The sequence below is a fragment of the Echeneis naucrates genome, chromosome 21 (assembly GCF_900963305.1).
Source record: "Echeneis naucrates chromosome 21, fEcheNa1.1, whole genome shotgun sequence".
Classification (NCBI taxonomy): domain Eukaryota; kingdom Metazoa; phylum Chordata; class Actinopteri; order Carangiformes; family Echeneidae; genus Echeneis; species Echeneis naucrates.
The window spans coordinates 5,073,544-5,345,574 of NC_042531.1; the positions used below are offsets into that span (position 1 = coordinate 5,073,544).

General features: G+C 41.9%; 17 protein-coding genes and 1 long non-coding RNA gene across 35 annotated transcripts; 8 read left to right on the top strand and 10 right to left on the bottom strand.

Annotated features, from left to right (window-relative positions):
• Positions 1-2,328: 2,328 nt before the first annotated feature.
• Positions 2,329-7,372, bottom strand: tmem182a (transmembrane protein 182a). Of its 2 annotated transcripts, none has more exons than XM_029492993.1 (5): positions 7,194-7,372; positions 5,744-5,867; positions 4,379-4,477; positions 4,163-4,300; positions 2,329-3,657 (listed from the first exon to the last, which is right to left on the bottom strand). In XM_029492993.1, exons 1-5 carry the CDS (start codon positions 7,338-7,340, stop codon positions 3,431-3,433), a joined length of 735 nt encoding a protein of 244 aa, XP_029348853.1. In that variant the 5' UTR covers positions 7,341-7,372; the 3' UTR covers positions 2,329-3,430. The 2 variants fall into 2 exon arrangements, with proteins under 2 accessions (XP_029348853.1, XP_029348852.1); XM_029492992.1 differs by having other exon boundaries at positions 7,182-7,372.
• Positions 7,373-7,672: 300 nt separating this feature from the next.
• Positions 7,673-23,489, bottom strand: slc9a2 (solute carrier family 9 member 2). Of its 5 annotated transcripts, none has more exons than XR_003840314.1 (17): positions 23,031-23,489; positions 22,714-22,928; positions 22,383-22,631; positions 20,382-20,632; positions 20,085-20,302; positions 19,215-19,414; positions 18,607-18,696; positions 18,359-18,429; positions 17,468-17,635; positions 17,236-17,341; positions 15,786-15,902; positions 15,557-15,647; positions 14,661-15,086; positions 13,392-13,543; positions 12,226-13,280; positions 11,999-12,097; positions 7,700-7,815 (listed from the first exon to the last, which is right to left on the bottom strand). XR_003840314.1 is itself a non-coding variant. In XM_029492990.1 (13 exons), the coding sequence occupies exons 1-13, from the start codon at positions 23,281-23,283 to the stop codon at positions 14,665-14,667; spliced, it is 2,451 nt and encodes an 816-aa protein (XP_029348850.1). In that variant the 5' UTR covers positions 23,284-23,489; the 3' UTR covers positions 13,788-14,664. The 5 variants fall into 5 exon arrangements, 1 of the variants encoding a protein (XP_029348850.1); XR_003840315.1 differs by having other exon boundaries at positions 7,719-7,786; positions 10,429-12,097; XR_003840316.1 differs by lacking the exon at positions 11,999-12,097 and having other exon boundaries at positions 7,673-7,786.
• mfsd9 (major facilitator superfamily domain containing 9) lies at positions 9,024-13,953 on the top strand. The gene is made up of 6 exons (XM_029492991.1): positions 9,024-9,758; positions 10,539-10,626; positions 11,186-11,229; positions 11,955-12,084; positions 12,179-12,388; positions 12,477-13,953. Exons 1-6 carry the CDS (start codon positions 9,468-9,470, stop codon positions 13,322-13,324), a joined length of 1,611 nt encoding a protein of 536 aa, XP_029348851.1. The 5' UTR covers positions 9,024-9,467; the 3' UTR covers positions 13,325-13,953.
• A 4,913-nt stretch (positions 23,490-28,402) lies between the features above and the next one.
• On the top strand, positions 28,403-35,417 carry inpp4aa (inositol polyphosphate-4-phosphatase type I Aa). 2 transcript variants are annotated; one of them, XM_029492988.1, is made up of 23 exons: positions 28,403-28,509; positions 28,619-28,663; positions 29,326-29,444; positions 29,537-29,653; positions 29,759-29,838; positions 29,937-30,054; positions 30,239-30,329; positions 30,448-30,595; positions 30,855-30,985; positions 31,101-31,205; positions 31,287-31,395; positions 31,618-31,804; positions 32,182-32,321; positions 32,388-32,463; positions 32,550-32,697; positions 33,034-33,066; positions 33,273-33,445; positions 33,588-33,711; positions 34,042-34,309; positions 34,668-34,765; positions 34,849-34,961; positions 35,051-35,205; positions 35,285-35,417. In XM_029492988.1, the coding sequence occupies exons 1-23, from the start codon at positions 28,410-28,412 to the stop codon at positions 35,415-35,417; spliced, it is 2,811 nt and encodes a 936-aa protein (XP_029348848.1). In that variant the 5' UTR covers positions 28,403-28,409. The 2 variants fall into 2 exon arrangements, with proteins under 2 accessions (XP_029348848.1, XP_029348849.1); XM_029492989.1 differs by lacking the exon at positions 33,034-33,066.
• Positions 35,418-38,241: 2,824 nt separating this feature from the next.
• LOC115061827 (inosine-uridine preferring nucleoside hydrolase) lies at positions 38,242-41,451 on the top strand. Its single transcript, XM_029530345.1, has 7 exons — positions 38,242-38,314; positions 38,879-38,967; positions 39,116-39,303; positions 39,919-40,098; positions 40,173-40,284; positions 40,703-40,839; positions 40,976-41,451. The coding sequence occupies exons 1-7, from the start codon at positions 38,253-38,255 to the stop codon at positions 41,321-41,323; spliced, it is 1,116 nt and encodes a 371-aa protein (XP_029386205.1). The 5' UTR covers positions 38,242-38,252; the 3' UTR covers positions 41,324-41,451.
• Positions 40,581-42,985, bottom strand: coa5 (cytochrome C oxidase assembly factor 5). The gene is made up of 3 exons (XM_029530346.1): positions 42,763-42,985; positions 41,926-42,009; positions 40,581-41,820 (listed from the first exon to the last, which is right to left on the bottom strand). The coding sequence occupies exons 1-3, from the start codon at positions 42,862-42,864 to the stop codon at positions 41,779-41,781; spliced, it is 228 nt and encodes a 75-aa protein (XP_029386206.1). The 5' UTR covers positions 42,865-42,985; the 3' UTR covers positions 40,581-41,778.
• Positions 42,986-43,296: 311 nt separating this feature from the next.
• Positions 43,297-69,996, bottom strand: mgat4a (alpha-1,3-mannosyl-glycoprotein 4-beta-N-acetylglucosaminyltransferase A). The gene is made up of 16 exons (XM_029530766.1): positions 69,146-69,996; positions 59,205-59,372; positions 57,729-57,869; positions 51,850-51,983; positions 51,719-51,765; positions 51,469-51,582; positions 50,300-50,375; positions 49,624-49,738; positions 48,309-48,439; positions 48,119-48,226; positions 47,962-48,036; positions 47,704-47,822; positions 46,577-46,655; positions 46,190-46,250; positions 45,825-45,937; positions 43,297-45,692 (listed from the first exon to the last, which is right to left on the bottom strand). The coding sequence occupies exons 1-16, from the start codon at positions 69,237-69,239 to the stop codon at positions 45,666-45,668; spliced, it is 1,602 nt and encodes a 533-aa protein (XP_029386626.1). The 5' UTR covers positions 69,240-69,996; the 3' UTR covers positions 43,297-45,665.
• Positions 69,997-70,866: 870 nt separating this feature from the next.
• Positions 70,867-73,719, bottom strand: creg2 (cellular repressor of E1A-stimulated genes 2). Its single transcript, XM_029530696.1, has 4 exons — positions 73,229-73,719; positions 72,181-72,350; positions 71,628-71,741; positions 70,867-71,553 (listed from the first exon to the last, which is right to left on the bottom strand). The coding sequence occupies exons 1-4, from the start codon at positions 73,643-73,645 to the stop codon at positions 71,412-71,414; spliced, it is 843 nt and encodes a 280-aa protein (XP_029386556.1). The 5' UTR covers positions 73,646-73,719; the 3' UTR covers positions 70,867-71,411.
• A 1,673-nt stretch (positions 73,720-75,392) lies between these two features.
• On the bottom strand, positions 75,393-80,351 carry cracdla (cracd like a). Its single transcript, XM_029530757.1, has 10 exons — positions 80,283-80,351; positions 79,825-79,969; positions 79,577-79,712; positions 79,326-79,487; positions 78,653-78,889; positions 77,430-78,573; positions 76,831-77,103; positions 76,190-76,374; positions 75,720-75,825; positions 75,393-75,609 (listed from the first exon to the last, which is right to left on the bottom strand). The coding sequence occupies exons 1-10, from the start codon at positions 80,329-80,331 to the stop codon at positions 75,419-75,421; spliced, it is 2,628 nt and encodes an 875-aa protein (XP_029386617.1). The 5' UTR covers positions 80,332-80,351; the 3' UTR covers positions 75,393-75,418.
• Positions 80,352-83,222: 2,871 nt separating this feature from the next.
• mitd1 (MIT, microtubule interacting and transport, domain containing 1) lies at positions 83,223-85,550 on the bottom strand. Of its 3 annotated transcripts, none has more exons than XM_029530802.1 (7): positions 85,300-85,550; positions 85,106-85,207; positions 84,617-84,753; positions 84,205-84,291; positions 84,015-84,127; positions 83,777-83,837; positions 83,223-83,691 (listed from the first exon to the last, which is right to left on the bottom strand). In XM_029530802.1, the coding sequence occupies exons 1-7, from the start codon at positions 85,442-85,444 to the stop codon at positions 83,596-83,598; spliced, it is 741 nt and encodes a 246-aa protein (XP_029386662.1). In that variant the 5' UTR covers positions 85,445-85,550; the 3' UTR covers positions 83,223-83,595. The 3 variants fall into 3 exon arrangements, with proteins under 3 accessions (XP_029386662.1, XP_029386663.1, XP_029386664.1); XM_029530803.1 differs by having other exon boundaries at positions 84,015-84,123; positions 84,201-84,291; XM_029530804.1 differs by lacking the exon at positions 84,205-84,291.
• A 244-nt stretch (positions 85,551-85,794) lies between these two features.
• Positions 85,795-87,952, top strand: mrpl30 (mitochondrial ribosomal protein L30). Its single transcript, XM_029530448.1, has 5 exons — positions 85,795-86,062; positions 86,310-86,393; positions 86,532-86,678; positions 87,052-87,125; positions 87,282-87,952. Exons 1-5 carry the CDS (start codon positions 86,027-86,029, stop codon positions 87,412-87,414), a joined length of 474 nt encoding a protein of 157 aa, XP_029386308.1. The 5' UTR covers positions 85,795-86,026; the 3' UTR covers positions 87,415-87,952.
• Positions 87,938-92,026, bottom strand: txndc9 (thioredoxin domain containing 9). Its single transcript, XM_029530447.1, has 5 exons — positions 91,949-92,026; positions 90,509-90,715; positions 89,715-89,833; positions 88,934-89,188; positions 87,938-88,833 (listed from the first exon to the last, which is right to left on the bottom strand). Exons 2-5 carry the CDS (start codon positions 90,680-90,682, stop codon positions 88,713-88,715), a joined length of 669 nt encoding a protein of 222 aa, XP_029386307.1. The 5' UTR covers positions 90,683-90,715; positions 91,949-92,026; the 3' UTR covers positions 87,938-88,712.
• Positions 92,027-92,619: 593 nt separating this feature from the next.
• On the bottom strand, positions 92,620-103,486 carry rev1 (REV1 DNA directed polymerase). Its single transcript, XM_029530195.1, has 22 exons — positions 103,198-103,486; positions 102,242-102,317; positions 101,580-101,712; positions 100,459-100,627; positions 99,893-100,369; positions 98,923-99,764; positions 98,489-98,587; positions 98,253-98,369; positions 97,978-98,104; positions 97,742-97,870; positions 97,494-97,648; positions 97,290-97,409; positions 96,956-97,176; positions 96,687-96,859; positions 96,377-96,606; positions 96,094-96,287; positions 95,746-96,003; positions 95,215-95,314; positions 94,903-95,105; positions 94,663-94,813; positions 94,456-94,558; positions 92,620-94,365 (listed from the first exon to the last, which is right to left on the bottom strand). The coding sequence occupies exons 2-22, from the start codon at positions 102,305-102,307 to the stop codon at positions 94,254-94,256; spliced, it is 4,179 nt and encodes a 1,392-aa protein (XP_029386055.1). The 5' UTR covers positions 102,308-102,317; positions 103,198-103,486; the 3' UTR covers positions 92,620-94,253.
• Positions 103,487-106,495: 3,009 nt separating this feature from the next.
• aff3 (AF4/FMR2 family, member 3) lies at positions 106,496-122,342 on the bottom strand. Of its 5 annotated transcripts, none has more exons than XM_029530362.1 (19): positions 122,058-122,342; positions 120,357-120,401; positions 117,045-117,119; positions 116,489-116,522; positions 116,327-116,384; positions 115,242-115,293; positions 114,833-114,867; positions 114,489-114,669; positions 110,336-112,351; positions 110,063-110,190; positions 109,817-109,979; positions 109,626-109,729; positions 109,397-109,460; positions 108,710-108,846; positions 108,516-108,587; positions 108,303-108,396; positions 108,142-108,191; positions 107,821-108,026; positions 106,496-107,189 (listed from the first exon to the last, which is right to left on the bottom strand). In XM_029530362.1, exons 3-19 carry the CDS (start codon positions 117,114-117,116, stop codon positions 107,068-107,070), a joined length of 3,588 nt encoding a protein of 1,195 aa, XP_029386222.1. In that variant the 5' UTR covers positions 117,117-117,119; positions 120,357-120,401; positions 122,058-122,342; the 3' UTR covers positions 106,496-107,067. The 5 variants fall into 5 exon arrangements, with proteins under 5 accessions (XP_029386222.1, XP_029386220.1, XP_029386223.1 ...); XM_029530360.1 differs by having other exon boundaries at positions 121,969-122,342; XM_029530363.1 differs by lacking the exon at positions 122,058-122,342 and adding an exon at positions 120,779-120,850.
• A 4,261-nt stretch (positions 122,343-126,603) lies between these two features.
• On the top strand, positions 126,604-147,052 carry arhgef7a (Rho guanine nucleotide exchange factor (GEF) 7a). 4 transcript variants are annotated; one of them, XM_029530534.1, is made up of 22 exons: positions 126,604-126,768; positions 129,683-129,766; positions 134,319-134,403; positions 134,547-134,680; positions 135,104-135,305; positions 136,346-136,434; positions 137,169-137,263; positions 137,445-137,540; positions 137,787-137,909; positions 138,448-138,586; positions 138,677-138,736; positions 138,845-138,991; positions 139,331-139,417; positions 139,526-139,604; positions 139,686-139,825; positions 140,462-140,683; positions 140,776-140,869; positions 141,107-141,196; positions 141,603-141,782; positions 145,342-145,432; positions 145,922-145,976; positions 146,248-147,052. In XM_029530534.1, exons 1-22 carry the CDS (start codon positions 126,604-126,606, stop codon positions 146,368-146,370), a joined length of 2,580 nt encoding a protein of 859 aa, XP_029386394.1. In that variant the 3' UTR covers positions 146,371-147,052. The 4 variants fall into 4 exon arrangements, with proteins under 4 accessions (XP_029386394.1, XP_029386395.1, XP_029386396.1 ...); XM_029530535.1 differs by lacking the exon at positions 141,603-141,782 and having other exon boundaries at positions 146,248-146,370; XM_029530536.1 differs by lacking the exons at positions 129,683-129,766; positions 145,342-145,432; positions 145,922-145,976; positions 146,248-147,052 and having other exon boundaries at positions 141,603-141,811.
• A 64,604-nt stretch (positions 147,053-211,656) lies between these two features.
• Positions 211,657-212,691, top strand: sox1a (SRY-box transcription factor 1a). The gene has a single exon (XM_029530323.1). The coding sequence runs from the start codon at positions 211,657-211,659 to the stop codon at positions 212,689-212,691; it is 1,035 nt and encodes a 344-aa protein (XP_029386183.1).
• A 3,696-nt stretch (positions 212,692-216,387) lies between these two features.
• On the top strand, positions 216,388-222,641 carry LOC115035255 (uncharacterized). Its single transcript, XR_003840317.1, has 3 exons — positions 216,388-216,444; positions 216,540-216,590; positions 222,469-222,641. It is a non-coding gene; the product is annotated as an uncharacterized LOC115035255 (long non-coding RNA).
• Positions 222,642-236,124: 13,483 nt separating this feature from the next.
• On the top strand, positions 236,125-265,511 carry LOC115061730 (probable phospholipid-transporting ATPase IH). 3 transcript variants are annotated; one of them, XM_029530216.1, is made up of 29 exons: positions 236,125-236,384; positions 244,666-244,788; positions 245,044-245,133; positions 246,678-246,758; positions 247,453-247,560; positions 249,475-249,603; positions 250,444-250,547; positions 250,666-250,716; positions 250,864-250,928; positions 251,008-251,089; positions 251,177-251,327; positions 251,419-251,616; positions 251,714-251,887; positions 252,504-252,670; positions 253,651-253,722; positions 254,199-254,272; positions 254,383-254,486; positions 255,165-255,346; positions 255,774-256,007; positions 256,173-256,350; positions 256,442-256,544; positions 256,742-256,887; positions 257,298-257,357; positions 257,888-258,015; positions 258,096-258,231; positions 259,637-259,702; positions 259,952-260,055; positions 260,159-260,324; positions 263,354-265,511. In XM_029530216.1, exons 1-29 carry the CDS (start codon positions 236,346-236,348, stop codon positions 263,624-263,626), a joined length of 3,588 nt encoding a protein of 1,195 aa, XP_029386076.1. In that variant the 5' UTR covers positions 236,125-236,345; the 3' UTR covers positions 263,627-265,511. The 3 variants fall into 3 exon arrangements, with proteins under 3 accessions (XP_029386076.1, XP_029386077.1, XP_029386078.1); XM_029530217.1 differs by lacking the exon at positions 263,354-265,511 and adding an exon at positions 261,010-261,087; XM_029530218.1 differs by lacking the exons at positions 236,125-236,384; positions 244,666-244,788; positions 245,044-245,133; ... (2 more) ...; positions 249,475-249,603; positions 250,444-250,547 and adding an exon at positions 258,699-258,722 and having other exon boundaries at positions 250,702-250,716; positions 250,864-251,089.
• The last annotated feature ends 6,520 nt before the right edge of the window (positions 265,512-272,031 follow it).

The following is a 272,031-nucleotide window of genomic DNA, read 5'->3' on the forward strand; positions in this document are numbered from 1 at the left end:
ACTTCCTCAGATCTTATGATGAAAATCTGTTAGCATTCTCATTTAGGACTTAAAAGTGAGGGAGCTGATGCATGCGATGCTGCCGGTGCCCCCAAATACCAGAACGGGCCGCGTATTGAACTTCTTTGGGGACTTCTTTGAAATCTCTACCTCCACTCACTTTTCTAAACTTGTGTTTCTGCACCAATTGTTTTGTCTGCTCTCTGTCACTTTTAAAGTCACCCAGCTCAAAAATGTGTTTTGCTTCTTGCTTCTTCACTTAGAGGTTTGACCTTCACCGTGCAGAGTGATGTACGTGCACTCTGCCTGACACTAGAAGATGCGTTCATTTGGTGGAAAGTTTCTCTGTGCTGTCCTTGAAACTCACTTTAACACGCCACCATGATGTGCTGACATCCCCTACTAGTTTGGAGCTGGTTGTGGATCAACGTGTAGCTCACATAACGTGCACGAACTCAGACTGGGCGAGAAAACTATCTGTAGTTTCATACAGTCGAGTTTTCCAGCAGGGAGTGGACGTATAATCATTCATCTCAGCCACACATTTTTATTCAAAGCAGAGCTGTTACTGTTTTCAGACATATTTGGAGACAAATCTTCAACTTTTTGTTGTGTAACTTCGGTCAATAGAGTAAAAGACAACTCATACTCGTCTTGTCTATGCTTAATGTAATAACATTCCCTAATTTAATTGCATTTAATTTTATTTAGACTTTTTGTTGGCTTTGGTCATGAGTAATCTGTTGATGCTCCAGGCATAAGAAGGATTATTATTGATTGATTGATTGGGGTATTGTGTCCATTCTAATCTATTTCATTTGATTCTGCTGTGTCCTGTCATATCAGATTTTGCTCTGTCCCGTTCTTCTCTTTTTTAATCTCACTTTCAGACTGCAGATATTTTCAGTTTTTATTTTCTCCATGCAGCACCTTGCAGAGCCTTGCCTCGGTTGACTTGTGTGCGGACAATAAGGATCTGCAGTAAGACCTTTGCTTCCTGTCTCTGCTCCTCCTCCGCCTCCTCCTCTTCCTCGAGAGGTGTTACCCTCTCATCCTCTATCTCCCCTCATCCGCTATTCTCCTCCTCACCTCCCGCTGCACTCCATCCCTCTGCTGAGCACAGGTATTTGTTTAGGAATCTCTCGGTGGAAATTATACTCCATCTCTGGCGCTCCCTATCAACACACAATTATCATGGGCAATCATGCAGAACAGTGCTGAATTCAGCTGGGACTCCCACTCTGATGACATTACTGACTGCGAGGCCTGTGCTTCTTCTTCTGGAGGTGGCTTGCTCCTTACCTGCAGTAAACATCTGTCTCTTTCTCAGCTACAGAAATGATTATACCCTTTTTTTTTTTTTTTTTTTATTAATTTAATGCGTTTTCTTTTAAACCAGGAAATCCACCCGTTCAGAAACTTCTTTCCTAAGGTAGATCTGGATGGAAGGACTGCTCCGTCCTCTAACAGGACAGATCCTGCGATCTTATCCTGAATTTTATTATCTGTGGCCTCCTCCTGTGACCTGCAGTGGTTTACTCCAGTGTAGCTTCTCCTATGGCTTAGGTGAAGTAACATATGGCTGCTCGTATGCAGACACCAATACACATTTTCCAAAATTTGGAAGCGCTAATCTCCATTTTAAGAGTCCAGTGTAAAGGGAAAGTCAATCTCACAAAGTAATCAATGCCTTACATTGTGTGACTCTCTCCTGCATTCGAAGGCAAACCACAGATGCATTTCCTTATGTATGATAAGTATATTATAAAGCTCAAAAGGCCCAGAGTTTATACGAACACATGAGAATCGACACAGGAGTCCATTCAGCTCCTGATCAAATGCTCCATTCATGAGTGAAATTACCATCCGTCTGTCAGCCAAGGTGTGAATTCTTTCATCTACAGATCATACCTCTGAAGTTGTGATTAAATGCATAACACCACATACACTCCACATAAGACTCTAGATAAGCAAAATGGGATTTCTGCCTCTCAGGGTGGAAGCTGATGTGGAAGGGAAGTGAGACAACAGTGCCACCTGGTGGTATTTTGTTTGAGTCTTTTGTGTTTGTCCAGATCTGTAATCCACATTCATACAAATGTGCCACAGACAAAAGGAAAAAAAGAGAGAGAGAATTTAAGATGCTAAATGAACCCACTGGTGGTGACAGATGTCGCATTTATGTGTATAAGTTGCACTCATGATGGCGTTTTCATTTTTTCTATTAAATCTGGCTGCTAATTTTAGCTACATGCAATGCAACTAAGAGAAAGCCTGCATTTTTCATGACAATGACAAAAGAAGTCTTTACGGACATCGAAGCTCATCTAATTTTTTTATTTTATTGACTAAACAGATCACAGAAATATGTTTTTATTGCAGGACCAATAGCAAAACAGCAAACACATAATAACATGAACATAAAATAGTTATTTAAAAGCCCAGTGGAAAAAAAAATTAATTCATGCATCAAGCTTCACTTATAAACAGAATAAGATGTGCTTAATCAATAAACCGGTCAGACTGGAACAATATGACCAAAAAGCAGCACGGTTACAGAATATATACAGAATATATGCAGAAAGGGCAGAAAATGTGAAGCTTGTCAGGATAATTTTGATATTCCTTTTTTATCCCCATGTATCTCAAAATATGTAATGAAGAGATCAAAGTTATGAAATATTATCTTTCCAGCCAAGCCTTGGTATTACTGTCCAAAATCAAATGTATGAATCACCTTGTTGTAATTTCTGTCAGGTTCCTTTATCCTGATGAACATGGGTTCTGTAACTTATATTGAATTGATGCACAAATGCTGACAACTATTCACCAGAGCAACACATATTCTAATCTGTAGCCAAAAAATAGTCCTCAGCAAATGCACTATTGCTACTGTGGTGTTGGTCTTGATGTTTTAAAGGGATTCATTGACATTAACAGGAAGATATCATCAATCTTAGCCTTTAAACTGAATCTAGAAAATGATGCTGGAGCTCCAGAAACAAAGATTGCCGTGATCGTATGTACAGATAATAAAAAGCACCACCCCATCTTATTAGCTTTTCATTATGCACCTTTCTGTTGAAACAAATGACTCTTCCATGAACACAACATTTCATCATACATTCAATATCCAGCAAGCTTACATATTAAAAAACAAAAAAACAACAACACTCATAACCATCAGCACACAAGATTTAACCAACAATGTTATATACCACAGATATTCAGACTGTATTAGATCAGCTTTGTTGACATCCTGTTTACTTTGCTACCTAAAGAGAGCACAAAGCTGTAAATCATGCTCATCTGCATGTGACTCATGGTGGAGTGATCGTGGTGACATTTCCGAGCTCATCATCTACAGACTGCTGCTTTCACAAGGTAGAAGAAATCCAAATTTCCCCCTCTGACCTGCCGCCGGTTAACATCAGTGGTAGTGAATCTGGATGGTTCGGCCAATGAGGAGGAAAAGAAGGCCGGCCAGGAAGCAGAAGAAGATCCCAATGGGAGCAAATATGAAGGACAGACCGTAGTTGAGGGACAAATGGAAGTCTGGACACACCGCAGAGCGCTGGTGTTCTATGTAGACCTCCACCACATCCAATACCTGCACCCACAGGACGTACATCACCACAACACACAGCAGGAAAACTCCTGGAGCAGAGATGAGACTGCCGTTAGTTCAACGCACTCTGCACACCACAGTTCTCTTCACCTTCGTTTGAGCTCAGACTGTGAAATAACACCAGTCCAAGTCCTCCATTTTAAATTCTTACTAAAGTTGGAGGAAAGATTAAATATGCTCGAAACGTTCAAATTATAGGAACTCATTCCACAGAAAATTGACTTCTTATTATCAATACTGATCCATTAATGTGTACACTCAGCAGCGATGTGCAGTATGGTTCCCAATCTAAGGCTCGCAGCACCTTTAAAGGGTCACAAGTTAAATCTGATGGCTCATGAGATGTTTATGTTAAATAGGACTTAACACATTTTTATCTTTGAGGAAATACTAGAAGAACTGCACTACTTTGGAGCAAATATTTGATGTAAAAAATAAATAACAGATCTAAATTAATTATACGTAGCTTTTGCTCCAAAATGTAGCTGAGTGAAGGTGAAAAGCAGAACAGACTTAATCATCTCACAGTCTCACCAGATGTCAGTAAGAGGCCGCCTCCTGCTTTGTACAGGCGGTGGCTGGCGAACGGAGCAGCACAGATGATGACGAAGCCTCCGAGAACTACAGCCGCCACACCAATCAGCATGAAGATGCTCCAGAAGCCTCTGTAGACTGATTGAAATGAAAATGGCCCAATAAAGACTCATTGGATTACAGAGGAACACTCGCTTTGTGCAGAGAGACACTTACTTATAGCTGAATCATACTCAGTAGCGTTGTGTGTCTGATGAGACACTGGGAATGGGAAGAGGTAGGCGTGCATACACACTTTGGAGTGTGGCTGATTGGCTGGAGGGAAAAACAATAACTCAACACAGGAAGAAGTAAAGAAACACAACTGACAAATCAAGGAAATCATTTTATACAAATGAAATTGTGTTTCACTTAATTTATTACTCATTTCTTTTTTCAGATTGTATACTTTCTGTTGTCCTTCATGAGACTGACATTCAGCTAAATTTGACGACCCAGAAATAACAGGATAGTATTACTGCACACTTTAATTCTTACTGTACTTAAGTCTGTAATTCTCTTATGCTTTTTTTCATTCTTCCCAAACTCTCTTCTCTCATTTATTTCACCATGTGAAATTCCACAGACCCTCACAAGGTCCTTTCAGTGCCATCGGCTCTTTCTGACAATGAACCACCATTCAAAGGCCCAAAATAGAAAATAGACGACGCACAATCATCTGACAAACGACCAGAATAACATCACATGGTGCTTCCACTCAAAAGCCAAAGGAGACGTTAGTATCATTACGTCATCAAGCAATTTTTAAAAGCAACAAATCCGAAATTGATATTTTATTCTGGAGCGAAATCGTAAAGCTGCCATCGGATTTTGGGAAGCATCACATTGGAGAACAATGCCAACCTCACCAAACAACTACTTCAGAAGAGAGTGATTAGGAATATTAAAAAAAAAATAAAAATAACAACAACTATCTTTGGTTTTATATGTCTCAATAAGTAGGGCTGTGGTTCAATGCTTCTGTCGTTCCAGCCCAAAAAACATAGTTAACACTGATTTCTCATCCTATAAAAAGGGTTGAAATTCATAACAGATGTCAGAAGTCTCACAGTGAAAATGATGATTCATTCATCCCTTAGAAAAATCAGCTGTAATGCAACAGATATTCACATGCTCTACGTCGAATCTTTGTTTACAGTAGTAACCCCCTGGAGTCAAAAGACCGTTCAGAAGAGGTCTGACATGGGGGATCTCATTTCAGTGTCTGTATATGACTTTATGTTATATTTTCCCATGCAAAGCACATAAAATAGCAGCATGAAATGGCATGTAATGTATTTAACATTCTTTCCTTTTTAATCATTTATGTCTGTTGTTTTTAAGAAAGCTTACCACGGCAAAACACATGTGGGCTTGTAATAGGATCAGAAAAAAGAAGCCACCTGTTCAAGGTGAAACAACTGTGGATTTATAGATTTTTTTGTGTTTTAAATACGAAGCTGTGGAAACAATGAGAAAAAAAAAACAAAACTAATGTCAACACAGCAAGCACACAAAAACAACGCAATGTGTCTCACTTACTGAACCAGAGCTGCGATAACAGGTTGCCATCATCCATGATGGCTCCAAAAGAACATCTCCAGAAAAAACCTTCATGGTACAGAGTAATTTCACGAGAGTCCCCCTGCACAACCACATCTCCCCTCTGGAGGGAGAGAAACGTGAATATCCACTTGTTACCAAACACAAATAGACTGTACAAAGTACACACTTTACGGCTTTTATGGTATAAACAGGGTTGGAAATGAATTCACCCCAATTGGTTGATATAATTAAAGTCTGTGAGAGCAGTCTCATAAGGCACCACAGTGGGACTGCAGCTGCTAACTTAGGTCAAAGGTCATGCTGAGCAAGCACCTCTAACCTTAATCAGCCATAAAAGCATGCATGTGGAGGATGTTCCCCTTCGGGACTCACATCGTTGGTGGTCACTATTTTTGTGCATCAGTAAAAAAATGTAAAATAAAAATAAGAATCCTGAATTGCTGGTTTCATCAACCGTTATAAAACACCCCTAAAAAACAGAGCAGTGTGTTTTAGAGTGTGTTTGTAAAATTGGCCTAATCCAATCAGGGTGTGTTTTATTTTGAAATCCACATTTTTAGGTCATCATCTCCCAACCTGGAGGGCAGGGCTTCCCTCAGAAGTGACTTTTGAAAACTGAATTGTTATATCTTATTGGAGCATAAAAAAACAGGAAAGCAACATGTGCTGGAGAGTCATATACTAAAATTTGGGGATTTTTTTAAGGGCTGAAAGCCAGAAACTGAGAGCCAGCACTATTAGATGCTAACAATCCATCTGAACTGTAACAGTAACATGCTCTAAAAATAATGCTTTATGATAGATCGCTTTGAGATCACATTGCATTACTATGCACTGCACCCAATACCAAGTTTGTTTTATTGTGCTGCTATAATTTCCCAATCCCAGTATCAGTGCATACTATGTAAAGCTAAGTATGTTCTAGTTGGTGATATTTAATACAGTGGCATGCCCCTGGGAATACTGGTACCACTGGTATTTGTATTTCTATCGTAGGGACACATGGTTCAAGCGATGTCTCAATCACTGCATAGCTGCACACATGCTACATTAAACGGTGTCTGATTGCATGAAGATGTCCTGCAGGGATCCCTCCGTCCCCTGCGATTTATCTACTGACAGAATGATTGGAGCAACTGATCACAGTTTCTAAAATAGTAAAAGGATGATTGTTGTGTAAGGGCTAAACATTTGACCACAAGAAGTATTCAGTTATAAGGGATTGGTGTGACACCTAACAGCATACCATTTAAAGTCCAAATGGAAACAACAGACCTACTCCTTGTGTCTTCCCCCCTCCCTGGTTTTACAGCAACAACATCTGAGCTACAAATGTCAACATTTTTCACATCCTGAGTAGTCAGTGATATCTGACTATTTTCTGATCTACTCCTGCCTGAAGTCTGACACCCACCTCTACAATCACATTGCCGGGGCCAACAGATCCTTCAGGATTTGGCTGGCAGCTCTCCGAGGCCAGCAGCCAGTAGTCAGTTCCAAAAGACAGGAGGATGAAAACAACTGCCAAAGCTCCAAAGAGCCCGGCAAAAAACAATGCCACGCTCAGCTTCATGGCCCAGGACTGACCAGCCCGCTCAGCTACTGAATGTCCACACTGGATCTAACTTTCCCCTCCGACTACAGTAAGTGCATGTGACGACGAGCAGAGACAGAAACAGTCACTCCTCCTGCACTGTAGTACGTCCAATCCGTCAGATGAGCTGTTTCTTGGTTCAGCTGGTTTATGTTGGGTTAATGGCTCTGGACTCCTGTCCTGTCCTCTGTGGCTCTGTTATGTTGTGCACATGACTCCTTTGGATGCTCCACTGGGGTCTACAGCCTCCCACCCCCCCCAACATGACCACCACCAACCTAACCCCACAACCCCCTGAGCTATTTTTGGGGTCTGACTGAAGGCTGCTGCTTCACTCCGCTGTGGGCTGAGTGTGGGGAGCAGTTGGTGGGTGTGATGGGAGGGCTCGTCGCAGAAATAACCAGAGGCAACTGGACACTCAGCGTCTGCACGAGAATGTCAAGGCAGGGTGAGACTGAAAGGACAGAGGAGAAGATAAGTATCCCACAACACCCTGCCCAAAGCTGCTGGCCCCCCAGGACAACATACACATGTACAGACACAAATACCGCTATCATTTCCTGTGAATGGTGGGGGGGGGGGGTTACTGTAAATGCCCCATTTGGAGGAGAACCTGTCACAAAAATTAAACTAAACAACTTCTAGCATTTGTAAGTTTTAGATACACATCATAAAATGTTCCTATGATATTTGAGTTAGCATGAATGTTAGAAAATAAAAATAAAAATAATCCCAAAACAAAGGCTGAACATAAAGAGAAAAAAAAAAATCAAACCAGCACTGATAAATTCAATTAAACTGATTAAAAGCAAACAGAGAAAAATGATTATTAGGCCCAGAAACAAAACTTTGAAATATAAACTGTGGTGGCCTGGATCTTATTTGGGGTACTGTTAAAATATGACAGAGGTAATTTAAAGTTCAATTAGAAACAAGCTTAAAAACTGATCCTGTGGTTCGTGTGTGTCAGTGATGTTGTGTTGGGAGGGATCACAGGTTTATTAGCACCTAAGGGGAACATTTAGCGCTGAACCTTCACGTAGACACCAACTCATTTACACACTGATGTGACCGGGGGCCCCTCTGCCAGAGATCCCCACCCACATCCACTCCACTGTAGTCCGAGTGTGTTTATGACGCACTTCATCAAATATCCACTTCACTTATATTTTGATCGACTTTGGACATCAGTGAGTATTAAAGTGCGGTGGATGGAAGCTGCAGATGTTGATCTTGTGTTTAGTTTCTCTGTTATTTTTTCATTTTGCATTTTTTTGCAAATGTGTTTTATATATACTTAAAAAAAAATCAGGTTCAACAGAAAAAAGGCCGTATTATCTCCCTCAAACACAAAACTCAACATCTGAAGCAATCATCAAGCTCCGTGGATACACATCATAACAGTAATGTATATTTACTGAGCTCAAAGATGACAGAAATATCACTTTATCCAGCATGTCAGTTTACCCAATAATCAGTTTTTCCAGCAGGGGGAGACAACACAAAACACGAACATACACAACCATGCTGACTACTTGTTATCAATAATATAATGATGTAAAATTAATAACTCCACTTAGTGAGTTTATGACAAACAAATCGATGTAAAACGTGTTTTTTGTTTAGTTTATTTATTTATTTGTTTTTTTTGTATCGTTTATATCAGAATTAAAAAGGAACACTAACATTATTAGAATTAGCCTGAAGGTTTTGTTCTCTTGTTTGTTTTGGTCTGTATTAAATAGGTTAAAAATAGTCTATAAAAGATGTAAAAACCAAAAAAAAAGGAAAAAATAAATAAAAGAAAAATACCTCTTTAAATTTTTGTCAATGAAAAGGATTTCCTCAATTCCGTTCTGTGACGTCATGGACGAAACCATCTGTTGGAGCAGAGGCGGAAGGGGGGTGGGTTGAACCAGACGAGACCAAAACAGAACGGCGAAAGCTCGTTTAGTGAGCAAAGTGCCGAGACGGAGATTCAAACCTCCGTTTTTAACATCCTCCACCTTCCTGCAGCCTCCGCAGCAACACCCGGCAGAGCAGCCGCCCGGCCCCGGCCCCTCAGTCCCCGCCGGGACAGTGACAGCGGGCCGACACGGCGGGACGATGACCCGCCGGAGATGTAGCTCTTCATCGGACAGAGCCGGAGGACCGACCGGAGGACCGGCCGGGGGACAGACCGGGGGACCGACCGGGGGACAGAGAGGGGGACCGACCGGGGGACCGAACGGAGGACAGACAGGAGGACCGGCCGGAGGACCGAGAGGGGGACCGGCCGGGGGACAGACAGGGGGACAGACCGGAGGATCGACCGGAGGACCGACCGGAGGACAAACCGGAGGACAGACCGGAGGACAGACCGGGATCAGACACTGTATCTATGTGGTGGGCTTCATGGTGAGTGCTGCAGCTGCTAAAATCACTGCTGCCATTCAATCTACTGTTCAAACGGAAACAACAGACTAAAGGAAGTCTAGATATGATTCTTAAAATAAAAGATAACGTGGTTATAATTGGTGCTTTAATTTTCCTGTCTGAATCATAAACAGGTTCATTGTTTAAAAAGGTTAAAAAAAAAAACAGGCTAAAAATGTCATTTATTTCAAATGAGTTCACCAATCAGTCAGGCCATAATGTTGCCAATTTTGTGTGAGTTAAATTGAGACTTTTGTTAAACAGCGGTGTGCCTGCTGATTAAAGGAAACAGTGACCTGGCAGGTTGTTCTGACACCTCTTGTGTTGAGGCATCACTGTCAATAAAATGTGTTGCAAACATAACTGCAAAGACTATTAGTCATATTCAATCTTAAAGGAATTTGACAGAGCCTGTTTGGGCTACATCAGCACATTTTTAAAGGCGGTTCAAAGGGTCAGATTTTTTGCCTCAGGAAGTAGCCAGGAATGTTTGGATCAGGAATGTTTGGATCAGAAATGCTGGCGAAAGTCAGTGAATTAGCGTAAAGGGTTGTGTTGGAACGGTGCGTGAACTGCTGTGTGACTTCAATCAAGTGTTCGGTAAGAGCTGCACAGACAAACAGGATGAGAACACTTTCTGACACTGACTGACCTCTGATGTCCACATTCCCCTCTGTCATGTCTCTGGTGTGATAAAATCCTGATGGTGATGATGCTCCTTCCTCCTTCACCTCCTCCTCTTTTCTTTTTTTTTTTTTTTAGGATTTGTTTGGGGTGAGCATGATCATCCCACTGCTGAGCCATCATGTCAAAGCTCTAGGAGCCAGTCCCACTGTGGCTGGTATAGTAGGTAAGTTGTGTCCATTTTACATTCATTTGTGTAACGTAAGTGATAGCGATATGATAATTTCAGCATAATTAGCTGCTTGGATAGAGTAACCTTGACTTTGTCTGCTTATGAGGACAACAAACATCTAACAAGCAGCAGACATCGTCTTAATATTTAAATGTCCTACAACAAACCACACCAACCAAACACAGGAAAACACAAGCAGCTGCAGTTTTGGGAGAGCAAAACCAGACAGAGGCCTGTGTCGTACAAGGATTGTTGTTGTGCTTTCTTAAATTGTGTTTTCTCATGTACTGTACCAGTACAGTCTGGAGTCAGTTTGAGCTCCAGGAAATTGGGGATCACGTTTTCAATCATTTTCTATCATTTTACAAGAAACAATTCATAAACTTGCAGGAAAACAATGAAAAGGGATGGTTTTTAAAAAAAATATATACTTGTTGCCCACCGATGCTGCAGCTGTAACTTTTGTTGATGTTGGCCTAGTTTTGACAGTATAACAAAGTGTCATAATAATAAGTACATGATGTACCTCTGTGTCGTATATGAACTGTTGCAGGATCGACATATGGGATCTTACAGCTCTTCTCAAGCACAATAGTTGTAAGTATTGACTTCTATCTCATAAATCCTCCAGCTCCATCTGCTCACACAGTCGGTGACAAAAACGGTTGCATTCCATGTCATCGGTGGTATTTCATGAACACAATAAACACTGGCTGTTTTAAAGTTAATTGTGGTCACACAATACATCCAGTCTTTGTATATTCTCACACACACACACACACACACACACACACACACGCTGCCCCCTCAGCTCATGAAATTGGTTTAAATTCTGAGGGGTCATGCAACAAATTAAACGGATAAGGAGTCGTCTGTTGACTCCTGAGTGCAGACCGGTTGAGTCCTGATAGACGTTACGGATACGTGAACAACTGGGCGACATCCAGAACACAGCAAATTTGATTGGTCCTAATTTAATTACTTCATCGGGTGTGTGTGTGTGAGAGAAAGGTAGTGGGCGAGAATCTAATAAAGTCTTGTGTAACAGCCTGGGCTGCTTTGTTAATTGGAAATACAGAGTTTTGGGATTTTTTGTTTAACTGATCAGATTTTCCAAAAAGCCAAACTCAAAAAACATTTCAATAATCTTTTTTCAAAGGTGAGGCTTCTACTTTTAATAGTTTTTAATAGCCAATAGTCTCATTTGTTTGGATTTGTCAGAACACCACCAACTACATCTGTCCCGATGTTTCACAAAAAAAAAGTAAAATAAATAACAGGCTCAATTTCTGTTTGTGTTTCATTTCCTGTGTGTTCGGCAGGGCAGCTGGAGTGACGTGGTGGGACGGAGGTACTCTCTGCTGACCTGTCTGCTGCTGAGTGCTCTGGGCTACGGCCTGCTGGGGATGTCCAGCAGCATCGCCTTGTTTGTGCTCGCACGGATCCCCGTGGGTGAGTTGGGCCGCTGAGTGAAACCCCGTAAAAATGTCAAAGCATGTAAAAAATAAATAAATAAATAAATAAAATCACATGCTCTCTGTCTCAGGGCTGTTCAAGCACTCCCTATCAATCTGCAGAGCCCTGCTGTCTGACCTGGTGTCGGAGTCAGAGCGCCCTCTGGTGATGGGACGCTTTAATGCTGCCTCCAGTGTGGGCTTCATCCTGGGCCCCGTGGTGGGGGGCCTCCTCACAGAGCGTGAAGGAGGCTTTTATACTTCCTCCTTTACCTGTGCAGCTATTTTCCTTATTAATGCAGGTCAGTTGAAAACTGAAAAAAAAAAAAACATTATTCTGTGTTTGTTATATTGAAATGTCTATATAACGGCTTGCATTTATAATTCCAGGACTGGTGTGGATGCTGCCGTGGGGTGAGACACTGGTGCACCATAACGGCACTAACTCCAGCAGCAACATAAGTACACAAGGTCACGACAACCGCTGTAGTAATTTGGTGCAGAACGGCGCTCATGCTCATAGTCACCACACAGCGCTGGCAGCAGACGCCGAACCGGGGAAGCACCAAGCTGGACTGAGGTGTAGGGAGGCGTCTCTGCTCCAGCCGGCCTGGAGACAGCTGTCGTCAGTGGGCTCCAGGATCCACATGGTGGCCTCCTCTGACATGTGGGACCTCTTTCTGGTGCGTCTTTTGATGGCCATAGCTATCATGCTTTACTACAGTAACTTCTCTCTGGCTATGGAGGAGCGTTTCTCACTAAAACCGAAGATGACGGGATATATGATCAGCTACAGCAGCACCTTGGGGGCCCTGGCTGGCTTCCTGGTGGGGCCAGTCACTAAGCTCTATAGGAACAACATGCCCGCCCTCCTGCTGCACTCCACCGTGCTCACCTGTTCTCTGATTTTCCTCTACGCTGCTGCGCCCAGCGTCTGGCAGGTGCTTCTCACCTCCACCTTCTTTGCCATTTCCACCACCATTGGACGGACGTGTGTCACAGACCTGGAGCTGCAGAGGGGAGGGGTCCAGGCCAGCGGGACTCTGATCGGTGCCGGGCAGTCTGTCACAGCTGTGGGTCGTATCCTGGCTCCCCTCCTCTCAGGTCTGGCTCAGGAGTTCAGCCCTTGTGGCCCCCCTAGTCTGGGTGTAGTCCTGGCTCTGGGAGCTGTAGCTTTATTGCTCATCAGGATCCCTAAATGGGACCAAAAGTGGGATGTCAAAAAAAAGGTACTCTGAAACGCAGACCAATCAACCAATTTAAAGTTATGACACAGAGAGGTGCTCTTATTTTGCAGGCGGTCACCAGAGATCGAAGCAGCACATTTCCTGACAAACGTGTGGGTCAAAATGATTCGCCGCCTCCAGCACTGCAGTTCTTCTTTGGGAAAATGGATTTAAAATTCAGGCCCGACACTGAGAGTGACATCAGGGCTGGAGCGTTCAGTCTGCTTCCCCCTGTGTTGAAACACACGGCGCATATTACTAATGACAGCTTCATAGGAAAGTGTACACTGATTTTTCTAATACAATCATGCAACCAACCATCATCCAAATTCCCTCCAGTGCTAAAAGACAAGGTGATACTTTTCACAGTCCATTAGGCAACACTGCAGACATTCAGAAATCAACTTTAGGCAGAGACAAGTTGGTTCCCATGTTATTTTTTTTTTTTTACCAAATTTTTTCTAATGCACTACATCAAATGGTTCCTATTGTGGTATATGAGCAGACATTTGCTGTAACTTCTGACACTTGAATTTTACAAATCTCATATTAGATATGAGATTTGTAAATTTATCTTGGTTAGTTATCACTAACTGGTAAATAAAAGAAAATGTGAAGAACTCAGAGTCGTCCAAGTTCATTCCAGGGTCATACAAAAAAAATAATATTGAAAACAAGGAATAAAAAATATTTTGTATGTTTTAGTCTATAGAGTTTTCAATTGTACATACTGTCTGCATAACATACAAACACACTCCTCCTGCCTCCGTGCACACATTTTGGGTCACAAGTTCATCATTTCATTAAATGCTTGCAAATTGATTTTATGGAACATGGAAAATTTATTACATTAACAGAAAACAAAGTGGGCTCAGATTTGTGGAATCTGTGAGCATAAAGAGACATACAAAATCAAATTCCATGTTGTCTAAAAACGGCCTATTTACAAGAGGTGTATCCTCCAACAGCGCACATGCAAGGCAATAAAAAACACACAAGACATTTTTACATATGAAAAGAAAAATATTTATCCATTACTATTAAATATTTAGAAAAAAGCTAAAACCTCATTTATGAGACATTAAATGAAAAAGCAGTCCATCCACTATGGCGCACTGTGCTGCTGAAGCGCCTGGGACGTGCAGCTTCTGAACGTTATGGCCCATTTCTCTGGGTGGTCCAACTTTAAGAAATGAAAGGATCTCCACTTTAATGTATTAAACCTACATGACGTTAACACAGTTAGATGAAGAAGCTGTGGAACTGCTTCAGAACCAGAGAGTCCGTCTGTGGCAGTCCAGCTGCTCCTTAAAGTCCCCCCCACCCAAAAAAAAAAAAAAAAAACAACCTTTTTACATCTTCTTGGGGTTCCACTGTGGACGCCTGAGCAGAGGGTTTTGTGTTGAGCTGTCTGAAGGTTCAGCAGCCCAGCCTGGTGGTGGGGACGACAGCTGCGGCTGCTCCTCCTCTTCTGTTTCATGGTGCACATTCCTAAAATTATCAGCTGAACCGTTGTCGTTTTCAGAGGAGGAGCTGAAGTGACGGCGAGAGGCGGGCACCCGGGAATCACTGTAGGAGGAGTTTATCCTGGACATGCCGGGCCTCGTCCGGCCGTCTTCAGGCCTGTCTTTGTCCAGAGCATCAACAGAAGGGGCTTCTTTTAGGGTATCGAGCCTTCGTAGAGGCATCATGGCCTTCGAGGAGGATCGTGTCGGCTTGCCAAACCGAGAGCGTCTGGAGGGGAAGGCCACCTCTGACATGGTCTCCTGAGCATCTGGGACAGATGAAGAATATCGTATATTGAATCTCAGCGTCACACTAGTGCACCATAATTTGTACAGCTGCATCAAAGAGGAAGTAAGTCTAAACCTGTTAATTGCATTGACCTGCCATTATCGCACTTGTATGCATTATGATGATGGTGTTTTTAGTGAGAAAGTACAGATGAGGATTGTGGGAATGTGTTGCGTGATGTGCAGGTATTTCGTTGATGGTGCCACTACAGGAAGTCAGAGTCCTTCAAGTCCTTAGGTCTGATTATTATGAGTCAAAAAAATTTGAAACTTTAGCAACAGTAAAGAACAATATGATATGTAAATAAATACCAGAGCAGGTTCCACTCAGAGCAAAGGGCCAAATGGTGAGTTTACTGTAGTGCCAACCAGTGAGGAATAATGTGTTTTCATCCTTAAACTTAATTAAAGACCAATAGAAAGTGGATGTTACGGGTTTAAAGAAACTTACCTAAGTGGCTCAGCTGCTCAGGAGGTAGAAAGTTTGAGTCCAGGCTCTTCCCAGCAGGGAGAGAGAAGTACTTATGAGATTTGGGTACCACCTGAGAGTCACAACGGCGTGAAGAGGAAGTCCAGTGAATAAAATGAAATAAACAAAACATGGGACGACAACTATGAGCCTCATATATTCGGTATCTGTCAGGTCTACATCAGCCACAGTTACACAACTTCTTTCTTACTGATGTCTGAAAGCTTCCAGGACGCAGGCTGCGGCGGATGCTGGCATGACGTCTGATCAGTATCTCTCTGCTGTGGGTGTCATTAGGCAGGGAGTGCTTACCAGTGAAAGCCACCGTCTGAATAAAGAAAACACAAAAGGCCAAATGTACAGTATTACACACACACACACACACACACACACAGTAGGTGTATAGACTGCTGATGAACAAATCAAGGACTCCACCTTTTTTTTTTTTCTCCCCCTACAGGAGCGACTTTAACTGAGTTCAGCAGCATTGAGACAGACGAGACAATAGAAGTTGAGACAAATAGACGGCTGACGCTTTGAGAGGAGACTATTCTTTACAGCTCAGATTACACAACTAAAAGTGACCACACCCATGTGTGAATGTCCCCGTTTGGACTTTATGAGCTGCAACACTAACCCCTAAAGAGTTTACCCACCACTGTCAACGGCTTCTTTCTGTCCCACAGTTCAACCTAAAACAAACATAAATGCTTTTATAATGCTCTAAGGCGCCATAGTTCTTTAGAAAAAGGCCTGGTGCTAATAAAATATTTCTATCTCAGAGGAGGACAGTATGACCGCAGAGAAAAATAAGATTCCAGTTTGGTTAATGTCACAATTTTACATTTTCATCCAATACTGTGAATAAATAAAGCTGCTGTAAAAACCTCACAGACCGAAGCGGCTCCGAGTTTAAGTGAGAGATGTGGTTGTAAACAAAAGAGGCACTTCAAAAGAGAAGCTATTAGGACAATTTGTCTACTAAAGGACAGAAGCAATTGCTCTCTATTTGTGGAGATCTCAAAATGTCTCTCTGAGCGTTTCCAAAGAGTGATGTCATGTCCCTAATGGAAAAGTACCACACAGTGTGTGGGTATGCAAAACAGCAGTGCTCGGAGGAAGGAAAGCTACACCAAGAGTTGGTCATCAGGTTTGTAAAATGAAGATGGAAATGATCCTTTATCGAGCAAAAAAAAAAAAAAAAAAAAAAAACTACTGATGTTCCATCCAGGCAGAACAATCAGGAGTTCAAATGTCAGACCCCTGGAAGTGCGGTCAGCCGCTGAGATTTTTCTTTAAGCTGCAGCTAAAATGAAAATGTACGCCTGGTGATAGTTTTTAGCTTGACTCGACCTTACAGAACCCAGTTTTTATAGTTAGCACTGCCGCCTCACAGCAAGAAGCCCGACATACACGCAGTATAAATAATGGTTGGATGGACGTTTGTGTGACAAAAAAAAAAAAAAAAACAATAAAATAAAATCCCACCTAACAGAATGATGATGAAACAAAATGGAATTACCTATTTTTGGGGGGGAACTGATGTGGAACTGATCTAACTCAGTGGCAGTACAGTGTATTTTTAAAGTACTTCGATGTTCTGTATGAAATAAATGAAAAAGGGGTAAAACAAAAAGAGCTGCCAAACTGTTCCTCCTCACCCGTTGTCTGATCTTGTACATGTTCTTGGACAGGATGTTGTGCATGTTCCTCAGATCAGCAGCCAGGAACTTCCTCTTGGGTTTAGCAGAGGTCTTCTTTTCCTCACTAAGAATCGATTTGAAAAAAATAATTAAAATAAAAATGAAACAACATTTACATTGAGCAGACATCTGCTCTAAGGAGGTGGTGTGACAGTCAGTTTGGGAAAGAGACACGATGATGGGTTCGTACTTGAGGGAGACGATGGACGGAGCGGCACTGATGTCTCCCGACACCGTGTCCAGGATCTCCATGGCGTTCTGCAGCTCCAGCTTCTTGTACAACGCCACGATACTGGATTCAGCCCGGCTGTCGCGGATCAAGATCCTGCGCAGGATTCGATTGTTGAATTTCATAAACCTGCCATTAAAATAAAGACAAAAAGATAACCCTGATTAGTTTTGTGTGAAACAGGTCAAGTCAAGGAGAGTAACACGGAGTGAGTTAGTGGTCACAGTAGTAGTAGTAATAATAATAATAATAATAATAATAATAATAAATATCCTGAAATCAGTTAGATAGTCCAACAAACATTTTGCTGTCCTTCTGGCTGATCTTTGTGTTATAGTCGTTGAAAGCAAACTTAAGTTCTCAAGTCAAAGGTCTTACAGGACAGACATAAAGCTAACTGTGGGAGCAGAGAGATGAAAAGAGGAGTGAGATAGTGGAGGAAGTGAAATCAGTAGAAGAGGGAACCATTTTTCTGTCCTGCACAAAAACACCTGTATGTTCAAAAAAAGGATACACTGGGGTATGACATACAATACTGACCAGCCATATGTCTAATATCTCTGATATATTGTTTAGGTAAGGAGCTAACTTTAACCAGAGGATGTGAAAATGAGAGAGTGATTTGGTGAAAACATTTTAAATTTAATTTGAAATAACAGGAAGGAAAAAAAAAAAAAAAAAAAAACAGACGCCAAAGTCTGATTAGCTGCCAACGATCCCACAGTCGCAGCAAGAACAATAGCTCAGACAAACAAAAACCACAAAGACAGAAACTCACGGCATGGAAGCTAAAACTTCCAGTTTCAAATCGTGAACTTTTCGCTGAGCAGACAGAGAAAGCGAAGCTCTTACTTGTCCTTCCAGTAGAAATGGCTCCACTGTCCACAGAGGTCCTCTATGCCTGCGATGGTGTGCTCCATGAGCTGAGAGCAAAGTCAGAGCTGTTCACACTCATTTTAACTTGTGCAGAAGCTAAAGGACACATTCGTCGGCCATTTTATTATGAAATGGTTTGAGTTCAGGGATGCTTTTTGTCCATTTATATTTTACAAGACAAGCAGCATTTACACATCATCCGAACATCCTAATCTGTGTCTTACCCTGCAGTGGATCTCCACGTTGATGGTGTCAAGATTGCGGTTAGTCCTGCGGACATTAATGAACTCAATCAGAGGTCGGATGCTGATGCCCTGTCATAAAAAAAAGAAGAAGAAAGGATTTAAAAATCCCATCAACCTCCACAGATCCGAATTATAGGCAGTAAATCAACTTCAAAGATTATTTGGAACGTCGCAACATAACCAACATGTTACACAATAAATAACAATCACAAGAGCTGAATGCATCACAGTGAGAGATGCGCTGACTTTAAACTCAGAGGCAGCCTTCAGGGCCTTTATCGCAGCAGCTGATGTGATATAAACGCAGTTTTGCTGAACAAAAGGTCTGTTCTATGTCACTCCTGGGCTGGAATGCAGGAACATTAAATCTAAATCCCTCGCATTGTACCAGATAATGAAATCAGACCTGATCTGAAAATTAAAAAAAATAATAATAATCATGTGATGCGTCTGTTTTCTTTCTCACTGAGACCTGAGACGGCTTTATAAGGTGACTTCAGTGACAGCTTTTTCACTTTGTTCTAAACTGCACATCATTCTGACATAAAACCAACTGAACCCAGAAGGAAACAATAAAAAAAGCTCACCTGAACAAACACAGTGAAGAGGATGATGACGATGGTGGCTGTGACGAAGAGCGGTTTGCGGCCGATTGTATCGGGCAGAGTGAAGGCCAAGGCAAATGAAATAGCACCTCGCAGGCCACCGTAGGCCAGACCGAACTGATCTTTCATGTTGAATGGGATGGTCCGGAAAGGGTTAATGATCTGAGTTAGCACCAGCACACCTGAGAAGGAGGAACAGAACAGAAGTATTTCAGTATTAGCGGGAGATCAACCTCACTGTTTCGTGAAAAAAGGGGACACTCGCTGTGACGAACGCACAAAGAATTTCCTCCAAACTCTGCAGCTCATCATCAGCTGTATCAGACTTTTTTTTTTTCCTTCTTCTCCTGTTCCACAACTTTACCCATCAGCCTCGTTTCCAGCTGCAGAAGAATCCAGCAAAATAAAGCAGCTGTTATTAGCGAAAACAAAGCACTGAGCAGCAGAGATAAAGCTTCTTAAGAGTGGTGGAGACCAAAACAGAGCTGGAGGGCAAGTGAATATTCATTAACTACTTTCACTGTAACAACTGATGTTGTGTTTGTTCAAAACGTCAAGTCAAAGGTTCATCTCAACAGTCACCTACTTTGGTAGCTTGTGATGTCCTGCAGTGATAGCAGCACAACACTGGAGGTGAGTAAAACAAACACACCACCTAATGTTTATCAGTGAAGGTGTGGGAAACCAGCAGAAGGATTTGAATTAATCCTCCAGTGATTGTGTGCATGCGCTACACAAGCTGGAACCTGCTGCTGATTTGCTTCACAGCATTCCAAAGTAGACAGAGGCGGTAAAAGGAGACCTGACCTCTAACACGACAGACAACGCCCCCCCCACCACCGCCCCGCTTACCCAGACCTCTCCACACGAAAGCAAACAGCAGCGTGAACAGGATGTAGGCCCAGTTCCACTCGTGATCTGTTGTTATGGTGACGACCCCGAGGAAGAAGAAGATAAGCGTCTCAGACATGGAGCCGAGCATCTTGACCACGTGGCGGATGGTTGTGCAGGATCGCTGGGACACGTTTTCCTCCACGTAGTATTTCATGGTGAGGGCACAGGTGACAATGCTGCAGAAAAACCATCTCCACCATTATTACCTCGGCGGCGAAAACACTTGGACGGGCAAACATTTGGAAATCTACTCACGCCATGATGGATGAGATAGCAAAGAGCTCAGCAACCAGATAAGCCAGGTAGCTGTACATGAATATGAAGAGCGGCTCGATTTCTCGGACCTTGGAGGTGAATCTGGTGGTGAAGGCCGCCACGAAGCCGAACAGGATGCCGAAGCCCATCCCGCCGAGCCCGACCACGAAGAACCTGGCCACCCCCAGGAAAACATCCACCGGCTCCACCACTGGCATGTCGGCCACAAAGCTGAACATGTTGTACAACACCTGGAAACACGTACACACGTCTTCACACACTTTTAGACGCTTGTGCAAAAAAACAAAACAAAAAAACAAACCTTCATACTTTTATTGTTTGTACGTGTGCACAAACGGCCCCAAAACGCCCGTCGGAGGTCATGGGCAGTGTCAGGGGCCGCGGCCTCTAATGACACCGCTCCAGATAAGAGTGATTTATTGAAATATTTACTCTGCAATGTTTGCAATTTGATAATCACAATTCTCCAAGCACAGCGAATGACTCATGGAACAGAAGCCTTCGTTTACTGTTCTGCAGCTACAATCACATTTTGTTGTATTCATGATGTTGTTGCTGGCACAACAAATAAAAGCACATTAATAATATGTGATGTTTCTTAAGTTCTTTTCTCTTTTTAAATATATGAATCCTCAGATTGTTGAGTTGTGTTTATGATTCACATCTCAACTCACATTAATTGTTGGTTTTGGGCTGATCATGGGATTTTCTGACAGCAGCAAGAATAAGACGAGATAAACTGCCTGAAATAAATGTAATTCTTTTGACTATGTTCATTTAAAGGGGCTTTTCTGCTCTGAGACAAACTTGTCAAACACCCTGGAAAGAGTCTTGAATTGCAGAAAGACTGTGACAAGACAACTAGAAAACAGATTTGCGCTGTTTCCACCTCACCGTCTATTTAAAGTGGATCTGTTTCCTTTTGCTTATCAACACCAGTTTCATGTACTCGCACAAGATTAACACACCACTCAATCCTGGGCGGCGCTCTAAACACTAGTGACTGATCTCACCTTTTAGTAGTGCACTTCTACTGAGCCTTACAGCTGTCCTCATCTCTCACCTCACCGGTGGCTGAATTTCTCCCAGTGAATCAGAAGTGTTTGTGTTTTTGTCACATATCACATCTGTCACATCATAATAGTGGAATGGGTGAAATTCTGTGTCAGGCAGACTTCTGCACAGGCCAGGTCTGGACTTCCTCAGCCTCCTATGTAAATGTTTGTCCTCACTTCTGCATCAGCGCCGCTACTGTGTACTAAACAACAGGATCGGCATGCCAAAGCTAAGAGCTGCTTAATGCAGGATTGTGGGTCATGTTTTTTTTTTTTTCAAACAATACAAAACTGGGTGAGGGGAGGAAATTGGAGCACCAGTTCATCTTAGTCAAATTTCAGTGTTTGTGTGTGTGAGAGAGTGTTTTAACTCCTCCCAGAAAAACAAATGAAACCGTTCAGAAACTGGTTTGGCGGCTCCCGAAAGGAACACAGTCCTGGAGAGCGGATAAATGCATTAGTCATCTCTGAAAACATTCCCTCACGTCCAATTCTGGCTAATTTGTGGTCTTGGTTCTTCTTCCTCCCAAACATCATGTCCTAAAACATACATGCCAACCCAGAAACAGGTGAATACGTCGTACAGTATCTTGTGAAACCTGAGCATGAGCCTCGAGGGGGAAAGAAAAACCTCCAACAGCACGACAGAAAATCTCCAGTTTGACGTCATCCTGAAATGAAAGTTCCCCAACAGGTTCATGTGTGCGACTGTTGTGGACACTGTGCTCCTTTCAGGATGGATATTTTGAGATTTTGTTTTGGTCCCTGACATATGCCCTGGTATCCTGAACAATAATAATGTTGTTTTCATAACAAGCAGCAGCCCGGGGGTATCTGACGCAGGCCACTGTGGGGCATCAAGTCCCAGCTTGGTGTAAATAAAACAAATTCAACATTTCCATTGTTTCTGTCTGAGCCAACTCACCACGGTGACCGCATCATTGAAGAGGCATTCCCCAAACACCACGATGTAGAGCTGCTCGTTGACGGACACGTCCTCGAACACGCTCAGCACGGCCACGGGGTCCACAGCCGAGATGATGGTGGCGAACAGCAGGTTCTCCTGGAGGTTGAGGTCCTGCAGACCAAAGGCCTCGATCTGGCAGATGGCAAACAGAGACATGCCGATGCCGATGCTGTTCCACAGAGTCCCCACCACTGCAAACCACAGCACCTGCACGGAGAGAGGAGAGGTCAGACTCACAGAAGGTCGGGTGGTGGTGTGGGGGGGGGGCAGAGGCTGATGTTGAACTGACCGTGCCGACGTTCTCAAAGAAAGGCCTGGTGGGCAAGAAGTAGCCCGAGTCCAGGACGATGGGGGGCAGCATGTAGAGGAAGAAGACATTGCTGGAGAGCACGGCGGGGGGCTCCTCATGGACCGAGTGCATGATGCCCCCCACAATCAGGCCGATGCTGATCAGGAGGCAGGTCTCCGGCACCCAGACGGTGATCTTATGGTACACGTTGAAACCTTAAGAAAAGAGAGATGGGACATCAGTTTGTTTTTTTAAAAAGGAGCATGCACAGGAAGTGGTCTGCTAACTGAAAGCACCTGTTGGAGCCTGTTACTCACCAATCTTAGCGAATGAAGCCAGCAGCACCCACAGAGTGATCTCAAACGGGATCTGGATCCTCAGGTAGTCCATCGTAAACACCGGCAGGTTTGACTTTCCTGCCTCCGGGTAGGCCTGCGGGCCGCCATCCGGCTGGACTGGGGGCACAATGGTGACACCGCCGGCCGGTTTGGGGGGGATTTCTCCTGCGGAGCCATCCAGAAGACTGAAAACTGCCACAAGAGTGAATAAAACTGCAGAGCTTGAGTCCATTTTCCCCCCAGACCACGTCGTTGAGATTAAACAAAAAAAATAAATAAAACAAAATAAAATAAAAAGCTGAAATGAGAAGAAACTCCCAAAAAAAGTGGATCACTTTAGTTTCCCCGGCTTCTCCAGCTCCAACATCGTCCTTTTACTGACTCCACATTTATGAGTCTCCTTCAAACCGCAAAACTACACACCTGTGCTTCACCTGGGGCGCGTCCGCGAGTGCCGATACGGGCTGGGCGCGGCCCCGAGCTCAGCTCTGATTGGGCGTCTACCTGGGGAGACGGAAAGTGTGTGTGTGTGTGTGTGTGTGTGTGTGTGCGTTGGGGGGGTGTTTGGCGTTTCCCCCGGCCGTGAAGGGGTCGTGGTTCAGTTTCGGTGCCACCACCTTTCTGGTTTCGACCTCTCACCCTTCCTGAATTAGGCCACTAAGGTAAAAAATAAATAAATAAATAAAAATAAATAAAAGGCAAAACGTGAATTTGTTTTGTTTTTTATATTTCTCATTCTGACTTTTGACTTGCAGTCATTTTTTCACGTCACTCCTTCATTAGGAACAGTGTCAGCTGAAGGCTGACTGGTATCGTGTCTGTAAAATAAATAAAGTAATGCAGTTTGCCTTTTTAAACACAGATCGATCATCCATTAGTTTTTTGGAATAACCTTTTACCTTTCTTGCAGGTGGTGACAGTTAACCACGCTGAGCTCGTTGGGGCGGGGAGGCAGCGCCCCCCGGTGGACAGAGGAGCTGTGTCACCGGGAGTCAGGGCGAGTCCGAGCTGCAGACATCGTCGAGTGAGCAACGAGGATGCGCATCAGCATGAAAAAAACTCCATCTCCTCTCTCCAAACGGTATGTGGGACGTTTTCTGCCGCCTTTCTCGTTTTGTTCCTCATCCTGCTTCATCTCATCATCTGCTTTGTGGAGGGCGTTTGTTGCCTGAGGAAGATGCTGTCGATCACTCAGACATTTGCATCTCACATCTCCATTTTAGCTTTTTTTTTTTTCTCTCTCTCTCCCTTCCAACCTTTTCTTATTACAATAAATGTTATAATACATGTATGTGTGTGTAAATACGTGGCCTGTTTTTGACACACACGCCTGAGCTCCGTGCTGTGAAGGAGCATCAGCAGATATCATGACGCAATATTTGTTATTGTCTGAGAGTCAGGGAATAAAAACGTCTCCTCACATGTATTATGACCGTATTATAGATCCACAGTGCAGAGCTCTGGCCTCTGCTGAGCCTGGCAGACAGACAGGATGACACCAGTATGATGCACAGGGAGCCAAGACAGCCAGCCATGGACAATATGTTGTTGTTGCATGTTTGTTTTACTTTAAATATTTCTATTAATAACGTTGTAAAGCAACGTGTGTGAAGGATTAGATCTGATCTGTCCCATCACTGTTTTCAGTCTCTGCTCCCGTCCTGTTGCCGAGCGTCTGATTCTTCCTCTTTGGTGTGTTTTTGATGAAGACCTCTGGGCAAGAAATTGAACAAAGTATGTTTGAGACTTCCGAACCCGCCCATCTGCAAGGGGACCCTGAATTTACTGTAAAACAGCTCATCATCGTCGTCATCATAATCTGATCTAGTCAGGATTTCTCTTGCAGTAGCTTGTGTGGATAAATGTTCTCCTCTTTGATCAGTCAGATCAGGAAGCAGTTTACAGACCGCTCTCCCAAAAACAATGCAGCCATGCGTCCGTAATGACAACAGCTGCTTCTGGATCAGGCAGGTGAGTCCAGATCAGACTGAGGGGACAGCTCGGGACAGAAACAGAGTCAGTCGATGGGAAATTGAGAAGAACGTGAGTGTTAGAGGGGAACGAGGGGAAGAAAGACGGCCGGAGCAAAAACAAAAGAAGGAAAAGGAAAAGGGAGGGGAACATGAGGCGTCTGGAAGGATTTTAAAGGTGAGAGGAGAAAATGAGTTAAAGACGAGCGAGCCGCTGCAGTGCAGCCGGTGCTGACAGCGTCTGCAGGGGGCCAGCTGTGTGCCGGCTGCCTGGCTAACTGGGTCATCTCAGTCCGCCACAAGGACCACCTGATTCTCCTCAAGCTGGAAAACCAAAAGGTGTCTCCCTTCTTTAGCCTTGCTGAGGTCAGAGGTCACCTACAGAGCAGCAGTAATGGGACCAACAGTGAACAGTCAGCAGTTCAATCATCAATTGGATTATAAAGAGTTGTAAAGTTGAAACGATTTGTCAATCAGTTGTTTAGTGCGTCAACAGAAAATGATTGATTCATTGTCTAAGTCATCTGTTGTGCAAAAATATCAGCCAGTTTCTGCGTTTTAATTTTTACATCTGCACTTTGGCCTGTTTGGACTAAACACCACACACTAAATTTATTCATCCAAAGAGCTTCACTTTCTAATGATACAGAGTAAAAGAGCATGAATCATCTCATTCTGGAAGTTACGACTAGCTAAAGTTTTAGGTTTTTGCTTGGAGGATAAATTTGAGAACTATGGAAAATATCAGTGATTAATACTGTCCAATGATTGATTGATAGATAAATCGTTTGCGCTCCACTCCCACACATCATGTCTCCCTTCAAGTGGACTTCATGTGTCTGATGAGTGAAAAGATGACGATCTGTGGCTCCCCGTGGCGTGGCATTAGATCCAGTGTGTGTTTCCTAGAGCGCTTCAGACAGCACCACAGGAAGCAGAGATTACAGCTCCCACTAACAATTACTGCCACAGCTTAATGAGGCGGAGCATCCGTGCTGTAATTGTCATCTGTTTCGGTCTCACATGAAGCCGCCAAGGCAGAAATTTAACTGGCAAAGATCATCACACTCCAGTACCGTGTGGCGTGTGTGTTTTACTGCGAGATGTTTTCTCACTGATGTGAGTCTCGTGACGTCAAAAGAGATTCACGTGTAAAAATAGACATCCATTGGAGAAGTCTTTCCACATGAACGCACGGTGACACACACAGTTGGTCTCCCTTCGTCATAGCAGTAGCATCAGACATTTTCCTCAGTTTAACACAGTCTGGCCTCAAACACAGAAGACGGTGAAACTCTGAAAAGGTGAAGAAGTCAGGAGCTCATTCAGAGCAGACAGAGATTAATCCAGGAGCCAGACAAGGAGGAGGACGAGGTGGACGAGGTGGACGGACGGACGGAAGAACTCAGGCTCGTGAAAGCTGAAGCTAATAAAGCAGCTCAGTGGATGAGCCAGCATCTTTATACAGCACGTGTTGATTACAGGATTCGCTTCAGGTGAACCAGATGACTGAGAGCAGAGCCAACTGTGTTACTAAACACACACACACACACACACACAGCAGTATTGGGGGACATTCTGCCAGGTGTGTGTTTATTAAAGCTGAGGAAGAAGTGAGACTTATTCCAGTTGATCACTCTGAAACAGGCCAAGTGTACATTTGTGTGGCGCACACACAAAAGGAAACGTTAACGCAGCCTGACAGGCCACAGGAAACATAAATACGTACCTCTGTGGGCCATTTCAAGCAGTTTTCACTTCCGATTTGTCATCTGGCCACCTTCATCCTTTTCTCTTCCTCTTAACCTTCAGCATCCTTTTCTCTTTTCTCCTCCTCCAGTTTTACGGATTCATGTTATATTCTGCTTTATGTTTCCATTCCTCTTTGTTGGCTGAAATATACATCGTTGTGATAACAGACAAACATTTATAGGAACATTTAAACTGAAGGGGGGGTGGACATGTGAGGGCCCAGCAGTCTCTTCCTGTTGGAGTAAAGAGAAACTGGTTGAGACCAAAGCGGCAGAAACACAACAGAGACAGAGCAAAGACATGAATCAAGAGAAGATATATAAGTTTCATTGGAGCTAAACTGGCGTGATGCTGATTTGGGCAGGTGTAGCATCAGCGAGGACACAACGTGAGCCTCGTGTGTACAACAAACAGGGGTCCTGTCAGATTTAGTCGGAGTTACATCAGTACTTACTGTACGTTGTTGGATGATATTTGCTTAGATAATAACTATCTTAGGCTGTTATTGATTAAAGTGACAGCACGGGCAGATTTCAGTACAGAAGGCACTGATTATAGTTCAGAAATTCTCATCATAATATCCAATTTAAAGCAGTTTATCAGACAGTTTGTCACTTCAACTGATTTAAAGCAAACAGCTTCCCAGCTTGCCATTTGGTTTCGCATATATATTCATGGTGATTTGGTGCCCACTGATATTTATCATTAGATATCCTGGAAGTCATGGAAACGAATTATATCCAAATATAATGCCCTCAGATTTCCATTAAATTCACTGCTGATTCATGGTCCCCAGATGTTTCTGTGACAGTCACACTAAAATCATTTCTCAGAATGAAGAATAGAAGCTTTTTCTGTTTTCTCTGAACTTCTATAAGGCCTTTTAATAAATGTTGCTGTCCCGCAGGAACACATACCTCTTCCTATATTCTCTATTCAGCGATGAAGTTCTTCATTGAAATTTTGGTCCAGACAAAGATCTCAGTAAGAAATTGGCTTATAAAATTATTCCTTTGCCCCGACTAGTCTTTCTGTTCTGAACCTTTGGAGCAAATCAAAGTTTTTCCTTCTTTATCTGCGTGTCTGCGTGCAGATGCTTATTATCGTCTAAAAGTAGAAACCAGTTTGGAAAAAAACGCCAGGCGAACACAAATAGCATCAGGAGATATTTCGTATCCTACGTGCTCTGTGAAAAGTCACACTTCCACCCCGCAGAAATCTTTTCTCAGTGTCTCCATTAGATGAACGGAGAAGACACAACCTGTGATGTTCATGTCAGAAAGGAGCATCGTGGCAACCCATGTGTCCAAAGTTATTTATCACTTCAACTGTTGAGAATATGTGCAGTTTTGTCAAATTTGACTGAGCTCAGTTGAAGTCTTGAAAGGATTTAGTCCATCTCTGTTGCTATGGAAACAGCAGCTCATTTTGTTGTTGTTGTTGTTGTTGTTTGTTGTGTTTTCCTTTCAGGTTTATTAGTGACAAACGTGTGACCGCCCAGATTGACAGGCACATTTCTCAAAAGAATTGAGGTGGCAGACGACTTTTGGATCCAAATCCACTCTGCGTTCTTCTGCTGTTCAGCATCCTTTTTCTGAAATCAGTCCCCCCCCCCCCGACCCCACCTGAGCCCAACATGTCCGCGAAGGAGCGCAGCCCCCGCCATCGGCCGTGGTCCGTCTACCGGGCCAACACGTTCGATCTGTCGGCTGAGATGATGGGGCTGGCTCTGTCAGGTAACTAAGTTACCGTTACCGCGGTAACCAGTTTACTCCATCGACGAAGAAGTACAGTTCTAAAAGAGCCTCCCGCGTTTCTCCCTCTTGTCTCCTGTTTGTCATACAGGCAGCAGTCAAGATCCAGACGAGCCTGTGCTGGAGTTCAGTGTGGGTAAGCTGCACATTACAAGCAGATCCAACAGTGTACGCCTGACCTTTGTAGGTGGCGTGAGCCACAACGGGGGAAACTATTCAATTTACATCATACATTCAACATTGAATCGGCTGCAGTAACTATAGCGGCATCACAAAGTGCTGTACTGTGATATTTTCCTCCCACAAAACACAGCGCTGTAGGTTTTTCAGTCAAAAAGGTCAGCGTACACCATCCTGCTGCAGAGAAAATCCACCCCGTCCCAAAGGTACATTATTCTACAGCTTAGTTATAAACAAGGGCACTATGTTGGTTAAAAACAACACTTCCCCGTTTTTAAGGAAAATCACTGAGAATTAAAATGAAATTGCCTCCATTAAGTGCACTCAGAGAAATATCACAAGTATCAAACAACGGCCAAGAGTAGATTTATTACAATTATTACCCAACTAATTTGCATCAAGGATAATGTGTGTGTGTGTTCAGTGTCAGGCTCAGGGGCAAATATACATTATTAGTTTTTATAACCCGAACACATAAACAACTGTAAATGACTGCCGGTCATCAAGTACCAACAGAAATACTGATTTTAAGTCCCTCCTGTGGATCGTAAGGATTAGAGACCAGCCCGCTGGTAAATCCCCCAGTTTGTAATCTCTTCCTGTGTGTTTGTGTTACAGCCTGCAGTGAACTGGTGACTCCGTCTCTGGATCGTAAGCCCACCAGCTTCGTTGCTGTCAGCTGCACGACCCCGCCACAGGCCTTCTGGACCAAGCATGCCCAAACTGAAATCATTGAGGTGCACTGTTGCTCTCTCTCTCGCCCGTCCTTCCTGCCTTCTGCTGGAGACGTCATCTCACCCCCCCTCTGTCTCTCTGTCTTCCTCTCCAGGGAACCAGTAACCCCATCTTCCTGAGCAGTATAGCTTTCTTTCAGGACTCTCTGATCACTCAGCAGACTCAGGTCAAGCTGTCTGTGTATGATGTCAAGGACCGCTCCCAGGGCACGGTAAGGCCCGGCTCAAGAACCACTCGACTCTTCTGACTATATGAAAGTCCTCATTACTGAAATCATGCGGGGTGTGTGTGTGTGTGTGTGTGTTTCATGTGATAGATGTACATGCTCGGTTCGTCCATGTTTTCCGTGAAGGAGCTGCTGCAGGACAAACACCACAGACTGCACCTCGCTCTCAGGTGACACACACAGAGCTCATTTCGCCTGCCAGCGACAAATTTGCGTGCAGGATTTGAGTTCAGGGAGGTTAAACCCGCTTGATGTCCCGGTGTGCCAGGTCAGCGGAGAACGAACGTGTGGGCAACATCACCGTCATCGCCTGGCAGATAGATGAGAAGCGCGAACAGAGAGCTCCTGTTGCAAGATTACAGAGAGGAGACACTGTTAATGGAAGGGTGAGTGAGCGATACAAACTTAAAATACACTCTTCTGATCATCTTTCTGTCATAAGATAATTAAAACTGTAAAACTATTAGCTCAGATCAGATTGGATTCATTCTTGGCCATCAAGATGAAGTGATTAGCTAATTTGACTGATGATTTTCATCTTATCATGAGTGTGTGTGATGGTTTTTTCAGATGGTTCTCCCTGTGGATGAAAGCCTGACTGAATCTATGGGTATTAAATCCAAGTCTTCATCGCTGTGTAAAGATCCACTGCTGAAGGCTGGTGAGTGTGCGTCCATATAAAACCAAATCTTCTCCTCCTGTTGTGACTGTCAAAGTTTAGTAATGTTTGGATACTGAGCTCTGGTCCGTGGCTCTGATGGCTTTTCTGCCCACTTCAGTGTTTGGAGGGGTGATGTCGCGGACGTACCGTTTCCCCACCACGGACGGCAACCACCTGCGGATCCTGGAGCAGATGGCAGAGAGCGCGCTGTCGCTGCACATTCCTCGACAGTTTGTCAAACTGCTGCTGGAGGAAGATGCCGTCAGGTAACATCAGGAAATTGGGTTGCTTAATATCTCACCACGGGAGAAACGTGGTGGTTGGTGGTTTGATCCTCTGATAGCAAGCTGAGAATCACAACATATACCTGAATTTTTCCCCTTTATCAATCTCACTGCCCTTCAGATGTTATATGTAACGTGAAGAATGGGAGGTTCTCAACTGTCGTGTTTACAGCAGTCAACAAGCTACACAAACACTCATCAGCTGGATATCTTGATCATTAACGCGCTTTGCGCTCCGCAGGGTGTGTGAGCTGGAGGAGTTGGGTGAGCTGTCTCCATGTTGGGAAAACCTCAGGAGGCAGATCATCACTCACTACCAGACCATCATACTCACCTACCAGGAGACAATAAGTGACCTCCACGAATACAAAGGTCAGACCATAACCTTATAGTTTAAAACTAAGGCTGGGTGATACGCCGGAAAAGATTATATTACTCTAAAAATGACAACAGGACATTAGCTGTCTGTCTTTCTGTTCTCCTTCAGGTCCCTCATTCAAGTCGAGCACCTTGAAAGCTGAGAGGAAGTTAGAGTTCATTCCCACGAACCTGCACATCCAGAGGATGAGAGTACAGGGAGAGTCTGGTTATGGTGAGCAACTGTGCGGGCAGTCTCTTAATACTGCTGTCTTATTCCATATCCTTTATCATCGTCCTCTGGCTTCCATTTCAGACCGAACGTATGATATCGTGACCATCGGTGCTCCTGCAGCACATCATCAAGGCTTTAAAGGCTGCGGCCTCCGAAATCTGCTGCACAAGCTGGAGGAGGCCAGGAAACAGTGAGTGGAGCTCGGTGGGAACTACAGGCTTCTTATTGTGCTCTGATTTTAACCGTGGACTCACATTTGTTCTCTGTGTTTTTTCAGCACTCATGGGGAGGAGAGGTGAGACTATGTGACGTGTATGAACAGTTGTTTGTGTCTTTTTGTTAGCTGCTGTGCGATGCCACCTTGTGCGTCCCCTTGTTGACTTTCTTCTCTCTGTCTCCGTCACACCGACAGCTCTGCCGGCTCTGGCCCTAAAGGGATGACGTACCAACCTCAGGATGTGGTGAAAGCGAAGGAGCTGATCGGTCAAATTAACACTCTGAAGACGCAAGTGTGTTACTACACCGAACGTCTGTCACGAGCTGCCAAGGAACGCTCAGCCAACGCTCTGGAGAGGACGCTGGCCATCCTCAAAGAGAAGGTGAGGCCGCGCTCATTTGAAAGGGAGGGAAACGCTCAACCGCTGCATCGTAGTTTCTGATTCGCTTCACCTCAAGACAGTGTCCTGTTTCTGTCACTCCGCCTCTCCTGCTGGTTCTCACTCATTCATCACCAAACAAACCAAACTGCTCTATCCACACAATCTCTCTGATGTACTAACAGGATCAAATGTGAGTCTGAGTCACAGAAACACTTCTTTAAACAGATAAGTAAATAAAACAGACAGTAAAGGTCGCATTTTATAGTATTTTCACCAACTGACACTAAGGAAAGTCTCCACAAATTATCCACAGCTAAGAGAAAATAAAATCATCTCGGCCCTCATTTTTAATGTCATGGTTAAATGTCCTCCTGCAGACTCGTCAGCTGGTGACCGTGTGCGACTCCAAGCTGCTCTCCTCAGCCATCCTTGCCCTGGCGGCCGCCCGCCCAGAGTTCACCCTGCAAAGCACCCCGTCCCCATCTTCCTCCTCCCTCTCGCCCTCCTCCCGCTCCCCGTCCCGCTCTCCCTCCCGTCACCCAACTTCTCCGTCTCGTGGTGCAACCTCACCCTCCCGCCACAGAGCTCCCTCAGAGGTCAGCGAGGGGTTCAAAAACAAGCGGGCGTCCTTGCAGGCAGATTTTCATGAGGAGGAGTGGGTAAGTCTGATTTTAATGTCTGTGTTCATGTGGCTGTTGATTTTCTTTTTTAACTTTAACTTTGATCAATGTGTGCCTGCGTGCAGGAGAAGATTTGGTTAAATGTTGATAAGAGCCTGGAGTGTGTGATCCAGAGGGTGGACAGGCTGCTGCAGAGAGACAAACTGCAGAGCGACAGCAGCTCTGAGGATGTTTTCCTGCTGTCAAATGAGCAGCCAACTAACACTAAGAAAGGTATGCACACACACGCACACATCGAGGAACAAGGTACAATCACATATTCACATATTCAGATGATGTTGCAGCCTTCTGAAAGGATCAAAGGGCTCACATGAATGTTTCCCTCTCATTACGTATCCATAGCAACCACAACGCTGTCTGGATACAGCCAATAAAGAATCACCACCTTCATCATCATCGCATTCATCACTTCATGCTTAAATCATCATCACTATTGTCACATTCACACCAAAATCCACCCAGTCGATTACATGCATGCTCATTCTCACTTCACTTCAAACGGTCAGCATCGAAAATGATGAAGCTCCTTTTTTACCTTTTCTCCGATAGAGATCAGCCCAGAAGTAGAAAAGGCATCTCCAGGTGAGAGGAACATTTCCTTTATAAATCAGTGACAAACAACCAAACAGACACCGCCTGAAAACAAAGTAAAACTGGAAACCTGACAACTACTTAACCGATGAAAATGGGACTGAAGACACTCTTTGACCGACGAAGTACAAAGGACACAGCTGAACACACTGTTTGGATCAGACTCTCTGTATGTGTGTGTATTGGTGTGTCTGCAGGTGAGTGGAGTGACGCCCTGTATCCCCTCCTCACTACGCTGACAGACTGTGTGTCTCTGATGAGCGACAAAGCCAAGAAGGCCATGGTGTTTCTCCTGATGCAGGACAGCGCTCCCACCATCGCCATGAGCCTCACCCTGCAGTACCGCCGCGACGTCGTCTTCTGCCAGACGGTCTGTCAGCCTCTGCCTCCCACCTCCACCTGTTCTGCCTTTCACACATGCACAGTTTTGGAGAAATTAGATGTCACTGTACAGCGCGTCATAGGAAACAGCAACATGTTTGTCCATTGATACGAGTCGTGCTGCTTTACAGCTGACGGCTCTGATCTGCGGCTTCATCCTGAAGCTGAGGACCAGTCTGTGTGACTCTGGCTTCCTCAGACAGCTGCACACCATCGGCCTGCTGGTGCAGTACGAGGGCCTGCTCAGCACCTACGGTAAACTTGTGTGTTTGTCTGCAATGCAATGTATTGTGTTGTTGGCGTTCAAAGTAAATATTAATATGTGATTTCCAATTTAATCTCCATTTAACACCTCAGAACGCAGGAAGGTAGGAAGTACATGTGACATAAACAGAAACTAACTTTTTGGGAACAAGATTTAATTGACTCAATTAGGGAGAAAAAAACATTAAATGTGAACTGAATGAATTGTAGCGCTGTAAAAAAAAAAAAAAAGGAATATCCTCACCAATCAGGGCTGTGATATGATTTAGCATGAATTACAATCATCATGAACCTTTTTGCTGACTTTTTGCTTTCTTAAAGGGGAGGAGCTGGCCATGCTGGAGGACATGAGTGTCGGAGTGATGGATTTGAGAAATGTCACCTTTAAAGTTACCCAAGCGACTTCAGGTTTTGCTCCAGACATGCTGCCGGTGATCACAGGAAACAGGAACGGCTTCAACGTCAGGGTCCCGATGCCCGGAGCGATGTTCGACACGCTGCCACGAGACATCCAGAACGGGATGCTGTTGCGTGTGCAGCCTGTCCTCTTCAACGTGGGGATCAATGAACAGCAGACACTGGCTGAGAAGTGAGTCACTGAGACTTCTGGGCAGAAAGGTGGAAACTCATTTTATCTAACTAATACACAAACATGGACAGAGAAGTGTGAATGTACCAACAGGACATTTTTTCATGGTAAATTCATGCGGTGAACCTCTTTAATTCAATTAGTGAGAAAAAGAGTGATTACCATTTGAAAGCTGAAAGTTATTTTAATGTGACGATGAAAAGTGTGCAGACTTAGTTCCCTTTATAAGAGAGTACAGGACAGAGGTTGTACAATAGCTTTGTTTTTGTTTTTATTTAATCAAGCTTCCATTTAATGCAGAGCTGCAGGCCTGGTGTGAAAGATGAAAAATCTCATCTAATATTGTGCACGTTTCCAGGTTTGGAGACACGTCACTGCAAGACGTGATCAACATGGAGAGCATGACTCGCCTCAGCTCATACTATGATCAGTTTAAAGAGGTCCTGCCTGAAGACTGTGAGTCTGCATACACAACACAGCTTCAGCGGAATGAACGAAAGCTTTTCACATTCAGCCCACCTCCTCTGTTACCTCCTCAGGCCTCCCTCGCTCCCGCAGCAGCACCGGTCTGCCTGAGCTTCTCAAGCTGCTGAGCCAGAACGTGAACGCCAACAAAAGCAAGAACGTGGAGATTCTGTGGCAGGCGGCCGAGGTGGACTTGCTTTTCGCACGTCTCTCATTTTGGCCCACATTTAAAAAGCTCTGCGTTTTTCTTCTAATCTCGTTTTCTAAACTCCAAAGGCATGTCGCCGCCTGAACGGAGTCCGTTTCACCAGCTGTAAGAGTGCCAAGGACCGTACCGCCATGTCTCTGACCTTGGAGCAGTGTCAGATCCTGCAGCAGGAGCACGGCCTGGCCCCACAGGTCTTCTACCAGGCTCTGGACTGTATGCGCAGGTCAGTCCATTACCAAATTTCATTAGCAAAGTAATGTGTTGGCTGAGATCACTGATGCTCCAGGTCTGTTTGTCCACAGCGAGGGCTGCAGGAGAGAGAACACCATGAAGAACGTGGGATGTCGTAAATACGCCTTTAACTCTCTCCAGCTCAAGGCCTTCCCCAGAGAGTATCGCCCTCCGGAGGGGACGTACGGGAAGGTTGAGACCTAAGGGGAGACTGATATCTGGAGGAGAGGAAAAGAAGAAAAGACGAAAGGGGAACTGCCGATGGCACCACACAAAGAAAAACACCAACACAATCGGGAAAACAGCACTTTGTTTTGTGCTTAGTCACTGTTAAGATGATAAATGTCAAAGTGCCAGTGCTGCTGTAGATAGTTTCCTCTCTCCTCTCAGTAGTACTAGAATGACACCGTTTTCATGGCCACCTCACAGAACAAAAACAGTCACGATTCGGCTTCCTGTGCTCTGTTTTGGCCAGTGTGCAAACACCACAGCATCAGGAAGACTACGGGCAGTGGAATTCAGTCATTTCAACTTCCCGACAAATAAGATGTGAGAAGGACGAAGAGGGTTGAAGGTACACATATCTATACAGTTTGTCCGGACAAGGCAGGTCTATATCGTTCTTGTTACTGTCAACAAACCATACAGAGACAGCAGGGAATTGATATTTCAAAAATATCTGACATTTGAAAACACAGCGCTGGGCGACATCGTTGCACTGGGTAACACATTCCTTCATTATGGTGGCAGTTGAGCCAATACCATGCACACCATCCCCCTGACATAAAAACTCACCAGCAGACCAAACGTGTATCAGTCCAAAAGCCCTGGAAATATTCCTCCACGCCTAATATAAACTGCCCAGCTTTTGAAAGGAAAATTGCTGAAATAAACAGAAATGATATTTCCATTCTATTGTCCTGAGAGACAACAGAGGATGGAAAGCAGCGAGACATATTATTCTTTTCATGGCATTTGTTGACAATAACAAAAGATGTGTAATAAAGCCAGCCTCATCCTTTAAGGCTACATAAGGCAGAATTTATATGCAGAGTTCCCTCATTCTCAGCCTAAATAACAACATGGGGCTACGCTGAGATCAAATGTAATTTGTATGGACAGTTCTACATACAACCTTAAGTAAAGAGCCGAATAAGAGACCCTGTGAAAACAGCTGTTTAGAGTTTTGCCTAATGTAGCTTTAAATCCAAAGTAGGCAACATAGCAGACGATCAGCTTTATCAAAACTTTTGTCTTTGCCTGTTACGACATTTCTTTGGACCTAAGCTGCACTGTTAAAGTCGAATTACTTATTCTATGTATATCAGTGCTTTTAGCCTGTTGTCAGCTGTCTCCCCTCCACTGTCTCTGCTTCCTCTCATCTTTCTTCTTCAGTCACAAATACTCAAAAAAGTATCACTGTACAAAAAGCACAGATCATTAAGAAGTACACACATGACACTACGCACAGCTATTTGTAATACATCTGACGTGTGACGTCTGAGCTTCTTCGACGAATGGATCACTGATTGTGGGCTTTGGAAGTGGTGTGTCACATTATTCTACAAAAACAGATGTTAAAGACATTTCTGCGGGTTACATGCAGCACAGTTATGGTCGTTGGCCCCTCCAAGCTTCAGTTCAAAATTTTCTTTAGGTATGCGTTTTCAGTTTTGAAGGATTCAGATGAAATGTTTGTGATCAAAATCAGATATTATTATAAATAATTAAAGAGATGCTATTAATTATTTAAGCCTGCATTAAAAAAAAAAACAACTACTGCATACTATTGCATTTGTATACTTTTCCATTTCAGAGTACCAATGAGCACTTGATAATGTTTTTAGACTGAAGTGAAATAATGCAAATTGCATTATTATATGGACCATCAACAACACCACTTCTTTGTCAGTTTTACATCTACAGGCTACAAGTGTACCTTATTGTACAGAATCTATAGAGACAGTGGATTTTATTTTAAAGATGTTATTTTGCTTACTGGTATTTATGTTGGTATGGCCAGTGTTTTCAAAAGCTGTTATAGTTTTAGCCATTGTTAATGAGTAAATTACCACTTTGAGTAAGAAATGAACTTGTTCTGATCAGGTATGCTTGCAAACAGGTTGGGCAGGGGAGGCTGGGAGAAACCTGCACCCCCACTTAGGTATGAACTGAAGCTGGAAAATGAATAAAAGCTTGTCGATGCCAATTTAGTGTTCAAGTGAATTACATGAAACTCAGTTGCACCTATTCAAATGATCGTTTGATCGAATCGAATCGAATTGAAGGAAATGATCAACAGAATAATCAATTACAAAAATAATCAATCGCTGCAGCTCTACAAACAGCAGCCATTAACCCAAAAAGACACACAACAGCAGCTTCTCTCACTTAGATTCAAATACTGCAGACAACTTGTTACTTAAAAAAAAAACAAAAAAAAAAAAAAAACTCAGATAGCTAACTCCAAATTAATAGGAAAAACAAGGACTGGCGATGGTGAGCACATGATTTTTGTTTGTGGTGTTTAAAGTAACGAAATGTGTAACACATCTCTGAGTTACATAAACAGTCTAATTAAGAAAAAGAGGACGGGTCATACCATCTGTGAGGCTGGGGGGGGGGGGTTATTATTAGTTTGACTGTCAGAGTTTTCAGTTTTTTAATGTCTAAAATGTTAGGGAGGGGGGGAGAAAAATGATTATTAATTGAAAGAAAAGCATTATGAAAATACACAAAGTAAGAATAAAATGAAATATTGCTTTTGCTTTGGAAGACGTTTACTCTAAAATCTCATGCCAAAACCTCCATGCGTCACTTCCGGTTTGTCGTTTTTTAAAATCAAAATTGCGCTACAAAATGAGTCAAAATGAGAATCCACAAGTCACCTCAGTGTGTGTTTTTGTTGTAATTTTTTTCAAATTGGCACAATGCTGTCGTAAACTGGGATCTCCAACCTGCAGGTTACACTTTGAGTCGGTCCTCATCAAACAGGAAGTCTCTTCGCGTCTCCTTCCTCTGACGTCATCGTCCGTATGCATGGCAGCGTTGGCGCGCCGCATTGTGGAGATATCACACATCTTCCGCGGCTCGGCGTGCAGGTGAGGACAAAGCTGCAGGTTCACACACCCCAGCCTTTAAACTGAAGGGCTGCCACATTGATCCGCGCCGGAACTGAGATTATGGTTTGAGGGACAATTGGGGGTTAAAGGTCAAAGCGCCATGACGCCACCAGCTGGCGTGAACCGCAGCCGCGAAGCATTGAGTTTGTTTTTAAAACCAGAAGGAACCATCAGTGCATTTTACTTATTCAATGCATTTTTATGGATTAACTGCAACTTTAGAATACAATTTAAATATGAATTCACTTGGATTAATAAGAATAATCATAAAGGGGTCCGTTTTTCAGTTAATACTTATGTGCTTAGTGTAACACTGCAAATGACTTATTTTAACAGTAGTGTTATTAACATTACTGACAGTAAAAGTGTTTTCACCTTGCCATACCGCAAATACTACTTTCTACAACTGGAAAGAGACCTTTTTCGTCCTGTAAAGAGGACGCTGAATCAGGTTCAGAAACCTTTGCTGTCCATTATGTAACTCCCACCATTCGGCCCGCCCACTCTGCGTTCGGCTCATGATTTCTTGCTCATTTGTCAAAGGTTGCTTTCAGCTGAACAGTGCTGGTTCCACTCTGTCAGAAGAACGCTGGCAAGCATCTGCAGTTTGCCTGTCACACACACAATTCCTGGTAAGCGCTGTATAGAAAATATGTGCTTCTCTGTGTTACTCTCAGTTAAACAGTGAAAAGTATATTTGGTTACATTAATCCACCTAAGAATTGCTGGCGTTATTAATTAACTTCACGTTACACATTAACCTGTTTGCTTTCTCCACAGGGACCACAATGAGTAAAAAGCTGCTGGTAGATGTGGACTGTGGGGTGGACGATGCCCAGGCCATTATGATGGCACTGGCCGCCCCTAACGTGGAGCTCCTGGGTATTACATGTGTGCATGGAAACACCACAGTAGAGAATGTGTGTAAAAACACACTGCGTATTCTGCAAGTCTGTAATAAACTCGAGGTAGGTGCAGCTCTGGTGTAATATTCTGCCCAGTGTTGGTATCAGATTAAATTGGCGTGATAAGGTGGTAAATTGGGACTACTGAATGTGAATGAAGTCAATATAAAGTTAAGGCTGAATTTTATTGGTATCATGTGTTAAGGCTGCAGTCTGAAATGAACTGCTATTCTTCAAACCACGAGTCCACTTTAGAGTCTGAGCAAACGAATTGTATGAAGTATGAACCGAGTTAGCGTCAGTAGAGATGGTTTGAGTTGCATGGATGTATATCTGGAGTTGGATTACTGATTTTTATACCCCAATAAATGGCAAGGTGGTTTGAAAGGTAAATGAAAGCATCCTTCAACGTGGTATTACTGTAACAAAAAAATAAAAATCACACATTACTAATACTGAAGTACAAAGCACCTTTTCAGATGGCCAAATGAACTGCAACAATTCTAGTTCAGATACAGACAGTTAATTTCATGTCATTTGTCTGTCCCTCTGTTCATCATCACTCCACTGTCAGCCATCAAAGAGTATTTTTGTAGTCCAAATTGAAATAACAACAAATCCATTTGTGGAGGATCCAGAATTTTCCCTCATGGTATGTTTTTTTCTTTCGTGTGCCAGATTCCGGTGTTTAAAGGTGCAGAAAAGCCGATACTTGGGAGCTACATGGATGCAGGACACTTTCATGGACGGGATGGGCTGGGAGATGCTCCCGACCCCAACGCTCCTGGTCTGGACCATGTTCAGAAGGAGGGTGCTGTCTCAGCTATGATCAGGATTGTCAACGAGAACCCAGGAGAGGTGAATGGAGCGAAAAGGGCTCAATTCATGTATGCATATTTTTCTCATGCCTCAAGGCTGTTTTTATTTCCCAGGTGTCTCTGGTTGCCACGGCACCCCTGACCAACCTGGCTCTAGCTGTGAGGCTGGATCCATCTCTGCCAAGCAAACTCAGAGGGCTCTACATCATGGGAGGCAACACTGAATGTCAGTGACAGATACTCTTGACTCTGACAAATAAGGAAAGAACTGAAAATGTTATTTTTCCTGTTATTACTTTATCTTTTTCAAATGGCTCCATATCGGTTTCCTATCAGCGTTACCGGGTCACCTCCTTGACAATAATACCAATTAGCTGCAACTGAAACAATTTTTCTATCTACAATGCAATTGATATAAAAAGGCCAATAATATCTGGTCGCACATTTTTTTTTCCACCAGAAACTGATTTATTTTTCAGTTTGGAACTGCTGACTGGACAAAAATTGACAATAAGAACATGCCAGTGTCAGTAAAATTTAATCCTCAGCAGTTTTTCTCATGAATTTACTGCAGAGTTCTTGTTATTGATTCTGTATTCCATAATGCTAAAGTTCAGCATGTAACCTCTGGTTTGTTATTCCAGCTCGAGGAAACAGTACAGTGTGCGGCGAATTCAACTTTACTGCTGATCCAGAAGCTGCTTACATTGTGCTGAATGATTACCACTGTCCCATGTACTTGAGTTGCTGGGAGTTTACCTGCTACAGCAAGTTGTCCTGGGTAAGACACACTCACACATTCCAACATAAAGAGAAAATTTCTATTACCTATCACCTTGTTAACGATGAGATACATCAGCAAAGAACAGAGCGACGTTGCAGCCTCCCTGTGTTGACCTTTCTACTGAAACCAACAGGAGTTTTGTGATGCCTGGTTGGCTCAGGACACCGAGAAAGCTCGCTTCATGGCACGGATCTTCCGTCACAGCATGGAGGCATCACGGAGTGAGCAATTCGAGAAAGAGTTTGTTGCTGGCACAGGTTTTATTTCCTGTGATTCCTACGCCATGGCAGGTGCCATTGATGACTCATTCGTCAAAGAAAGCGACCAGTATCCAGTTACTGTAGAACTGACGGGCACACACACCAGAGGCATGATGGTAGTAGACACTTTGGGCTTACTGAAGAAGACTCAAAAGGCTTTCATTGTGAAGAAAGTGGATCTGGAGAAGTTTAAGAAGATGATGATGGCAGCTTTGCAATGATAGCAAGGTGTAATTTTCACTTACTATGTATACTTTCATTGTATAATAACAATTATAAACACCTATTTCAATATGCTAAATGTTATGATTAAGTCAGGATTTTTCATAGCTTCACATTAAAATCTTTATATAAATCTTTATTTTATTTACTTCATTGGCTTCCATCAAGACACTCTCTCATTCATCTAAACTAACATTGAGTTTTTCTTTGAAGAGATCAAGATGCTTCAAATTCTACTCAGTGACAGTTCAGTTTAGTTTTTTTTCTTCTGGCGCAGCCTTTCACTGACGACTTGGTAATCCTTTCACAGTGCACTCTTCCCTCCGTTTGGTCATTTGTTGTCATTTTCTTCCAGTGAAGTTTTAAATATGCCCACACACCAATGAATAGTGCTTCTTTCAAACATTCCAAGTATTTACAGTTCATTTAGTATTTACTCAGCCACATTGGTTCCTTAGTATCCTTTCCTTCCCCTGAATCTTGACCTTGTATCCAGCTGCAGATAGAGGACAGAGAAAGGTCAGTATCTGCAGAACTACTAATCTGGGTTTAGTATTCCACTGGTTAATTGCGTTTTCTACAATGCAGTTACCAGACCTACCATTGACCTCTTGCATTCAAAGAATGATGTCTGCAGGGCTTTGCAATGGCCTTCCTTCAGACACTCACTGGGCAGCTTTCCCTCCTGACAAATGAAGGGACCAGCTTTAGAATCAGTTATCCAGTTTCTCAAATAAAATGTGCAAGTCTTCATCTTCGGTTTTACAGTCCAAACCAGTAGTTAGTGGCACAAACAAGATCTGAAAATTTTTGGGTATAATTTATTTTCTTCTTATTGATTAAAAACTCATTTTCTTCATATAATTAGCAAATGAATGTATTTAGTCGCTTGGGCTGCTTACCAGATGCATACAGACCAATAATATGATCCCACCTGAAAGCTTTTTAAAAATGCATTTAGCTGCCTGTTACTGTAAAAGATCAAAAAGAAACAAAACACTAACAACTGGGACTTTTGACACCAACACTGTCATTCCTAATCGAGTATTTCATCAGAGTATTTTAATGCGAGGTGAAATTTAAGACTAAATGGTTGAAAACGCCGTTCACAGACATTTCAGCCACATAAAGTGAATAAGAAGGAAAGCAGGTCCAGTGAAATGTCCGCTATGAACGGATTAATCACCTGTTTAAAGCTCCTAATGAGAAAAGCAGCTGAGGACACGGACAGAAACGGATGGTTTTTACGGCGGAGTCTGGAGCTGGCTCAAAATGTTAGCCACAGTTAGCTCACACTGGGGCTGGTTTATGTGTCTTTAGAAGGAGGAAAGGTCCGTTATGATGGGAGAAACTTCAACGGCAGCAGATATTTTGGGTGGTTTAGCTTTGAATGTAAAACCCGAAGATGTTTGCGGACGCCATGACCGGAGGACTTTACCTTTACAACGCAGTCGTGCTGAAGGAGACAGGCCTTAAAGTCCTCTCTGACGCCGGCACAGGCTCTGTTATCCGGCTCTTTGTCATCGTAATATTTCGGCATCGTTCAGGCTCCTCTTCTACACACCAACTGTCTTTATTTTTTAATTATAAAAGGGCAAAAATAAGCTAGTTACCCGCAATGACATGAGTGTTGTTGTGTAGACGCTGAGCCGCCATGTTTGCCGAACTGCATGATGGGCACACGGAAATACACGGTGCGAAGAAGTGCATGCTGGGAAAACCTGTAGTTTCTCGTGTGTTCTGTTATGTACTCTAAAAAATTAAACCACTTGTGAAGAAAAAAACAAAGCAATAGACGATGCCAGCTGAATTTTCGGTTCATGTTTGTGATGTTAAATGAATTCATGACGAAGACAAAAACGTATTTTGCCGTATTTCGACTACAGTGCCCGGTGATGCAGATGGCATGAGTAAAAAATTAAATCAACACAATCAACACAAAATAAAAGCGAATGGCTATGATCTTTACCAACTTCATTATCATTTATTTCAAAGATGTCCATGAAAATGATGTCATAATCATAAGACGTAGGCATTCACATGTACATGATGAAGGCACATGAACCGATGGGTGTGTAGGGCTGTCAAGCATGGAGGATGGAGAGTTCCTTTTTTTTGTCTCCTGTAGGGGATCACATGATTTATCATGCTGTCTTCATGCATTCAGTATGAGTGTGTATGTAGGTGCTGAGTGAGGGACAGAAGTCAGTCCAGTTAGCAGTACTCTTACACAGCTGCTCCCACCTTCTACCAATGGAGAGAAGCCGATTATGAAGCAGAGGTTGTTTCCTTTACAGTTACAGCTCTAACATAGATGGTTTGATATGGGGGGGGGGGGTGGAAGAGCCTCAGATTGACAGGAAAAACAAAAAACAAAAACACACACATCGTTTATAAACCACAAGTAATGATCATGCATGTGAACACGCATGAATAGTAAAAGTTCTCAGTTCTCTTGTCAGTTCAACCAAAAGGCACTTCACCACCGCTGCCCAGTGAGATGAGTGAAGTTTCATTTAAATAGCTTCCACTCCGAACATTGGCCAAGCAAGCACAAATCATGTAAAATTAATTCCATTAACACTTAAGCAAAGCAAAAGATATAGTGAGTGAGAGAGAGAAAAGGAAATACTTAATTTTTTATAGATTTACAACCATTAAATTTACTGCACAACCTCAACCAAATCATACCACAAAAAGTCGCACTCTGTAGTGATCAGTAGTCATTGTATTCTGTCCAATCAGAAAAGAAGATGCAGTGATTGGACAAAATAAACTGTGAAGTGGATTTGGATGAGTCAGTGAAATGGGGCGGGGGGGGGTGTTAACAAAATAGCAAAGAAGCAGTGCAAATCATGCAGATGGTATTCTGGTACAAAGCACCCTTGTTCACCACTTTTACTCAGCATAACACAGAGATAGTGCTTCTGACATCCAATCACCAATTGGACTGTGTGTTATTTTTAAAACATCTCCAGCAGTCAAACTGTAGGCAAAAAGGAACAGATTGGAATGACGCTGCTGAGACAATTTCAAGGGACCTCTATATAAGGCACATTTTTCTACCTTTGACCCACAACTACTTCGATAAAATCTATTCACAACTCTCCTACCATTTAGTTTTTGAACAGTGACAGTTAATCGTTTACCATTTCACTTCAAGTGAAAAGAAACTGAACTTAGCTACTTGCAGACACAGCAAATTCACAAGAAGCTGTTATGAAAATAAAATGTACAATAACAATTTAGAAAAAACACAATACACAAATAAAACAGGTTCCGACCTACCATAAACATCTCATAATAGAATAAAAATATATTTTACCTCTTGTACAAATTAAAGATTTATTTCAAATAAATTAAGTCACCTTCATAGATCGTCAGAGCTGTAATAATATATCAATATAACAATATATTCCTTCGGGAAAATGACGCCAAGGCAATGTCTGATTGGTTTACTATAAATGGACACTGAGGTCGTATACAGCCTGTCAGACAGGAGGCGAGTTAGATATGGTGTCATGTTACTTGTTGTCTTGATGGACTGGAGTAATTACCACAGAGTCTGGCCTATGCTCAAAAGTTGTCACCGACTGGCTGCAGGCAGGATCAAGGAACTGTTTGGAAACGCTCATCCTGAGTTTTCTTTTGTCTCAGGACAAGTAGAGTATTTGTCTGACTTACAATACTCTATTTTATCTATGCTAGAGTGAGAAAAACATGTTTATGTGGGCTGGTGGTGATCTAGAGCTCCGTCATCTCTGCCGAGAACAGAGAGCAACTGGCCATTAGTGATGACAACATTGTTGATCATCGTGGGCTTTGCTGGGGCGCTAGTGACAGTGCAATGCCCGAGCTTGCCCAAAGGTGGCAGCATTAAGTTACAGAAGGATTTGGCAGCATCTACGCCAGTGGCCAGGTGACTGGTCCTCCACAGATGTGATGATTTCTCCTCATTTGTCCAGACGTTTTTCTGATTGTGTTCAAAGCCGCTGAGCAACACAGTTGCTTTCAGAGCCAGAGCTGGGGACAAGATGTCTTCACACATTCAATTCCTCAGACAGTAGTATTCACATTCTCACAAATGAAGTAAGAGCACAAGAGTGAGGGAGAGATGCAGAAAGAAAGGGAGAAAGCAATCGATGAGAAGCAAAATAACAAGGTACATTAGGACGAGTGGAGGGACAGAGAGGTGGCTTTCCTCAGACAAGCTCAGACGAGCAACTCTAGTGGGCTCTAATGATTTCACTGCTGGTTGCTAGGTGCCAGAGGCCCTGCGTAAGCAGTCTTGGAGATTTTGGTCCCCCTGGGGCTGTAACTCATGTGCCCCCTCCAAAAGAGTCAGCCAGCTATCCTCTTTATGTGTATCTGCAGGAGAAGAAGAGAGCAGCCACACAATGTGGTGGGTTAAACAAAAAGGCAGCACATACCTGGAGTGAGTAACATTTTTTTTATGTATTTGGACAAGAAATGAACAGGTGCAGTGAGGGATTGGCTTACTTCACTGAGGATGGCCCACACAGCGGAGTCTTTGAGAACCGAGAGCCGAAGTGCCACGACAGGATTGAAGGAAGGATCTACAGCTCCATCTGCCACACCCTTCTCAAACTGACCTGTGGATAAAAAGCATACACATAGCAATGGAAATTTTTAATCAAATCAAATGCCAGCAAAAAGTAAGAAAATAGAGCGTATTAAACTAGAACATAAGTTTAAAAAAAAATTGGCAGACTGAGAATGTTTCACCCAATTCATGTCCACTGACTTACTGTCGGCAGCATTAGTGTTAGTACGTAATCTGATCATGACGTCTCAATGGGTCTGTATGCACTAACACAAACAGCTCTAGTGTCACAACCACTTACCAATTCTGTAGAAGCGGTCCTCCGTTCGTTTGTACTTCTCTTTGGTCTGCAGTCCAGTTTCCTAACATACAAACAAGGTGAAAAAAAGATAGTAGAATAAAATGTAGAACACAAATTAAAATCTAAAATGATTATTCATTTGACTAGCACTTAAACTGATACTGGTTTCTGTGTCAACACAGGATGTGTTAATCATAATGTCAGAGTGTGTCGCCTCTAGCAAAGCAAACGACTCTGTCATGCTCACATTCCTGTCAATAATCAATGTGCAGCGTCCCTGAGAGCGACCACTCAATGTAATTTAATCACAACCATTTGCACATCACACCACAGATGGGTGACAGACTGTGCGCGGGTTTGCATGCGCGCCTGTGTGCGTTTCCTTACCGAAACAGGCAGTATTTCCACAGTGGTGTTCTTGATTTTGTCCCCTGGGTGCTCCTGATTACCACTGCGAAACAGGAACCTGCCAAACAAATCATGTATTTATTTTCATGTTTCCAACAAGTGGTGAGAATCCTCACAATCAAATGTTAGCTACTGTCACACCAAGTGCAAGAAATCACTTGTGGACACCAGGTAATTTGTAATGTCCATAAATTAAAATACAAAATGTAAAAGTATATACATCTGCTGTGCTGTCAGAACTTACTCTCACTAGAATATAGCTAATTTCTAGGCAGGTAAATAATAATCTCACTTCGAGGGATTTGAAGCTATATGAGGACGTTTTGAATTTACAAAAATGAGCTAAGTGTGAAACACGAGCTTCACTTTTAGCTGTGAAGAAAAAATAAATCATCATGATCATTCCATCCATTTGTGGATGAACTGTCTTTGCTCGTATTAAATGTCTTAACAGCCAGAGTGTAGACAGAGTGAGAATGTAGGCCAGAGATGGAGGCAAAAAAAAAAAGCTCTATCAGTCAACCAACTGCTGATGAGATGTCTGATCACCATGGCAATACAGTCAGGCGGCCCCTTTCCCACTTGCTGCAAGTTACTCTCATCAGAGAAACTCACAGTCCCATACACGAATGCACGAATGTAATCTTCTTCAGAAAAGGGAACTGGAGTACCACACATCAACACAAAACAAAGTATTAACATCCTTTTTAGACCTTGTACAGATAATCAGTCCCACTGTCAGTTCCCTTTATATTCACTGTCTCGCGCCCTTACTACCCTGACTCCACTGAGAGAAGCATGGTGGCTTGAGAATGCTTATTTTAGAGCACTCTCATTAGCCAACCCTCATCCCCAGAGATGCAGAGTGAACACACACACAGTTAAACCTCAATCAGTGAAGGGCAGCACAATATTACCTTTGTCTAAGTGTAAGCATTCAAAAGAATAACAAAAAGACACACAACCACACACACACGTTGGGTCATGCCGTACATGCAATTGCAATTTGAAAATGTGAAAGATAGGAAGTACATGGCAAGCACAAGTAGAGATGAAACGTTCCCACAAACATGACTAATTGACAAAGCCCCCCTGTATATATTTACCTCTCTATGCTAACAGGTCTGTCAAATTTAAAAAGAATGTAGTCGCCTGCAGTCGGAGTAATGGCCCAGAAGAAGTCCTCTCCAAGGTATGTCTTCTCCAACGTGTGACCCTGATACACCTGTGTGACACAAAACACATCTTTTGTTTGATATTGATCATTGGTTTTTATTTTGAAAATTTTAATGAAGGGCATAAAAGTTTCTGAGGTACTCCTTTGAACTAGAAAATATATAATTGGATAGCAACGGGAGTGATACCTTCATTGAAGTGGAAACCTCAGCTGGGGGGTTGACATGCATCTTGTGGAGGAGCGGCTTCAGGAAATCCTTGTCCTACAAACACAGACAGACATTGTTTCTACAAAAGGAACCAAAATCAACTGTTGTTGCAAATAAACAGATGTGAGAGGCTCACTGTGAGTTTCTGGATCTTTCCAGCAAGAGAAGAATGGAGTCCCACATGCTGAAACAGGGAGGGTCTGAACCGTACACGTAGGCTGGATTTCTGACGCTCGCAGTGTTTCTGAAAAAGAGGAAAGGTCAGAATGAGGCAACCATACCTCACAATGCGAGGCTCATATCTATACAGTAACCATGGTGCATACCGCATCTTTTTCAGGATTGCAGACTTTAACCCAGAGGATATGGTCCAGCAGCCAGTCAATGGGCTTCTCCTTATAGAACATGAAGATGAACTCAACAATAAGGTTCAGGTCCGGAGCCTGGAACATTTTTCCTGAAGGAAGGAGTGTTTATAAACGCTCATTGATTCTGCACAGAAGAACTTAGCATCATTAACAGCCAATTATTTGCAGCATGATGATTAAACCATGAATGAGACATATGGGACTTGTTGCAACACTGTAAATAAAAATGAGAGCAGAATGAACAAATGTTTTCTTGGAGAAAACTTGTCTCTGAACAGCCGGCAAAAGAGCTCTCCTTTAGAATCCCTTCAAATGTAATGATTTAAATTATCTGCCTCAAAAGTTGTTGGGGGGCTGTGAACATTTTGGCAAAGAATTGAAAGCAAAAAATTTGGCATAAAAGCAAATTGGAGGACAAATCCAGGATTACTGGTCCTCCTCAAGGACACCATTAAAAACTGTATTGCCATCCAAAAATCCATCCATAAAGCCTAAAATAAACAAAACGCTCCATTTACACACATAACGACACTGATAAATGAAAAATGTTAAGGGCCAACAAGGAGAGAATGGCTGCCTTAACTTGAGCAGCACACTTTGCTTTTCACAGCAGAGTTTATTATATCAGTTAAAATATACTCCTGGTCTGCAAACATGAAATCTTTTTGTGTTGCAGCAACACACAAGGATAATAGTCTCCTTAACATCTTCTTTCAATGACAAAAGCACATTTGCATTATTTAAGTTTAAATGGAGATCAATGCACAATTTTAATTATGGCCCTTCAATACGTGGATCACTGATTTAAAACAAAGCTCTATAAAAATAAACTACTCATGGGAGTTGAGCTCTGTGAAAAAAAAATAACCCCGATTAAGCCATTTGTGTGGATGCTAAATCTGGAACAAAACCCAAAGTTTCCATTGCACTAAAAATATACTTACTCATTTACACATTGTAATGACACCTTCAACTTTAATTTGCCTTCCACATTCAATTACAATTACTATGACCTCACAATGACCCAACTTACAAAGTCATCAATATTATTTCCATGTGTTTACGACCGGCAGTGCGCTGCCCCTGGTGTATCCCACCCCACCAGTCTTAGCACCTTGTCCATTGGATTGAAAAGCACCATTTAAAGAGAATGAGTTAATAACCACTTTCTAGAAATCGAGCCAATTGTTCAGCTTTGCCATCAGCTGATTACATACATGTGACAGACCTCTGTTGGACGCTAGATATTGATCAGATGCTCAATGGATCATACCGATAAAGCCCAGTTGAGAGAACTCCAGGATCATCCAGTCCTCTGACGACAGCTGCAGGGCAAAGTTCTTCATGGTGGCAAAGTAGTTGGGCTTGGCCACGATGTCATCCTCCAGCTGAAGGAGCAGGTGTACAGACAGAGCAAAGTGTGAGACATCAGGAACCACTTTAACAGTCAGAGTTAATCACTAGTGGCAAGTGAAAGAAGCAAAAGGGAGACTCCTCTATGTCATACAGGGTTCTGAACTAAACTAAAAACACACTGCTGAGTCGCAACATTGATCAAGCATAACAGTAGACGTCAGAGGCAATACCTCTCTCCTCCAGTTGAGAGCAAAGAATGGAAAAGACATCCCATGCAAAAGATAGAAAGATGTGATCTTAATACCATAGTTAAATAAAAACATGAAGGGCTGGTACTTGAGAGTAAATGCTAAACAGTTCTAAAGAGCATGCATTTTAGCCAAGAAGACAAATAAAAGTTGTAAAAATTTAAGCGGATAAGGCCAAAATAAGTGAAGCTGACTGTGATCTGAAAAATAAGACAGAAAACAAACAAAGGTGTCAAGCAAATCCTAGAAGAGGTTTTCACACTAATACTGGTGAGTATCTGTCCACAGGGCCTTAGAATTCACTCCAGCATGTCACCATGTATTGGTTTATTTTCGAGGACATACCTGGACATAATAGACTCCTTTGCTCACAGCATACATCATGAGGAAGGAATAGTCCAAGTTCTGCTTGGTCCGCCATCTTAAAAAAAAAAAAAAAGCAGAAAACATCGACACATTATAAAACTTTACACACATGATAGCTGTTCCATCATAAGGTATTCTCCAAGATACTATACCACTGGTGTGAATGTTGTCATTCATTAAGAAAAACTGCATAAATCAAGTAGCCCCTGCTATACTGAATGTTACAACAGCAGTTTATTTGAATAATTTATAAACCAGGGCTGTCAAATTAATTGTTTGATCTGAATGATGTGCCCTTGTTGCAGCATGATTCACTACAGTTTGCCAAGAGCTGCAGGTGTTTGTGATGCCTCCAGAAGACAGGTGTGGGAGATGGAACAGATTTTCACACCCACTTTTAACACTCCTGTCAGGTGAACAGACACCAGGATTTGAATTTGCACACACTTGAAGTCAACCAGTTGGTTCAGTGATGCTGCAGCTTCAGCAGGTGAATATAATATGCCTAACAATGCATCTATAATAATACCTGCATGCATGAGCTCATACATTTACAGCAAGTGTTTAAAATATAACATTAACAGTCCAGACCCAAAGTATATGGACATTTAGATATTTTTTGCTCTTCTACCTCTTCTGATTAGACGATTAACAGAACATCTCTGCTCACCAACACCAACATACAAACCTAAAATCTAAATTGTCCTTTAACCATAAAACCTATTATCCAAGTACGAACTGCACAGACAGCTCAAACTGCACCATAAACAGATTTCTAATGAATCCAATTGTTAACTGCCGAGAAAGACATGATAAGTACAGAAGATAATAAGCATCAGCTATACGGAGAGAGTAAGATAGAGGGTGCTGCTGATGATGACCTTGAGCTGACTTTGAGAGATGCCTGTGGAATACTAAGTACCTAGGCCGCCTCCCTAAAAGATCTCATTTTCTCACTCCCTCCCTCTTTGGCCCTGACTCATCTTACTTCTTTTTCTGCAATCCTCATCACAGCTCTCTTGCATTTCATTTCTCCCAAGGCTGTTTTCCCTAGACCTCCAAAATGATTTCTATGACATTTTGAACAAATGAGAGTCAGCACTGAACATACAAACAACACTAACGTCATACCTGAAATCATTACTTACTTGACTCTCTCTTTAGAGTCTCCAAAAGTCTCTTTGAGGTTGGTGAGGTCAGGATAATAAGCGGCTGGTGGAGAGATCACCTCCAGCAAGCCTGAACTCAACTCTGTAGAAAACCTGAATAAAGAAGGCCACAGGTGATGTCAGCGTTGTACAACATACTTTTCTTCAGTTCAAAGAGTCTTTTGCACACTCTTTGCATTTCATTTCAAAATTTTTGTACTCCCTTCATAAAGTAAAGAAATGTACTCACTCTTTCTCCAAGCCAGCAACTACGCTCTGAACATAGTCCAGGTCAGTCTACAGAGATTGAACCAAGAACACGGACACAGAGTTTAGACACAAATATTTTTTTTAGTAGACATTTTAGGAATAAGAGCTCACCTCCCCAACGAAGACGATAATAACACAGTCAAGCTTCTCCTCTGGTGACAGTTTGTCTATTAGCGAGCGCAAGGTCTCTGACAGATAAGACTTCACCTTCCGCTTCACAGTGGGAATCCCCATCACCATGGTTACTGGGAAGTAGAAAGGGTATTTGGTAAGAACATGAAGAAGATCGCTGTGTGATCAAACGTCACCAAAACCAAGAACCCTTCACCAGCGTGCAGCATTTCTTTTACCATGAAAGTCATACAGCAGAACTGGAAAGGAAATCATCACCAAGCTGAACGTGTTCAAGTGTGAAATGTCAAAAGCTTCTTATTGTCATTGCTTGTTGTTATAATTAGTAATAATAATTGTAAACATTACATGTATTACACAGTATTTCACACATACAAACTACGGAAAAGAACAAATAAGTACCTACAAGTTTCACTTGCACAGAGCAGCCACCTTGACTAGATTGGAACATGAGATTTTTTTTTCCCCGATACAGAAACCAACTTACAGGCCATTCCAGTAAAAGTTTCTGACCAGTAATTTCAATGGATGGCACAATTATTGGAGACAACAGATTACAGTGGAAATTCAGGTAGTTTGTGATGCACCTACCAATCTTCTAAAGGAAAAGAGTTTTATACAACTAATTTTATACTATTACTTATATTATCAATGTATTATTGTGTTTTCATTTTAAATATATCATGCTTTCATTCACAACTGTAATTAAAATAAAAGCAGCAATTGTTGGGCGTTGAATAACATGAATTATATTCTGCCTGGCATTCAACATCATTCTTTGCTCTGAGCTCAGCAACAGATTTCATACTCAACAAGCTACAGTATGTCCAACAATATTAAAAATAGAAAAGTGCAGAGAGTCCAGAAGCAATCAGAAGCTGAAAATGGTGCATATTTGTTTTTGTACTGGAAAACCTATAGTGATAGTCTCCAAGCTAAAGACCCATCCATTCAGCTGAGCATAGCCTGGTGGAGTAACACAGGAATAACAGAGCTTCTATTGTTATCGCCTTATTGCTTCTAGTTTATGAGACTTGGAGCGGCCAAACAAGCAGCCTCTTCTTTAGAATAGAGTGATTTCCTGGAAAAAAAAAAAAAAAACACCAAGCTGAGGCAAGTTCAATAGACTGTTACTGAGACAGAACCATTTAATTTTATAAAGTAGAATACAAAGTCCATTTTTACTGAGAAAGGAAAGAATGAGGAGAATGAGGGGACAGAGCATGCACATCAAACTCACAGTGATGAAAGAGCAACTTCAAGGGCGAAAAACAATCAAACTGATTATCTGAAAATGGATTCCTTTTTCATATTTAGTTTTGTCTTCCTTTTCACATATTTGCCTTTTTTTAAGTGGTTAATGGCAATACGTTTGTGGATTCTGTGTTTTCCCTGAGCCAAGCACCCTATAGGTATGTATTTATACATTAGGTTATTGTGGCAAGTCTAAATTGCCTCCAGTTATGTGTGAGTGTGAATGTTTTTTCTCTGTATGCCAACCTGTACGTGGTGCACCCTTTGGGACCCTATAAGGATAAGCCCCATAAATAATAGATGGACTGAAATAAACTCTTTCGATACTGTTTTGTTTTTTTGTTTTTTTGGACAAAGTTGATGCTTTCCCAGTGAAAGAAAAACAAGGTTATGTTTTGTGCCATATAGGGAAAATAATTGTGAAATACATGGTTTGAGGCCAATGTGCAGTTTAAAAAGGGAAAACATGCTGACTGAGGGGATGTGGTCGCACAAGGGGCCTCAACAAAGGCTCAAAACAAACTTGAGGTGCAGAATGAGTGAGCAGCATGTTGGACTTGAGAGAGGGTGCAATCCTCCAGAGTGATCTGTGCAGCGTGGAGAATCTGTCCCAGTTTTGCTTTGTATTTCTCACAGAGAGCTCCATGTTGTAGAGCGACACCCACCACCACCACCAAGAAAGTAGGTCGAGGATGAAAGGAGAATGTGGGAGGATGGAAAAGAGAAAGAGTGACAGAATAAGGGAGGGTGGCAGGCAGTGAATGAGTGACAATGCATCTAAGTGCAGCTAGAGCAGGACCGACTCCAGGACTGCCCCTCCCCATGTCCCCCGATCAGACTGCCCGCTTCACTCTGCCATCCTTTTATCTCCCTTGAGAAAAAAAGGAAGCGACACGATCCACGTCTGTCCATTTCTCTATCACATCAGAGACAAGAACTGATCTGGCACACCATACATGTAAAGGAAGCTAGTGTTTGGCGCTGTCTGCATGCTTTTAATGTCCATCAAAGTATGTCTGCCTTCCTTGCCTGCTTAACCACATAACATAAGATTTTTTTCTTTTTAAATATAACCAATAGAGAAGGGGGTTGATATTTGATGCAGAGGTTTTAAGGCAATTGTACACCAGCATATTAATGTTTGTTACATTTACAGACTATGATGAAATACATTTTCCTTTACATGAAGCAAGTGTACAGCACCATGTGTCAACTTTTATTGCTCTTAATGTTAATGTTTGAAAAAAAAAACAAACCCAAAAAAACCCATTAAATTAAAAAAAAAGAAAAAGAAAAAAAAGTCACACACCACACCTCTTTTGGAGTAATTTTGGCATAAATGGGTCTCATGCCTTTACAGCAGCAAGTAAATAATGACAACAATGCCAATTCAAAGTTGATCAGGTTTAAATCAATAACCAACCCCACAATAATAAATCCAACCCTTGATTCTGTAGCCACTATTCCGTAGAGGGGACCTTTACTTAGACATATAAATAGAACAGTTCTGTTTGTGTAGAACATTGTTACCAACTCTTAATATACCACCAAGGGGATCAACAGAGTAAGCTTCATAGCATACAAGTGCTGAGTGAATGTAGACAGTGACTGCATATTCATGTGACTGTAACTGCCTGACATGCATTCAAAACACCCACTACTTGGGCACAGATAAACAGTCGACCTGATAATTCTGTTCCAGTGTCAGCAGCATGTGGGCATCAGGTCTGATCATAGCACTGTGTGCCAACAAGTGCATCCATAACACAGCGCATAGAGCTTTGCCCTGTGCAGTTCAGCAACACCGATATGCATTGCTGCCCAGAGATGGAATATAGACCTATGTCCTATTTTTTTTTTTTTTTTTTTTAACTCCTTTAGTGTTGCATTGCAGCAATGCAGACAATCGGGGTGCAAACAAAAATCACATGCTATTTTTGAAGGTTTGAGATTCAAAGTTCTAGCCAGGCCAACCCTCTATAAGCGTAGTGTGTGTTTGGGTCTGTTACAATGCAACATACTTGTTACTGAAAGTAATTAGTTTGAGATTAGATTGTGTTGATTAATTAAGTGAGGTCACAACTTCTACTGTTGAAACTGACTGAAAAATCATTCTGATTCTATCGTGTGATTGGACCCCAAAATGCAGAGGCAAAAAACAAACAAAAAAAAAGGATGCAAACAGCAAATTGGGCTATTTTTAGTTTGATGATTCTGTCAGTTTATATTTTTTTGTTCATGCCTGTTACATAGAAGCAAAATAATGTGGTGCCTCATACATTCACAGCGAGGTTCTCCGCAACAAAAACAGAGTTGATCCCCACTGACTATAAAGAAAGAAAGCCTGGAAGAAAAATGGTTTTAGTCTCTCTAGCCAAATACCCCCTTCATGACAAGTGTACAGGGAGTACAATCATACAACTCAACTCATTTAAAGTTTAACTTTTAAATGAAGGTATGATTGAAGAGATTACTGAGCATCTAATCAACTAAGTGAACTTAGGAAAAAAAAAAGTCTGTGTCTGCATTTCAGTTTGTTAACTAGCTAGTTGGACAGCAAATTCATACAATTTGTTAAACTATACAACCAAGTCTCAGCTCCACTCACATCCCACCTCTTTTTAGATTGATCCATTTTTGGATTAGCCAAGAAACAGGGACTAGGAACACAGCAAAAGTGGAGCAGCTTACTCTGACCTCCAAAGCCACGGAACCTATGGGTAGCATGGTGTGGGATTTGAACATCTTTGTTTACAGTGTTTGACAGCACCTTGACTGTCTACACAGAGAGAAACTGGGTAAAAAAAAGAGCTCTTGCATTATTCCACTAGATAGTCAGAATGAGCAAATTCAAACCGCGAAGTAGTGAACAAAGTGGTAAAAGAACACAAGCTGGACAGTGGACTGGAGTGGGGACCATGTTTATGTTTGGATCCAGCAAGTCTTTTCAGAGCCAACATTAGTTGGTGCGTCAGGTGACAGCTTGCTATCAGATTTCACTTGTCTGAAAAATATACAAATGAACATCTCCATGCAAATACCGTTTGTGGTGTTACTCTAGAGTATCAGGCAATGACTTTTTGCCAGTTTATTTGTCTAAATAGATGGGGTCTGAAATAAATATAAAATATGTCAGTCAATGTTGATGATGTCAGGCTACCACAAAAAGTCAATGTGTCCGTGACAAAAATTCTGAGAAGACAAATAATTTGAGTTCATTATGATCTCTCTGTGCAGCAAACTGTGGCAGAGGATGTCAGTTGAGTAGGGTGGAGCTTCAATATAGCAGAGTCCAAACCACCTCCAAGTACGGCATGATTTAATCAGATGTTTTGAATGTGTTTAGAGTGCACTGAAGCTGAAGATGCATATTAACACCAGGTCTGAACAAGGCCAAAGATTCCCTGAACTGCTTCTTCCTATAATTCCTGTTAAATTTAAAAGTGGGATGATGTCCTAATTTGTGCAGTTATAAATATCCCAATGTCAGATCTGCTTAGACCAGCAGAGAGACAAGAGGGAAAGTAAAAATTGTAGACTGAGAAAAACAATTAACAACAGAAAAAGGGAACATTTAAGTCACTCTTGGGGCCTTAAGGCAAAACTCAAGGGGGGCACAATTGGCAGTACTTAAGGGTCAAAAGATGGGCAGAACAAAGCAGTAGCACACAACAAACTCTTCATTATCAGTGACTAGACATGCTCTCTAAAATTCCTAAAAGAAAGCCTAAAACATCCTAAAAGCTTGACTGGGAGCGAGCTAGAATGGTAGCAACACTAGGCCTGGCTTTTTTCTCGTTTCCTGTGGGAATACCTTGCAGTCATTGATCAAATTGCCCACCGGCCAGGAACAAGAAACAATACTTGTTCCCAGCTTGTTCCTCCTTCCTTTCCTCTAATTTGTTAAGGGCCCCTGTTCTTCCCCTCAGTCACTGCCATTAGGAATGAGGAAATGCCATTTGATGTTGGATACCTATATTTGCGCCCCTTGCATTTCTTATTTGATTCACCTATCTCAAAAAGCAAGATAAATAATCCCCTTAGAGTAAACTTGACAAAGCACAGGTCATATGCTTGAGCGGTGAAAGCAAACTCTTCAAACTATAAGTTTGGTAAAGGGTTAGTTAACTAGAAAGGAACAAAACAATGTGAAATAATCCAGATGAGTTTGCAATTCTGCAAAAATGTAGTTATTGTGTGGTGAAATTAAATGTGAATGAAGTTTACACTGCTGGATTTATAGGAACCTCCACCTCAAGATATTCTAACAATGTTCAGATTGTGGGTCTTTGAATAACACTTTTTAAACTAAGAGGTCAGAAGAAAGGAACAATAAGAGAAAACCAAGCCACATACAATCAAACAAAGAGGTAACATGCACAACCTGTACATTTTCACTCAATATACAGGAGAATTAACTATTAGTACACATGCTGTAAACTAGTCACCAATTGAAGACTTGTTGAGATTTATTTCAGTCTCTGGTGTAAAAAGGCTTTCAGGATCTTGTAGGATTGGTATTCATGTTCATAAAATAGTGGCTGTTAAATTAGTTAATGCTTTTCCGTTTACAGTTGTTAAGAGTGTTGTGATAATCATCTTACCTCCAGTGCGTCCTAGACCAACCTGCACGGCAGGGTGCAAGCTGCCCTCATTGTTGAGAAGGTGAGGCAGGTGGTGGTAGATATTTGGCACCTGGAGCTGTTTCCTATTTGCAAGCTCCTTCAGTAGTTTCTGTGTCTCATCTGAAAGCACCAGAGAAAAAAAAAAAAAAAAAACAAAACAACGCAGACTCTTAGTCTCATAGTATTTTTAGTGCCAACAGATTTTACTTTCAAAAGTAAAATCTGTTTTCACTGAAGTGCACAGCTAGAACAGTGATGACATGGGTCAAGGGCCATTAAATAAGTTATTAAATATTCCCTTAGTGTTAAAACTTCAGACTGCATTTTCCTTGTGTTTGATTCTTAATTCAGCCAGTATGATAAAATCATGTAATATCACCGAGGTTCAACTTTTTATTTGCATGCATTTTTGTTATGACGAAATTTAAGGGAAGAAATGTTTATGTTTATGAAATGTACAATGACTGTAACAATCAATATGAAAATAAAACAGCTCTGAGAGATAATTTCACTGTACTCTAAAGCACCACACATTGTGATAGTTACACTGAATATGAAAATGTAATGTTAATATTAATAGTACAGCAATTAGTCATCTGCTAAACGATCGACAGAAGATCGTAACAAGAATGCTGCCTGCCTTTCTCAGGTCAAATTATACATTGTGTTCAAATAAAACAAGCAATCTAAATATGTTTCCTTGAGAGGTGAAAATTTATAATTAGTGATAATTAGTGACTTGGGCTCCATCCAGAGTCACTATTGTCTCTATAGCCAAAGGCTATAACAGGCAATAGTGACTCTGGGTGGTTATCTGGGTAGTTATCTTAGCAAGGATAACTATTGTTATCCTGCACATTTATTATTATTATTCTTTTTATTATTCCTCTTCCATAAAATTATGATTGCAAACTCATCGGAGGGCTTTGAATTCACCCCCACGGACCAAACCCCGTCATCGGGGGCCTCTTTGGGTTCATTTGGCGATATTTTGGTGGTCTGACTGGTTGAAGCACGCACAGATATACACGCTTCTGGAGAAGGTTGCAGGTTTTGGTTCCTGGGCCTTGAGCCTTTCTGCATAGAGCTTGTATGTCCTCCCCGTGGTTTCATGGGTTTCCTCCCACCATCCAAAGACATCATGTTTAGGTTGACTGGTGACTCTAAAATGTCCATAGGTCTGAGTGTGAGTGTTTGTGTGTCTCTGTCTGTCTCTATGTGTGTTGACCCTGTGATGGACTGATGACATGTCCAGGGTGATTCCACCCTCACCCAGTGTGAACTGGGATTGGCTCCAGCACCCCCCTGACCCGGAAATAGTGGTAAAAGATGAATGAATGAATGAATTTTGGATAACTAAGTGAATCAAGAAAATTATCTGCAGTTTATTTGATAACGGAAAGCAATCTTTAGATAATTGGTGTCTTTCTGAGTGCTCATTTTCTCTCATTTTACCTGAGAAGTTTGTGAGGGCATCTTTGCTGTTGTTAGTCTCAGCAATGGCGCGTCTGAACTGCTCAAGAATATTGTTGAGCTCGGACGAGCGCTGCAGCGTCCTGTGCTCTGCCACACGAAGGCGCTCTTTCAAGGCATGGAACTCCCGCTGGTAGGCTATCAGCTTCTCTGTATGAGAAATAACATGAAAGTAGGGCATATTAGCAGCAGGCAACATGCATTTTACCAATCTCAAGTAATTAAAAAGTACTATGAAACAATAACCCTTTTTGCTCTAAATAGAGCAGTGTTCAGGCAGAAAGGAAAAACATTTTGACAGACTTGACATGTCCAAAGGCAATAAAAATCGAAAACTAAAAATTTAGTGAAAACAGACTTAAGGTGATTTGAATTTGGACATTGGGTGTTACATAGTGTATTTCATTATGTATTTTTGTAATTAACAGCTCTGATTTCACTCAGTGTCACTTTTGAGGGCGTAGCCTGAATGTTTACACGTTATTAAATAAAAGGCTAACTGCAAAGCCATCAAAGAAAGTGTCAATGTAACAACACATGAAACCAATGAAATATCATTTATTAAGTGCTCACTTTTACATTTGCACACATCATGAAATTAGATATTCAGTATGAGATTTGGACGTGGAATAGATTGGATAAGCCATGCTTCACGTGCACCACATTGTCATATCAGTATAGTATTTAATAAAGAAGATGGGTTTCAGTACAGACAGTTTAATGATAGTGTTGAATTCAAACAACTAATCACATTATATTGGGACCATGGCATAATTATTTTTTATTAAGCCATAAAATTTGCTTTATTCTACACTTTAACGGGTAACACACAAGGATACATTGATTAATATTAAAATGTAGCAATAATGCTGATTAAACACTGAGTGTTCTTTTTCTGATCTCCTGGTTGTGTGGACACAGACATTCAGGAGTAAATACAGTCCAATCTGCTGGTTTCTGAACCCTTTAATGGGGCACTTTAGAATGAAGGACACTAGTTCAAAAGAGAAGTTTAAATCAAGCTACTGAGGGAAGGGAGAGAGATACGTTCTCTACTCTCTACTAGGATTTCTCAGGTTGTGCAGCCACTTAACTCGAACCTCTGAACATCAGCAAAGGCAGCAGTGATATTTTTGACAGTTATACAGCACTGAAGCGAGACATACTGACTGCCTATTTCTAACAAGAAATTAGTATTGAGGTTTTTAAGCTGCTACGTGTAGAGGAAGTCAGGGTGTGATAAGGGCTTATAAAGTGGCTGCAAAAGGTCAGCTGTTGAAGGGAAAACTCTCAGCCTGAGAAATTCTAAGAAACTGTGGTTTGGTGGCATGCTGATGTCGAGAAAAAAAAAAAAAAAAACAAAACCAAATCGCACAAGCTATGCATGACATGGCTGACTAATTGTTTCCTGACTTTTATTGCTCAGTGTTTTGTGACATTTTTTGAAAAGCACTTTTTGAATTGAATTACACTTTGGGCTGATAGTGAATTAAAGGCATCTCAGGCCTGGGACACAAACACATCTCAGTGATAGTATTAGTAGTACAAAGATGGTTTTGTTTCAAAATAAAAGTAATTAGAGGGAGAACAAAGAACATCTCAGGAGTACACATGTATAAATAGAGAAAGGGGTAGGTGGGGTTCCATGTTTCAGCAGCTTCTGATCTTTCTCTGCCTGTGCCCTTTCAGCGAGCCCTCAACGCCAACAAAGCTCAGACTCCCTTTATCTTCTCTTCTTCATCATTCTCTGACTGAACTATTGTCCATCCACACCCCCCCCGGCTCTATTTCTCAGAACCATCTTGTTCTTCATGATTTCTGATCTCTTAAGATACAGACAGATGCTGTCATTTAAAAACAAGACTTTGAATTTCACCTCAATCCGTTCATTGTTGGACTCCAGTCCTGGTGAAATGAAACTACAACTGTAATCCGAGGATGCAAAGAAATTTGAAACACTACACCATACAGCAGACACAACGTCATCAAGGTTTCCAGATGCAAATAAATTTTCATATATTGGGTGAGTAAACTGCTCACATGTTGTGCAGTTTCATTAATGTTAAACGAAATTTGATCTTTGCAGATAAAAAGTTCAACCCACAGAAAACCACACAACAGTTTTTGTTTTGTTTTTTTTCCCCCAGAAATAGCCGACAAGTTTCTTGATGAAGGTACTCTGCTGGTATACAGTCATTCCATGATGGCATGGATGCACAAATGCATTAAACAATTAGATCTACCTGAGGTCTGCAGTACATCTACTCAATCTCATTATATTTGCCTGCTCTTCAGAACCATGAATCGTGGGGGAAGGGCTAAGTGGCTATGCTCTCTTTTTGAGCCCAACAACCTCTCATCTTTCTCGGTTTGCATCCAATCTCTTGTTAAGTTTTCCCCAATCTTTCTTCCTCGTTGAATATATTCTTAATATTTTCAGTGTCCTATAGGTGCAGAACGAGCTACACAGCTTGGACTTCCATCCATCTGTAATTGTTCTCTCTCCTGCTTTCCATATTCCCATAGTTCCCTACGTTCTTGTGGTGTTTTGCATTGACGTACTTTTCCTGACTCATCGGCTGAGTTTATATGATTTATTAATTAAATACATTTAATTACTATAATTTATACATTTATAATTATAACTGAATGCCTACATTTTAATTTCTTTGAGAATAACCCTATCAAAATATAATGAGTGCATGTCTTAATATTAGTAAGATTTTAATCAATTAAAATGCCCTATCAGACTGTAAGCCATCTTTAAAGCATTAAAGGTAAAGAGGTACATGAACATCACTGGATCTGAATGCAGCTGCCTCACATGGTAACGTGATTTGGTCAGCAGGGCTACTTACTATGCTCACGTGACATGAGAGCAACAGCTATAGGCAATAATGCACCAAAACAATGCAGGGAGAGAATGAAATAATAAATGCATAGTAGGAGGCATCCCAACTGACCCAAAATAAGGCAAAAGAACAACTTAGCAAGGATAGCAAGTTATGCTGTGTAGACAGTACAGAATGGTTATTTTAAACCATCCTATCCATCCACCCACCCCAAGTCTCTCACACAGTGACAATGGACCTGCCTGTCATCGTCCAAGTGGTCATCAAGAACACCAGGAGAATTAATGTCACATCAGCAGGTCAACTCAATAGTGGAAAAAAAAAATCCATTAGGTTTTTACTGTTTTACTAGGCTGATAAAATACTCAAGTGATAGCTAACCTTGAACTGCAGAGTTTTACCAGCTCATGTAAATCCCTCAGTGATCTTGTCTTTGACCTCCGTTTCCTTTGCTGATGCATGCTGCTGACTGCGGGTTCATGAGTGCTGATGAGGGACTTGTGTTGTTAATGTTTGCATGAGTGAAGGAGTTTGACTTATCTTTGGATGCAAGTTTGGACTTTTACATGTTATGCCGATATTTTACAACTTCTTTAGCTGATAACTGCTAACAATACTGATACTGATATAACATATTCCCTATGTTGGCCCACTGGCAAACACAGGAATAAACCAGAAAACTTAAAATTACGTTATAAACATCACTTATGCAAAATAGAACTCAAGGAAGCCAAAACTTTTTATTTTATCTGTTTTTAAAATTGACAGATATATGGGTTGTAAGATGTTACTTTTAGCTTCATGTAGGATTGTAGGCTCTCATCCCTGAGCCGTTTTATAAAGTTCATTGTGGAAAAAACCACCAAAGATCAGCAGAACTCCAAATGCAGACTTTTTCTATGTTCACATAAGGGTCATCTATATGGCGTTTCATGTATCAAACAAGTTTTTCCAGTTTGGGGAGGCTTTCAATGTTGCTCCACTTGTGCTTCTGAGCAAGCTGTCAGCTATTAAAACAAAATTTATTTTAAAGTCACCAGAGTATCTGACTCTCCAAAGAAATAACTATGAGAAAAATCCTTTTTCAAAATTAGCTCACCCTCCGGAGCCACAGCAGGGGGCTGAAAGAGCTGCAGGTTGCTGACCTCTGGGCTAATACTAGTAACATGCTGATAACATGCTTTGTACATTCCTACAGATATCCTTTTGGAATGTGACTAAAGTCTCACTTTCTCAGCACACTTTACTTTTCTCTCCCGCTGTCAGCATTTCAAAGCATTTCCTTTCCAAATGGAGACAGAAATCAAACCACATCAACATTGAGAAAATCAATGTGTATGTCCTGAATTACTGTTCAATTCTGTACCACCAAAGTTACTATTTGTAATTCACCATTACAACAACAAAAAGAAAATCACTCTTAAATACCCCCATGGAGAAAAAGCAGTTAGTAATTCACCTTGAAATACAAGCTTAGCTTAATATTACTAAATGTGCAGATGATTCAACACCTGGTTTTTCACTGCAACTGTTTTCAGGAGAAGCAACAGTTCCCTGGAGAGTGGCTTTCCTGTGATTATTTTGAAATAGGCTGAGCTCATCTGCATCACTGATGCATTGTTTTTCGAAAAGACGAGTTGAGTTTTTCCAGAAAACATTTTCCGACAACAAACAACATTATGTTGTTCCTGGAGTCTCAGCTTGTTGCTCAGCAACTGATGGCCAAGAAATTGTCTGGCACACAACTCCAGATAACGGCAATTTGTAGATTTCATACAGATTAAATGCACACAAGAATATGTCATTTAGAGAGGTTAGTGGATTTTGTTATGTTTGGACAGAACAAAAGGTAAGGCTTTTCATTCTTTGCACTAAGCTAAGTAAACCCTCTGCTGGTGTTAACTTCCTATTTACTGGATGGACATGAAATATGTGGCAATCTTCTCAAACAACTCCCAGCAAGAAAGGAAAGAAGAGCATTTCCCAAAATACTTTGGTTTTCTTTAGCAGCAGATTTGCCTGCCAAGTATTTGGACACCAGTACCACAAAACCTGGCATTTTGCCAGCAGTCCAATTTATCAAAAATATTTTTTCAATTGATTTCTATCAGACCAGACTGTCTCCATTAATTGACAGAAAGCCACTTCATCCTAAAAGCACTTTTGCTATTATTCACATTATACTGTAACATCAGCAACCTTAGAAATTTAACAGTCCTTCAACTTGTTTGAGCGGCTGAAAAGATGCCACATCATTGAGGCTTTTCTTATAGACTTGTAGCTCTTCCACCTGCCAGACATAGGGCTAACATGCACATGCATGCAAAACTTCCATATGTATTATGCATGTGTACAGCCCTCAAGGAGTGCACCTGCTAGCCACGTGGTTCCACACTGCAGCTGCTGCATGCAACACAAAGCAATTAACCAAGCTGTTATCTCTTAAGTAGGGCAGATGGTGCAAAGCATCAATTTGTGGTTAACAGGACAAAAACATGAATGGTTATAGTATGTTGGTGTTCATGGAGCAGATGGAAAAGTTAATGGACGCTCTTATATTAGGTCCATAAGTCATCTTAACTTAAACAGGCTGAGATTACTCAGAAGTTATACAGCTGTATTAGTATTATCTAATTTAAGATGCTGCTAAATTTTTGCTTTATTTCTTATACATTTACTTTGTGCTACTGTGTCAAATTCAATTTCCCCAGAGGAAATAGAAGAAGACAAGTTGAGTTTTTCCAGAAAAGATTTTCCCCAGAGGAAATTGAAATTCGTAATGTCGTCTTTTTTCGAAAACACATACCATGCTGTAATGCTTTTATCTATTGGGCTGAAAGGTCAATCAAATTATTGAAAGTTGTTTTTTTTTTTAGGTGAACAACTTCAGTAGGTGTAATTCATGTAACACTGACAGACAGGAAAAAAAAACCCAAGTACACTAACGCATATAAATAATATCACACACACAAAAAGTAGTAGTATTGATTTTTGGTGGTATTTTCCTGAAGAGAAATGCAAGTCGATCCTTGTGTAGGCTACTGATACTCCCTGAACAGTTTTTTGTAGTTGGCAGGAAGACAGCCACATCACCCTGTCCCTTATCTTTACATTACACTGCCAAATTTTCATTCCGCTTCTGAACTGTGGTGAAGAAAGTTGTGGAGTTCCAAAAATATAGAATAAAAAACAACCACCACCAAAACAAAACAAATATTTGTCCCCTTGGCAACTTTCCAACCAACCCTCCTTTCGTGCTTCATCACTCAGGGCTCATTGTTTCTACTGCTTTCCACCCACTCCTCTTTCTGTACTAGTCATGAGCTCCTGCAGCCAGGACTCTGTATGCATGCATCTGGCAGCAGTGAGCTGAAGCCAACAGCTCCACTTTGCTTACTTCCACTCCTCTGGCTTTACTTGGCTCCTGAGAAGCAGTGATCAGCCAGGGCCATCATTCTTTTCTTTGGAAACTCCACTTTCAGTGCTGTCACCAATCAGGCGTTTAATGATATCCAGAGGGGTTCAGAGCTCTGAGTACATCACAAAAACTATTTTTAGAGCGGCATTAGTCAAAGGATTAGATGATTTCCCAATTAGTTGACGGACAGGACACTGTTTTGTTTTACAGCTTCCTACAAAAGAATTATGTCTATTTTGTAATTTTACATCATAATTTAACATCTTCTATTTAGTTGTTATGCTGTTGATGTCAGTGGTTACATTTGTAAACAAATAAAATATTGTATGACAGAGTGACTTACACTGAACCACACTGATGAGATTACCTAAAAGAGCAATGTGGTAAGTAAGAAATGTGATGTTAACCTAAATTCTAGGCCCAGGACGTTGTTGTCCTTACATTGTCAGGGTCTGTGTAGAAAGTCTCCAGGATTCTGATTTCCTGTTAAGTATACTTGAAAACTAGTTTTATGCAGATGAAAAGATTCTCAGTGGTATGATCACTTGTAGGCATGCATGACATCTGCACAGGCAAACTATGGAGCACAGATAAGTCTCTGCATATTCAGAAAGCTTACCACCAATTAAATGAGGGACAGGGAACAGTTATTGGCACTTCTGCTCTCTTACATTGAGGAGAATTTGTGAGCTGTCTGGGAATTTTGTCCAGAATGAATGAATGAATGAATGAATTCCAGAGTGGGATCAGGGAAATGAGCAGGCGCACGAGGAACAATGATGACTGTTAACACACTAACAGATGAGGACGCCTGTTCCTGTTTAGACGGAGTCAGGGCTTTCTGGGCTACAGAGAGTTGGGTGTGTCTGACTAAGCAGGGAACAAAACATACAGTGATAAAAAACAAAACAAAACAAAAATAAAAACCTAACTTATGCCAGCGTCTCATCTGCTTGTCAGCACTCTCCTCCTTTCCCTCCATCATATGGCCTACCTCAGACTCTTCACATCCGATGTCTTTCAAGATTTGGCTTTTCTACTTAGTTCTTCCTTCCAGGCCACTTAGGATTTGGCTGGCAGACTGCCCTACCTCAAAGTGCTCACAAAGACAATGTACACACACACACAAAGACAAATAAAAAAAATAAAAAAAACATAATGTCCGTGAATATCCCATTCTGTCTACTTATCTCCATGTATCTGACCTTGCACTCTCCTTATATGTCTGGTTATTTACCCTCTTCAATGCAATCGTTTTTTCTATTTTTGGCCCCTAGGAATGAAGTGATGATGGAGACAACCAAGCTTTTGAAGAGAGAGGAGGGGAAAGGCAAAGGGTTCAAGAAGACAAGAAAGAAGTTACAAACAAACAAGGAGGCTGGCACATGTTTGCATTATCACCAGTGTGCTTTCTTATTAAGAGGGTGTTCTTGTTCAGTGCATGCTCTTTATCAAGATTCTTCGTATTGTCACTGTGAAATGTGATATTAAATCTGTATCTCCCTAATCGGCTTTGGTTTTCTTTGCTCAGCCATTATTCGCTTTTTATTGTTGACCACATGTACATTCTCCTTCTATTTGCTTTATCAACATTAGTATTGTGAACACAAACAAGTTATCATCAATAGGAAATGCTTTGCTAAGTTTTAATTGCAACACAGTACTGACCAGAATAGAAAGTAACTCATGGCATTTCTACATTTTTCCTCTTTCCATTCTGAAAACCAAGCATTTTTATTCATTTCCCCTTTTGCTCAATAATATTATCAGTTCTACTTAAGACGTAACCAGAGAGCTATCAGAGGATAGTCTCTCACTGGGGAATAGGGCAGCCTCTGACAGAGAAGTGCACACTCTGGAGAGTCATTCAACATAGAGTGTTTGGACAGCTGACTGGCAAAGCTCTCAGCACAGCAGTAAAGCAACCAGGAACAAGACAAGCTGTCGGAAGCTAAAGAGTTGGGCAAGACAACAAAAAATAAAAATTTGCATCAGATTACCTCTCTACGCCAGTACCCAATGAATCCAACACTAATTGTGTAATCAGAGCCAACAATTACAGAATCATACAACACAACCAGGAAAAAATACTCTAATACGTCTTCTTCGTGCAATTATGAGAACAGATTTTCATATTTTTTCTTCCAAAATGACTCAAGACTAGAGACCAACTAAATTCTAAACACCCACAGTAGAGTTCATCAAGAGAAGAAGACTATCTCTAACTGCAGGAACTGGTACATGAAAAAGGATAATGTTTGGAAAATTAAAGAAGAATCTGGAATAAAAACAATCACGTCAAGACAAGAAACAGCACTACAGTGTTTACTGTACCTCTTTTGTTTGCCCCCTTCCCCCAGCTAAACTTACTTAAGTCTTACATTTGATTTCAGTCACAAAAAGAGTGCACAAAGAATGAGAGCTATTTGTGTTGTTGGCCTTCACATAAATTAATGCTCAACAAGTTTATGGATCAAATCTATAATATAATATCATATAGCCACTATAATGCCAAAAAGAGCTCTTCATTACTGCTTACACCCAGCTTGCCCCCAAAACATAAACATTTGTCCAATTTTTTTGGTCTCAACTCAAACTTCAATTGAACAAACAGATTTTCTACTTCCAATATGTTGCACACTGTTACAACTTAGGAAGGCAGCTAAGTCAAACAACCATGTAAAGATGCAAATCCTCCACATTTCAGTACATGTGGTGTGAAGAAACTTGTTGCATACACAGCTAGCAAACATAGGAAGTCTAACACCAGATAATTTTCAATCAACACTGGCAACAACAACTGGCAAATTGAGATCTTTTGTTTTAGCGATACCAGCCCCTATTTTTAGCCAGCACGTTTACATTTTATGGTCAGGATGTCACTTTGGAAGCTTCCATTGTGTTCTGTTGTCTACAACCTACCACTTTAATGTATTTGCCTTGGATTGAGGCATGCCACTACACATGAGACATGCAGCAACCTACAGATAAATACTAGCTGGTAAGGTTAACTACATGGTCTGCTCTCAGGATACCTGTTCTGACTACAGACCTATTAAACAATCAACAGGTGCATCAGGCAGCACAGAGGTCATTTTCACTTGACTTTTACTCAACACACACTTGCATCAAGCTGTTAACTTATCTATGTTTGCTCAAGTGTTCACACTCATTTAAAGGGAAAATTCTAATGTTAAATTCAATAACCACGACATGAAGCCTCGACTTGGAATTTATTAAGGCTGAAATGATTTACCCAAAGTTGATAAGAATTTACATGAATAAAGTTTGGGCTTAGTACAATGCTCACACTTATGGAAATGAGCCTGGAGACATTTATTCAGCCAAACGTGTACAATATGGGTAACTGGTGAAAGGCTTAGATGTTTCTGCAAGATAATAACTTGCCCTGAATGGTGTGATTATTACATAGAGTTGTTACAAACTGTGCTGTCCCGTACTTAAAACTGAAGTGGCATGCCTAACCCTCATTCCTGAATTTCGAAGGCTGATGAGTAATAAGTGATCCAACGTGCTGGACAAGCAGCTCCTGTGCACGATAAACAGGCAAAACACGGTCGGGACGCACGACAGCTGATTCATTAAGCAGGCCTAACTAGTCGCCACTCATACACACCAAACGGGACACATACCTTTGCCATTCTGCCACGCTGTGTACCAGGACAGGCTGAGGATTGACGTGAAGATGATGATCGCGGTGGCCACAGTTCCATTTCTGAGCCTCATCTCATTTCAGCGATGCCTCTCCTCGCCTGACTGTCGGGGACCCCGGAGCTGCCGCCGTCCGCCTTCAGGATTTCGACACGGGCGTGGGCGCAGGCATACGAGGGTGAGGGTGGTGGTGGTGGTGGGCGGGTGGTCGGTTTCGAAAGAAATAAAATAAAATAAACTAAGATACCTCTGGACCTCCGCGCTGGGAGAAGGGGGTGAAGGGAGAAGAGGGGGAGAGGAGGGGATCGCGTCTGCTGGTCTCTCGTCGGTCGGGGGGCTCCTCCTGTAGCAGTCCAACGGCGATCACGGTCACGAGTCAACTGCTTTCGGTGACGAGACGGCTTACATGGTCGACGAAGGGAGAGAACAAGCTAGCAGTCCCTGTAATCCATAGTCGTCTCTCCCCTCCACCACCACCATCATCATCATCATCAACATCACCGTCGGCGGCCGGTCGTGAAGCTCTGAGTTAACAAGTAGAGAGCATGTCGGCCGTTTAACTGTCTGTCTGTCTGTCTGTCTGTCTGTCCTCCTCCTTCTCCTCCTCCTCCTCCTCTGACGGGCTGCCGAAAGGCGACGCCTCAAATTCCGGCTGTCAATTGAAGACCACAAAATGTAACCGAACCTGTTTTGGGGTTTTTGCTTTCTTTTTAGGAGGGGAGAGTCCTTTTTTTCCCCTTTTCTTTTAAATGTTGTCACTAAGTTTTACCTGCCATGCAGCCGACTGCGACACAGCCCCGCAGCGTTAGCTTAGTTAGTTAGCCGCCGAGCTAACCTTAAATTGAAACTCCGCCGGGTGAGTTAACCTGCTTGTTGCCCCCCCCCCCCCCCAAAAAAAAACGGCCAAAAAAAACTCAGAAATGCCGGTTTGTGTTCGTCTAAGGGGATGGATTCACACTTTGGGGTGGTCTGCTTCAGCTAAGAGCCGGTCAAAAACGAATCAGTGGCTAGAAATGTGTACATGTAGCGGGTTTGGTGGAGTAACCAGCTGCGGTTACCCGTTAGTGAGCGTGAGAACCGGGCAGGCTTCCGGTACAAACTTTCACAATAAAGCAGTTACACTCCAGATTACCAAATCCGGATCCCGGTCAATAATTGATCTGATAGGGCACTGCAATCTGATATAAACCCGGGTTTGGAATTTTAGTTTAGTTTCAAGGTAGAGAAAATAATCCAAAATAGTTTTATATTACATTTATTTATGAGCTGTTTATTTAAAATGACTGCAAAAGGCGACGGTTAAAAAAAATGTGTTGGAAATATCTTAAATCTGCTGACCTGTGTTCTGAAGTGACCAAATTGTTTTCCATCGATCAGTACTTGTTTCATGTTTATAAGCAGAAATCTCTCCATCTAGCGGCCGACTGTTTCATAGATGTCTCCGTTCAGCGCCTCCTGAAAACAATAATTGGATGTGAATTGAAGCCCCAGTGTGCTTCAACTTCCGTGGTTGAGGCTGTTTTTAAAACTATACAGTCAAAACTAGACTTTCTGACTGGGTTTCAAAAACATTTTGCACGGCTACAGACCCACTCCCTATGTAAACACAGTATCAGATAGTAATGCTTATTTTATCTAAGTTCATTCATGACCTTGGAAATAGCAGTTGGCAGTTTCAAGAATAACAACACAGTTTAGGCCAGTTAACTTTGATCAATTTAAACTTCATTTACAATAAATGTTGACAGTACAATCCTTTTTAAAGGTTAAAAACCAACTCAACACAGCAGATTTATTCTTAAAAAGTATGCACAACAATTTTGTGCACTGACATTCATTTATTTTCCCAGACAGCATACATAGTTGAATACAAACTCAGAAATAGCAAGGTTTCAAAAGAATACATTAATAATTGTATGCATGATATTGGTGACCAATGGATTTATTAACCCTACCGATTTAAAATACATTCACATGTCAAACAAAGAGAAAAAAACAAAACAAAACAAAAAGATTTAGTGTGACAAGCCAAGTTGAGGCTTTTGAGCAAAAATGAAAAAAAAAAATGGTTGTTCATAGTAGCCACTTTGAAAGTACGACAATAAAAAAAAAAAAAGTATTGAAAAAATATTCTTGAACGTTGCTGCTTTCAGAAAGTGTCACCTTTTATAAGAGTGATGTATGAGCTATAAACAGCTGAATCAATCTATTTCTGTAAGGTGACACGATGCAGACAGAGGGATAGTCTCAAAAGGGTGTGGCTTTAAAGTAATCCTCCAAAGGAATGAGTGATGTGCCACCAATCCAATCCTGCAGCCAGACCTGGATCAAATCAAGCTTCATAAAGAACCACTTGTGCCCCACTGGCCACTTTGCCATCACAGGATGTCTACAAAAACAAGAGCAACACATTGTCATACCGCATGCACCTATATTTCTTTGTTTTTCCCTCTCTTTGTTTACCTGGAAAACATGGCCTCCTTTGCAAATGCAAGCTCTTCTGGGGCCACCTCCACCATCTTGCCTGTTAGTGTAAGTCGAGCACATCTTGGATCCTCTGGATCATACACCATTTGCCTTGAGACACAGAAGACCATGTTACCATTGTTACACACACAAATACACAGAGTCTTGCCCACGCACTTTTTCCCATAATTTCAGAAACTCACAGTCAAATAATTGAATAAAATGTTGGCTGGGAAAAGTGGGAAATTATCCAGGCCTCCGAAATCTCCGGACTACACGGGAATGGATATTTGCTCATTATAATGGGAAACTGTTCAGAATAAGCACTTCTCCTGTAGTCCTGCAGCCTGCTTTATTATGTAATTTGTTACCCGTGAGCTAAGATGGCCCCTGTCCGAAAATTACCTCACAGTCAGCACTGGGAAAAGGAATTGTTTTCCCCCTTAAGTGTAGAAATACTTGGAATAAAAGGTGGTCCAGATGTTTTTTTTTTTTTGTTTTGTTTTTTTCGCTAGTAAATGAATGTGAGCATCACCTCAATGGGACTTACCTGCAAAATTCCCCCTCTGCCTCTGAGAAGGTGAGGGAAGCATATGGGTTACTTTTCAGGTCTGTAACAGTGTTATCCATTGGAGTCACATAGAAGTAGATAACTCCTGTGCTGTTGTCCAGTGGTCCATCACTGACTGAAAAGATGTTCCCAAAGGGGAGCCCCTTGATCTGTTCAAAAAGCAGGATGTTACCAAAGACATCTAGTTTCACAGCAAGTTCAACAGCTACATTGTTGGTATACTGTAGAATAGAAGTACAGTCAATTGTGGGAAGAGTGTGGTAATGATGTACCATTGTAATGTACATACAGAAATACAACCTTATTGGAAAAAAACAAAAACATAACACTTTAGGCCATCATATAACTCCCATTTTTTATTAATTAAAAATACTAATAATAAATGACTTCAGTATTAGTAAAATCCTGCCAACTGGCTTATAGTTAGGTACAATTTTTCAACATTTCCTGACAGACCAATAGTTTCACCGATAAGACAATATAAAGCAGCAAATGTTGTATTGAGCTTGTAAAATACTTAATCTAATGTTTGTCAGCAGTAAAACAGACAAGCCCAACTATGTTGGTCTGATAAAATGAAATACTCTGCATATCTAAAAGTCTAAAAGCCACTAGTCTATAAATTATACTTCTAAGTTCACAAGTATATCACCTTCAAATCATGACCCAGAAGAACATTTTTTTTAGAACTAATACACAACATATTAATTTAGACACATAAGCTATGATAGTGTGTGTGTGTGTGTACGGGAAAACGCATCATATTTTAATGATAAGACGTTTTAGATGTAAAAGTAACTACAGATAAATGTAAGATGCAACATTCCCCTTGGACATGTAGTGTGAAAGTATGAAATGCATTCATTGGAAATAAGCAATTAAAGTGCAAGTAGCACAACAATGTTAAGTAACTTTGGACCTGAGTGTTTCTGCAGAGGATTTTTAACCTTGTAATACATCTTTAATATATATTAGGATGTCCCACCTGCATTAAGACCCGTCCCCCCAGTGTGTGTGTGTGTGTGACCTTGTCCTGGGTTGAAATAGTGGACAGATGTCCCCAGTCACTGTAGTGGGCTATGTATCTGGCGGTCCTGGCTGTGTCCTGGTGCGGGGGCGGGGAGCCGCCGGCGGACGCCTGCACCTTGTCCAGCCGGTATGAGAACAGACGGGAGGACAGCCGGCCCAGGTCGTCGTCCTCGGGCTTGCCCAGCTCTCCGGGGCTCTCCGCGCTGTCCGCCAGCACGGAGGAGGCCGGGTACGCCTGCTTCCACAGCCCGGCTCCGTCCACCAGCAGCGCCGGGGCCACCTCCTCCGACAGGTCCGCGTCCTCCACCACGTCGTTGGAGGACACCACCCAGGAGACGGAGCTCCTCAGGGTGTAGCCGCGGCACAGGCACACCACATGGGCGAGCAGTGGCAGGGGGAAGCAGCGGGCCTTCATGTCACTGAGCTCCGGGGGGGGGAATGGCCGCCCTCCGCCGCTCACCCTGCTGTTTACAAACTCACGTGCGGGCTCTTCCGTCACACGCGGAAGTCTCTGGGAAGAGCGCGCGCCCCCTCCGGAGCTAGCGAGAAAGTCAATGGTGTCATCTTTCAATTTTTCTGAATAACTGAAGGTATTCAGTCCGGTTTTATTATTTCACATTTCACAGGAAAACATAGTTTTTCTCTCCTTTATGCTTTATCTTTTTTATTTCCAACTCCCAACTGCCACTGACATTTTCAGACTGTTCTAACTATCCATCCATCCATCTATCTATCTATCTATCTGTCTATCTGTCTGTCTGTCTATCTATCTATCTATCTATCTATCTATCTGTCTGTTTGTCTGTCTATCTATCTATCTATCTATCTATCTATCTGTCTGTCTGTCTGTCTATCTATCTATCTATCTATCCATCCATCCATCCATCCATCCATCTACTCTCTTTAAATACATACAGCATGGCCTAATAATTCAGGAATATCTCTGAATCCTGGGGGATTGTACAGACACTGAGCAGGTGTGTCTCATCCTGCAGGATTTGATTCTTGTTTACTTGTCAGTGATCACATGTCAGGTCTGTGTATCCCACAGATGTCGATTCTGTAGATTGCGGCAGTCCTGCTGTATATAATAATCACTTTAAGAGTCAGATCTGGGCGGTTTGTTTTTCTGTCAGATTGCTGACAATCCCTGCAGAAGTATGTCTCACTAATTAAACAACCTTTAAGAAGCTCTGGTGTATACGTCTTAAGTGTTTGAGTTGAAGGCAACCAGACTTCTTTTAGGTTTTAAAAGACGTTTCCCTCATTCAAAAGGCTCCTTCATCAAGGTGAGAGTTTAGGTGACACATTTTGTGCAACTACCATGTCCTGGGTGGCTGAAACAGTGCAGAGAGATGTTTGGCGCTGAAGATTTAAATCATGGGAACTTGATTAAACCTTTATTTGAAAGGTTTCTTTGAATCAACACAAATATTAAATCACTCTGTGAAATGGTTATTAGTACTGCATTAATGAGAATTTTAAACGTGTTTCTCTGATTTCCACGCTTTTTCTTAAATATTGAATGCCCTGTTCTCTGACAGTCAATCAATCTGTTCATGGCTCAGTTCCCTTTCATGGCCAAAACATATCCAGACCTAATAGATGCAGAGTGGCAGCCTAAAGCCGGCTGATAGCGACAACAAACAACTCCATTCTGTCCACACTCCCAACTCACTACATGTATTTGTCCATCATCATGGCAGTGACCAACAGTCTGCTAACATAGATTTGAAAAAGGCTACAATCATTCTCGGTGAAACTGTAGCATTTATAATTAGATCATATGTTAACTGTCATTTCTGAAGTTTTTAGGGCAGCATAATGTTTATATCATAATAACCATCTTACATAACTGACTTAAAGAATTATTATTTTTTTTAGAATATAACATGAAGTATTAACAACAATGAAATGCTGATTTGGTTAAAATATTCAGAAATATTCTTTATTTTAAAGTGGTTGTGGTGGAGAGGGATTATAGTAAACCCTCTTTCAGAATAACATTAACACTTTACAATTAAATACACAAAAACAACAGTCTTACTACATAAATTACCACAGAGTTTTATCACCTTCAGTGTCATCATACATACAACTCATCAACCCCAAAAAAGGCAGTATTAGTCTGCAGCACTGTTCATATTCTTTTTTCTGTACCCTGTATATCCATCACGTATTGTTCTTCTTAGTCCATGGTCTTGTCGCTCCAGGCCATTGATTTCCTCTTTGCTAGTTCCAGCCACGATGGTTTGTTGTCAGACATGGACTGCAACACTGATGGCTGTGTGGGTGACGATGAGGCTGATGAAGGTGCTGTGTTTTTCCGAAGCCATTTGTCCTCACGAGGTCTGTCTGGAACTTTGGTGGGACTCGACTCTGAGGATAAAAAGTTTCATCATACTGCTGCACACAGAGATACTATATACCTATGTTGCATTTGTACTAATGCCATTATGATGAATATAGTCAATAAATAATCAACATACCTTCAGGTTTTCCCGCTTGCCTTACTTCTGGTTTTGTGTCTTTGCTTGTTTTGGCAGGGGGTTCGCTTGACGTCTCCACTTCTGTTTCAGCTTTCTTCAGTTCAACCTGAGAAAACTGAGATTCAGATCATCCTCTCAAGATTGACAGGCAGCGCAAAAATCTCATAGTTTAAAGATGGATCATATTTCAATATTCTACATTGAATCATCAAAGGCCTCATTAAAAGACAAAAGAACAACCACGTGCTGATCCTATAGACAAACCCTGCTGCAAATATCCTGATCAGTGAGCCACAAATGTGCACTGCATTCATTCTGTGGATGAACACGCCTGCAAGCAGTTTATTCATCAATCAAATGCACTTCTTTACTTCTGATCATCAAAGTATCAAGATAATTTGCTGACGATAATCTCACCAGTTTTATCCTTTAACTAGTTCACAATCAGTCATGGAATGAAACACACAAACCCCCTTGGTTCCAGGTGGAGGGGTCCACTCTGCCCGTTTCTCCAAAAACGCAGCCTTCTCGCTCACTGACCCGGACCATATTCGTCTTCTTGAGAGTGATGGACCCTCCGTTTCCTGCACATTGGCTTCTCTTTCCTCTCTTCCTGAGACAGATGCTGGAAGAGGAGCTGACGAGCTGGTGGAAACTGGCACAGGGGGTTTGAGCTGGTTACTGGGATGGAAACCTCTATTGCTCCAACAGGATTGTTGGCCCGAGGAAGGGTGAGATTGGGTGGCGCTTCCTTGTGCAGATTGAGATGAGGTCTCTGTCTCTGTGGAAGAGCGTAAAGGAGACTGCGATGTCCATGGGTTGGTCTGTGCAGGTGGATGAGGCAGACATTGCGAGGCAGAATGAGTTGTATTTGGGTGTGACTGGGATTCATATGTTCGTTTTGACATCTGTTCCTTGGCAGTGTATGACAGAGCAGACGATGCTGTTGATGTCTGCTGATGCTCTGACACCAGCGGTGGTTTGACAGCGTTTGACTGACTGCTACTTTGCGCTGTTTCTACTTTCAGCGTATCAGTCGGCGGCTGACTTGCAGCCTGTCCTGGTGTTGTATTAAGCGGCATCTTTACTGTCCGTGTCTGTATTTGTGCACCAGTCTGTGGCTCTGCTGGATTTATCGGCCGGACCTGTGCTTGTGGTCGAGACCCAGAGTGTATGCCTGTAAACTCTCTGGGGAATCTACTGGTAAAAAGCTGCTGCAGACTTCTGGTCTTTTCCATTGCTAAGCTCATCCAGGACACCTCGGATGAGGCTGCTGGAGGGACAGGCTGGGGCTCCTGAGGCGCTTCTCTGGGGCCTAAGGAGGCTGCCTGGATGTCTGCAGACAGGAGCTCACGTTCGCTTGTAGACATCAGGACATTCTTGACTGGAAGGGAGAAGCCACATGGGGATGGATCTAATGAGTCACACAAATCTGTTAGACATGCTTGGTAGCACAGTTAAAGTTAGTTTGGGTGGCATTTTAATGAGTACAAAGTTCCCTTGTGATCTGTGAAAACCTAATCACCCAAGAGAAATGATTTACAATGTGAACCTTATCTCCTTTCACAACATAATACTGTGAAAATGGGCAAAATGGTTAACCTTATAGGGGACTGAATATCTGTTTGGTGTAATTAAATATAATTTTCTTCATTAAGTGAACCAATGATCTTCACATGATGAAATAATTAACATTTCCCAGAATCTCACCTGTCTCTCGAACATCTCCAGAGGTGGCTGGTGTATTAGAAAAGTTTGATGGCAGCTTCTTAGGCATGTTATCACTTATTTGCTGTCTTTTTTGTTTGTCGTGCTGGTCTCCACAGACTGCTGGCTTAGACAGATGGTTGGAAGTAGCATTAGACCGAAATCTCATTGAAGTAGATGTTGAGCGCAGTTTAATACCAAATGCTGTCACTCCTTCTTCCACCTGGATCTCCTGTGCTTCCACCGCCTCTTCCACCTCCTGGCTGCTGTCCACCTCCTCCCCTGCCACGGTGCCAAGATCAGTGGCTGTATTTTTAGATACTGTCACTGATTCTGTGTTTTTCAGGCTATCCTTCCTGTCCCCTGGAAGGACTGAGCTTTTGGCTGAAGCTCCTTCTTGTTTCAGTCTTCCAGCAGAAACGGGCACCCCTGAAGGCTGCAAGTCTCTGAGATCCCCCTTTTCCCTCAAGCTTGAAAAAGGTCGAGCCTCTGGTCCTCTTATAGTCTTATTCCTGGCTTCAGCTTGTTCCAGCATTCCCACAAAACTGCCCGATCGGCGTCTCTCTCCGTCTCGGTTTTTGGCGGGAGTGATGGAGAAATGGTAGGACTCAGGCCCCAGGGCAGGTCTGTTTATTCCTCTTGCGCTCTCTGTCTCACCTTGAACCTGCTGGTGGCCAGAGGAGGGCGCGGACACCAACACTGAGCCAAAGCTAGAGGAGAGCTGATCTGAGGATGCTTCAGTTGTTCCAGCATTTTTTAGAGTATTCTTCTTATCATGGGACATTATTTGTATCTCAAAATCCCCTCCTCTCCTGTTCTTAAATTCTATAACAGAGCGTGGCCGTTCACTAGAAGTTAGATCCACTGGTCTTTGAGGCTTAACAGGAAGTACCTGTGTGGGCCCGCTCCCTGGAGGATTGTGGTCCTGTTGGGAAAAGCGTAAACTGGATGATTTGGGAGCTGCTTCTGATGTGATTGCTGTCAGAGACTTTGCGGGAAGCTGCTGAGCTGCGACAGGAACATTGGCCTCTTCTTGTTCTGTTTCCGGAGACAAGTTGTCTTGAGCGCCATGCTGCTGATTTTCCTCTTCCACAGACTCAGGATGGTCGATATTGTTCAGGTTGTGCAAGTGAGACTTAGAGTCAGTCTGGAAAAAAAAAATAGCAGGTTAGGAAAGTGAAGCAGGAATACTGTGTATTCTTTGACAGACAGATTTGGTCACTCACTGCAGCGAGTCTTTTCTTGGTGCTGGCCCTCTGGTTTCTGGGCTTGACAGACATACGGTGGCGTGCAGCAGAGGTATCTAAGCAGGGGGTGAACTGAGCTGGAGAGCTGAAGTCAAGGGGGCGCTCCATAACAGAAGAAACAGGGGGGGCAGCAGGGGGTAATGGATGGGCTGGTATCTGAGGCACGTACTTGGTCAATGTGGGTTTCGGGATGGGTGAGAGTGGTCGAGAGGATGGCTGGGAAATGGTCCAAAAGGAAGAAGAAAAGAATAAGCAACATCATTTAGATTTTCAACTGTGGGACTGGATGTAAATTTTCTTTGCAGCCAAATGTGGCTTCTTGCTGGTAGTATGTGGTGAATACAGTTTTGGTAGGCGTTACAAAATAAGGTCATAATACAGCGTCGGAGCAGCAGACTCTGGAGGCCACAATGAGTCACTACCTTAAAGTGACAAACCAGACTGGAGTTAGCTGGTTAGCATGCTGTCCTCTGCTGAAACAAAGGTGTTAAGGTTGGTTGTTCTTGACTTTAAGTAAAAGGTTTTCTTTGAACAGATGAGACTGCCTAAATTCAGTATTTTTCCAAATTGGCAAAAAAACAAGCAATGAACTGAAACATCTTACTCCTCTGTGCTTTCTTGTAAATTAGACCGTATATTTATGATTAATCACCTTGCTGAAGAGTCCTTGTGATGTAGCATCACTTCCAGAGACCTCGAGGGGGCTGTGGGGAAGACTGTCATCCTCTGAGCGGCATCCCAGGTCCTCTGGACGTTTGATTGGCAGAACCAAAGGCGGTGGCCCCAAATGCATCTTCTGCTGCTGAAGCTTCATCTGCAGTACCAGAGCCCAGTTGTGTTTTACCAGAGACATTTGCGAAGCCAGCTTTCCAAAGAAATAAAGTCCAAAATAAGAGAGTGCACCTGTAGAGCTTTGATCTTGCTGTGAACGTTCTCCTGGGATAAGATCCTGGCCGGTTCAGCGTCTTCCAAGACCTGATCAGCCAGAAAGATGCTGTCATGGGACAATGCACGTGATCCCATCGTCCCCTGGGAGCATCTGTGGTCGCAGGAGAGTTCAAGCAGAAACAGGTTGGAGAACGAGACTAAGAAATATGGACAAAAATGGAACTGTGAAGGAAACATTTAAGAGCTTTCCAGTCGACACTCACACCAAATCATCATTTGACCCGAGTCCCTTTCCTGCAGTAATGTCACTTTCCGACTGACTGAGTTTGGTGTCTTCCTCTCCACCTGTTCTCTTGTTCCTCCCGAAGAGACGAGTTTTCAGAGATTTGAGTTTGAATTTTTTACGTCCTGACAGAGACGGAGAAGATCCAGGTCACAGCAGCACACACACACACACACACACACACACACAGAAATAGTGGAAGCACTTTTATAATCTCGTCTCTACGTCAAACAAATTACCGTTTCTAACTGTTCAATCAGTTGACTCCTGCTGTTGGTGATGATTTATCAAAAATATGGTCCATGGTGTGTGCTGGTCACATGGTTCAATGTTATTCCTGATAGTTCATTGCCAGCCTTTGCTTTAGACAAGTATGTCAAAGAATTGCTTTCTCTTAAACCCTTTTTTTTTTTTTTTTAACTTGATAGATAACCTCACCTGGAGTGTCTTCTGTGTTTTCTTCTGTATCTCCAGAGAAAGACTCCATTTGACTGATCTCCAGAGAAAGTGTACAGCAGACAACAGGACGCCTGTGTAAAGATGTGCCACAAAATAAACCTCAGACTTTTGTTACATGGCAAACGCTGCGTAACAAAGCGTGGATCCTCCGGTTGTGTGTGCCCTGTACTCTGAACAACCGTGCACTTACTGTAACAGTGTGATAGCTTAAGGATGTGGCAAAGGGCTTGAGGTTCAAAGGTTTATTGAAATTATCAGGAACAATACAAACTTGGTTGGGTGTGGTGAGGAAACTTGTCGAACAAAACAAAATCAAAGAAGCTTTCAGAGCACAAATTTCATCAGAAAGACATTTAGTGTGGTGTCATAAAGAAAAAGCACTCTACGTAGCTTTTCTTATGCAACGGGCTGCCTGACAAACATCCGGATCGGGTTGATGTGAGATTTGGCGCAGGGAGCTTGCCTCTTTTATTTTATTGACTCTATTTTCTCCTCTGCCCTGGAGATAGCGTTCTATTTGAGATATGCATGCACAATGTTTTCATCCAGTTATGTCTGTGTATCTAAGGAAGTGGAGTCAACAAGAGACTGATTCTGTGAATAGTGGTGGCCTGATATGAATAGCTGTCAGGTTATGAATGAATATGGAAAGTCCACACTGCACCTCTCACCTCACACCTATCAATCAACAAAGTACAAAACAAGCACTCCCTGACCACGCGAACGTATTAAGGCACTCCAACAAAGTAACATGTGATTTCACACTTTAATTATGTAACATGTAAACCTCCTGTCCTACAAATAAATTCCTCCATAGTTAGTAGAATTACCACAGCAAATGAAACCGAAGTGTTCATTAATCAGGCCGTTCCCCAGACATTTGCCATCCAGTGAGCCAAGAAATAGCCCCAACAGAAACAGGATAATCTCTGGGATTATTGACATTACAGCGAGATCCTTGTAAGATTTCACAGCACCATAATCTGCAACAACATCTTAATCATGGCCCCACAGTTCAAAATTCACCTGACATACATGGGAGAAATATTTCTCCTTCTCAGGTGAAAACCTGAAAAAAAAAAACCCAAACAAACCTGATTTTACCCAACGTCCTGCAGCAGCTGTCCTGCTTCTCCTCCTCTTCCTCCTCCTGTTTGCCGTCCTCTCTTTGGCAGAGGTGTCTTGTCTCGGCTGTGTCCCCGTCCTAACGTTCAAACCTCAGGCTTATACCATGCACATCTGCAGAGGGAAGGAAACCAGGGAAGTGGAAGGAGAAAGAAAAGCAGGCAGGGAGAAAGAAAGAAAGAGAGAGAGAGAGAGAGAGAAGGTCACTTTATGACAGGGTAAGCAAATGCACAAAGAGAAAAGAGGACAGAAGAGAATGAGTGGGTGAGCGAGAGAGAGAGAGAGAGAGAGAGAGAGAGAGAGAGAGAGAGAGAGATACTCTATTACATTAGTGGCACACTGTGGCCCTTTGCGCTAAGCTCCTTATAAAACGCTAACCTGATTTTAGGCCCAGAAATGAGAGGAGAGGGAAAAAATAAAGCTCCAGTTGGAAAGAGGACAGGCATATAGGAATTATAGCTCACAGAACTGTTTACATATTACACAGGAAGCCCACTCCATCATGTCATCCCAGAGGGGAGTCTATGCATGTGTGAGTGCAAATATGTGTCTTAGAAAGTGAAATCGATATACTGGTAAAATAACACCAACCAGGGGTTAGCCACGTCCCAGCACTGAAGCTAAATCAGCAAATGTTAGAAATGAATGTTAAAATAATGTTCTACTTTTCTTTTCAGACGTGTAAAAGCAGCATTTTGCGTTTGTGCGTCCACTGTTACACACATCAAAGATTTTCCAGTGTTGTTGTCCTGGTGGCATTTTGGTACAGGTGTTTACCAAAAGCATGACAGCACCTGGACCTACGTGACATCTGCGCCGTTTCTCTTCTGTCCAGGTCAGAAAATATAATCTCCCAAACAGACAGAAAACCCAGCAAATGTATCTCCAGCACAAATGTTTTCATTGCTGCAGCAGTAAAATCAATTTACTGCACGTTCACACAGTATTCAGAGATGGAAACAATATGCATGGAAGCACACCTTATCCAATAATGTGACTGCCTTAGTCCCCTCAGCAGTTATGGTGGTCTCTGGTTCATGTGGTTTCCTGGTGGATTAGATTTTATGCCTCTCAGCCTGGATGAGGACTGTGCATATTGAGATTAAGGCCAATAGATAATCTGGTCACGGCACGGTTCAAATTTACGGGGGTTGCCTGTTCATTCAAATCATTTCCATGAATATTTAATATTTTTTTAATTACTGTTTTTTTTTTTTAAGGAAATGTTTTTGCTATTACATTTTGATAGGATTCTCACTAGGCATATTTTACCCATTAAGTGAAAGACTGTGTTCGGGTCTTTTATGAATGCCAGCAATTCAACAGTCATGTTATCAGTTAATATATAAACACTTTTCAAACCGCTGGACTGCCAGTTATCCCAGAAGATAGTTAACTGGCTTGAAGCAGTGTGTCTGAAGCCGGCAGCTGAAGATACTGAATATGAACAATGGTTGTATATCACAAACCTACACAATAAAGCTCCAGCTGCATGCACTCCAAGCAATGTGAAATGACGTCCGTTTCTATTCACACCAACGAAAACATTTACAGCCTCATCTATGACAGTCAGTGAGCAGGTCAAGTCCATGCGATCGAAAGCCTTGGAGCAGACAAGTAAAGACTTTGAAATGCTATTTTTTCATAAATCAGTGGTGAAAAACTGATCTAAGTTCAAAGTCCACTAACTACCTACATGCACGTGTTGTAAACAATGATAGGCTATGTGGACCAAGACACCCAAATCATCCTTTAATAAGTACAATTTATTCTTTAATCAGACTCCAACACATTTTAGAACCTATTTATTTTGAACTGAATACTTTGCCTGTAAAAGGCAGATGGTGAAAATGCAATAAAAAGATACACAATAAATTCATTTATTAAAATAGCACTTTTAATGTAAAGTACTAATAAAATCTTCCACCAGATGGCAGTATCACACTGTTAAAAAGCCCCTTCACCCTGGACCATGATGAAGAATCCACATTAGACGTAGAATATAAGAAACAAATAGTTGTTGGACAGGTATGAGACGAACTATATGCAAGAGTGAAGGCAAACCCATCAACACAGCAGACGTGTATGAGCGTTTTGAAGGCAGGTAAGTAAGTAAAGTCCCTCAAGTTATACGATTAAAAAAAAGGTAGTTGAAGCTTCAGGACTCTCATAGTGCTTTTGTGTGTTTGGTGTGAAAAATGTCTACAGTCGTTTCCTGGCAGTGTCTGAGGTCATAGTCACAGTATCCAACGGAGAACCGGCCCTGTGGGATCATGAAGACCTTTTATCGCCACTCTCAGACATTCAGCACTGCAAATTTGGCTTAAGCATCAATCATCAGAGCTCACCTTCGGTCTCTTAAAATAATCCAGCCCCCTGCCTATCTTTATGATCCAACCATTGTCGAACCTAAAAATGAGATTAGGTCTAGATTACTGCCACAAAATAAACCCACATTTATGGAAAATGTTTCATCACTGTAAAACTGACACATCACAGCGGACATCTTTTAATGTTTAAAAATAATAAAGACGTCCTGTTTTAATAAGACAGCTCGAATATTATTTGTCTCTGAAGCTGCTGTACCTGATCTCCCTGTCATGGATGGTGGAGGAGTACTGCAGATCGAGAGTCACTCCCTGGTCACTCAGACTCTCTTTCAGCTCAGCCAACGCGCTGCTCTGTTGGCTGCTGTCTGCCTGCAAAACAACAAAAGCACTGACTAAACTCTAGAGACCAACCACACGCTGCCACCTGCTTCGTTTAGATAACCTACCTCATCCTGCGAAGTGAGGAGATGGATCATTTTCACCTTACAGGGCGCTTTCAGCAGCATCTCACAGAAACGCACAAAGTTGTATAACTGTGGTGGAGAAGAATGGAGAGGGACATGTCTGACATGTTAGAGTATGTTTGGTACAGCTTTATGAAGAGATTCAAATTCTAAGTGTTAAGTTTATTAATTGTCAAAGAGCATTATTCACAGTTAAAGTGAAAAGGTTAAGTAAATTCAACATCATTCATATAACTGATTCATCCGCTCTTTCAAGTTTCAAGGGTTTAAGAGCTGTTATCTGGCTGTTGTATTCAGTCATAAGATCTCTCCATGCTTGTGATGAGTCATCTTTAAAAAAAAAAAAAACAAAACAGAAGCCAAATGCAGATTGAAATGAAGGCAAAGATCTGACCTGGTGTGTGTGTCGTATGTATGGATCCTCCACCCAGACCTCTGTGAGAACGCTGCTGATGTATGCTTTGAACAGAGCCTCGTAGCTGTAACCGGTGGCATCCTCCGATATCCTTATCTGCTCGTGGTACTTCCCCTCTGAGAGGGAGGGAACGAGGAAAACGAAAATGAAAAGCCTCCACCCTCCAACATACTGGACATTCACACATGCCCTCATCCACCACCAACCATGTTTAGACTGCTGAAGCTGTTTTTTATTTTGTTGTTGTGTGCAAGTTTGCAATTGAACCAATATTGTTGAATAACATGTTGATTGTTTGCCCGTTCGAATCATTTGAAGGAGCTAAAATCGTTTCAAGTGTGGCATGAAAGTCAAACTCCAGACGCTTCATGGGCATCACCATTACATGAAGGAGGACAGTCATCCGCTTCTGTCTCTGTCTCTGTCTTTGTGTTAAACCCAGGATTAGTCCTGATGGATGATAACTACCTTCCTTCATCTGGTTGACGTGGACCTTGATTTGCTCGGCTCTGTCCATGTAGCCCTTTATCTTGTCTCTGTAGTGTCCTTTCTTGGACTCCTCCTTCACAGCTGTACACACCACACAGACAGGAAGATCAAGTTATGGCGCATGTCGGTCATTTAACACTGCTGTGTCGGTGCATGTCACATCGGACAGAGACCTTTCAGGGCGTCCAGGAGCAGCTGGATGCCCTCCTGGTAGCAGACCAGAGACTCCTGGAAGCGGCCGGCCTGGTCCAGCTCCACCGCCCGCTTCAGGACGGAAATGGCGGACGTCTCCATCCCTGACACCTGATTTTGAGCCATCGGCCAGTCAACAGCTGCGTTTTAAAGGACTTTAGAAAAACTACAGTGAAGTCATGCCTGAAGAGTGTCATGAAGAAACGACAGTTTGTCTTCCTCTCTTCCTGTCGGCTGCGCGGGTGCGCCACAAAAATAACTCCGGGAGGAACGTAACGCTACATCAATGGAATTTAGACAATAGATCTTTCCAATATAAAATGAAAACACTTTGAAATCAATCTCATTGTATAAATTATTAATTTGATATTCCCCGTTTTTATAATGTCTAATAAAATATAGCGGAACCTTGTCCTTGTGATATTTGTCGTATCGGTGCCTTTTTGCTGTTACTCCTCGCCACTTCCGGTGGGGAATCCGTGGAGGCCGATTCCAACGTGAACGACCCGCTTCTTCGTTGTTTTCAGCTCTTAAATCCACATTTAAAGCACAGAGTCGGTGTGTTTGTGATGTGTTCGGTGACATTTAGAGGTTTGTGTTTTAAAGTTTAGTTCAGATCGGACCTTCTCGTCTTTGTTTGTTTTTTTTTTTTGTTTTTCGGAGGGGGGTTGTAACCTTGGACTGTAACTTCAGTATTACTGAGGAAAAATGTCAAGTGTCTGTTTGAGCTCTTTGTCAGCCAAGGTAAGAAAAACATACCTCTTCCATGTTTATTTGTGAACTAACAAAACCAAACGTCCTTTGTTTTGTGGTTATAAATCAATATTGCATGATTTTTTTTTTTTTTTTTTGTGAAAACTATAATTCTGCTAATCCACACAGAGATCTGCTCCTTTTTTTGTACCACTGTCTGCGATGGCAGATCGAATTCATCCTTATCAATGAGCTGCTTTTTAGTCCTCCCCTCTTTTAACTCTGGCTTGCCACACAGATCCTGACTGAAGCTGCTCTTCCGCCTTGCCTCTGGTTTGTGTCTGCACGAAGCAAATTTACCAAAGCAAGAATCCCCAAAGAGGTAAGATCTCAGGGAAGAGGTTTATGTACATCAGTAGATTTGGTGGTTGGTGCTGTCTGTCACTTTTTAACAGTTTCGGCTTCACTACAGTTCATTTGCTCCACTGTGAGTGTTTTATGTGTCTGATTTTCTTTGCAGATTTTTGCCGAGAGATCAAAACAACATGATAAGTATGGGGGGGATCCGGACCAACCTCATAAACTGCATCTAGTGACTCGAGTCAAAAGCACGTTGCGGAGACCGTACTGGGAAAAAGAGATGGTGAAGAACTTGGGGCTTGAAAAGGTACAGATTTTGTTCTGTTCAATTCGTATCAGTGTGTCTCTAGAGTAAAGCTTTCAACTTCAAATATGGAAAGCACAAGACATTCAAGAAGAATTTAAGTGTGCTCTGATAAAATGCTTCTAAATTTCCATGCCTGTTATTTTGGTTTCATTTATTAGCCTAACAAGCACAGTGCCTTAAAGTTGGCTCGTAGAGTGAGAAAAACACTGATCTCTAAAATCTCAAATATTGTTTGTATTACCTCAAATCAATCAACTCTCTGGCCACCTTAGATTACTAAGAACGCTCTTCGTCATGTTTTCTAAAGGCCAGATTATTTTGATTGTTTAGCCTTTTATTAACTGTCACAAAATGTCCTGTCTGTGTTGTTTAGGCATATGTTCCTGTAATTCACAAAAACACACCAGCTGTAAATAGTCAACTGAAATTTGTGAAGCACCTGGTGAGGTAAGATTAATGTACCAAAAGAGGATAATATGTCTCGAACAAAATGTGAAGTGACTTGAACTAAAAATGAGGATTTGAATTTTCTTTTTATGCAACATTCAACAAATGCATTTTTCTGGTTATTGAACATAAAACTGTCTTTCCTCACTCATTTAGGATCCAGCCTCTGAAGACTCCCTACGGTCTTCCCACTGAACAGGAAATGGCCGACACCTATATCAACAGCAACGGAGAGCTGATTGTTCGTCGACTCCTCCAACCAGTAGACCCCAAGGCAATCGAATCTTAGCTCCACTTCCAATCAATGAATAATTTCTACGTCCAGATCATAGAAAAAACTGCAATATATATATATACCAGTTCTGATTTTGTAATATTTAAGGAAGTTTTATGCAATGTGTTGATCTACAGATTAATGAAAAAAGGCTTCATTACATTCTAAATATAATTTCTTCAACAAACGATTCTGATAAAGCAGGAATACCAGAAGCACCACTCCTAACTCCAGTTAAAGACCTTTTGAAATACAACACGTCTACCCACTTTACTTGATTTTTGAGTCAGACTAACAATGGGGGAAATGAGGTTAAGTTATTTTGAAGCCAAAAGGCCTTCGGTGAGAAGCAGGATATAGTTTGTGGACAAGAGTCCAGTCAAGCCCAGTGCAGCAAGTTATATTTTTCTGAAGCTCTCAATGGAAAAAATGTCTTACAGAAAATAAATAAAAACAACCATCTTGTTGCTTTATGGGAATCATGTGTCCTTAAATCAGCCCTACAGCGGTGTAATACAGAATCACAGGATCATTAAAGGACCTTTTAAGAGTTTTTATTAAGTCTGAATTAGGTTAAATCACACTCTTGCTACAGTTATGTTGTGTGAAAATGTTACGCTAAAAAATTGATCTTGGCACTCACATGCATCATGATTTCAGCTCAAACATCAGAATTGCATTGTCACAGGGAAATACATGAAATAGACACATCTACCTAACGAAAACACCTTTAAGACAGAACTGTAAGGTTTCAGTCAAAGACACAAACTCAACAAAACAAGAAACTAAGAGCTAGTTGATAGATGACTCAAGCAGTGACACATTTCCATTTGTAATGAACTCTCTCCAAGTGCATGTACAAAAAGGACAAAGCTGAATAAACAAACACAAAAGACAAATGAAGATGCTTCCACAGAAGTGCACATCCAGTCACCTTCTGTGGCAGGTATATGAATGCTTGACCCCTGTAGTGAGGGGAGGCAGTGGGTCAGTTACACACATGGAGCATTTTGCTGGCATGGTTTAGATCCACTGGTCTCCTCTAGAGAAACTTGAGTGAGAGGGGTATCTGAAATTTTCTGAATCTTCCTTCAATTTTCCAACAGTCTACATGGCATACAATTCATTAAAAAAGGCTGGGAAAAAAAAAAAAGCACAAAATGCTTTCATGATATAATTTGATTTCAAATATGAATGTTGGTAATGAACAGGGAAGTCAGTGACAGAGGGGCAGAAAGGAAAATAAAGTGGGCTGTCTGGATGATGTTTTAAATGAGGAAGCCCTGAGAGAGAAAACCAGGCGTCTGCGCTTTTCAGTCATCTCCAGAATCTGAATCTGAGTCGTAACCCCGCCCTCTTATGGTTTTCTTCTCCACTTTTGTAAACTTTGTGCTTGACCTCTGCGTCGCTGTGGGGGGGTCCATCAGGTTACCACTGGGAAAGGAGAAAAGGGATGGTGTCAGAATCTGTTTTATTGTTTTTAACGGCACATGCTATTTAGGTCTTGAAAGAAGAAAGAAGAAATCTGTCTCACCTGTAGTTAATAACATCTGCACAGCCAAGTCTCCATTCAAGCATCTCTGTCGAAAACTCATCCGTGTTTCCCAAGTCGGTGAATCCAACCACATAGTCCTTTGTCTTTCCGTCTATCAGCAAAGCCAGCGTAGGAATGACCTTGATCCGCAGCCTCTCAGACAGAAACGGGGCCTTTTCTGCATTCAGTTTGATGAATTTGGTCTCGACATGCTTCTTTGCCAAGATGGCCAAATGTTTGTCCAGGATCTTACATCTTTATGGAAGAGAAAGAAAAAAATGAAAGCTGTAGCAACTAACATTCAAAAACAAAGACATTGACTAGTAAAAAATATTTTATGTCAATGGAGATGTGGTAATCTTAACAACAACCTGAATGAGATTGCAGCTGGCGAAGTACCAGCCTGACTGCTTTGGATATTTAAAAACAATGATTGCTGTCACTGATTACCAATTTAAGTTAAAGTTTAGCATATAAAAATGACAAAACAGTGAAAATGACACAGGAGTGATAGTACATAGTTAAATACCCAAAGATATCATTACCATGGTTAGAAAGAACATGAGAAGATCTTTCATCTGAAAAACTGAAATCAGGGAAAGTTTTGCGGATGTTGCTTGACAAATGGCTGACACCATAAATTGATTATCACTGCTGTCAACTGATACATCAGTTACTGTATGAATCCATTTAGCTCTAGATTTCATTTATCAATTATACACCTCTCTGTCATTTACAGTACTTGCTGATATAAAAAAATTTGTATTTGCTATGAGCTCACCTGAATGTGGAATTTCTGTAGAAGTGGCAGACGACATTCTTGCTGTCCTTGACCTCGCTAAAAAAATCTTTCTCACTTGGGATTTCTCGGTATTCCCCATGGCCTTTAGAAAGCCACTCCTTAAAAAGAGAGAACTGAGGTGAGCAACAGAATAGGGGATGTCAAGCAGAAGAAAAGCTTTACATTTACAACCGTTTGCAATGAGAAAATTAAACCTTGCTTTAAACTAGTCTAGGATGTAAACAACACTTGGACTCCTGAAGAATAGATAAGTCAGGAGCTGGAGCTAGTTTTTCAAAATCAGTCCAGGGTTCCTACATGGTCCTTGTGTAAAATGAATGTACCTTCCCTATACTTTCTGGTAAAATTCACAATATTCCAGAAAATCCTGTGACTCCCTAAATAAGTCGAGCAGCACAAAATCCAGCACACGATAAAAAAAAAAATAAATAAAAAAAATCACTTGCAACAGATTATTAAGCCACCTACATACAGTCCATACCATACTGACAGAGGCAGTGACACAAACACACACACACACACACATATATATATATATATATATATACATATACACACATACATAACATGTAGCAATCTGTGTAATTGTGACACAAATTTTGCATGTGCTGTGAAAGTCCAAGCGTGTAAGTGTAAATGATCCAGATGATTTCATCTGCTTTAGAAGTGCTTTACCAGTACTAGCAGTAATTGTACAATTCACTACACCAGACAGAACAGTATATAATAATACAAAAAATGTAAATAAATAAAAAACAAACACTAAAACACACCTGCTTCTGTTTCTGGGATTTTTTAAGAGCCTCTAGTCGCCTCTCCTTCAGTCTCTCCAAATCATCTTCATCCATTTCATTCAGTTTGGTCAACTGCGCATCCACCTGCTCCTCCACCAGCTTGGCTGACTGCTCCAAAACTTTTGTTATAATATCTATCGATTGGTTGGCCATGATTGCTTGCTCAGTGTGAAACTCAGGCTGAATCTGGTGGGATAAAGAACAGATGAGGTGAGGTGAGGTGAGGTGAGACACAGCAGGAGGTAACACAGTGTGACTCAGAGAGAAAGATGTCAAACATTTAAACTGCTGCTACCAGCACCAAGTCCATGTCAGTGCTTAAAAAGGATATCATTGGTGAGTATTTCTGTTGTTGGCTTCTCTCATATGTGTGCTGCTTTTCTGAAATAAATCAACTGAGTTTAAGCTGCCACAGAGGTTTTATTAAACGGGTGCTATTCACCATTTGTTGATACTAAATAATTCCAGCATATAAAAGATGGGGTGATGAGAGTAATAACAAAATAAGGGATCGACCTGTTCCCTGTTATTATCTAAGCATTTGTACTGCATTACTAAATCATTCTCTCCTGAAGTCTCTGTCTCACCCAGCTCCTCTCCTCTCTCTCCCTGTCCTCATCCTGCAGGTGGTGACTCATCGCCTGCTGGTCCCATATCTTCATGAATTCTGAGCCCTGAGCCTGGTTCTGCCCGAGGTTTCCGCCTCTCAAAGGACGTTTTTCCTTGCCACTGTCGCCAAGTGCTAGCTCATCGGGGGATCTGTTGGGTCTCTTTAAATAATTTTATAAAGAGTTTGGTCCTAGACCTGCTCTATATGTAAAGTGCCTTGATGTAACTTTGTTATGGTTTGATTTGATATTGTTGTAAGCGTTACTAAAATAAATAAATGCTATGATGCTAATTTCTTACTGACCTGAGCTGAAGAGGTTGACAATCCTGCTTCAGTCTTGGGATTTTATCTACCTCAGCACTTGGGTGAACAGGCAGATATTTTGAGGACGAGTCGAAGGCAAAAGTAACGAGAAAGGCTGTGAACTGACAGCTGTCGGGGTGACAAAGCCACGGAGCCCGGGCACACCTTCTCTCTGCCGGCTGGCGCTGACTTTATTTATTATTTCACTTCACGTGCAGCTCAGTAATACACGTCGGCTAATCGTGATCAGTAGACGGGCGTTGATTTGTTTATTTACCAAAAAAATTGGAGAAAAATAAATCCTTAAAATCAGACGAAACTAGTTCTTCTGTTCGCATGCTAAGCTAAGTAGCTCACGGATGCTAAGCAGTAGTTAACTGATATTAACGCGGTCCTTCGACAGGGCGGGAAAACTGTCGATCGTAACAAACACCGATTGCGATGAATATAAAAAAAAATAATGTTAACTTTAAAACACAAAGCAGCTCATTCAGTTGAATACTTACCTGTTAGATAATGACGGCGGTCCGGTCCGTGAGCTAAATGCAAACGACTAATCTAGATATGACGTCACAGCAGGCCCTGCGCAACGTATAACTACATCCGGGTCATGTTAGTCTTCTTCTTCTGCTCTGCCGAATGACTCACGATGAGTTTAATAAATTATTTAAAATAATGGTAATTAAAGAATACATCTGGAAATCCAAATTCTAAGAATAGACTTGCCTGTTAATGAAGAACTAAATGATACAAAGATTTTATTATTAGCTGATTGTACAGTTTTATCTGTTTCTCTCTCCTAGAACATATTCCTGTTAGTTCCTTAAGTTTGAGCTTTATGAATAATGTATTTAAAAAAAAAAATTATATGAACCCAGGATTCTTGAAACCCAATGTATATAAGCACACACAATATTGCCTTGCAACTGGATTCCACCTCATGTTTGCAGAGTAAGCCTACTGTACACGTCCCTTACTGTCAGGTCAGAGACAGTTAAGATGTGAAAGATGGGCAACCAAACTTTAAATGTTCATCCTTGACATCCGTCAATATTCTCACTTTGTGATTGAAACAATATCCTGTACTCGAAATAATTGTTTAAAAGCAACATAATCATGACTGAAAAAGCACAACCAGACAGGTTTGGAACTTTAGAAAGCAACAAAGACCAATCAGTTTATACAGAGTTTACAGTTTATTACCAAGACTTAAAAAACTTACAAACAAGTTCACAGCTTAAGGTCGTCAGGCACAAGCCAGTTTAAAGACTGGCCAATTTTTGCTCCTGGCTACTCCCTTCTGGAAAGATATGAAAGATGAAGAGAAGCAACATCTTGAAAGTGAATGGAGACTTGCACATTATGAATTACATTCATTTCAACAAGTTAAAAAAACACAACAGCTTGATTTGGTTTGCATATAGGGATACCGTTTTAAACAAACTTTTCAAGCACACGCATCGTTTCTTGCATGGTGAAATCACAAACCAGCCAGCCAACCGCATCGGCTGAGTACTTCTGATCACAATGTAGTATACAATGTAGCCACAAGCCATATGAATGTCTCCAACATGTTAAGTACACAAGTTAAAAATCACACTTTCTGTTCCTATGCAAATCCAGCATAATTTTAATATTCATTTTATGAAACCAGTGAAAACACTGGAATACCAAGATTTTAATCCAAGTACAAAGGTTGTATGAAATATTACATTATCTTGAAGGGTCCTCTCACTTGTTAGTGAAAAAAAAAGAAAAAAAGAGATGCATAGGCTACTTATTGATTGCCATTACCCCAGCTAACATCCTCTGCAATTAGAGTGCTACTGAGAATCAACAGTTAACCTCATATGAAGTGCTTTGGCCAGCTTCTGATTTCCATGTTGGAACATGTACAAACTATTGGAGTGAGAAGATTTACAATTTAAAGACATTTACTAAGAATTCACTACATGTAAACAATACAAGAGGTAAGTCCCCTACATACATCTTTTCTTTTAAAACTTTTAACAAGCATCTTTAAAAACATTATTTACATGTTATAATAACAGGGTTTGGCACTTTTTTGCAAGACAAAAAAAACAATACTGCTGTAATGCACCAGACTAGACTTTGTCTGCTTTTTTTGTGGCACAGCAGTAGTACATTTTTCACAGGTCAGTTCAAGTGGCTTGGGTCACAGAAAAGACAAAAGAAGAGTTAGCTCAACTACTCCTGTTGTTCAGGTGATTGTTACAAGTTTGATGTCTATTCAACAAATCAAGAGGCTTTTGTTTCTACATGGAAAATATATTTACGGCTTTCATTATTTTCAACCTACATTGACTGAAGTGCAAAAATCATAGACATATGGACAAAATAGGTCAATATTAGATGGAAAACAATTACCAGGGAAACAGGAATTTGAAGTCTTACAAGGCCTGGTTCTGACTGTATGTATATGAAATGTGAAGCAAAACATTTTACATGGATGGAACTGAGCCTTGGCAATATTTCAAAGAAAACTTGTTTTGTAGAAAAAGTTGCTACAACTATCACTCTTCTGGGTTTTGATGAATAGATTCTACACCACTTAATTTTCCTGGCCATCAATTTTGTTAGTACACAAAGTAATGTACTGTACATACTCTTATCAAATACTGCCATGGGCTTTGTAATACTTTGTCATATTGTATGTCTGTGCAGGTAATAACTGGCAGAAGGAAGGAGAATCATAATTTAGATGTCATAATTTGTACTGCAGATGACTTTGTAAACATTGTTAAAAAAAAGTGTTAAAAAGGTAACACAGTGAACAGAGTCCCTCTTTTTTCATGTGACCTTCAGGGTGCTACCATAAGTCTGTTGCACAACCACTTGCACATTGTCTAAGATGAAGTCAAAAGCCATACTCCAAACAGACTCCACCGACTGCTGCATGAGCCTGCAAAGAAAATTTCAATACGAAATATAAAGAGTATGTAAGCAGAAAAAGAAAGCGAGTCACTAAGGGGCCTAACTGTACAGTCCTTACCTTTTCATATACTTTATAATCAAATCTAACTTCTCCAGATCTTTGTCCTCAATCAGATCAGTGCAGTATTTCACCACTTGCAGGATGTCCTCTTCCATAGGATCTGAGGAAAAAGCAGAGAAAAACCCAATGCATTTCTGCCATCGTACACACAAAGCAGACCACTACTGTCCTGGCACCGTTAGGAAGCCACAACAGGCTGTCTACCTGTTATGGTGGTGACCCATTCCCGTAAGAGTGTTTTAATGTCTGTGAGGTCGCAGGCTCCGGCTAATGATGGGGCAGGACGAGGAATGAAATTAGAAAGAGACTCAGGGATGTCTTTGTTTGAGGAGGATGTGGAGGGACCATTTTCATTCTGGGAGGGAAAAACACGTGAACTGAGAAGCTAGGTCAAGTTCTAAACAACAATAATTTGTTCATGCATGCCATTGTTTAGAGACTCACTTTTACTGCGTTTATTAGTTCCCGTGATGTTACAAGAGGCAGGATATTGGCAGGGTGGTTTGTTGTTTGACGCCTCTTTGTAGGGGAAGGTCCTTTTTTAACAGGGCTCACTGCATTTTTCCTCTTGTAGCGCCGCTTTACTCGGCCAATGCCAATTCCTGCTCCTGACTGTTTTAGCTGCATCAGTGGATTCTTCTGATCCACTGCAGAGAAACAATTAGGAAAAAAATAGGTGACGGAAACGTGCTTTGTTTATTTAATAGCTGTTAGGTAAAGGACATTGCCTTGCAACTAATCCCCCTGAGGACTTACACATTTTTGACTGAGGTTGGACAGTTGCTATGCGGTTATAGGCAGATTTCAGCTCTTCCTGGAGCTCTCTGGGAAGGGCAGCAAATACATCTGGGTCCACCTGCAGTGAGAGAGTAAAGAGACTTAGTGAGGTTGACGGACAAGGTACAGTCGACATGAACTGAAGGGAATTAAACTTTTGTTTTTTTCATCCAAGTGATATGATGGATAGAGATTTATGAAGTTGGTTTTGTTAAAGGTTCAGTTACATCCATGTTAGGAAAATATGGACTCAGTAGTGATGTCTGTTGGAAATTTGGTTCAGATCCATACAGAGAGGACTGAAATAATAACACAGATGAATGAAAAGGCGAAGTAAAATGTACTTGTTTCCTATCTACCCAAATTAAATGTCTTGTTAAAGTGATGTTGTAAAAAAATAAATAAAGCTGTTATACTAGACAGCTATTAGATATTCCTTATTCATTGTACTTTATAATTGAGTTCCCAGTTAATATTTAGAGGTCAAGTGTCAACCTGATGTATCTTTACCTGGGAGAAGTTTGGTAGCTCCAGTACAATTCCTGGACTGTCTGGATGGTTTGGAATCTGTAAAACCAAAGTTCCTACAGGTGGAGTGTAGAGAGCAGGTCGAGGAGGTGAATTCAGAGACGGAAGTTGTGGAAGAGAAGCCGGGGGCTGTGGACTGGGTGACCGTTGACTGTTTTGTTTCCCATCCCGATTAATCCATGACTGCTCCACTTGTTCCCTCAGCTCCGCAGGCAGAGCCTCCAACACAGAACGATCCACCTTGGAAATCAGAAATGAACATAAATTGATTAAACTGCATCACTGATCGACTCCCAGTCCCTCAATGATAAATACCCTCTAAACACCTACCTGGGAAGGGGAGGGGACTTCTATACTGAGGTCGAGACGTGCTCGTGAATGTTTCGGAGTTCGACTGCATGTCGGGTGATCTTTGCTCGTCCCAGGGACTGGCTCAGCAGGGGACTGAAGATGTGGAGAGGAGCCTGATGGCGAGCCTGCAGTTGAAAAAGTCTTTTCGTGATGTGGGCTCTTGTCTGTGGGACCTGTAAAATTGATCTTTAACTTAATTTCTTTCAAAGACAGCATCAACAATATAAGCTGAAACAAAAAGACAAAGACTTTGACCACAAACCTCTGCTCTGTGATCGGGCACTCGGTTGCTGGCCAAGCAACATCTCTTTGATGGAGCGTGTCCGGTGGCCTGTGGGGTCGTGGGAAGCAGAGTGATTTCCCTCAAGAAGTTGAATCTGGATACCAACCCCTCTTAAGTCCTGAACCTGCAGATTCATGGCATGGAACAGCTTGAGGACTGCAGTGGCAATCAGCTGACCGCTGTCGGTGTATTGCGCGAGCATCACAGTCCTGGCAGCAGGAGACATGAAAATGAGTTAACAGAGAGACAAATGCATTGCAACCATCAAGGATGAATCTCTCCTTCTTACCTGGCTATATGATCACATATGCCATGACCCCCATATTTAGCTGGTTCCATTGGAGCGCCGACCTTTCGCACCATGACCTTCAAGGTAACTCTGCGACCCCGAACCCCTGCTTCTTGTAAACGCCTTTGCACCTCCATTGACAAGTTAGTCAGGAAACATTCTGCCTCATCAATCTAGTGAGTGGTAGAAAAAGAAGGTTAAAGAGAGACTGATGGGAAAAGAGATTAATAAGAGGATATATGGTAGCGGAGAAGGAGAGTAGGGCTTACCCGTGTAAAGCGAATGTTGTAATTCATTTCAGCGGAGACAGACTTTCTTTGCTTCTCATATCGGACAGGCCGGTCATCCAGCCCTCTACAAAAACGGAAAAGGGTTTGTCCAGTCCGGGGTCCAAACTTCTTCTGTAGGTGAGACAGAGACACCTGTTGGAGGTCCCCACACGACCTCACACCCATAGCAGATAGTTTCCGGCCCATAACAGGCCCAACACCTAGAAAATAGGAATCAGAAGCAATTTTGTTCAATATAAATTTTCTATTAACTCACAAATGCTGAAAAACTTTCATTGACAGGAATGACCAGCAGGTGGTGCTACATATCCACCTGGCAAACTGGTCACTGGCAGGTCCCTGATAAAATCATCCACTTCTTCTGACTTCAAGAAGTACTGGCCATCTGGCTTGGCTTTTCGGGTCGCCAGCCGAGCCAACAGGATGTTGGACCCTGAACAGATGAGCGGACAGTTTGAATGTGAACATTACAAACACTGTTTTGATCTATTTTACAGTACGGAACAAACATACTCACCCATGCCCACTGAAGCACAGCATCCAGTTTTATCCTTGATGTCTGCTCTGATCGCTTTGGCAAGATCTTCTGGGTGGGTGCCCAACTCAGCAAGTAGAGTTGAACCATCTATCAACACTTCATCACAGCTCAGAGCTTCAATGTCGTGGGTAAAACTGCGATGAGTAAATAGGTGAGAGGTGTGCTGTCATTTCATGTCATTTCTCATGTAAATGAGCAACGAGTTAGTGAAGCTGAGTTGTTCTTACCCAGCTAGTATCTCATACATGCTGAGAGCCACTTCTTTATAAGCCTCAAAATCGTATGGGACAGATTGCAGAGAGGGACACAACTGTTTTGCTTTCCCAAAAAACATCCCATTCTTCACCCCGGCTTGTCTGTGAGAGAAAACCTATTAGTTAACATTTGGCTTTGCACAAAATACAAATATCAATAATGTCTAAAGTTGATCAGATGTTCACAGGTTTATAGGTTTATATCTCACCTAGCCTCATAACTGCAGGAAGCAATTTCTGCCATTGACAGTGCAGCAGCATCCTCGTCCACTCCATTGTTGTGGGAATCAGGACTCTCTTGCGAAGGAGTTAGATATAAATCCTCATCACTTCTGCCTGTGAGGCCAAGTAAGGGTACACTTTATCAAGCAGCTTACAATTAAGTAAAGCATGAACAGGATAATGCAGGAAATACACTGAGCAGGGCCAATAACACTCAGTGATGAGATTCCTGGACAAATAAGGGTGCATATGACAATCTCACTTTGTTGAGTATGTGTTAGCTTCCTCTGGTAGTACTGCTGCTCCAGTTGAGGGTTGGCCCCGGGTCTCGTGGGCACTCTGACTTGTCCACGGTTACTGGTCACAGCTACAGGTTTTCCTGCAAGCAAACCACAAACTCAACCATAAGCAATAGGTGCCCATGTTACTTAAAAATGCAGCATAAGGCTTTGGGTGACAGCGCACAATTTAACTTCATTAAAGTAAAAACCACCTTACCTTTGAGGTCTGGCCGAAATCGGATCCCCACAGACACAAAGAAACAATCCATGTCCACATGCAGAACACAAGATTTAATGCTCACAGATGCCGATGTACCTGTTCGACAGAGGTACCACACAATATTTGGTGTTAAAAAAAAAAAAAAAAAACAAAAACAAAAAAACAAGTATCTTTTAATGGTGTCCACCTGCACAGAAAAGTGCAATGCAATAATACCTGGTACACTGTATGTCACATAGATATGGTGGGACCCTGATAGTGAATATGCTTCAGATGATGGTGGGAACGTGTTTGACCACTGGTTTCCTTATACATAACCTTTTTTAGACAGGGCAGGTCTCCATTTTAGACCACTGATCCACCGTGACACCCAACTAGAACATTTCTGAGCAAAAACTGACAAGAAGCAACTTTTACATTGACTTTCTTACCTTGACAGTCTGAGGAGCACAGGGCCATAGATTTCCTCAGGCGCTCTTTCCCAGGAAACGAAGCACCCCCTGCTGCTTTTCGTTTGCTATGCAGTTCGTTGACATACTCAGAAAAGCCAGTCCTCCACGTGGAGATCTGGTGAAAACGTGAGTGAGTGTAATACTCAGAGATCAAATCACCTGTCTGTGCCAGCAGCTGGGCTGAAGACTTTGATGATGAGGTTGACTCGTCTGTGGAAGGACCAGGTTTGGTAGTTTTGTTGGTTGAGTTGACTGAGGCAGGATTAGATGAAAAGGCATTGTGGTGACTTCCATTCAGCCTAATTGGAGAATGTGAAAGAGAGCGAGATGCAGAGGAAGGAAGAGTCTTTTCAGGCCATGAATCAGCCTGAAGGGATGGCTGGAGCTGTTTTGGGTGTAGTTGGTTTTCAGTGGCTTTTATTGCCTCCTGGTAGGTGGGAAGTAGCGGTTTAGGTCTCTGCTCATTGGCTCTTTGTGTGCCGGAGTGTTCCAGTAAGATAGGGGAGGGGTCAGATAGTTTTGGAGGACTATGAGGAAATTCATACGGATCAGGTTTGGTCTGAAAATGAACTGGAGGACTAAGAGGTTCATCCTCTGGACTCTTGAGTCTGCATTCTGGCAGTTCTTTGTCAACAGAGGATTTTTCTTTAACAGGAGACATGGCCTTGGGCTTTAAGGCACCATTAACAAGATGAGTGTGTCCATTTGTCAGGGATGCTTCCTTCACCACCTGTTGGAAAAGATCTTCTCTGTCACGTGTTTGCATTTCGTTAATTTTTGAATGGCTCATCAAATCCAGTGAGGTCTGCAATAATCCATTTCTGTAGGAGAAAGATATAATTTAGTGCGTTATATTATAAGATGTTTATATTGCCTGGGAAAAGCAGCTCTACTTAAAAAGAAATAAAAAAAACAACCGACCCCTCTTTTATTGACTTCTAATACTTACACTTTTAATTCCACTTCTTTACAGCCACTTGGACCAGTGCTGAGAGAAGAGTAGGTCTGAGGTTGTGGTTGGCCAGCTCTCTGGTGCTGGATATTTCGATGAGGAGTTTCTGAGGGCTTTGTGGAACTTGGTTTAGATAATGAGGGATTTGGTTGAGGTTGGGGTTTTACAAAGCAAGTGGAAGAGTTGTGCTGGATGTACTGAGGTTGGACGTTGCCTTGGTAAAGTTGATTGTGGCTGGATTTGGGGTTGGTGCTGTTCTGGTAGCTAGATGAAGACTGTTCGTGGTTGGGAACGGAGAGCTGAACACTGCACTGTGGCAGGTGGAGCTTTTGATGGACGCTAAGCTGCAGAGGGCCATGGCTTGGTCCTGCTATTTCAGAGGTCTGGCGCACAGTCATGCCAGGGAAGAGGGGGCCTTTGTGTTTTGCATATAGCTGGTACTGTAGGTAAGGCAGGAGACACCCAGCCTTGACACTGTTTGAAAAATAACAAGGTTTTTAGCCAATTCTTAAATTGTAAACAGTCCAAATAGTGGTATGTGAAAATTTTAAATAGTAACACACCTGTCGGTAATCCACTCTGGCCTGATGACCTTTTCCCCTTTGAGCTCCTGAATTTTACTGTTTGGCAAGTTATTGGCAATGATGTGAGTGGTCTTGGAGCGAGAATAGTAGACATGGAACTGGCCCCCATGCAGCATCATCAGTCTGCGTAGCTCATCTGCATTTGGTTCTGCTCACAAAACAGTCAAGAAGTAAAAGAGGAAGATAAAAAAAAAGAAAAAAAGATGATCGGTTTGACTTAATGGGAGGTAACACATGCTGGCAGCAAAGAGTACGGTTCAGTGCACCTGCACCCATTATCTTAGTCCACAGACTCACAGCATCTCACCACACATCATAACAGGTTGAATTGCATTTAATTGTCAAGATATTCCACTGTCTTATCAATTCTAAAGAAAAGCAGCAATTTCATCACATTAACTCCCTGGCTCAGTATTTGACAGGCTACCTCATCCTGATATCTTTTGTCGCTATGATTTAATCCAGTGTGTGCCATGCATGTCAATTGGCATACATCATATGACAAGCTGCTGTATATTGCACAAAAGAACCCCCCCCTTCATGTGTCTAATTTCATCGATCATTTCAATATGACATTTTAACCTGCATAGCACTGACAATGAGAAAACACAAGGTCATCCGCGTCAGAGAATGGGCGTAAAACCAGTCGTAAAAAGGTAGCCATACACTGATTTATGGATTTTCCCAAAATAGTAAATATATATATATATATATATATATATATATATATATATATATATATGTCAGTAAACAGACTGACAACAACTAGTGAGGATATTGGTTTATTTCTTTAAATTAATTTAATTAAAATTCTCTGCTAATGCATAATTTAGGACAAATGTTCTTTTATCCATGACAGTGAAAACAATCATAATCACACCATTAAAAGCATGAACCACTTCAGAGAATCATAATTATTTTCCAATCTACAAAGTAAGAGAAAAGAAAAATTTAAATAGCATGCTGGGTGTTTCTATTTCTTCTTATACTCCTTTTGGGACAGTCTTGGTTAGCATTTACACCGAGACACTGTCTTTCATTCTGTGAAGGACAGTCTGGGAAAATTGGAGCAGGGTGGTGAACTTATTACACAGTATTACCTGTGTATCCATTGACATAAATGGACACCCCACTGAAGATGTTGGAGCATAATCCTTCCTTCTGTCTTTCCCTGGACGCATCAAGTTTGAATTCTTCATCCAATTTTGACACTTTGGCAGCCATATAACCACCCTGCACATGATAAGAAAAGCAGTGACAGAAGAAGGCATACCACATTTAGATCATGTATAACTGCAGAGACAAAGAGATTAAATGATCACGTGAGAATACAGAAACATATTAAAGATGCCCAGTTTATATTTTGTTTTACAGACTGTCCAGGCACTTTCAGTGTGTGTGATATTTAGGCAAGGGCTCATTTACACACGTTTGTGTGTGCTGTGTCTGCACAGCTTAGAAACACTTTGCCATTTTAGGGCACAGATGTTATCATCTACTTTCAAGCCTTTATACTCTACACTATTGTATGAGTTACATGCAGCTCCGAACAGGGTAGCTTTGGAATTTTGGCAGTCCAAATTGTATCTAATTAAATAACAAGTGATCAGCTTGCAGCTCAGCTGTAATGAGGCATGGGAGGCACAATTTGCAGTAAGGTGCACTGCGAATAGCTTTTCAGCACTCTGCATCCCCTCCTTCTTGGCAGCAGTGTCGCTTTCTACCAAGCATTGATGATTATGATGAGCTGGGTGAAACTCACCATGTCAGCCCAACCATTGTCACCTCTGGCATTGGCTCTCTTCTTTGCCCACCCATCTCGACTCATACTGAGCTACCTGAAAAGATACAAAGGAGATAATTATGAGATTAGAGTACATGTAATAAGCTCTCAAAGAAGTCTAATTAACTGAATGCTATTTTAATTACCAATATATTGATAAACAGATTAGACTACAGCTAAAGAGGCCAACAATTCCTTCAATCAATCAATAAATCAAAAACTTTATGGAGGACTCAGAGTCGAGATAATTACAACAATAGACAGAATAAATTACATACAAAGGCACAATAGAAAATGGTTTAAAAAACAAAAATCTGTCCCACAAATGGACAACATTGTTTCTTTACGGACCTTTCAAAAAACACAGTGGAGCAGTGACACTATCCACAGCTGTTATGAATTCATTATACTGGAAAAGTGTCAACATTAAAGTGATGGAAGCTGTGTGTCTTCAGGGGGACGGCTGGAGGAGGAGGAGGAGGGGGGTGAGGGGGGGGGGGTTAATGTAGGTGACCAAGGGCATGCCCGGGCAGCTCCTCCGCCGCTGACAGGTAGCTAACTGAGGAGCCCCATGTGGCACTCCGTTACACCTTCCATGCTAACATTAGCTCGGCTGCTCCGAGCGGCGCTTAGCTAGTTAAGCATGCAGGTCGCTGCGCCACGACACGACGGCGAAATCCCGTCAGCTCCGGCGGTGCAAAGATGCCAGTAGAAGTGTGGTGCCCACATTCCCACCTCACAAACAATGCTGACGAAATTAGCTCCCAAACAATGGATAAGGTATGTGACAGCTATGAAACTTCCCGTGCGGTTGTTAATCTCGGTTGTAAACAAACAGCGGTCCCGAGTGGTTGTTCGCGAACAGAACTCACTTGTTGTTTTTGTTTTTTTGTTGTTGTTGTTGTTTGTTTAGGGTTTTCTGTTTTTTTTTTTACCTTTTATCCTGTCAGACTGGGTTGTTAGCCACAGACTTCACTCTGCAGATCCTGGCCAGCACAAACGTTGTGTACGCACTGATTAGACGAGGTAAGAGCAAAGCAAAGCGAAATGAAAATCCTGCAGACAGTTAGCTCGACTGCTCCGCCTCGACCTGCTCCGGAGGACTCCCTTCAAGTGAACCGAGATCCCCCCGTTTTGTCACGCTGCCATGCCATGTCTCTCCAGCGTTTTCCCTCACCCCTTAATCTTTCTCCATTTCTGCCGCCTGATCTGATCCCCTTTGCTTTCTCTCCTCCTCGCAGCGAGCGTCAAAGCTCGCCAGGTGGAACGTAGCGCTTCCTGTGGAATTTTTCAAAATAAAAAGAAAATTATCATATGATAATGGAGCATTTTCATTTCTTTGATTTTCTTTGTTGCCACACATTACAAATCCTGTAGTCGAGGCAAGGCTTCCAGCAGACGGAAATTTTCAAGGGTTAAAAAAGAAAAAAAATGACCAAGTGAAAAAAAAAATTGTTCTTTGAATGGACACTAGAAACTAAATCTGCGTTTTTTTCAAACGTTAAATTAGAAATAAAATAAATAAACAATCAAAGCTAATTTGATCCTTTACGAAAAAATATAAGTAGGTTTATTTTAATTAATTTCTAATATTAATATTTAATCACTTTAAATTCAATAAATGGTCAAATTCATTGTCCCACCACTCAATGTTTTCATGGCGACGAGTCGTTACACCACTCGGCTAATTTGTGTTGACATCTTTGGAGGATTTTGTCACGCAGAAATGCAGGTATGTGGCTTTTGTTACTAAATGTTCTATTTTGTAAAGTAATGTAAACGTGCTAATACTTTCGACTTTCCAAGTTGAAAGGTGAAATTTTAATATTTTACTTAAAGTTAGCACAAATTAGTGGCCACCCTACTTAGCTTGTTAGCTTAGCTCGTTAGCTAGCTAAGTAGGAAGCAAGCAACTAGCCTGGGCTTAGCATTACATTACATTACTCAAAAATTGGAGAGCAGTAATGCCGCAGCCAACAATTAACTGTATTACAAGAATAGCAATAATCCACAAACTGCTTTTCTCTTAGCTAGCTCATTCTGAAACCAGTGAAGTCAAATGGCACAGTTTGGTGAGAGAGCACTGGTTCATTAAACATCCACATGCTGAGGCATCCTGGAAAGATTTATGTTTATCACTAAAACTTGGTGTGATATAAATCCTTATATTTATTTGAGCATGATCAGTCAATAACTGGCCTTCTGAAGATTACAATTTTAAAAAATCTGTATTTTTGAAAATGTAAATTATATAGTGAGGAAAAAAACTATATTCATACAAATGTACCTTTATGTTGTCCTATTTTATGATGATGCTTTTACATCTTTTTGAAACTTATTGGTATTTTTATTAGTGTGTATGGGGATATATCTTTGAATATATAGACCAAAAATACTATATATGTCTTTACCTATAACCCCAATTCTCCCTATCGACTTTCCTGATCATTCCAAAACTCTTAATTTGTCTTTTCAACTAACATGAGCTGTATTTTAATTTTAAAACCATGATACCTTGAACTTCCGGTCTTCTCATCTAACTTAATCCCCATCTCGTCCACGGTTTCTTGTTTTTGGCTTTAAATTGTGCTGTAATGCCGCCACTGTGCGGGCAACCGAGTCAATGGCATCCGAGTTGCCTCAAAGGGGTTAGAAGCTATGTAGTTTTCAAACCGCCCACTTTCAGACTTCCACACCGGTTCTACTCACCGGGTCCGACAGTGACGAGTGAGCCGCAGGTGTGAAGCTGTCTGCCGGTTAAATAACCTTGGCTATCGCGCAGTGACTGATCTGTTAAAGCTTTTAAAAGCTGTGATCAGATCGGGAGTGGACCGGGCTAATGCGCCCCCGTACTCTCAGCCGAGACAGCCCACCAAGAGCAGTCTAGGATTTTATTTATTTGTTTATTTATTTATTTGTTCACTTGTCTGCCGTGCCTGCTGTCTGGCTCTGTGCTCGGTTGTCCTCAGACGGCCCGGCACACATAAGCAGCCAGCGGCCGTGACGCAGAGCCACGTGCCGGATGAACGAGCTAGCGTCGCAGGCTGTGGACATGGTGGTCCGCTCCGCTGTGACTGTACTACTCCTGAAGGCTGCAGACGGGAAAAATCTCCTTTTTCCTGACTTCTATACATTTTCACGTCATTCACAAGCTCAACGAATGGATTCAAATGTCATACAGTGAGAAAAGGTGACAGATCAAGCATCAGGAATGCAGGGGACAATGGTACAACCTCGCCTGTCTTTTTGTTTTTTTTTTTTCTAATTAGTTAATGGTTTGCATTTAATGTGGGCAAATTTGACGAATTAGCTTTTTGGGATCAATTAGGATGGCAACGATGAATTAATGAATTTGTTAATTATATAATTAAATGTAATTAACTTTTTAACTCAGCTGAAAGGTAGTGGGGTAAAAAAGTCATAGTCCAGGTAAATCTTAAAAAGTCAATCTGGTGCCAGATTAGTTTCACACAAAACCCATCTCATAAAACCAAAGAAGACAAGATATTATTGACCCAAGGCTTTGGTCCTGAAGAGCCCCCTTATTGGTTGTTCTCTGTTGCTATGGTACCAAACATAGGATGCTGAAGTTCCATGTGTGACTTCTGTGTTTGTACAGCAATACAGCAAGGAAATATAGTTGCAGTGATAGTGTGTGCAAGAGCAAGCACAACTGGACTGAGTCTCACTGTCACTCACCCCTTTGTGGACAAATGTGTGTGATTATGTGTTACGTTAATGAGAAAGCCAGATTTGAATTTAAACAAAATATAGCTTCTTCATCATTGTCACTTCAGTGCATTAATAATTAAAACGTGCCTTACCAGCAGATTAAGTTATGCTCACTATCATGAAATCCAAAAATAGACAACAGTGAGATAAGTGCAGAATATTCAGATGAAATTACCATGCATCTTTTCATAGGATTGCTGATTAGCTAGGGCATCCTCATTCGTGAGTATTAATCATAAATTCTGAAAAAGGAACAGAATCAAAAATTATTCTGAGCCCTTTCATTTTAGTCTCAAGCCCACATTTATGTGCTACCTGAAACTAAATGTACTGTCATGGAAGTTGGGAAACTCCTCAGCAAGGCCCATGAAAATAGACTTACCAAGAGGAAACCCAGAGGACCTCTTCAATGTCAAGTTTAGAAAATAAGAGGGAAAATAAGTTTTGCAATTTTCAATGTTGGCAAATAGAATCACCAACATTTTATTTTTGTCATATTTTTTTCTAAAAACCAATTATCCATCAAATATTGCACAATAGAAACACAAAAGTAAAAAATATTAGATTTATAAGTACGAGTCATTTAAACCTTCATTAGCAAAAGATGCAGACAAGTGTTCAACTTTGGAGAAAGTGGTATATGAGTGGTCCTTTATAGCATCTCCTCCTGTTTTAGCCTTGAAAAAACCAGTCCACAGCATGAATGAACAATGAATTTCAAAATACAAAAAAGGTTCGGTATAGGAGTTTTTTGAGATCCAAGAGAAATTTGGCAAATGATTAGACCTGAACTCCACAGTGCATACAACTCTCCAGTTTATACACTGATGAGCAAGAAGGTCCATAAATCTGACTTTATCAAGTTTTGCACTTTCAGAGGGCTTTGCACACAGGAAGGCCCTGATGGTGAGCACCCCCACACAATATCAGGATGATCATCAGGCTCCATAGGATTTTATCCAGCTTCATTTCTCACAGCACAGTCGGCCTCTGCTTGGTCGTTTTAGCTTCATCTCTTTCCAGCAAATGAAACCTGAAGATCCAGTGAGCACGCAAAGGTAAATCCCTCCTTCTTAGTTAAGTTTGGCACTAATGCGTATCCACTGCAGAGCCTGTCTGGTGTATTGGACAGTATGAGCAATGCTACTGTGAAGAGTCAGTGGCCCAGACAAAGTATTCAAGTAATTGAAGAACTCTGTAATGAGAAAGGGGGAAAATGCTTTTACAAACTTTTCTGTCATGGTTAGTCAAACAGATACCCTTCAACATCTGTGGATTATTTACATGTAAGTCATTAAAGACTTGTCAACCATGTGACATTTGCCCCTTTTTTACACATAGCTTTAAAATGCATTTTCACATTGGTCTCATGTTGCCACCTGTTATCAGAGTTCACCTTCTTGCTTTATATGGTATGGTATATAAGTAATAAGTGATGTTATTTTTAGCCAGACAGGTACATTCTCATTTTGCTAGTGTGTGTGACGGGGAGAGAGTGAGAAAATGGAGGAATTGACCGAGCCACTGGAAATGTGTAGTAATAAAGTATTTTCAATTTATTGCTCAATTGTGGTGGGACTCATTAGCCTTTGACTGTAGATGTCTGTGTAGCAGGCAGGCCTTCAATGTGGCCAAGCACACATTTACTTCCCACTGCTAAGAATGTGACCACATGTGGCCCAGACCACCTCCAAATGAGGTCTAAGCGATCACATTTCAAATCGGGTTCCGATGCATTTACACCTGTACTTAGAGTCCATTTGCAATTTGATCACAGACAGATGTTACTAGCAGGCTTGAACTGGACCCCCAAGGAGCTTGCATACCTTTATTCTCTTTTGCAAGGTTGTCAGCCACCTCCCAGTACTCATAGCTGTACAAGACACTGTTAGTTATGTTAAGATGATTTGCTGCCATCTGGTGGATTCGTTGAGGAATGCTTATGAAAGAGGGAGAGGTGCTGCTCCCATGTGAGACCCGTCCATGGTGTTTGGAATTGGGTGAGAACGAAGGTGGGGGTCCTTCTGTACCTCTGGAAGTGAGAACATGTATATAAGTGAGTTATGGTTATCACAGTTTCTGTAGATGAAGTGGAAGACAATTGAACTCATAGAGAGGGTATGATAAAAAAGTTATTATCCGCCTACTTCTCAGAGTCACTCCAACGGGGCGGTGTAGTAGGCACTTTCGGAGAACTCTGTAATAACAACATAAATAAGGCTGATGCTTTCGTTGAACCGAAAGTTGTCCGGAAATCAGTGTACATGTCTTTGTGTAAACGGCACATCAGACTTGTTTTTAGATGTACCTTAAAATAGTCCAGCAGAACTTTGGAGTATTTCAGTGCATGGTCCTTTTTTAAACGAAACATTTGCCAGTAAAGCAGTGCAAGGCATCGGAAACTGTGGGCATACAATCACAAGTCAAGGAGACGCAGATGGACCACAAATCATACTCAAAAGGCAGCGGTTCTTTGGCATGATGATAGATGTAGCATCAACAGAGGGGATGACATACGCACCACAGAACCGCCAGCTGTTTGTCCTCCTGTCTTGCTGCAGGACCAGAGTGGCTCTTCAGCCTCATTGCGTACCTTAAGACACAGGACTGTTAACAATGGAGCGGCTGTATGTGTGCATGTATGTGCCTGTTTTCTGTTCTTCTTCTATGTTTAACTTCAAATAACTTGAATCTGTTTTTGCAATGGCAATTTACCTAATAAGCTCCACTGTTTCTGAGTACATAGTATACGGTGATTTTGCCTCAAGTGGCCCTTCCTCCATTGCTTTCCCACATTCCATGAAAGAGAGAGCAGCATCAACATAGTTTACAGCTTTTCCAAGCTTGTCCACCTGGAAAAACATTGGCAACAACCATAGTAAATATCAAAAGAGTATTTTAATGTTTTAGTTGCATAAAACAAGCTGTTGGGAAGGGCTTCAACAGGGTATGTTTATTCTAGCTTAGCATTAAATTTGGACATAGGAAGATATGACTGCAGAATGCAGCGCCATCATAGGTGCTTTCTATCAAATGTGTTGCCCTTCTCCTTCATGTGCATATGTTAACTCTGTTGCCCTGTCTGATGCGTGACTAGGTAGAGGATTGTACAGTGGAAATGTTAGGCTTTATCCTATGTCAGGGTTAGCACTTAAATCTTTGAAACCACAAAAATATCTTCTAACACCAAATAACATTTTATGCATGTACTGTATAACACATAGCTAGAACATATAGCATATTTCTTCCTTTGTATCCTCTCAGAAAACAAAGTGCTAGAAACAGATCACCGACTTAAAAGCGTAAATGGATTAAACTGTTGGTAAACTGTATTTCTTCACTAATGGTGTGATATCCCAATTTTGCTTCACTCACAATTGTAATCAAAGCTCAAGGACTAACCATTGCGTCAGCACGATGCTTCATCCTTTTAGCTTCATGTAGGTAGTACTCAGCATGATGGGGACTAGGAAGATGAATGCAATTCAGAAAAATCAAGTACAGTACAAAGTGTTTGATGATATCAATAAACTGGAATCACTGTATGTCTGGTTAGTCTTAATCTGCCAAAAAGCAATCATTGTGGACTGTGCAGTGATGCAGTGTGTAGACTATGTGTGTGACTGCTCACGTGTCATGGTTTGGAACTGTCCCCCTCTGTCCTGCAGGACCCCAGGACTTACATGGGGCCTGGGGTTGTCTTGACACTTTCACACATTCCACCTCCATGTTGGGCTGTTTACAGGTTTAAAAAGAGATATATTAAACTAAAATAGTTTCACTAACTCAGCTGGGATGATCTAAATAAGTCACTTTTGTTACCTTTACTGCAGACTCTCTACTGTTGTCTCTGTTTTTGTGAGTGATGCTGTTATGCTGTTCTGAAGTCTTCGTTTTGGAGGGAGTCTTGGTAGGCACAGGGCTGACCGCAAGTGGAGACAGGGGAGACAGGGGCCTCTTGCTGTCCAAGTACTCCTCCAAGTATCTGCAGGTACATGCGCACACATGTGCATGTAGTATGATTTCACTGACATATATGACACAAAAGTTGTATGTGGTGTTCCTTACCCGTTGTGTGTGGTCTCTGTAATGATGTTGCGGTCAGCAGTGTGAGCAGATGACTCTGTGCAATCTGAGAGTTCAGCTGTATGTGGAACAATCCTCTTGCTTTCTCTGTGTGACTCACCATTCTCAAGCTGTTTACACACAAGCACACATGTGGATGCTTTAAAAGAGGAGTCTATAAAAAGGGGCTTCACCCGTGCATTGAAATTTGGAAGGAGTCATGTCAAGATTCAAGGTTCAGAAAAAAAATGTAAATATATGCTACATGTCGTCTACCTTGCGTTTCCTTTTGTTGTCTTTCGTCACGGTCTCAGGTGTACACAGGTGTTTCATAGCCTCTTTCTGTTTTTCTTTGCTTGATGAAGAGGATTCTTGAGGGGACTGTTTTTTATCAGAGGGAGTAGTAGTGCTGTCAGGAACCCTTTTGAGGAGGCAGAGGTCTATTTGCACCACCAGATTTCTAAGCCCCCGCTGGGAAGGCACTGTAGACTTGTCACTTCGCCCAAATGGGACTAGGGTGTAGAGTCTTTTCTTTCCCTGACTCTGCTGCCCCTCACTTGGATTTGCTGAGTTGACTCCTGGGGGATGCACCACCTTCGGTCTGTTGGTGTCAGATCTAGCTGGGCCTTGCTGCCCTCTCTTGATGAGTCTCTTGTGGGATGTAGAATCTGCTGGGACTTTGATGATCTGAGCCTGTTCAGAGTCTGAGTCTGAGTTTGAAGAGGAAGACGAAGAGGATGAGGAGGATGGCCTTCGACGAGTTAGGGAACGTGACACGGGAGGGGGGGAGTCTGGCTGTAAATCTCTATCCTGTTCACTCTTTCTTCCCTTTTTTGTCCTCCCTTGGTGTTGTGAGTCCTCCCGAAGGCAGTGCCGTTTGGTGTCGGTAGACGGTCTCTGTTTGGTTTGGACTCTTTGCCATTCACGTCTATGTTGTTGCTCCCTCCTCCTCCTGTTTTCCCCTTTTGCTAACTCCTCTCTCCTCTTCTGCCTTTCTGTCACTCCCTCCTCCTCTTCCTCCTCCTCCTCTTCTTCCGTTGAACTCTGGATCCAGGGACGTCTTAGTAGCTGCTCCTCCGCCAGCCTCCTGTCTTCCTTTCGTTCCTGTTTTCCTTGCTGTTTTTCCTTATGTCTGTCCTCTTTTTTCTTTTGTTTTTTCCCCTCTCTGTGGGTCAGACGATCTCCTCTGTTGTCCACCTGCCCTTCCTTATTTTGGGATTTCTTCTCTGCTGTTTTTGTGTGATTAACATGCGCAGGAGTTGGCACTGTAGCCTCCCACGACTTGGCCCTTGGTTTTAGGCTAGGACTAACCCTAGAGTTCAACCCAAAACCAGAATTACTAGCAGCTTTAGATGTAGATTGAGTACTTTGGCCAGCTTGTGATTCACGAGTGGCAGGAACTAAGTGCTTTGATCTTGTAGAGTTATGTTGTGTGCTGGGTTGTAACAGACATTTGGTGTTAAGATTGGAGCTGTGCTGGGATGTACTTCCCTGGATTTGCTCAAAATGTAATGCGTGTTTGGCTTTGGGAGCCTCAGAGTTTTGTTTAGAGTTCAACTGAAAGTTAGACTTGGGTCTGGATTTATGGCTGTGACTCTGGGTTGAGTTTAAAACAGCAGAGCCTTTAGGTTTGCTTTGGCTTTGGTCTTGGTCCTGTCTGAGTTGAGTCTTGGGCCGATGTTGATGAGTTGGTTGAGAATGACTAATATTTGTGGTTTTGTTTTTGGTGTCTGTGTTAGGTAATCGTGTGATCCATGACCTACTTTTTGTCTTGTGTGAATTAGCTGAGCTAGTTTCCGTTTGGTTCTGACTCTGAACCTCTGGGTAGTGCTGAACCCTTGAAGCAGGAGGCAAGGTGGGACTTGGGCTTTTTGGAGGGTCTCTAGGTAAGGGGCTTGGGCTACGGCTGTCTCTTGGGCTCCCAAACAGACTTGGGCAAGGACTTAGACCTGGGCTGGGGATCAGGCTGTGGATAGGGCTAGGGCTAGGGCTAGGACTTGGACATGTGCTTGGGAATGGGCTGGGGCTAGGGCAGTAGCTATAACCAGGACTTGGAAGCGGGCTATTGTTGTGGCTGTAATTGAACTGGGGGCTGGGAATAGGGCTTTGACTTGGGCTATATTCCAGATTGCTGTCCCAAGACCTGTCAGGAGATGGGGCTCGCTGGTTGAGGGGAGACAACTGACGTCCTGTAGTGCTTTGGGAAGGATCTTGTTCACTGCTGGCAGATTTTTTCCGGTACTTTTTCAGCCATTTATCCAACTGCCACTGAGCACCAGGGGGATGATCCGTCTCCAGAAAGTACAGGAAAAAAGAGACAGAAATTATAACTATGAATCATACAAAAACTACATATATTTAAAATGAATTTTTGCTAATATAGAGGCTTAACACACACACTTGCTGTGGTGGAAGAAGCCCAGCAGTAAATGTCCAAGTAAAAGTAATAACACTGCATGGTGGAAGTATTCTATCATCATCATTTTGTTCCAAAGTCCAGGTTAAGTATTTTCAACAAATTGTTTTTATATCCACAATAAATATACAATGTTCCATTTTGTAATTCTCTAGATATGATAATACAGGACGATGGTTACTAATGTCTCAACGGCAAATTTCAACAACTACACACAGGATTGAACATGACAAACTAAAATAGCTCAAAAGGTTCACAAAACACTCATGGACATAGTTAGTATGGTAAATATAAGTGAACGCATTCTTAATTCAAATTAACCCATCTAAAGAACTGGCAGCATTGTTAATACAAAGCCTACAGTATGTCTTTGTAGTAAAATCATAAAACCTTTCTGAAATAATAAATATTTTTATCGCATTTTTCTTTTCACATGAAAATAAGAGTTTGGGGCTTGGCAATAAAATAGATCAACATCCCTTTGATAAGGAGAATGTCTTTTTGCAGGGAATATGTACATCATATTTAAAAGTTAATAAATTGAAAGTTTAACTAATTACAATAACAAGTAACTTATATCTTAAAAGTGGAAATAGGAGCAAATGTTATTCCGTTTACTAGGATTAGGTGCAAGATAAGGTGCAAGCAGAGAATAAAGTGTCATCCAACATAACATTTACCAAGAAGACATAAGACATAGCCCAAAAAAGTGTGCACAAACTACATCTGCACATGTTGATGCATACATCTGAAAGACAACATATGAACGAATGACACTTTAAATAAAAAGAGTGGGATATGATTCATGTCCCAAAAAGTTGAGTAAAAACCTAAACCGACACTATAACCTCCTTCATAGCTTTCCTACTACACACAGTCCACATCTGTGCTTACAGTAGCTCAACCCCCCATCCAATTATGTCAAATGACTCACTTAGTGTTTGCTTAACAACTGGCTTGGTAACTCTAAGAATGTGAAACACAAAAGAAAACTGGAATTTTTACTCAAATAAAAAAAAAAAAAAAGAGAGGATACTCACATTTAGAGAACAAATGTCTCTTTCTCCCTCTCTGTCGTTCTCTTTTGCTCTGTTAGCTGACCAGGAGCTAAATTAAACCTCTACTTCTCAAGTCAAACAGTGATCCCCCTCCCCTCCTTCCCCACATCCCTTGCCCTCTTTCCAGAGAAGACACTGCATCTCTTGTACCGTCTCAGCTGCCCTCCCTTCTTTTTTTTCTGTCCCTCCCTTTTTTTTCTCACTACCTGGAACTCTGGATTTGCTACGTCCAGAACTCCAACCCCCATCTCTACCCTGGGAGACACTCAAACACTCCGTAAATGAAAACACATGCTGTACACTCCACCCCCCACCCCCCATCCTAAGAAAAAAAAAAAACACACATACTCCACTGCCTGCCTCTTTATAGGGGCCCAATGCAGTGCATGTTTAGACATACAGTCTATGTCTTACAGGGCCTTCCATTCATAGAAGCAGGTTTCACTTAATTTCCCACTTAGCACATGTCTCAAATAAAGCCCCACAATAGCCTTTCCCTCCCAAAGTCCATGATACCAACAATGCTCCACACCATAGCGTCAAATAATCCATTCATTATTTATCTTGAGTGACTGACATGCAAACTGCCCTCACTCTCTTCTGTTTTGTAAAAGAAGGTAACTCGAGTTGTAGATGTCAACATGAATCCTGGTCTTGATGACTTCCACCTCCTGAGGGCTTTCCTCTTTAAGACTCGGCCTGTTGACATGACACCCAGGCACTAATTCCCAAAGCTACCCCTGCCATCCGACCCCCCGCCCCCTTACTCCCTATCTTCTTCCATTCCAACTCATTGCATTCCTCATTCCCCTGTTCCTCCCCACACCTGCCATCAACTGCCTCGTGGCCACCACTCCCAACAGAGAGCTCACGTGAAGGCACACAAACAGAGGAGAAGACAGATAAGTGAGACACGGACAGCAGAAGAGGAGGCTGTGTGGCTCAGCAGTGATACCTCCTTGTTGCTGCACGGTTGCGTGTTGGCAGGCGATGCAGGATCCGGATGAACGTCTGGACTCGGGCTCCGGGAATGAAGACTACTGCTGCCCGACTCAGCAGTGGAGTCAGAGCCTGAAGAGTCCGAGCTGGAATGTCTCACTCGCCTGCCATGTGTGTGCGCTCGATGTGTTGACAGGCTGCCGGTCAACACACACACAAACATCAGAGCAGGGTCAGCAAAGGTACACGACAGCAACATACGCCCACAGGCAGATAGATACTGCTTTAATCATGGCATTAACTTCTACGTTTACAGACAATAATATGTGTAAAATATATCAATATTTTACTATGAAATACCTGTGTCTGTCCCAGGAAACTGACTCGTTAACAACCTTCAAGGACGCAAAACAAAACAGAAAGATATCAGTCACAGCAGTGAGAGAGTTTCTCACTACACTGTCTGATGTCTTTACACAATTATATTTATCCAAATGCCACTCCTGCAGCAGCATAAGGGTGTGTGAGCTAACACTACCGGAGAAACAGGCATCCTTCCCCTGGAGTTGCATAACACCCCAGTTATCAACTCTGTTTTACTTTTGCTTACTCTTCAAACTTCACTACATCTCCTTGCACATGCAAAATAGCACGAGGATCATGTCACGACACAACTGCTTCTAAAGGAATACCATTTTGAAAGCGCTTTGAAACAGTGGTGGTGATTTGTTTTCTTAGTTTCAGGGGGAAGGGTCAGAGTGTTACATACCCTTTGAGTGTCATCATCATCGCTGCTCAGCTTCAGGTCATCAGCAAGCATGCTGTAAACAAACAACAAACAGTTGGAAAGGGTCATATTGTTGTCAGGGTTTTTCAATAGGGATGATTTATTTTCTTTTTTAGATGACTGCTGATTTGGATACTTGCAGAAAAGTGATCGGAAGGAATGGTTGCTAATTATACAGAACCAGGACATTTCTTTTTGAAGCTATAATTATTGTGGATGGTCAAAATCAAGTCCATCTGTGTCCTGATCCCTGCAACTCTACTTTCCATCACTGTTCATCAAAATGTGACTTATTACTTTTAATATAAATTTGACCAGAACAGTTCTCTACATTACTAGTCCACTGTTAAATATATGGCAAAATCTTTACTATCACTTTATCTGTGCCTTAGCTAAAGACTACTATCTGGTTTTATTTCAAGGTATACAAGGGAAAGCTATACGTAATTTAATTATAAGTCACGGTGCTCTTAATGCTAAATATTCTTAAATAGACTATGTAATTTAATTGCATGTCCATGTATGGAATCAGGTTACCAATCTACTTTACTGGTTCAATGTTCTTATTTTGATGTAAATAGAACGGAACATTTTAGGGCTTAAAAAATGAAAGTCTTTACAAGTATTTTGGAAATATGTTCAGTCATAAAACCCTGTATTACATAACAAAGGCTGTGTGATAAGGTAAGCATGCAGTTGGCTCACACGACTGCACATGTGGTTCCCATTAAAAAGAGGATGTATAGAGTTAACCAACAGAAGCACATCGGTCTCCACTGTCAGCTTTCAGGATTGTTAGCTGACCTTTGACTTGACTTAGATTACATAGCCTGAGACACTGTTAGCTGACTGACCCCAACATAGCTACCTCACCTCACTGTCTTTCTCTGTCATTAAGGCTTTTACTTGCAGCTGTTCAGATGATGAGGCTCATAAATTAATTTTACAAAAGTTGGTAAGAAGACTCCATGAGTTACATGTGTGAGTATTTTATTATCTGTGGATGATAGTTGAAGTTTACGCTTTATGACCTTTCGGTGGATCATGTTTCCTCATGCCTCACTTACGATTTGTGTGGTGCCACATGAGGGTGACGGGTCATTCGCAGCTGGACATCCCCCCGACCTAACAGAGAGAGGGAAGACACATATAATAGTAGAACACAATCATATATTAAACTTCTAATAAAAAAAACAGTTGTATTACACCTGCCCAGTATTTGAACTTACCTTGCCTTTGTTGTGCGATTGATTGTTTTGCATTCTGCGAACAAATGCAGAACAAAAAATAATGTCAAAATCATGACTAGCAGTCTACTACCACAGTACAACTTTGTCAGACTCACAATGGACAGAAAAGGTTGACTAAAATTGATGCAGCAGAATCAGACAGACTGCCCTTTTTTATTCCACAACTTTTTCATCCTCGTCAGAACCTGATGTAGCGGACATTACCCACAATGCAACTCGGCCTTCAACAGCTTGCTTAGATATATGTGTTTGTTATGCTTCTGGCAGATAATGTAGACTCAAGTTGCCAGCCTCAAGCAGAGATGACGAGCGAGCTATGGAGGTCTGTTAAACTCATTCACTTCGTCTTTACGCCACACTCCTGACGCTGACTCAAATCACATCATTTGAGGCAATTTATTAAACTCTGCCTTCTGGAGCCACAAGTTTTTCAAAGCTCTTTTGGAGAAGAACTTCTGTAAACAGACTTTATTGTGTAAAATCCGTGGAGCTCCACTTCAGTCATCAGAGATAAATGACAAACACGCACACATACCTTTGGGCTGTAGAGGATTCGCTGGGCCGGGTCACCCCCTAAGGCTTGCTGAGACGGCCAGGACTGAGTCATGTCCTGTGAAACAACAGTGAGGGGGCGGGGTCAAAGGTGAATAGTGAGATGTCACTGTGAGTGATTATCCTCATGTACCGAGGCTTTTGGAATCCTAAATCTGTCATCTGAACTTTCTTTATTTTTCTTTGATTTAGGAGTTACTTCTCTCACGTTTAAAAATACAGTGCAGAGAGCCTCATTTTCCAGCTGATTCTAGTTATGTGCACACTTCCTGCCCACCAGGGGGAGTCTGACTGTGGCTGAACTCACATTTCCACCCAGACTGTGTACATTACTGTGGTTCCATTTGTTTCAAATCATTTAATAACTAAATGTAATAGCTGTGAGGTCTCACTTAGCAATGCAGGAGTTTTAGGAGGATACATCTGAGTATCATTATTGAATGTAGTCAGTCATAGGTCAGCATACATTATTGTATGTGAAAATAAAATCAGGTGCTAGGGTTGTTTCTTCCAGTGGGGAAACTGCTGACAGCTGCTGTGATCAGCTCCTTTTTTCAAATGTCCACCTGAGTATTTAAAGTGCTTCCCTGTATTAGCCATTTCCTGGTGCAAGTCTGCCACAGCAGCTGCCACCATGTCACAGAGTCATTAAATAGTTATCTCTTTTCTGTTGAAATGTTCAAATGCAAAACACTGCATGGTCTGCAATCAGTGAACCAGAATCCGAGACCTCATCAAAACATTTACCTGCAGGAGGACCCTGGGGAAGTGAACGGGAAAGACGTCAGGTGGCTCGAGCCGCCATCAGTCCCCAATGCAAAAGTTAAAATCACAGCACAGTTGTATGTTACAAATATATCCAACTGTATAATTTACAATGGCGGTAGAAATTATGAATCACTAAGCACAATTGATTTGGTTGAACATTTTCAGAACAGAACTTGGAAGGACGGAACTAAAAGAAACATCCACCCATCAACCATGAGCTGCTGAAGGAAACTTTGATGCTGTTTCTACACAATGAACAAGCTGCTGGTTCTCAGTAATTTTAAGATTATTAACAAACTCAAGATGATAATAGATTATTTACAAAGTAAAAACGCAAAACATTTGTGGTTGCTTCTTGAATGTAAAATGTTCTTTTTTATTTTTTGGGGAAATGAATCCATTCAGCTAAATCTTAGGTGAATCTTCATCATTTTGTCATGTATGATTATTTTTAACGTCATACAGAATTTAAACTGGTGTTAGTTGTAATCATACAATCATTCATCTGAATGCTTAACATTGCAAAAGCTGATACGATGATGCTGAAGTAACATGATATAGTTTTAAAGCCATTATTCTCTTGTCATTAGTCTAACACTCTTTTGTGCTAAAACCCCTAAAATTCCCCTTTCAGATTATTGCTACTTGTCAATAGTCATGTCCGCTATTGTCTATTGCGTGGCGCAGATTAAATTCCAATGGCGATGTAAAATAAAAAAATAGGAGGCAGTTATAAGGTCAGCAGAGGTGTGTGCTCTTCTAGTTATTTTTTTTTTTTTTGTTTGTTTATCATTATTTACTAAAACGTAATAAAAGAAGCACTGAGAAATACCCAGAGGTAATTACAGACGATCCTACAGCTCATCCATCTCTGCCTGTGCTTGCATGCTCATGCCAATGTCAACACTCACCCTGAGCAAAGATAGAAGTGTCTGTGATGATTTCATATGATTATAAACCTGAACTATCAGAAAAGATTAACCACATTTCTTATTTGTTCTCTCCAGAGCATGAGATGAGAGAGCTCTGTAGGTACAGTGCACTCTTCTTGCACTCGCTCTGATTATCATCTCTGCTGATTAGATTGCCTGCAGCCACACTCACAAAACCAGGAGGCCTTGTGGTTGCTGACAAAATGCCCTCATCTTGTACTATCTCATCTCATGAGCTGGTTCCTCAGCTGTGTCATAATGTGGAAGCATGGGGCGACACAGTGTGTAATATATTGTACACTTGTGTAAGAATCATTGAGGGAGAGTGCAAAAGGTTTATTGACTGCTGAAAAACTGTTTCAGCAGTCAATGAGCTCGAGAAAAGGTCACATTTTCTCAGCTGTGATGTTTTGGGCTTATTTTTCCTTCTGCATGTGTCTCTGTAGATGGTATTTATTGTATAGTGGTAGTAGCTGTTGAGGTCTTTAATTAACATTTGGGCAAAGTGTTTTTGCGGTTAGCTCAGCATAAAAACAGGAAACCGAGGGAAACTAGGTACATTAGATTAGATCAACAAGGTATAAAATATTAACTAGCTCAGAGCCTGACTCGCTTTTTTTCTTTGTCCTCATGCTAAGCTAGGCTAACTGCTGCATGGAGCTTCACATTTACCGTACAGACATTTGAATAATCTTAACCAAAGCAAAACAATTTCTTCATCTGACACAGCAGTCATTCATTTTACTCACTAGCTGGGAGACATTAGTGAGATCATGTTTTTTAATGAAGCAGCAGGTGAATCTTTTCTCTTCTTCTTCCCACTCTCTATATTAAGTCCCGGAGGGCAAGAGTTTCCTCTCTCTGCTCATCTTTTTCACTTCATTATCTCTTCTCCCTTAGTCACCAAGGACACAGAACCAGCCTTCACCCCTTTCCTCCTCCAGCAACGAAAAGTCTCCCCAGGTGGAGCATTTTGTGTTCCTATCTGCCTCCCACCCGTCCCCACCTCATGTACAGCATCCCTTTTCCTCCCCTCTCCGTCCCACACTCGTAACAGGACCTCCTCTGCACGAGAAAACCTCAAACATAACATTAACTAATACAAAAGCAATGGAATCCAGGTCGGACCCAAAATAATTCTTTGATTAACAAATGAGTCGATTGACAGAAAAAATCCATGGCTATAAATGGTTCAGTGAATTTTTTTTAAGAGTTAATAATATCTCAGATTCCAGCCTCTCGTACATTAACATAAGAGTCAGATGAAATATTCTGGATTTTGCACTGTTGCTGCTGCTATGACTAATTGATTAGTCAGAAAAAATGCTAAATAAAATAGCTGTATTATAAAAAGTATTAGTTTTAACTTTCAGTGAAATGAACTCGGTGGTTCCCCTTGAAGCAATGACAGGAATGAAACTATTGAACCAAAAGACTGCAGTGACTCACACCATATGCAAATTCAAATTCTTCATGATATGACTTGATGCAGGATGAAGCTCATCACTGCAAATGTTCAGGGTCAATTAGTCTTACTGGGTTATTTAAAAAATGAATTTCAGCGAAGAAGTAGAAAGATTTAAATCATAATTTACCTCTGGAATTTTTTTGGCACAGCTGCTGTGATGGCTTCTTGTTACCTGTGCAAACACAAGTGTGAATTGAATGAGGACAAAGTCACAGGAAGTTAAGACTGACAGCTAATCAAAGGGGGGTTTGTAACCCCCAAGAGCAACAGATTGTTTCATTTGTCAACTAGACAAACATCTGGAAAAGAGTTGTTGCTGTCAACGCACGCAAATAAGCATCTAAATTATCGCAAAGTTGGTGCAGGTTGTGGTTGATTTAAAATTCAGATGAATTACAGAAGTGAGTATGTTCAGCAGCAAATAAACTCACACGTTATAAACTTTTTGCTTTCATTGGTCTTTGCTCAAGATGTGAACTTTCACATCAGTCTCCATTACAACAATAGCTATAAAATTGTACACACACACACACACACACAAAATGTCACCTTCTGCACTCTGCTTGGCGCCTTTTTGTTCGAACATTCAAACTGCTGTGTAGCCCCTCAGTCTAAACCTCACAGTCTCACACGGAGTAATTGTGAGTGTTAAGAGGACGTTGATGACTCATATCTCAGAAATCACAGCTGCTGCTGATCAGACGGATGCTGATACTGTTGCAAGCAACTTTCTGTTTCTATCCACATTTGGCAACACCTCTCTCTCTCTCTCTCTCTCTCTCTCTCTCTGCGTGTCTGTCTCTATCCGTACCTCACCCTCCCCCACGTTTCTCTTTGCACAATTCAGCTCACAATTCAAATTCATTGCAATGGCATGAAAGCCAAGAGCTGTGCTGCTCGAGCTCATTTACTCAGGAGTCGGATTTTAGTGATTTCCTCTAAGCACCACTCTTGCCTGTGATGCCATCAGTGCAGCATGAGTATGCACTATCAAAAATGTGTTGGTTTGTGCAGTGTGCACGAATGTGCGTTGCTGAGTGCCTGAAACCGCCTCTTCTTGCACACGTGACTCACTGGGGTCAGTGTCTTGACTGACTGGACTTTGCTGCCTGTGGATGGAAAACACTATGTGTGAAAATCATCACAGCCGCAGGGCAGTTATGAGGCCGCTGGCAGTAAATGAAAAACATAAATACAGACAGTATTTTAGCAGTGTGGTGCTCCCCTCTTCACCCAGCTCACACTTACAGACCCATTAGGTAGGATATTATAATGTGTAATGTGTTTCACACGTCCGTACCCACCAGCAGCTCAGCTCTTCTGCAATACCCAGATGAATGAGATCCCTCAGGGCCAAACAAACCACAACCCAGCATAACACCTGCAACAAGCAGCATGCAAGCCAACTGCACCACACCACCTGTTGCATTCTTAAAGTACCTGCAATTACTGAAGTTATGCTCATTTTCAGCTCCAATTTAACACTTCCACACGTGATTAAGCCTTTTAGGAAAACCTGGAGACTTTAATTCTGCAAACTGAAACTTAGTAGAGATCAGAGCACATAATGAAGCAACTTAAAGCTTGTTTTATTTCAGGATCCAGGTTAAAATCAGAGAATGAATTTACAGATATTCTGAAGTATGAAGTGGTGCCTTTAGGTATGAAGGACTTGCTAAAAAGCCCAACTGCTGTCACTGACCCCCGGTATGATCACAACTTTTCCTCCAGCCTCTCACCTGAGAACATGCGCATCGGAGCAGAAAACAGACAATGGAAAGTTTCCCTTTGCCGCCGAGGACAGTCGGCATGGTTCCTGGATGCTCACCGCTCTCCTCCGCCGTCCATACCAGTCGGTACTCGCGTTACGCGCGGCGGATGCGGAGTCTGGCGCGGAATTGACCGGGCGGCTGTTCGCTCGCGGCTCCGCCGGGGGAGTCTTCGTGTTACCGGGGCAGACGGAGGGCGACGCAGGCGGGCTGCCGGTAACGTCAGAGATGACACACAGACGCAGCTCCCGCAGGGAGATCACGACTCCAGTCAGCACTGCCGCCTTCAGTGCGCACTGAGGATGTCTGATGGATCCATGACTGGAGACACGGTGATGTTTTCAGATCAGCACATCCAGTCCGACCGGCAGGGGCGTAGCTCTGAAATATGGGGACGTGTGGGGGCATTCATTGACTTAGATGGCCACTTGGTGGCAGTACAACAGTCAGCCAATGGCTGACAGAAAGTATGTGTTGGCACATGCACTGCCATTCAGGGTTGAGGTTTTGGCCATCTAATAACTGAACACTTCACTTCCTCTTTTTTATGCATCCTGGTCTGTTTAGCAGTTAGCTGCTAACTTTGTTTTTCAGCTGTAGTGGGTTTTTAGGGCGACAGTTGGAAACCTTCAAAGTCTGAAAAGGACGGTGATGAACAAAAATGTACAAAGAAACAAATCAGTCTGCTTAAAGGTGCTAAATTTCTCCTTCCACTTGGGGAATTTGGAGATGGTGACATTTGTGTGTGATCCTTTGTGATACAGAGCCATTGTGACCGTAACAGCATCGATTACTCAGTGAGCTACAGCTGCCTTTTGCTCTACTGTGAATACATGCTGAGCAAACCTTGTACACTTTATTACAAATACGTCCCCCTTTCTTCACCCCAGGGGCAAAGACAAACTCAAAACAGATAAGAGGATTAGGACGTGTTCACAATCAGATCTGTATATCTCATCAAGGTAACTGAGAAAACTCAGTCCTATATAGGGCCAAAAACCCCAGAGTCAGTGGGTAAGAGGATCCTGAGTTGACTTTTATTGACTATAGACTTGTTTAATTTATTTGTCTTGCTCTGTTACCTTTGGCCCTCTGCTAGACAGATGTTCTCAAGTGACTATTTATTGTTTTCTAACATAACAGCTTTGTGACCGGAAGGAAGTTAAATTTGTTGGCTGGTCCTTCTGGGTTCTTCCCACTCAAGTTCTTGAAAACGTATGTCTGATCACATACACCTTCTCCATCTTGGCATTGTCTGCATATCCAGTCCATCCATCATTCTGCTTAATGCATTCTGGCCTGAGAAACGGTTCTGTGTTGGCTGGACTTTGACTTGTCATAATAAAATATGAGCTGGCTCAAATGAGTCCCAGAGAAGACTGAGAAAAGAGAGAGAGAAGGACACAAGAAGCTTGACATATTAGGGCGCTGACTGCATTACTATGTGGGGCCATGATGATGACACCGTGGACCTTAAAATCTGACATTTCCTCTTAAACAAGCAGCATATTCTTGACTTTGGTCTGAGCTGCACCCCTCTGACACTACACTGCCTCTTATTTGAATAACTTTCCCCGATTAAAAACGCGGGCAGCCCCTCACATCTGTGTCACGGCCAGAAATCATTTATATTTATAATGTGCTAGTTTACAGCAGCATAGTCGACTGTAACACTTCATGTATATTCCCTGCAGTAATTGATTCAGTCTTTAATATTAACGTCTGCGGCTTCAATGTCTTTCCTGTTCCAAGAGGAACATTTTATATTTCTTTTTTTGTGCCATGACTCAAAGATATAGTTATAAAACAAAAAACCTTCTCTAGAAAGATGTGAAAACGTTTTATCCTTTGTGTTGTTGTTGATCTACACTACACGTTAAAGCTTCAGACACACTTTCACACATTTTTTAGCATTTTGTTTATCCTGTTCAGCAGGTAATGAGATGCCGGGTAAAAAAAACTAAATTACCATACACCAGCTGAGGAGAGACATTGACAGAGACGGTTATTGTTTTTAAATGTTTCAGTACAATTTGAATGTTTCTCTTCATGCATCATCGACAATGTGAGAAGGAACATTTTGTGATGTGAACAGATCTCCATGTTCATACACTTTAAGTACCTGTTTGGGCTGTTATAGCATTAGCACTGATTTCAGTATCAACAAAAGAAGAGCTTAGGTGATCCATGGGAAGTTATTTGGTAGGTTTATCGATGATTAATTTATTTCCTGGATTTTTAAGGAGATTACCTTGAGCTCAAGAGTATAGTTGTGTTTTTTTTCCACAAAAAATGATATTGTAACTGATCATATAATTGAAAAAGTTATTAATTAAACACAAATTTAAAAAAAGTTACGAGGTTGTGCAGAGGCTAGTGAGTGGTTGTACGTCCACTCTTTTATTGAGAGTAGATTTATTCGCAGCATTTGGCTCTGGTAGAATAAAAACTCTCAATATTCCTCTGAATCTTGCTGCTCCCTTGCACAGACCTACACAAACCTCAGAAAACGAAGTGAATAGAGAAATGAAATTGGTATTTTGCTGTGGAACAGAGCGGAAATCTAGGGATGAACTGGGAATGGAGGAATACAAAACGCCTCAGGCCGTTCCCCACAGCCACACAGTATAGCACCCTTGGTTACAGACTCATGGCGACAAGACCTCCAAGGCACAACGGCATCCCTCGATGCTGCCTGTTTAGAACCTGGCTGGCCTCAAGAGTCAGCCCTCCTGACGACCCACACGCCCTCTGTTCCTCTCACACGCAGAAAGGCTTTTTTCACTTTATAATCACCCCCCAGCAAACGCTGGTAAGTTATCTTGAATATTTTTAAGACCAATCGGACAATAAGTGGTTTTAAATGTTTTAGGTCCCTTTGTTTTTCAGGCCTTGTCTGGGGAAGATAACTAAAACTTCAACACACATATAAGAGCATATTTTCATCAGGAGTACGCCTTCTTAACTCGGGCTGCAGTAACCTGATTAAAAATTAGCAATCTAAAACGTACATAAGTGATTGTGGTTACTAGCAGGATATAACTGGCTGTTTGTGTACACCAGTAGGTCACCTAAAGGTCCCCATGACAGTGGCCATACCACAGTGGGTATTCAGACTATGGGATCTGCAGTACAGTGTGCAGAGAGCACCACCATGTGGCCAAGAAGAAGTAATCCACCCTGTTCCTCCATTACACATTTTCCCTTTTTCCCTTTGCCTCAGGTCAAACACAGTGAAAGGGCTGGATAATGTGCTTAACACACACACACACAGTGACTACATCTCCCATAACAGAAGAAAAGTCATGTGGATGTGCTGTTATTGATCTGTCAGGATGAAATAGATGGATTAAGAACCCCAAAACATTAAGTCACCGTGTTTTAAAGCCCAAGATGGTTTGCCGTACAACCAATCTCCTCGTAGCCGGAGATATTCAATTTGCTGTCACATAAAACAGAGAACAACATCAAATCATATCCAACAGGAGACTCTCTGAGTCTGTAGTCCAGATCTGACTCAGTGTTGGAATTTGCATGTCATTGCAAACTGGTGCTCCAACTTCCTGACAGCTGAATACAAACTCTCAGGTGTTTCTCAGTGACAATCTGCCAACAGAAGCAGAAATGCTGTTGCAGGTGTAAGGACCCTGCCAAACCTTTTTCATGGGAGTCCTGAAAACAAAGTGATGGTTATGGAGGGCTGTAGATGTAAACACTGTTGAAAAGCAAAAGTTAGAGGAAAATGAAGACAGCAGTTATATAAAATAATTAGTGGTGATAAATGATCAGTAGTGAAGCGATGATGAGGCATCACTGGGATCTTTTTCCGGCTACAACAGATCATCACTGTCCTGCTTGTTGCTGTGTTGTCGTTTGTTAAGTGGCGACTTTAAAATGTAAAAACATTTAAATTACAGCGTCATCATCGGTGCTCAGCTGTTTCTGCTTCCCCCGGTTTCCAGCAGATAACAGCGGACAGCCTGTGGCGTTGTTATAATAAACGGGTGAAAACGAGCAGGATATGCAAAGCTCCATGAGGGAGGGGGGGGGGGGGGTGTTTAAAAAAAAAAAAAAAAAAAAGCCTATTCATGTCACGCTGGAGTGTCCTAACAACTGGTTGGACTGGCCTGTCCCTCTGCTGTGATGTCATCCAATGGATGAGCGGCCGCCGGCTGCGGTGCGCATGTATGCAGTCCGCCGCCTGAACGCGTCTCAGCGAGCCGCACTTGACAGCTTGCCAGCTTAGACGGAAAAAACACAGCATCCATCCAAGGGAGGGAACCGGAGCAGCCAGCCGTCATCCGCATCCACCCGAGGTGAGAGGCTTTCCTCCACCTCCTCCTCCTCCTCTGTCTGCACCCCTCTGCATCCTTTCTTCTTCTTCTTTTTGGATTAATGCTGTTTCTATTCTAACGCGCAGATGATGACGGAGTAACCGGAGCTGTTCAGATACTCCCTCCCTTCCCTCATCCCCCCCCCCCCCCCCAACCCCCCCTACCCCACCCCCACCCCCTCCACCCACCCCCCCACCCCTAAAAAAAAAAACCAAAACACCGCCGCCGCTTTGTTGAGGAGGATCCGGATCTGGATCTGCTGGGCCTGGACATGAATTCGGCGGAACAGACGGTGACCTGGTTGATCACGCTCGGGGTGCTGGAGTCGCCGAAGAAGACCATCTCGGATCCTGAAGCGTTTCTGCAGACCTCCCTGAAAGATGGAGTGGTCTTGTGCAGGCTGCTGGAGCGGCTCAGCCCGGGCTCCACGGAAAAAGTAAGGGCAATGCCGTCCCCCACCCCCCCCCACTCCACCCACCCTCCACCCCTCCACACCTCCGCCCCCCTCCCCCACACCTCCGCCCCCCTCCCCCACACCTCTCTCTCTCTCTCCCGGCTGCCCAGATCCGATCTCCGGCTTCTCTTTCTGCCCACTGGTCCATGAGGCGATTTCTTTTGTAGGTCACGGCTGCTCGGGTTATTGTCTGCGAAAACAACGCAGTGTGGCAGCACATATGTGTGTCAGTGTGTGTGTGTGGGGGGGGGGGGGGGGGGGGGGGGGCAGACAGAAAGCCGCGTATTGATCCACCAGAAAGCAGGCCAAATGAGGAGAGACTGATCCCGATAATGACCAGGGCCTGTTTCATATGTGTGCAGTCAGGTCGGCCTTCTGTTTTCCATTCCTCCTTAATCCAGGCCGGGGAGGGTTTTGCATGTCAACGCATTTTAAGACACAACATGAGCAGTGAGGGGAGGCAGGCGGTGTGTGTGTCTGACACACGACGGAGGATGTGCTGCTCAGGACGCACAGGTGAAACGATTATCTGCGGCGTGATCAGATCATGTCTGCAGATCGGAGCGTTTCCTGGAGGATGTGTGTGCAGTTATGTGATGTGGCCCAGTGGAAGTGATGTTGTGTGTCTCCAGACAAAGAGAGAGACAGAGAGAAAAAAAAAAAAAAAAAGAAAACAGCAACACAACATTGTTGCTCACGCAAATGACTGAAACCCGAATCAGCCAATATACTGCTGATCCAATTTCTGTCAAATCTGCTGCCATCCTATTTCAGGGAGGATTTATTCCGTTTGATTTGCAAATAACTGGTAAGAAGATTTCCAAAAACTATGAGCTGAAGTCGCCTATCATATGGATATATTCATGCACACACATTGCTCATGTGCACCATATAACTTATTGAATCATACAGAATGTGAATAGCAGAGATAAGTTTTAGATATTTTTTTCTGCCCAGGTTTCTTTAACTCTTAAGTTAACTCTCACCTTAACTTTAAACGTGTACAAAGTGTAGAGATAAATAATAATAATAACAAAAAATGGACTAAACTGACTAAACTGTCCAGTTATAAGTTTAAATCTGCCAACAATATATCAACTAGTGCCCAGTTACCTGTATATGTAAACGATATTTTATCCCAGAGAAGGAGATTTGCTTCCTAAAATGTAAGAAAAAGGAGAACATTTGGAGTTGAAAATCAAACCTATCATTGCTCTCTGGTGGACAAACTGTGTAATGAAGGCCGATTTTTGTCATGACACTGATAATTCTTGTTATTTATCAGCCAACATATTCACTAATCTGCGATGAACTAACTTGTCTAATATGTTGGCCTGATTGGCAGATAGGTCAGTTTAATCAATATTACTGCACCTTTTTTTATACTTTTGCTACTAATTATATTTAATTTTGTCTCCTTCCTCACATTTTTGACAATTCTTCCACTTTTCTTTGTTGCTCACATAATAATGAGTGGGCTGTAACCCCGAGCAGCATCATTGGCCGCCCACATCCGGTCACTACGTGACCCAGATGTGGTTCTTGTGGTTCTGTCATGGCCGGGTTCCCAAAGGCGCAATCAGGTTGAGTAGTTGCTGTCAGTGTGTATCAGAGCCAGCGGAAGGTAGCAGATGTGGGGCACAACTGGGCCAAATGTCAGTTCCCATCAAGGTTGGCGTCAGTGACATTACTATAGAGGTCAGATAGGTCAGAATAATGGTTCATTCCAGTTAGCTATAAATATCCTCTTGGCATCTTGGCTCCCCGTTTTCCCTCCACTTACTGAGTAGGGAAAGATGTGAGCATGGCGGAGGCAACTTGGAAAAGTACCTGTTCTACCTGTCAGCTTTAACTAACCTAAACAACGTCTTCTGTTAACAATGACGCTCTGGATAGTTGTTATACTCTCTATTTACCAACGGCTCTCTACACCTCTGCCCATATCACACACACGTAGTCTTCTCTTTGCCGCAGCTCCAATAAGGATGGGGGATAAAACGTAGAGGAAATATTGAGAAATATTAAAAAGCAGAAAATGTATTTTTGCAAAAACAAGGCCTCGTATCGAGAAAACGTCACAGGAAGTTAAACTATACATACTAAACAATGTGGACCTAACGGCTGTCAATAAATTCGATCAGTCAAACTTCATCGGGCCTTGTTTCGAACGGATCAGTACGAAGCGGAAACAACCACCTTGCTGTCTTTCTTTCTACACATGGACACACACATGGGCGACCACATGGACTTGTATTGGTGTGATGTGTGTCAGTAGATAAAGAGACAGTGGCTCCCCTCAGTAACACTGATACGTTTGTTTAATTCGCACCATGAACTCCTCATCAGAATGTTCATTTCATGTTTTAATGTTAGAAATGTAATACAGCCCGGTGCTGAAGTCTCCAGGCACAAAGGTGTTAATATAATGTTTTTGTTTTTCTGCTGAGCTACATTAGTTGTCAATCTCTATCAAAAATACTAGATTACGTGTTTTAGATCAGGAGGTTTTGATATTTAAAAAGAAAAACAAAACAAACAAAGAAGAAGAAGAAGAAGAAGACAGATCAGTGCCCCCATAGGCCAGATCACCATCAGTGGGGATCCCTGTTAGTAACGTCATTTCCTCGGCCCGGTCCTCCAGCCTCCTCCAGCCTCCTCCACTTCCCCGCTGCGGGATTTGCGTCCAGCCTCCCGGTGCGTCAGGCCCAGCGCCTGGAGAAATGAGCGTCGGCAGAGCAGATTCATTTTTTTTTCTTTAGGGCCAAGAAACGCTAAAAAAAAAAAAAAATAAAAAAAAATAAAATAAAATAAAGGGCGAAGCGTGAAGCGAAGAGCAGCTAAAAGCCCGCAGCGAGGCCGGGAGCCGTGTCTGTAACCGGGCTGTCGGTCTCTGCAGGTCCACCCGGAGCCGAAGAACGACGGAGAGTGTCTGAGCAACATTAAGGAGTTCCTGAAGGGCTGCACGTCGTTCCGCGTCGAGGTGAGTGCTCCGATCTGCCTTTTACCTGGAAAATCCACGGGGACGTGGGGGGAGGAAGGTGAGGTGTAGGAAAGAGTGTGTGTGTGTGTGTGTGTGTGTGTGTGTGGAAGGGGGGGGGGGGGCCGTGCTACGGTAAACAATGGAGCCTCTGACAGAGGGGAGGAGGAGCGGACAAGCAGCCGGGAACAATCACCCATCGGCCGGCAGGAGAGAGCTCCGCCGGTCCCGTCCGGTGGAGACAAGTTTGCACCATTATGGCAACTTCAAGCGACTCTTAAGTGATAACAAAAAAGACTTAACAGTCCCGGACTGCAGTCTGTAGTCCTCCATGTTTACGCTTTCTAATCAATGCAGAGCTTTGTGCTGCAGCTGCATTAACATCAGCCGTGTGTGAAGAGTTTTTACAGAAAGCTGTGGAAAAATCTAGGACTGTGGTTATGTAAGAAGGTCTTTGCCTAACATGGTAATTAGGCTCTTATTGTTAAAAGGTGTACAGTCTGAACATGTCCACACATTTCGATCTCACCCACACAAGTCTGGATAAGCAATATTTCAGTGCATTTTAGTTTTGGCCAAGAGGAAGGTCTCCATAATCTTCAGCAAACTGAGGCCAGTGTGCTGTGTGCTGGCCGGTGCATAGAGCGGTCATTGAACTGTCCTGGTCTGACAATGAAACTCAGTGTTCGTCTGCGTGTCCTCTCTCCTCTGGGTGTTGTTGAGCAGTTACAGGCAGCTGACAAGCCAGTAGGGTGAAAACATCCATCGTGTTTTGTTTTGTTCAGGCAACGGTGTTCAGCATTAAATTGCCGTTTCTCTAAGTAACAAATATTCATCTGTCCCATCTTGACCCCCTTCTTGATTTGTTGTGCTCAGTGGTGCCACCAATTTCTGCATTTGCTTTCCCCAAGATGCTCTGGTCTTTGCGTGCGAGATTGTGTTTACACATATGTGAGTTGTGTTTGAGTGAGCTGGACATCACGGGATTATTGTAGTTTGGGGACATGGCAGTCCTCCCGCTCGCCATCTGCAGAGCAAAGATGGATCTTCTCCAGGGCCCGGAGCCCTGTTGGCTCTGGACCCAGGTAGCCGCGGCCGCTCTGACGGACAGAGAGATGCTGTGCTTTTGCAGTCCTGACCTGCCTCATTTTAATGGAGATAAGCAGGACATTTGGCTGAGCACCCAAATGCTGCTCTTGTAGTGTCTTTGCGTGCTGTGTTGGTATGTTTGAGCTGGTCCCTTTTTTAAAAATCTGGCCTTACCATGTCTGATGCTTAGTCAGCTGCTGGCACTGACCCTTAGCCTCTAATGCCTTTTACTACAGGAAGTGATCACTAAATGTCCCACGACCCCACGGGATCGGTAACCTTACTCTCCATCTACCCAGGCAGTAATTACAGATCCATCTGTCTCACCTAATGGGAGTGTTTAGATCCATTACCATCAAAAACAAGAGGAGCTGTATTGTTTACCTGCTGCAGTCAACAAGTAAAGACGTATTTGTGTTGTTAGCTTGCGTCTGTAAGAGTCTTTGTGGTTTTTTGTTTTGTTATTTTTGTTTTCTTTGCCGGTTAATTTATCTAAATATACTGACTTCTAGTGAAAGCGGTTAAATACCTGACAAACAACAAATGTAACATCTGAAGCTGGAACCAGAAGTTATTTCCACCTTTCTCTGATTCAAACTTAAAAATAATTCGTAAATTGCAATGCTTTGTTTTGTTTGCCCCAGTGTTTTGAATTTGAATTAAAATAAGTTAACATTTTAGACTTTTCCTTAAATTTTAACTGCCATTAGTTCATTGTTCATTTTGTCAAATTATTTCATAGATTTTAAATGCTTAAATAAGAGGATTTGTTTATTCTCTTTGGATTATAATAATTGTTAAACAGTTCATCTGGTATCAGATGACAACATTTTTGGCTCTAGGAAACTGGATTAACCCTTTTTTTATCTGTTTTGTGAAGCTAAATGACCCAACTGATAAGCTGATTGGAAAAATTAACCAACCAATCAGTAATTAAAATAGTTATGAGAGACCTTTATTAGTAAGTATGAGAAACTAAATTAAAAGGCAGCGCTCATATTTCATTGCCGTCAATGAGCTAAAGCCTGTGACTCTCAGACATCAGCAGCAGGTTTGTACTGCGGCCATCCTCCCCAAAATAGATCACCATCAAATCAAATCTAAAAACTGCCTTCACTTCTCACCCGCCTCAGGTGCTTTTTGTCTTCAGTGTAGTCGTAGAGCTGATACACGGGATTAGTTGGTTTGGGATCATGTGGCTGACTTGGCCTGTGAAAAATATCCCTGTTTGAAATATTTCAAACAATTTGAGTACGAATGCTTAAGTAACCTTTTGCTGTGACGTGTATGTGACCATATCCTGCTAACTGTTGTGCACAGGAAGTAGTTGTTTGTAATACCGTGTGTAGGTAAACACTCCTCAATCAGAAAAGTGTGGGAGCAGTTTGCCGTGCTGTAGAGCCTGCTGAGTCACAGAGCGGCGTTGCACTATTGTCTCGGCCTGCTCTGAGGGATCATTACCTGACTGATGCTGAGGGCCAAGCAGACGTGTCTGAGCCTGTCATGTTAGTCATGTTCATTATCTCCCTGCATGAATGTTTAATGAGCACCTTCAGCTCTGATTCACTGTTAAGAGATGTCACATTTAACATTTCTAATGTGAACCCTGCAGAAATGGCTTCTAATGTGTAGGAGGAGCTCACATTTTGCTCTCATCACATTAAAGAAAAGCTAAAAGTTAGTGTGAGTTGTCTCCAGTGAAAGTATAGATGGTCGAGGAAGAGGGTGCATTCACATGAATGCTCACCAAGGACACAGAGTCTTTCAGCCTGCACACACACTCCTCTGCAAGCACACACACTCACATTAAGAGTCATTCACATTTTCCCTCAGGGCATGTCTGCAATCAGAGCAGAAGATGACAGAGACTCGAATCTGAAAGTCACTCGCCCTTATTATAACTGAAGCAGGAGAAGCTAATCACTGGAAGCTGTTAAGTGGAAGAGGGAAGACAACTACAGTCATCAACACAGATACAATCACTGCCATTCATACTAACCGAGGAGCAAGTGACAGTCACGCTGGAAGTGACACAAACAGCGCTTAGAGTTCTACTGCAGCCGAAAGACAAGCCTGACTTTATTCAGCATTTTTCTTATTTTCAGCTAATCTCATGAAAAACCTGAGGCTATCCAGACCGTAGTCTGTTCTGCCCAGGTTAACAGCTGATAAATGGAATAACAGTGTCACCTTTATGAAAGCCTCGGTGTATTTCACTTAATTTTACATAAGTGCCTGAAACCAAGCGAGGAGGTTACATCCCTCATACGATAAAAATTTACAGTGTTCTATTGTTAATACACAGTAACCTTAACCATAACTTGAGCAACTCTACAATCATTTGTTTTGTAATATTTCCTGTATGATTCCAATTCTTGCAAAGCTCACTTGGATGTAAACAGTGTAAATTTAAGATACTGTAAAAATCGACATTGTGAATGTGTTATGAGAGCAGAAGTGCACTCAGTACCTCAAGACCTCAGGAATACACAACGCTATAGTAAATAAAAGCACTTTAATTTTATAGGACACCTTGAAGTCTCAAAGTACTTGTCAGGGACCTCCTTTTGTCTTTGATTAATGCACATTTGATGCACCATTGGCAACTTAGAGCAGCGGGACGGTGTGTGTGCGATTTTAGAAAAGCACACAGTCAGTATTCATCTGAGTGAGGGACCACGTCACCCCAGGACCCAGCGTCGCTCACTGACGTGTTTTTAATTACCAAAAATGGAAATAGTGTCTATGGCAGAGAGGGAAAAGCATCAGGGGTGAAAAATCTTTTAATTGATTAGTTATAGACTAGAGAATTAATCAACAATGAAAAATTGGTAAACCATTCATGATGTTTTGAACTATAGTAGATAGAATTTTTCTGAGAGTTTAACTGTCGGTTTGACAAAAAGACTAATCTGTTTCCGTTTTCTGCAAATTGTTGTTGACTTGATCAATTAACTGAGAAATCAGAGATGAGTGAATAATAGAAGTAATTGTATGTTTTTGTCATTTATACCTGTCATTTATAATGTCCCTGAGATGAAACCATACAGGGATAGTTCATCCTTAAAAGATAAGGTGACCTATGGCTATGCAGACAACCACTGTTCAGATAAATGTCTGGTTTTGATGACAATGATAAAAACAAAAAAATGTTTTCTCATCCTTTAAAGCTCTTGCTCTTTATCAAGTCAGCATAAGGGCTCGTATTATAACCCGTGTCATAGCTGGCAGGCTGTGTGGACATGTAGCTGCTGCAAATGCACGTGTGTGTTTGTGCGTTTGTGTGCCGAACTTCTGTTTTTCACCAGCTCCTTCAGAGAAAACAGGAGTTGGTGATTCACTGTTCATTGTGAAATGCGGCCAAGTGATGGTACAGTCCTGAACTGGAATGAGTGATTAGCTTTAAAATGGATGTGTACTTGTTGATGACTCTCTGCCCCCCCCCCCCTCCATTTCTCACACACAGCCATTCGAAGCCAGTGACCTGCTGCTGGGACTTAACTTTGCCAAGGTGTTGAGTAGCCTGGTTGCTCTGAATAAAGTGACTGCAGGTTAGTCACAATATGTTCAATGTTACTGGTTTTCATGACTTGTGTTGGAGGATTTTTATGAAAGACGTACTGGTAGTCAGGTGTGTGGGCGCTGTCTGCACGTACCAGGCCTGGAATGTTGATATTTTACCGTATCTGTCCAGATATCGGCGTGGGCAGTGACTCAGTGTGTGCCCGACACTCTTCGGCTCATCGCATCAAGTCCTTTGAGTCACTGTCTTCTCAGGCCTCACTGGGTCGATCCTCCAAGCTCCTTCAGAACCAGTTTCGCAGTCTGGTGAGGTCAACACTCACTTTCACCACACATTTTAGAAACACAATGGATCTGAATCCCTTCTATTATCTGCTTCTTATTTTGATACCGCTAAATTGGCATCAATAGTTAAGCTGTCTACTCTCTGTCACATATCTGCCTGTCACAAGTGAGTTGAACCAACAACGTTTCTTCGGTTACATCACACGAGACAATTTACATTTTATGAGCTTGGAAGTTTCTGAAAGAATATCAATAACTGCTGTCAGAGTTGAATGACGGCTGAAACAATGCTTGCAGCAGAGAGAAGGTTCTGACAGATGATGGAAATGATGAATAATGACGAACAATTGCTGCACAATATTTGCTTTCACGTGATGTTTCACAACGAATCTCTCCTGATGCACTCACTGCTTCCATTTCCGTTTCTCTGGTAACGTTCGTCAGGACATGTCAGAAAACAGCGGGCAGCAGCTGCTGGTGAAGGCGCGCTTCAACTTCCAGCAGACCAACGAGGATGAGCTCACCTTTACTAAGGGTGACATCATCGGCGTGACTCGTCAGGAGGAAGGAGGCTGGTGGGAGGGAACGCTCAATGGCAGGACTGGGTGGTTTCCTAGCAACTATGTCCGTGAGGTCAAAGGCTCTGGTAGGTAGCACATCAGCTGGGCAGCAGGTAATTTAGATCTGAGGGCCTCGTATTATTTTAAGCCACACTGATATTAATATAGAGATGTTGTGATTCATCACATCTGTCACATCTGCAGCTCGACAGATTCAAACGTACTACTATAACAGATATTTTCACATTCCCCTGACAAAACCTGCCAAGTTGTAGAAAATGTCATAGTTGCCATTGACATTGCTTTTCCATCTGGCTGCATGACATCTGTTGCCTCTGGAGAGCTGCTGTGGTTTGTGTTTTTTTTTTTTTTTTTTTTTTTTTTTTTTTTGGTAAAACTGGTGTAGATGCCTTCTGGAAAGAGGGGCAGCAGCTCAAAGTCTGATGCTCTTCCTTTATTTGTTTATTCATTTATTTTGTTTGTTTACTTATTTAATCATGATTCTCGATGAGTGTAATGACCCGAGATGCAGAGATGTGTGGGGGTACTTTTAGACAACGTTCTCCTGTATTTTCCGGTTCTGTTCAGTTCTCATCGTTCTCACCATGCAGGAGGAAATGTGTTTGCTGCAAGCCAGTGCAAAAATATAAACACATAAAGGCTTGTTTTTGATCTATTGTTATTCTACCCGAGGAATGAGTGTCCTGACTGCAGATCCAATAAGTACACAGACTGAGGATTGAAAACAACATAACGTCTTTATACAATCTCAGTGTGCAATAAAACAACAGCCACTGCAAACCTGCTTTTTTAGACCGACTAGTTTTTATTTTATTTCTTTTTGGAGCAAATCCTGACTTGGACTTGGAGCATAGGTTTAAAATCACTGTAGTGATTCAGTTGTGTGATTGAAAAGTGTATCTCACTAATTGTTGGGTGCTTCTTTCTCGCACTAACAGTTATATCTCCCATACAAATAATTACACATCATGGTACATTTGTAATGCTATTTATAGTTGTGAGATTATTTGAATGTAAATACATGTAGCCAAGGCTGACTGTTTCAGGAATAAATGAATTCTCGTTCAGTGTGGGTCCACTAATTTATTCTTCTTTCTGATCCCAGACAAACAAGTGTCACCCAAGTCTGGCACCCTTAAGAGTCCACCCAAAGGCTTTGACACCTCTGCAATCAGCAAGACCTACTATAATCTGGTAAGGATGCAACTCAGCAGTTAAAATCTGTCTTGTTTTTCTCCCCCTCTCTCCTCTAACATCATGAAGAAAAGGTTCATAGGTTTGTTTCTTTGGAGGTTTTCATTAGTGTCCTTTAATTGCCTGTTTTTTGCCCCACTCAGCTTGCGTATATTCCCCTGCCTGTGTGTAATTATATGGAGTACTCCTAGACCTCTACAGCCACAGTGCTCTCTGAGCAACTCATTGCACTCTTAAATATCTCTCTGTGAAATGGTCCTCAGCGATCCTTGAAAATGTTCTCAAGCACAGAGCTGTCATGACGTCGGGTGGATTGTAGTTCACCCATATCTGACTTGATGATACAATATACTTCATTACATGTCACCTCTCAGTCTGATCAATGTCCTCCTGAATGGCTTTGGGTTTTTTCCCACTTTATAAATACAGTGTAAGCTGAAGGTGCTCAGGTTGTTTCATTAGGAGTTTGATTTTGGTAGAAGAAACCTTTTCAGTTCTGAGCTTACTGTAATCATGTACAGTGCTATTTATCTGTCTGCAGAATCTGCTTAAGTGTTGATCAAGACATGTTTTCCTTCCTCTGTAGTGTTGCAAGAAATGTCTTTAGAATGTATTTATGATTTATGAACTCGTCTTACTAACTCATTAAGCAAACAACAATCTTAACTGCACTCACCGTGCAGAGTGAGTGTAATAACAGAGCTGCTGTTTTATTCTTCCTGTCTCTGCTGCAGGTTTTACAAAACATTTTGGAAACAGAGACCGAATATTCCAAGGACCTTCAGAGCCTCCTGACAAACTACCTGCGACCTCTTCAGAGCATCGACAAGTATGACATTTTTACACATAAAGTTTAATCAAACATGAGCCAGGTTATTTTAGCAAGGGTGTCGTACAATAGGAAGTTGAATCAATCAGGTTGTTTACCCAAATCACTATTTCTTTTCACATTGCCGTGAATATATTGTCACCATTTTACTTGCTTTTCTCGTGATCATATTTTCCACCAGACTAAGCAGCTCAGATGTGGCTCTGATTCTGGGAAACCTCGAGGAGATCAGCACTTTCCAGCAGATGCTTGTCCAATCACTGGAGGAGTGCACCAAGTTAGTCCCTCCCTGCGCGTGCACACACACACACCTCCCACTGCAGCAGCATCTGCAGCAGTTTCATAATAAGCAGACGGGCCTCTAGTGTTGGGCTGGCTGTACTACAGGGATGCTGTTTTAAACAGAAACATATGATCATAATTCTGCGGTTCTTCTTCCTCGTCAGTGGAGGAGAGGTGGCACAGTCAAATTTTTCATCTGCATTTTTGACCTTTTTTTTTTTTTTTTCCTTTCTTTCTTTAGACTTCCAGAAAGCCAACAAAGGGTGGGTGGCTTCTTCCTCAACCTCATGCCGCAGATGAGAGCTCTTTATGTCGGTTACTGCTCCAACCACCCCTGTGCGGTTAATGTGCTCACCCAGTACAGGTATGCTCAAATATCAGCTACAGCAAGTTTGGCCTCTCCAGTGTTTTAAACGGGCTGTCATGCAACACGACTGACGTGGAAGAGGACGACGAACAAAGTGTCATGTTGCACTGAGTGTTTGGTATAAAAAAGGAAAAAGGGGCTGGTTTGTTTTACAGTTGCAGTTACAGTCTGCTGTTTGCTGACTGCCGCAGCTGTCACAGACACAAACTGCACACTTGGCCCTCTGCTTTGCATTAACAGCCAAACTGCAGATGAGTCTGTGTTTTAATTTGTGTAGGCCAAAGGGGAAAGAATAAAAGAAAAAAGTCTTTGTTTCAGCAGTATCATTGCAAGATTCAGTGCATGAAGTATTTTTTTGAAAAATGGACCATAGGACAGCTAGAATCATAAAAACCCTGATAATATTTTTGTATGTACGTATTCTTGTCATATTTAAATTTCCAATTCTACTTCTATTCTGGAGCATCTGTAACAAACAAAGTTCCCCTGGAGATTAATGTATATATAAACTCTATCTTTTTCCCTCTTCTTGCAGTGACGTATTGGGGGAGTTTATGGAGGGCAGGGGTGCAGTCACCCCAGGGATCCTCACCCTGACCACAGGCCTCAGTAAACCCTTCATGAGAATCGACAAATACCCGACCTTACTCAAAGAGCTGGAGAGGCACATGGAGGTGTGTGTTTGTGTATGCAGATTTCGTCTGTATTCGTTTTGTTGATACGTTATGATAACCACGATATATATATATATTTTTTTTTTTCAGGAGAGTTATCCTGACAGGCCAGACATTCAGAAGTGCATGGCGTCTTTCAAAAATCTATCTGTAAGATGAAAACACTTCTTGTCTTGTCAGCATTACTGTGGAACTAGACTTCATGGAAAATGAATGAATTGCAGGACTTTAAGCTGTTTTTTTTTCCCATCATGCCAGGCTCAGTGCCAGGAAGTGCGGAAGCGTAAAGAGCTGGAGCTGCAGATTCTCACTGAGTCCATTCGGCTATGGGAGGGAGACGACATCAAGACCCTCGGCTCTGTGCTCTACATGAGTCAGGTCTTGGTCCAGAGTCCTGGCTCAGAGGTATGAGAACCATCTACCTCCTGCTCTTCATTTGTTTGTCATTCGGTGTGAATGTAATATCACAATGCATAGATGACTGAGACTTCTTTTTGTTGTAGTTACATAGTGAACTTAATGTGTGAGGAGAGTTTATGTTTTTTTAACAGTCCCACACATAAAGAACTTTTGGCTATTTAGTGCCTATCTGTAATTTTTCATTTAAGAAAAGCAGCCAGTTCCTTTAGTTTTGATCAAACTCGGTGTGAAACGTTCATCCGAACTGTGTTTCTAGAATAGTTGTGATATGCAAACTGGGTTCACGATAACTCTGCTCAACATTTGCCTCTTCCTGTTTGTCAGGAGAAGAGTGAGCGGTACCTCATGCTTTTTCCACACGTACTCCTCATGTTGTCTGCTAGTCCCAGGATGAGCGGCTTCATATTCCAGGCAAGTAATCAACAGTGTCTTCACCTGTTTGCTCCGTAATGTCAGAGTAGTGGATGAGGGATCATTCCTCTCATGCCTTGTGTCTGATCTTATGATTTCCTTCTGCAGGGAAAGTTGCCCCTGGCCAGTATGACAGTGACCAAACTAGAAGACAACGAAGCCCATAAAAATGCTTTTGAACTCAACGGTAAGACTTCAGATGAGCAAGATACAGAGTTTATTTCAGTTCAATGAAACAGCTCCAGCAACATTGCCTCTGTCTCCACAGGCCCGATGTTCGACCGTCTTCACGTGGTGTGCACCAACCAGCAGGACCTGCAGGACTGGGTGGAGCACCTGACCAGACAGATCAAACACACTGCAGCCACAGCACCCAGCCACAAACCCCTCACTGTTCCCTGCCACACGGTCAGGAGGCACTGATAACAAACAAACGTGATTTTCTCTCTATGCATTTCATTCCCAATGCCCAATGTAGTGTAACTAACTATGAATGCCATTTTACAGTCTTCCTAAATGACTGTACTGCCTTCTGGGGGGGGTTGACTTATCAGAATGACTGCATTACTCAGCTGCGTTTAAAGAACATTTAGCCATGTCCCTTAAATAATAATCATTTTATCTGCAGAAGCGGTAGAGGTAACTGTTAGAAATCAGTCTGGAGAACTTTGGTTAAAGGGATTTCTGGTTCCAAATCTTGAGGTATTTTTGGGGGTGTTCAAATGTGAATATACCCTGAGACGGCTGAGTGCACACAGAAGGCGGTTGCATATCCTGCCTGGGCTTTAAATATATTGGGATCCCCCGAGGGGGCTGCAGGATGTACCCTGGGTGTAGCAAGAGGAGGAATGGGACATCTGGTCCCCTCAGGATTGTGTTGCTATCAGAAAGAACCACTCTTAACTTTTGTATTCCTGCAATCTGCCGTTCAAATATGTGCCCTTTGGGTGATGAACTGGATTTTTTTCTTACGCGGCTGTAATATTGCGAAATCTGCCGATAGCCTTACGTTAAAATAAAAGTCTGGCTCTGTTCATTTCTCAGCTCCCATCTCACCCCCTCACCCCATCCCGGCATGCTGAGGGGAGGTCCATGACTGTGGCTCCTACCTACCACACCCTGCCTCACCCCTCCTCCCATGGAACATCTCACAGCACCATGATGTGGGGTCCACTGGAGCCACCCAACACCCCCAAACCCTGGAGCCTGAGCTGCTTGCGGCCTGCGCCCCCACTGCGGCCCTCGGCTGCCCTCTGCTACAAGGAGGTGAGGGAGTGTGGTTTGTTTGTTGGTTTTTTTATTGTGTGTGTAATGTACTTGATGCAGATTTTCACATTTCCCATCCTTCCATTTTACAGGATCTTAGTAAAAGTCCTAAGAGTGTAAAGAAACTTCTTCCCAAGCGCAAGCCTGAGCGAAAACAGTCTGATGAGGAATTTGCTTTGAGGAAGAGTATGTACAAAGTCTTTTCTTTTTATGTTCAAGTGTGTGTTCAACTGAAAGACAACAACTGCGATCTCTCTTTCGTGTTTTGCATCTCTGTTTGTGGACAGTTCAAACATACAAAGCAAGATGAAGCCTGAAGCTAACCTGATCTCTGGTGGTGGTTGTGGTTATTCATATATGAGGGCGAAAGCTGTGAACAGAGCGGTACGAACCTGTTTCTTACTCGCCCTCTCTTGCTCTCAGGTACAGCTGCGCTGGAAGAAGATGCCCAGATCCTGAAGGTTATTGAGGCGTACTGCACCAGCGCCAAAACCAGGCAGACTCTGAATTCCAGTAAGAAAGCACCACAGGTTCTACTCACATGTGCATGTATGAAGGAAGAGCCTGTATCTGTATTCTGTGACTCGTGTCTTTCTTTAACTACTCTGTTAAAGAACTCTGAACTGATCCTTCTAACAGTATCTTTTCTTCTGTCTCTCTCCTCCACTCCTCACTCTTTTTTTTTGTTTTGCATTATTCTGGTTTACCTGGTTTTTCCTCAATCTTCATCAATTACCGTTCAAAATTTTTCTCCACGTGTTCTGATTTACTCCATCATCTCATCCCCATCTATCATTGGTTTATGATTTACCATTTGTTGCGTGTTGCGTATGCTACGTCCTCGTCCCTCCTGCCCTTCCTCCCCCCCCCCCCCTCTACATTCGCAACATCACCCTCACCCTGGCCCGCCTCCGCTCAGCCTGGCAGGGTACTGACCTGATGCACAACCACGTGCTGGCTGACGTGGACCGGTCCTGTGTGGACTCGCCGGGCCGCCGTAGCAGCGTGTCACGGCCAGAATTGACCTCTGACCTTTCAGAGGACTCTGATTATGACTCCATCTGGACCACCCACAGTTACAGGATGGGTTCAGTGCCGCGCAAGAGCTGCATCTCTCACCAGAACTAAAGAACGTACAGTGCTGCCACGCTGTACTGTACACCGTCATGTAACGTACAGCACGTTTACCTCTTTTACCTTCTATGAATTAAAGGAAACTAGATTTTTTAATTTATCTATTTTATTTATTTTATATTGTATATTCATTTTTTGTTAACTTATTTGGTTTATTTATTTTTCGGCAGTTTCTTTGAAGATGTTTAAAGCATCTCCCTGTTGCCTTTGCCACTTTCCCTCTTATGTGCCTCCTCTCTTTCTGTAGTCATGCAGTAAGTGTTATGTCATTCTTCTTTATTTATCTTGAATGTGACCACTCCCCTTGCTCGACCATAAGTGTGGCAGATTGTCTTAGCAGAGAGCAAAATTGGGAGTGGAATATGGGGGAGGGAGACCCAGGGGAGGGAGAGATGGGGACTGAGCTTTTCCTGTCTGATATTCAGATGTAATTCAGGAATGAGTATATTCTATTTACCATGTACTACTTAACTCCAGTATGTGTTTTTAGAGTATGTATGCTCAAACATAGCACAGATGCGACACACGCACACACAGATAAGGCACATATGCTCCCTGCTGCCTAATAATATAAAAGCATGCAAAGTATATCCAAATTCTTAGCTTTTCATATCATTGCTCTTTTCATAATCTGAAGGTCAATTCATTTTGTGTGCCCAAAGTAGAAATCTGTTCGATATAGCCGGACCACTGCTGAATATTCAAAGTCCTTGCTAACGTCAAAAGCTTGTAAAACTCAGTCCATAGTTGCTGCTACAGAAAGAGGAGATCATCACATGCGACTCACTCTCTAGTCGAGCTTTTACAAACTGGATAAAAGCTAGTGGACTATGAATGGTGAATTTAAGGGTCTGTTCACCCACATTACAAAGCGTACATTTTCACACTTGCCTCTGTAGGATCTAGGTGTGCTGATAGTCTTTTTTTTTTTTTTTTTTGGTCCTGGTTTTTAGATTTGGTCTTAGAAATCTCTGCTTCTGCTGTAATATAGTTTGGGATAATGGATTTCACATGTGGCCAACACGCCTTGGAAAATTACTTTTTTTTTTTTTTTTCGCAGAAAACGTAGTCCCATTACTCTGGATAATCGCACTGCACTTTTTGCAGTTTTAGCTGGAATAACACACTGAACAAACGTGTAGCCTGTATGACAATTGTAGAGAGTTTTCATTACGTACAAGTCTTTATTTATCTATTCAGTCTGGTGAGCATAGTACATGAAATTTCACTCACATCCACTACGGCTGCACGACTACACACCACCAATATGGAGTCGTTTTGTATTTTTGGTGAGCTGACCCTTTTTTAAGTTAACATTTTAATTATTTACTTTATTGTGTAGTCTCCTAAGCATCATCCTTTAAATGCTGATATTAAATCCAGTAATGTTGCTGTCTGTCAGTGGTTCTACAGGGTTGCATTTAGTGTGTTTTCAACCTCAAGCTGTTCCATAAAATAAATAAGAAGAAACATATAAATTCAAGCATAGCATGCCGGTCAGACATTTATAAACCGTAAACTACAACCAAATACAGCTGCAGTCATGAACACAAATAGAATTTCATTGATATGAATATGTCTCCTGATTGTTAAAAGAATAGTTTGACTTTTTGGGAAATTTGCTGAACAGCTTTCTTGCTGAGTGTTAGATTAATACCATGCCCATACTGGTTTTTTGATATGAATCTGGAGGCAGAGAAGGTCGAGGAAAAACAAAGAAATGTATTTACTTTCATGCTTTGATCTTCTAGTTATGTACCAGAAGTAAAAAAAAAAAAAAAAAAAAAAAAAAAAACTGGCTTAAACTACCTAGGCCAGAGGTTTTCTCTTTATACTGAGCTACAGATGTGAGAGCGGTATCATTCTTTTTTTATCTAACCAATACAGAGAAAGAAAATCAACCAATTTTCCAAAATTTTAAACCACTTCTTTAAGTTGTAGCTGTTAAACGTTAACATTGCATTAAAAACAATATCACATGCGTCACAACGAACTAGTACATTTACAGCCTCATAAGCCAGACAGGCCTTTGTGTGGTCTGGCTCCTGAGGCGTCCCATACTATCTTGCATTGATGACTATTTTTATGAAGAAGTATTTTTCCAGTGTTGGTATTAAAAGTACAGTTTGGCATCCACTTAGAGTCTATCTCATCTTACAGTAAGCAATGTGAGTAACATATGGAATATATCGGTCCACATTATAATTCTATTTAATGTTTCTGAAATTATTTCTTTATTGTATTCATTATTTTGTATACAGGTGTTTTGTTTTGTTTTTTTATTTATGTTATTGTGTATGTCAATGTTTACAAAATGATCCCTGGCAGTTTTTTTTTCTTACATTTTATTGGTCTGTATCAAAGTTTACACTGAAATTACAACATGAAGTGTTTTTAATTTTTTGCACAATCATGTAACGGGCCGGAGGGTGGGTGGGTGGGCTGTGGTTAGAATCTGTTAAATTCTGTACTTTTTGTCGTCTACCTAGAGTGTGTATGGTATAGTCGTAAAGGTAGACTTAAGTATTCAGTGTTACTGTAAAGTAAATGCTCATTCGTAGTGTAAAGGCTCACCTTCAAGCATTGAAGGTAAAAACAAAAAACAAACAAAAAAAATAAAAAGAGAAAACGAGATCATGATTATATGGGAACATTTCTATGTGAACTATTCATTCAATCTCAGAATACTGTCAGAGTGGACTTGAAATATGAAGAGCACATAGTTTTCCTTTCTGTAAATAATAATAGTTGTCATGGAATAAGAAAAAAAAATGTCCATTCTACCTTCTATGAGTATTTGAGCTAAGAATATCACTGTCCTTACATCATGTGCTATACTTTGTGACAGGTGTATTCTGTGATTGAAGAAACTAAGTGAAACTGTGGGACAGGCAGGGTGAAGAGACTAACCGTCTTTGACCAACATTCTCCGTGTGCTCTAATGCTGTATTCAGTTCACACATGTGACCAGGTCTTGTCTGCAAACAGCGCCTTCAGTGTATTGTTTCTACACTGCTGAAGTGTTCAAGTCCCAAACGCTGTATTATGAGTTTTGAATAAATCTGTCATTTGGTAGATGCTGGTATTCTGGTGATTTCTTAGAATTGTGGACAGAATCGTCTGGTGTGTGTTTTCATTTGGGGAAGGTGGTGGAGTATTCATTAATTTCAGATCAACAAAGAATTGTCATTATGAATGAATGAATGAATGAATGAATGGAGGTATTTCTGTCGTTTATTTTTTTTCCCCCCTCAGATATCTCCAAAGTCTCTCATTTCCTTTCTCTGTCCTTCGACTCTCGTCTCATATCCTCTGATATTTTCTCTGCGCACGACTAACAAATTATTACTGCCAGTTGTGGTGTATGCTTCTTTCTCTTTGATGCTGCCAGCCTTTTTAATAAAGAAGTTTAGACTTTGGTCTGCAAACATAATTTATCTGAGATGTTTAAGTACTGACTTGTGTACTACAAGGTGAGACAAAGGCAGGTACCAAGTGTTGAGTGCTCTTGTGTTTTGGAACAGGGCCACGAAAGGAAACGGGACTGCATGTGATCATCCCCAGTGAGCAGAAAGCCCTCGTCGAGGGTCCCAGTCGTAACGGCCAGAGTGCAGCGTAAGTTACACGATGTTCATTTCATTTACACCTACTTTAAAACTCAAACAGAATGTGGTATTTTTTTGGGACTTAAATTGGGTCCTAATTTTTATTTTTTTAATGGTAGTTGTGGTTAGATGATGGAAAAATTTCAATTATTGGAAAAGTAAATTCTTATCCACTGAAAATTCTGTCATTATTCATAGTAAACCAGCTGCTTTTGGCTTTTGCTACTGCTCTAAGTTAATAGAATAGATTCACAACTTATCAAGTCTGTCTTAATAAATGTCTCATGTACAAAAATAATAAACGTTCTGGTTGATAAAATTGTTCCAACTGCTCAGACCAACTGTGAAGTGGCCCATTCTTAATGTACACAATCAGGGAAAAAAATCCACGGCCCTCATTCAGGTTTTTGCAGTGTACATATCGTCATGTGAATTTAGTTTTAAGATAGACCTGAAACAATGTGGTAATATCATATGACAAAATCTCCCTGTCTTAAAGGAGCCTGGTGGACGTGGTGTACGCCCTGAGGGATGAGGTTCAGGAGCTAAAACAGGTAAATTTCTGGAGTCTTTCATGATGTGATTTATCTTATTTATGTCAATTAATCTAAAAATGTTACCTGAGTCAAACACGTGTTCCTCCCAGAGAGTTAAATTTGTATTTCTGTATTTTTAACGGGAAGAGTTTTTCCATTAGTTGGCCACAAATTTGACAAATGAGCTGTTTCACACATTTGAGTGAATGATGCTATCACCTTAGCCAGGCTGAGACGAGTACGTAAATGTCTACTCAGCAACAAGTTACATGATCGTTTTCTGCAACAGGATAATAAGAAGATGAAACGATCACTGGAGGAGGAGCAGAGAGCACGGAAGGATCTAGAAAAAGTGGTGAGGAGGGTTATAAAGAGCATGAATGATCCGACGTGGGATGAGACCAACCTGTGAGGCTGTTGTGCACCATCTCAATCAGCATCTTTGAAAGGAGGAAGAATATGTATATGTGTGGACTTTCTTGGATTATGTGTGAAATGCACATACTTGCAAACATAATTTACACCTGGCTGTGTGAGTGTGTGAACAAGAGTGTATCTGTAAACAAGTAATTGTGTACTCAAAGAGGCATGCTCTCCCCACCATGTTTTTGTTAAAAATCACTAATGTGATGCAGAGCCTCCTTAACCATAAATTATTCCACAGAAACATTCCTTGAACACCAAACAAGAAGGTGAAGAAGTCACAGACTTCCATCAGTTTAACATTCACTATCACTGTGTTTGGCTGGAAGACAACTGAGGAGAGAGCGTCTCCCTCTGTTTACAATCATTTATCAGGACACTGTCCGCTGGTACATAAATGGTACGTTAATGGTTGCAAGGGTCTTGGACAGATCTTAACTTGAACTATGCCATTGCTTAAGCTCTCTTGTGATATTTAATATTTTTGTAGGAATACATTTTTTGGGTCGACCATAAAGCTCATCTCTTCTGTCCTCTTTGTTTGACCACTTTTGTGGTTTAACTTTATTCCTGGGCATCCTAAGGGAATTGTACAGATATTGAGTTGTTACTGTATGATGTAAATACTGCTGATGAGCCTGTGTCCTTTGGGAGAAATAAATGTGTTTTTAGAAGAATGGCTCTGAGTTGCTGCTAAAATCTGTTGCAAAGCCATAAAGGAGTAAGGAAACTCTGCCCTCTCTAATCATACACAAACACACAGTGACACAGAAAGTTGACAACAAACTTTACAAAACTATAATTGACTACACGATCAAATGATACACTCCATGAAGAGTACATAATGTCATTGTGTTGCCTGCGAAAGATCAATAGTTAAGTTATCTATAGATCAGTAATATTGCTAAAGAGGACAAGATGTCCATATTTGTCCAGTAGTTGAAAGTGGCTTGAACACTAAGAATCTAAAGTTGATAGTGATCACTAACATGTATCTGAAGAATAATGATATATGTTGTATTTTCAATGAATAAGACAAAAAGACTTGGAAAAAAAAATCAGATTTTTTTCATTGTAAGTAGACTCGTATATGAAGTAGTTGTGCACTTTTGTTGCTGATGTAGTGAATAGTGCTAACAACTAGCTCCATAAAATCATTATTGAAATAATAAAACAATACCAAAGTGGAAAAAAAGAATAATAGTTGTTTTATAGATTTTGTTTTGTTTGTTTTTGTGAGACTGTCAGGGGACAGTTGAGTGGTGAAGTCACATCATTGGTCAGCCTAATGTCATGTGACCAGAACCACGGCTTTTCAATTTATATTTATTTATGTCACAAATTAAAATTGATCACAAACAGCACACAACATAATAATATTAATAATGATAAAATTATATTAACAAACTGTGTTAATATATTATGAAGCAGTTCGTGACATTTGCTCTCAATTAAAGAAATAATATTACGATTGTTTTTCCGGTAGTCTATATAGCGTTGACGTCATTCAGGTCAGAGGTCAATTCAAATGGCGGCCGTGGGGAACTGGCGCCAAAGTGGCCGCCAAGGATACACAGAGTCTAACAAAAACATAATGGGAACCAAACAATGTAGCGACGGCAGTCGGAGGGCACTGTAATTCGGATAATTTCACTATCACCATAAGATTGTAATTGTTTTTTTTTTTTTAATTTCAAACTGAAATCGAGCTGGCTTCACCAAACATTCGTACAGAGCAGGAGGAGGACAGCATCATGGCGGCCGTTGGCGTTACGTTAGCGGAGCATCAGAATCAGGACACCTACCTGCAGGTAGGTTTCCTGATCAGCAGCCCCACAACTAACCCTACACTTTCAACCATGGTGCTGATTGTACTGCTGCCTTATGGCTGAATAACGACATAATGTCCATAAAGGGGAATATTTCCCGGACAGGAAAGAGAACTGTTTTTGTTGTTACATGTGTATGCCAGGATGAGTGACGTGTTGGATGTAGGAATTTGACTCATGTTGGTCTGCATTGGTGGATATGAGGCATATGTGCACACACTAACATAATGCATCGGTGTCATTGCTGCAACCCGGCAGATTATTATTATTATGCATGGTGTGAATCCTGTATGATTGAATGCATCTTTAGCTGTTGATACTGTGTGGTGTCATTAGTTGTATCAATTCTTGTATGTTTACAGCACATAGGTGTAATCCAATACCCAGATTGAATGTGTGTGTGTGTGTGTGTGTGTGTGTGTGTGTGTGTGTGTGTGTGTGTGTGTGTGTGTGTGTGTGTGTGGCGAGGTGTCAATTTATATAATTTGTTTGGGGGCTATCAGGAAGTTGCAGTATAGGACAGCCAGCCAAGTGATGGCGTTTGGCTATTGGACATTTTTCTTTATAACTAAATTGGCAGTTTTTAATGGGAGGTGGGCAGGTGACTAATACCTGTAATGCTGCCAAATTAGCTTGTTGTGGTGATGGAGCTTCCTGAAGAAGTGAAGGGCTCAGCTTGGAAATTTTCCAAAAAATGACATTATTCAAAGCTTCAGTCAGTAGTTTGCACTGGCGACATCTTGTGTTCATGTTGATGTGTAACAGGCGAATCATTCATGAATAGTGTCCTGCAATCCACTCTCTTACCACTGTGGTTTACCATTATACCATCAACTCATTGCTGGATTGATATGACACTTGAGAAATCTTTTATGATTATGATATTTTGTTTTCTTACAACAACCACTCCTTACAATTTTCACTCTTCTGATTTGGCCTACACCATCTGGTGTTTAACTGCTCAGTGCTCAATGAGAGTAGGTTTATTAGGGCATTTTTGTTGAATATACCTGTCTGCTGTAGCTGAATATGAAGCTGATGAGGGGGAGAGAATTAACCAAATGGATGTATTCATGCATAATTCCTGCCTGCTGAGTGAGAAAATAACTTGGAACAATTGTATTATTGTTAACACTGAGTTTTATTTTGAAGCAGCTGCCAATGGTGGTGTATTTACAGCCATTCTATCAGCAACTTGTTGAAATGTCTTTTCACCAAGTTTTAGATGTTGTCATTGACATCAAAAATGCCTGTTATCGCTAAATCACAGTGAGAGCGGGATATAAATGGTTTTTCCCTGTCAAATTCTTGTAATTACGGTTTAAACAATATGGTGAGAAAGTGGCATAAAACTGCAGGTTGATGCTGAAACCCTCTAGATGTTCAGAGGCATGGCAGTGCAAATTACTGCAATCATCTAGTTCAGCGCTGATGTAGTGGCACAAAGGCAGAAACATTTATATTATGTCTAAAATTGCGCATGATATTACTTTTAAGTGTCCGTGTAATTTTTTTTTTTTTTTTTTTTTTGCTAAACTAAAAACTTGAATATCTGAACATAAGTATGTCATTCAGAATCATGATAAGATCTTTGTCAAGCTGGCACTATTGATATTAGGAAAAGCACTGGGTTCATGGTAACACTTAGTGTCGTGTTCTCTTTACATGAGCAGTTTCAAGAGTTCTAGTTCAATGGCATAGCTTAACGGGACACTTCATGGAAATCATCCATTACCTGTACATTTCATGTAATGACAAGGCATTTTATTTCCATAAAAAGCTTCTTTTGTATGTGTTTAAGTTGACGCTCCTAAACACTTATTGCCTAACTGTCTAGACCTCTTCTCAGGAGAGACTTTGCTCTGTTAACATCTCCGTCATGCGCCCATTAACTGTATTGCAGCAGTGAGAATAGAACATATTATTCCTTTAATTTCTTCTTGATGCATGGCTTTTAGTGACCTCATAATTTTTAGCACCGCCACATCTTCACAGCTGTCTGTGGATGAGTCAGTACCTCTGAATCTGGGACCAGTCTCAGACAGAAGAATGTTTTTGAACAACTAGAAATTATTGGGAAATGGGATGTCTGCTGCCACAGCAACTTTGCCCTTGGTTGACAGAAGAAAACTGATGAAGACCTATCTTTGGCCAGCAGAAATCTAATCAGATAAACTAAAATCAGTGAACGTCAGTGAGCTTGACATTTTATATGTTGTATAAATTGAACGTCTTAGCTGCTGCATATGTAGCAGCCAGGGATTAGGATTTATGTCTCTGGAAAATGGAGTAATGCATCTGGATTTTATATCATTTACTCCAAATGGTCTGAGGTGCCCAGCAAGGGCTGTGTCAGACTGCATCTGCTGCTTGGCTTATGCTCGGCAGATCGAGTTGGTGTTTTGTTTTTTTTTTTTTAGTTTTTAGTGTTGCTCCCCAGTCTGTTCTGATCTGTGCTTTCTCTGTGTCCATTGGTCGATAATAGCTTGGGGCTCCGATGTTTTACAATAATCGCTGCACGCCTTCTGTATACATATAATAAAACTCTTAAGTTGGCTGACAACAATTAGCAGCTGCACTAATGCAGACTTTGCAATATGGGATTTATTTTTATATTATCAAGCTTGTTTCTCATGTACCTCACATTCATATATTTGTGAAAATGTCCTCATATCAGACATCCTTTATGGTCATCAAGCGACCTGCATTTTTCTTGCAATTTAGGAGATGACATGCTGCTGCTGACAGAGATTGCAACTCTGTGTGTGTGTGTTAATGTGTGTTTGATATAATTATGTGTGCCACAAAAGACTAAAAAGCATCAGTGGTTGTTAGAGCTCATAATTCATATTCATAAAAAAAAAAAAAAAAACCACACACACCAATGAAGAAGAAAGTACCTCACACATTGGAGGCATTGTTGTACCTCTGAGTGACATTACAGTGGTTATTATGGGCAGAGGGGACTCAAATGCACATGTGAATATGTGCAAAATCTACACCTATGTGATTTTGTATGTATGCTGCTTCTTTCTGAAGGGACCAGCCTATTGAAATCTATTGTGTACCCTGATGATTGTGACAAGCTTTGTGGAGATGATGATCCAATTTTGCTGCCGTTGGATGAATAAGCACAGATGTCAACCTTTTCACTGTGACTCTCACCTTGTCCACTCATTAGTAATGAAAACAGTTGCCTTTTGTTGAATATTCCTTCCTAGGAAAAAAGGCACAATTCACATTCATTCCGTGATGCAGATCCTGGCAGATAAAGCTAGGCTAGCACTATCGTGTGCTGACCTTGCTGGCCTGACTCTCACAGTGTCTGTCTGGCCAGTTGCCATTCAATTACTCAGTAATGAACCAGAGCATGAAAAGACCCACTGCCTTGACCTGAGAAGTTTACCAAGACCTCTGTGACTACCTGTTTTCCTTGTGGACAGACATAAGTACACATTGCTGTAACACGTGGTTTCCAACTTTGCTCCATGTCTATGCGCACTTTACTGAGACAGAACCTTAGGAGCTTTCTTCTTCATGTCAAGTGTCTGGTGGGTGAGAAACTTGTGAATTCAGGAAGCAGACATGTATTATCAAGGTTCTGACCTGCCCCAGCCTCTCTTCACTCTCTCTGCCTCTTTCTTCCTACCAGGATGGAGTGACAGCTTGTCACTGTGGGTGCTCCACAATACAGCTCAGACCCCCCAACTATTGTGGAGCTTAGCAAAAGCATCAAGGTCCTTCTCTCTCTTTCGTTCACTCTTTTTTCTCTCTTTTCAAAGCAGAGAATCAATCAGATGTACACACACGCACTCACATACATACACATGACTCACTTCTTCTCCCTTCCCTCTGTCTATTCAGCAGCCAGTGATTATTTAGACTTGACATGTATTGTGAAAAACTGAGCTGCTCTGCCTCTTTCTTCCTCTCTTTCTTTCACTCCCTTTCTCTTTCAACTGTCTGTCATTAATGTCCAGGTCTTACAATATACGAACAGAGGAGAAGAAGAAAGCGAAGAGTGAGGGATGAATTGATGGATGGGAGGATAAGCACTCAGTGTCCTTTCTTTAAAGATTTGTTATTGTACAGTACTGTCTCACAGTCATTTTTGGTTGGTGTTTCAGTCTGAAAGCCCGTCCACGTGCTCTTTTGTATGGGAAAGCAATAAGGCCCCATTGAATGAAGCTGAATGGACCTGCCATCCTTAGGGGCTGAGGCCTGAGGACTCCTATTCTTTAGCCCCCAATCTAATTGGAGCTGAAATGAAATGGAGGTTTCTTATGAAAATAGGCTTTGTTTGGCCGCAAGGCTGGTAATTCATAAACAATAAGCAGGGCCCCATTGTGTAGATAATAATATATTCATGCTGCTGGAGATGGGGAGAAGGCAAAGCGAAGGCTGAGGATATATAAGGCGGATAGGCAGAGACAGGGATGGAGAGTGGAGGGGTAAGAGGAAGGGGAGGAGGAAGACAAGGGGCTAATAACAAATAGTGGGTCAGAGAAAATTGGTAATGGTTGAGTAGAGGCAGAGGACTTGAGGAAGTGAAAGGACTAAAAGTGGGTAGGGGTGAAAAGTGAGAGGGAGTGAGGGAGGTGAAAATGATGGGACTAGGAGAGATAGACAAGATAAGAATGAAGCGAGGAGGGCAGGAGATTGGGAAATGGTTTTGAGTACCTCTAAGCCTACAGGTGACTGGTTTTGGCAGTAGTGGGGGAAAAGGCAAGTGAGTGAGAGTATCACAAAAATGAATAGGTTTCACAGTGCAAATCTGTGTGGAGTTGAGTGTAGTGCAGCTGATAGAGTGGATTGGTCAAGTGCAGAGATAGAGCAGAGCAAAGGCAGTCAATGTCTCACAGGCGAGGGGAGAAGAGATGAGACCAGTGTGCCTGCGGTGGTATTAAACCGCCTGGAGACATGATGGGTGGCTAAGAAAACAGGTAAGCTCTTCTGCCAATTAGATGTGTTAGTCTGTCTGGATTATTGCTCATTGTCACAATCTGTAATCAAACAGGTCACAGCTGCTTCCCTGTGATGATCTTCAGCTGAGTCTTCACATTCTTAGAGAAGTAAGTTTCTCTGTTTGCGCTCTCAAACAGCAGGAACAAAAAAAGTGTTGGACTTAAGTGCTCTGTGGAGTGACGGGCTCACTGAGGGAACGCTGCTTCCTGTGTCTGCTCTGAGCAGCTGTTTCATGCCAGATTACAGGCATTTTACCATTTAATTGGGAGGGAATCACAAAAGCCCTTGGACTGGAGACACCCTTTCCGCTGGATGCTTTGGGGAAACACTTCCTATGTGCTGCAATCTTTTTTTTCCTCTCTTTTCAAATTTTTTCGACTGACTGAACTGAATCTTGTGACAGTGGAAGCAGAGTATTAAGGACATGAATGCAAATACCCGAAAGTGTAAACGCCTCTGATTTTGATTTTACTGTGTAAGCCATAGAGCTCTTAACTTATGGTGAGTAAACCTGAAATGGCACTTCTTGGTTGGACTTGAACTGAGTTTGTTTGTACGTATGTGCATGTGTGTTCATCTAAGTGTCTGAGGTGTTTGCATGTTCATTCACTTACCAGAATTTTCATTTGCATACAGTATGGTGGAAAATACAAAACTCAAGTGTGACAAATATCCCATTAAGATGTGGTCCAGGCTCTTTCTTACAAGACACCAGAGTTGATCTTTTAGTACTGTTCAACTTCTCTGCAGTCCAGAGGTCACTAAACAATACTCAATATAAAACATAGTGATAATTGAAAATGGTGGACCTTATACGATAATGTCAACTTGTTTGTACTTTTAAGTGTCTCTACATTTTGATTAATGTGTTAACATCTTCAGCTCTGTGTGTGCATGCTTTCTGCTTCACTGTGAATGCATTGTCAAATGTGGGAAATTTACTTCAACAGAAAGTAACTTGTCATAGTAAAGAAAGAAAGTTAATATTATCCCTTTGTGTCCTCTTAATAGTGGACAAAACTCATTACTAAGCAATATTAGTTCTTTTCAAACGAATGGTCAGTATAGGAAGTAGAAGGAAGGCTAAACCATGTGTATAGTGTAGAAATGTCAGTAAGTGTTTATCAACCAAAACATGTGAAAAATAAACACTTGGCCTCTCCCTTGTTCGCTGTTATTAGATGGATAGTGGCCAAGGGGCATGTGGTATTTACCTCAATCCAAATTTTTGATCCTTCTACATCTGGCAGTATGAGTTTATGGTTTGTACCAGTAGATGTCAGTATTTATCAACATATGAACTAGATTTTCAGCACCTCTTGCATTTCCTTCAGTGATCTAAGTTCAGCATCAAGCACAACATATGCCCTGCATTCTCTATGTTTACTTGCTTGTCCACATTACTGGTGTTTATTCAGATTATTATCACTGAAGACTGGGATGATGAAAACCTAATGTAAGGTATCATGCAATAGCAAATTACAGCCAGCCAGTTGTTGATGCTCTTGCAGTCGTATGTGTTTTAATATTACCACTTTACTGACCTAATGTCAGCAGGCTTATTGGAGAAACAGTTAAATTGTCTTTATGTTGTGGCTGAGGCCCAGAATAGATGAGGCTGTAAAATAGAGCATATGATTGCATGTCACAGTAAAGGTCACGTGTTTGTCCTTAATTACATGGTGACACCTACCACGAGATGGCAATCACACATAATGAAAATCCTCATAGTTTGTGTGTGTGCACCTGCGTGTGCACGGTCATGCATGAATATCTTTACATTTCAGTGTTTTGGATTACAGTGCGCGTGTGTGTCTTTCACCTCTTTAACCTGTAGTATTTAGTGAATATCTCTGGAAGCAGAGCTGGATGTTTCCCTGCTGGAGGTCCTTGTTTGTTTTGTTTATTTGCATATGTAGCAAAGTGGTTGCTGGCGGTGCTGGTCACTACAAGTGGCTGGCATTCGGAGCCTGGTAATCAGGCTGTGGGCAAACTGGGTGGCAGCGCTCTGAATGGTTTGCTGGAGATTATCCCAAAATTATCCATGAATTATCCCCCAGAATTACGCCATTCCAGTCAGGCCTTGTCCATTGATGGGAATGGGAAGAAAGAGAGTGTTGGATGAAGAAGTGTGCATGTGAGCATGTTCTCGGGGAGATTTGGATGGAGCAGTGTTAGTGTCTGTGTCATGGAGCGTGTATTTCTGCCTGTGTGTTTGCTCTGTAATGATTCTGGCAGTGCTGGTACATTGGGGTAATGGAGCATGTTAATCCACATCAAACAGCTATTAGCAGCAGATTTTACTCATAAAACTCACTAGTTACAGGAAGAAGAAGAACACAAAATTAACACTCAATGAACAACCTGTGTACTTTTTTTCTTCTCTCACAGTCAGCCAGTATTTTTGTATTTTTTGTCAGTGCCAAAAAGAAACAATTGTGCTCAAATCTAATGCAACAGAAGTTTGGCGTTTAGCCCTCTAACTAAATTATCATCAAATCCCTAAAATCTGCAACAAACTGCTGTGGAAATGTTGTGTGTGTCAGCATTGTCAAAAAAGGTGTTTATTCCCAAAGCTAAAGGTTTTCAAGCTATTTGGAGCATTGTATTGAATTCATTACTTTGTGGCTGCTGTCACTGCACACTGAGCTGTCATTTAAGTCTGGATAGATAGGAGGGACTAGTTGCCTGCTTGCGTGTGGCTGCTGGAGCCCTGGGAGGATGAATAGTGCTGGTGAACCTCTCTGCGATAAGTGTTCAGCAAACGGGTCAGTGGATTGTCATCCGAGGCTCAATCTGGGCTATTTTCCCTGACTGAGAACACAAATTATCCTCCGTATTCATCCCATAAACAAGGCCACCACTGGCGCAGACTCCATATAGTTTGTTGTGGCTGTGTTTGTGCGCTCAGTCACCCTGTTTTCGTGTTCTTTGACTGAACACAGTACTGGTTGTACATGTGAACCACTATATGGGGATAACATGCACACTTCTCACCCACCCGGTAACAAAGTCCAAATACAGAGCTGGCGAAGAGATGAAAGCACAACTATTAAAAGATGAGGAAACAATTACATGTAGAGCAGATGCAAATGGAGGATCACAGTGAAAAACACACTGGCGAGGAAGAGGAGAACTGGGAGAGGCTGAGGTGGTGAAAGGTTAAGTACTCTTTTTTTGGATGCTGTACATCCTGCAGGGCCTTGTTCCTTGACCTGCTGGTTGGAGGAGGGAGGTAAAAAAAAAAAAAAAACTCAAAAGGGTGGAGGGAGGGAGAGAGAGAGAGAAGACTAAAACTGCATGAGAGGTTGCAAGGTGAGAGGTGGAAGAGCTAAAATGGGAGGAGTATTTGCCTCTGGCTGATAGGGAACAATTGAACACATAAAGACATGCATGCACACGCGCACACACTCACACACTCAAACCAGAAACAAAAATGGTCATTCTCACTCAGACAGACACACGCACACTGATACACACACACACACACACACACACACACACACACACACACACACACACACACACACACACACACACACACACAAACATGCGTGCACTTAGAACTACAGTCCCAGCAGGCATATGAACTTCAGTGCAGTTGTTGCCATGGAGATACACTGAGTTGCTGACCCCCTGACTCCATTTTTCCTGCCGCTTGGCTATTGAAAGAGATGATTGACAAGTGTCCAAATGTCAGCCAACCCAGCCGGCCACACAGATTGGGGGTGGGGGGGGCCAGCCATTTTATGCTACTTTCACTCAGTGTGTGAGTGCTTCTGTGTGTCTAGATACATATATGCATGTACTGAGTGTCTGTTAAGGCTGAACAAGTACTAATAAATAGCAATCACAGTAAATCGTATCTACCCCCAGTAAGAATGCATTGAACAAACAAATCACCATAGATACACACACACTGTGCATGTATTCACATGTAAACACACATATCCTGACCCACACAAAGAAAGCTTCTAAAGAAAGCCTTTTGTATGGGAGACAGGGCCGTATATTTGGTTTGTCTTTTTGAGCTGCACTGATAACCCATTCAGTGAAAAGCTTGGTAGGTTGGTGGTGGCTATTAAGTTTTTAGTGTTTAGCACTCTGCTGTGCTGTGTGCATATTTATGTGCAGAGCACGAATGGGCCGAATCTCCATGAATCCACGTATTCATAAGTCTAATAATGACGAATAGTAGTTTACACATGGCACTTAGTCTTACACAAAGGCTTCCATGTTGTCACATCAAGAATGCTCTTGCTTATTTTTTTAATGTTTTTTTTTTTTGTTGTTGTTTTTTTCCTTCTTCTTCTGTAGTCTTGTAACTTAACTCCTGTAGCTCTGGTTTTTGTATCCCCTCTCGCTTTCTCACTGTCTCATTGTCTGCAGGCTTGAAGGGATCGGTCTTATCTTGATCACCCACAGCAACACATTAACCTCTCCTCTCTTATCTCTACACTGGTCATTAGTGCCAAAACCCTGAACGTCCTATTGACAAGGGGCACAGAACTGTGTGTGTGTGTGTGTGTGTGTGTGTGTGTGTGTGTGTGTGTGTGTGTGTGTGTGTGTGTGTACGTGTGTGTGTGTGTGTACGTGTGTGTGTGTGTGTACGTGTGTGTACGTGTGTGTGTGTGTGTGTGTGTGTGTGTGTACGTGTACGTGTACGTGTACGTGTGTGTGTGTACGTTGAGTTATTGTGGGCGACATGTGGTTTAGATCTGCTGAGTTGGTGATCTAAAACGATAACATTATTAGCCTGTGTGTGTGTGTGTGAAATACAGCAGGAGAAAATGGAAGAGTGATATTTCACGTGAGAGTATTTGTTGTTATATGGCAAAACACTGAAATATTCAGTCATTTTATTTTGAACCTTTAGTGTTCTACACTTTAAACAAATATTAGTATACAAATATTCTAATTTGTTTCATATTCATTTCCTGAATACAATATAATTTGTGGTAAATGTATTAAGTATTTTCAAAGAAAAAGATCTGAATTACTCTTGCCTCCCACTTGAAGTCTTTGCAGGAAAATACAATAATTCAAAAGCTAGTCATCGCTTTTGCTATGAGGCCATTTAGAAAGTATTGTAGGAATATAAAATGCACTTCCTGTCTCTAATATGGTAGTATTGGTGTTGAATGGGTTACTCCATTTGCTGCTGATAGTATTACACTCCAGCTCTGTCAAACAGCTGTAAACAGCAAGTGTATCTCAAATTAAATCAAGTCAATGTTATCATGTCTTGACACACAGCAATCAAGTCACTTATAGCAGGAATTTTAGCACCTGCTTTAAACACTCTCATTTCGTGTGTTATGGAATACAAGAAAAACTAACAAAATATAGGTTCACTTAAATCTATTCATTCATTGCTTTTGACTTGAATCTTTTCAGGGTCAAAGACACAGCAATCATTGCCATTTAAATTGAAGAGAAATAAAAAAACAACCAAAAATATTGACTTGCATATATTAGTGTCTCTTTTGCTCAACATAGAACCATTAAAACAGTCTGACTGAAAAGTAAATTCACATTTTTGCATAAAACATGTCATAGAAATAGGAATTTAGGCATTTAGTTTTGAGTTAAATGTGCCACTGTTTTTCGCTAAATATAGTACTTATCTGTCTGTCTGTCTGTCTGTTTTTTGTCCCCTCCTGGCCCTGTGTGTTAGTGGGACTGACAATCTAACAGGTTAAAAGAATAATTGGAACTCTATTTACCCCAAACAGCCTCTCCTCTGCACATAATTACATCCACACACACACACACACACACACACACACACACACACACACACACACACACACACACACACACACACACAGACACGTGCACAGACGCACTATCACATACTGAGGCGCACTCAAGTGAGAGAGGGAGAGCGAGAGACAGAGAGGGAGGGAGAGTCCCTGCACTAATATTTAGGTAGTAACAGTCATGTGTTGAGTGAACCCTCCTCTTGTCCTCCTCTTCAATGCAAAGCACTGTTAACCACCAGCACTCAGTGAGAGAGGATTACATCCCGCACTGACCATAACCATCATGCTTTGGGTGTGGACGTGCTCTGTGTATATGTGTGTGTGTGTGTACTGTATGTGAGACACTGAGATGTATATGTGAAAACATTATGACAACATCATCCTATTTCGTTAATTTCTATATAGCGAATTTAATTTATGAAAATGCTGGATGTCATGGTGCTAAAATCAGCAATTATTTTTATTTGTTTTTAAGAAATTGACTATTTGGTCATACAACTGTCCAAGGTGACAGCTTCATGTAGCTTGTATTCTCTGATGAACACTTTGACACCCAAATGTATTCAAAATACAATGAAATAAAAACAAAACAAAACAACAAAGAAACAGCAATGGAGAGGAAACAAAGAAGTTTTGGCATTTTTATTAATTTTGGCGGAACTGATGATTTTTTTTTTTTCCCCCCCCAGGCTAATTCCTACATGGATAATATATTACATATGTAATTTTCTCAGGAGGTAAAATGAGAATATAATAAAAATTTCCGAACATATAATTTCTTAGCAATGTTCAGCATGTCTAATTTTTGCTGAACTGTTGAACTGAACGGTTCATAAAATAGAAACAGCATATCTGTGAATTCATTTTTATGAGGCTTCCTTTGGCTCTGTAGTCAGAATCAGGAATTTGCCTCTAGGTTTGCACAGTAACAGTCAGTGTTCAGAGAGATACACATACAGTAAACATGAATACACACATATATGTATATAATGTGTATGTTTTTGTGTGTGTGAGCGTGCATATGTAGAGTCCCAGATCAGCAACCTGGTTAGTTATCAGCGAGGAGGGAAAATAATCATAAATGACAGCTCTACATATCTATGAATAAATATACAATGTTTGTGATTAATGTGTACAGTTACATGTTGGTGGACAAGCCAAGGCTCAGTAGGTATCTTAAGTAAGTATCTTAATATCCACAACTCTACCGTAAAAATATGAATCCTGATATTGAAGCAGCTCTATGTGCAGCCCCTGTGTCATCTTCAGGTGAGAGGGTTCAGCCTGTAGCCCAGTGGTGCAGTTCCCATGTTTGGACATAGGTGGCGCTGCTGCTGCATTGTGATTAATGACTGCTGACGCTATACTGTGGCTCTACTCACAACTGGCATTACATTAGGAGACATTATCTAAATACTCAAAAAAGTGAAATTGAATTTCGAGCTCCTTCTCCAGCCCTCTGCCCCCCCCCCCTCCCACCCCTTCTGCCGGTTCAACTGGCCTCCTCTAGGATCGCATTCTCTCCTTATTGTCAGAGAGAGGCAAGCAGGATCCTCTGCTTCTTATCCATTCTCAAATTGAATCAGTCTCAATTTGACCTTTTTATGAACAAGAATCTTCTACAGATGTACAGTATGTGCATGCAAGTAGTATTGGGTGTGTGTGTGTGTGTGTGTGTGTGTGTGTGTGTGTTGCCCATATGTGCCCCTGTGTCAGCTTGCATTGCTTACAGTTAAGTGGGAAGCAGCATCTCTCTATTTGCTGCAGAATAGACCAATTAGTGTTTAGCAACAGAGCAGGAACCCATGTGAATGTGTCATTGATTAGCAGGATTTGGCTAATCATCACATCCCATAAACTCACCCGCTAATGTCAGCTGGATTTCTTACAGTACGCCTCCTTCTCCTCCTCACTCAATCTATCTCTCTAACTCCTCCTCTTCTTCTTTCAGCTCCCTCTTCCCGACTCTTTCCGCACTCGTCTTTTTGTCCATCTGTCTCCGTGTGTCTTCTTCTCCCTTCCTTCCTCTGTTCTTCTTCCCTCTCCACAATTTCTTCCTTCCTCTCTTCTTCTTTGCAGCCCCCCCCTTTTCCACTCTGGAGGGTTTACAGTAGAAGGAGCTGAGCGGATGCTGACTTTCCTGCTTGCACTTTAGGAAAGGAGAATAAGAATTTGCACTTTTTCTGATCAAAATATGTACTTTTTTTATTATCCACTGTACGTTTTTGGGTTTTCTTTTTGCCCCCCTTAGTAAGCGCTTACTTTATTCTTCACCATAAGTGGGTAAAAACAGCTTTTTAAATCTTAGTTCCTGACCTTTGGCAGTGGTCATTTACAACAAAGGCAAAAAAGACACTCCTATCATGCTATCACTTTCACATACTGCCATCAAAAACTGTGTCTAATCGTGTAATAAATTTGTTTAATTAAAAACCTCTTACATTTTGTCCCAGTAGGTCTAAACGGTAAGAAAAAACATGAAGTAGGGTTGTTACAAAAAACAAAAGCTGACATGTGAAGTGTTCAAACTCAAAGTGAAGTACTCTCTAAGACCTTGGCATTCTGAAGGTGGGCAACATCTTAGTGTTTTAAGGACTGCTCTCGGCTGACATCATATCTCAACGACAGTAAGACGGGTGGAAAAAAACCCTCTTCATTCTATATACAGTAAAAAAAGACATTTTCTGTTATAAAATGTTAATAAGTAATACATTATTGATGAAATCTATTGATCTTTGATTTCAGTTTTGTTTATAAAATGTGACAAATTGAGGAAAAATTGCTAAAGCCCAAAGGGAAAAGTCCTGATCTGGAATGAACAATTGATCATTTATCAGATATGGATTATTTTTTTTCACTGATTTTATTATGAAGTGCATGACTAATCAGTTCTTATGCATTATATGTTTTGAAAATAAATTTAACGCTACAAGTTTTGTAATCAGAAAAAAATATATTTGATGAAATTCTTAAAATTTAACAATAGTGACTGCTGTTGATTTTGATATCGCCTACTCAGATTTTCCCTGACGAGCTGAATAGCAGGTAGTTCGTTATTCATTTGATCTCTTTGCTTTTGAATTGGAAAAAAAATTAAATGAACAGTTTTTGAGGATTTGGATGTTGTGTAATAGGTATTAGTTATCATATTCATGAGCATTTGTTTGACACAGTATTGTGGCCAGCTGGGAGCATGAAGGAGGACATGCAGTGTGCGTGCGTGCATGTGTGCGTGCATGTATGTGAGAGGTTGGGAAGGGGGGGGGGGGGTCTCAGCGTTTGATTTGTTGTGTTGCTAATGTGACACTGATTATACAGGTCAGAGTAAAACAAAGCGGTGAGACGCTGCAACGCTAATACAGATGCTGCGATAACAGGGTTGTCATCATACACACACACACACACTCACTCTCAAACACAGATAGATAGGCCTGCATATGAACATATGTACATGTACACATTCTTGTGTCCTTGTAAAACACATGCAAGGAGACACCAACAGACTCACAGCACACACATTCACATTACATAGAACAACGTCTCACAATGACTTCAACAAACCACACTGAGCCTTTTTTTGTAAGAGGTAGACTGTTGCCATGGAGAAAGGAGGTTAGTGAATTTGACCTATGCTATCATGCTAGCTTTGGTCCCGCAGCTGTAATTTCGAATGAGAGAAAAAAAATGTGTTTCTCACTGAATTGATTTATCCCTATGTTTATGAGTAGATAAGTGCAGTGATGCTTAGATGGAGGGTTATTTTCATGGGGTGATTCTTTTGTGTGAATTGTGTTTATCTAGGCCACTGTTGATGTAGGGAGTACTGTAGCTCTTTTTCTCACAGCGGGGACTCTTTTTGTGTTTGTGTGTATGTGTTTTCTGTATGTGCGCCTGCGATTTGTTTGTGTTTCTGTGTGTGCCAATCTTTGCTGCAGGTATGGCAAAGGCATGGGAGACATTGTGGTTTATGAGGAGCGGTGCGTGATCAGACTGGCCTGCAGCAGTAACAAAATCTATCACAATAGGATGGAAAAAGTAAAAGTGACTAAATAACATAGTGTGTTTTTTTTTTTTTCTTTCTTTTCTTATATTGTCACCACATCACCCGTTCTTCCATTTAAACTGAACCGGTCTTGTGGCCTCCATTCAGCTTGCACTACATTGATGTTCTTGGAAAATAAAACCCATCTCTTATTACCTGTGGCTCGAGTCAGGTTTACATTATTAGACACAGTTGTGTCCCATGCCAGAGGATAGTGTGTATGTGTATATGTGTGTGTGTGTGTGTGTGTAGCATATGGAAGTTGACAGCAGAAAAAATACAGAGCCCAGATATGGTTTTCTGTCTGGGTTTGGGGGTAATTTGCCTTAGCGGGTGTGACTGTTGGTCAAGATGGGCGGGGACATGTCAATCACGTGTTTGACAGGGCCTTGTATAGGTTGTCATGTTGCCCGGCAGCCAAAGCACAGGAGCCAGGGACCCAGGGGCCAAGCAGGGGTCACCGTCTGCCCTAAATGGTCCCCTCGACAGCGTGGGGTGTAGATAGGCGTCGGCATTGCTCCAAGGAGGTCATCGCAGGGGTGATCCAATTCTCTGTGTTTGGGCGTCAGGAGATTGTGTGCTCACCTCTGTCAACCCTGCCACATACAGGTCAGAAAAAATAGGATGGAGAATCACAACAGCAGTGAGAAGGGTTGATGTGTGTGTCTGCGACATAGAGACAGACAAAGAGTAACCTCTGTGTGTCTGTGTGAATGTTTGTATAATTCCACAAACAGGGTCGTCTGTCCCATCCTTTTTCCAGTCTATGCAAGCAATGTACTCGACACCAATGTGCCTCTTAGTTCTCGGTTGACCCTCAAAGGCCCTGTTGGGTACACGAAGGGGGGGTGACTTTGCTCCTGTAGCCCCGGAGGATTCCATATTCATTGTTTCCTTATTCTTTTCCCCCATCATATAAATCTTATCTCTTGCGTATTTTCTCCCTGTACTTCACTCTTTTCCTGGGCACACTCACTCTCTTTCAACTTTCCTCCTCATGGGAACCTCTCACCTTCCTCCTAAACGCTATGTATGTTTATGTAGGTCACTGTTGGATAATTCTGTGAGATCCATCTTTGTTGAGGTATAATACAAATCAATCAAGTGATAATTCTTTCAGGTTTTACTTTACCTTTTGTAATGTCAAAGTGTGGACTGTAGAGGTCAAAATGTGAGCGGATTTTGATCAGTTTGTATTTAATGGCTTGTTAAATATAATAGTAATAATAGCTCATATAATAAGTCCTTCAACCTGGAAAAGTGTCGGCATTAGTCCAACCAAGAGATGCTTGGCTCACGCTGATTTTGTTGTTTGAGTTGGGTTTAAAAAATTATCACAAATGCATTCATGTTCAACTGATACACATTTACACTGGGGTGGGGGTGGAGGCATGGGGAGTACCCAAGCAATGTCGTTCTTCAGTTGACTAATTGAGACTGACAACAAAAATGATTCAATCACTGTACACTCCCAAATGTCTGTTGCAGCAGAAATAAATATGTCTACAGCTTGGAGGGGGAAATGAACTGTGGGGTGAATTTTCTAGAACTCCCTCACTTAAATTTTACGAAACATTGACGTTTTGACTGAGTTGGAGCAAGCTGTTTTGAATGACAGGTGGGTGAGTGTTTCACACCAGTATGAACCGAAGCCTTAGCACCACACATGGCCCTCATCTTTAGCGGTTTTTGAACTGGCTTGGAGTTTGGCAGAGTCAGGCAGCCAAAGCACTCTTCAGAAACCAGATTGACCACCCAGAAAGTACTTTATCACTATCTTGTCTCCCTTTGTTAAAAATGTGTTTAAAAAGAGATTGGCTTTTTTTTTTTTTTACTATGTTATGTGCTTTCCATTTTTTGGCATTGAGTTCTTATTGGTTTCCACAAATATTTGTCTATAACCTAGAATTATCAAATTGCATCTTTAAATGTGCTAATAGAGTTGTATATGTGTGTGTGTGTGTGTCAGGAGAATCAGTGGAAGCAACCATCTGGTAGTGAAGGCTAGCAGACCGTTAGAGCTGTGCTGCCCTACCCTTGTCAGTGGCAGCTGTGTGTGTGTGTGTGTGTGTGTGTGTGTGTGTGTGTGTGTGCGCGCGCGCGCGTGTGTGCGTGCGCGTGTGTGTGTGCGTGCGTGCGTGCGTGTGTGCGTGCTCTCACTAATTACAACTGTCTTACGACTGTCAATACAATCAGGCCAGTAATGGCCCTCATGCGTTGATACATCTAGTTTCTATAGTTTTTAACCAACTAATCTGTTTGTGCCTCTTATGTCTCTGCAGCAGTGAATCTCTGACTGACTTCTGTAACTGCAGTGATGTGATGTTATGAGTAACACTCATAACACACTAATAACACACTAAAAGCCTGATTTCATGGCTGCAAATTAGGTTTATATTTAGTGCTATCAGCACAAACTCAGACACAGATTGAATCTTGTCAAAGTGTTAAGCTCAGTCAAAGTCAAAATTTAAACAAAAAATGTTTGGAAAACAATTGACATCCACACATCTACAGTATATGGTTACAGTTAATTTCAATAAAAATAGTCTTAGAATAGTTTTAGAAATATTTTAAAAATAGTGGTGATCAACATTCAATCCAGTATATTTTTATGGTGTCGATGCAGGAATGCATTGCACATACGAGGCCTGTTTTTATTTATTTGAATATGACAATAACGGCAGAGCCTCTCGTCAACAACATGGTTTTTTCCCCCCATGCTGGAGCCTTGTGTCTAGCTCATATTTTTAAATGAGAATTAGTTCTCAAACATTTTACTTGGTAGAATAAAAGTAAAAAAACAAAACAAACTCTTACTTCTACAGCTTCCATGAGCACACCACCAAGGAAGATTCAAGGATATTCCCACTTGAAACTAAATTTTCACAATAATGTAACATAATATAAACGAAGCAGACGTGTATGGGTAATGGTTAGTTTGGAAGATTTAAGTGGATTACTTGTTTGTAACATTCAACAGACTGAAGCACACAAAAGAAATGTTTGGGGGTTTTTTTATAAGGAAGTTTAGTTGGAACTTTTAAAGTTTATTGATGATTTTTCTTTTGCAGTCTGAGCACAAATTGAATTGCATTATATGTTATATAGTATATATCACTCCACTCACCAGTTCCTTCTACACAAAAGCAACTAAGAACATCTCAGCTCAGCCTGAAACATAAATCACTATGTTTACGTGTGTAAAATCTTATGTTATGCTCTAAATATGCTTTAGACACAGCCAAAGAAGGCTCCTAAAATCATAATATCAATATATCTCACATAGCCTAAATTTAGATCATCTAAGGGGAATTTTCTGTTTTTACATGCCTCTGATCAAATATTGAATGTTGTCATATTCAGAACAATATGAATGTGATAGTACTGAAGGTGATTCCTGACTGACAAAAAGCCTAAATGCACTTTGACACTACTAAGAAAATCTTTGTATTTTTATATGATATGTTCATGCAGCAATAATGAGTTGTAATTTTAGCATTTGTCGACTCTTTAAATCCAGCTCAACCTGGTGTCTCCTTTGCTCTTCTTCCCCTTCATCTACTTGTTCATTCTACTCCCTCCTCTGCAACCCCCATCACTCCAATCCCAAGGGCAAGCCAAAGGCTGACAGCTTTGTTTGTGTTCTCCACTAAGTGATTTTTAATCAACTGGTCTGCATGAGTCCTCCCAAGGGCCGAGGCAGCGGAGGCTGTGAGAGATTGGGCTGAGGGCTGGTGGTTAGCCGGCTGGCGATAGTGGAAGCAACAAGAGCCATACACCACTTCCACCGTAAGCCAGCTAATTTTCAAAATGTTATTTATGTGTGAAAACGTCTGTCCACGCAAGAGTTTCAGGTCAAGGTTGTGAAGCTTTCCAGCCATGCAAAAATGCCCCAACCCAAGTATTTCTTCTGGTCTTACTGCTTGTAGCCAAACAGCTATGCATCAATGAAAGTGTGTCAATTTAGTGATAAACAACAATTGAAAAATTTTCATGTTGTTCACACACAGTCCTGTACACAATCACCCCTCATTTACCAAGTGCTAGCCATTTTATTTTTTTAATTAACATAGAGGCCTAAAAGTGTTTATGGCATCTGCAAACCATCTGATAATGCAAATAGTCATGTCATATACATGCAAAAAATCAGTTGTGCAACACAGTCTCTTTAATATATTGAGTTCTCCATTCAAGCTCCTGTTGATGGTTTTAACTACATGATAAACAGTCCTTTATCAAAACTTTGTTTTAGTTACATGGCAAATTGCAGTAAGGTCAGTAGTAAAAAAGAAAGATCTCATCTTTATTCAATATTTGTGTATGTTATGGTCTTCAGTGAACACCATTTCCTAGACCGAGACCTTTGGTGACTCTGGGTTACAGCTGATGAGTGGAGGCATCATGGTTAGCTCAGACATGCAGTATCATTTCTTTGGAACCTGGAGTTCCTTTTGCTGTGCCTACAAAGTAATTCCTGTTTTACAGTATAGAACAACTTGTTCAGATCTAAAAGAGTTGGAACAATCCTGGAACAGTGATTCTTCCTCACACCAGACAAATTAGATCTTTTTTAGTGATTATTAATGCACTGCAATCAGGAAATGAACCAGCTGTACAGATTCTCTGTTTGTTTGTTTGGTTTTTTTTTTAGCCTAGCTTCAGACTGATTTCCCATTTCAGCATTCTCTCAGTAACTTAATAAAACCTTGGGATAAGAACCAGGTTGTAGCTCCAGTGGAAAGCTTTTTAGGTTGTAACTGGTTTTACTTCTTTCTGTTTCACCGTGGAAATTTGCCTCATGGCTGCATCCCCTTGTATCTTTTCATTCGCCTCATGCCATTGCACTGTCACTAAAATTCACCTCGCCTTCTGTCTGTACACACTTTTTATGAAACTGAATAAGCACAAAATAGCAATTTGTTCATGGTTTGTACAGCTACCTGCTGCACGGTATTATTTGTATTGATATTGACATCTTAGAAAGTACATAAACACAGCTTAATTCCAAGAACTATTTAGCATGATCAGGCATGGTAACATGTAAAACAAGTTACAGAGAGAGTTAGAGGCCAAAGGAACTTGTTGACAAAAAGTTCTTGGAGCCACACAGCCCCCAATAATGTCTTGGCAGGCATAAGACAGGTTCATGGTCTGTCAGAAATACTGTGTAAAATGCTCTGTCAGACCACATCAGACGTCACAACTGTTTTTTATATACGCTCCAAGGCAGAGTGAAACACCTCTAGAGAGATGATCTAAAGGAATTCAGTCTAAGTGTTTAACTCGGCAGATCACATGAAAACTAGTTGGTGAGAAATAAAAATACAGAAAAAAAATTATGGAGGAGTTAAAATTTTGGTGAAGGGCTGGAATAAGTATGTTTAGTGTATGTTCATTGTGCTACTTCATTCAGTCGTCGTTCTACTGCTCATGCGTTTCTGAGGTGTGGGGGTGCCAATCCCAGCTCACACTGGGCGAGGATGGGGTCACCCTGGACAGGTCACCAGTCCTTCACAGGGCCAACACACCAGAGACAAACAGAGACATACTCAGACCTACGGACAATTTAGAATCACACATTAACCCAAACATGATGTCTTTGTACAGTGGGAGGAAACCCACGCAAGCACAGGGAGAACATGCAAACTCTGCACAGACAGGCCCCAGGCCGGGAACCGAACCCGTGATCTTGTTTTTGTGGGGCCACAGTGCTTACCACTATGTTGCTGTGCTGCCTATCAGCGAGAATGATTTGGATATATATATATTTTTTAGTATTATTATTTGCATTGCTTTAACTCTGCTTTGTTCATTTCTTTGTTTTTTTTTCTGTCTCAGCCTTTTGTTTGGAAAACATCACAGAGGCGAAGTGCAGAGTTAGAGAGCACTGCAGATCAGGATGCTGTTACTGCCATTACTGAAAAATCAATTGTCCCACTTCCTGTTAAGAGTCGTTTTAAGGACTGACCTACAACATTATATGGACTGTCAGCTGTTTTATTGTTATACTAGATATTTACAGGATTTGTCACTTTGTGTATTAAATGTACACTTGCATTTACATCTTTTAAGTCAATCAGTCAATCTGTGGTATAGGCTTACATCCACCATGATCGATAATTTTGTCTAGATTGTCACAATCATGAAAATGTCAGGTTTCATAAAGATTTCCTTGCCACTCAGTTGACATTTTAAACCAGTACAGTATGAATATCGGTGGACTGACAGATCCTTGTCTGGCAGCTGTCAAACTGGAGGCGTTGAGTCTATGATGCCACTTATTAAGAGATTGGATTAGTCTACAGATTATTTATATTATTGATGTGATAATCCGCAAATGGAGCATTGACGGAGATTCTCATCAAAACATCCAGCCAATGAATGCGTTCTCTGTCCATCTAAAACATAATGCGTACATCATTCTCACACAGCCCTGTATGCTTTATCTGTTGTGAACCAAGTGGTTAAATGCAAGTTAAAGGCACCGCAGGAAGGATTTGTTTACCTGTATTTAAGTTGCTTTGTTGCCACTGCAGTCATATAGAGAGCGCAGATAGAATTCAGGTGAATAAATATCATGTTACAAGCCCTGGAGCAAGACAGAAAGTGCTTAAAAGGAAAGGAAAGCCAACACTTATCATCTCTTAGTAGATGAATCAGTTAGCCCACACACAGAGACATGGGCTTAGGTTTCTTTTCAGCATTTTAACTCACTAAACTTAACTTACTTCATTCAGTCTGCCCAGAGCTATTCTAGGCCTTGTACCTACAAAGAAACGGAGAGTGAGTGTTACAGTATGGGAGCACAGTAAATCTGGGGTGAGGGAGGTATTTTCATAGCACTGTACTTGTGTTTTCCCATTGCTGAACAAACGTCAGGGAGAAAGAATAATTACAATATTACAAATTAGACCTTTGGTTTGAATGCAAAGATATAAAATGGAGGAGAGGTTGTATCTGAGAAAAGAAATCACTGCTTCATTCTCTCTTCCATCATCCTGCTTTTCTTTGAAATGAGCTAAGAAAGACCAACTTCTGCTCTCTTTGCATGACTAGATTTCTTTAGTGATTGCAGCGCAGACTAGGATTTGCACATATTTGGACAGGTCTGAGGTAGAAATGAGATGGGTGTACCTCAGTGGCTTAACTTCAGCGCCAACAGCCGATGGCATACAGTAGGGTGTTGTGAATGCATTCAGCATCCTATAGATACACTCGCTCAGCTGTTTGCTGTCATGAGTGTCTGGTCTCTTTCCCTCTTTCTGCTCTGCAGAAGCAGCTGCGGAGGAGCAGAGATAACTCTTAACTTTGTTTTGACACTTTTGATTAAGGACCATTGAAGGAACACCTGTATGGCGGTAGGGAACAATGCACCGAGCCCGTAGAGAGATTGATTTTGTGCATTAGAGAAGCAGCCTTTGTCTAAAGCCACGAGGCCCTTTGTTATGCTAACCAGCCATGGAAGATTTCCAATTCAATTTCACCTGAACGCTGGTCAGCCGCACGCTCCATTGTATGGCGTCCCTCGGGCCCGGCAGCCCCCACCACCCCACCGCTGCCACCGCTGCCTCTCCCCTGTCGTCTCTCAAACTGCAATTTAGCCACTGAGGAGGGTGCGCTTGTGTGTGTTAGTTGGAAAGTGTGTGTGTGTGTGTGTGTGTGTGTGTATGGTGGGGTAAAACGTGTGCCGGGGGGGTGTCTGCAGCCGAGATTGACAGCTGAGCGGATACTCTCGCCACAGTATTCACTGCATCCTGTCCTCGTGTGTGCAGTGGGCTGCGGAGAGGATCACAGTGAAATGAGATGATATTAATTATCCTAATCCTGATAGCTCTCTCTGGAGCTCTGCTTCCACTCATCTGTCTCAGGAGAGGACTTGGATGGTCAGAGAGAGAGAATGTCGGAGAAATTAAATGAAAGCTGACAAATTCAGTAGAGAATACTTTCTTGCTGCTCTGTCTGTTCTTTGCTTTTCTTTTCATGATTTAATGGCTGCTTAATTGTCCTTCTGTTGCCCATAGTCCACCCTCATCTAGTAATCAAAAGTTTTTTTTTTTTTTTTACTAATTTTGTCTCAATAAATACAAATTTTAAATATATTTGCAGTGTTTCAAATAACGCTCTTAATTAGACTTTTTATTTATTTATTTTTATTTTACTTTTTTCAAATATAGCCTCTCAACTTTATTCTGCTTTGACTAAGTAAAATATTCACACTGTCTGTATGCATACAGCATTTTCAAATGATTATTTATCTGTTGGTGAATTTATTTTCTGATAAAACTAAAGGAGGGTCCTTTTTTAATAATTGAATATCCCTCCAAAAGAACACATTATAATTGAACTGGAGGGAAAGGCAGGCAGTGTGAATAGCCCTGTGTTACATAGAGATTTGTATTAAGATGAAGTCCCTGCAGTGATGAAATAACACAATGCTCATCTGCAACCATTTACTCTGATACATGCATTAAGTGAATTTCTTAACTCACTCATTATGCTTGATGATTGTATTATTTTAGTGGTGTCACACTCCAGTAGGCTTAATTTGATAACATGACTCTCAGAACACACAGTTATTAATTAGATTTTTTTCCCCTTCTTCGGTTGTATGAGAAGTTGCTTGGTTTTGCTGAATGAAATGCAACTTCAATTTTCTATCAAGTCCTTTAAAGTTGCAGTTAAAGCATGCATGTATGGGCCCTTTGCATTTCCTAGTTTTTGTGTCTCTGCGTTAAATGTATTTTGCACAGTGAGGAATCTTAGACTCCTGAGCAGAATTATTTATAAATTACCATTCATATTTGAGCAATCAAACACAGTGCTGTTTGTGCAGTTTATTTCACCACGTTTCAAATTAATTGATTTGTCGTTTATCTGTGTTAGCATGGTTGTTTTCGATTCTGATAGTTCTTTGTTCCGTAATGTAGCACATCAACACAAATGTGTGCACAGAAAGGCCTAATCCTGGCCTGAAGTGGAGGTACAGTATATTTAGAGCGCATTTGATTGTGAAGGTTGTTATTATTGAATTTGAGTGACGATCACGGTCGTTTGATCATGAATCAATGCCTCGCTGTTTCGTTGTGATGTGCTCTAGGGGACGCAGAAGTGTAGAAATTGTTTCATTGGGCATTTTGTGTTTCTTGGTCTCTAAGGGGCTCTTGTCTTCTCTCTTGAGTTTGCCCTGTAGCCTGATGGTACCCTTGTAGCAAACCCCTGCCCCCCCTCCCCACCACCACCACCACCACCACGTACACTTACTCACGCACACCCTGAAACCACTGCACCAGACAAAGTGAACTGAGGAGAATAGCTGTTTACCCCTTGTGCCTGAGGTATCAGTGCCAGCATAGAGTGCCACATTTTACCCCTCCACCCTTCAATGAGCTTGTGAAGTGTGAAGTATATTTTTGTTCTTGTGTTTTTATACCAATTTTAATTCCACAGCTGCATATCTGAGAAGCAGGATTTCCTTGGTTAGCTTCCCAGATTTTCTTTCTCTCCATCTTGCTATTTCTCTCCCTTATATCCTTCCTCACCCACCCCGTCTCCTTCTCCTATCCCCTACAATCCCTAACCTCTCTATGTGTCTCTTCCCCGCAACCCCTCCACAACAACCCCCCCACCACCCCCCACCCCACCCCCTTCCGTTGCCTGGGGGCTGATTATTTTAGTGGAAATACCGCCATCGTGTATCGCTGCCAGATTCTGCCAGCCCAAGCCTCTGCCACCCCGCCCCTCCCTCCCCGCCCCCATACCCACATCCCTCCACTTAGAATAACCAATCTGATGATGTGACAGTTTCTTTCTCCATGTAGAAAATCTGCCTCTAACCCTTTTTCTCTTCCTCTTGCGTTTTGGATTCCAGCGTTGTTTGACATGTTATAGAAGGGTTTGAGCTTCCCACCTCCGCAATCCTCATTCTATTCCAGGGAAGCGGTTGGCTTGGGAATCTAATACTTGGCAAAGAGGGCAAGGAAGGAGGAGGAGGAGGTGGTGGTGGTGGTGATGGGGGGTTATATTAAAAAAATTCTTTTTAAACACACTCCATCTCTATTTCTTTCTGAAATATCCTCTTCATTTCCCGCAATGCTTTTGCCTTAAAAATTGATTTTGGTGTAAGTCCATCCTTTTCTTTTGCTGGGATTTGAGTTTGTGTGACTATAGACAAAGTTTAAAAGCACAGACTGGATGCTCAGAGTTCATACAAGTATCTGTTTGCTTGTGTGCCCTGTAACTATATCAGTGGTCTTTGCTCCTTAAGTCGATGGTCATTGGTTGCCATGGCGTTAGCTGGAGGAGAAACCAGGTCAAGCTTTGATGAGAAAGATATAAACCCCCCTCTCTTTTATTTATCTATTTTTTTAAGAGTTGCAACTCTGCTGCACCTGTCAGAGCCCGCAGTGAAGCTGGCATATATAACTCAGGATGAAAAGCATCTCACAGCTTACCCAGATGCCAATCAGACCCTTAACCCAAGAAAAATGCACCTTTTTAAATTTTCACTTGGGTAACTCGTGTGATCGTGGTCATTAACAAATTTTTTGTCATCATCTTTCATCAGTTTCATTGTCATGCAATCATATAGTTAGAATTTGCCAATTATGAATCACTTATGTTGGTTCAAGGTGTTTTAGGCACAGGGTAAGCCTAGTAGAGGTTAATCAACACTCTCTTGTTACATTGTCTCAGTTAATGTATTGCCCAAAGTCCGCTCTCTCTCTCTCTCTCTCTCTCTCTCTCTCTCTCTCTCTGTGTCTCTCTCCCTCTCTCTGTCTGTTTTTCACAATGGCTCAGCCTTGGTGGGATCTGGCCGCCTACAGATAACTGCAGTCTTTGTGCAAACCATTCTAAGCAGATACATACGGTACCATTCAGACAGGGTTTGGTTATTTGTTTGTCCATTCCGATCATTTACATGCATTTCCATCAAATGTCCATGGACCGATATGTTTATTCAGACACTGAGCCATGTGGTTTTACCTCACACATAATGCTGAGAAAAGTGATCACTGGCTACAAATGTAAACTACTTTTAATTTAATCTCTTAACCTCTTTAAACCGAGCGTCAGCACTGGTGGCCATCGCACTTTGAATTATTCTAAGTCTGCGAATGTTTGCTTTATCAGAGAAATTTCAGTGGTGTGTGAAAGCGGAGAAGTTGTGCTTAACAGCCCATATAGCGAGATATTGAAGGTTGATATTGAAGAGTTCTGTGAAAATGTGCAAAAGCACAACACTCACAGGACACTTTCTGTCCTGTTTAAGGTGAAAATAAGCAAAAACACCAGGTGGACAATAGGAATCTTCTGTGTTAAAGGGTTAATGCAAATGCAAAAAAAGTGGGCCACATATGGGCACCACAGTCCGTATTAGCATGTATTGGAGAGGAGATGATGTAGATAGCACCATCTTCACTGACTTGTTTATCAATGTGCAATTCCTCTCGGCATGCAGAGCAGCCTGGCGGCCCCCAGCGTGAGTCTGAGCAGGCAGAGCTGTCATTGTTTAACGCCTCCCCTGATTAGTTTACTCTCGCCTGATTAGAAATTAATTAAAATGATGACACAGATCCCAGCAGAGGAAAAGTAGAGGGAGGAGGGAGAGGAGGAAAATTGGGGGAGGTGGGGGGTCTATGTGTGTGAAAAGAGGGTGAAAAGAGGGTTAGTGGTTTGTTGGTGACATCCATTGGAAAGGGGTGATGTTAAGTCAGGGAGCTTTTAGCAGGAGAGTGTGCAGTAGGGAGGGATTTGGTGTGGAGTGTATGGCAGGCATGAGGGGTAAGTGTTTTGGGCCAGAGGGGGGTAGTGTGCAGGGAGTGGTGCTCTGGCAGGGGACAAACATGGCTTAATGAGTGACTCTTGTCGCAATCAGAACATCGTTTCCTCATGCATTCTAATGAGCTGGATGTTGCAGAGGAGATCGGTTCACGCTCTAATTTATTCAATATATTTTGTGTATTCACCCTGTTTATTTAATAACAGAGGCTGTGCACATTAATCAACATCTCAGCCATCATCACATCAGTGCAAATATTCCAGAGTGAGTTTTCTCTCTCTTCTGCTTGGGTCATGTCACAGCTTCTCAGGACAACATTGCTGGCAAACATTGTGCCGACGCTATCTGCTTCTTAGTTATTGCATCTGTAGACATGGTGAGTGTTGCTGCGCAAGTCAGAACAAAAGCTTTGAGTATTACATTGAAGCCTGATAACATCACAGTTGAGCAAATATCAGTGTTGTAAACATTTGAGTGGGTAGCTGGGGCTTACATGTCACCCATGGATGAGCCTGTAATTCTCTCTGCTAATAATTCTCCCCTCGGTCCCGCCCCTGTTATCCCACCACGGCCTGTTTGTTGCCTTCCCATTTCTCTTTTTCTCCCTTTCTCTTCTGTCATCATTGTCTCAATGAATGTTTGACCAACCACAGTTTTAATATCTTAGGAGATTTGAAAAACTTTATTCCTCTTCAAAAACCAACTTTTGATCTCTAACATAACTGAGCATAGCTGCTCTTCCTCTTGCGGTCCTTGCTCACCATAGTAATTCTGTCTACGGCGCTGTGGTGTCATCTCCTCTTTTCTACCTTCCTGTCTTTATTCTTGGTCTCCCCTTATTCATGTCATAATGTAATCAAAGGGTTGAAAAAGCTAGTGGTCTAGGCTAGGGGTTTGTGCGTATATATATGTGTGTGTCTGTGTGTGTGTCTGTCTGCGTATATGTGTGTATGTGTGTGTGTGAAGGGGGCCGTGTGGTGCGGAAACTAGTGGGTTTCCCATAGCAATGAGGGCCCATGGTTCTCCTGGTAACGTAATTGGCATGTGTTTCCTGGCAGGTCTTATTGTGGCCTCTCCTAATCACTGTCCCCCGCCCTAACAAGAGCGACCTACAGTATTGCTGCTGCACTGAAGGAGCATGTCTTTTGTTGTTTTATTTCTTTCTCTTTCTTCCTCTTGTCTGTCCTCATCCCCCTCGTTCTAAGAGAGGGACTCGTTGAGACGGCCTGATTACCACAGTCAGATCCAGAAATGTGTGTGTGTGCATGTGCGCACGTATTCGGATGTGCGTGCAGTTGCATGTGTATATGAATACATTTGCCGCCCCACTCCTCACCAGAAAACCAGTTGGTTTACCGAAGCAGACTCCTGCCCAACTGAGCATGTAAACCCTAATTGGGAAATGCTTTAAATAATTTCTAATTAGTACAAGTGTGGTAATAATTGGCTGGGTAATCTGCGGATTAATTAGTGGTGTTGTGTATGTGTGTGAGTGAGTGACTGTGAATGGATGCATGCATGTGTGCTTGGTGAGCACGCGTGTGGGTCATTGTGCATGTGCGTGTGTGTCTGTGTGCTCGTGAACACACTCAGTCAGGCCTGGACGGCCGGATGAATAGACCCCAGGTTCTGCAGCTTGCTAATGGAATCCTGCCCACTCAAGGAGGTCTGTGGAGGAGGGAGGCCAAGACAGAAGCACCTTTGTTGGCCAAGTTGTACTGTGGGTGGCCCCCCTGCCTGCAGACCCTCATTTGTATCACGGTGGGCATCCACCCCCTCTCTTATGACCCCCACCTTATTTAACAGCTAACCTCGCCTCCACCTCCCCTTCACCTCACCCAGCCGTCCCAGTCCTGAGCACTCCGATGCCCCCTCCCTCCCCTCCATCATGCAGACTGCTCTCATCTTCTTTCTTCGGCTAAATGACACGTTTTATTTTCTTTGACCCAATATGCTCCCAAGCCCGGCTGCTGCTCCCCCTCTCCCCGTTCTTTACCTATCTGTATTCTTCCACCACTTTCTCTTCTCCAGTCATGGCCACCCTCTTCCACCCTCCTCCCCATCTCCCTCTTCCCATCTTCCTGTGAAGAAGAGGGCGAGCTAGCACTGGGCTCTTGAGTAGTGTGCTTCCACCTGGTCTACCCTCTAATTACTTCATCCTTTCTTCTGAACAAGAAATGGAGAAAAAAGGAGGAAATGAAGAGCAAAAAGAGTACAACCACTTGTTACTGCAAGCATTGGTTTTCTAACACTCCCCACTGAATTGGCAACATTGAGCAACAAGAACATAAGCTTTTATGGATTCATTGGATTAGGAATTTATATTTCCAAAAAACCTTTACTTTAAACAACATTTCAAGTTCTATATCACAAAGCATCTTTTTGCCATTCTTTTTTCCCCTCCTCCATCTTATACTGTCTCCTCTTAAAGCCTATTGAAAGTTTTTGTATTCACCTTTATCTCATCCCTCAGATTGTAAATCACTTTCCCTTCCTACCCTCCGTCACCTCCTGCTTCCCTTCTCTCACTGTCCCTCTGTGTGACAGATGGCTGTCAAGGCCGTACAAATGGGAAGCGGTAAGCAAGTAAACAAACAAGCTGGGATCAATAACCCAGGAGACTAATTGAACAATGGCACAAACAATTTTGCTGAAACCTTCTCTTAGTCATTTGTTGTTCTATACAGCTCTCGCCAAGCTTGACAAAATTGCAGCTGGCAGCCAAGACCATTTTTGACAAATATGTGTAGCTGTAAACCAGTATTGCCTACAAATAATGTTCCAATCCATAATGACAATTCATGCAGAATTAATAGTCCATAAACACGCACAAAATGAGGAGTGTATGCACATAAGTATCAAATATCATTTAGTTTCTTTTTTAATCATTCTATTAATATTCAAGCTTTTTTTTACCATTTCAGAGGTTTGATTTGATTTGTATGGGTTGGTAAGTGTGAGATGTGGGACAGAAGTTCTAAAATCATTCTTGATGACTTCAAAAAAGTCTTTCTACAGAATTATTTCAACACATCAAATACAGAGGGAAAGTATGTGCATTACTGATTGTTTTGATAAGTATTTTTTGAGAAGCAGTTCCCTCCCTCTCTAAACTTGGTATAGCATAGTTGTGAACGGCACCTTAGTGAGCTTAATGGTGTTTCTGTGACTGATGACACACACAGATTTAGCTAATGGTGCTTAAAGGTGCTTATCACTTCCTTGCTAATCTGGTCAGCAAGATTCATTTACGAAGGCTGTAGATTTATTACGGTCGTTCCTCCTTCCATTGCTAACATGGTTAACACACATACAGTTTAAAACTCCTCCACATTTTCTCAGTGACATATACTCAATCCATGAGGCTAGTTTGGGTCCCTAGCCCCATTTCTGACATTTACTGGGCTGGTACAAGGACGTACTCTTTCCCTTCCCCTCCTCTTCCTCCCATTCCTCCCAGTTAATCAGACTGGTGTGAAAAGGAGGCTGATAAGCCCATTGTCTGGCTGACAATGTCTTGGTGATAGGCCTGCAGTGGCCAACTGGAAGGTGCTCTGTCCCCTCTCCTTCTGCATCAACCCATCACATATTTCCTTGCCTTGATCCCCTCAGTCTTCACCCCTCTCTTCTCCTTGCACCTTTTTCAACCCTTCTTCACCCTTTTCTCAAACTCTCTTAGCCCATCGTCGCCTTTGACTTGGCTGCCCCTCTTCACCCCCTGCAGCCCCGCGCTATCCCTTTCTGACCCCTCTCTGCTTTTCCCTTTTGGCTCAACCTGCTCTTCCCTTTTCTCCATTGAACAGTGCAGAGCCACCAGAGGGAACTCATTAGTGCACTGCACCCAGGTTAATTGGCTAGCTCAAAGAATGAGACTAAGAAAGAAGAAATGAATTAGAAGAACACCCCCTCTGTCCAGGGAGAAAAGGGAATCGACCTGTGTGTTTTTCACACTGGCAGGTCTTCTAAATAGTGATGCAGCTGCTGTCAGTCCAGATGTGATCCTCTCCCACTGATTAGTGCTGCAGTCGTTCTAACTCTGCATGCAGAGGGGCCGAAGCCTTGGCCCCTTTGTTGGATTTATCTACCTTGGAACTATGTCACAAATCTGTAAGATCGCCCCATGTGACGGGTTCATATTTCTCTAAGAAAGGGAAAGCGATAACATCAAGCTGAATTGAAAGTGTTATCCACCCGCTATCTGGATGAGTCTATGCAGAGATGGTGGCTGTGGACTTGTTTGTGTCCGTCCTTCCTTGTGTCCATGAGACTCACCAGAGTGTGCTACAGTGCCATGTAGGGGACGGCACGGCCCTTCATGGCCTAAGAAACAGAGGGAAATGACTCTTGAGGGAGTGTGTTGTAGGAGTGGTGCTTATGACAATACCAGGAGTGTGTGAGTGCAGTCTGGAGTGCTGTCCACTCTTTAATTAACCACACTGCTTCCTGTCGCCTTGGGCAACCAGCACATGGCGGCCAGAAGATGACTGGCCGCACACTGTCAAAATACTGTTAATAGATCATTGCATCAATTCGATCGCATCCCCAAAGGTGTGTTAGTGCCAAATGGCCCATATAATTATCATAATAGTTAGGATATTTTCCTATATTGGTTTACACATATATAATGTATGTTATATTACACAACGTGGAAAATCATACACAACTGTATAAGCCCATACTGCTGTAATACTTAGTAATACAAAGTACCTAGAAACACACTTTGTTAATTTTTAATTACAGCCAAGAATTGTTCTTTTGGACAACACAAATGGTTCATGACTTTATTGAGCTGTGAGTCAATAAAGACCGGTTTTGTTTTATGACATTTTAACAATTTTAGTTTAAACGGACATATTCTGCCTAAACACATATAATAGGAGCAGTTTGGATCACAATTTGGTACCAATCAGCTTTTTACTATCACACAAGCTGAAACCTTTTCAACAAGGCAGCATAAAATATAAATGCAGTATGATAACGGGGCAGTTTAAGACATTAAAAGTGCTGGTTTGATATAATTCATTGAAAAAATGAAACTTCAATAATATGAAGAAGAAAGTGCTGAGAATGTCAAATTCCTTGACGGGGATGATGGTCTGAATTTGCTATTGAAGCTCTATTTTTCTGTCGTACAAAACTAGAGTCTCATAGAAATATTTAGCTAATTCAAATCCCCAACAAATCAGTGAGGTGCCCAAACTGTGGATTTGTAAAATTGTGGTTTCAATTAAAAACATGAAAGACAGATATGTTCCAGTCATTTCGTGTGGATTTATCCAGTAGTACAAGAAGTGTGGGCATTGAACCACCATCATTAAAACGAATGGTCAATTCCTTTATCACCTGTAGTCCCACTGACATGAATGAGTCTCACAAGAGGCCCCTTAAAGTTTAAACTTCTACAGGAATTCAATGTAGCGAGCTGAGCAAATAACACAGGAGATGTGAGAACGCAATAAATAACACACCTCCCTTATTCCTTTTCTTTGTCTCTCCTTCTCGTCTTCCTTTCTTTCTCTCGGGTGAGATGATAACAGGATCAGTGGTTCACTGGGCTTCAGCCAGCTCAGGGATCATATTCATATGAGAGGGGTTCAGACTCAATCCAGATTGGCTGCTGCACCTAACAGAATGGGGGGGATTAGGAGAAGGGATAGCAACAGCGTTAGTCACAAGCTCATCTTTTGCCGTCTTTACTTCTCTTCTGGCTCTGCCTCTGTTTGTTGGACATCACTCCTTATAACCCCACCGCCACTAACGTGCACGTGCATACACACACACACACACACACACACACACACAGACACACACAAAAACCTCCCCCCTTGTCTTTTCAGATAGGAGAGAGAAAGCAAAAAGCAAGACGGGGGGGGGGGGGGGACTGCATAGATTCACTGCCATTGTGTGTCAATCATTGTATGTGTGTGTGTGTGTGTGTGTGTGTGTGTGTCAGATAGAAAGAGAGAGAGAGAGAGAGAGGCCTTGCCTCTCCAGTGATTAGCTCTGTCAATGCTGGGCTCTTGCTGCTAACAGAATAATACAGTAAGGCCTTGAGGAGAGGAAGGTGGTCTGCCTGTGGGCCTGCCAGTTCAGCGGTCAATGGTTTGTGTTCTCGTGTGTGTGTGTGTGTGTGTGTGTGTGCACGTGAGCACATTTGAGAGAGACAGAGAGAGCTGTGCTCCACTGCTCCGACTGTGTTTACTCATCTGTGTTGTGGACTATCTGTTTGTGTGGGAGTGTGTATTTTTGGGAGTGAATTCAAGCTGAGTTGCTTGGTTTTGTTAGACGGCGCATGAAATAAGAGGTGGATGTCTGAGACCCAAAGTACAACACGTAAAAGGAAAATACGACAATTAGTACAGTCAGATCACGCACAGACACACGCATACACACACACACTGAATATTCCTTCTGCTGGTCATCTAGGTGTATACATCCCTCTCTACCCCCCCCCCCCTCCTCCTCTCTCTCTCTCTCTTTGTTCTGAAGTGTCTTGATCTCTCTCTCAAACACACGCGCACAGACGCGCACACACACACACACACATCTTTTTCTCATGTCATAAGTGGGTGTGCAGAGTATCGCCTTGAGCTGCAGATGAACATGAAATAAACAAACTAGGGTAGTGACAGTTTTAAATCGGCTTTAGATCACTATGAAAGGTAAAGGATTAGGATGCTTTTTTCAGTCCTGAGGAGATAGGACACAGTCTTGGAGGAGAGCCCACTCCTCTCAGCCCACTGTGGGCCGGGTGTCTATCTTCTAATCTTCTAAGGCACTCTTATACCATTTGCATGGAGTATGGCCTACATAGTAAGCATATGCCTGTCTAAGCAGGCTATGATAAAAGGGGCTATTTTACACAGTGATGGGAGAATAATTTCCTTGTGTAATATAATCACCAATTTCACCCAGTTTTTGTTTTATTTTCTCACTGTATAGATTACAAATTACCCACTGGAGGGTGGTTTAATTTATTTCATGCAACTTGTCTGCTTTTTCCCCATTTGAAGTGGAATTCAACCTTTGTGTTTAATATATTAGAACTAGCTTAATGTGCTTTTGTGTGGCCTTATCATTAAAATCCTTTAAAATTCTATTTGTCTATGATTTATATATTCTTTCTCAAATAATTAAATTTCCACAAATTTTTTACTTTTCTGAACTGGCTTTAATTTTGAGTATTTTTCACTCCAACTATTGCAAAAATGTATTTAAAAGACATTATTTATTTCTTTATTTTTTTGTTTTGGGTAGATTACTTAAAAAATCCAAATAAAAAAATAGAAAATTGTGTTAAAATTTCTTAAAAAAAAAAAAAAGAGAGAGAAAAGAAACAGGACCAAAACTTTTAGTCAGTGCTCTCATAATGAACCAGGCTTTTTCATTTTAATCCGTGTTTAGTCAATATGTTTTGCTATCTAATCGCTATTTAATTGTGAATATATAAGCTTCCGTGCAGGCCGTGCACTCCTCTTTTGATTACCGGGGGTTTTGTCAGCTCTTTTTCCAACCAAATCAGGCATGAAACCGTCCCGGGAAGAGGCTTTTATTTTTCTTTCTGTTTTTCTTTTATTTTGTATTTATTTATTTATTTATTGTTTTGTCCTTATAGCGCGCTCTCTCTCTCACACACACACTTTCCCATCCGAGAGCACGGAGGGAGCTTGCAACAAAATCAAATTAAATTTTCTATTGAAAATGTTGCTCTTGTTATTCAGATGCTGGTTTAAGGTCTTTTGTGTAAATCTAATTATTCTCCACTATCAGGACGGCCCACAGGGTAATTAGTCACTTCTCACCAAAGTCCTCCCTGCATCCTCAGATTCTTATCACCATAACTCTGACATTTTAAAAAGAGACATTTTTGCCTTGTGTAGGCTGGAGTTTTTTTTTATATATATGTCTGCACTCGCTTAATTTATTTCAATTTGGTGATAGTATGCGCGTAAATAGCCGCTATTTTCTGGAAATTCAAAAAAAAAAAAAAAAAAAAAAAAGAAAGCTTTGGGGGAGGACGCTGTTTTCCGGGGGGGGGGGGGGTGAGAACAGAAGAGCAGAAATGTTGCACGGCGGTAATCAGAGCACTAATGCGGCGCAGAGGTGGGAGGTGAGGAGCCGGAGCCCGGAATCAAAAGGAGCGGATGAATTGGCACTTTAAGGTCCGGCCGCGGTGGAGAGCTGCTGTCCGGAGCAGGGGGACAATCCAGGCTCCCAGTGAGCTGCGACACCTCCACAGCACAAACACTATTCATTTATATGTTTATATATATAGTATCTCCAGGGTCCTTCTACAGTACTACAGGCATATCAAGGGCCTGATCTGATCAGGCTTGATACAATTTCGCCACTTAAAAAGTAGCAGCCAGTAAAACATTTGTTTTTGCTGCAGCCCCAAACCTTTTGCCTTAGCTTAATTTATTTTAATGGCTTAAAATCAAGCCTGCTGCTGATTGTGGCACAGCATGATGTTGTTTTGTAAATGTTATTTTTATTTATTTATGTATTTGTGTGTGTCACCAAGCATTAATTTTTATTTTTGGTCCCTCTGTTGTTTCCAAGAGCATTAAAAAAAATATATATATATTAAATATCAAGTGACATGGATTAGTGATGGTTCTCTTTAGGCTGATTTGGGCTGGTCAATGCCTTGATAAGATTTAAGTTAAAACTTAATTTATTTGTTTATTTATTTACATTATACATTGTTTAATGCTGTCACACACACACACACACACACACACACACACACACACACACACACACAGACAGGCGGGATTATATATTTTACTTCATGCAGTTGCTGTCTATGTTGGCTGCTGCAAAACTCTGCTTCTTCAATCCATAATGCTCATTTCTGCCACCTGTAGGCAGTGACCTTTAGGTAGCAGGGGAGAGGACACGTCATAAAAATGCCTGAAATACTTGAGTGCATCAAATCTAACATCCAGCTGAATAGCAAGACTCTTGCAGTTATGTTATGACAAGAAGGACGTGGCATAAAAATGACTCAGGTCCAATAAATAATAACAAAATAAATAAAAAAATCATACAGGCGTTGAGGCAGGGAGAAAGGGGGAGACAGGACAGGCAGGCTGCAGCAGCAGTCGGACAGATGATCATGGCTCAGACTGACAGCTAGAGCAGTGATGACTTACCAGTAATTAAGATGGGCTGATAACAAAAGCAACATAAGTACGTGTGTGATGCAGCGACTTTGTCATGTCTAAATGTATGCCTGCAAATCTCAATTATTTGTGTCGCACACACTCCCTGGCAAGTGTTGATAATATGTGATTTTTATTTTTTATTTTTTTAATTTGGGGGGGGGTTTAAAAAGAGAGAAATACGGAGAGGGTGGTGGTGGGGGAAAGAAGGAGGGTGTTTTCTAATCAGAGTCACTGTCGGTTTGTTGTCACCTGCTCCTAGACAGACAAAGTGGCATTTCCTGACTGTTCCCATCCCCGTCTGAGTTATCTGACACCCAAAAATACGGCTATGGGGAAGCAGGGAGGCGAGGCACCACAGCCATATCCCGGTAAGGAGATGGCTTCTTATCAGATCAGGCTAGGAAGTTTATTTTATGGAGTAAATCTGGATAGAGGGGATAAAGAAATGACACATCCCTTGCGGACACAAAGGGAGAAGGAGATTAGTCCTCCAGCAGCATATATGGCTTTAGTTCAACCTGACAGGCAGCGGATTGAAAGGTCATGAAATAATAATCCCCCTATTCTTCTGCTCTAATCCTACGAGGGTGTGTTTCACTATGGGAACGTATAGGCTGAGGCTATGTGCTGCAGGGATGTTCATTTTGTGTTGTCACTGTATTTAGATAGGCATCCAACACTGATTTAAATTAATTAGACTAATTATGATTGAAGAGGTTTTTTTTTTTTTTTTTTTTTTTTTCCCCAGTCGTGAATGTCAGTGCCAACACGTCTGCCTCTGATGTTAGGGTTTTAAGATTTTTATTTATTTATTTTTTTTTTTAATTCATGTCTGTACATATGCTGGGGGTTATTTTCTGTACGCCTAGGTTCTTTATCAGACAGGTTGGAGGTTAAAGGGACATTACAAAAATCTTCCAACCAGGAAGGAGCCTTTCCTTCAGTACCTAACACACACACACACACACACACACACACACACACACATATTAGGTGTGATACAAACATACACTTGAGACCATTGTGTGTGTGTCCATGCATGCACATTAGAAAGGGGGAGAGATTATGCCATTTAGGGAAGTGTGATCAAGCCCCTGTGTGTGTGTGTGTGTGTGTGTGTGTGTGTCTGTGTGTGTGTGTATGTGTGGGCATGTGTTATGTTTTTGGCTTGTGGGGGGGTAGAGTCTGCCCAATAGCCAGATAATCAAGCATCAAAAATGAGAGTGAGAAATTCAATGCAAACTAATGTGTTCGACACAATTACTCGATTAATAATTCTTATTCCATTACAGTGCCATGGAGACTCGGAGAAAGAAAGAGACAGTGGGAGAGAGAGATTTTCAGAAATGGGGAAGGAGACGAGAGAGGGAGGGAGGGAGGGAGGGAGGGAGGGAGGGAGAGAGAGGGAGAGCACGCACATCAGCCTAAGAGATCTGCAGTGGCTGTATATTTCCCAATGTCTAGTTAAGGCTGCAAGGCAGGGGTCAGGAAACTTAATTATAGCGTAAGTGGATAGAAACTGCAGAATGATAAAGAGGAACATGCAGACCGATTGGAATGGCAAGGACAGGTTTAATACTATCTTCTCCTGTCTGCTTCCCTCCTACAATACAAACCAGACCTGCAATCACACAAGGAAACAGCCCATACACCCCGCCTGACAATAACACTAATGCATATCAAAATTACATACTCCACAACTGCAGGGCATTTTGCATAGCCACTATTACTTTCCAATTTTGTGAGTTCAAGAAAATACATATCCCATATAATGGTGATATCAGAGGAACTTATTTCCATGCTGTTTGTGGCGGAGCTTCAGATAAGCGTTCACCTGTGGTCGAACAAGAGTTATTAAATCATATCTGCCCTGATGGACCCGCTGAATACATAATGTTTTCTAATTTTTAGATCCGCAAATAATTCTTCACTCCCTCCTCTTTATTTGCTTTTCCTTAATATCTGAAAGTCTGGATTTCATTTAATTTAAATTTTTTAGGAAGCCACATGTGTGTCTTGTAATTCCATGTCTTGATTTGGATTTCAAATCACTGGGGCTCAATGGGCGGCCCAGTACACCCCGTCCACTGTGTGAGCTTCGCAATCTATTTGCACTGTATAAGATTTGCATATCTGCTGCTCATGAAGCAAGGCTTTAATTTCCTCCTGCTGGAGATAAACATCACCTTGTTGGAGCAGATGGGCGGAGGAAGGATGGGGTCAATGAAGATGAAGGAGGACAATGGCATTGGTTCAGACATTGAATGGCCAGAAGTAATAAAATTGCACAATTTCCATACGTCGCCAATTTTGGGTGGATAAATTAGAATCAAATGTGATATAAGGAGATGCTGCAAATTCTGTGACAACAGATTAGATGGCGAGGTTTGGGGTACACTCAGTTTGTTAAATGTCTGAGAGGACACAGGACCAAATTTGTGACCGACAGCTCCTTCCTTATTTGTAAATCATGCTTGCTGGTTAACTCTTGGTAGATTTTTGACTAAGACATGTCTATGTTGAATATCATCAACACACTTTGCAGATCTGGGTTGTATTTCATGCTACTGTTAGCATTTTGTAGTGATCACAGACGGCGTAGTCTATGAACCAGAGTGTCAACTAATAACCTTTCTTACAACGATATTAGACATGGTGGAAATGAGTAATTAGCCTCAGACAGATAGAATTGAATCACCGTCTGAGCTGCAGTTCAGTTCACATTTGCGGAGGTAAATTGGACGTTCGGTGTGGCAAAGTGAACTTTTCTTAATTTTCACTTTAACTTATAGGAAGTTCATTGTGGGAGCTCACACATTGTTGAGCACCATTTGTATTCAAGGTGGGGAGATGGGGATAGCAAGAATAGTTTCTGAATAATGAGCAGCTCATGCGGGAGTTATGTAAACCTCTTGTTATTTGGATGTAGGAACCTTGTAATTAAAGTACTTCTACAGGGGATGGTTCCGCTCTCTGCCTCGAGGAGAGCTGGGCGAGGCTGGAGGTTACAGAGGGTTCGAGGGGGTGGATGAGGTGGAGAGAGGAACACTCTAGTCTTTTATTAACTCGCATTATCTTATATTTATTTATTTATCAAAGACACCTATGCAAATCAGGATCCCAAGTCATGGATCTTGTTAATGACAGACAAGAGTAATTAATTAAAAGCAGATGCACATATACACACAAGTGAACACATTATACATGCACAGACCCTCATGTAACAAGTTCATCTAATTTTCAAAGACGCCACACAGTCGGGTAAAACGAGATGAGAGAGAAAAAGGCAAGAAATTGGCATCACAGTGTTAATTTAATCAGACTTCAGTAATACTTCCCCCCCACCCCCAGGCAGCTTGCGGTTTCTCAGCTAGCTTGAGGAGAAGATGAAGGGAGCTTTCAGCCTCTTAGAAGATGAGGGTTAAAGAACGGAGAGATTAAGGAAGTGAGAGCACGTCTGAAAAGAGAGCTAGGGATTATGTCATCTACAATTGATGTGCTCTCTTAATGTACCTTTAAACATGTGCCACTGGGGCCTGCTTTTATAATGTCTATTCATTTAGAGGACGGTGGGTTAAGGTATTAACCCAGAAATACTTTGCAACATATGTGTGGCTCATGTATTGAGGGTAGTTATCAGGGTTTATGTCACTTTGATATGTATACAGCGTGTGTTGAGAGATCATCTTTGTCAGAGGAAGTCCATTTCTGCTCAGCTTCTCATGCACTGCCATGCATTGTACTGATCTCCATATCAAAAAAGAGATCCTTTATCAAATGATCATAGGGACAAAATGTGTCTTTATTCCACATCTTCAGCTCCAATGAAAATGTTCCCGCAATCTGGTCCGACTTGGACTATGAGCAAAGGATTTATTAAATTGACTGATTCTTCTCTAACTGCTGAATGAATTGTCTCTCAAATTGCCGCTTGTTTCAACAAAATGACAGTGGAACGAGTGTGAGGAAGATCTGCCGATCTTATCCATGAGAATGTTAGGGGGTTAAGTGTACTTGGAGGTGTGTGTGTGTGTGTGTGTTTGTCACAGTGTCTGAGCATCTGTAGTGTGTGCAACCATTCGATTAATTCCACAGCTATCACTAACAGGATTAGCTGAGTGGACAGCAGAAGTCTATCATTGCTCATTGATTTCCTCTGATTCGCATCAGTCCATCAGGGCAGGACATTTTCTGAGCGGCCCCGGTGGGAATCGCCGTCGTGGGCTGGGGTTAACGCATTGTGGCTAATGTTTCTGAGCCGTACCAAAGCAGACACCCATCTCTCTGTGTCAGGAAAAGTCAAATAAGTCAAAGCTATCAGGGGCAACAGATGCTCCCATCTCTCCCTCTTGTGTGAAAATTCAGCTGGATTCCATCTCAAGTGAAACGCTCAGAAATCAATCTGATCAATTAATCGCTAAGACAGCAGTGTTCAGCAACAGCAAGCGAACCTCTCCTGACACTGCGGAGGACGGGCCGTTCCCTTTTCGTCTGTGGTCAATTTTTTGTCAGGTGGATCAATGTACTCATTGGCTTCTTGTCCTGTCTTTTCCCAAATTTCCTCTGCTTAAATGTCACAGTTTGTTATTCTTAAACTGGATTTACATTTGATGGAAAAGAATAACAGGGTCGAGGGATGCAGCCTTTGTTTCATAACTCACCACAATATACTGTAACACTAACCTGTTGTTCTCTCGAGGCACAGGCAGACACGAGGGGTTCTCTTGCTACTGGCATATCTACGTGATCATGTGTACTCCAAAAAATATTAAAAAGATCATCGTTAATCTTATCTACAATTAACAAAGTCAAAATCAAAGGTGAAACATGGTCGCCTGGTTTCATTGACAGGTTTGTTTGTCCAAAAGATTTTGCACACAACATTAAAGCACAGTTGTTAATTGCACTTACTTTCCTCTGTCAAAGACGTCTTCACCATTGTTTTCTTCTGGTACAAATAACTGAAGAAGTGATGTAGTGTAGAGCACAGAGTTCACCCTCAATGGCTCAGGTGTCAAAGGCTAAAAGAGGTCGACAGAAGTCTGTGAAATTAATAATAGCTTTTGGTGGAAAAAAGACACTTACAAGGGGGTTTAAAAGTGCACCTCTGGATGCAGCTGTGACAGGATGAGAAGAATTATTCCAATTAAAAGTGGTAATTGCTTTGCTAATTTCTCCTATTAATTTCTCAGAGTGTATGGAAGAGTGGGAGCACAATAGACAAAGTGTTTTAACCCCTCATTGCGTTAATTCCTTCCTTCACCTCATCTTTACTGATGTCTATATAGCCTCCTCATCTCCTAATAGTCTGTCATGTCTTCATCCCATAAGCACTTACCCTGATTTGTCTTTATTGCGTGGTTTTTTTTCTGAAAACAGGATCCCCCAATCATTTTTTCTTCAAAATTGTGAGACAATAATCGTAAAATAGTTGATAGATTATTTATTTTATTGTTTAAAATAATAAATAATATCACAACACCAATGGTTAGTTGAAGCAAATAAGAACCACAACTGCACTGCAGCTAGTATGTATGTGTATGACACATTTGTGAAAATGGCAACATTCTGGGGGTTTTGGGTCCAACATCTTTCTTATGTTGTTAAACTATCTCAGGGTAAGCTAGGATGCTAGGCTAACTTGATACTCATTGTTGTGTTTGATGATGTTACTTAGTGTTAACTGTCTCTCTTTCATGGCTGATTCATGGCAGACATCAACAATCTAAAACTAGGTTCAAAGGGCCAGCGCACAATGACCAAACTGCTTGTTGAATAGAATAAGGAACGTCTGTAACTTTCTGAAACAGATGATCCAACCTTCACACCCACACCCACTTCACACTTTGATAGGCCAGCTGTGCAGTGGTGAGAAAGGAGCCGAGAATACAACTTCACCCTCTTTTTAACGTTTGGGGCACAACTGCTTGTGGTGTTTTCTATGTGAACAACAGCGTGACCCAATAAAGACCATCTCTCTGGAGAGACTGCTTGAAAACGTTCAACATTGTCCTCATATTTAAACAAGAAGAAGAAATGTTTTTCTTCCCGGCTCTCTTCATATCTGCCTCTTGATGACATTCAGTATAAAAACTTTTGACATCTGACGTGATCAAACAGAATGTCTAACTAAGTAGTTCTGATAGAACATACATTTGTGCCCACCGTGGGTCTATACGTGAGCTGTTTTTCACTCATCCATTTTCTGTGTCTGAGTGAACACATTTATTTATTTTTTTTAATCTCCTGGTCTACAGCAATCAGAGAACCATTCATGTTATATACACATATCATGTGTACATGTTATGTGTATATAAATGTGTATTTATATGCTAAAGTCTATTAAACTGGTTTAAAGGTATAACTTGATAACTAATCATCATTTTCATTCAAGTGTGAAAGTAACTTGTAGTCAATCCGGTGCTTGACTGTGTCCCAAAATAAGCAAGACTTAAATGTCATCATTAGACAATTTAAATTTTGACCAAACAAGCAAACCAAAGAAGCATCTCTTAGCAAAGACGGACTTTAATTTCAGTTCAACATAAATGTTTACAAAAACAAACATTCAGTTCACTAATGGATTGAATGTCGATGGCTTTTGTTGCCAGCCTGACATCATTGTCACATATTTTGAATGTGGGAGGAATACTGGAGCGTTTTTTTTTTTTTTTCTCATTAATCATATCATTCTGCTGTGACTGGACATTACTACTGTGAGGTCACGGAGCAGGATTTTTCCTCACAATACCGTCTTGTCTGACATGATTATAGTCCATACATGTGTCAAAAAATGTTCTGGGGACAAATGAATCTTCTCCTCTGCTCAAGCCGACAAGGTGGGTAGCCATGTAATTTGTTCCCGTCTAGCTTTGAGTGTGTTGAGTAAGCAGTCCATTGAATTCCCATCCGTCATGGTTAGTTACACACTTGTCAGCTGCTCTCCCACTGCCCAGCAGTCGAGCCATCACCCCTGACCTGGAAGTATTATATCTAAATCACATTACATGGCCTTGTGTCCTTTATTTCTCTTTTGAAGTCACCAGAGTGAGACATCTGTCCAGCCCTGTTTGAGTTTACTTCCCACTCAGCCGCCACATCTTAATTAGCTCATCTGATTTTCTGTCTTGTTGTGTGTGTGTGTGTGCTTTTTGTGCCTGTTTGTGTGTGCTTGACAGTGTGCATCTGTGTTTGTGTCGACAGATAGGGGTTTGTTTGTGGGCTGAGGTGATTGACAGGCTGATGGGAAGATGATATGCTGAGAAGAACAACTAAAAGGACCAGGAATTCATTCATTGTGACGATAATTAATCTGGAAAAAAAAATCTTTCTATGTGTTCATTAGCTATTGAGGCTGAATGGGATGGCCTTCCTGGCGCTGTCAGCCACAGATGGCCCTAACTGAAGGATTCTGCAGCACCTGAGTCCTTCCTGGCTAATAAGGTTGTAATTAGCACAGTAATATGAAATAGGTACATGGCCCTGAGATAAGCCCCCCCCCCCCAAAAAAAAAAAGCAAACATCATCCACTTGTTTTCAGATAAATGCAATTTCAGTTTTTTGTTGTTTTTTCTTTTTTTTTTTTTTTGCAATTTTAGTCTATGTGTGTGTATGTGTATGTGTACATGTGCACTTGCATGTATGGAAAGGATTCACAACATTTTGGTCCAATCCTTCATCTTTTTGAGTCCTAGCAACCTTAATATTAAATTTAATGCATGAATCCTTGCCTGAAGTTTGTGGCTATACTGAAGGGAAATTGGTTTCAGTTCTCCTGTCCTTCTCCTGTCTGTACTGTTATGTGTTTCTTGCATAGTGTACGTACTGCAGCGTCCCTTTTCATGGCCGCGGTAGGAAAAGTTAATAAAAATATATGGCAATGTGAAAGACAGAGGAGTGAGAGGTGGATTTGGAAGAAAAGACTTGTATCTCTTAACATTGAGGCCTTCGCCTTGAACCCCGGAATAAAGCTGGAAACATTGTGCTGTAAAATAATCTCATTTGTACTGGGCTGGAAAACTAATTAGCCTAGCAGCACTTGACCCCTACCATGTCTCCACATACAACCTTTGGACTAGTAGTACTCTGGATGGGCTGTTACTGCACTACACTGATTCAACACAGCAAAAGTAGAGGCTTGTAGGCCTGGACCATTAGCCTCAAAACCAGACTGTTGTGAGGCCCATTATATTTTGTTCAGAGAGTCAAAAACTGGCATTTATAAAAAGATCACAAGCCAGGTAAACACAGTGAAAGGCATCATTTTTGCTTGAACAGTGACCTAGAAATTGTAAATGACAGATGAACATATCAACTGAAAAATGGCATCATCCTTATCCTTGTAGATATTTCACTTAACTGGTCTTCACTGGTCTTTTTATTTTTTCTTTTTAGGGAAAAAAAAAAACCTAGCTGTTATCTTGTGTTGGCATTCACTGCCCCTGAGATCCCATGCAAGTGGTGAAAATATCAGTCTTTTAGTCCGAGCAAGAAGAGGGAGCAACTAAAGATAGGATCAGGATCTTGCAAAGGGCAGGTGAAAGTTGAGTGAATCCAAGGGTAAATCTTTAGAGTGAGAATCTGCTGTTGAAGAAGTAATGTTAAGGCTGTGATAATGCTGAGATTTTCACTTTGGTATTTCCAGCCCTTCTCAACTGGCATGTAGTATTTAATTGGGGAAACACTTTCTACATTAAAGCTTCATAAGTAATGTAACAGTGGGTGTTGAGTGAAAAGGACACAGTTGGAGAATCATGCCGTGCTACATGCTGTATGAAAGCACTGCTTTAGAGGACCATATTTGTCTGTGCTTTGCTGGATTACGTTGATGTCTGGTATTACATGATAGAGCATTACTTTTCAGTGTGAAATTGTAGCCCCCCTTATGAAAGGAGGGAAATTGTGGCCACCAATTCTGTTTCGATTTCACTGTGAATGTGGTTGTGTCACAGCTAAATTGAGAGGACGGTTTACTTGGGTTAACTGTGGCATGGTAAAGTGAAAATAAAAATAATAAAAACTTGATTGTGAGCAAGCTATATAAAACCTGCTGTGATTGCTAAAACGTTGACATAAAACTGAACTTGAATGTGCGTGGTGTGTGTATATACGAAACAATATATATCCTTCTGTCACAGATTTTAGATAGCACGTAGTCCCTATGCCATAGAAAATCAGTGACAGGGGCTTTTTGGTCTGTGCAGTCTTACCAAAAACTGTTGTATCTTATAGATATATCATCTGGTACATTTTATGGACTCTAGTAAGTTTGGAATAATGTCCCATGCAGCTCTACATTGTCTCGGTAGCTGAGTGAAGGAGATGAAACATAAATTTTAAAGTTTATTTGGATATTTGACCATGACAGTGATGAATGCACAACTAACTACATGTTTAGAGTTTAGCAATATAAAATTGTTTTTTTTTTTTTTTTATTCTTCACCTAACCCTAACCCTTCTTAACATGGAAAGTCAGGGTCTGTTTTTATGTTTTAATTTCAAATGTCTACAAATAAACTTGGGGACTTTTCAGCAGACGACTGAGGTTGGACTCCACAGGTGTACCTCCTGTGGACTTTCTGAAGGCAGAATCTATTTCAAGTAAGAATTTGTCTCAGCTCTTGTGTTTTCGCTCCACATATGAAGCAATCACGGCATTCACATTGTTTATCATCTTTTCGGTCTGGCTGGTTTGCAGACACTAGGGCAAAGTCTATTTCTCTCTGAGGCTCCTGACCCTGCAGGTTTCCTCAAAGACAGGTGACACAAAGCTGGGAACCTTGATCTGAAACGATGAGAGTTGGCACACCCCAGCAAATCAGAATCTCCCTTGTTAGAATCTAACAAACTGTCTTTGCTATTGCTTTGACCTTTTCCCTGAACTCTGCTGTGCACCCTCTCTGCCAGTTCATCCTAAAAGTCCTCCAACAGGCAGCACCAAACTGTTCATAGAATTCATTCCAAGTATGGATTTTATGGCTGCCAGCATCACCAACCTGTTGCATTCCCACAAAGCACATAATGCAGTTTGGCAATGACTGAGGAAATGCTAACACCTTTCCAGTTATTGGACTGATTTAGATGAACGACTGGCAAGAGATTTAACAAGTGTTTTACCATAAATGAGCATGTTGGTCTTTGTTTTTTCAGCTCTTCTGCTTGCTCTCCTCCACTCCTCAAAACTGAATGAGAGAAATAAGAGAAGGGCTGAACTCTGTCATCATAATTAATCAATGAGCATCTTGTGGAAAATCATCACTTCTCGGTGTACACTGTAGTGTCACAGCATTGTCTAATGCATTAAATACCTGGAAGACTTGAGAGGTTGTGCAAGGTAATATATGTATTTATATTCAACTTTTTTTTCTCTCATCAAGAACTGTGTTGCTTAGGAGAAAGCAAAAACTTAGTAATACATTTTATATAATAATAATTTTTTATTTGTAAAAGCGCTTTTACAAGTGCTCAAAGGCGCTGTCGATAGGAAAAATCATATTATAAAATAGAACAAAGATAAAATAGATGAGCCTCTGAAAACAGCAGTTAAAACAGTGGTCCCAAAGTCATAAGTTAAAAGCTAATTTATAAAGGTGGGTTTAGAGCCAGGTTTTGAATGTTTGGGGAGTGAGTTCCAGAGGGAGGGGGCAGCAACAGAGAGGGCTCTGCTTGGTCGAACCTGTATCTATCTGCATATTAAACAACCCCCCACACCCCAAAATAAAAAGAAGTCACAGTTGTGCTTTTGTCGGCTCTTGCAAATGAGAAAATCCAAATTAAACTTCCCAATTATTAGTCCTGAACTGCAGCCATTAAAGAATCTGAGTCCCCACAACGATAACCACAGAGGTATGGTTACGGGACCATCGTGGTTTAAAGAAACTCACACTGACCATTAGGAGAAAACGGGACCCATGTTTTGTTGATCCTTTCCCCCAAACCAGTATAACCTTTGTCGTACTATAATACTACCACCTGATTTCCCCACATTTGCATTCTAATGACCTCAAATGCTTCAGTTAACATGTTTGTGATAATTCTCAATGATGTCATTATTTACTGAACTACTAAAAAGTTCCCCCCAAAAAAAGCACAAAAACTTTTTCAATGCCTGATCCCTTCTTCTGCAGCATTACTGTGGGTCAGTGGCAAACAAATCAAAAGTACAAATTAAATTGTTCTAGTCTTTTCAAAGAATACATACATTCATTGTTTTAGGTAGCAGGTTTTAATTGTTGATTTTATACATTAATTTAAGGTTGTTTTGGCCTATTCTTGATGAGTGACAGGAAATGGGAGAAAGGAGGAGGGTAGGGAATGACGTGGCAAATGACACCGTCTGGAAACAGCTTCCTGTTCATGGAGCGCACCCACTACACACTATGTCACTGGTGTGACTGCTGTTATTTTTTTCATGTTTTTGTCTTGTGCCTAGAGCCTGAGAGGATCATTAATCTTCAAAGATTTATTGCATTATTAACAAAAGGCTGATTAGTTGACATGATTTTGGAAGTTTCTGTGTTTCAGTATGTATTTCTGTATGTACAAATGTAGGTGAATGGAAACTATCTCTTATTCTCTGTCAACAACAACAACAACAACAATAACAAAAGAGTGTCCATATACCCTCTAGTAGCATGAGTATGCACACCGCTTTTAGCTCCTTCTATTGTGGTGCTCTCAGTCCAAGGTTGTGGGCCATTCAAGCTGGGCTCTCAGAGCTCACATCCAAACCGCTGCTGCCTTCAATTAGCATTTAACTCATGAGTGTCAGTCAGTGTCTCCTTGTTCACCAAAGTAGCTAGGAATGACATTTTTCCCTGCCTTGCTCTCTCAATAGACAGGGGCAAGGTTGGAGACAACCTTAAAATGATACAGAATCCTTACTTCCCCATCGTGCGCCCTCTGTCCTCCACCTGTCTTGCGCTCTCCGTCTGTTTTGTTAATTGGGGTTGTTGGAACAAATAGAGGTATCTGAATTTGATAATTAATGCGGTTATGAACTTTAAGCAAGGCTGTTCATTTTCTGTTACATTCAACAGGAACAAGCATGTGAATGAGCCACACGAAGAAGCAGCATACATACTAATGGATTAAGTAAAAAAAAATCCGCATATAAAATAGTCCTCCATTAATGAACACAAAATCAAATATTTAGACCTTCAAGCAGGAAACCCATCCATAGTGGATAAGTGCAATTTAAAAAGTTTCATAATTTAAGAATAAATAAATCTCCACACATGTATTTACCAAGATAATGTCTAAATCCAAGTCTGATACACATCAATAGTCTGACAACTTCAATGATCAGATCCTACTGCTCCAAACCACCAAAGGCCATAAACATTCCAAAGCAGAGTTTAGGTACAAAATCAATACATCAAAAAGAAATTTTAAAGAATTTACCAAACATGTTTTATTTCATATTCATGAGTCAGCATTCATTCCTGTTGTTGGAGATCTCACAAGCTTATGTATTTATTAATGTTCTTCAGAGAGGATGCAAACAATTGTCACGTGACAACAAAGAGTTCAACTATCCAGTGTCCTCATTCTCCTTTTTTATACATATATATAAATATATATATGGCAGACTAGCCAGCCTTATCACGGATGATAGCTTGCTTTGTTGTTCACTTCCACACAGTGTCATAAAAAGTTTCCGTCCGAAAATGCTCAGACCTCTTAAATGTTTTTTTTGCATTTTCTACGTTTGTGTTATGCCCGCCCCAATCACCACCACCACCACAAAAAGTTGACGACACTCAATAGAAGCTTTTTAAAAATTGGATAAAAAGCGAAACGTGCAATACCTCATAACGTAAGTATTCACATCCTTTGCTCTGGACTTAAAATTTGGCTCAGGAGACTAATTTCTCTGTCTGAGGGTCTAAACACTTTCTGAACAGAGTCTGTCTTTTCATCCGTTGTGTTATCTTTTCACATAACGTTGTGCTACTCAGCCATCCCAGCCACAATCATCATGTAAGCTCTTTCACGAACTATGTGCTATATGATCAATGATTTTAATCATCTGTCTGATGATAATAAAAACATTGTGGATAGTCTAAACTGCTGCAAAAACATAACATATATATCTTACATGACACAGACCCACACACAAAGACACTCTGGTCCATCAAGCTGCTCTCCATCTGTATATCCAAGGGTCTCCTGCGACCTTCCTCCTAACAAGGCCAGAGGACATTCATACTGATTTATTCAAAGGGACGGTTCTCATTCAATTTTCTCCATATTCATAAGCGTGTTTCACACCCCCGCTCTCGTTTTCCTTTTCAGCTTTAAATTAAAGGTACAGGAACGAGCCAGGCCTTTCATCTAGGGCTGGGGGTGGAGGGGTGTGGGAGGAAAGCAAAGGCCTGTGTGCATGTGTGTGCGCATGCATGTGTTTGGTGTGTGTGTGTGTGTTGGGTGGGGAGAGGTGGAGGTAGATCAGGCAAGTGAGAGGAGAGACTGGTAATGGTGAGACTCTCTCTGCTGTGTATTTATTAGCCCCCACTCCCTCTTCCTTGCCCCCCCCCGCCCTTTTCCCCACCAACCCCCCGCCCCAACGACACCTGGCGAAAAATGATTCATTAATTCAAAAAGCTGCATTTTTGAAAGCCGTATTTCAAAGGCATCGACAGGAAAGAGAGAGGAGCTGAGTGGGGCAGGGTGAGCTGGGAGAGCTGAGCGAGCAGGAGGAGGAGGAGGAGGAAAGGGCAAGGGAAGGCAGAGCCAAGGTGTTTGAAGGGGCAGAGTACACTTCAAGTTTCTGACACGGTAAAGATCAAGCCGGGTTGGGGAGGCAGAGTGAGGCTGAGGGGGGAAGGTAGAGAGCACACAAATTTTGTTGACTCTTCTCACCAGTTCTCCGTGCAAGTGGCTTTCATTTAGCTGGAACCATAGACAACAAACAACAGAAATATAAATATGGCCACTTAAACTACAGGCTTAGGAATAAATGCGTTCATCAATTTAAAGTGTGTGTAGAAGGAAAACACAAAATCATATTGTGTGGCGTTAATTATGATTTGATCTGTTCGATAAATCCAAAAATTCCTCACAGTCACAGACAACAACATGATTACCAGCACTCTCACATTTATACACACAAGCAGTAAACACCAACAGTGGGATCATGTGTCAGCCACTCCCAGTCCAGTTGAATCTTTCATACGGCTGCAGATGATGTGGTTAATTATAGATGGCAGAACAAACCGGGATCCTTAGCCTCAATTAGACAAGGCCACAGGGTTACTGACCTGCCCGATGACTGTCAGTGCCTATTACACACTACACATGGCCAGTGACAGCCAAGGGGGCTGCAAGGTGGAGGGCAGGGCTGGGTTACAAGGGCGATACTCTTACTGCTGTAGTCTTTTCCAGCAAAAAGTGACACACGCACATGAAAACACAGTCAGGAACCCACAAACGAAAACGGAAGCTGTCTTAAAAAAGCTGATTTTTGTAATTAGTGGAATTATATTGTTTGCTTATTATTATTATTAGCTTGTAAAGCTGTTTAATTGTAAGTTTCCTGTCAACCCAGTCATTGATTTTTGAGGAAATTCATTTTTTGTCATTGTTGTTTGATCATGGTAACATTGAATCTTCTGAGCTTATTTGTTTTGGTGTGTCCCCAAAATGAGATATTTCTGCTTTTAAAAGTTTAGTAGTTACAGTAAAGGATCAATAATTATCATTCTCCATTGACAAATTTTTAGCTTTTCTACAACTTAGTGCCCAGTATATAGTACCCAATATGCCATCCTGTCAGTGGGGATGTCTGAGCAGAAGGACCTTACCACTGTGTTGTTCTTAAGGGCAACAAAAGCATTTTATTGTTTAATTTCTAGGGCTTGTTAAAACAAAGATAGACACAAAATAATACAGGTTTTTACCTGTTTTAACCTGTATTAAGTCCAAACTGAATTTTATTCAGTTGTTCACATACAAATTTCCTGCACAGTGAAGAATATTTACAGATTGCTCATTTTCAGTTTTACATCTAAAAAAAGAGGCCATGAACTTTTAAGAAATTGTTACCTTATGTGAAAACTGGCAGTGATCGAGTCTTACGGTGAATTCCCTTTGTTTCCAGATCTCAGTAACATTATAAAGCAGGTGCCCACACATCCTGGAAAACCTGGAAAATTTTACATCACTTCTCCAGTCCTTGAAAACGATCGCAGTATATGAGTATAATGTCCTGAAAAGGCCTAAAAAAATAAGGAAAAATAATCCTTATTTATTTTCTTTTTGCCGAGAGTGAGCTGGGATTAGGGCAAAGCGTGGTGATTGGATGGCGCCACGTGTGAAGCACTTTCTTTTTTGAATACAAAAACTTGAATGGAATCACTTTTCAAATATTTCAACTCAACCCAGAAATTAAAGTAAAATGATTCCCATGAGATGCCATGTCAATACCTATGTCATAATTTAACCTTTTGCTGCTATGATAACAATAGTACTGTGTAATATTATCATGCTGGTGTGAAACTCTAAAACACCTGTTATTTGCAGAATAGTTTTGTTTTTGTTTTTTTGTTTGTTTTTAAGACTTCTTTTTTTTGCAGTCATAGAATGAGCATTATCTTTTCCAGCTGAGATACAGTATCTGTGGTATGTGACTTAAAATCTTAAAAAATGTATCCTGGAAAAGGGCTTGTTGTAAAAAGAGCAAACCCAGGCATTAAACTCTCATCGTAAATAACCTGTGTTTTCTTTTTAACAAGTGAGTTGAACGGTGGTTTAACAACAAAATATTTCACTTTTAAGCCTTTTTCTAAAATCGTTACATTTTTCTCTCGATGAAATCTTCTGATTTGGCACAGTCCAGTGACATGACCTTAGTAATCTGCTCTGGAAGCATGTAAGTGAATACATCAGCGTCAGCCACACATCAGCACAGAGCATTGATATTTGCCGTGTTTTTCTCACGGAGGCAGCGATGGGTGTAGTATGTCCCATTCCCAGGGTGTCTCTCGGAATACTGTCTCTGGGAACAAAACCGGGCAAATAGCCCTGAAATGTATCATATAATGATCCAGTCCTAATGACTATGGCTTCAGGAATAGGACAGCCCTTGAGTTAATCACTGCTGTCTACCTTAAACTCTGTATCTTGTAATTACTGTTTCCTCTTGGCCCCCCGTCTCTTCTCTATTCCACTTTGTCCCCCCGTCTACTATGGACACAGGCAGTAAGTTTCTATTCAAATGTGGATTTCCATGAAATTGCAGTTGTGTGAGGACATCTTTTCAGCCAATGGCAATAATTTTGCTGAACATACTTCAGTTCTAGCCGCTGCCTCCCACATCCAGCCTGCCCTGTCCTGCCCCTCTGCTCCCCGTCCTCCTCCTCTCCCCCTGCTGCCTTACCTGTACTCACCTCTGCTGGTCGGTGTGGGCGAGTTAGAGCCAAGCCACCTTTGAGACCTGCTGATTAGGGTATTAAAAATAAATGGGCTCAGTTTAGGGGAGGGGGGGTTGGTGGCCCCGGTGGTATATATTTCTGTTAATTTTTCTCCCCCCTCCCTCCTATGTAGTGACTGATCTGGCAGAATATGATAGCATGGGCTGTCACGGCAATAATTAGGCCTATTTTCCGTGAGGTCATCTTACAGGGACGCTGGGCGGCTGTGGTTCACACACAGGGTGCTCTGTGCTGCTCCTGCCCCAGAGCCCCCAGGATATGATCGTCCACACAGAGCAACAAAGAATCACTCCGCAGCAAATGAGCGAAACATAAAACACCTACAATCTGATATGGACAGTGGCTCCCAATGCTTTATACGATGGGAGAGTTTACCTCGCTGGGCTTTCACAGCTGAAAAACAAACAGCCTTTTTTATATAATTGTGTCCAGTCTAATACACCGAACAAGATCTGAAGGAGGATTAAGTTGTCAAGGGAATTACCTGCTGTGAATTTCAAAAAGGAGTGTCTAATAATGTTTGTTCTTGTGCACGACTAATTAACTGAAAACTTTACATCTGAGTCAAAATACAAAACCTTTCAGTGCGAGGTACATATGAGAGTGTTTGGTTATGGTTCTGCTACCAGAAAGCCAACAGTGCCAAGTCAGAGCGCAACATATTTCATTCCATTCAAAACACTCCCTGGTTGGGTCAACAGCTGCAGGCTAGAATTAGAAATCAATTATTCAGCTTCGACAAGCTCATTAAGTCTCTGAATAGGATTTTCTGTTCTGAGTCTGCCTGCTCATTTCTCCTAGCTTGCAGTTTCTAATTAGTATTTCTCTTCTCTTTAAAGTTTGATGGGAGTTTTGGTAAAAATGTGGGCACTGACTTAACACTCACTGCCCCGCTGGCTTCTCTGAACAGTATCATTATCTGTGGAAGAGGCTGTATTGGTACATTGGAAGACCACTGAGGTTGTTTGCTTTGGGTTTGGGCACTGTCTAATGACTGGAGTCATCAGGCTAAATTAGGCATTAATAATCAAAGGAGTGTAATCTGGGTAAATTAAGCATTAATAATCAAAGGGTGACTGGAAATTATCACACATAGTAAATGAAGCAGCACTAATCAGCAGGAAGAAAGAGGGAACGAGGCTGACAAAGAATTTTGAGGCAGAAAATGGAAGGACGCGTTCAGGAAATCGCATTTATAATCAGTTCCCACTGAAGTATTGCTCTCTGCTGAGATGAGTGATGTTGTCATAGAACTGTCCATCCAACCCTTTGACGGCATCTTTCTGAGTAAAACCAGACGCAAGCTTTCATTTTCTGATGTCGCTTGCTGTTGCCTACATCACCTACAGTACAAGAAGGCTTATTAGCACACACCATTCCCCATCTATCCCTCGTCCACCCTCTCCCCTCTCTGCCTCCTCCCATCCCTCCCTTGCTCCCTCTCTCCTCTCTCCCTCTCTTCCTCTCCTCCCTTCCTCTCCTCTCCACATTGTGTGTGTCTATCTGATCCCGTGGCCTTTTGTTGCGCTATGAAAGGCCTGATGCCACACTCATTATTTTCTCCTTTATCTCTCTCCCCACTGCTCTGATTAGAACAGTCGCCCCTGACAGACGCCCTCAGCCAGCTCCTATCCATTACACTGTGTGTGTGTGTGTGTGTGTGTCTGTCTGTGTGTGTGTGAGTGAGTGAGAAAGCGAGTGAGAGAGACGTGTAAAGCTACCTTCCTATGTAAATCAATTTTTTTTTACCATGGCAAAAATCTGTTAAAAAGGATAAAAACAGATTTTCCTTAGAGGGTTAGTTGTGATCATTTTCAGGTTTTCTTGAAATAATAATCACTTTAAATTCCACATACATTCTTTTTTGTGTACACACATGAACTCTATTGGAAAAGTGAAGTGACTCCAAACCAGCGCTATAAAGTTGTGGGGGGGCTGGGGTTTAAATGCTGTTGAACTGTTTTGAGGATGTGCCTGTCCATGTATGGAAGAATGGACCTTTACGTTCACATTCTTTCCTCCACCCTTTGAGTGCAAATGCATGTGCGTCTCTTGGTAAATGCAGGCCAGTGGTGGTTGTCTGTTATTTGACTGCTGATTTGGGGGATAGGGGGGTTCCCTGTAGATAAAAGCCCCCTCAAATAAGGAAAATTCACGATGTCAACGTTGCAGCATTGGGGTGACGTTATAATACAGGTGTCATTTATACAAAGTGTGCAGAAACTAGCAGGGGCCATTAAATACATCTGTTACTAATCACCAATAAGCTGTTTACAGCTAAAAATTAAATTTATGCATAAATCTGTCACACTGAATTATGGGAGACACTTTTGAATATTTACAGATACATGAACAAATAGAGCCTTTTTACACATATATTATTTTCTCATAGGTGCACTCCCTCCCCTCCTGAATATGTCATTTGCTTTTAAATTGCATTAACATGCAAAATGAAGAAGAAATTTGATGAAACTCAGATGGATTCACCTGAGTTAATGGAATGTAGGTTTAAGAGCGAACTAATTATCCGAGTTTAGCAGGGAGTGAATGTATTTCTTTGGAAGGCCTGATTTTGAATGTAAACATTAATGGCCTCCTTGATTAGCATAAGAATAGTGTGTTATTGTCCTGCTCTCTCTGCGTCCTATTGGATATGCATCTCTGCTGCACCAGACACACACACACAGCCCACAGGCTTTAACACACTTATTACCTGCCTTATCTACTAACATTGCCATTGTTTTGCTAATCCATAAAATTCATTTTTCCAATTGCATTATAGTTTTAAGGTGCAATGACATTACTAGAAGCTGCTTCTTCTTTTTTTTTTTTTTTTTTTTTTTTTTTTTTACAAGCCAAGACAAAAACAAACAAACAAAATTTAACTAACTGTTGAGGTGAAGGAAAATATTTGATTTGGTCACAACTGCAGATGAGTCATTGTGATGGTCTTCTTCTGTGGTCTTCACACCGTCTTCAGGATGTTTCTATTTTTGAAGCATACCACAGGAATCGGCCCTTGTTTTTTTTGTAAACAAAGAAGAAACTGAGCAAATGATGGGGAAGCGAAGGGAGGAACGAAAGACGGGACCCAGCTGAAGAGATAAATTAAGAAACGGAGGCGATGAGGAGAGTTAAAGGGCAGGTGAAGAAGGAAGGCTTTGACTTGGGGCCTCCCGGGGACGATGACCTTATTTCAAATTCTGGGTGAGGGACTATAGTTAGGCAACTGAGGAGCCCACCACCACCCCCCAAGTCTCAGACACACACATACACCTCAACACACTTTCAAGGCAGAGTTCAGGAATGGACCCCCCTGAAGTCCTGCAGCTCCCTCAAAGGCCACATATAATAGGTTACACATCCAATATTCCTCCAGGGTTCAACTACATATTCTTAGTGGACACACAGTGAACTAGGAACTCAAACATACATGATGTACAATAAACAACATTCTCCAATAATTTCAAATAGAATATTATTAGATGAGTGACTAACTCAAATTTGCTGTGGTATGAAGCCCTGACATTGAGTTTTGTGCACTTTGATTTTGACCAAATAGACTTGGAAAGACAAACCTTGTCTGTGCATTTTCCTATATTGTTTTGGTGGAACAAATTCATAGATTGCGATATGTTTTGAGATGTATTTGACTCCACCGGGTGTCATTAACAGGCGGCCCGCCTCGTGCATTTGCTTGAGGTTCATCATAACAGTTTGTGTTGAAGTCAACATATGTCTGTATTGACAAGTTGTTTTGATGCGACCGTGATTAATGATAATAACCAAAGTTACATGACATGATGAATTCTCACCCTTGTTGCCTTTTAAGACAATAACAATTACACATTCTTAAAATTCTCTGAATAAATAGTTGTTAGCTTGATGAGATCAAAAGCTTCAAAGCTGTTTTTCTCAAACGGCTTATTGCTGGTCAAGCGACCACTATCTGAGAAACGCTCTTGTTGGTGTGAAACCCCACTGTACAACTAATAATGGTACTGTTTATGCAGTTAGTTCCTTCCACACAGGAAATTATTCGTCCATGTTTCCACTGCATCACATCGTCATTGAAAAGCCAAATTTGCATAAACACTTTCTATTTCAGTTTCCTCTTGGAGTTAACTTTTAGTAAGAGAAACTTCATTTCAGTTCTGCTCAGGCTTTGTGTGAAGTTAACTTACAAGGACAGCGTATTGAGTATGACGGCTGAGAAAGAACTTACATTATATCATTTTACAATGAAAGCAGTCTTAGTGTGTTGTGTTGGGTATGATAGCTGCTCAACAATATTATAATAGAAGACATACATCTTCAAATTTTACTGTACAAATCTCGCTTATATTCAGGTTCTTCCCCAGAGACAATGTGGGGAATTCACGGGTTCTCCCCAACACTCTCACTTTTCATTTTCTCCCGGTGTTGGTCTCCTGTCATCCGCTTTCCTCGTCTTTACATCTGTTACTCTGTTGGGCCTAAACTTCAGCAGTTTAGTGCTTGACAGTGTAAAAACATGAATCGCAGGCTGTATGGGCCACAGAGTGCATCAGTGCTAACAAGGTCTGAGTGCTAAAGTGGTTAACTAGGAGTCTGTTTCATTGCTGTCTTCCCTCACAGTCTTTCTGGCTCTCTTTCTATGTTCTGCCTCTTCTGAGAAAACCAGCCACACACTCACGTCTCCTTATTTTTTTTTTTTTTTTATCTATTTTTGTCTTGTCATTCTTTATAATTGTTCAGGCTCCAACTTGAGAGATTTCACCATCAAGAAAGATGTTCCATTAATCGTGCCTCGCCTTGTCTGACGACTGTACTTAAAACCTTATCTACTACACGGCACACTTTCCTCTAATCACTCGCCTCACTCTTTGACCCCCACCCCTCCTCCCCTGCCACCCCCATTTCACACTGCAACTTCCCATTTCATCCCATCTCTTCGCCATAATATCCTGATTTTTTTTTTTTTTTTTCTCCTCCTCCTCCATAAATTTTCTGCTCCTCTCACCTTACATGAGCCCCCCTCTGTTGTTTGTGGGAGCTTGCCTGATAGCCATTAGTGTTACACCCTATTACATCAGTAATGACTGACTGTGAGCTCTAATTAGAGATGTGTTAGGGAGAGCTGACTTACCCCCCCCCCCCCCACCCCCCCACCCCTCCGTCTCCTCCTCCTCCTCCTCCTCCGTCCTGCTTTTCCGCAGAGCTGTTACTGTGACTCCATCGCCGTGGCGACACCATTAGCACAGCACCTCTAAGAGTTGCAACTCCTGACTGTTAAAACCATTATGTTCATTACAGACCAATCAGAGGGGAAGGTGTTATGGCTAATTGATAAGCTGAACAATGCATAAAATCTTGTCTCTAATTGCCCTGCGGGAAAAGGAGAAAGCTCCAGGAGAAAGAGAAAGTGAGAGAGCGAGGAAGCGAATGGCGTGCTAATTTCAGAATCTGATTTTTTTTTTTTTTTCAAAATAATTCAGGTTTACAATATGTCTTCATCCAAACATGCTGTAGACCCCTCCCCCCTCCCCTTCTTGAATAATGGGATGTTTCTTCTGAGTTTGTCATCTGTGATAAGATGATTATCTGAAAGGTCTGTGGCACATTGTGAAGAGAGTCTTGCCTTCTCTGCTGGAGTAGGTAATCCTGGGTAATAGCATTATGGACACAGTGTTTTCCTAAAGCCCATGATTATCCACTGCTGTTTGCTGTGGGATTGACATTGGCCTCCCTGGTCTGACTCTCTCCCTCCCTCTCTCCTTTTTTTTTTTTTTTTTCTTCCTCCCCTTCCTCACTTTATCGTGTCATCCTGTGTCTGACTCACCACTCCATCAAGCCATGTTATGCTCTTATGTTACCATTCTAACAAGAGAAGAAGATGAAAATAGAGCACATGGAGCAACAAAAGAACAAACTAAGTGCCCCACATTTGAATGGCATGTTGTGCTCGCTGTGAAAAATCACACTTTTTCACTTCAGTTCAGTTTGGGGTTACTCTCTAAAATCAATAAGGACAAGTTGCTTTAGATTGTTGTTTTTTTTTCTGTAAAATATATTGATAAGTCTGGCACATCAGCTTGATTAAATCACGTCCAATTTGAACTCCCCACACTTGATCTTCAGCCAAATAATTCACACTTTATTCGTCTAAGGAATATAATGCTTAACTCAGACTCCATTTATGCTTCTTCCCTTTTTTTTTTATAAACAACATTGTGTTTTACATTCTGATTGAATCTTCTTACCTTAATTATTTTTACACATGCTGTTTTCATGATCTTTTTTCACATTGGCAACAATGTGAAAAAAAAACCCTTTTTAAATGTGTAAACAAGGATTAAAACATAACAAATGACATGATTCTTAGACTATGGTTTTCTGTTCTGCCTCGTCTGCACATAAATTCAGCCTCATTGTCTAAGAGAAGGTCTAAAAAGTAACTAAATCACACTTTGCAGGTACAACTTTTTTGGGAAATTGTGAGCACCTTGAATTTTTATGATTTTTGTGTGTTCTTGCTTCTTGCAGTTTTTGAGGTCTTGAGTGTTGTGACATGGAGATAGTCTGCTGGAGACAGAGCCCGAATGAACCGAGCTAAGACCTCTGCTTTTAGCCAATTGGCTCACTCTTCCCTTCACGCTTTCAGGTCTGTACCTGACCTGATCTCTCTCTCCTTCTCTCTTTGTGTATTTTTTGCTACTCCCCCCCTCTTTTTTTTTTTTATAGTTTCAATATTGCCCTTTCTACGTAGGTTTACCACTTTGTGTCAATCTCCTGTTAGTATGGTTTATGCGTAGTACTTATTTGATGCAGCACATCTCACAAAGTGACAGAGCCATCTGTGGTGAATCATTGAAAATGACAGGACGTAGATGTTGTTTGCAGTGAGGCCGTCTTTTCTCCAGACAGAGAGTAAATGAAAAGGTCGGTTATCCACTACTGGCTTATTGAGTCCTAGCCTAGAAATACAACAAGTGTTATCATGACATGAGATGTCAGGGAATAACAGTGGTTCTTAAAAGGTGGTGACATCCCCCTGTTAAAAACACATTTTTGAAATGTATTACTTTAAATGGAAGATTTTCAGAGGCCATTTGAGGACGTAACCAAGCGAATGCTTGCACAAATTTTTTGACATTCAAGTTGACATTCAACAATAAATGACCGATCTGAGAACCTCTAATAATCTGTTGTTACCCCCCCGCCCTCCCCTTTCAAATATTGAAAGCCTGGAAATTACATTATTACTTTTCTAACACCCACAAATTTGCCTTGGCTCCCCAAGTAAGCAGCGAAGGCACCTGCCAGCCACAACAGCTTTCGTCCGGGAGTGTTTCAGCTGTGAGTTTGGGATCCTGCAACAGGCTAAGGACTGAACAGTAGCAGCAGCAGCTGGGTGCTCTGAGGAGATGGTCTGAGGTGATCAGGACTGTAGAGTTTCTGTTCAGAGTGTTGATTCTCTTAGGAATAACGTGTGTGTTTGTGTGTGTGGATGGACCTTGAAGCTGTCACAACCACATGCTTGCAAGCTGTACAGGTTCATGTAACCTGAATCTAATTGGACACAGTGGACTTCACAGTATGAAGCAATATTTGATGATTGCAGGGCCACATTGATGAAAACGGTGCATGTCTTGGATAAAAACCGCCCCCAACACCCCTACTGCCCCCCTCCTTCTCTCCCTCTCTCTCTCTCTCTCTCTCCTTGCATCCTTTTCTGTTCCTGGATCAGTAATGGGAGTCAGTATCCAGGAGGCGGCGAAGGGGGTGCGGGGCTCCTCGCCAAGTCCTCGCCCCTCCTCCGCCAATGCGGCACAGCTGCCTTTTAGAACCCCGCCGCTCCAGCCCATTCATCCTGGAGAGCCAAAAAAAAAAAAAAAAAAGTGGCTATTTATTAGAATACTTGTTTTGTATTGTTCTGTGCCACACAAAAGACGCTTCATTATGTTAGAAGCAAGCCCCTTTCGCAGAGAGAAACAATAACTTGGAATTGTCTTTTTTTTTTAGAGTGTATAATAAATGTCATTTCTTTTTGTCTCTGCCCCTCAGTTTGTGTTGAGTGGTGGGTTTGGGCACCGGGTACGGATGGCCTTGGCACTCCAGCGGCCAGACTGTAGTGGGAGTAGCGGTCTTACATGAAGCTTTGGAGGGTTTAGGACGGCTTTAGGAGCATGGAGGGAGAAATCTGCCCACTTGGTCTGGAGTAGAGGGAACCAGGGAAACATGCGTAAGTTTGCCGATGATAATTCTGTGCGCACAAAAAGGGAAAAAATATCCAATATAAACATTTCACCTGCAGCTCACCGGTTTGTTTGTTTTTAATCTATTTAGACACGATGTGTAATTAATGTCGGGGGGAAAAATAATGTAGGAGTGAAGTGAACTTGAAGCCTTTCTGACTCACGGCGCATGCTGAAATAAATGTCTCTTTTTTGGGGGGGGGGACCGTTCATTTCACTGCAGATGAAATGTGTTTCCAGCTGCAGGCTGTCTCTTTATGTTGGGACAAGTGAGCTGCACTCGGGCTCGGCTGCTCTCAGCGCTCGGCTCTGCGGCTCCTGCTGCTACCAGTTGCTCTTGATCCACTTCAGTCCTGATTCTCTCAGGTGATGTTATGATGTTATCGGCCGCTGATTATCTGTCGCATCTGTCTCCTGCTGCTGCGTGATGCAAAGAGCAGAAATGTATACGTCCAAGACAATTTTTTTTTGTTATTTTGCAGGATGATTTTTTTTTTTCACTGGATACTGACTGTCAGTATTTGCGTGACATGACTGATTTTACTTTTCAGTGAGGGTGGGGGAGAACTCGTGTCCAGGTGACCGCAGTTCTCCCACGCCCACAATCGCGATTTTGGTCGCGCACACACGCACAGCCACGCAAAGGATCAAAGATTAAAGGGGGCAAAGCAGATACTAGATGGGTCAATGGTTTTGCTTTTGGCACTCTCTTGTGCATGAGCCCGCATCTTCGGAGAGAGCAGGGGGAAAAAAACACCCACACACAATGACGCCCGCTGGATGGTTGTCCATTCTCTTATTTAGGCCTATTTATTTATTTGTTGTAGAGGTGACGTGTGCTCGAGCGCGCGCGTGCGCGCGTCTGTATGTGTTGGATAATTGCTTTGACCTTTGAACCCCGTCGTGTACCGTCGTCGCGGTGCACACGCATCCTGTTGCAGATGCCGCGCACAAAGCGAGCAGGTTTGAAAAGAATTGCTTTTAAAAGAGGAGTAACTTATTGAGGGAGGGGGGCAAACAGGGACCACCGGGGTCTCAGTGTCACTGGAGAGGCTAATCCTCTACATACAGCCCTATATCCTCTCCACGCTAATATCAACACCAGCAGGATAACAAAACATTTTTCTTAAATCACTCCATCAGATCAGAAAGAATTCAGACCTGAATGAAGTCAGAGGTCAGGGCTCTTAAGATAACTTCAGAGTTTGAGTTTGAATATACACATCAGGCCTATACATTTTTGGAAAAAAAAACTGGGCCTACTATCGTGTACTGTTATGTCTCCTCGTTTTAATAGCAGCGCGTTTTACCTAAAATATGAATGGTACTATTTCATTTAAAATTATAGGCGGCGCGTTTTAAACGGATGTGGGCTGATTTGTTTTATTATTACACATCTTTGATAAACTGGGTTGTTTTTCTCTCTCCTTATCACCGACACGGCTTGCCACCTGTCTCGGGGGCCTTGTCCGGCCTACTGGAGCCGTCTATTGACCGGCGTGATCTCCCGTTAACCCCCATTACCAAAGACACACGGATCCGTCCGAGTGATCCGGCTCCCTCAGGCCCGGAGCAGAGAGCTAATATGTCAAGCTAAGCTCTAATTAAAATAAAAAAAAAAAAACACACACAGCAAAGGATGATAGAATGATTAAATCGTTAGTCTCGCCGCGGGAAGTGGTATTTCGTTTTCCCTTTCAATTAGAGGTTGATTGGGCTTTTCAGAGGAGGTCAGCTGTGAAATCTGGATTATATATGCGCGGACTAGAAGGCGCGCAGACCGCTTTCCCGCCGCAAGGTGGTTCACAAACGGCCTGTTTGACTGCACCTTAAATAAGAGACATGAAATGCATCAGTCATGTTAAGGAGGGGGGAAAAAAGAGGTCCGGGCAGAGCAGGTTACATGTGGCATTTTCTTTTCATCTGCGGCTTCACGGAGAGGGCTGGCCAGGACTCATCCACCATCACCAGCAGACGGCGATCACGGCGCATTGCCCCGGCAATTTCACGTCATTATGTGGCCATCCATCCTCATGATGCTTCTTCTCCTTTAGACCAACAGTTTTTTTATTTTTTTTATTTTTTTACCAAATCTTCTTCCCATCATCTTCTGCCTGTGAGTGTGTGTAATTTCACTCTCTGACACCCGCTATTATTACATACCTTAATTACACACCTTGAGAGGGAGAGGTGGTCTGGGAAAGAAAAAAATGATTTGGAGTCCCTGGATAGGCATCACTTTGTCAGAAGTTGAATTGGTTTTGTGTAGATTGTAGTGTAAGTCCACTGCGTAAAATGCAGTTGGGCCCAAGCTTCACACTGAATGTGAGAACAAACAGTTAACAGATGATAGAAATGTTTAGACTTTCAGGCGCGAATGTGAAGAGAGAGTGGAGGGAGGGGGGGGGGATCAAACTGCTGGCTGATGTGAAGGCTTGTCTTTAAAACTCGGCACCCAAGCTATATATTTTAAAATGTGTTGAAATCTTTGACTCGTCGTAATCGCAGACTTTACCCGCCGCTTCGTCGTTATTTTTGTTTAGGTGAACTCTCCGGGAGCGTGTTTGGACATTTCAGATGCCTTGTGCTATTTGTGGGATTGACCCTCCTCTCTGCCTCCTCCTCGTCCTCCTCCTCCTCCGGTGTGTTCTTCCTCTATGGTCCCCAAGTCACCTGACCAAACGCCATGCAAATCATTCCTCTGCTAGATCCTCATTGGCCGCTTGTGGCTCATTTAACCGCTGTCAGTGCGCATCATATGGCCGCCGCTTTAACCAACTTCTCAACTCCGTCAGGGAAAGTGGCTCAAATGCGCATTCTATCACAGTGGATGTGAACCAATCCAGGCGAAGACAGGGCGAATTACTGGTTGGAAAACATTTTATATCCCTTTTCGGATTAATTTGGTCTCGTATTTGATTCGTTTTGGGTTAGAATATCAGTTTTGTAACTCAGCCGAGCTGTGCGCAGCCGATCTTTGTGCGCGCCCGACTTACCTGAAAATAGACTTTTTTTTTTCTCTGTGTTGCTGGCGAAGTTTAAAACCAGGTGAATGTATAGCATGATGATGGAAACTGACCTTCATTCCCCCGGCCCCCAAACGAACACTGCCACGGGGCAAACGGGGCCGAACAGCGGGTCCAAAGTGAATCAGGAGCGGGTGAAGAGACCGATGAACGCGTTCATGGTGTGGTCCCGGGGGCAGCGGAGAAAGATGGCACAGGAGAACCCCAAAATGCACAACTCTGAGATCAGCAAGCGGCTGGGCGCCGAGTGGAAGGTGATGTCCGAGGCTGAGAAGCGTCCTTTCATTGACGAGGCGAAACGTTTGCGAGCCATGCACATGAAGGAGCACCCGGATTACAAGTACCGGCCAAGACGGAAGACCAAGACGCTGCTGAAAAAGGACAAATATTCCCTTGCCAGTGGACTGCTTTCTGGGCCCAGTGGGGGCGGTGGAGTTGGTTTAGGGGTCGGCATGAGTTCATCGGGGGTCGGGCAGAGGTTAGAGAGCCCGGGGAGTCACGGAGGCTCAGCCGGCTCCGGCTACGCGCACATGAACGGCTGGGCGAACGGCGCGTACTCGGGGCAGGTGGCTGCAGCCGCGGCGGCCGCGGCGATGATGCAGGAGGCTCAGCTCGCCTACAGCCAGCACCCGGGGAGCGGGGCGCACCACCACCACCACTCACACCACCATCACTCGCACAACCCCCAGCCCATGCACCGCTACGACATGACGGCGCTGCAGTACAGCCCCATCTCGAACTCTCAGAGCTACATGAACGCCTCTCCCTCCGGCTACGGCGGGATCACCTACACACAGCACCAGGGCTCCGGCGTCTCCTCCTCGGCTGCCATGGGGACGTTAGGGTCGCTGGTGAAATCGGAGCCGAGTGTAAGCCCTCCCGTCAGCAGCACACACTCACGGGGTCCTTGCCCCGGAGACTTGAGAGAGATGATAAGCATGTATTTACCGACCGGAGAACCGGGGGACCCGTCAATGCAAAGTAGACTCCATGCCTTGCCGCAGCATTACCAGAGCGCCACGGCTGGAGTGAACGGGACGGTCCCTCTAACACACATTTAGAACTCACAGAATAATTGAAAACTGCAAAACCAACACATAACCAAATATTTACCTCTTTTCTAAATAACCCCGGTCCCGAGAACTACCTGCATTTTGTACAGAGTGTTTATGATATTGTAAATGAAGGGTAAATAGCATATTCATCTCGGCTTCCTTTTTGAATAGCCACCAGTGGAATTATATAACGAATATGATGCTGAGATATTGGTTATTGTGCTATCATCTTTTTGTCCATTACTTCACAGTCTTAGTTGAGGGTTATGCCAGGGTTCACTTGGGGGTATTTGGTTTAATTGTCTCCTAATTTTGGGGGGTTCTTGTAAGTTATTTGAAAAATGAGATAAAGTGTCATAATCATAAGAAAGTGCTTTAAAAGATATGGGAAAATCACATTCTTTAAATATTTGTGTTCATTTGCAGAAGCCTGTGTCTTAATTCTTGGAAATCATCTCTTTTTATTGTAACACTCTAATTATTGTAAATTGTGAATAATTTTAATATTTCAAAGGATGACGGGCAACTGCTGTTGTAATTTAAGTGCTTTTCTGCGAGTGAAAAGCCCTGATATTGCAATGAAGAAGAATTGAATAAATTTCACAAGATGTTGCTTTGATTCTTAAGAAAAAGGTCTTAGATTGATTATTTTTCACAGTGTTATCGAAGGAGTGTTTTCACGTTTTAGGACACAAGAATATCATCCAGCATCCTCTCTCTCGGAAAAAAAAAAACAAAACAAACAAACAAACAAACAAAAAAAAAACAACACAAAGCAAAACAAAAAGAAAAAAACACGTAGCCACCTCTTTCCACTTTGACACGACTGCTGGACACAGATCCCATGAGCTGTAAAGAGCCTAATTGTTTGTGCGTAATTGCGCGTAAATGCTACAGTTTGTAGGCCTGTAGGGAAACCATTCCGCTGGGTCTGATGTTATTTAATGAGCTAAACCTTCATATGGGTTATTGAAATTAGATTTATATTTTGTAGAAAGCTTTTTTTTTCTTGCATGCAGGCCAAATATATTTAAATCGTTCTGAATATTTAATTCAGGCCCTCATTCTCATTTCATGCAAATGTAACTCCTCACACTTCAGTTTTTGAACATTTCCTTTTTTATTATTATTATTTTTTTTTTGAGAAATTACATTCATGCAGAGTGAGACCTCATACCATAAACCACCTGTTAGTGACACAACAGAGCACCATCACTTATTTGCGAGAAAACTAGAGGCTTCACTTTGACTGTTATCTTGATCATCACTCCCTCCACAACTTATTGTTTCTTCCGTGAGCTTTTCGCCGCAAATTTCAGCAGCAAAAAATACATTCTCCATTTGGTGAATTTAGATTTTATCAGAGCATAATTATGGCCGCAATAAAGAAATATATATATATTTTTGCTGAGAAATTAGAAAGCTGGGTCAGACTTTAACGGTTGATCAGAATTTTTATACAGAAAATGTTAAGACTTAATTTTCTTTCTTTTTAAATATGGGTTTCTGTTAATAATATGAGGACTCTTGAGTATCAGTTTATACAGCTAATCAGGAAAATAGCCTCATATCGTTTAAATACAGTGAAAGAACTTTGGATAAGGCTCAGACAGGAAATAAAAGTAATAGGCCTGAAAAACAATTTATTGATAATTTATCGATGAAATGATCATTTAAAAAAGAAAGGAAGAAAAGACTCTACCATCTGAACTGGATTTTCTCTCCACTGCCCAGGCGTCATTATTTATTTTTTTTATCATCCTCGTTATCTTGTCTTTTGCCATTTCATTGTTCATATTTGAATATTGTTCACATATAAATTTGTGAACTCCGACATGCTACAGCTTTATTTATGTACTGATAGCTGCGGGGGGGGATCAACATCATAACAGAGCTCAGTGCACACAGCCCACAAAGTCACCAAATTTCAATTTCATAGGTCATCTTGGTGATTAAAAAAAAAAAAAGTGTGTTCAAAGATGATAAATCAAGAGTTTAACAATAGGACCTGTTATTTTATCCGATCTTTTATCTTCATTGCATGATCCTTCTCAGTCAGAGGCGGGAGAGCTGTTTATGTATTTTAATCTAGACACTTGATAGATTCAAGGAAAGGGAACTGGCCAAACTGCATGAGGGGCAAACAGGGAATTAAACGATCATTTGAAGTTTGATAGTTGGGTGGAGGAAGTTTGGAGGGATGATAAACCGCCCGCCATTGTAAAGAAGGGAGGATTCATTCATGCCAACATACAAAAAGTTTCGCTCAGTGCACAAAACAGAGCATCGGATATTCGGAGCAGATCGCACGGACTGAACCATCCAGACTAACTGTTGCACGGGCTGGACTGAAACTTCCCAGCAGCCATCACGCTCAAGTGTCTTTTGGGGTCACTGATGAGTCATCAGGATGTCAGAGCTGTTAGATGACAGCGACTTTTGGTGCCTTTGACACTTTCACCATGGAGCAGATGGGTGAATGAAAAACTGACAGCCGTGTCATTGAGATTATTAACCCTCTCAGAATAACGAAAATTAGGCTGAAAATCATAGTTCTTTTTTACTGATAGCCCACATCTGTGTTTGACATGTATATTTTTATTGCCTCTATGCCTAATATGTAGATACAGACTAATAGCCATACACATGTAAATGAGGGGAATTTATACCTACTTAGGCATTTGAGGAAAAAGAAATCAATTAATCTCAAATACATAGTTAAAGGGCCTATTTCACACTGACGAAGACTTGCATGGTATGTCAATTAAACCTGTTAGGCCTCATAGTAAACCGTGTAACGTCTTGCTGCGCGTTAATCTATTGAAAAAAATTAGAGGAACAATATGTGGAAATGAGTTGAAATTCCAAAAACCCCAAAAGAAGCTGCATCTATGGAGGCATCTCTGTGCGCAGAGCAAAAGAGAGAGAGCAGTGAGGGGGGGGGGGGCTCCTTGTGGTTTTTTTTTTTTTTGTTTTTTGTTTTTTTGTTGTTGTTTTTTTTTTTTTTTGCATCTGTTTCCATCTTATCTGCTGATGTAAAGAGATGCGGATTAAACCCTGAAAGCCCGGAGAGGCGGGGCGCGTCACGGCGCATCGGCGGGCTAAAAAGAGGAGCGTTCTGGCAAATTTAACCCGAATAAATTACACCTTGAGGTTGGAGGAGCGGTAAGTGTAGGGTGCGACGTATGGACGAGCTAAGCCGTGCCAGTGCAAGTGTGTGTGTGTGTGTGTGTGTGTGTTGTGTGTTTAGCTGACCGGCCAATAAATCTCTCCACCGTGCTCTGCTCTTATCTTGTAGCCACCGATATATTCCGTGCTAGGAGGCCACCAGCTCCAGCGTGCACTCGGCTGCTCGCAGAGCCCCGATCCCTTGCACTCCCTGTCCTAAATGGGGATAATTAGCGTCACTTTATCACGCCTCTGCATATTTTCTCCTCGCCCCCCCCCCCCCTCCACCAACCCCCTTTCCTAAAAAAAAAAAATTACCAAGCAGGCTGCTCGCGTCGCCCGCTCTGTCACAGAAGATTATGGAGACAGATTGCACAGAGCGAATGTGCCGGGCGAGATTAGCGCGGAATAGAGAAAGCAACTGGGCCAATGAATTCCTCGGAAGGGCCTTATCGTGCAATTACACGTTGACATGTTTAACAATCTTGCTGCCTCTTAATCCTGCGGTGCTGCTCTATCTACCCACAGCTACCACGCTGCACGCCGGCACACAGACCTAATGCACCGAAACGCAGCACAAACGTACTGAAAGTTAGGAGAAATTGCTTTATTTTTCTAAACTTTGCCCGACATTCAACGAAATGCGTTTTAGTTTTTTCTTCATTTTTCTGTTCTTCGTCTTTCAGATTACTCCGTTGTTGGAATAACATCTGCACACGGGAACTTTCTGACGAGAGGTGAGGCATTAAAATTGTTCACTGGAAATCACTGTTTCACTCCCAGCAGCTCTTCATGAGGAGACGACTAACCCCCCCCCCCCACACACACACCAAAAAAAAAAAAAAAGTCAATACGTGTTTGGGCCATGTTCATCCAGAGTGGTGATAAAATGCAATGAGTGTTGTTTGGAGTTACTTTTCCATCTCTCTGTCCAACACACACACACACACACACACACACACACACAGCCACCAGGACATGCCGACCCCCCCCCCACCCCCCCCCGTCCCTCCTGCCTGGCGGTGTACCGGGGCCTGTGTTGGACTGATTGTGGAGCGCCACTGTAGGAATTTGGCAGCGGCCCTGGTTTGGAGAGCCGCCCCACGCTGAGCCCCATTCAGCGGCCAGCGCGCTGTGAGGTTGGGAAGTTTCAGTCAGCCGTACAACTCAATGGCCCCCACAAAGGCGATTACAAGCCCCAGCGCATTCCTGTAGGGACCTGGGAGCGGCGCAGGTGCGAGGGAGTCCGGGGTAACCCATCAGAGGGGTGGTAAAACCGGGACAGTGCTGGGACCACACAAAACCAAGCACTCCACGGGAATCGGATTTTTTTTGTAGGGGAGGGGATTGAGGAAAGAATAAGTGTGAAGAAGATGGAAGTTTAGGGGGCGGGGGGGGGGCAGCATACTGAGTGGCCTCACTGTCCATCAGTGAATGAAAGGATGGGGAGACTCCCAATCAGGGCCAGGATTCACATGAGTCCAGAGAAATGTCCATTCTCTTATTCATTAATTTTAAATATTTTCTGTGATTTGGATTCTGATGCTTCTCGACACCGGCCTCATCGAAAATACTCCAGATGTGTTTCAGGCATGAAGTCTATATGTAGAGTCTAAATGTAGAAAAAAAATCTTTATACTGTCCAAATATCTGATACAGTCATGCCTCCATTGTGCAGCAGAAGAGTGAGGCAATCTGCTGAAAAATTCACTTATTTTTATTGGTGCCAGATTTTTTCTTTTAAAAATATATATATCTATGTTTTAAAATATGAACTGTTTCCTCCCAGCCCCAAGTGTGAAGATATCTAAATGGACTTTGCTTTACTTGCTCATGGCAGCCTAAAAAGTTTAATGGGTTTGAATTTTCATCATTGCTTAATCTTTAGACCATAACAGATATCACATCACAGAAATGATTAATGTTCCACTTCCACTGTTTTTTGTTCGTTGTTTATACGTAGACAAACCACTCTGTCGTTCTCCACAGACCCACCACCTGACAGGAATAGTTAGCAACTAGTTAGTGAACATGGCACACGATTTTGGAGATAAGAACTTTCCTTTAAACATCTGGCAACACTTAACAGAAATACCCATAAACTTTGAAGGTGATGGTATGTCTGAGTTGTGAGTCCAGTTTGTTACACTGCCACCAAGTGGTCAAAACATCCATTAATGTTGCTTTAAATTTAGGAGACAAAGACATCAGTACCAACAGGTGAAGATCGTGGCCTTAAGAAGCCACCGCTGACTGTTGGTGGGAGGCCTGCTGTCTGAGGTCTGTGGACAGCAGTATCCTGATGTCAAACACTTTCTAAGGGCCTCAGTGTCAAAGTTGTGTACTTTGACAGACAACAATTAAGAACTATACAAGCAAAGTGAATAGCTGACAGGATAAAGGCGGCAGCTGTTTTGTTAAAGTTGCACCTAACACATCATTATGATGTGAAAGTGGGCTGCATTTTAATAGCAGCAGTGCAGCTAGCACATTCAGAACTCCTAAAAGTAGTTGTTTGGTTTTGTTTTGCCACAGATCTGTAGAAAGGCTGGGCCTATATGTGATGGAGGGAAGTGACGCAGTAAAATAAAAACCATCCAGTTGAAGAAGCACGTTTGCTTTTATGTGTTTTGCCTGTCTGGTGCCTTTCCACGCGGCGTCAAACCACATCGCACCAAAAGCAAATAACATTCAACACAATGTTTTGCACGGTGCCCCATCAATACTTCCAGCTCTGCACTATGGATAAGAGAAAACTAAAAAGGAAAGAAAATGCTGAGAAAGTATATATACTGAGTGTGTGTGTGTGTGTATATATATATATATATATATATAAAAAGACACACACCGTATTTAGCAGGTGAATTAATGTTAGTGTAATGCAAAATGCCAGTGAAGTAATCTGTACTGATTTGTAAAGATCTCCTTCAGTTGATTTTGAGCTGTGTGAAGGCAGCAGGACATGTCATTTGTTATTTATCAGAAATGATAAACCTGCAGCTTCTAGTTTGAGAAGTGTCATCTCGCACAATGATCCAGGGTGTTTACCTTGATTAGATCTCGTGGAAATTACACCCGGCTGCTCTTGAATAACCCTTCTCTCCTTTACATCATCCATCAGTCTGTTGGGTTGTAACAGTTGATGCTGGAAATATCATTCTTGTGCATCACAACCTTCCTGCCTGCCTTTCTAGTAAAATGGTTATGGTCTTATTTTTAAAATTCGTCTTATTTATATGATATCATGTAGACTTATAATTAAAGTATGGGATAGATATCATACCAAAAAAGAATCTTTCCTGTTATCAAAGCCAACAGCAGAGTCAGGCTTCTGTATAAAACAATCAATTTGCAGATTAATTTATTTTAGATCACTGTGTTGCAAAGAGACCTGACATAGTTTTCTCAACAAATAAAGTCACTTATGGAAGTGCAATGCTCCCAGGTCTTGTTACATTGTACTTTCTAAGCCTCTTCATTGGGTGATTTGCCATGCCCCACTGTGTTTGTCATGCCCTACCATTTTAGTATCAGTGAGTCAGTGTTACAAGACCAGTTAGGTGACTGGTTGAGAGCTTAATGATTCATCGCCATATCCCTCAATTCATATTCCACTTTACCAACTGCCTTTGTATACAGTACTTCAGCTCAGCAGGTGTGCGTTGAAAGCCATGGTCAATTGCAACTTGATTTTTTTCTATTCTATTCTAGCTCTATCCACCAGTTCCCTGCACTTGCTAAATTAACTGCTGTTATTTCACCATAAGGCATCTTTCACAAAACACCAGAGCCAGAAACACCAGCAGCCCGATAATCAGACAAGTTTGAAACAAACCAAAAGTTAGACACATTTGATTGGAAGACAAAGGAAAAATGAAATGAGAAATTTCTCCCCGAACTATCTAGTGGAACTTTGCCTTTTGCCTTTCAATGGTCGAGCACATACTTCTTTTGATTTGAGGGATTATTTGCCTCTCTCAGAAAGAAGGTTTTGGGTTCGAGCCCCGGACCTGTAGCCTCCACAGTTCAAAGACATGCATGTTTGATTCACTGTTCAGTCTAAATGAGTCTGAATTAAAGTGAGTAGTTGTCAGCACTGTGATGGGCTGGTGACTCCACCCTCACACTGTGTGGGCTGAGATTGGCCCTCCACAGCCCTGCACAGTTAAGCAGTATAGATAACAGAGCCATTTCGTGATATTTTTGATACGTTTTGAGATCTCTCTTAGAAATTGTGTTATTACAATCAATATCACCACTAGCTAAAACTACAACAAAAACAAACTGTTATCTTTTAAAATTGGAAATCCAAACTGTCCACAGAATGAGCAGCTGCAGCGTTTCCCTCCAAAGTGAAGGTGCGAGAACGAGCTATAGTGGTCCCTCTCTGATGCAGACTACAACATGTACCATTAACACCAGATCCAGCGGGAAGTTTGTGTCCGTCCCCCCAAACACCTAAAATCACCCGTCCTCAGTAAAACCAGATATAAAAGTGTTTATGTTCTCTATAGCATAATAACTTTTCTGCTGTAAATGAGCAAGCGAATAATCACGCAGGCCCAGGGCATCTAGAATTGAACCCAGTTTTTAGTGCCCACGAGTTGTTGTTGTTTTTTTTCTTGGCTCAAACACTGTTAACTGTTAACATCCCAAATGTCTGAGGAAAACAGAAAACCAAGGATGGGTCACGTGATAACGTTTAAGTACCCTCCACGGTCCTGCTATTTGTGTACTCAAAGGAAGGATCTTTAGCACAGCATTCATTGCTTGTTTTTTATTTTTTCATCTCTTTCTACATAAGTGGCACCACAAAGGCTTTCTTTCATGGAGTGTAGGAGACTAAAAAACTGAGGGTTGTGTGACAGCACAGGTTGGACTATCGCGGGTGCCCGGGAGCAAAAGGTTGGATTTAAAATAAAATGTTAATGAAAACGCGCTAAGTGGCTTCTTGTTCCTCATTGAACATAAACAATAAACCAGATCAGCAGAGCTCTTTCCAACCAGTGAGAACACTGATAATATCTATCTTTTCATGCAGTCAAAAATAAATGTGACACGACAGTTGAGCACGTCCTGCTGCTCAGGGGTGAAAGTTGAGCTGGTATTCTTTCAAAGTCACGGCACCGCCTGCGTAGTACTATTTCTTTCTCTCCTTTCTTTCTTTAACCTCTTCTCTCTGTGCCTATAGTGGGTGTTTAGCAGCAGAGGAGGTGTCAGATGGTCGACCGCTTTGATCCAGACCAAAAGATCTCAAACAGTATTACACGTATTGTTATGTAATGTCGAAATTCAGAGCACCAAACCCGATGATGTTTTCAGTCCCCTGACTTTTCCACTCGCAGGTTCAGGTTTTCACCTCTCCAGTGAAATGTCTCTTTGATATAATAAAGATACAAAAAGACATACTTTTCACAGTTATTCATGCTTGTCGGATGATGTGCCTGCGGTGTGGTGACAGTCCTCTGACTTTCCCCACCTTGAAACTTTGAGGTTGACATTTGTGTTTTTTAATGAAATATCTCAACAACCTTTGGATAGATTGCCATAGTATTTGGTACAATACAAATACACAAAATACAAATTTCTCCTCTTTGTGTTGCTGTAATTGCAAGTTCCTGACTCATGAATAGCTTTTATGCCATCATATCCACTGAAAGGGACTTTTCAGAGATTCCACATACATTTGACTTGAAAACTAAAGTAACATTCATGCCTCACATGGTCTAACTACTGTTTTTATATCGTCAAGTCACAATATTTCCCAGCCAAGCCATCCTTTAATCATACAGCTACAAGTTGCTCTCCCATCATTCCCACATGACCTGAACGCAACAATAACATGCGAGCAAAGAAATTTATTAGCATATTGACATGGTGACATTAGCATTTGGCTCAAAATGCTGCCGTGTCAAAGAACAGCTGTAGGCTTATTTTCATATTTTCTCACACATTACAACCAGCTCATTCCTCGACTGACAATCTTTCACTTTCAACATTTCATTCAACCAACACACCTGCAGCGTTTCTCTATCACCGGGCCGCACGCATACGAACCCACCAGATGCTGTAAAGGATTTCTGCTCCTCTGTGGCAGGTGATAATTCTCAGCGTGGCGCAGATAGGGTTAATGAGGGGTCAAAGGGTGGAGATAAGGAGCAGCAGCTTTATGGCGCCTCCTGCAACCTGCACCACGCTGATAGCTGTTTGAACCGGCTGACCTTTGAACTCTGCAGGGTCAAGTGATCAACATACTGGGTCGTTTAGATAGGTCAGATTGGAACAAGTGAAGGATGTGTATGTCACAGAAATGTGTCCGAGCTGTACAGATGAATTGTTCTTAATGATTATAACCGTACTCAATTTGTTTCCGGAGCCATTAGATTGTTGTCAGCTGTCGGGCTGTTTAAGCTGGGGGGATAAATTTGATCCGTTTGTGACTGAATTAATCGCTGAGATGATTTGATCATGTACCTGCATGTGTGTGACCTTGAAATATCGGTGCATTTCGCATTGTAACCCCAAACATGGAACTGCAGGGTTCTCATATTTGCTCTTCATTCATTTTCTTTAGACATTTGACATTCACTCTCTCTCCGTTTCTGTTTCTTCCAGCAAAGTGTTCACCAGTGGACATGGATCAGTGTTTGGGGGGAGACTGTGATTTGCAGATAACACTTCGGCTCCTCTGCTGGCGGTCCATCATTACAACGAGCATCAGGAGATAGGTGCTGTGGGGAGGGACCTTTTGGAAAATGTCAGCAACAGTCAGAGCCCCAAATTTCCTCCATTCCCTCTTTCCTCTTTATTATTATTGTTTTTGTATTTAGTGTTAAATTTCACAGCATGTGGATTTTTTTGTGCTAACCTGGAGATTGAATGTAACACAACAAAACTGGTTCCATACATATATATCACCCATTTTTCACAAAAGAAATAATTGCATTGAGCCAAAAAAAAAAAACAAACAAACAAAAAACTGCAGTGTCTGCAGCAGCTCTGTTCTCCACGCCGTTCCACTGGAGCCAGCTTCACTGTCTTAATACTCTTAGCCCCTCCGTTGGCATGTTTTCCGTGAACCCGCTGCATTTTCAGATTTGTAAAATCCGTCAGAATTCCTGTAATGAATATTTCTACAGCTTTGAGTGTGTTGATTGTGCTGTTTGACCGGCCCAGTTGGAAATGGTGACAGATCCTGATTGGACAGTCAGTGAGGAAACAGTGTGAAACAGGTGATTTTCCATCTGAACGCAAACGTCTAACAGACTGTCTGAGATCCAGAGAAACAAACATTTATTTGGTTATGCTTTTAGATTCTAATTAACATTTTTTCCTGTGCATGGGTGTATATTTCATGTGAGGCAAGCGCTCAACAAATACATTCTACCCCATTTTACTATGTATTAAATAAACTACTGTATCTCATTGTCTCTCAAGAATAGAATTTTGTCTCTTCAGTCATTTTATTTCACATTCAATTTAAGAGGTGAATTAATCCCTCAAAGTGAGAAGTTACAGAAAAGTTTTAACATTTAAACTATGTATTAATTTCAAGGCCTAAATGTGCCCTCAATTATTTTACCATTGCCCCTAAGTAATTGATTTTGGGTAGAGAAGGAGAGAGGTGGGGGGATGATCTGTGTTGATGTGTGAAAACTCCAAAGCCAACAAATGGAAAATAACTGACAGCATAATTGCTGTGAGTGATGTAGCCTTTCTTTATTGACTTTTGTCGTCAATTTGGCTAACATCAAAGTTGGGCACGTAATCACATAAATTGTTTCACCGTTTTCTGTGATAATTTAAATTTTGTTTGCTCACTTAACCTCCATGGTCTAACATCGACTGCTTCAGGTGCGTGCAGTCCAACATACAAAGAGTCCAGCTCGGTGTGTGCGCGCACTGAGGTACAGACTCAGTGAACAGACACACACCAAACGTGTACTGAGACTAGATAATGAGCATCTCAGGTGACTACATGCAGTGATTACCAGGTTTCTGCTGTTATAGGAACTATATCACATAAACATACACTCCCACTCTGTGCACACTTATTCAGATACACACACACACACACACACACACACACACTCTTGAGAGATTCTTGGTTATCACACCCTTGCAGATTGTTCTGAACTACTTATGGAAAACACACACACATCTCAAGATGTGGCCACACTTGCCAATATGAGCCCAGTGTTAAGAACAGTTGTTGTCGTTGTCGTCGTGTGTTTTTTTTTTTTTTTTTTTTAGCATCTCTAAATTCCTAGCGTTGCTAAGGTGCTTTGGGAGGGGATTAACAGAGCCTGGCGCCGATGAGCAAGCCTTGCAGATTTCCAACCAGCAGGAAAAAGACAAAGAAAGAGGGGAAAGGAGGAAAAACAGCAGAGGGTTAGACAACGGGGAAATGGCAGTAACAGCTTGTGTAAACATGATGACTTGAGAGAGGTAAAGAGGTAGAAATGAATGAGCACTGAGCAATAGAAAGTGAGACTAAATAATAAAGTGTCCTAAAGAGGAGGGCTCAACTTTCACACACAAGGTAGAGGACACTCTTTTGCTCTTTCTCTTTGTATTCTTGGCTTCTTTTCCTCAGCATTAAAAATTTTTTTTTATTATTATTATTAACATTATTTTTTTTATCAGTATATATATATATTTTTTTTTACCCCTGCTTCTCACTCTCTTTTCATGTGCTCTCTCGCCTCTTTATTTACTCTCTCTATCTCTTTATTCCCCCCAAGGGCAACAGTTTCAAATCCAGACACTTTTGTCTCTCTTTCTCTCTGTCATGGCTTCAAACAGCGCCGGTGATCAGGTCATACTGATGTGCCCGGAGCACGAGTGACTGTGTCGTCTCAGGTGAACGTCTCCCAGCGTGTCCTTGATGACACTCTCTCCCTTTCTCCCATCTCACTGCTTTTAATTAGTGTAGTGAGTAGTGAAGGCAGCAAAGACAGCTGCGCCACATTTACCAATTATCGACCTGTTTGTAAGTACCTCCGTGACGGCAATGTGATGCTTAATATTTCTGCAGCTGAAAAAAAAAAACCCCACAATTACACATGAACTGACCTTGAATCTCACTAAATCTCTGAATACATGCTGAGAGAAAATATCTGAATGTATTTTCCAAGTGAAATCTGCGTTAAACGAAGGAGCCATAGCTAAGGGAGGGAGCTCCCCATGCTGTTCTTTGAATCCTCTCCTCGGGCTCAGCTTCTCAGGTAGAGTGTAACTGGATGCGGTCTGTTTGTGGAATACAAGGCACTTGACCAAGGGCCAGCACTGCTCCTCCCTCCCCCATCCTTCCCCTACCTGGGTCAGGTTACCCCTCAGCCCCCCCCCACTCCATCCTCCCCTCCTTCTGCTTTCCTTTCCTTCAGTGGTGGCAGGTAGTGTGTTTTGCTGTCGCATCAGTGTCTGTGGATGTTGAAAAGCATGTGTCTGTATGTTTGTACCCGACCCAGACAGGTGTTTGTGACTCTGTTAGGGCTCGGCAGCTGGGCTCCTGTAACTGTGTCCGCCTCGGCCGCGCTGGCTAATGTGACTGGGTTGGCCGAGGTGGGGAGGCGGCTGTCTTTCAACCACTGATCCCTCAGAACTACTCATCTGATCAGGCTGGATCTACGCTTCACGGCTGCTGGGGTCACACAACCCAACCCCGGGGTCAACCAGCTAATTACAGACCCCTGTGTCCTCTGTCTCTGTCACCACTGGGGATATGGGGAAGGTGGGGCGTAGAGACAGGAGTGGAAAAAGGAGAGAGTATTGACTCAGACATCACAAGGTCAACAGTGAGTATAACCAAGCAGTGCACCCCCCCAGCTCTGTGAATGGTTGAGGAGTGTGAGGCTCTGGTTTGTACTCTCTGGGTCACACCCTTCGTCGCCCTCAGGCCCAGACAGAAGCTCAGACCCATGGGACGAGGCTGCGTCAGTGTGTGTGGATTAATGTATCAGCCTCACACTAACTTCACATGCAAGGTGCCTGCTTCGCTGTCGTCTTTGTTATTGTAGCACTCCCCCCAGGACTCCACGCTGAGGGAAACCTGTGTCTGCAACGATCCCCTCCAGCTTGACCTCCAGCTCTGACCACAGACTCGACTGGGATATGAAGGATGCTGCACACTGGTAGCAGTCATCCATCCTAACACACACAAGCACTCACCCACACAAAATATGTACCAAACCACCATTATAATTTATTAGGCTGTGGGTTCATTAATCACAAATGCGAGGGCTTCTCAGCCAACGTAGGAAATTAATCAAAAAAGGGGACATTAATCACATGCATGAACAGCAGTAGTTACACCTGTGACAATGCCATCTGATTTAAACGTGTTGCTCCAGACTGTGTTAATGATGCCACCCAGGGCAAGGCAAAGCAACCTCTCTGCCATCACTGAAACAATAATGCACTAACTATGAAGCAATTTTCTTACACGTAGCTGAGGGATATGCCAATGCACATTGCACAGGGGTCAGTGGGTGTTGCAGCAATTACCAGGTGCAGCTTTTTCCTCACAGCTTGACCACTGGGATTTTCAATGTGCGTGTTGAAATGTCTGTTGAAATTGTATCAGTCTTTTTTTTTTTTTCTGCCATTTTTTTCTCTGACACATATTTCAGGTTTGAAAAACACACACATACACAAAAATAGAAAAATACAAGTTGGTGTTTGAAAGGTCTGATTTACAAAGATTCAGAGAGGAAACTGTAACATAGTTTCTATTGGAGGAAGATACAGAAACAGGGAAAGCCTCAAGAAAACCGTGCATGTGTGGTTACACTGCCCTCTTTTGAAAGCAATGCAGTGCATCGGCGTGATCTGCTGCAGGGCTGCAAATCATGAAAACGGACAGATGCAAAGTTAATCTCTAGAAATACTAAACAAGTGACGGTGATTTAAAATTAGACGTAATAAAATGGTCCTTTTGAACAAATGATGGTATCCCAGCAATCACATAAAAAATACAAATGATACAAATTTGTAATATTGAATGTTCTACTGTTCTACATGTGCACATACAAACACTTTACCTGCATGGATTTCTCCTTCTCATACCTCAGTCACAAAATTTACTTTATATTTTACTTCATATAAAAAGAAACAGCGACTCAAATCTGTTGCTGGTGAAAGCTATCCAGAGCTGAAAGGTCTTTACTTGTTTCTATCCTTGTATCCAAATAATCTGAATTATAGAAAGTGTAACATTATGACTAACTACACCTGGTTTTATTAAATTGTGAGTTCAGTGCAGTTCTAATCGTGGCTTTCTGTTGATTTATGAATCTCCTGCCATTGTTCTAAAAAGGCTATTTGTGTATTTGAAACAGATCATTTAAGTTGTCTTTTTCCTCAACTGCACAGTGTGTGTAAAGCTGCTGATTATTATAATGCCACAAACTCTGTGGAAAATAAAATGTCTGAATAGAAAATGTCCAATATGTTCAAAGAAAGAAAGGAATTGTTAATCTATCTTGATATTTTAAAAAACAATGAAATCAGAATAAAACTATTAATTGAAACAGAAAGTTCAAGTAATAATCAGAGTGTTGTCTTTCATGTCTCTCATTTTTTGACAGTTTTTGAGAATATCAGCCTGGAAAAGATCCAATCAAGGTGGACTTTATTTCTGCTCCGTTGTACCTTTTGTGCCAAAATTTAAACTCGGTGTGTCAAAAAGAATAATGACAAATTATAAAAACTCAGTTGAGAGCTTCAGCGCAGTGAACTTTTTAGTTCATAGGGAGCCCCCTTCTTTCAGTCCCCAAACACTAAAAGTGCCCAACAGAGCGCCTTTCTTTCAAAACCTGTGGAAGTGTTTTTATTAAGTGTCACATCAAGCAAGCATGAAATGACCTTTAGCTTTGTTCAAGTACATTTTGAATTAAATTGTAGGTCTAGTGGTACTTCTTTTACTGCAGTAGTGGTGGTAATAATGACACAACTGCATGCAGACAGTAGCTGTAATATAATTTGCTTGTTCTGTCTTGTTTGGAGCATTTTTAACAGCGTCTCTGAGTTGGAAAACAAATAGTTTCAGCCAGGATCTCTTGTATTTCGGATCCGCTTGCCTCTCTGTTATGGCCGCACCGTTCTCTGACCCCTGCAGCCTGACAGGCAGCTTTGATAAACTCATATCACACATGGCAGGGAAACCAAAGACCTGGCATAATTAGCAGGCGCGACGAGAATGATGAAGAGAGAGGGGGAGAGAAAGGAGGGAGAGAAGATTGAAAATCAAAACGAGGAAGACTTTATTAGCAGAGCTGCTGACCCCTGGTTATTTATTCATGGCATTTCTAAAGAAGACTTTGAAGCAGAGCGGCCTGCCAAGTTCCCAACAACCTTGTCCTGCTGATTAACTGTTTTGCTCCTGATAGGTTGCAAAGCACAACAAACTAACCTCCCTTTATTTCTCTGTTTTTCCGTCTCTCCTTTTCTACCTCACATACTCGCTACATGCACTTGACACCTCCCTGAGTAGACTTACCTGTCCAGGTATTCCAGTGATCCAGGCCAAGCCTTGTCAGGTGGAAGAAAGTCTATCCCAGGGCAGAGACGGGGAGGAGGAGGAGGAGGAGGAGGAGAGGGGAGTCGCAGTAAGTCTAGCCGGTGGTGGAGTGGAGGAGGGAGGAAGAGGACCAGAGACAGGGGGCAGGTAAGGGGGATCGTATTCAGGCTCCTGGGGACAGGAGGCTTGGCGTGGCACCGCACTGCCCACCCAACATCAACACTCTCAGGTTCCCTGGCTGAGATGGGCCAGATAATCACCCTCTCTCCACAGGGACCATCTGGAGGTAAGGAGGGAGGTGAGGGCCATATTTTATTTCCATAAAACATAAATTCACTCATTGGCTGGCAAGGAAAAAAAAAAAACAAAAAAACACACCAACCACCAACCCTCCTCTTTCTTCTACCTTAAAGCCGAGTCACATGAAACATCCGAACACGAGCACAATGTAACACCCAGCACGGGGAAAACATCACACGTGTTCACCGTCGCTGCAGCGTTCGCCCTCATCTCTGAGTGTCTCCAATTTGATTGACGCTCCTGTCCCTGTGGAGATCAGAGGACAGCCACTGTGATTATCATCTCACAGTGGTAACCGAGACACCCTTAATCCCATAATAATCCCTCACAGTCAGTCAGCACACGAGGATCCTGTCCTCCTGCACAGAAAACACATGCACACATACAGCAGGCGGGCACCCAGATGTAAAGTTTCAGTCTTAAGGGACGTGGGGAAGCCTGTTTTTTTTTTTTCTTTTTTAAACGCTCCCCTTCTTTTAGCAACATGTTTCAGCCTCTGACCTGTGTTTGTTTATCACGCCGTCCGCTGACAGCACACATGCACGTTCTGTGAATGAAGTACTTCAAGTGGCTCGGCCTCTCCAAAGCAGGTTCACCTGCTAACTGCAGGGAGACGTGCTCAGCAGGGGGTCCGTGAGTCAGTGCACATCATTGTTTAACAAGCTATTTCAGCTATTCTATAGACAGGAAAAACTACAGACTGCAGGCAGGACAAAGAAAGAGCCTGTGTGTGTGTGTGAATATGGAAATAACACATACAGACTTGTGCGTGCCCCTTCAACCTGCTAACATAGCTAGCAAGTTGAAGGGCCACACACCCTATGCACACCCCATGGGGGGGTCTAAGTGGGGTCATTATTTCACCTCCTAGGAAGAAATTGGTCGCTCTACTTTAAATTTCTCCTTTTTTGTGTGGCAAAGTGTGCCATTGTGACATTCTTTATATCCACATATACAACGTATCTTGCGATTACTCTTGACAATTTGAATTTCATTGCAGCAACTCACATTTAGTTTTCATGCTGTTCTTTTATTCCTGACAGTTGTGGGTTGAATCGTCATAGTTTTATGAAATTTGTGTTTGTCTTATTTTTGTGACAGTAAAATCTGACGTTATACCAGCTGTTGACCTAAATTGATGCAAGATATACGAGATTTGTTCCACACTTGTCACAAATAAGCAGAACAACCATTCAAAAATGTTCTCATTTCCATCTACATCTCTTTCTATCAGCGATTATATTCATCCTGTTGATTATATAGTTTCTGTCCTTGCTAATCTATGAGAGCGTCATAATTTCTGAATACCTGACATTCAGAGATGTGTCACAGTGTGCGCCTCCATGTCGGGTTGGGTTTTCAAGTAGAAATTATATTTTGACCAAATAGATTTGTGAAATAGTTTTTCTTACGCTTTAGGGGGGAAAAACATCAAATGTTTTTATGTATAACACATGATGATGCTACAAAAAATCTATATGAATGTTTTGGGTTCAAGATCAAACAAGACAAAGTAATTCATTTATTACTCTTTTTGTTAGAGCTAAAGTCGGTCATGTAGGATTAAACTGAATTGTAAGACCAAAGCCTCGCCCCTTTTTTTATATTTTGTAGAATTTAAAAATACATTTAAAACAGGTGACATTACAATAGAAAACATCTTTTATTCAGTACCTCTTAAATGTGATGATCAAAATGTCAATTTATAATTCATCCACATAAACATGTGTTTTCTCTCTTTTACTCTTTTTGTCAACAACAAATTGACCTCGTCATAGATTTGATTAATGTTTCATCAGTGAAGAAGCACAAACCCAACAAACTAAAAGCAAACAAACATATAAAAAATTACAGTGATTGGATTCACGCCAACAACATGGTCACACTTTTGCAGACTTTTGTGTTCTTCAGGCCTTGCAGAGTAAATATGGCAAAGCTGTGTACCTGAAACAATAAACAATGAAATCAGGTGTAGAAAGTACAAAACAGCTGTAACACACACAAATCGAACTCCCACTTAACGTAATGAACAGCTATGAACCGTATTTCCTTCCCTCCTCCCTTCATAATATAAACATCTGATAACGATAAGACCGCTCCATTCAACTTCAATCTACAGCTGCATCTGCTGAGATGTAATTTTCTCATTAGAATTATGTAATGCAAACACGTTGAGCTTACTGCACAACAACGGCGGTGTTCAGTGACTACTTCTAATCAATTTGGCTTCTGATGGTCCCCGTTCATCACATTTTCTCTTATATGCTGTAATAATATGAGTATTTCTGTGCTTTTATTGGCTCTTGCTCATATGTTTATGTTTTGTTTTGTTTTGTTTTTTTGTTTTTTTTTTGGCCGGAGGCAGATAAAATCACTTAACGGTCAGAACTGCACTGAAGCCGATTTTGTCTCACTGCCATCTGAAACCTGTAGCTGTTAATTGAACCAATAGTTTGCCTGTTGAATTTAATCATGGGTGCAAAAAGCAAATAAATATAGATTGCTCATGCTGGTAGTGCAGAAAACTAGTGACCTGATGTGGAATACAAACAAATATTTGCTCTTCTCTTCTTTAGACACATTTATGTGTTCATTTCTGACATATTAATTGGCAGCATCAGATGCCCAGTGTTACTTTGTCTCACTCTCTCTGTGTTGCAGTTACACACACACACCAGAATACACAGACACAGGAGTGCACAAGCTCACTAAACACCACAGGATATCACATTTTTCTGACCGGTCTCAGTGGTGTAACTACAGTACACATCCGTCTCTCCTGCATTAGCATGATAGATGTATTTTTCATGCTGCCATTAGGGCTGAAGCAGTGTGCTGTGCAAGGCTTGTGTATGCTAATGTGCCCCCTCACACCTGCAGTTTCAAATTACCCCTGAGGAATGGCGCCAAGACTCAGTTTGCAGCCACCAGCAATAATATGAGTAATGGCAAAATTACACAAGTGCTTTGTAGAAAATTGGGAAGGAAAAAAAAAATAGGAAAAAGGAAGGAATCGTTCAAGAGGGGGGGGTTGGAAGGGGCATGGAAAAAGAGGAAAGACAGGTAAAGGCTGAGGGAGCGGCTGGGGGAGGGGGGGGCTTGTGGAAACTTATGTTGCTTCCTCTGTGCTTCCTTTGAACTTTGAACAACATTTATAAACTCCTCCCATCAGATCAGGATTCAGCCTGAGAGGAGTAGAGAGATGAAACAGTATGGCTCAATCTAAATACATCCAAACTTCTCCTGCATCATCTCAGATGCACTTTTGGTTTGGTAAACGATTTGTTTTCGCCCCTCACACACACACACACACACACACACACACACAGAGCCAACTATGCTGATTAGATATTTGTTGTGACCACGTGACAGAGACAGATGATAGATGGTATTTGATAGGTCTATTTTCTACAGCTTGTTTGTGCGTGTGTGTGTGTGTGTGAGTGTATTAGGAGTCCTCCGGCTGCTGGTCTTGATAAGGGGGGGGGCGGAACAATCAATCACCTCCTTTGACAGCCATGTGAGGAGCTCCGCCCCTTTTATTTCCCCACTCCTCCCTCCTGCATCTATCTGTTTCTTGTCAACCTCCATCTGTCACGTTTAGAAGATGATCTACACACTGTGGCTGCAGGAAATCAAGCATATATGAGCAGACATGCCATCGCTCATGTCAACACACACACACACACACACACACAGATGCTCAGGCAGGAGGCACCTGGTAAAGCTACAGCAGGATTACTGAGTTGTCTGAGTTGGGTGCAGTGAGGAACACATGTTCAGGTCACTGTCTCCCTGACTGAACTATGTTATTGCTCCAAACACTGTTCTTCTTGTTATACTCCCCCCACTGCTGTTCTTTTCTCTCCCTTTCCATTCACAACCCTCCCCCCTCCACCACCACCATCCTTTCTCTTTCTCTCTCTTATATCTGCATGTGTGTGTGTGTGTGCACAAACTGAATATGTTTAAGGGGTGAGGAGGGGGGCACCAAATCCGTGGAGAGGACTTGGCAGTTGCTCTTCTCCCTCCCGCTTCATTGCTTTGGTCCTTCCCAAATCCTATTTCACGGTGCCAAGCATCCGCTCCCTGGGATCTCCACAGCTTCCATCTCCAGACGCAGGTTTAAGCCCCTCTCTTGGCACCCAGACTGGGCATGGAGAGAGAAAGCATGTGACACACATAAGCACCGCCAGAGACACAAACACACCTATTATCTTTGCCCAGAGAGGGAGTAGCATCCTGCAGCATGCGCTGTGCTTACTCACACAATCTTAGTCTCACAAGCTGTATTTGCCACATTTCCCGGCCTCTGACATGAGCCGAGAGGTCACACATGAACCCCATAAGCTGGTTTACTCTGATGCACATTCATTCATTCATTCATTCATCAACTGAGTCACTGAAGCAATCACTCATACACTAAACACACACACACTAAAAAAAAAAAAAAAAACTAATTCAGTCTCGTAACAACAAATTAGTCTAATGTGGCCGTTGACACAGTTGAAGTTTCATGAATTAATAAATAGCAGAGAAAAGACTATAGGCCTAATTGTTACCTTCTGTTAATTTGCTGCCCCATGATACAGGGTAAGCTATGCTTTAACGGTCCTCCAATTACGACTAATCAAAGCAATTAATTAGCTGCCAAATTAGCTGAATCCACACCAACAGAGCCACAGGATACATGGGAGCATGGCTGCACCAGGACCCCGCATGTGTTTCTGCATTATGGCCACTAGATGGCACCAAATAGCTTAGCTGAGTCCTGCTGCACATGGCCATCCATCATCTGACCATGGAGGCTCTGGATTTTTCCAGACTGGTGTCCTTTGTGAGTCTGTGATCAACTTCCCAACTAATTAAAACAAATAGCATCAGCCAAATTAGATGCGCTGTAAGATAGCTAGCTAAGATTATTACTTTATAATGATATCTCCATCATCCTTGTTTTTCTTTCTTTTTTTTTTTTTTTTGCAGTCTTTCAGACATCAGCTGCTACAAACTAATGGAGCTTGAGACATTTGTCAGGATCCATCCGTTCCAATGTTTTAATTGATTGGAAAAAATATAGTGTCAGAGTTCAAATGGAAATGTTCCTATCATAGGTCCATTTATTTAGTCGATCTGTTTGCTCCTCTGGAATATATCCAAAAACCTAGAGATGCCGTACCTCACAGGAAATGTTGCCTATTCAAAATAAATGTCCTTAGACTGTGCATCCTTACGGGGATCATTTCCATCCACAGCATGAAAGGATCCAGCCTTTCTGCTGACCATAATACTGAGTCAGCTGCTCAGATGCAACAAGATGATTATCAGACACACAAAAAACAAGATTAAAAACCTGTTTTCCACAAGAAAAACATCACTACAAAGTTTAAGGTTTCACCTAATCTGCAACTAATCTGCCTTTTCAGCGTTGCTGGTTTGAGCCCATCTCGTCTTTTTCAGTATTCAGGAGAACAGGTCAGTGAAAACAGATGCATAACCCCAACAGTTTAAAATGGTCCTGTAATCATTGTTAGAAACACGCACTGGGTGGAAGACTGCATGTTTATTTCCCAGATATAAGCTACTGCACGTGTCTTTATTACCACTGTGTTGCACACAGAAGGATATAAATATCTGTTTCACTATATGGCCAGAAAACAACATCAGCACTTCTGTTAACAAATATTAAAATATCAGAAGTTACTGCCAGACAAAAGGGATCTTTCGCAGCTGTGTATTGCCTTTAGTCTGAGTGTTTTGTGAGTCCTTGTTGCTGTTTTATCTGTGAATAACTAAGAGGACTCTCTCCAAATACAGAAGGCCAATTTATGCCAACAGCAGACTGATGGCAGCATGTGAGAAGTAACCCACTGCCCCATATGTTGCTCCGCCTCGCCCACTCAGAAGACAGAAGGAAGGACTGAACAATGACCCAGATCCTCCTCTGAGATGGAGCAGTGATAGTAAGTCAGTCAACTATGTGGTAATCACAGCAGCAGCCCCCCACCCCCGCATTATCAGTGTTTTCATTATGGGATGGATGTGTAAAAAAGGGCCCAGACTTATTTCTACAACGTGGCAAAGACAGAAAACTCAATATGCATAAATAAAGAGCGTGCTGTAATCTGTCCACTGAGGCAGACTCATCATCAGACACTAAGTGCCCCGACATCTTGAGGGAGGTAAACAGCATCGAGCATTAATAGGTCAGAGCTGAAAATGCTGGATCCCCATGCATTATTAATAATGTCTGCGCTAATTGAAAGTCATAATTCAGCAAATGAAATGTGTGGGCCGGACATCACACCCCGCTGCCCTGCTGTCACATGGAGACCAGCTAATTTTAGATCTTCTCTCTATAACAAAGATGAAGTAACCTCCTGTGACAAAAGACTCAGGAGTGGGAGGTTTGCTGTGGTGTGCCTGTTACATAACAGTCAGCCAGCTCAGGCCTCAGTTTTCTTTCTGATCTGCTTATTTGCTCTTTTCTTCAGTTAGCTGTAGAGCAGCTTTCTAAGAGTGCTTTGTTTAACTCATTCTGAATGTACTCTTACTTAGATATGGATTACTGCTCCGTCACATTAAAAACTGAGCAAACCCTACTTTGTAATTTATAAATGGATCATTATTATTGATGCATTCATGAGTATCCGCAGCAACGTTTTCACAAGTTAAGTGAACAATAAGAACCACAAACACTTAGCGTTTTGTTTTAGTTTTTTTACATGAAAAAATACGACAATTATCATTCAAACTATTTCTCATTCATTGTCTGTCTGTGGAGTGGCTGTCAGCCATGTGCCAGTTCTGGAGTTAATGTGTCTAACTGAGGCAGCGTAGATATTAATAGATATTAGTAGATATTAGTAGATATTAGTAGATAATTGTAGATATGAGTAGATATTAGTAGATATGAGTAGATATTAGTAGATATTTGTAGATATTAGTAGATATTTGTAGATATTAGTAGATATTAGTAGATATTTGTAGATATTAGTAGATATTAGTAGATATTTGTAGATATTAGTAGATATGAGTAGATATTAGTAGGTATGAGTAGATATTTGTTGATATTTGTAGATATTCATGTCTATCAGATGACACTGACAGATTTTGTTGTTTCTTGTTGGGACCTCCTTCTGAGGTTCGTGCACGTGACATGAAGGCAACTTCTCGTGCACGACAGGAGATGCTGGGAAATCTGAGTGCGCATGCGCAGAGTAGTCATCTGACAGACTGAGCGCCGCGCCGCCGCCGCCGCCGCCGCCACATCCAGGGCCGCTGCCGGAGCACGGAGCGGGACACCGACCGTCTCCTGCAGCTTGCAGGAGCAACACCTGGGGGGGGGGGGGGGAGACGTGGCTCAACCGGCCGGAGGGGCAGCACCGACACGAAGGCGGACAGACACAGACAGGGGGAGGGCGCATCGGGTGAAGCTCCCCCCTCCATGACATGTAGCCTGCAGCGGCCACAGTGCGGGCCGCTCCGATCGCGGCTCTTCACCGGGATGACAATCAGAAGAGCCGACTGAGAAACAGCTGCTGCCCGCTGACACACACACACACGGCGGCTGGAGCAGCTGGATCCGGAGGAGGGCGATGGATTCTGGAGGAAAGGTCCACACCAGGTAGCGTTTCCGAAGAGCCGAGGAGAGCTGCACGGTTCCGTCTGAAGGATGGATTTCAGCCTGCTCCGGAATATCATCCGCAGATACGTAAGCCCACACACACACACACACACACACACACACACCGTCAGCACTGTCACAGCTGTGGCTCCTTATACAGTCTGCTGTGTATAGCCCATCTATAATGCATGTCTCATCTCTGTCTTACTGCAGCTGTGAAGTGAGTTGCAGGTTAGACTGCAGCCTGCCTTGCTCGGGGTGGGGGTCTGCAGTGATAAACATGTGAGTCCAGCTGCTTTGGCAGCCCTTTGACTCACTCTGCTGCTCTCTGTGCGGCTGAGTGGACAAGCTGCCAGTGGCTACAGATGCAGCAACTGGTGAATGTGTAGAATAGAAATGCACTTGGCTGGCCCACTTAAGTTGTTTTAGTGTGCTACAAATTGCATGCATACTAAAGCTAGCTCATGGCTCTCAGTTACTGAGGGTCTGCAGAGGAAGTAAATCCTCATCAGGACAAACTTGCAGCCCTGCAGCAGGAGTCTGAACTGTGCTCACATCCTGCCTGACGGAGCAGAAAGTTGGTTAAACTCCTGAAACTCAATCCCAGTGGAGGAGAGCCTCCATCAAGGCCTCGCCATCGTCTTAAATTGGTGATCTAGTTTGGCTGTGAGCAGGAAATGTCCACATCGTCACTAAGTGGATGATGGTGAGCTGTAACCATGTTATTGGTTTGTGTGGTCTGATTATCTGCCAGGCCAGGAAGCAGCTGAAATAGATAAGGGGAATAAAAAGCGTCTTGTAAGAACGGCGTCTGAAAGGCCAGGTGACGCTCTTCAGACTGGCTACCTTTTGGAGGACTGACCCTCCCACCTGACCTTAACGCTGGCTCAGGTGTGCTGAAGATAACTATCTGTTTGTGCGTGCTTTTGTGAATGTTTCTGGTTTGAGGAATTAGTTTCTGTGTGTGTTTGTGCGTTCGGTGGGCAGGTGACAGCGTGGAGGAAGCATGACGGACGCTCCAGTACGGTTAATATCAGGGGAAATCAGATCCGCCGTGGAGGCAGGCAGAAGGAGGGAGGGATGACGGTTATTGGAGACGCCCCTCATCTCTCCCCCTTTTTCCTTTGAGTCATCACCCTGCAACAAGATGGAGGAGGCGAGAGATTAATCATTGATTTAGAATAGCACAGATGGTCCACGTATATCTGGATTACCACCCATCCAGACATATTGTGAATAGCTGCTGTCGTACTGAGACCACCACAGAAGAATAAACGTTACACCATGTAAGGTGATAAACACACGACAACAGGGCGCCTTTTGTCTGGACTCAGTTGAGTAAACTCTCATCAAAGTCACAGTCCAAATGTCCACAGCTTCCAACATCCACTCCAATGCTTATAAAAGGAAAATGCAGAATATGCTAATTCACCTTCAGCCGTTAAAAAATGTGGGTCTGATTTACTCCACTGGGCACGTTTATGAGCCTTTTACGTCCTATCTTGTAGACTTATAATCGCTCAGCTTGTACTTGACATATTTTTGCGTGAGGGTTATTTGTGCGACTGCTTTGCTTGTTTTTTGTTTCTTTAACGTATCTCCAAAGTACAGCGCGCCACATTTTTTCAGGGTCAGAACAACAAAGTCCATCACCCACTGTGGCCTTTGAAAAACCGAAAAGTTGAAAGTTGAAAATGAAATCAAGTGAAACACAGATACTTTAGAAACCCCAACAAAGTTTCTTATGAACTTCATTCCCAAGAACTCTGTTCATTATTTGGGATAACTCCAAATAAGTCCCATCTCTAAACCCACATCTTGATCACTGCCGCATCAGCGATCATTGTGCGATATAAAAACTGTAATGCCTGATAAACTTTATAGTTAACTGCAGACAGTCATTCAGATGTATCCGGTGCGGCACTTTTATAATGAGAAGGAAATTAAATTTTCTGAAGCCAGAGCAGGCAGTCCTGCTTCTGAGCCTGCTTCCGGTCTCAAGAAAAACTGCGGCTGAATTGAGCCTTCACAGTTCAGTAAATAGTTTTTGCAGGAAAAAAATATGGTGTCATGGCTTTTTGAAGTTCACGAAGTTTAGATGGGACATTTTGTTGTGTAATAACCTAAATCAGTTAAACTTTTCTCCCTTGCTGGCTAAGCCCTCACGCAGTAAGATGTACGTTATAATGGAGTGTGTCCGTGTGCACTCTTGATCTGGTATGCCAGCAGACCCCGATATGACAGGAAGAGATTTTATTTATAATGAGATTTATCGTGTAAATGACCTCCTGCGGTTTGAACAGATAACATGCGAGTGTGTCTGTGTGTGTGTTAGTCAGTTTGTGTGTGGCCGGTGTCCACTGTCTCCGCTCTCCCCTCTTCCGTGCCCTAGTTGTAATAATAATAGCGATGGCAAGATGCCTCAGATATGCACAGACTGTCAGAACTGCACGAGGTCATCTGGATAAGAGCGCCGCTCATATGTGAGCGATGCGCTTATTAAAGACGCCTCATACCTTATAGGAGCTTCAATATGTCCTCCTGCTGGTGATGCTCACCTTTTTATATCATGTAGTGGCCTCTTGTGATAACGGCCTTTTGATCTATATCAGCCTCGTGGCCGCTGCGTCTTCCTGCCTCCAGTTTGACTACCTCTTGTCCCCCCTCTCGTCCCCCCTCTCGTCCCTCCTCTCTCCTCACCCTCCTTTACATCTTATCTCTCGATGTGTAACTGTTATTGTTGCAGAGACCTCTCACAACCTCAGCAGATAAAAGAGAAAGGCCAGTGATGTCTGCCTTTGATCAGAAAGGTGCCAGCAGGTCCCGGAGTGCTGAAGGGCTTTTCCAAAGGTTTCTAGCAACTTAACAGCTCTTTGAGTCTGCTGGTTGTTGTTGAAAGGCCAAACACAGCCTGTTGGATTACTGTTAACCACGCTGGTTCTCACTGCTGCGAACAGGGCAGTCTATTCCTGTCCCCTGCCCGACCCCCCCCCCCCCTCTCATGGAGTTCAGAAAAATACACCAGATTTTCGTTTGGGGCTCGAGCTCCCGCGCTGGCCTGCATGCGTATATCAGAGAAAACTGCTTCATCAGAAGCCACAGTTTCAAACCCACGTTAGCGTGTTGTCGGCACTAAAAGACGAGAAAGAGGTTTCTTTAGGATGCAGATTACAGCGGCGGGAGAAAAAGAAGTGAAGAGAGGGATGGCAGAGGAGAAGCAGCACAGCTGGATTAAAGACTTACGTAACAGTTGGATCACTGCAAGTCAAGTGGGAGAGGAAGCTAAGGCAACAACAGAACACAAAATTTGTCATTTTAAAGTAATCTCTTTTGATTTATCCTTCGATTTAGCTGCAGATATACAGTAATTTGCGTCATTGGGTGTCTGGTGTGTGTTGTCATTGGTGTCGCTGAGGTTTTCAGACCAAAGCACTCTTACATTACTTTTGCTGTAGCGTTTTCCAAACGCTGTCATTCTCTAATAAATCATTCTCCAGGCTAATGGCACTTACATTCCCCATAAGCTATGTTTTCTCTCATTTTTTAATTTAGCTTCTTCCTTACAGCTGCTTTTGAGTTTTCCCTTTCTTTTTACTTTTTTTTTTTTTTTTTGTTCCCGAAAAAAGGATTTTTAATAAGAACCTAATAAAAGCACCAAGAAGATGGAGGACTTTGTCTGGCACAGTTGTACGTGCAAATTTTCCATAAAACCTTCGAACTTCTCGCTCAAATCCAGTTACACCGGGTTGAATTAAGGAGAAGCTGCTACACATTTGATCTTCAGTGTATTATTAACAAAGTGTCCGTGTGATTCTGTTTCTTTGTATTGAAAACTTGTCGATGTGGTGTAGCTGCCGGCGTACTGTGTTGCTATGGTGATTAATGGCAAATGAGTAGCGGCGGAGTGCATATTGAACAGGAAGTTCTCTCCTTTTTAGCTGATCAAGGTCTGGAGGCTCCTTTTATCTTTGCTCGATGCTACGTTGGGCTGCACAGCCCCCACTTTCTAATTCCTCCCCCGAGTGTACACAGAGAAGGTTTACTACCTTCTCTCTTATTAACGTCGGTGAAACTTCATTCATCCGGCCACACATACTGCATCAGATTGTACTGTTTAATTATAAAGTCGCTGCTAAATTTGTGTGTAAAATCTGCTGTAACTTCTTTTTAACCAAACACTAAACGTAATGTTGTAAAGTGGAGGTAAACTGAAACACTAACCTAACTAATGCTATTGAGTCAGTTATTTAAGCTGTTACTATCATATTTAATTTTTTGGGCTGATTTATTTTTTTCCCATTTTAAATCTTTTAAAATCACTTCATAATAGCGTGCGTGTTTTAACTTAGCAGATCATAGTGTATATTAGCAAGTGTTAGCTTTGTCACTTAGCCCAATTAGCCAATGTGGCAATTGTTTTTTTTTTTTTCTCCTTTACATTTTAAATTGCGCTCACTGATAGACTTTTTCCAGTGAATATTTTCTCTATTTCCCGATAATGATGTCCGCTGTCTGCAGCTCAAACATGTCACATCCTGCACTGCACACGTGTGTTTGCATGTCCGGCTAACGAGGGTAGTTCATTAAGGAGGAATTTGATCTGTGAGTTAATGAAGGATACTTGCTCGACATGCTGTGTGCTTCTGATGGTGCGACAGTGGAGGAGGGTTGAGACATCATTTTCATCAAGTCAGTTAATCGTGTGTACCTTTCATTACACCTCTGTGCTAGAAAGGACCCACATCATGAAAGCAGCGTGGCTAGATCCTAGCGCTAGAGGGGTCAAAGGTCACTTTTACGCTTTCAAGATTTACACATCCGTATCCCTTTAAAAGGCTGTGGAGAAATATGTTTGCAACTATTAGGCGCGCCAAGAGAGAAAGCCAGAGCTAGAAATAGTAAAGCAGTGTTTCAAATCTTAAATATAGCAGACTCGCATCTGTTCTCTCTTGTGAATTCATAGTTTGACGACGCACGGCTGCAGTGGTGGCATGATTTCTGGTGTCAAACCCATCCCGTCACTGTTGATTGATGTAACACTGATCTCTCTGTGAGGAGGCTGATTCAGTGATGTTAATGAAGATAAAGCCCACCATGTCCTCCAAACAGCCAGCCAGCCACTTTCTCTGATGGAGCAGTGGAATGAAAGGGGAACAGTGGGCGAGGGGTTGATGCGGATCAGTGAGGATTAATGATCAGATGACTGCAAACCACAATGCAATCGCTCTCTGTCGTTCTCCATCGCTCTGCCACATACACGCTGTTGGGGTGTGACGCTCACTAAGGGACGCACCGGGAGATGACGGTACGACTGATGCAATCGTGGAAATGCGTATTTAGGAGGGACATTTTTTGATATAGAGGTTGAAGTGGAAAGTCACAGACAATCTATGGGAGATAACGTATGGTTTAAATCACACCAAGCTTTCAAGAGCTGACATCAAATCTATTGTGTGTGTGTGTAAAAACAAAAATCCTACAAACTAATTGTGCCATCTTAATTACTTTCTACTTTTCTTAAACATCATAATAAATCCTTTCCGATATGATATAACAAGTTTCTTGTGTTTCTCTAAATAAAAATAGTAAATGATCATTTTTAACTATTGCTTAGCTCACCTGAGCAGAAAATATGGTTTTCTGTGAGAGCTTAATTCATCTTTTTGAATATATGTCCTCACTTTTCACATATGATATTGCATTTGTTATTGACTAACACGGGTTATGTTACAGTTATTTATCTGTCGTTTGTTCTGGACCAGATGATGCTGACTGGTTGGTTGAGAATTTTGTTGAAATTGAATTGACAGGTTTTTGATTCAGTTAGACTAGTTGTGTTCTTTTGGAAACTGTGAATGAGATTTATTGCACTTACTGCTCAAAAAGTTTGGCTCATTGTCCAACCCCAGATAAGACTGGTTGGCTGAGATGTGTTCAGTATGAACTCATCCGCTGAAATGCAGAGACGCCTTTAACATCAGTTCATTTTTAAACACTTTAAAGTACACACAACACATTGACTCGTTAACAGGCTAATCTGAGCTTGCTAACATAATGTTATCCAGGATTATTTAAGGCGTGTTTGAAGAGCAGCACCCACGGAGTTATTTTTGACTTTCTACTGACACAGTTTCAGCTTGTGACCTGTTAACATGACACTCGATCTCTCTACAACAGAGAGCATGTTGGGGTTTTTTTTTTTTTTTTTTTATGGCTTGTTTTGGTCGTATACACTCCCTTTACTAACAAACCTGTCAGTGTAAGTTGTGTGTAAGCGTTGTTGTACTCTGTCTGTCTTCCATTATGTGTCACATCATTCATTTGTGCTCATGCTGCCCGCTCTCCTTCAGTCTGCTGCTCTTTTTCCGCCTGACTTTTCATCTCGCTCTTTCCTTCCATTTCACTGTATCTCGCCGGGCCATGTTGCCCTCCTAATGTTTTGAAGGGGTCTCCAGCCAGCTGAGGCTGTAGGCTGTAGGCTTCAGCTCTATTTTTAACCACTGCCTGTTGATCACAGTGGGTAAGTTTAGATGTGTGACTCTGAGCTTTTCAGTATTGTGATTAGCTTTTTTTTTTTTTTTGTAGATTTCAGCAGTAAAACTAAATTAGCCTCTAATTATAAACTTGTGTCCAAGCGTACTCTTGTTAAAATTAATGGATTCGAAACAACAAGGTTACTGGGAATCAATGTAACGAGATTAGAGTGTTAAATTTACATCATGTGGACTCTGAACACAAAGACATTCAAAGTTTTTCTCATTGGCAATGATGAGCTAAACCTCTGCCAAGCTGCTGAGGACATTTAAAGCAGTGAAGCGCTGCTTCCACGAAGCGTGCCTGTTCCAGAACTTTTCTGCTCGTGGTCAACACTTCTGATTTGAGCTGCGTCAGGCCGGCTGCTCTGCCAAAGGCGACGCTCACTCTGCCCACTCAGGCCAAAGCTTTAGGAGCCACGTCGGAAGCCAGATGGAAACAAACAGCTGAATGTTGTGCTCTCTTGATTTGTTGGCTTTATTTGATTTGATTTTTTTTTTTTTTTTTTTTTGTTGGAGAGAGCTCATTCCTCAATAGCTTTTAATGAAGGACACCTTGGTAAAATGTGTGCTGTAGTACATTCCCAGAATGCACTGTGCTAGTTTCCAGGGAGCTACTTAAATGCAGTAAAGATGAGAGTTGAACTGAAATGGGTGTTTTCATGCACACTATCTGAGATGTTTTCACTGTTTTGTCTCAAGATGTTGCATTAACATAGTTACATAATGATTCGGACATGTGTGAAGGAAAAAAGGAGACTGGAGCAGCAGTGCAGACTGCAGAACGGTCCTGCAGAGGGAACAGAAAAGATAAATGACAATTCCACACTTATGTGGCTCCGAGCTGATCCCACCTACACACATCAGCAAACAGACTCATCCTTCAGTTGACCCTGTCTGGTCTGTGAGGCTGTCTGTTCAAAGAAGTTATTGAAGTCATGCAATGCGGCCTTCTGTAACATCGTGTTTCCTCATCCAAAACATAAAGGCCGCACGTGGTTAGCACTGTTTCCCAACAATAAGAAGGTTGTGGGCTCGGTCCCTGTGTGGGTTTTCTCCCACCGTCCAAAGACATCATGTTTTCAATTGGTGACTCTTCAGTTGTCTGTAGGTCTGAGTGTGTCTGAGTGGTTGTGTGTCTCTGTGTGTCGGCCCTGTGATGGACTGTGACCTGTCCAGGGTGACCCCGCCCTCACCCAGTGTGAGCTGGGATCCAGCACCCCCCGAGCTGGAAACAGAAAAGCACTAGAGATGAATGGATGAAAAATGAAAAATGAAATGAATCGGTAATTGATATGAAGTTTATTACCTTGGTGATACTTAAGTTGGTTTTGAGGAGAAATGCAGCCATCGGGCTCTTTCTCTCTCAGCACTCAGTGGTAAATGAGATTCAACCACCAACTCACGCGTTTTGATGTTGTATAGACACACTTTCACACACTGATCCTGTTCATTAATATTTCTACGTACCTGATGTGTCGGTATTGATTATCAGTATAGTTGGGAGTTGACTCTTCAACTGTTATTATTGAGTTGTGTTCTTATTGCTGAAAACAAAATCCAAAATTATACACCCAGTAAAATGTGGTATATTATGATGCAAAAGCAACATCATAATGAATCTGTAATTTTAAACTGTAGATGTTAAAATAAACATCAAGGAAAACACATTTTTTCATTGGAGTGTTAAGTGTTGCTTATATTGATATTAATTTGTACAGTTGGGTTTGTAATAATGTAAGTCAGCTAATGGTAAGTAGGTCACACCATTACCAGTTCTTCCCTCGCTATCTCTTTTGCTATTTATATCTATATATGGTCTCTGTCTCCGTCAGTGTGTGGGGGAGGAGAACTGGGTGGACAGCCGGACGGTGTACATCGGGCATAAAGAACCCCCTCCGGGGGCTGAGGCCTACATCCCTCAACGTTACCCCGACAACCGCATTGTCTCCTCCAAGGTGAGTGAGACCCTGAGTCCGTGTCGTAACGCTGCACATCACCACTCTGTTCCTTTGTTTCATTTTCAGACAACCATGTAATTCCTATTGTGGCCATTTTTTTTTTTGTTTTGTTTTAAAGAATGACACATTTAGCTCCTCTTCTGCTTATCAAGCTGTGCGTCACCGTTCGTTTTGCCAGAAGGATTTTTTTGGGATGTGCCATTGTTTCCCAACCTGTTTTTACGTGTGACTGTGATTTTTGCTTTCCCACAGTACACTTTCTGGAACTTCATTCCCAAGAACCTGTTTGAGCAGTTCAGAAGAATCGCTAACTTCTACTTCTTGGTCATATTTCTGGTCCAGGTGAGGTTCACGACAATTGAGCCGTTTGTAAAATTATTAATCAGACAATGTGATGCCAAAGCTGTAATGAAAAATACTTTCCTAGCTCGCCATTTATTAAAGCAAAAACCAAAAAAAAAAAAATTATAATAATAATTTATACACAAGATCAGACAACACCACCTATAGACCTACTGGTGATAAACACCGAGTCCACTTTTGTGACATAATGTTTTTCTTTCCAACATGAAATGGGTCCATGTTTAATTTTAGTCCATGGCTTTGCATTGAGGTATTTGCAGAGCAGCTGTTCAGACAGCTGAACATACTTTACGTACATACAGTAAGTAACCATGTGATGCTGATGATCCTTTTTTCGTTCGTTTTTTAACAGGTCTTAAAATTGACTAAGGTCAAACTTAATTTAAAGTCAGCTTTTTCGTTTTCTGGGATCTGTCGAACTAGATAACTGATGAAAACATCCTAAACACAGCAGATAAATTGATAAAATGTGAATTGGACTTAACTTGGAACATTCGTTCATCTTCTAATGCTTATCTGTTGTCGGGTTACAGAAGGTGCCGGAGCCAGTCCCAGGGGTACACCCTGGACAGGTCGCCAGTCCATCACAGGGCCAATATATTTACACATTAATATAAATGTATGATAGTTCATCCAGGAGATTTGATATATTTCAGAGGTCTGTAGGTTTGCTCTTTCCTCATAGTTTCTCGTAGACTTGTGTGAATGTGTAAATGTCCCGTAAAGCAGGAAAATATTGCTGGAATTTAGTTTCTCTTATTCCTTCAATCTGAGCTATCTTCATAGCTGAAGTGCTGCTTAAGAGTTATTTTAAGAGACATTTCTTGATTTTCACAGTTAAAAATGCTAAAGCTCCTGTCATTGCTGTTTCTTGATTTCACAGTAAGAGCAATTATCCAAGATTAGTAGTTAAATCCTGCACCGGTTCACCAGATGACCTGAACACGGATTACCAACATAATTTGAAATTGCTAACATATTATCCTGATTATTCTGAGTGTTGTACTCTACTCTGTCTGAATCCGAATCAAACAGATAGAGCTTTTTCCCTGAACCACTATGATGCACCAAACTATTAAATGACCACACAAAGACAACTCTTTTCTTTTCTTTTTTTTTTAACCAGCAGTTAATCACTATGCAAATGAGCCCCAGCCCAGTTTGTGTGATGTATGTTTTCTCAGTAGCATGTGAAATACTGTACCCTCTTAATGAGACAAACTGGGCACGGCACACAGCAGCAGCAGCCTTTGAACCATTTTTTGTTGACTGCAAAGGTCTTGCTTCGTTGTAATGCTCTGCTGTGAGTGCAGATGGGACACATAAAAACAAGATTTGATTGCTGGGAAACTTAAAGTTTGTGAAATTGGTGCTTCATTCCTTATTACAGAAGCTCTTCCCTGCTGCACCGCCTTACTCAGCGCTGCATTGTTTGGCGTCCTCTCCCTTCTTCTGTCTGTCCAACCCCCTCCTCCCTCCCCCCCGTCTTTGCATCTTCCCCCCACTGTTCCTCTCCCTTGCAGCTTATCATCGACACCCCCACCAGCCCAGTCACCAGCGGCCTGCCCCTCTTCTTTGTTATCACTGTCACCGCCATAAAACAGGTAGGACACACACAAACATGCTCATGTTTCCAGGATATATTGCCCTTAATGATCCCCCCCCACACACACACACACACAGCAACTCACTGCTAATACACACACACACACACACACACACACACACACACACACACACACACACACACACACACACACACACACACACACACACACAGTCATACACACAAACAAACACTCTCTACCAATTGGCTGCGCTATTATCTGTATATACACATTCCTCTCTCAGTGAAAGGACATGCTATTGAATATGTCTGGTGATGTGAGAAATATGATAATGAATGCTCTCCTCTGTTAATCACTCTTGCGGTGTATCCCATGCCCCGGGGAGATGCATCCTCTCCAACACATCTCAGTGCTGAGGGATGGGGTACTATCAGTGATAGATGAAGCTGTTCTGTCCAGGGAAAGCTGAGCTTTACCGGAACATAAATCTAAAACATAACGTGTTGGCTTGAAATCCAGGAAAGAGGTCACTAAGCTCAGGAAGCGCAGTGCTAATTAATTATAGTGTATGACTTTCATGCAATGTTCTGGCCCTCATTCTCTATGCACAATAATCTATATTCCCCGTTTCTACCCTGCCAACGAACACATTGGCTTTCTCTTTCTTTTCCCTTTCTGTCTTGTCCTCTCTTCCGCTCTCTCTAACCCCTTTGCTGCGTCCCTCTCTCAGGGCTATGAGGATTGGCTCAGACACAAAGCTGACTGCTCTATAAACGAGTGTCCGGTGGACGTGGTGCAGCAGGGGAAGGTGGTGAGGACACAGAGTCACAAGCTACGGGTAAGAATGGCCTCATTAGAACAAAATATCACCTGAGGCCACCGAACAACAAAAACCTTCTGTCGCTGCATAACACACTTTTTCTTTCTCTGTTGCTCTCACTGCCTCCTGCTCTTCCTCTCCGCAGTCCTCTGTAAAATTGTTTCTTTTCTCTCCTGCTCTCTCGTGTCTTTCACGCCATGCAAGCGTTCCCTGAAGAAGTAACTGGCATGATGTCATGATGAGTTTGTAAATTTTTGTCATTGCTCTTTTATCTTTTTCTTGTGTTCATTCTGATTTCAACAGTTGATCACTCTTAGCCAAATGTTTCGTAATCCTTTTGATTTTTATTGAATGATTTCTCTTTTTTTGATTCCCTTTTGTTTTTCGACAATAGGATTTAATGTTATTTGCTTCCTGTAACTGTCATACCTAAGCCATCTTCTGTGACAGAAATACTATCATGTCCCTGTACCAAAGGAGATTTCAGGATATCTGTACAATGACCATATTTATGAGACCAGACAGCAACACCTAGCAAATTACTTAGGGGTGTGGTCACCATGGCTGTGCTCACACATCTAGAATAAATCGTTATTTAGCTTGTGGCAGCATCAGAAAAAGTGAGGATCCTAAAATAAAGTTAACATACATGTACATTCTCAGTCCCCACTGACGTTAACCCAGACTGAAGTCTGCAGCACTGCGATAGCCAAGACTGGAGGTATTATATCGTCTGTCCATCTGTAGCTACAAATTGACTAATTGAAATGTGGCTATAAACCAGTTAATCAAAAAACTGCAACAAAGCAACTAATTATAACTTGGAAAAAAATTGCTTGTCACCTCCCATCTCTCTCTCTCTCTCTCTCTCTCTATATATATATATATATATATATATAACATATTACAACTACATGTAAGTTTAGGTTCTATGGTTTTACCCCAATTGGCTACCAATAAAAAAATATACATTTTGTGGGACAGTTTCTGGTTGAAATCTACAACATAAAAAAAAAGAATGACTCCAGAGGTGATAATTATCAGGCAGCATTGCAGAATGCAAGAATGATAAGATAAATAAGGTGGCACTTAATTCAGTATTATTTACAGCTCTGCTTCCACATGCAGGGCTGAATGTCAGTATTTCTGCTGAAACCAAGAGCCGCTGTCACTGAGCTTGCACATTGTTTTGCTCATCTCTCGCATATCATCCCTGTGTGAATGAAAACTGAGGTGTCAGACTGCATATTGTGGATGTCCCACTCGGCACCTCCCATCTAGATAGCACAGTATATTTCAGTATTGTTTCACTGCCGTGGGTAAATCTGGTTTCTGCTGCTCCTGACGGGTGTTCAGGCTGTTATTGGATAGTGCAGCTCCTCATTGAATGAGGATTTGAAACAGCTATGCAGCCTTAAAGGTTACAGATTATAGGTTTTTGTAATAGTTTTCACTGAGGGCATGTGCCAGGACAGACTCTCCTGTCTTTGTATCTCTCCTCTGTCACTCTGCTTCTCCTTCTTGCTCTTCTGAGTCCCTTCTTTCCATCTTCCTCCTTCTGTCTCCCTGTAGTCAGTTTCCTCTACCAAGGTTTCTCACTTCTGTAGATCAAACAGAAAGGATTAGAGCGTGAACTGGGAGCAGGAATAATGATGAATATATTAATCATGCAAAATCATAGAGTGTGTGTCATGTGTATGGTCACCGTGGAGATGGGATTTATCAGAGTATAAGCTGCTCTGCTCGCATAATCTGTTATGCAACTTCTTAATCCTTTGAAAAAAAAGGGGGGAATGTTAAAGGATGAAAAAACGATTACCCGCAGGTCTGTCTCTCTGTCTTTTATGTGAACAACTCGTCAAAATATCTGTCAATTATTATAGATGTTAAAGCCAACATGGGGTGTATGATGTGTCTGTCCCTCTCTGTCAGGTGGGGGACATCGTTATGGTGAGGGAGGATGAAACCTTCCCCTGTGACCTCATCCTGCTCTCCTCCAGCCGCCTGGATGGGACCTGCTATGTCACCACCACCAGCCTGGATGGGGAGTCTAGTCACAAGGTGCCAAGATTAGTGCACACTTTAGATGTTTCTGCACTTAAATGTAAATCAGAAAAACTGTTAGTACAATGATATCACAGGTTTCTCTCATTAGTGTTTTTTTTTTTTTATACTTAAATTAAATTTTTTTTTTTTGTTTGTTTGTTCTTTAGAAGCAAAAAAAAGTGCTGAACTTTTAAGATCGTGCTGCCTGGACAGACAAAGAGACTCTAGTCTCATAGTCAGTTATTTGTTAGGAAACTCACTTTGCAAGGTTGGGTGATTTTTTTTTTTTTTTTTTTTTTTTTTTTCCGTTATTCAGACAAAACAATTTGATGACAAAGAAAAGATTGTATTCCAGATCTAGTCAAAATTATTTCACGAAATATAAAAAAAATAAAATAATCAGCAGATTAATTTACATAAAAAACAATTTGGTAGCAACCTTCCACTTTTCAATCAACAAATGCACTTATGACTCACAAAGCTGTAGGTGACACAACGTCACACGCTACACTTCACATTTTCACCTGATGTCACTGACATGACCACATGCATGGCTGAGCACATACACACACCTTTGTGTGCATATCGCACAGTGTAGCGCAGAGTACTCCACATACACACCCCGGAGGCGACCCCCCCCCCCGTCGTGTCACCTTCCCAGCGTGCCATCCTCCGCTGACCCGGGGAGTGCTTTATAACAGCTCACCTCCCCGGCTCTCATGGTCATTTAGAAAAGCTGCAGGAAGCCAGGCTGAGGAGTCTAATGAGCCCTGCTCTCATTAGTGGCAACGGGTGACATTTTTCCTTCGTTGTCTTCTTCGTCTTATTCCCCCTTCCTCCACCTTTCTATCTCAGACCTATTATGCTGTACCAGATACCATGGCCTTTAGAACGGAGCAGGAGGTGGATTCACTACATGCCACTATTGAATGTGAACAACCACAGCCTGACCTCTACAAGTGAGTCTGACACACACTCCCTCAAGCATCTTATACACAGATCGTGTTACCACCTCATAGAAATGAATCTTCCTTTATTGATATTGTCTTGATTTGATTTTGTTGTGACCTTTCACAGATTTGTGGGACGGATCAATATTTACAAGGACAAGGAGGAGCCTGTGGCTAGGTGAGTCTACTTCTTTTTTAACACTTTATCTATACTCTGGACTGGGCCAAACTTTCTTTCAGATTACATAAATGTCTTCATGGTGTTTCTTTTTGTTTTGTTTTCTTTACAAAATAAAGACTAAGGATTATTTTTTTATTCTTGCAGGCCACTTGGAGCTGAGAACTTGCTCCTTAGAGGAGCCACGCTGAAGAATACGCAACAAATTTATGGTCGTAACACAGTCAGGCTGTACAGTTAAAGAAAAAAGGCTGATGTTTGTCTTGGTAACTGTGTTTTCTCTCCCTTCAGCCGTTGCACTCTACACTGGCATGGAGACCAAGATGGCACTTAATTACCAGTCCAAATCTCAAAAACGCTCCGCTGTAGAAAAGTGTGTTTAATCTATAAACTCTTCTCACTGCATAATTTAGAGGTGTTCTTGACCCTGACTCTTATTTAACCTTCTGTCTCCCGGCAGGTCGATGAACGCCTTTCTCATCGTGTATCTGTGCATCTTGATTAGTAAAGCAGTGATCAACACAGTCCTGAAATACGCCTGGCAGTGGTCTCCTGACAGAGATGAGCCCTGGTACAACCACAGAACTGAGAACGAGCGGCAGCGGCATGTGGTCTGTTCATCGAACTCCTAAAAAAAACGCCGTCGCCTGACCTCAAATTGCTTCTCGCTGACGCCGTCGCCTCTCTTTCTCCCCACTGCAGGTGATCCGAGCATTCACAGACTTCCTGGCTTTCATGGTCCTATTTAACTACATCATCCCAGTTTCTATGTACGTGACAGTGGAGATGCAGAAATTCCTCGGCTCCTATTTCATCACTTGGGATGAGGAGATGTTTGACGAGGAGCTGGGAGAGGGCGCTCAGGTCAACACCTCCGATCTGAATGAGGAGCTGGGACAGGTACATCAGTGTGTGCGCACACACAGACATTTGAATACAGTGTCTGAATGTAAACTTTCTGTTGACATGCCCTTACTCTACCTCTCCACCCCCACAGGTAGAGTACGTGTTTACTGATAAGACAGGAACTCTGACTGAGAACAACATGGAGTTCATTGAATGTTGTGTGGATGGAAACGTCTACATCCCGCATGCCATCTGCAACGGGCAAATCCTCAGTGCTGCCTCCAGCATAGACATGATTGATTCCTCACCTGGAGGATACAGAAGAGTAAGTGTGTGTGTTTGTAAAGTAAATGTGGTTCAAAATCCAATTAATCTGACTGCCAAATAGACACTTTCAGATTATAATTATGTTTTAAGCAGGAAAACCAGTAAAGTCATTTCCCCATTTTTTTTTTTTTTTTATATTTTGCCCTTCCACTGCTGACGGCAAACCCTACATTAAATCCACTTGATGAAAACTTCATTTTCTTTGCACCCTCTGAGTGTCTGGAAAAAAAAAAAAAAATGTCCTATGATGCACAGAAAAGTGATGAGCGTTGCAGTCTGGCAGTGCAGCAGTGATTTGTTTAGATTTAATAGGAGAAAAGTTGTGTAGTCAGCATGAGTAGCAGTAACCAGCATAGATGACAGAAAGGGAGAAGAGGACTTTGTGCCAAAACTTATATGGGTTTAGAAATACAAAAATATGCTGCTTTGTCGCAGTGTTTTCTGGAAAATGTCGTTCAAAAGATGCTATAGTGGTGACAAAATAGCAAAAAAAAGTCATTAGGAAGGATGTTGGGTTTAAATAAATGCAATAATGTGACTTTGAAATGAACTTTACTGTCACCTGAATAAAATATAGATGTAATGTGTCGCTGTGTTTCTGTATTTTTCCGTAGGAACATGAGGATCTCTTTTTCCGGGCACTGTGTCTGTGCCACACGGTTCAGGTGAAGGAGGAAGAGACAGTGGATGGCATCAAGAGAGGCATCCACCAGGGCCGACCCACCTCCTTCTACATCTCCTCCTCACCGGATGAGGTGGCTTTAGTGGAGGGAATGAAAAGGTAAGTACACAAAAACATACGCAATTAGAAAAATTACCTTGTGAACTAGTCAATCTTTCAGTTGTGCTCAAAGGCAACATGTCATGCTATAGCTGGTGAAGCTGGTGAGTAATTTTTCATCTAGCAAGTCCTGAAATTTTGAAGTTCTGGACTCTGTAACCAATGTTGAGCTAAACTCCCCTTTAAAGCACCATTTAATGCTCAGTTGTTGAACTAAAGGAGAACCTTACAGATGATGCGTTCTTCATTCAGTGTGAATGCATTCTGGCACACAGAAAAATAAAAATGTCCTTGAATTCTGCCTGGTACGTCTAAAGCTGTTTGTCTTAGACTGTCATTAGCCTTGTGTCAATAACACAGTCTCCTCATTGATTTAAATGAGAAGCATGTGTTGCCAGGAAAGAAACGCAGGGTTGTTTGACACAAAGTTTGGCTCTGGTTGAACTTCTGCTGCAATACAGTCTGGGGATACAAATGATCAGCTGATCAAAGAAGAGCCCACCTGGCAAAATATGGAGGAGGAAGACGTGAATGCTGCTTTAAAACTTTTACACAGTTGTATTATTCTTAGTATTTAAACCACTCTGCAGGCTGTTTTGATTGTTTAATTTATTTCTCAAACTGAAGAAACTGAAACTTCAGTTTCAGTTTCATGTTGTCACCAGAACCTGTAGCAACCGGCCCTCACCAACACAGGCTGTTTTTTTAGTTATTTTTTTAACACAGTGCTATTTTTAGTCTGAACGCAGACATGGAGAGATGTGGTACAGGTCATATGGTCAATCAGGCCCCATCACAGGGTGTCAAAATCACGTATTGCTGACACAGATATGAACTGTGCATGTGTGAGCTGTGCTCTTGTTACACTGAATGCGTCAGAACACCTGCGGGCTTTCCAAGTGTGACCGTAAGGAGCACTACTGCACAGTGTATATGGTTTAAACCATAATCAATCATTTCTCCTTCCCTCTCATCGGCAGGCTGGGTTACACCTACCTGAGACTGAAAGACAACTACATGGAGATCCTCAACAAAGATGACGAGATAGAAAGGTTTGTCTGCTAAGTGTGAGTTGTGGGTTAGCACATCACCACAGGAAATAAAGAGGGAGCTTTGCTCGTCCATCAGCAGCCTGAAGGGAAGTGGCCCTGTGGATTATGTTTCATGTTCAACAGATGTTACAAAAAAACTACAGCCGCAAAAGAATAGACCGAAGTTTTTTTTAAGAGGCTCCTCAGTCAGATCAAAACGCTACAACTGATTGGTAATTTTGTGGAACGTGTGTGATGTTGTGATCTGTATGAAGTGTCCTTTCTCTTCATCACTCTCTGTTTTGACATGTCAATATTGAACAATTTTAAAGAGGCAGCAGCACTAAAAAAGGGAGGGAACGTATCAAGTTGCCTGAAGATTTAGGATGCAATTCATCAACTCAAACTTATTCTCAGATTAATCAGATATGAATAATCTGGGAAAGCTTTTGATATAGTGCTAACAAACAAACAATCCTGCGTTGAATCTCCTTCAGGTTTCTGCTGCTCCACGTGCTGAACTTTGACTCTGTCAGAAGGAGAATGAGTGTTATTGTCAAGTCAAGCTCAGGTGAGGTTTACTTTGAAACAGAAGTTAAAGCTGCGGTCCATACACTTTATCAATTCAAATTCAGTTTGTTGAAAATGTTTTTTGTTGTGTGTGTGTTTTGTGGTTCTCAGGAGAATACTTACTCTTCTGTAAGGGCGCAGACTCGTCCATTTTTCCACGGGTGGTGTCCGGGAAGTTGGAGCAGGTGAAAGCCCGGGTGGAACAGAATGCTGTGGTGAGTGTACACACTTTAATCAGCATAAATTCAGAATGGATATATCGAATAGATGAAGTGTTGGCATAAATACCATTCAGTAACATTTGAAGGGCTGTAATGGATCCCTATAAACCTCATGAAAATGTTTTCACAAGTATTAGGTTGATTTAAAATAAAGGTTGAGTGGCTCATGATGGTCTCTAACTCAATTTAAAGACATTACAATGAAAATAAAACAGTGTCAGTCAGTGGATTCGTATATAAGTACTGAAGCAAATGATTTGATTGACGTGGGTTTCTCTTTGAGCACAGAATTATTTCCTTCTGCTCAACAGAGCCTTTTAGCAGCTTTCAGCACATTGTGTCCGTTTACAGCGGACAATTTAACTGCTATTTCAGTCTTATTGCTCTTAATTGACCAGCTATTACAATAATAAAGCTCCAAAAAACAGCTGTGTGTGTGAGGCCGGGCATTGAATAGCAGACAAAGTTAGTCACTGGCCGGTGTGCATGGTGACTCGTTTAGCACTTTAAGAGCCAGATGTTCCCCTCAGCAAATTTAAATGCTAAAGCTTTATGTTCGACTTTCATTAGGTCGACGAAAACACAACAACAATGAATGGCAATGCTGTTGTGTATCGATCAGATGTGTGCAAAGACAGTCTCTTTTTATGTCTCTCTACTCTGTGAAACCAGGAGGGGTTGCGGACTCTGTGTGTCGCCTATCGCAGGCTGTCAGAGTCAGAATATGAGGAGGCATGTCATCACCTGACCGAAGCCAAGATGGCCCTGCAGGACAGGGAGCAGAGGCTGGCACAGGCCTATGACAACATCGAGAGGGACTTTGTGCTTTTGGGTGCCACAGCAGTTGAGGACAGGTTGGTCACCATGGAGAAAGAGAGGGAGGGAGAGAAAGCAAGGAAAAGATTTGAAAGGCCTGAGTCAGAAAGTAAGATTAATTTAGTCATGACGTTATCTTGAAAGTATTGCCAGGACTCATGAGGCCAAAAATTATTCAGCCCTGAACTCAGAGAGGTGATTCAGTACTATTAGTAATTCTGTTTTAGTTTCTTTCTTCGAAATGCTGTGACACAGAAATTATTTGTCCTCTGACAAAGTGGACTTCAGTATTGACCCAAACTGACTGACGGTTTGAGTTCCTTATAGCTAAATTGGTAATGAGCAGGGACAGGGGTGGTCGTGCATTGATAATTTGTCAGCAGTCGGTAATTGATTGAAGTTCTGATGAATGCTTTAACCTGCCTGACTGGAGGCTGAAACTCTCATTGACTTATTGATGTGCAGGCTCCAGGAAAAAGCCGCGGATACCATCGAGTCACTGCACAAAGCTGGGATGAAAGTTTGGGTTCTTACGGGAGACAAGATGGAGACGGCGGCGGCTACCTGTTATGCCAGTAAGCTGTTTCGTCGAAGCACGCAGATCCTGGAGCTGACCAAGAAACGCACAGAAGAGCAGAGTCTGCACGATGTTCTGTTCGAACTCAACAGGACTGTTCTCAGACAACGCTCCATTTCTGGGTATGAGTATACTGCACGGGTATACCTACAGCATATACAATAGTACAAACAGCTAAATACTGTGGACCTACGTAGCCAATAATCACATTTTGGCCAGAGATTCATTTACAATGCGTTGGGTGTGCATAAATCCTACTTTTGATTGGTCGTGCTATTTTCATCCAGGTTGTCAGTAGACTGCCTCGACTTTGGTCTGATCATCGACGGGGCCACTCTGTCTGCAGTATTGAAGCCTAAACAGGAGGGCGCAGGACACGGCAACTACAGAGAGATCTTTCTTGAGATCTGCCGTAACTGCAGCGCTGTGCTCTGCTGTCGCATGGCACCTCTACAGAAAGCACAGGTGACACAACTGCACCTCCTTGTACCAAAAACACTCCAAGCACCACGCCCATCAGTTTGTAGTGGCTGAGATGGTATTTCTGTGTCTGCAGATTGTGAAGCTAATTAAAGCTTCCAAAGAGCATCCTATAACCCTCGCCATCGGTGACGGCGCCAACGACGTCAGCATGATCTTGGAAGCACATGTGGGCATTGGTGAGATTGTGCGCCAATTTGTTGCTAATCTGCTAAATCATCCCATCATATATGAAGAATGTTGGTTCTCGTACACCTGGAGTTTATCTTTAAAGCTTTACAGATACAACAGCAATATGTTAAAGTTGATACTGAAATCTCTTATGGCTTTATTACATTCCTGATCAGAGTGTATCTGAAATCTCTTGTGCACTCAGGCATCATGGGTAAAGAAGGCCGACAGGCAGCTAGGAACAGCGACTACGCCATCCCGAAGTTTAAACACCTAAAAAAGATGCTACTTGTTCATGGCCACTACTACTACATCCGAATTGCTGAGCTTGTTCAGTACTTCTTCTACAAGGTACCAGACAAATGCTTTGTGTACTCCAGTGGCTCACACATTTTAATCACTTTATCGTAATTCCCACAGAAACATTGAGTTACAAAGAACCAGATTTTTCAGCCACTCTGACAGATTACTGAATTCATGAATCCCTGGTGTAACATTCTCTCCTGGATTCATGGCCGCGAAGATCAGTGTGGGCGGCTTCCACAGAAAGCAGTGCCCTGCCAACTGATTCTTTTTTTTTTTTTCCTCCCTTTTGGCAGGCCAGCTCTTTGCGGCCCACTCACTGAGCTTATAGCGCAATCTCTGCTTAAACAGAAATGTGTAGATAGTAGCATTTTTAGATTTTTAAAATCTCTTCACGTGTACTTGTCACAAGCTTATCACTTTCTCCACTTGTTTTTCCAACTCTTAAACCTTTCCAGAATGTATGCTTCATCTTCCCTCAGTTCCTGTATCAGTTCTTCTGTGGCTTCTCCCAACAGGTAAGTAGACAGGTTACAGTCTGCAGGCATTGATTACATCCATGTAGCGTAAGGCATTAAAATAAATGCATTTTGTTTCATGTTTTTTAAATCTATGTTTAGAAATTTGTTATGTAAATCATGAATGACATTATTGTGTGCATTTTGAAAGGTGTTGCTCACAGACCATAACCTTCTTTTGGGAATCCCCTGAACTATACGGGGCATTTTATAATCTTTTAGCTCATAGTTGCTGTTCTATGTTTTTTTATTGTTTGTTTTCTGGCCCAGAGGCTTTCCCATTGTGTCCAAACGTTTGACTGGTAATGAACACGCAGAAAAAATGGGACTCCTGCATATTTAAAGAAGCAACTCTTTGCAAACACGTTCACTGTAATAACTTTGCAAGGCTTTCAAACGTCAGATGCTGTGTTATAACTCGTTGCTGCCCCCAAATGGCCTACAAATCAAATAACGCAAATATGAATTCTAAGGCAGCTCTTTAGTCCCAGATGTTTAATGCTCTATGTCTGGTATTTGTCCCTCGGCAGCCTCTGTACGACACCGCCTATTTGACGTTGTACAACATCAGCTTCACCTCACTCCCAATCCTCCTCTACAGCCTGGTTGAGAAGCACGTCACCATGGAGACACTCAAGCGGGATCCCTCTTTATACAGGTGTGGTCGAGTCCCCAAATGTTGTGCAAGTTACAATATAAATATTTTTGCATTTGCTCACATGCTTTTTTTTTTCTCAGGGATATAGCGAAGAACTCACTCCTCCGCTGGCCTGTATTCCTCTACTGGACGTGCCTGGGTGTGTTTGATGCTGTCGTCTTCTTCTTTGGTGCCTACTTCCTGTTTGACAACACGACATTCACCAGCAATGGCCAGGTGAGCCTCTTTGCTGAAACAAACATAAATAAAACTATTGGTGGGGTGTTTCAGGTGTCCTTCAGGGAAATTAAAGGAGGATAATGGATATAAAGAAAAGTGCTGTCTCTTTTTCATCCATCTCCATTGGATTGTCATGAAAGAGGAGTTAAGAGTAATGGGATGACTCGGTGGTCGTGTTTTTGGGGTTCGTTATAGTCAGGTTTCTGTCCTGGGGCTCCCTTATAGGTCAACAACATTGGATCTCCATTCATATCGACAACGCAATAGCATCTTTCTCTGTATTGTTAATTTGTATCATGTCGACTGTTTTCAATTGCCCTTGGTCCTGTTTTTTAAGTTGAAACATCCTGAAATTCATTTTACCCTTTGTCCTGATTCTTTTCTCTTTTCTTCCCCCTCCTTCTCTCTGCTTCCTCTCTCTTTATTTTGCTCCTCCTCTTCTACTTCTTCTTCTTCTTCCTCAGCTTATGACCACCAACACACAGATGGTAAGCCTGTCTCCCTCCCTGTCAGCTCTCTCTGTCTTTCACGCTCTTTTAGTTTCTGTCGTACCGTTTAAGCTTTCAGTTTGACCGTTTCATCCGGTTTCATCCTTTCTCACTTCACATCATCCATACACTTTCATTTGAATGTGTAGTTTTCTTGTGCTCCATTATTCCCCTAATCTCTGTAAAGCCCTGAATCCTGCACAGTACTTAATCTTAACAACTCCACTGACATAGTAGAAACCTCAGATGCTCCCCCACATTATCCTTCTGTTTATTTGTGGTAGAAAATAGAATAATACTAGTATGTGCTATAGATTAAGACCCAGCATCTGTTTGTTTTTCAGTCTGTTTTTGCATCTATTTGTGTGTGTGTATTTCTTTGCCTATGTATTTGTAGGCACAGTTTTTGGGGTTGGTTGGTTTTTAATTGGACTGCTCCAGAATTTATGGGGTGGCTGAATTGTTTTCATCCTGTGTCCTTTTTGTTCTGTCAATGAGGAAACAAAAGGAAAAATGAGTGAAAATAATGAATGAAGGAGTTGTAGCAAAGTAAATGATACTAACAACCTGCTGTGGCTATGACATAAACTCCCCAGTTTCTTAGTCTTGATCTTTCTCTTCCTCCGTCCTCCTTCATTCTCTCCTCCCAACTTTCATTCCATCTGTTCACTGTTGACGTCTGCTTAAACCTCCTTAGGATTTTAACAGGTTAGAAAAATGTGGATGCTGAGAAGTGAAATATTCTCAATCTATTGGCATGCAAACCTTGAAAGAAAGTCACAGAAAATATGACTCTCCTAACAGCAGATTCGTTGTGAAGGTGTCTTTCTGCTCCTTTTCACTCATCCACGGGGAAGGCTGTGCCATTTGATGCGGTCACTAACCGTCCCCTGCCTCTCTCTCCCCCCTCGCAGATGTTTGGGAACTGGACATTCGGGACTCTGGTCTTCACTGTGCTGGTGTTCACTGTTACGCTCAAGGTGTGTGAGTCTTCAGAAATCAAAAGGGAGGAGAAATCAGATTCATGTCCAGTTTCAAAGTCTGTCACCATTTCATGTGTTATGTGCCCGACTGTATGGGCAGGCAAGCTTGCAGCATTCATGTTAGATACATTAGTTACATAAACAATCAACTCCACTGGCTGCTCTGTATGCACGAGCCTAAAGGCAAAGTCATGACTTTATTGACTGCTCGGATGTTTACTATGTATGTATTCTTGTGTATTTCAGCTTGCCTTGGACACACACCACTGGACCTGGATCAATCATTTTGTCATCTGGGGATCACTACTATTCTATGTTATTTTCTCTCTTCTCTGGGGAGGCATCATTTGGTATAACATCCTTTGTGTTTACTCTTATCTGTAACCTTTTATATTTTTGTTCCGTGTATTTCTGCAAAACCGGTGTGATTCTACCTTTCCTGTTGCTGCTCAGGCCCTTCCTGAACTACCAGAGGATGTACTACGTGTTCATGCAGATGCTGTCAAGTGGTCCAGCCTGGCTCAGCATCATCCTGCTTATTACGGTCAGCTTGTTGCCAGATGTCATCAAGAAGGTCCTGTGCAGGGCCATGTGTCCCACAGCCACCGAACGTGCACAGGTAGGTCTTGGCACTAACCCTGAAGTTTTAAATAGTCTTGTATCTCCTTCTCTGATATCTGAAATAACTTAATGCTTCGCTAAAACCATTAACAAATAACCAATTACTGACTGCTTTAGTTTTAGAGATAAACCAGTTTTAATTTTTTTTTGCATTTTATTTGCAAACTGAATTTCTTAAATGCTAGCTTTGTATTTTCAGAGCAATAAACCTTATGAATACGACTTGAATCTGTTCCCCTCTATTAATCATCCGTGAAAACCATGAAGACCCCTACAAGCTTTAAGCATCAGTGTGATTTAGTGTGACCTCCTGCTCCCTGTGGCTTCACCTCACCTTCCTGTGAAGCAAGCTTCACCGTGAATGGAAAAATGAATGAAGGGTCTGACAGATGTCTTCTTCCTGTGCTCTTTCTTCTCTTTTCTCCCTCTCCCTTGTCACTGCACCCTAATGGACCACCCTAATCAAAATTCACACGATCCTCCATTGTTTCTCCCTTTTCCTTTCAACCTCTCTTTAATGCCTTATCCTTACCACTGCCATCCTCCTCTTCTGCTCCCTCTTCCCCTCCCCCCTCCTCATTACACTCTCCTTTCTCTTCTCCTCTCTTGTTTCCTACCTCATTGCTCCTGCGTGGTTGTGACTCTGCCCTCGGCACTCACTCACTCTTTGGTGGTAACTGCAGTGCACTCGCCCGTGCCTTACTGTGGAGCCATCTACCATCTTCATGCTTTCTCAGTCCTCCAGCAGAATGAGTTTCTGATTGGCCCAGAGAGACGAGAGAGGAGCAGGAAGAGGAGGTGACTCTCTCTTTTAAGCATGCATGGTGGCATGTTGCAGTGTAAACCACTTTATCACTGTCTCAACACCTCACCTGATGTGAAACTAACAACTAGGGCGCTACCGATGATGCCACGATGTGTGGTGTGTATGAGCCATGTCGCAGTCATAATGTCCTACTTCTGCCATTTATGTCGTCACCTTTGTATATATTTCATGTTTTTGCATACCTTGTTTGTATTTATTCTTTTTAAACCGTGTTTTTACGTCTTACCTTGTTATCATTTTTTGTTGTTTTCTGTTGTTGAAAACTTATCCTTTGTAGCATCATACTTTTTTTTTTTTTTTTTTTTTTTTTTTTGTAAAACAGGCATTTAATTAAACCTGGAAAACCAATTTCTCTAAACTTGGAAAAATTTAATATCCCATATCATATCTTTTATATAAATAATACTGTTCTTTTTGAAAATATATAAACAAATCTCTTAACTCAGATTATTGTTCATGGAAATAAGTGTTAGTTGTTGCCTAGTTTATTTAAATTATTTAACCATTTCAGACAAGATATTAACTATCAAATGTCGCTCTAATTTATCAAAAAAGGTTTATAATCCCAAACCAAATGTTGCTGAAGCTCTATGCTAAAGGTGTGCGGTAATCCTTTCCAACTGTTTCTGATGTGTCTCTGTCGTCTGATCGAAAATAAACAGTGTTAAACACACCTGTGCCAAAGTGAAGACACAACTAAAATTATTGGTGAACATCCAGTCAGTGTGTCCTCACTTCACCTTATTTTTTTTTAAGCCAAACAACCAGAACAAACTATAACGTAAGTGAGTCGATTGGATGGTTCTTCAATCAGTTTTAAAGGGTTTAAGCAGGCGTTTTCACGCTCAGGCAAGTGAGGAATAATCATATCAAAGTCGGCGCTAAAAATACATTTTGAGCCGCATCCTGATGTAAGCTGAGGTCAAGTGAGCTTTTATTGAATCTAAGGAAAAGCCAGATCTTCGTACATGTGGTCTTAGTAGATTTCATTCTCACCTCCTTTCCTCTAACATCATCCACAGAAGGTAAGGACAGCGGGGGCCCTGGAGGGCTGTGTGGCTCCCGGTCCTGCTGGTGGAGGGGGAGGCAATGAGCAGGACCCGCTCCACCCTGATAGGACCTATGACTCCATGATGTCACACAGCCACAGCACCCCGCTCAGAAAACCCTAGAGCCCCCCCCCCCCCCCACCCACTAGGTGGGCTATGGTCACAATGGTAACAGCACACAGAGGGCATTGACAGTGGGGGGAATCTTAACGCTGCTGCCAGGATGCTTCCTGTTGCTGTGCATTGTGTGGGGCATGCTGTCATGCTATGGCTCGGGCTTGAGGGCAGTCAGGGTGGGGGTGGGGGGGGCGGGGGCTGTGGCTGGGCCTGCATAAGTGTCACTGCACGAGAAGTTTCCTTCCGTCAAACTTACTTTCAGGAATCACAATATCCAATTAAGGCTGCGGTGCTGGTTTCAAAGCGTGCTGTGCTTCTCTATGCATGTCAACTGGGAATTAACATGATCTGGGTAGCAGCCAAATTAGAAATGTTATCCTGTGTTTGTTAGAGCCAGGCTACATGTCATATCGCCTCCCACAAGTTGCTGACTTGTGACTTTTTCAACCTGGACTGTAGCCTCGGACAAATGTCAAAGTAAAGCTGACAGTCAAACAATGAAGGTTCTTGTTCAAAAGAATTTAAATTGTGTTATAAGAAATGACTGTCATGCTTTGCAGATTTATACAGATTTACTCAGAAAGTGAGCTGCAGCAATAGTTGGCAGCCTGATCCAACACCAATGTCAGTCTGGAAATGCGCTGATGACATCTGGTGTTGGAGGGTGATATTGAAAGTCTGTGTTTTGTAATATTTTGTGAGCATGTGAAATCCAACATGACTGCTAATCATAATGAGAATCATCCAAACATTTTAAAAAAATGTTATCGTTGAATTCTGTCTAATATGAACTGTCAGGGTTTTTTATTGTTCAGGTCAGTAAATTTGAACCAGGGGTCCGTGGCATGGGGGCATTAATAGCTAAATCAAAATATATAGTTATATAAAGTCAACCTTATGGTTTTTAGCTCTGCTTTTCCATGTTATGCATCAAGCTGTGTTAGACCATCTCATTCATAAGTTCTTTGTTGTGATTGTGTTGATTTGGTGTTTTGAATTGTCTGGTTATGGTGCATCCTCTGTCTCTCTCTGCAGGATCAGGAGAGGCTTTCACGGGGTGGCATGGCCGAGTTGACTCCAATGTCGTCTCGTGGATCCTGCAAAGGCACAAGCGCGGACTCCTCTCACTTCCACCTTGGCGCTGCGGAGACGCTGTCACTCCAAAGGTCTGATCCCCTGCCGCAGAAACTACTGGCCTGTTTGGCAGAAGGGGGAGGGATGGACTTGTGCACCCTCAGCCCCTGCACGCTCCGTCTCTCGGGGGCAGGATTTGCCTACTATGCTCCGGGGCCAGAGACCTCCGTGTGAACACAAATGCAAACTCCGAAACGATGTGTGCGTGATTCCATGGCTCCTAAAGCACGCAGCATGTAGTACATCCCAAGATATGAGACCAAGATCTGCACCTCAAGGATCAAGAATTGATAGAGAAAAATACAAACATGTTCACATTATGTCTGAAGCATGGGCTCTCCCTGCTGAGTTCATCATGTGCATTTTCAGGAGGACACCTGAGTGGACAACCCTTTAGATATTATTGCCCTGACTCCTCATACTCATCCTCATACTTTGGTAACATCTTTTCCTTTCAGTATTGTCCCTGTCTTAGTCTCATCAAAGTTCCTGCTCAGACTCTTACTTGAATAAGTCTAAGAACAAAAAGGGGAACAACATGTGAAGGTGCATTATTTCTTGCACTATTGAACTCTCCGGTGTCCACAGTCAGCCTTTTTTGTATTCCTTGTCCTCATTTTCAGTCTCTCGTTCTTGCATGTTCCTCCATCTTTTTTGCTTTTTTTGTAAATGATTGTTGAAAACATTTATGTACAGTAATGTGGTCAGGCCAAGTAAAGGGGCAGCCATCAAGCTCGGCCCTTTAGGTGTGCGTGCGTGTGCATGTGTGTGAGTGTATGCATGAACTTGCCTGTTGTTGTATGTTTTTATGTGACACACCTTTGCCTTACAGGTAACCACACAGCAGCAGGCTAGGAGCCAAAGGACAAATGTGTAAGAAGGCAAAAAAAAAACAAAACAAAAAGAAAATGTGAAAAGAAGAAGAATGGTGTTTTACTAAGCCTTACACACACACACACACATCAGCTGGAGGAGAGAAATGGGGAAAATCTGAAGAGGGATGTGCAGTATTCTACCACCCTGCCTTAATTCATACTATTCATACACCCATTGCAGTGGATTCGATTTCTACGTTTTATTTCTAGGATTTTAAACACGTTTGTGGGAGTGAAAAGGGTTTCGGGAAACCGTATATGTCTGGTAAAGTGTGCCTCTGTCAGCTTTCTTTTACCGTCATGATAATGTCACGCTTTGTTTCTCTTCTTATCTGCGTTCTTCTCTCGGTTGTTCCTTATCCCTCTTCGTCCCAGCCATCATTCATCACAAACTACATCATGACACGCTTTCTCTCTCCGGAACAATGAGAACACCGTACCCACTCCTGACTCCGTGTGGCCATGTAGGGCGACAGCAGCAGTCTTTATTTATGATGTCCTCAATGACCTGCTAGTCCTCACTGCTGCATTGTGCTTGTACGTTTGCTGCCATGCTCTGTGTTATGCAAAAGTAAATGTAAGGATGCCAATGTTACGTAGTTACATAATAAGGGGGGTTTCTCTCTGTTGCATTAATCCACAAGTTTTGTTCTAAAATGATCGACAGCGGTCACATCTTAAAAACTTTTGATATGTATAGTGTAGTGAGACGGGGTGTTATATAGTCTGTTGTAAGTAGAAGGGAGACTTGAATCGGCGATTTCACAATCAAATCAGTGAGAATGTGGAACTGATTTGTCTATCTTGTCCACCAGCTGAAGATTGTAGCTCATTATTGATGAACCTCTTTTCTGCATTTTCAACATTTGAAGTCCCCTTTGTCCAAAGCATATCTGTTGCATTACACGGCGAGTGACTGACTTCAGAAGTCTTGAATGTCAGATTCTCAATCATTTTTTGGATGTTTCTATAGCTTATTTTCATACACATCACCATCTGCCAACACATATACACATATTGGGCTATTTTTTACGTGGGCACAGAGATTTTGTCACTTCTTTTGTCAGTCTTTGTGTCACTCACAAGTATTTGGGCCTGTTGGTTTTTAACATCCTGACCAAGCAGGTTTTTAAGTGAGGGCCTCTGCTTGTTATATTGTTCGACCTTGCTGTGCTTTTATCATGTTATGGGGGAATTCTTTGTAGTTATTCTTTTTTTTTTTTTTTAGGTGAGTCTGCCACAGCTCAATTTTCACTACTTCATTGTCATTTTTGTGTTGTTCATCGTGAGAATTTGTTTTGCCACTTTTGTATCCCAGAGAAAAGTATATTTTAACTCTGTTAAAATGTGTTTAAGTTTGTAACCAAAATAAGAGCAACTTATACATTATATGATTCATTAGAGATTTATTGATAGGTCTACACACTGCACTTTGTTCTACAAGAGATCAGTTTTCCGCTAAAACAAGGTCTATTGTCTGTCAACTGGGGTTTGTAAGTGTTCACTCTTCCTCACAAGTTATTTTTCTAAGAAGATTGTAGTTGATGAGAAAAAAAAAAGTGACCAAATAACTTGACAAGGAATGAATTGTCTGTAGGTGTCAGCCTCTGTCTCAATGGGTTTATCACACCAGCCTTCTACTGCTGATCAGAATGTCAAACTGCTTTTCTAAGTCCATCAGCACAACAGCAGGTGCTCTTCCTCTCACTCCTGAGCTTGGCAAAGGTCTGAAATGTCGACTCCTGTGCTCGGAGTAGCACGCATCACATCATACTTTCAGTACAGCACTGTTTGTATTACTAAACAGGTTTTGAGAAACTACCTTTATTTTGGTGGGTGGGTGGTCTTTTGGGGAGGGGAGGGGGAATAAAGATTTTAAAAAGCTCACTTGTTGACTTTTTGCCAGCCTGTCTGTAGCAAATGAGGGTAAAGCACTGTATTGTCATTCTGCTTGTAATAAAGAGAGTGAAAGCGCTTGTCCTCTGATCATGTTATTTTTTTACTGTCACTGCATTATTATTGGTCCTGCTGTTATTAAACCTGACATTTTCAGTTCAGGCCTCAGTTGGACATCAGACAGGCCTTAATGTGGATTCTTTCACCATTCACCAAAACACTCCCAACAGTTTAACCTCCAGCTGTTTATTTGGAGACTGATCTGAGGTCAGAGGTGAGGAGGGCTCAGGGAGCTGTGACAGACGTCAGATATAAAAGCTTTTAAACATCATGTGAGCTTATTGTGAGAATCCAGACGTTACATTTCCAATTATTTGCTATTCGTGACTTTAGACTGGAAACACACTTTAGACAAAAAAAGGACTTTAAAGCGCACGAAGACCTGCAGAAGTCGCGCGCTAATTGGTTTTAAATGTCGTTGGGGGGGCAACAAACATGGCTGCCGTCCGTCTCTGAGGTCACCCGGCGGGCAGGTAGGAAATACAGCAGTCCGGTCTGCAGACCAACCCGGGGCCAAAACTGTAACACTCCTGAAGAAAGAAATCCGACAGCACCGAAGGAACCTGCATGGCGGCAGAAATGGAGTAGGAGAGAGAGAGAGAGACTGAGGCTCTCTGTGTCAGTTTGGAAAAAGGTCAATCAAACACAACCATCCGTGTGGGAGAGCTGCACTTCTCAGGAAATGCTTTGTAATGAGGACAACAGAGCGTTTTATTTGTCTGACAGCAGAATCACTGCAGACCTGATTCAGCTGTAAAAACAATCACTTCACTGCCGTCCATTTTCATTCCTGTGTCTTTGTGTTACCTCACCACTCGTTTCATTTGTTCAGTTCTTATTCACTGTCTCGTTTTTCCTTTTTACAGATACACGTCTCTTCTACACATGCACAACTTTGTGCAAATGTACAAACTTGAATTTCTCGTGATTTATTTCAACCATTTTCATTTTAACACATTTTAACTTCTAATTGTTCTCAACGACAGATGAGTATAAGCAATAGTCATGCACAGGTATTTATTACTTTCATAGACAAATTTCAGTCAAGTGGAAATGTAACAGGATTAAACATCTTATAAAATAAAGTCCAATAATTTGTTCTTTTTTTTTTTTTTTTTTGTCATATCCATGTGTGGTCACATGGTGGCAATGCAGCACAATCAATGGTGCATGACCAGCATTGTGTTTCTAAAGGCTGACGTTTCATGATTCAGCTGCAGTGTCTTTCCTCCACACTGGATGTCACCATTGCATCAGGTGTTTCTGTTTAACAGCACCACTGACCTTCACTTCCCCTCCCCCTCTTTCTGTCTCTCCCGGGTCTGTACAGGTTCGCACAATCATGTGTGCTGAAGCCGTAACATGCACATGTGAATGAGGCTGCCTTCTGCTCCATCTCCATCGCCGGCATCCTGCACTCTCCGCCGCTGGAGGACGTCACTGCAGCTGAGCTGTCACAGCCTCAGCATCATTCCCTCGCCCGTCTCTGCAGCATCTTCTCCATCCTCGAAGCCGTCCATTCCTCACAAGCATCCTCACACTGCCAAGCTGCACACACCCCCTTTCTCCTGAATCTAGCTCCTCAACAGCGTCTGTTTTTCAAACGAGATAGCGGGCAGGCTGTCGCAACCTGGGCTAGATTACCCTGCTGCATCTCCCGCTTCCCTTCTCCACGGCTGAGCTTCTCACCGCGACAGTCCCCCTCTCCTGTCCCCTTCATTGCCATCATCTGCTCTCCAAAACATTGTTCAGGGAAAAGCAGGCAAGCTGTCTCTTCTTCCTGTGAAAGTGTATTTTGGCTGGGCAGCTGGTCTTCCACTGTCCCTCTGGAGGATGATCCTGTGGATGAAAACAGAGGAGATGGCCCTGGGGGAGTTGTTGGAGAGGCTGAGGACCGTCACCCGAAGCATAGGTGGGTGACAAAAACACACCCATCACAAACTACAGTTGTGCTCTCAATTGCACAGGATTTTGCAGGTCGTTGTGATGGATTGGATGGATATAGGTGAAGTGCTTATAAAAAGCCAGATCATCATTTCATTTCAAACCACATTGGGTTTAGTGTGCTGGTGTTCGTGCTTGTTCCGCCTCGAGCTAAGCAGGTGTTTGGCCGGCAGACCTGCATGTGCCTGAAATAGGTAATGTGATATTGACCCATATTATCTGATCCCCGGACAAGGTGATCATGTGAAACAGAAGTTGAAATTATTGCTTAATAGTACCAAAAAGGTGGTTCAGTTATCATCAGCAATTTTGTTTTTTTTTTAGTTGTTGTTATAATTGAACAAATTCTATATGAAGTAGCATCTGTCATGTAATCTATACACAGCTGTCTGTCAAATATGCATAATCAGAGGCAGCAGACAGGTTGGTTTATGTTGTGATACAGTATCTCTCTGATCTACATCCTCAGTACTCCACCCTGAACAGTTACGGTGTTTAGTGTATGTCTGTTCAGAAAAGGTGTTGGGGGGGGCGACATTGGCGACAGAGTGACATAAATGTCATCCACACATCCCGGGCAGATGACCTAACATGTACTTGTCAGCTGTAGGTAGTTTCACTGTTTGGTATATTTTGATGTAAAATCGAACTATAGTGTTTCAGAGCTTTAATGGCTGTGTTATCAGAATTGGAGCTACTGCAGCGAAAACATAATCATTGTTCATTTTCTCTGAGCACTGAAAATTTATTATGTAGCTCTCGAAAAGACAGCAATTTCTGAGACACCACAACCCAGACAGTGGATGTGATGTCCTGATGATGCATCCCTCCCAATCAAATGACAGAGTAGACTCCTTTATCTAAAGCCACTAATATGATTTCTGCTGTTTGCTTCTCTTCTCTTTTTGATCCATTTAGAGCTCTCCCGTAATCCACTCATTACCAGCACAGAGCTCCTCTCATGTGGATAGATGCACACACAGAAAACACACTTTGATGGCACACCTTTCATTTCATGTTATGTTGATTATTTCATTGTAAGACGCCCAGTGGGGGTCTTCATGATTCAGCAACAAAACAAGTGATGCTTGTTTCATTTTGCGAAACTATGACTGAACACTTAATGTTGACATTTAACATTTCCAAAACATTTATTTGAAATAATTGTGCATGTATATAAGGTACATTACTGTAGCTTTGAAGGAGAATAGTTTAGTTTAGTGGATGGATATACTGTACATGTATAATTTTAATGTTTTATGGTAGCAGCTCAGCGATCATTTATACAGCTCAGAAAGCTCCAGTTCAGTTCTCTCCTCCCTAGCACCAGAGATGGTGAAAGTGTGGCGGTAGTGAGTGGGTGGACTTGAAGAAGGGAGGGGGGGGGTTAGAGGAATAAAAATGTCTAAACGACAGTTTCACCTTACTACTAACATGCTAAATGAAATGCAAATGCTAGAAAACTGTTTCAGATCCAGAAAATACGTGCTTTCTGTGATACTTCACATTTGCAGATATGCGGTCACTGGAAGCTTTCTGTTTAATAAGGAAATGATAGGAATTTGCTGTGGCAGGAGGATGAGAACTGTAGTCGGCTCAGCGAGGAGAGTCTAACGTTGATCTCGGCAGACAGCAGAGAGGACGAGAGTGAAATTCAGGGAAACAAAATCGACCGAGGATGATGATAATTTAGCTTGTCCATTCTGGGGAAACGTTAGTTTCCCTTTATGCTGTGTTGTTTAAATGTCTGTTTCATCAGTGAGTAATTGTGCTGTGCTTATTACATTTATGAAGGTGCAGTATCCTCAAACTGATACGGATAAAGAGAGCTACTTCCAGCAGAGTGTTCCAGTCTGTCCAACCATAATTGTAGTCACTCAGTGACTGCAGAAATCCTTCCCTCGCCTCTTAAACTGGCCGTTTGACCTACTTCCAGTTGATTTGAAGGGACACATCCAGTTCAGTGCGTCACACGTCTCAGTTTTTCCAGCAGAAATGTGTTCATCTGCAGCCAGCAATGCTTTGGAGGCTGTTTTACTTAATGTGTAGCACTGGGGACAAATTCGTTCTTTGTCTGTTTGTTTTTTTTTTTTTTTTTTCTTTTTGAGCTGATATGATGATTGTGCGTTTTTCCCATTTGGATTGTGCTGATGTACTCGGGAGTCAGTGTGTTTGAATATGTCTGCACTTTATTTAATTGATTTAATTCAGTGCTCTCACAGGTGTACTTGGTTTAAGGTCCTCTGATGTTTTGGTTGGACAGAAAGAACAAAAAGGAGGCCTGGTTATGAATGGGAGATATGTCAGACTTTAACATAATGCCAGTGTCAGATTCCTTCTGAGTTTGAGGTTAATGGTTCATTCAGCTGCACGAGGTGAGCTGTGCTGTTCATCCCTACAGGCAGAGCAGGTGTAGGGCCAGATGGGTCCAGCAGGCCACTATTAGTCTCGAGCTAGGAAGCTATGATCAAAAAGACACAACAGTAACCAGAGCCAGTGCTTCAGCTTAATTCACTGTCATTTATTACGGCTGATCAGTCTATTTTTTTATTATCATTAACAACATCTGATCACTGCCACCTTCACCTTTCATCTTAAGATTAATATCTGTTGTATATTTATATTTGCTTCTGTTGTGCTTGTCAACAGCACCAAATGTTTATGTTGTAAAAATATGAATCGATGATCTGATTTTTAGCCAGTTAACTGTTAGATTAACTGGCACACATTTTCTAACAGACATTGGTGGTCCTCCTCCGAGGACACTCATTTGTGTCTTCCCCTTAGAAAATGATGACCCTTTATATTTCCTCACAGCTAGTGAAATGTGTGTCAGTTAAAACATTCTTGTCAAGTGAAATGTTACCATGTCAACTAAGGAGATCAACATTGTGGTCATTATAGTTGCAAAACATTACCGTGTTCCCATTAACATTGTCGGCTGCATATAGTTCAAAGCACCACTGTTAGGCCCAGGCTCATGCTGGCTGGCTGTCTGCTCTTGTGGATTTAGTTGTAAGCATCAATGCATTATGGATAAGACGTCATGGTCCCCCAAAAGCGTCTGAGACTTGGTTGGTATGAGTATATGTCCTTTTTGCACACAGACAGGTATGTGAAGTCAATGTGGGTGCACACTGTGAGGAACTATAGTGAGGTGGTGAGCAGGAGGTGGGAGATGTAATAAATGAAGGATAAAACCTCATTAACATGGGAACTGAAATAGGGAGGGGGAGGGAGAACGGTGAATAACACTGTCCAGGAACCTGATGTTGTGTGTCTCGCTTCCTGCAATGGCATCAGTATGTACAAGCGTGCAGCTCCCCTGTATCTCTACTCAAAGCCTATAAACTGCAAATGGCTGTTTCCTCGCCAGCTTTAACCACACAACACAGCCAAACACACAGACGCACACAGAAAAAGCCTGCCAGAAGGCGGCCTACTCTTCTCTGCCATCAAAGGTGACCCTTCATGTTTGCACCTCACTATAGAACAACAGCACACCCCCAAGCTGTTCACGCACACTACAGTGGTTTTTATTTTAAATTCTGCAGCTGATTTGTTTTTGAGCAGGTTTTATCAACAGGAATGAATGCAGGGAGGTATCTGGAGAGACAGAAAAGATGGAAAGAAAAGGCAGATTAGTTAAGGAGTGGAGGAATATAATTAGCCTGAGCAGCAGAAGGGGATTTGTGCTCCACCGGCTGCCCTCTGCTCCTGCCCCCCCCCCTCCGTCCTCCCTTGGAAAACTGTACTGCCCTGATTTGTCAACAGTTGCATTGATGACAAGGTTGCGGGTATCCA

What these genes read in the sequence shown, in the direction of transcription:
- mfsd9 (XM_029492991.1), top strand. Translation starts at nt 9,468, where the DNA reads ATGACCCGCCGGAGATGTAGCTCTTCATCGGACAGAGCCGGAGGACCG. An exon ending in TCTATGTGGTGGGCTTCATG is followed by an intron (nt 9,759 to 10,538) that starts GTGAGTGCTGCA and finishes TTTTTTTTTTAG; the next exon opens with GATTTGTTTGGGGTGAGCAT. An exon ending in CACTGTGGCTGGTATAGTAG is followed by an intron (nt 10,627 to 11,185) that starts GTAAGTTGTGTC and finishes GAACTGTTGCAG; the next exon opens with GATCGACATATGGGATCTTA.
- rev1 (XM_029530195.1), bottom strand. Translation starts at nt 102,307, where the DNA reads ATGAGTCGAGATGGGTGGGCAAAGAAGAGAGCCAATGCCAGAGGTGAC. An exon ending in TCCTGCAGTTATGAGGCTAG is followed by an intron (nt 97,871 to 97,977) that starts GTGAGATATAAA and finishes TTTCTCTCACAG; the next exon opens with ACAAGCCGGGGTGAAGAATG. An exon ending in ACAACATTCGCTTTACACGG is followed by an intron (nt 96,860 to 96,955) that starts GTAAGCCCTACT and finishes ACCACTCACTAG; the next exon opens with ATTGATGAGGCAGAATGTTT.
- LOC115061827 (XM_029530345.1), top strand. Translation starts at nt 38,253, where the DNA reads ATGGCAGCGTTGGCGCGCCGCATTGTGGAGATATCACACATCTTCCGC. An exon ending in AAGTCTGTAATAAACTCGAG is followed by an intron (nt 39,304 to 39,918) that starts GTAGGTGCAGCT and finishes TTCGTGTGCCAG; the next exon opens with ATTCCGGTGTTTAAAGGTGC. An exon ending in CATGGGAGGCAACACTGAAT is followed by an intron (nt 40,285 to 40,702) that starts GTCAGTGACAGA and finishes TTGTTATTCCAG; the next exon opens with CTCGAGGAAACAGTACAGTG.
- slc9a2 (XM_029492990.1), bottom strand. Translation starts at nt 23,283, where the DNA reads ATGGACTCAAGCTCTGCAGTTTTATTCACTCTTGTGGCAGTTTTCAGT. An exon ending in CTGGAAGCTTTCAGACATCA is followed by an intron (nt 15,648 to 15,785) that starts GTAAGAAAGAAG and finishes TGTGACTCTCAG; the next exon opens with GTGGTACCCAAATCTCATAA. An exon ending in TGAGCAGCTGAGCCACTTAG is followed by an intron (nt 15,087 to 15,556) that starts GTAAGTTTCTTT and finishes CATCTGTCCCAG; the next exon opens with ATGCTCAGGAGACCATGTCA.
- cracdla (XM_029530757.1), bottom strand. Translation starts at nt 80,331, where the DNA reads ATGGAGTCTTTCTCTGGAGATACAGAAGAAAACACAGAAGACACTCCA. An exon ending in CCAAGAAAAGACTCGCTGCA is followed by an intron (nt 78,574 to 78,652) that starts GTGAGTGACCAA and finishes TTTTTTTTCCAG; the next exon opens with ACTGACTCTAAGTCTCACTT. An exon ending in TCCAGCAGAGCCACAGACTG is followed by an intron (nt 76,375 to 76,830) that starts GTGCACAAATAC and finishes CCCCTGTGCCAG; the next exon opens with TTTCCACCAGCTCGTCAGCT.
- mgat4a (XM_029530766.1), bottom strand. Translation starts at nt 69,239, where the DNA reads ATGAGGCTCAGAAATGGAACTGTGGCCACCGCGATCATCATCTTCACG. An exon ending in GAAAGATCCAGAAACTCACA is followed by an intron (nt 48,037 to 48,118) that starts GTGAGCCTCTCA and finishes CTGTGTTTGTAG; the next exon opens with GACAAGGATTTCCTGAAGCC. An exon ending in GGACCGCTTCTACAGAATTG is followed by an intron (nt 45,938 to 46,189) that starts GTAAGTGGTTGT and finishes TTTTATCCACAG; the next exon opens with GTCAGTTTGAGAAGGGTGTG.
- mrpl30 (XM_029530448.1), top strand. Translation starts at nt 86,027, where the DNA reads ATGTCAAGTGTCTGTTTGAGCTCTTTGTCAGCCAAG. An exon ending in TGAGCTCTTTGTCAGCCAAG is followed by an intron (nt 86,063 to 86,309) that starts GTAAGAAAAACA and finishes CTTGCCACACAG; the next exon opens with ATCCTGACTGAAGCTGCTCT. An exon ending in AGAACTTGGGGCTTGAAAAG is followed by an intron (nt 86,679 to 87,051) that starts GTACAGATTTTG and finishes TGTGTTGTTTAG; the next exon opens with GCATATGTTCCTGTAATTCA.
- arhgef7a (XM_029530534.1), top strand. Translation starts at nt 126,604, where the DNA reads ATGAATTCGGCGGAACAGACGGTGACCTGGTTGATCACGCTCGGGGTG. An exon ending in TCACTGTTCCCTGCCACACG is followed by an intron (nt 139,826 to 140,461) that starts GTCAGGAGGCAC and finishes TTCATTTCTCAG; the next exon opens with CTCCCATCTCACCCCCTCAC. An exon ending in CAGGCAGACTCTGAATTCCA is followed by an intron (nt 141,197 to 141,602) that starts GTAAGAAAGCAC and finishes GCCTCCGCTCAG; the next exon opens with CCTGGCAGGGTACTGACCTG.
- aff3 (XM_029530360.1), bottom strand. Translation starts at nt 122,040, where the DNA reads ATGCCGACTGTCCTCGGCGGCAAAGGGAAACTTTCCATTGTCTGTTTT. An exon ending in CATGTGGCACCACACAAATC is followed by an intron (nt 115,294 to 116,326) that starts GTAAGTGAGGCA and finishes GTTTGTTTACAG; the next exon opens with CATGCTTGCTGATGACCTGA. An exon ending in ACAACAAAAGGAAACGCAAG is followed by an intron (nt 110,191 to 110,335) that starts GTAGACGACATG and finishes GTGTGTAAACAG; the next exon opens with CTTGAGAATGGTGAGTCACA.
- inpp4aa (XM_029492988.1), top strand. Translation starts at nt 28,410, where the DNA reads ATGTCCGCGAAGGAGCGCAGCCCCCGCCATCGGCCGTGGTCCGTCTAC. An exon ending in GAGACACTGTTAATGGAAGG is followed by an intron (nt 30,055 to 30,238) that starts GTGAGTGAGCGA and finishes TGGTTTTTTCAG; the next exon opens with ATGGTTCTCCCTGTGGATGA. An exon ending in CAGCAGACACTGGCTGAGAA is followed by an intron (nt 34,310 to 34,667) that starts GTGAGTCACTGA and finishes GCACGTTTCCAG; the next exon opens with GTTTGGAGACACGTCACTGC.
- sox1a (XM_029530323.1), top strand. Translation starts at nt 211,657, where the DNA reads ATGTATAGCATGATGATGGAAACTGACCTTCATTCCCCCGGCCCCCAA.
- mitd1 (XM_029530802.1), bottom strand. Translation starts at nt 85,444, where the DNA reads ATGGCTCAAAATCAGGTGTCAGGGATGGAGACGTCCGCCATTTCCGTC. An exon ending in ACATACGACACACACACCAG is followed by an intron (nt 84,292 to 84,616) that starts GTCAGATCTTTG and finishes TCTCCACCACAG; the next exon opens with TTATACAACTTTGTGCGTTT. An exon ending in TCCTCACTTCGCAGGATGAG is followed by an intron (nt 84,128 to 84,204) that starts GTAGGTTATCTA and finishes GTTGTTTTGCAG; the next exon opens with GCAGACAGCAGCCAACAGAG.
- LOC115061730 (XM_029530216.1), top strand. Translation starts at nt 236,346, where the DNA reads ATGGATTTCAGCCTGCTCCGGAATATCATCCGCAGATAC. An exon ending in AAAGATGACGAGATAGAAAG is followed by an intron (nt 253,723 to 254,198) that starts GTTTGTCTGCTA and finishes AATCTCCTTCAG; the next exon opens with GTTTCTGCTGCTCCACGTGC. An exon ending in TGTTCACTGTTACGCTCAAG is followed by an intron (nt 259,703 to 259,951) that starts GTGTGTGAGTCT and finishes TGTGTATTTCAG; the next exon opens with CTTGCCTTGGACACACACCA.
- creg2 (XM_029530696.1), bottom strand. Translation starts at nt 73,645, where the DNA reads ATGAAGGCCCGCTGCTTCCCCCTGCCACTGCTCGCCCATGTGGTGTGC. An exon ending in CTATTTCAACCCAGGACAAG is followed by an intron (nt 72,351 to 73,228) that starts GTCACACACACA and finishes CTTTTTGAACAG; the next exon opens with ATCAAGGGGCTCCCCTTTGG. An exon ending in GCAGAGGGGGAATTTTGCAG is followed by an intron (nt 71,742 to 72,180) that starts GTAAGTCCCATT and finishes CTGTGTCTCAAG; the next exon opens with GCAAATGGTGTATGATCCAG.
- txndc9 (XM_029530447.1), bottom strand. Translation starts at nt 90,682, where the DNA reads ATGGCCAACCAATCGATAGATATTATAACAAAAGTTTTGGAGCAGTCA. An exon ending in TACAGAAATTCCACATTCAG is followed by an intron (nt 89,189 to 89,714) that starts GTGAGCTCATAG and finishes TCTTCCATAAAG; the next exon opens with ATGTAAGATCCTGGACAAAC. An exon ending in GCAGATGTTATTAACTACAG is followed by an intron (nt 88,834 to 88,933) that starts GTGAGACAGATT and finishes CTCCTTTCCCAG; the next exon opens with TGGTAACCTGATGGACCCCC.
- coa5 (XM_029530346.1), bottom strand. Translation starts at nt 42,864, where the DNA reads ATGCCGAAATATTACGATGACAAAGAGCCGGATAACAGAGCCTGTGCC. An exon ending in AGCACGACTGCGTTGTAAAG is followed by an intron (nt 42,010 to 42,762) that starts GTAAAGTCCTCC and finishes TTCATTTGTCAG; the next exon opens with GAGGGAAAGCTGCCCAGTGA. An exon ending in TTGAATGCAAGAGGTCAATG is followed by an intron (nt 41,821 to 41,925) that starts GTAGGTCTGGTA and finishes CTCTATCTGCAG; the next exon opens with CTGGATACAAGGTCAAGATT.
- tmem182a (XM_029492992.1), bottom strand. Translation starts at nt 7,340, where the DNA reads ATGAAGCTGAGCGTGGCATTGTTTTTTGCCGGGCTCTTTGGAGCTTTG. An exon ending in TGAGTATGATTCAGCTATAA is followed by an intron (nt 4,301 to 4,378) that starts GTAAGTGTCTCT and finishes CATTTCAATCAG; the next exon opens with TCTACAGAGGCTTCTGGAGC. An exon ending in CGGCCTCTTACTGACATCTG is followed by an intron (nt 3,658 to 4,162) that starts GTGAGACTGTGA and finishes TCTCTGCTCCAG; the next exon opens with GAGTTTTCCTGCTGTGTGTT.